Source organism: Misgurnus anguillicaudatus, chromosome 15 (genome assembly GCF_027580225.2).
Source record: "Misgurnus anguillicaudatus chromosome 15, ASM2758022v2, whole genome shotgun sequence".
In the NCBI taxonomy this organism is placed as follows: Eukaryota; Metazoa; Chordata; class Actinopteri; order Cypriniformes; family Cobitidae; genus Misgurnus; species Misgurnus anguillicaudatus.
Window position 1 is genome coordinate 36085291 of NC_073351.2, and position 254431 is coordinate 36339721.

Consider the following 254431-nt stretch of genomic DNA (forward strand, 5'->3'; position numbering starts at 1 on the left):
AGTTTATAAACGCAGCATCCTCCGCTCACGTGATCTCCTCGTGCTCCTGCACCGTGACGTTTCTCGCGCTCTGATTGGTCCTTCCCACTTCCCTTTTCTCGTGTTTCGTAATTTTCCATCAAGAAGCTTTAGCGTTGCTTTACAAAGACATGAACTTTATAGACTTGCCTATTAATTATAAATAACAATAATGTGTTATAAACGTTTTCTTCCAATAAGGTAAAATGTGGTAGCAAAAAACTTTTTATAGTGACATTTTTATAGTTTGACGTCATTAGTATCCCTCCGCGCACGCATGCTTGCGTGCTTTGGGCTAAAGTAGTTCCGGTTGATTCGGCGAATCACCTTGAGCTCGCGTTCCGGAGTGCATCATTCACGCCCGACCTTCGACAAGCGCAGGTGAGTGTCCTCACAGCAGTTTCCACAATTAACATCGTTATACTAATAGTATTCAGTCGCTGTGTACTGTTTTTCTAGAGTCAGATATTTTCAGTCAGTGATTAGTTACTCATTTTTTAACATCTCTTTTTACCCTGACGTATGTGACGGTTTCTCGCTTTAACCGTTATATTACGCATCATTCTCTGCTTTTACGATGCCTGTGATGTTGCGTGATGTGCGTCATTCCTTTATTTCGACAGTAAAATCATTATCAGTGCTGCATTTTGAATGTTTTTGACTGAGTTTTTTACCATGCGCAGTCCGGAAAACTGTGATGTGACGCAGAGGTGGGACGTGATCTGCTGCGCATCCGCCACATTCCCCTTCATCCACCGCATGACTGGACCGAACCCAGATCAGAATGAATGATACACGAGGTGTTTGATCTTTAGAGAGAGGCCCACGCGTGTGTTTGCAGTTTACGCAGATTTCCGTGATGGTTTCTCCATTATTAGTCATGATACCACGGGGTTTTTGAATGCTTTATTCTGATTGGTTGCGAACTGTTTCACGGTTTTGCATTATTTTTCTTAAAACGCACTACTGACCTGTCAAATGTCTTAAAATAAGCACCACAGCAATGTCTGTGGTATACGAGGAATAATTGACTCCGGTGCTTTTGAATTATTGGAAAATTATGCATTTGCATCTTTTGTGTGCATTTATTTTTGAAATAATTAAACGGGCCATCGTCAATTATTCCTCCTATTCTTAGCACTGAATCACTGACTGCACGCGCAATCTCTACTGATGTAGGCGCGTGGTTAGTTTGTAATTATGATTTTGTGAGGGAGGATTAGTGTTGTTTTCTATTTTTGTAGTGTAATCACTGCACTGTTAGATTTCTGCAGACTGGTGGTTTAGATAAATTAACTGACTAGTATTTGAAGTATGAGGCCTGTTGGCTTCTGTGTGCAATGTGAAGGCAAAAACAGAGAACACAGTTTAATATAAACACTCATTTACTTAATCAAACTGGCACATCATTTAAGGGAAGCTGTGAATGCCTGTTACTGCAATTTGGGAATTAATTCTGTAATGTCCTGTTTAGTTAAGCCAGAAGTAAAGTTAAGTAGTCTCTTTTTGCTGCAATAAATTACACCCATTGTTATCTATCTATCTATGCCAATAATCATCATCGATCAATGCATTTCCCCCACTATTGGGCATCCAAAAAACGCACCAAGGGTTGCCAAATTCCAGGAATTTTCAAGGCTGGAAACTTTCCATGGTAATTAACTGGAATATATGGGATTTATGGGAATTAATTAGAATAAACTGGGAATTTGGCCTATAACAGGAAACCTAATTGCACAAATGATTTCTTTAAAATAATTTTGATCAAATAAATCCAGGCTTGATGAGCTTAACTATCAGGATTCTACAAAATTTGTATGGCCTTGCATGCTTGTCTGTCTATGAACAAACAAATTGTTTATTTATGTTTGTACATGATATAGTTGATATAAATTACCAAATTATTCCCATTTAATTCCCAATAAATGTCTGTTAAGTTTCCAATTTGGAATGTCAAAATTCCCCTTTTCCCAGGGAAAGTTTACAGAAATTTACCAGAAACTTTCTGCCCCAATGACGACACAACTAGGATTTCATGACGTCATAATTTAAAAACATGGAGTAAAAACCAAACTATCAGTATCGGTGGATGTCATAGGCCAGGGATGGGCAACTTCGGTCCTGGTGGGCCGGTGTCCTGCAGAGTTTAGCTCCAACTGGCATCAGCACACCTGCCTAAAAGTTTCTAGTATGCAACACCTTAATAGGGTGCTTCAGGTGTGTTTAATTATGGTTGGAGCTAAACCCTCGGGACACCGGCCCTCCAGGACCGAAGTTACCCATCCCTGTTCTAGGGGATCAAATATCAGCACAGAAATTGTGTCAGTGCGTGCATCCCACCCTTGTGGCTTAATGCAGGTGTCAACTGCAGCAAAATGCAATGCAACTGATGCTGAGCTCAATGCTGCCGCCACCTGTTTGCATTTACGTTCCAATCCACATCTCTGGGAAAGCCGCCGCAGCACCTCCTGCTTGCAGTGTCACTGTCACGTGTGTCATATGCCCACTATAGTGCCACAGGGATCCTGTGTCTATTTTTGTAATGTAATGTGATCTAAAGTGAAGTGTGTGACAGCCTGTAGTGGTCAGTCCACAGATAAACCAGCATGTGTGTATTGACTCATGTGGGTCTGTAGATTTAGGACAGGTCTGCTCGTACAGGACAGAGCTTGCACGTATGGATTGGGTGTGTTATCCTCTCTTGAGAGAAGAGGATTTAAGGCTCAAACTTCTCAGCAGCACATTAAATGCTGCGTCATTTGGGCCAGCGTATATGTCTGCAGTGGTCGGGTTGGGGAGCGGCTGTCTGACACGCTAAAGTTCCCCTGCCGGGCTCTGGTAGGATCGCAGGACTTTTGTGTCTCTCTGAGGGCCTACAGGTGAGATCAGGTCTGCACTGTGTCTGATGATGTACCTATCAATAGTGTATACTTGGTTAGGCCCAGGAAAACTATGAGTTACTAGTGCAGTTTGTGGTGGTTATTTTGTGTCATGGGTCTACAGTCAGATGTAATGGCATTCATTCATTCATTCAGGTTCTAGCATGATTGGTTCTGCTTATTCAGAGTTATTAGTTTAAGGTAACATTTTTCCATTCCATTGGGCTCTTCAGTAGTCAGCAAACTCTTTATTACTGGGATTTTTGGGATGAGTTGGAGTATGGTTTAAAAAATGCTATGCAAACATGTGACATTCATTTCATTGACCATCTGTGCCCTGGTTAGCTGCAGATGCTAATGACCCTTTGATGAAGTATAAAATCAATCAGTGGCAACACAAGTATTTGCCATGCTCTGATGGAATGCATTTGTGTGTTTAACATCAATAAAAAATCTCTGGCAGTGTCATTGCACGTTTCATGAAGTTTTACACATTTACATCATTTCCTGTCGTATCAGGAAGTGCTTTGGGTGTCTCTGCCACACACCACGAGCGCATGGATTTTCAACTCTTACTCATCACATGACTATGTGTGGAAAAGCTTGTGTGGTTTTAACGTTGCTGTGAGTCCCCTCACGTACGACTGCTCACCAGACTGTAATGCTATGTGATCGCTGATGGTTACTGACCGTAGTGAAGTCCTCACAAACTCATCCCTGTGAAAACTCAACAATAGTCGGGATAAATCAAGTTGTTTTTATAGGTTTTATAGTAACATTGCTGCCACCTTGGAATTATGCAAACCCTAGATGTCATTTGAATATAGGTTATAATTCATATTATCATGCATGGCTTTATTGTATGTATGCCACTTTGAATAACAGTCTGGATGTCACGTGTGATGAGTGTGCAAAATGGATTATCTCTGTATTCGGTAACATCCACCTTACGATACAGAATCCAGGTGACCTCAAAGTCTGTATTTTGATTTGTGGATGGATTTATGATTTAATATCATTTTTAATATCAGACTTTTCCGCATGTGCTGAGTGATCATTAAATTTTACATCAACTGTGTCTTTGTTCAAACCCTTAGGGCCCTTTGAAAGCGGCAGTAAAAGTGATCAGATTACGATTAGTGGTCCACAATGCCCTGCTAATAAATTAAAAACTTGCCCCATCATGACTACATGCTGTCCTTCCTCTATTTTCCAAGTGTGCCTTGTTTTATTTACTGTTGGTTACTGGGTAACCAATACCACAGTCATTCACTTAAACCACTTGATGGAAACTCGCCTAATTCCTGCTTGTTTTTCTTCTTTTGCAAATTTTGAAAAGATTCCCTACAGGTCACTAATTTTTCTAACTTCACTCCTCCAAGTCTAATTGACATTGTGATTGTAAAGCAAGGCTGTGTGTGTCATTCGAAAGTGCAGTCTTCAAAATTTCTGCACAGCATTACACTTGCACGTAAACATTATCCATCACTTAGGGGCTGTCCACACGGAGACGAGTATCACTGTATACGTATAAATTTGTTATCGTTTTGGCGTTTCATCCACACGGATCCGGCGTTTTGGGAGACTAAATCCGCTAGTTTTTGAAAGCGGGTCCTAAAGTGGATCAATCTGAAACCGACACCCTTGTGGTTTCGTCTGTACAGCCAATCCGTATATTTTGTCAAGCGAAAACGTCATCACATCACGTGTCGGGAGCGTCACACGTAACAGCAACAACAATAACGGCGGACTACGTGATTGTGTTCGTGCTACAGAAGCTACTAAAGCCTACTAGCTTTATTACAGCAAAATCTATTGCTTCTATGCAATTGTGGTGACCAACAAGCGATACGTTGGTTATGCGCATGCTCAAAGTCTTCTTCTCCGTGTATAGTGTATATCTGTGGCAGAATTACAGCGCCCCATACTGGTCCGGCATATATACTACACCGCTTTCAGTCGGTTTCAGTGGTTTCGTGTTTACGGATAATTTTTTTAGAGCAAGGAAAAAAATGATTGGATTGGGAATGCACCGGCTTCGTGTGGACATAGCCTTATTGAGCTGTCGTCCTTGGTTTATCAGGAAAATCATATTGTGAAAATTATTGTTATGAAATTATCGCCCAGCATTAATTGCACCCAGTATTTATTAAACTGAAGGGGGTCGCACACTGTACAAGAAGTGCCACGTCACGCCATGAATTAACCGGCGTCGCTATAATATTTGTCCCAAATTGTTAGCGATTAACATTGGCTGCTAAGTTATACTTAGCATTTTGAAGTAGACACTATCTGACTGAGCTCACGCTATTTAATGTGCACTTCCGGTGTACGATACCTCCGAGTTGTCCTAGACATGATGTGGCGCTGCACTTCTCGTCCGGTGTGCGACCCCCTCCTTTACTGTTAAATGCTTAAATATTAGTACTTAGTATTATTTGCTAAACATTTGTACAAATAAAACTAAAGTTTTAGTTTCTTTTCATTCAGAACAGCTAATTTAAGGAACGGAAAGAGTGAAAAATATTTTCGTCCGGTGCAAATGCAATAATAAAAAAATTTAAATATTGGGTGATATGTCGTCCACTGCCATTTATTGGTTTATCACCAGTTATGAGGATCTTCATCACTGTCCTCTCTATGTGTCCATCACATTGATTTTACTAATGTTTTTGAAGACTGATGTCTGAGCTGTTCTGAATGATTCAAGAGAGAATGTGAAGGTCAGTTCTAGAATGTTCACTACTTGATCAGGAGACAGGAAATGGTTTATGCTTTAATATTTCTGTGGGATAGTTTGTTGCGTAACTTGAAAAGTAAACATTCCTTCTACCACACCTCTCTTCTTAACATGGAGAGAAACTGTATCAGAAGTGCCTTTAGCCAAGTTCCTGTGGGTTTACAGTACAAGGAATGTGTCTTTGTGTATTTTGGTGCTTAACAGTGACACTAAAATAAATAATTTAATAAGAATACAAACATGGTGAGATAAGATCACACCTTTTTTTAAGGATTAAGCAGGAACTGGAATTCTGTAACTTTATTTGTCTACGTTTTCAGCAAAAAATTTGACAGCTTTAGGATCTTGTCTGAACTTGCTGAGAAATCCTAACCCTGATTATGATAGTTGACTCAAGATTTAATTAAATGTTTAATATATATGTGTGTAGATGTCATCTCATCTCTCTCTTTCTCGCTTTCTCTTCAGGACAATACCCACCTTCTCCAGGATGCCCCAAACTAAAGCTCAGGATATGGGCTCAGCCTTTATCCAGACACAGCAGCTCAGTGCCGCGATGGCCGACACTTTCCTGGACCACTTGTGTCTGCTAGACATCGACTCTGAGCCCACCATCGCCCGTAACACTGGAATCATTTGCACTATCGGTCAGTAAATCAGATTCGAAATGCTTTGTGTTTTCTGGTCTGTCATTTCTTTGATTGGTGGGCTGTTATTGTTAAACCCCTTAAAACACTTACATATAGTTAATAATACATTACACACATACTATAATTGTGTATGCTTGTGTCATCGTCACTGAGAAACAGCTATAGGTTTTTTTAGTCAAGTACACAAATCTGCTCATTTATTGCAAACTGCATTGATATATTGCGCTGCATACATACTTAATGCAAAGCATTGTATTCCTCGCTAGGCTTGGGCGGTATCCAAATTTTGATACCATCAAACCGCCTCCCTATTTTACCCCGGTATACGGTATTACCGTGAATAATTATAAAATTATGACGTAAGGCTCAGACAGCGTCACCATAATGTTGGCTTGTGCCTAAACCCTTCAGAAACTGAATACCAAACACTAATACTGAAAAAAATAGCAAAATAACATGCACAACAATGTTAACAACTTTTATTAGCAACAACTAGCAGTTTATAAAAAGTTAAATACAAAGGTCAAACTGAATTAACCAGTTGCTGGTTAAAAAGTGATCTCTTAATTAGGCTATTATAGACAGTGGACTACACGCTAATACAGTTAGCCATCTCATTCCAATTTCCAGGATCTTTTTGTGTGAAGTGAACAAATCCCTCACACTCAATTTTTCCTAACTCGCCTGTTTGTACTTATAAACCAATAAAAATATTTGGCGCAAGGTCAGGGCATTTGGGTTCTGGCGCGAGGTCACGGCGTTTGGTTTTGTGCACTCACATTGCATCAAGCTAAAATGTTATCAAAGCAAGACTTGAAGAAAATTGCTCAACATTTAAACCTATTTGCTGCACATTCCACCATATTTTAATGAAATAAAGAAATTCATCCTTCTGTTAACTTATATTTCTGCATATTCCAGCATATAAAATAAAAATATTTTTTGTAAAATCCAGCAATAAAATAATTAAAACGAAAGTCTTTCCTGGTTGTATTCCAAATTATTAACATTTACGTCTTTTAACAGTAAAGTGCAGATTAAGTTTTGTTTTTGTAAATCATTAGACATTTTTTACCACTTAATTAGGTTTTGTTTTGTAGAAAGCCTTTCTTTAACCTCTTACACTCTGAGGCTATTTTGGGGATTTTCGCCTGGATTTGGCCTACCCAATTTCAAAAGCTTCTCATACCCACAAGCAGAGGTGCACATACAAAAGTTTGGTATCATTTTACAGGAAACCCTTTGAAATTACACAAAACACTGTTAAAAGTGCTCAACATGGTTGTATGTGATGTCAGTCCTCTAATAAACACAAAAATAAATAGGCGCTTTTTGGTGTTTTTTTTCTAAAGTCTGTATTTAAAAGTGTATAACTCTGGCCCTGAGTGGGAACGAAACCTGCAGACAGTTTTGTTTGATTCCAGAAATTGCCAGCTTACAGAGGAAAAAGGAATTTTCTCTCTATCATTATAAATGCAAAAGTTATTTTACTCCAACTGATGGGAGGAATAATACGCTTTTTGTATACTTTGTATATATATTTCTGCCTAAAAACATTTGAAGTGCTTCCATAACCACATACAGTGGAATAAATGCAATTGCTTTATATCATTTTAAAGAAAACACTTTGAAGTTACATAAAAAGCTGCTGTTTGTGACAAATAGTGTTATTTATGTTGTTTTTCATATGATAGAACACCAAATTTTATTTTTTTATGTTATAAATACTGTCTCTGATAGTGTATAACTCTGGTTGTGGGTGCTCTAGCAGACTGCAGACAGTTCTGGTTGTTACCAGCAGCAGACAGTAAACACCCAAAAAAAGAATGAACTCTTTAGCATGTTGCATTCAAAAGTTATTCTCATTTTACTGAAGTGTGCGAAAATACATTTTTCATATAAATATTAATTTTTTGTTTTGCACATATAATAAATAGCAACGGGTTATTCATGCACACAACCTAAGAAAATGCTGTGAATGGACTCATTTTTTAGAGTAGGACCTAAGAGAAAAGATGATGTATCATTTGTGGCTATATGTGCTATCTGAGGCAGTCCACACCCAAGTTTCCCATACAAAAGACGATTTTTTACCTCATTATTCATTCGACGATTGTAGGATATGTGATAATAATAGGACGAAAATAACACTGCAGTTTTATTCCTGAGAATGAGAGCTTTCATTTGATATAAGACTTACCCATGTTCGTCATATTTGAAAAATATGAAATATGTGAATATTAAATGATATTCAAAAATATGGGGGGGGTGATAGTGTAAATTAAGTGTAACTAACTTTCTTACAGTAAAACATATCTCAAAGTGATGCATATCTGCAGAAACTAGAGAGTCTAAGCTTTCAAACAGTATCTCATATGTGGTACTGGGTCCACAACAGACCATTAAAAATGAAAGGAATATTTTATATTAAGTCAAAATAAGATAATTCTGGACCCGGTACAGGGTCCACAGAGTCAAACAAGTTAAAGTGATTTTCGTTTTGTATAAATTGTGTCTTAATTTTAATAAATGTTTCATCAACCAATTGCATGTATTTAATAAATAAAAAGCAAATATAGTAGAGAATATAATAACCGTGACATGGAGGCGCCGGCACGGCATTGTTCGCTTGCATTGCATTGTTAACTAGAACGCACGGATCTCACCATAAATTAATGAAACTCATACATTAGCATTAAATATCTTTGCTGCATTCTTTCTAAAACAGACAAGGGCTTTCTCGCGGCTCGCATCAGCAGAGCATTGCATCGTCCATGTTTCACTTAACAGAAGTTGACACTTGTCTTTTTGAAAAATAAAAAAGTAATTATAATTATACAAAAGAGTTTGTATAGACGTTATTAGAAGGCACAGAGTGAGTTAGACCTGCCTAGTTGGCGGTGCGTCTTTTATGCATTCTGAAGGTGCCTGTTTTAGCCATCGTGTTGCAGAATAGGCAACATTCCGCATAAGATGGGCTTAGATTTGGAAATAGATCTACATTTCAGTGCTAACTGATAAGGTGATAATGATCATCATCTTTGTTTATTATTTTTAGCACTACCTCAAACTTAAGCGGCTTCTCTTCGGAGCTGTCATTTTCTTAAATAAGCCGCGGCAATGTTTCAAATGAGCTTCTAATGAGACAAACGCCTTTATTTTCCACGTGATCACCTTACTCAAACCATTTTGAAACTAAGGAGTCATTTGTCCTCCGATTGCATAAGCAGCATACAAGCTCCTCGGCGACGCGTTTGCGGGAATGATGTTTCGGATGAGCCGGAGGCAGAGCAGCAGAGAGATGCGACAGAGTTGCGAAATTGCAGGCGCGGCTTGAAATAGCTGTTACTTCAAACAGCGTAACATATTTTAAACTATTTGGTTAATGGCTCGATGGTAGGTAAAGAAAATTTTTAGATTTCGCCATCCCTAATTTAATATTTAATCCTTGTCTGCTATATAAGTTCATTGTTTTTTTTTAAATGCCGGTATGGCGGTATAGAAACTGATACCTTTGCTATTTTTAGATCCCGCGGTATACCATATTACCGTATTACCGCCCAAGCCTATTCCTCGCCCTATATTACTTGCGTGATTTAACATCATGTCGTGCAAAATTTTCGCTTGACTTTTCAACTTGCGCAAAGACTCATTTGAGGCAGTTAACGTGTTTTTGCAGCAATCGTGCCACCCAATTTGAGTCATTTGCATCGCCTTGCGCTTATTTACATCTTTGCATTGACTTTATGTAATCTACTCGCCAAATTGTTGAATTCGCATTTGGTGTGTATTCAAACTATACATTATGTATTAATTTTTGTGTTACCTGGGGATTGAACCCATCAGCTTTATGCTGCTTAAACAATGCTTTACCAGAAATATTATTGTCATTATAAAAGTGATTGTTTTGTTGTGATCACAGGACCAGCCTCTCGCTCTGTTGACATGCTGAAGGAGATGATCAAGTCCGGCATGAATGTCGCCCGTCTTAACTTCTCTCACGGCACACATGAGGTAGATGCTTCATGATTTACCTTCAGTCTGTGGTTAAACTTCTACTGTTTTTATAAATCCACCTCTGTTGGTATATAATTAGGTTATACTATCATATTAATCAGTTTACAGTAACGTTCACCTTTGTAGTCTTGAAGAAACATTTAATGTATTCAGTATGGGTTAAAGGTCACTGAGAGCAAGAAGTCTGTTACCAGATCTACCGTGACTGCTGCCATTATAAATAGTTGATGTGTTTGGCCCATTGGACCAAAGTGGTTTCATTAAAGAGCGCATATCGTTTAAAAATATTTCAAATGAAAACGGGCATGTAGACACTTATGTAAAATGAGGTAGTGAAAACAGAAGTTACCAACTCAAAAAAAAATTCACATAATTAACTAGGGCAGCAACTAACAATTATTTTAACAATCGATTAATCGGCGAGTATTTTTCCGATTAATTGACTAATCGACTCAAATATTTACCAAATTAGATTTTTCACTTATTAAAGCTAAAAAGGCACTTAATTTTGTGTATTCACATGTAGGTGTGTACTTTTTGAAAGTGCAAAAGCCACCTGCTACTACAGAGTTCTACTAATATATTCTCTTTGATTTTGGTATTTTAAGCCTTAAAAAAAAAAGTTTTGCCGATTTTAAATGGTAAAACATCTTTAAATGTCAAAATAATGATAAACAAAACAAATTCAACTTTAGACCTTGATGAGAATTAATATTATTATTATTTATTATTATTATTATTATTATTATATTAATTAATTATTATTATAGTATTAAGTAACGTTATAAAAGTGAATGCAGTTGATCGTTTCTCATTTCGGAAGATCTTGGCATCGAGTCTTCTGTCATATTTCCTCCTTTGTTTCATAAATGGATCAGTTTTCTGGGTCAGATGTCCCATTGTAACCTGACTCTGATGTGTCTCAGCTAACCTGCTATCTGAATGATTCGGGTTAAACAAACAAGCATTTCACACTCTTCATTAAACAGTGCTTGTGTGTAGACCAGTGATCTGTTGACATATTCGAGGTCAAACGCTCTGTGAACAGAAACTCCAACTCTAGAATTTAAACCCTGATGACATAAAATCATCATCGTCACAGATCAAAGGTACTTAATAAACCTGCTGTTTTAAATCAGATCTTTACAGCCTGGTCATTAAGTCATTCTCATGCACGCAAACACTAACCAATGGACTCATTATTTAGTCATCCATGAGTACATACAACTGTGTTAATCATTTGTTCGTGAATATACAGGATGATGTGTGTCAGATAGTAACCTAGTTTTACTTGTCTAGACGATAGCGTGTATATGTGATGTAACCTTTCAATGTCAGATTATATTCATGCTACTGTGTGACACATGTGAAAACCTCTAGATCTGTGTCATTTATCATTTAAACTCATGTGTTTGCATTGGTCCTAGATATTGTATGTGAAGTGTTTAATAATTTAACACCTTTTATAGTGAACTAACAGTTTCTCTCTCTCCCCATCTCAGTATCATGGAGACACAATTAAAAATGTACGTGAAGCCTGTGCCAGCTTCCAGCCTGGCAGCATTCAGTACAGGCCAGTGGGCATCGCTCTGGATACCAAGGGACCCGAGATCCGGACCGGTCTCATTAAAGGGGTACATTTATTTCATGCTAGTTCAGTGAATCTCAGCCTTTTCCTACGCATTGATCACAACAATATTTGATGAGTTTTGTTGCAAAACGAGCTAACCACCATTTTTTTAATTGTTCAGAAAACTTGTTTTTTGGTTGTGCATTCCAATTTCAATGCAACTGCAGTTGGTTTGTTTTGATTTAAACCTTCAAAACTTAAATACAGCTAAGTATAATAATAAACATGTTTTGACAAAAATGTTGAAAAATGGATTTATCTTGTTTTGCAACGAAACTCTTCATTTGAAGTCCCCTACTCACAATTTCTATTCTAGAAATTGGTGTCATTAGATATGTATTTATTATAAAACCAACTGCAAAGACATGTCTTGGGTTTTTAAGTTGTTTTTGCACATTATAATGCTGCTTTGGTTTTATTTATTTAGTCTAGGACTAGCCTTAAACCTTGTCTGTGAAATCGGGGAATAATTTTGTAACTTGTTTAATTGTGCTACATTAGTTCTTGACTCATGACCGGGTAAACTCGTTGTGATGTAAAGTTTTTGTAGATTAATGTCTTATCGTCCTGCAGAGCGGCACAGCAGAAGTTGAGCTGAAGAAGGGAAATCAAATCAAAGTGACCCTTGATGATTCTTTCATGGAGAAGTGTGATGAGAACAACCTCTGGCTGGACTACAAGAACATCACAAATGTGGTGGAAGTGGGCAGTAAGGTTTATATCGATGACGGTCTCATCTCCCTCCAGGTCCTGGAGATCGGTGAGTGATACATATTGGTGCGGTTTCCCGGACAGGGATTAGACTAGTCCTAGACTTAAACACTTTTAAGAGCTGTCCAAACTGAAAACAACTTTCACTTACATATCTTAAAATACATCAGTGCCCTTTGTTTTACCTCAAAATGCACACAGGTAATGTTTTTAGTAAGGCATGTTTGTTAAAACTAGTTATATTTCCTAATTAAACTAAGGCCTAGTCCTGGATTAAGCTAATCCTGGTCCGGGAAACCGCCCCATAATGTGTGTGAATAATGCTGGTTTTGTACTTTAAAGGCGGAGTCCACGATGTTTGAAAAACGCGTTGGAAAAGGAGACGGGCCGACTACCAAAACACACTTATAGTCAATCAAATCAAATCAAATGCCGGGTTGCGTATGTGTGGGGCGGGTCTATCAACAGAAGGTCCAGATTCTATTGGGGTAGGGGCGTGTTTGTTTAGGTGATTTCAAATATCAACACTGGCTTTCAAACATCGTGGACTCCGCCTTTAATGTTAGTCTCATAGCATATCCATCTAATGCATTATAGTGTGCACAAGAATTGGGAATGGGGATTATCAAACTAGGGTCAAGTTCTGTTTACAAATACCAGACTGTTAACTTGAGTGTTTCTGAAGATGAAATAGTTGAGGGAAAATGTGAAGTTTTCTACATGTAATCTTGAGTATAGACGTTTAATCCTATAATAAATGATGTATCTGTCTGTCTCAGGCTCTGATTATCTACAGTGTGAGATTGAGAACGGAGGAACCCTGGGCAGTAAGAAGGGTGTAAATCTGCCCGGCGCTGCGGTCGACCTGCCTGCCGTGTCTGAGAAAGACATCCAGGACCTGCAGTTCGGTGTGGAGATGGGAGTTGACATGGTCTTCGCCTCTTTCATCCGCAAAGCGGCCGATGTTCACGAGGTCCGTAAGGTGCTGGGAGAGAAGGGCAAGAACATCAAGATCATCAGCAAGCTGGAGAACCACGAGGGTGTGCGCAGGTGAGTTCCTTCAAATCTAGAACATACCATACCATACCTACAAGAGATTAATGTTTTTCTTAAAATCCAATATGATGTTTATTTTGTCTAATCTGACTGTCTATTTTTTTTACCAGGTTTGATGAGATCATGGAGGCCAGTGATGGCATCATGGTTGCCCGTGGTGACCTGGGTATCGAAATCCCCACCGAAAAAGTGTTCCTGGCCCAAAAGATGATGATTGGTCGCTGCAACAGAGCAGGAAAGCCAATCATCTGTGCCACACAGGTTAGTCATACTGAAATACACCTCTTACTCATGATCAGGGGTGTGATTCCTCCAGATAAATCCGGAATTCCGGCTTTTCCGACCTGAAAAGGAGGCTTTCGTGAATCATGCAAATCCAATTTTTTGTGGGTGGGGGGTTGCAAGGCACTGTTATAAATAACCGCATATCACTACGCATTAGTCTATTTATTTGTCACGATGGAACTTCATTCAAAGCAGAGCTCACCAAAGAGCTTGCAGTCAGATCTCCGGCGTGTGTTGTTGGCTGCGAATTTTAAAAAAAACACACGTTTGCCAACAAATAGTATGAGAGAAACACATCTTTCACTCTCAACCAAACTAAGAAACTAGCCAATCAGAAGTAGAATGGGGAGGGGTCTTTGAGGTGCGACTGAGGTCCAGCAGCTACAGATGCCGCGCGGCCGCGGTGAAGTCGTAACAAGTTACGTTGTCAGCAGGATGAAGAGTAAGTTTATGAAGCGTAGGTAAGACAACCTAATTGATAAAGGACTTAAATCAGTGGCGCTGGGCATGGATAGAAGTAATAGGCAGAGACAAACAGCATTTTAGTAGGAAGAAAATTAAGAGAACCCGCCAGGTGTTTGCTGCTTTGACAAAACTGTCCGTTTCAAATCAGGCTATGCCAGTAATGTAAATATCAGATTTCTCGTCGAGGTGAAATGCTGTCTCACAATATCAATATAAAGTTGCGTTTGTGTCAAAACGTTTGCTTGCATTATTATTCTGTAATCACTTACGTTAACGCACGCATATAAGTTACGCGAATCAGATCCAACGTCATCCTGACGAACACACGCATACGTTTGCTCCTCTTAATGGTTTGTGAATCTGGCAGTAATGCCTGTGATTACAGAATAATAATGACAAACACACACATTCATGGATCTGGTTTCCCTGTGTGTGTGTGTGTGTGTGTGTGTGTGTGCGTGAAACGCGTAGCTCGACTGTGCCAAAAGAACTATGTAAAAGACAAATGCACTTGACTGCCTTTCCAGAAAGTCACAACATTTGAATTAAGTAACAAATGTTGCAATCAATAATTAATCTGTATTAAATGCCCCCACTAATTATTCTATAAACATTAAACATGTTTTGACCAATAGCAAATCCCATTTATCTAATTGTGTATGTGGCTTGTGTGCCTTATTACCATATGCAACCAAAGATTTTACTAAAAGGGCATACATTTGTTTAGAAGAACATAAAAATCCTCATAGATGTAGTCACTTATTTTTACTCTCAAAATGCACCACATTGATGTATTTACTTTTAAATGCACAAAATGATTTTGTTCAGTCTGATGCAGTGGCAAGGCTACATAATGGTCAGGGTGGCACTTGCCCACGCATTGACGATTGGCCACTCGGATCGATCAACTTTGAGCCGAATTATATTTCAACTGTATTTCATTTTATATAAATGTGCGTGCGTGCGTGCGTGCGTGCATGTGTGCATATGTATGTCGCCACGTCATGGTAGGTGTGCCGTATATTTTCCTGCTTTTTTGTCCTTTGCCAATCACACCTATGATGATGGATATAAACGGGAAGTACTGTTTCAGTTCTAGAGAGAGATAATCATCATTATCCACCTCCTGAAGGATTTAATGATAACATGGCAATGATTTCTGTCCTGTGATTAATTGAAACTCTTTCTCTCTTTCTCTATGTGTGTGTAGATGTTGGAGAGTATGATTAAGAAGCCCCGCCCCACACGTGCAGAAGGCAGTGATGTGGCCAACGCTGTTTTGGATGGTGCTGACTGCATCATGCTGAGCGGAGAGACAGCAAAGGGAGATTATCCTCTGGAGGCTGTGCGCACCCAACACATGGTAAGCTTCCCCCATTATCAATATAATAAATACACCATTATGCCGCTTTTCCATTGGATAGTACATGGTTTGGTACCAGCTTTTTCCATTGGAGTTTAGTGCCGCTTGGGTGGGATTATAGACTTAAGGTACATTCACATTATAAGCGACTTTGTCGTTGTGTGTCGCTTGTCTCTTTCAAAAGAGGCGTTTCTAAATCTGATAAACAAATGAGTACCGTAACTGACGAGAGACGGATGACGTGAACATTGCTTCGTTCTTATTGGTAGTCGCTCATTATTTCAATAAAGTTAAACATTTCTCAATTTTGTCGTACGACCGGACATGCCTCATCCAGTCGCCAACGGTCGATGTTGCCGGAAGTCGCCAAGCTTTCTTTGAAATCAATGAGATCACGTCGCTCTGCTACTGCTAGTCTGAATGCAGCTTTACTGTTACAGTAGTGCCGCATCTACTACCGTGACATTATTGTAAAAACGCAATACTAACAAATGCTAACTTTTTCCAACGTTAAATAGGGCTGTGACGGTGGTGAAGTGCGACCCACGGTGGTGTGCATGTCACAAACTATGAAAATATAAAGTACAATCTTCAAGTTTGTGACGCAAATGCCCAGCAGACTCTGAGTTAGTGCGTTTTTGCAAGGGGATGCAATTGATAGCAGTGATTATGGCTGGCTTGGGGGCAGAACAATGAGATAAGATATTCTCTATTTGTTATCCAAGGATAAAGTTGTGGAAAATTATCAATCTGTGCTAGCAGTACAGTACACCATCAAAGCACGATTTCAGCACGACTGGAAACATTATAACCCCAAAAAGGTTCCTAACTTGAACCATGTTTTGTTTCACGGATGAAAGTGCTACAATAAACAAGCACATAGGCGCCGATCCCGTGGGTTCTCCGGGGCTTGACTCGTGCACCCACCAAAATGGCCAAGCACATATGCTTACTTGCTTCACATTTGCTTTGGTTTGGGAAATTGAACAACAAAACACAGATGATGACATCACTTGCTTTGCTTGACAGTAAGCTAATCTTGCACTTAGCAGTGATGCTGGTAGTCACAATTCTCTGACCAATCGGTAATCTGCAGTGTTAAATGTCACGTACTAGGTACACTGTACACAATGGAAAACCACCAAAACTGAGTACTAAGCCGTACTATCCAATAGAAAGCACCATTAGAGACACAACTTAACCCTTTGGTACCTTACTACCATAACCCTTTATCATTAATGCATAGCATACTAATTTTAGACATTCTTATTTGCACATTTGCATTTACGGCATGCTTCAGTCTCTTTATGCATGTATGTTTTTCTTTATTTGCTGGTTTTGTCTGTCTCAGTTTGTTGTGTCAGGGTCAGTCAAAGAAAACAGCCGTCTGCCAAAGCTCATAAGACGCATCAGTCACATCAGTGTCTGTTTTTCTGCAAAAAATGTTAATCATTTGTTTTTAATAAGCCAAAAAGATGTGCTTTTGGCTGACGGTTATCCAAACCTTCACAGATGTGGCCATTAACTCACCAGCCGTTTCTCAGTCTCTTCAGCATCCGTGTGCGCTACTGTGTGATATTTGACTTTTATCGTGTTGATACTCACAGTCACAGCAGCATGTTTAATATCCTCACTGTTTCCATCTTTTCTCCTTTCTCCTCCTGATTTCTCTTGAATGCACCTGATCATTGCATGATGCCAATATTTCCCGAATCATAAAGCCCATCTTTTACTCCCTGTTTGACTTTTACATTTATTATCATGATTTATGGTGATGGTCAGGATTTGTAATTGGTATTATTTTGCATCTAATAGTTTTACTGGATTGTGTTTTAACATTTATTTTGTTTTCTCCACAAATCTTTTCCTTAAATTAACTTCCATTTCTTTGTCTACACATTTCTCATTCCATGTTTTGCTCTCCTGAATTCAATTTCACATTGAATCTGTTCACATTCATCTCTCTTGACCTGTTTCTCCTCATTGATCTTTCACACATCTGTCTGTTTGTCTTGTCTCTCTGCTGTGTTCTGCTGGTATCGTGTACCGGCTACATCAGATTGCTCGTGAGGCAGAGGCGGCCATGTTCCACCGGCAGGTGTTTGAGGACCTGCGGCGCTGTTTGCCTCCTTCTACTGACCCCGCCGAGGCCATCGCCGTCGGCGCCGTGGAGGCCTCCTTTAAAATCCTGGCCTCTGCGTTTATAGTCCTCACTGGGTCCGGCAGGTAGGCAGGAGGAGTGAAGATGATGTGGAAAATACTTAATAGCAGGAAGCAGGGAGTTTAGGGAGAGAAGATGACTGGATGAGAGAGAGAGATGGGAGAGACGTGCTAATGTTTACCAGTGTTATCCTGAAAGACTGAATCTCATTATAACATCTCCATGTCACATTTTACTGAAGAGAAATTTAACTAAATTATTTAACTAATTTAGACGAGGTTAAAAGATTTCTTGAGATTGGTCTGAAGGACTGGTGTAAACATTGAGGCCCGTCTCTCTGTATTTCTCTCTCTCTCTGTCTGTCTGTCTGTATGGTTGATGGTATGATTGTGTATAACCCCTCCCTCCCTCCCTCCATTGGTTGGTGCTGTCAGATTGCCCGAGAGGCAGAGGCAGCCATGTTTCACCGACAGCTGTTTGAGGAGCTGCGACGCTCCACTCATCTGACCCTTGACCCATCAGATGCTGTAGCTGTGGGTGCCGTCGAGGCCTCCTTCAAATGCTGTGCCAGCGCTCTTATTGTGCTCACCAAATCCGGCAGGTAAGAGGGGACGGGCTTGAAGGGAATAGTTGAACTAGCGGTTACAGGTAAGATGGCTTTGGCCAGATAGCTACATATCAAGTTCACAGGTCAGAGTGCATTCACATTAAGCTGCCTTTATACATAATTATGAGATGATATAGTTAGTAAGAGACTTTAAGCATGTCCTGCAAATCACAAATGTGATTTCCTACCGTAAAAATATATTTATCATTACCATATTTTCCAGACTATAAGTCGCTCCGGAGTATAAGTCGCATCATTAAAAAATGCGTCATTAAGACGAAATAACATAAGTCGCAGTGGACTATACGTTGCATTTATTTCGAAAATTATTTCGCAAAATCCAAGCCGAAGAACAGACATTTAATCTGGAAAGGCAAGTTATTCAACTAAACAATAGCAGACAGAACAGCAGGCTGAATGTACGTTAAAGTAATATTATCAGTTATTTAAACGATAAACCATAACATACAGAACTTACCTGGAAGGTTGAATAGTCTAAATTAACCGAACAAGCCAACTAGCGTGAAGTTCGCATACTTGTCATTCCGCATCACTGAATCTATTGAATTACATAAATACAGAATCAGCATATGGCGGACTATCGCGGCTGTAGACTGGAATGATGTCTTTTGCATCATAAGTGTCAAAATTAATTCATACTGACTTACAAGGCGCACCTGACTATAAGACGCAGCACCAGCCAAGATGTGAAAAAAATGCGGCTTATAGACCGAAAAATATGGTAGTAATCAGTGTTGCTATGGACTTCATTTGGACAACTTTAAATGCGATTTTCTCAGTATTTAGATTTCTTGCACCCTCGATTGCAGATTTTTAAATAATTGTATATCAGCCAAATATTGTGCTATCCTAACAAACCATACTTTAATGGAAAGCTTATTTATTCTGCTTTAAGATGTATAAACCTCAATTTCAAAATATTGACCCTTGTGACTGGGTTTTGTGGTCCAGGGTCACAAATTATTCACACTGGTGTTTTATATGTAGGGTTGCAAAGGGGAACTTAATCTGGGGAATTGTGGAAATATCCCAAATTGGAAACTTAATGGGAATTATTTGGAAATTCTGGGAAATTTATCTTATATAAATGTAACTAATCACATACATACAAACATAAATATTTAGTTTAGTCATAAGGAGACATTCATGCAAGGTAATAAATATTTTGAAGAATCCTGATACTTGTGAAGGCTGGATTTATTTAATCAAAAATCATATTTGAATTATTTCTGAAGGATTTTGGATCAAATAAATGCAGGCTTAAGAGACTTCTCTCAAAAACATTTAAACGTATAATGCTAGCTTACATTTACATATCTGATTTTCTGGCTAGAAATTCAACTGAAATTGGATTAAAGGTGCAGTGTGTAATTTTTAGAAGGATCTCTTGACAGAAATGCAAAATAATATACAAAACTATATTATCAGGGGAGTATAAAGACCTTTCATAATGAACCGTTATGTGTTTATTACTTTAGAACGAGACCTTTTTATCTACATACACCGAGGATCCCCTTACATGGAAGTTGCCATTTTGTGCTTCCATTTTTCTACAGAAGCCCTTAACGGACATTTTTTTTACTAAGTTTTCTCCGATTTGTTTGTCCGATGGCGGCTACTGTAGCTTCTCTATGGGGAGGTTTCCCGGACAGGGATTAGCTTAAACCAGGACTAGGCCTTAGTTTAATTAGGAAATATAACTAGTTTTCACCACTAGATGTCGCTAAAATTTACACACTGCACCTTTAAATCTTGTTTAAATAAAATTATGCTGGAAGATTTTTTTACTACAGTTAGGTTCCCTGTTGTAGGCAACTGTGCAATTCCTGTAATTTTTCTCTATTTGTATGTGACCCAGTCTGTGAAAACCCAGACAGTCTTTTTTATTGTTTTCTACATAAAATCATCCAACATTCATTAACAATATAACCTTAATATTGACTAGGATTGTGTCAGTGTTTAAAATCAAACGTTCCTCATCACATCATTAGATTGAGACTTTAACCTGGATTTCACAGACAAAATCTTTTTTTTTTTTAAATCTTTGTTAAAGGCGGATCACAACACAAATTAAACAAATGTCACCACATTAGGTCTCTAACATAACCATCTACTACATGATATTACACTAATCTGATGGTAAAAGTTTGCATTTTAATAAAAGTCTCATAAAGCCTTCATAAACCAGAATAACACAAACAATGTCTGTTTACATTTTGAAATCTGTTTATCTTCTGTGCCCCTCTTCCCCTGAATGAATGTGTCGAGTGTGTTTGTGTGTAAAGAAAGCTTTAGTATAGACAGATGTGTAGACTAGTTAATGCATGGATTAGTCATATATACAGTGTGTTAGTAGGGTTGAGTTTGCATGTGATTTCTATTATCAGCTGTCCTTGACCATGTTGTCTTTTCAATGATAACAGAAATCACATCTTTCAGAATACACAGTGTTTCTTAGAAAACCTCTTTAGTCTTGTTTCCATGGCAACTATCATTCACACGTTTCTGTCTGATTTCTCAGGTCCGCTCATCTGATCTCACGTTACCGACCCCGTGCACCCATCATGGCCGTGACCCGTAGTGGGCAGACCGCCCGACAGGCTCACCTGTACCGCGGTATCTTCCCCATATTCTACAACCAACCCGCTCATGATGTTTGGGCTGAGGATGTGGACCAGAGGGTCAACTTCGCCATGGAAGTTGGTAAGCAGAGAAAGAGTGCACTTGAATCAAAGAATCAATATACACTAGTCAACATTTGAAGTGGATCAAAACCTTTAATAAAAGTTTACATAAAACCAATCCCTAATACCCATTCTTGTCTTGGGACAACTTTGATAAACCTTTTTGATCCACTTCAAATGTTGACTAGTATATTTAAGATTCAATGCTCATTGGTTTTTCATTTGTTATTTCTCAGGTAAGGTTCGTGGATTCTTCAAGCCCGGCGATGTGGTCATCGTCCTCACTGGCTGGCGCCCGGGTTCTGGTTACACCAACACCATGCGTGTTGTACCCGTGCAGTAAACGTCACACTCCTTCACAGCGCCTCATCACTTCATCCCTCTCGCCCTTCCTTTACTCCAGCAGGCCCGTCTCAGATCAGAGCAGAAGATCGGTCCATCATCAGTAGACACCTGCTCTTCTCACTTCATTTATTTGTGCTAGTCATATTTATCCACAGATGTGTTGCTAACATCCACTGAATGTCACATTAGGTTTGAGGCAGAGCTGCGTGTCTGATGTCAGTCATGAAACTCTCCTGCTCATTGGTTAATGTATCAGCAGTGGGTTTATAGAGGGGATCCTCGTGTGTAAATCTAGTTTATGAGCACTTACTGTGTTGTTTTGTTTTGCACTGTGTTCACACTCCCAACCGATGTTACAATCTGTGTTTTACTTTACTGTTAGTGACGTGTGGCAGACAGGCCAGTCAATGCACTTATTTATATAGATATGTTTGGCTTACCCCCAAAAGATGATGGGCGCACATGAGAACATTAAAGATCACTGTAAGTTTTTCCTCTGTGAGATAAAACAGCAATCGCCTCCATCAGCGTGGCTCCAGTATGCTTGTGTGTTGAGAGAGTTGTGTGTTGTATGTGTGCTTAGGTCTGCCTGCTTTGTGTTGCAAGGGATCAAAATATAACCATAAGTCTAAGAGTAACTATAGTATAATACTGAAGTGTTGTGTTGTATAAGACTGAATTAATAAAGACCACAAACTCCTGATCTTCGCCTCTAATATTTTCTGAATGTCAATGCTTTTGGGTGATTCTCACGAAATCCATGTCCAGCATCAGAATTAAAAAATATATATTTTTTACCCATATAAGATTAACTTACTATAACCAGTATTTTAGAGGATTTAAAAAATATTTCCTATAAAATTATTTTACTTTTTTTTTCATTATAAAAAATTATCATTAGCGCAACATGATATTAAATTAAATGTATGCATTTACAAAGTCATGTTTCGGTAATGAAACTTAAAAGTTGTCTAAGTACTATGACAAACAAAATTTCAACTAAAAAAAGAACTGCTTACCTGGTAGCCATCTTGAGTGTCACAGTCAATTATGTCCCTTCCAACAATTTTTTTTATTTTAAATGTTTGTTCATTGAGGGTTTAAACAATGGTTGAGAATTGTTGCGGAGGATGAGAAAGTTTGTCTTGGACACATTTATATTCCTTATTATTGTCTCTAAATTTACTAATGATCACCAAATACCACATGTTTCTTTACTGTAAATGTTTACAGTATAACATGCACAGAAGCTTTTTATTTTTTAATTATAAATATTTCCATGTCAAAAAAAACCAAATCCAGTCATGGACATGTTGCGGTAATGAAAATTTCCCCCTTAAATGTGGAAAAACAACAAAATTGGTTTGTATGATGTCATTTGAAATCATGTGCAAAATGTACGTGAAGAGATGTTTCTAACTGTATGCTTCTTACTTTGCATTTACTTTTTTTTTTAAACAAAATGTTTCATGACACCTCATAAATCTATTTGCGCAAGAATCACCCTTTTATGCTCTTATAATTCACACATGATTCAATTCACATTTGACAAATGTTCTCTAAATGATTATGTACCCCTTAAAGACATTTCACAAAACTTTTCACAAAACTCTTAAAGATGTAAAATATGTTGAGCTGTGAAGTTTCAGCTCAAAATACCATAAAGGTAATTTATTATAACATGTTAAAATTGGCACTTTGTAGGTGTGAGCAAAACTGTGCTGTTTTTGGATGTGTTCCTTAACATGCAAATGAGCTGATGAAATGCAAAGACTGATTGCCATAAATGGACTGCACTAAATGGCAGTGTCGTGGTTGGATAGTGTAGATAAAGGTGTGGTATTATTATAATAAGATCCCCTTCTGACATCACAAGGGGAGCCACATTTCAATGACCCATTTTTTCACATGCTTGCAGAGAATGGTTTACCAAAACTAAATTACTGGGTTGATCTTTATCACATTTTCTAGGTTGATCGAAGCACCAGGGACCCAATTATAGCACTTAAACATGAAAAAGGTCAGATTTTCATGATATGTCCCCTTCAAAACACAAAGTCAAGATGTCATCATGATTACATATTACAAAAGATGCTTGTGAGTTTGTTTAGCAAAGATCAGTGACTTTAAATCAAAGACTGAGAAGAGCAGATTTACTGCAATGTGATCAATTTATTTGCATAAAGTTAATAAGACACCATCACAATCCAGTTAAAGGCACAAGATGTTACTGTCACTCAATAATTCACATGACGGAGATCTTACAAGAGGTTTTCTGACGTTTTAAAGCGAGACGTCCAATGTCTATGTAAACCGTAGTTTGAAATGCTGCAGGAATGAAATCTCATTGGCTATCTTGACTGTAGACCACGCCCACTTGTCTTCTGGCCTCATCCATGATCTCAGCCAGCAAAGCAGAATCTGCGTGAGACATACGTGAACTCTCCTTCAGACCTGCAACACAATAAATACAGCCGGACTGAACTCAGACTAGAAGATCTTAATCCCAGCATGTGAGTGAATCTCATGACAACTGTATGGGCATTCATTCATTACAAAATCTAAAGAAAGAAGATATCAAATAGAAGTTATGTTTATTCTGATATTTTAAATGACAAATATAAGTCTGTTGTTATTAGAGGGAAAGAAACAAATAGATTATTTAAAATCTCGATGACATTTGTGTACATGCATCTAATAGATCACAGCAGTTTTCATACTATTACTGTTTTAAAGGAATTAAATTATTATTGGGAAAACATGTCATTTAAAAATACTGAAAGAGAGGCTTCATTTTATTCATATTTTTTTATCATTACTTTACAATGAAATTTGAGCATCTTTTTGTGAGATTCACGGTGTCATGTAATAAAGTTACATCAAAGTGCCATCTTGTGGTTGATACTACAGACTGCAGATGAGCTGTTATTATTATTATTAATATATATTTCATCACTGCTGTCTTTATCATATTTCTACTATTACAAAAGCTATAAGCCACTCAAAGCTGTTTTAATCACAGTAAATGAGTATTAAAACATTGCTTCACCTCATGTCTAACGTCAAATCTTTACCCTGGTAAAATGATGGTAATGTAGTCTTAGTGCAGGCTGTGATTTGTACCTTGGAGTAAACAGCGTCTGACCTCCTCTGCCTCGTACCGCATGCCTGTACTGTTCATAAAGTTCAGAGGCAGCTCAGGTTCAGGAACAGGATAATGACTCTCCACACCGTTTACAATCAAAGACGTCGGGCACCACATGTGTCTGGGAATCTTAATAAAAACAGCACATGCTTACAGTCATAAAATATACTATTACTGTAAACATCCAGAAATGTTTGGATGTTACTGAAAGGGTTTAGTCTGTGCTATACAGCAATCATTTAAACTTTGAACAGATATGAAATGCAATTACAGTAATATATTTTAAATATTTATATTACTTAAGTTTAGATTAACAGAGGAGATAGTTGGAATGGAAAGTATCTTATAACTCAAAGATTTAAGTTCATTCTTATTGGTCATTGGTAGGTTGTTAATTGAACGTTAAGCATAAACACAGACTACATTTGTCACTTTTGAACAAACCTTGACTGTGCCTTTGGTACCGACGATGAGAACATCATTTGGAAGCTCTGCGGCGATTGTACAGGTACACACGGCCATTCTGTGTCCAGAAAACTTCAGCGTGACAATCATTCCTTCATCCACACCTAAAATATTTCAGAATAACAAAAAAAAACTCCTGACATATAAAAAGTTTAGCTGTTTATATACATGATTCATGTTTATGATTTAAACAAGCTCTTACTGTAGCAGTCACATTATTGAAATCTAATGATTCCAAAATCTTGACCATTATATTTACATTTTCAGATCTGGATTACTGAATAAATCAGACGTTTCTATTATCATCATAAAGGCAAAAAACTAATGTGGGGTTAATCGTAACAAGGCTACTTTACATATTTATTATTTACAGGGTTTCCACACCTTGGCTAACTTCAAATTCAAGGACCTTTCCAGATCCAATACCCTCAAATTCAAGGACTAAATGTGGGGACAGATTTCAAGTGAGAGCAAGGTTACATTGTGTTACCTTTTAAGATACATTGTTACAGTTTCCTTTTGAGGGAACTCGCGCTGCGTCACTGCGGTGACACTTTGGGGACGCCTCCAGGAGTAAGTGCGTCTGAATGTGTATATCAAATTCAACCAATGGTGAGGCTTAACGATAAAGACAGGGTGACGCGGGAGCCAAGTAGTATATCGCTATCTGAAATATTGCCAAAGATGGCGTTACAGGGACGCAGGAAGTATGACAAGAGAGATGCAGCGTCTCGTTCCCTTCTCAGAGAACAACAGTTACATACGTAACCCGAGACGTTTTCATGTGTCAAACACAACTATGCAAAAAAGCATTTTGGTATGAATCAACATTCGCATACAGAAGATATAACATTTAAAGTGAACAGTTTAGCACGTGTGCTTAAAAAGTCTAGAAATTTTATGATATTATCCTACACTACACAGGGAATAATATGGATTTTTTTTTTCAGAAAACTAGCATAAAATAGATTTAAGCACTTTCAATGACCTGCATCTATGTATGAATATTTTCATAAACTTCTCAGGGCCTTGAATTTTTTCCCCTAGATTCACAAACTTTCAAAGTTTTTAAGGACCTGTGGGAACCCTGCTTAAATCTCCCGATGTTGGGTTCAGTACCTGTATCCAGACAAAACCCAGTTGCTTGGACAGACTCAGGTTTCTCTCCATTGTACACCATCAGTACAAACTGCAGGCAGTAGATGCCGATGTCGAGCAGAGCGCCTCCTCCCATCTCCTTCTGTACGGAGCGTGGAGTATTCATGAGATTCACACCGAAATCTGCACGCACCACCTTCACCTCCCCGATCTCATTCTGGGACAGCAGTCGACTGATCTCCATTGATGCCGGAAAGAATCTCGTCCAAACAGCCTGCAGAGGAACAACGCACTGTATTCAATCTCTTGAGCTATAACACGAATAACACGGTTACCTTTGGTCAATATTGGTTTGTGCTTATATTTAAAAAACAAATAGTATTTAACTTCTTCAAGTTACAAGTGTGTGGTTTGTTGAAAACAAGTGTGTAGTTTCTTTTCTCCTTGCAGACAATAAAATCCTGTCCTGAGGCACATCTATAGACAGTGACAATCTTATGATTTGGGCCAGCACTGCTGATTTAAATCAATATGTCAGCTCTGACCTCCATTAGGAAAACATCATTATGCTTCGCTGTGGCGATCAGCTCCTTAACTTCTCTCAGATTCATAGCCAGTGGTTTTTCACACAGTATGTTCTTCCCTGCGTTCATGAATAAAACACCCAGCGATAGATGATGAGGGTGGATGCTGCCAACATACACCACATCTGTAAAAGAGGACCAAATGAGTCAAAACACTTCCATTATAATCTTACTGAGTTTTACCACAGACCGGTTAGTTTTGTGCACCTGCAAATCTCTAGATTCAAGTGCAATAAAAGACTCATTTAAAAAACTGATACTTAAACTAAGAATAATATGACTGTTATGGTTTGCAGTATGATTAAAAAACTGCAGAATTATAAGCAGTGCGCTTTATTAATCTTACTTTATTCAACTGTACAGTACACACGTTTAATATAATTTCAAGTGTGATCACACACTGTTCCGGGATCAGTTCAGGTCTCACCGATCTCCTGATCTTTGGCCAGATCTTCATAGCTGCCGTAAGCCCGGGCGATTTTGTGCTTTTGCGCGAACTCCTGAGCGCGTTTTAGGTCACGCGCGGCCACAGCAACCACCTTGTAATGAAACATTTGATATTATGTATATATTTTTACATACATACATATACATATACATATACATATACATATATATATATAAAATAAAAGACATAATTTATTACATAAAATGTTTGTCCAGCTCACAGATCACGTGTGTTCGACTTTATGCAGCTCTGCAAGAACTTTATGCAGCGCTAAGGAACTGACAAGGCGGACGACGTCAAAGTTTCGCGAGAGCGATGCGAATTTAGACTTCCACGTTTGATTTCTCGATTCGCTCTCGCGGTACTCTGACGTCATCCACCTTGTCAGTTCTTTAGTGTTGCATGAGGTCGATCAAGTCTGCTGACTGTTGGCTTATCTTGAATCACGTGTGTCGATTTATTTACTTTTTCAGATTAAATCAGTACATGCACGTGTATGTTAAATTTATTAAATCCTTTCATATTTAAATTCCACGGAATGTCATTTGTTGGACAATGATTTGCATATCAGTTTTTAATCGACTAACGCGTTATAACAGTGCTAACAGACTGTGGTAAGTCATTTTCCTTCACTTTGATCGAAATGCAAGGGCGTAATGTTCATATATAAGATGTTTTATCTCAGCCCCTTTACTTATAAATTAGTTAAAATCTGATCTAAACATGAATCTGAACAGGAATGTCTTGCCTTGCTGAAGAACTTTAAAATCTGTCTGGGTTTTTCAGAGGAAGTCTGACATGTGATGTTTGTATGTTTATGAATGTTTACCTGGTGGTGTTCAGGTGAAAGAGTCTTCAGTGCCACTGTAAAGTCATGACTGATTTTTCCTGCGCTGCAGATTCCCCATCTAAGCACCATTATGGCTCGTGAAGGTGAAACTCCTGTGACAACCACGAGAGGGCGGTGGTGATAAACACTTCAACCAATAGGAAGCTGTATTGATGTCACATGACCGTGTACTGTGGATCACAGTCTATGGTCACATCCAAAGTTATGACATGATTTGGCGTACAAATATTGTCACAGAAATGCTTACATAACAGGTGTTATAAGGTGAATATACATGTATATGGTAGATAATAAAAAATCCATTTGAAAAGACAAAAGCTATACAAATATACAAGACATAAACACATACGTTTTCAATACATTTCTTTTTTATTATAGAATTTTATGAATACATATAAATTCAGGTAAAGAAAACATTGTTGAAGACAATTCTAATAACAACACAGAAAGAAAATATCAAAATCAGTTTGGGTTTGCATGTACTAAAATGTACAGTTATAAGTTTAATAAGTGAGTTAGAAAAGTGCATAATTTAAGATACATATTTAAATAAATCATTATACTATTTTAAAAATAGTGTTCATTTTTTTTTGTCTTAGAGATAAAACAATTAAATTTAATTTCAGCATGAAAAATCGGAAAATACAGAAGGGATTTAAGGCATTTTTGTTTGTGGATTAAGAATTTGGCATATAAAATAAAAACATTTGGGGATATTCCTAAATAACATCTTTGATAGTCAAGCTATAGGTCATATTTACAGAGCTGAAAAAATAAACACTTAAATTAACCAAGTTTTATTAATTTCTACAAAAATCAACGCACACCCCTACAGCGTCATCAGCGTCTCGTGAATACTTACCTCATGAATATTAATGACGCTGGACGCTCTAGGACCGTTATCATGCAGTCAGATGGAGAAACGTAAGCATATATTTCCATATTCATCAGCGTCATCGTGTGGCCCCGCCTACCAATACAGATCGGCGTGTTTCGCTGTTTTCGTTCAGCAGGTATATTTTCTCTTTTACAATGTCCACATTTGTAAAAGCTTATATCATATTATATGGAGACTATCATTCTTTGTTATTGTCGAATTTTCTTAAAACCTTTATCGTGTCTTTTGAAACAAGCTGCCATGTTGTTTGCAGAGCAATTCGATTGTTGCTTATTATGATTATTGCTGTATATTATTTAAATGTTCCATACTGACTATACATACACTTAGTATCTATATGTGCATGTTATTTGTGTGTTATGTTATTTCATGTCAAAAAGAAACGTGACAAACTGAGCTGCCGCGTGCTTCCGCATAGTAATGAATTCTCTATAATGTGTTGCTTGTGTAAAGAAGTGGCACAAGTAAAAAACTTACCACGGTAATAGTGTCTGCTATGGTAAAAGACATTGTTTTTAAATGATCCTATAATGTAAGAATCTATAAAGATCCCAGTGAATGTCTGTTTATGGTGAATAATACCAGATTACTACTATTTCATTGTTGCAACACAAACTTAAGCAACTATGGTATTTTGATGGAAACATTGGGTTCTTGTAGAGTTTATGTGTAATTGATTAAAATTTACAATGACATATTTAAGGTATGAGCAAATCAGAGAACTGAAAATCATTAAAGGTTTTCGTTTATGTTGTGCAGGGCTTCATGAGAAGTTTTATTTATTGTGGTCATCAGGGTGTGGCCCTTTTACAGACTGCTTTATTTTTGTCTTGAGTTGACATGCAAACTAAAGTTGAGTCTTGTCTTTAGTTACTTTTCTTCTCATTATTCAGAATCATAATATAAGTTTTGCTTTTAAATGTAAAATAAAATTTCTTCTGAATATTTGGGTATTCGATCCTTTAGTGAGATCGAGAAACAGTTTGTGATAGATCGTCTTGCAAAACATTTTTAAACAAACTGTAATGCAATACTGCTTCTTGAAGTTGCGCAAGAACAGGTTTTTTTCTTTCAGTAGGCTTACATGTAAATAAGGCAGAAAATCAGAAGAGGGTTCGAGTGTGAATAATCTGATCCACTAAAATAACCAAATATATCTAAATGCATAGGGTTTTTTTGTATGCATCTGTGAGCCAGTCTGCGAAAACCCAGCCAAAGTCATTTTTTTGTGATTTACTGTTTCCTACATAAAATCATCCAACAGAATTTTTTTGTGAAAATATAACCTTGATATCTTTAAAGGTGCCAAATAATGCATTGACACCATATGTTAAATTGTTCTCTGATATCTACATAGAAAGTTTATGGCTTTATTAAAGGGGCCATGGCACAAGACTTTTTTAAGATGTCAAATAAATCTTTGGTGTCCCTAGAGCACATATGTGAAGTTTTAGCCCAATATACCATATAGATAATTTATTATAGCATGTTAAAATTGCCACTTTGTAGGTGTGTGCAAAAATGTCCCGTTTTCGGTGTGTCCTTTAAAATGCAAATAAGCAATTGACGTGCAAACACTGATCACAATAATGGGGGTTTGTTTCAACTCAATTGTGCTGTCAATTATTTTCTCTCTCTCTCTCTCTCTCTCTCTCTTTATCTGCACTAAATGTCAGTGCTGTGGTTGGATAGTGCAGATTAAGGCGTGGTATTATTATAATAAGGACTCCTTATGACATCATAAAGAGAGCCAAATTTCAACACCCTTTTTTATGTGCTTGCAGAGAGTGGTTTACCAAGACTAAGTTCTAGGTTAATAGAAGCACTGGGGACCCAAACATAGCACTTAAACATGGAAAAAGTTAAATTTTCATGCCATGGCCCCTTTAAGGGCAACAATGATCCAGAGTCAGTTTTACATGTTCATTTGCAACTCTAGGATTTGCCTTTAGAATGAAATGGTCTATTATTATCTTATTTGAAAGAGTCATGAATAATAATGTCGAGCTCTGCTCTGATTGGCTGTTTCTCCTTCAGTAGCTTTGTGTGTGTGTGCGTGTAAACAGATCTTGTTTTTGAGTCTGTATCAGATGAAGATACAGATTTTGAGGAATAATCAATTGTTTGGAGATTGTTAATGGACGTTTCTGAGTGAAAAGTTTAAGGTTTTTTTTTCAGTATGGACCTGCAAAATGTAACTGTAACGCCAATAGTAGAACTTAAGCCTAAACGCTAGCATATAGCATTAACTAGCATATATCACTAACTTAGCAGTCACACCTTTTTTAGCATTGTAACATATTGTACTTCATTTATTGTTGGGGGCGTTCATCTGGAGTGTTGTAAGGTACCACCCACAAGCCCAACGACAGATACAAGTGGAGTGGGTGAAGGGGACTCGTGTTCGTTCCTTCCTCAGCGCTTCTAGAAGAATAATTCCATATCATGATTAAATTAATTTCTTTGATCTCTGTGTTTAAATTATAATCTGACTCCAATTTATAAAATATCAATATTATTCTGATGCTGATCATAATTTATATTTATCATTATTATGTTTTCATTCTCTTAATTATTTAAATATACATAGAGAATAAGTTATAATCCTGAAGGTGCTAAGGCAGTTCCATACAGCTGGGCGTAGAGGCATTCTCCTTCTTACTTAAATTAAAAGTAGAGGTTTCTCCAAAACACATTGAAAATAAGAGGATCCATCTATAGTTTAGGTTGAGGCATTTCTCCATCCAACCTATAAAGTGAGGCAATTATACACATCATATTTTCAATAGAGGCAATTTTCCTATTCTAGGCCCCCTTCGGTATCTTTCTCTTAAATACTTAGAATACAAGAAAAGACTTGACAAGTTTCAAACTGAGTAAAGATTAACAATTTATTTTGCCAGGCAGGTTACACTTAAATCAATAATTTGGTTATTCAAATCAATCAATTACAAATATATCAAAACATTCACTAAAAGATCAGCATAGAAAAATGAACGTTTCACAAAATTCAAATCATACCTGGCAATTAAAGACACACAAAGTGGTCTAGGAAGATTCTTGTTAAAGATGTCTTCCATAATGTTGAATACACACACCCAAAGTGTGGGGAAGTTTCTTGCTAAAGAATACTTCCCAGAGTCTCTTGCCAAGCCACCTTATATACACAGAATGAGACAAAGAATAATAAAATCTCAAAACAGGATTTGGTTGGTCGGTTCTCGTGACCTGAAGGAGCACCAAATTGGACTGTTAACCATCTGTAATCTAGATCTCCTCATGAGTTGACACCCATCACAGGAGTACAGATTATGTCTTAAGTTTTAAACTTTGATATACTTTCTCTTAGCATTATAGAAATTAGACCTTTTTAACCATCGCACCATGACCTTTAAAACAACACCAAACATGAAGATGAAACCTTTGTAGCATCACAACATATGATATACCCAATGTTACATGTGTTTAGTATATTTCCAGTAACCAAAACCTTAAAGGAGAAGAGAGAGGGGGTGAAATACAGATCAGTTCCTGGGTATCTGTGACCCCTGTGGAGAGAGACAACACGTCTCTCAAAAATAGACACAGAATGTGTTTTTTATTGTTTTATGGTCTAGCTCCAAAACCAAAACTTGTCCACCTGTCCTACAGTGTAATGCACAGTTGGTGTTATGTTGAGATTGGTCTGTTTTCTGGCAGTCTTTTGCATGCACAAGGTTTACAAGAAGGAGGAAACAATCGTGTTTGAGGTTATGTATGTCATTACCATGTACACAACTCTTATTACTCATCTGCATTTGTTTGAGAGAATGAATGAAATGTCATGTAGACACAGGGTGAATAATATTTATTTACACCCTTATTTTGTATTATCAAGACATTTGAGTGGTAAACAAGAATATACTAAAACTTGCAATCCGTCTTGCTTGTACTAGCGATGTTGTAAGATTACATAAAATAGTTTTTTCAGAATTTGTCTTAATTATGAATGACCTTAAAATGTCTGTTTGTATATTTGAAGAGTTTCGTTGCAAAACGAGATAACTAGTTTTTTTTATTTTTCAGAAATCTCGTTTTTTGGTTGTGCATTCCAATTAATATCAATTCAACTGCAGTTGGTTTGTTTTGATTTAAACCTTCATAACTTAAAAAATACAGCTAAGTAGCACCATAAAACAAAATAATAACATAATATTAAACATGTTTTGACAAAAATGTTAAAAACTGAGTTATCTTGTTTTGCAACGAAACTCTTCATTTATCAATACAATTACAGATCCTTTTGGTTTGTTTGTTTCTTTCAGATAAACATTTATATGCCTCACATAAGGATGGATTTTCTATTTGTTATCTTGTACATCATTCTAACAGTCACCCTCCCAGTGCATTGTGGGAAAATCCTGGTTTTTCCTCATGAAGGGAGTCACTGGATTAACCTGAATGTATTGATTCAGGAGCTTCATTCCAGGGGCCATCAGGTGACCGTGTTACGGGCACTGGACAGCTGGTACATCGCAGAGGATTCGCCCCATTACGTCTCCATAACAGTTCCTGTTTTCCTGGGAAGCGATGACAAATTCTACAGCAGTTTTGTGTTTAGACAACTTGAGATTAAAAGACAGGGACAATCTGCATGGACCAGATTCAAAATGGACATGTCTCTCAAAGAAAAGTTCTCTGAAGTGCACAAGAAGATCTGCGAAATGGTGATCCACATTATGGAGAAGGATCCCGTCCTGATAAAACAGCTGAAAGAAGCCAGTTTTGACTTGATGTTGACTGATCCGGCTAACGGAGGAGGCGTTGTACTCGCTCACTATCTTCATCTTCCTCTGGTGTTTAGCGTACGCTGGACGGTCCACGGAGAGGCGCATTTTGCAATAGCTCCATCCCCACTGTCTTACGTTCCCGTCCCTCTGTCTCTGTTGACGGATCGCATGACCTTTCTTCAGAGAACGTATAACATGCTGACGTACGGCATGAGGCTTTATCTGTACAGGAGCATCGTCGGCCCGCATTACAGTGCACTTTGTGCCCGGTATTTTGACCCCGGTTTGGATTATTTTGAGTTATTTCAAGCAGCCGATATTTGGCTGATGACGGTGGATTTTGTCTTCGAGTTTCCACGCCCGACCATGCCCAATGTCGTTTATATCGGCGGATTCCCTTGCAAGCCTGCGAAAGACCTTCCGAGAGATCTTGAGGATTTTATGCAAAGTTCTGGAGAAGATGGAGTCATCATTATGTCTTTAGGAACGCTGGTTGGACAGCTTCCACTTGACATAGCAGATGAAATGGCGGCTGGTTTTGCTGAACTTCCACAGAAAGTCATTATGAGATACACCGGAGAACGGCCATCTACTCTAGGCAACAACACTTTACTGGTTAACTGGTTACCGCAGAACGATCTCCTGGGACATCCTAAGACTAAAGTTTTTGTGTCCCACGGAGGAATTAATGGTATTTATGAAGCCATTTACCACGGTGTTCCCATCGTGGGGTTACCACTGGTGTTTGATCAAGATGATAACCTCTCAAAAATGAGATATAGAGGAGCAGCGAAGGTTTTGGACATAGCCACAATAAATAGACATATATTTAAAGAGGCTTTACTGGAAGTCATAAATGAACCGTCATACAGGACAAACATGCAAAAACTTTCTCGTCTCCATAGAGACACACCATTAAAACCGCTTGAGAGCGCCATCTTCTGGACCGAGTTTGTCATGAGACACAAAGGTGCCGGTCATTTGCGCGTCGAGGCCTATAAAATGCCCTGGTATTCATATTATAGTGTAGATGTTGTTGTGTTCTTACTGTGTGTCGTTTTATTGACAGTGTTTGTGATGTTTAATATCATCAGGTGTTTATGCTGCAGGTGTGGAAAGAGGAAAAGGAAACAGGATTGAGTGTGATCAGGAAAAAATCAGGAAATGTTTGGGTACATTTAGTGATATGGTACATTTCCTCGATATTCTGAATTGTAAAATGCTGTCAGATGTTTTTTTTTACTTTAATATGTTGTACTGAATGTAAGCTATAAATTGTAAAGATCATGGGTTCTAACCAAGGAAAAACACATACTGATAAAAAATCTATACTATGTCGCTTTGTAATAATTCGCTTTGGATAAAAGAGTCTGCCAACTGCATAAATGTAAATTGTTTCAATAATGTTTAACCTCTTTTTTTCCCTTTTTGAGTGTGGGTGTGAAAAGTGGATGTGCACCTTCAAATTTATTTAACACTGGCATTTTTTTGGTCTAGAAGCGTAATCTTGGCCTCATTTTAAAGAAGACAATTTAAGGATTTGTAGGTGAAAATATTAAACACAAATTTACATTTATTTTAATATATATGCAATAACATTCATTTGATAAATAAAATTATAAAAGCCATAAGTCTCAAGTAGTTGTGATCCAAATTATACAAACTAATAAATTACTAGGGCTGCACGATAAATCCCATGTGAAGTAGTAAATCACCATCACCTGCAACACAGAGCTGTAGTTTACTTACAAGCTGAGCCATATCGCATACATTATCACAGGTGATACATCCACGATTATGAATGCAAAATTGCCCCGATTATCAGTGAACTACGGCTCTGTGTAGTAAATGTCACTCATTTTGAAAGCAGCTGATGGAGATTTACTACAAATCAAGAAACCGGCTTTACTGACAAGATGCACATGACAATCACATGTGATTTATCGCGCAGCCCTAAAAATTACTGTCACTGCGTTATATGGTACAAATTCTCGTTTTCTCAATGAATGAATTTTGAATGAATTACGGTGAAATCCGGGCACATCCAAAAGCCAGAGGGCGCTCTCGTGCAAAAACTCAATTTGTGCCACAGAAGAAGTATCATTACAAAACGCTATTCCAGGAAATATCTTCAGGTTGTTTCAGGTATTTTCATGATAATAAAGAATATTTTGAATGATTGTGTTTGGCGAGTGTTGCTTTTTTAGATGCACGTTATAAACGAGTCAAACTCATTTTTAGATTTATAAGGACTTCCTACTGATCACAGAGCTGTAGTACACACACAAGCTGTGCATGGAACAAAGAATCGGAGTCTTGCAATTCAGAATTGATTTCAGACAGGTCTTTTTAATGGGAATCGCAATGCATCAATGCACATTATGTATATAATTATGCATTCCTTTGGGAGGCTGGGTCATTTAATAAAAACTGTCACTACATCATTTCTATCATAGATGACCTTGAAATATGAAAACTACATTCTTAGAGCTTTCTATATATTATTCTATATATTTATACATATTTTGTCAAGGTTTTTGGTTTATGAATAGGGTATTACTGCTATAAATATGTAATAACAAATTGGGCCCACTTGTGGGAAAATGACTCAGAGTATGTCAATCTTTTCCCAAAATAATGACACATGAAAACTAGATCTTTCCAAAGATATATAGTTTGTCATGATTAGATAATAATTCAGATGAAAAACACTGAAGTAGGCGTCCCGCTGGTGGGACAGTGACATTTAGCAGGATAATTAACGTTTTGAGGCACACTCAAAAAATCTGTGTACAAATAAATGTGCACATTACACAGGAGAAATTATTTGACTTTAGAAAAATTAAGTTGAAATGATTTTTTTTTTTACAGATTTCCCTTTCAGAAGTCATTATTAGATCAAATCAGCTGCTGTGCCCTGCCTGTGACAGCTGAAAGTTAACCTACAGCACTGTTAGTTTAATAAAGATGACACTATATGGGTCCATCGTAGGGCTGGGTATTGGCAAGGGCCTCACGATACAATACATATCACGATAGGCCTGATACAATGTATCGCGGTATGATACAATATGTTGCATGCTGCGATACACTGCAATACTTTTTCTTTTTTATTAACATGTAAAAAAATAGAGTTGAATTTAAAAAAAGAACCTTTTTTAAAGCCAAAGTGCTTCCACACATCAGCTTTGAAAGCTGCAGGTGTTTTTAAATTTTCTGCCATTTTCTCACTCCCGCTAACTTCTAAGACATTGGCTTAATGGCCGTATATGACAGACAACTGGACAGCGACAACCACAGTGGAGGAGGTCGTTTGACGCACACAGAGGGATTTTTTGTTTGTTTTTTAAAATATTGATACACTAAAATTATCACAATAGTTAAATGAATCAATATTTTTGCACAGGCCTAGTCTAGTCCATCACTAATGCTCTCAGTGAAATACAGAGGGACTTTAAAAAGAGAAATGTGAAGCTTGCATTTTTGGTAAAATGTTTATTGTTCTGTACAAAAAAAGGTATTTAAGCCTAAAGTGTCTTAAGGCATCAGTTTAAGTTAAGACTCATGTTATATATCATCATTATAATTAATTTTACTCTGTTACAGTCAATCTCTGCTTTTCTTCCACATATCGGCTGTTTCTAAATCCAAAGGTTGCAGCCGTCCAATTGAGAAACGGCCATCGTGTGAAACCAGCTGGCGTCACAGGCTTTGTGTGGCCGTTAGTGGTGTTGAACATTTGGATTCAGCTTTACATTGACGAGCTTGGCAATCAATACAGTATTGATCAGCTCTAGTTTCATGATAACATGATATTAGGTTTACATCAGTATGTATTTATAATGTCCTTAAACTTCTATTGTATGTGCATTTGTGTTTTAATGAGGGCCAGAACTGATATGTTGTTGTTGTATCTGACAGCAGATGTGATCAGTAGATGATGTTAGATGGTATCAGCTGGTGCTGTACAGACTCATCTCTGCCATATTGACATCTTGAGTTTCCAGCTCATGCTGACAGCTCTCTCGGATGACGTACACCACCAGTCCAAAACAGATGAAAATAAGAAGCACTATGCCAATCACCTGTTAACAAGAGTTATGATGTTATTATGTACGCACTAATAGACTAAAACCAATGAAAATATTCCTGAAATGTATTTATTTAGACCATGCTCACACTATCCAAACTGCACCCGGGTGCGTTTGACCCCCAAAACCTGGTTCGTTTGACTAGTGTGATCGCACTGTACCGTCCCCAGGTGCAGGTTGGTGCCTGAACGTTGTTTGGTTTGGATAGTGCGAGTGTGCCAGAGGTGGGCTCCAGCGCGGTTCACTTGGGCTCAGGCACAAAATGCACAATGATTAAAACTTAAGATGCGCACAGCAGGGTTATGTGAATGTTGCGCACCAAACGACTCAAAATAAAAAACACTAACATTATAATATGGCTCCAGTCTTAAGAGAGCGATTTACTACCTGTTTTCTTCAATACAATCGCATCCTGATGATAGGTTTGGATCACTCAAACAGTGTGAGTTGAGTGCTTCTGTGAGGGGGGACAATCGTGCTCTGGTACAGTTTGGTTGGGGCCCATATTAGGCCCATGGAGTGCGCCCCTTAATAGATTTTTCCATTACAAATGACAGAATCTTTGCACTTCTACACTCTAAAAACAAACGGTGCTATATAGCACCAAAAGTGGTTCTTTGCTCGTAATCATAGAAGAATCATACTTAAAATCCCAACACTTTAAATTTTTCCCAAAAAATTAAGATTTTACAGATTTTTTTATGTGGTCTCAGACTGCTACAAATGTATTGATGCCTGAATACTCCTACAAATATAGGCTACAATACAAGTGAAAAGTTTGGACATATCTTTTCAGTGTGTTTTTTAACAGTATTAAAGAGAACAACACGTGCTGATTTTCCCTTACTGAAAAAAAAACAGATTTTTCTTTTTTATTTGACTGGTTGCGCATGAATGCACTCCTGTCATCTCCAGAGTTAAGTGCGTAAAGGCGCATTAGCGCGCCCCTGATTTAACGCGCCCCAGTAATTTCTCACCTGAGACTCGACAAACAGCCGCTGTGAGCGCAGCATGAGTTCCTGAGGGGGCACGCGCTCCTCTTGCGTGGGTTCGCACCATTTCTGCGGAGCGGCTTTGTCCACGATCACGTACCTGCCGTGCCAGTCTGTCATGGCGCACGCAAAGTACTGACCGTCCAGAAAGAGCAAGATCAGCCAGACCACCGCGGGCACGAGACTGGACAGAGAAAGAAAGCTCGTGCACACGAACTCGCACCTGCAACCCTGGATGATGATCATGAGCGCGAGAGCCATGACCGCGGGAATGATGAAGAACGCGGAGGAGAAGAGTCCGTTCCACACCGGATTACACGGACACTCGAACTCCAGCTCCACTAACTTCTCCAGACCCATCAGGATGAAGCCGAAGGCCACGTTGGACACGAGTGGACTGTCGCTTAGTTCATCCTTCAGTCGCGCGAGCCACTGCTGTGGACTTCCCATAATACAACAGCAGAAAGTTAAAAATTTCCCGTCACAACATGTGCAGATGTGCAAGAATGCGGCTTTAATTCATCACCCGCCTCTCATCGCATTTACATTCACCTATTGGCTCTGAAGGAAGGTGGGTGTGTCGTCGGTGACCTCGCTCCTGCAGCTGATTGGCTCGCAACGGGATGCAGGTGTGGCTTTGATTGGGAAAATTGGAGGGAAAATCTGCTGCTGTTATGATTGCAGAACTCAGATGTAAGCATTATTCAGTCTCAAGTGCTTTATTTATACCACTTATAGTTACTGTGGACTCTTCTTTATAGAGTCTAAAACCAGAAAACAAAACTCTTCAGATTTAAATTGGATCATTTCACTTTTTTTCGACAGAAACAAAACCTGAAGCAGAGAGATATCACCTTATGTAGGCTAAGAGTTGCAGTAGATACCGCGCACCTGATTAGTGATTTAAAAAATACTGCATATATTGTTTTTTACATTATAAGTTATTCAAAATTATATACTGTCTGTTTAACATAAGGTAATCTCTGTACAATTTTTTGACGTACATTTAGAATACATTTTAGTATGAAAGTTTTTGTTGAATCATGATTTGTTCGTTTAAACGTCAGTACGCACATTGCACTCACAAATTCGTGCGTACGCATGCTTAGTGAATAAGACCCAATGCATAATATCGTCATATTTTGTTCGATAATCATCTATAGTGATCATCATAGAAATAGTTTTGGGAAAATTAATATAAAACTCGAACACACAGATTTATTTTGAGTCTGTGGTATTAGATGTTCTGTAATTCTCTGTTTGTCCAACAGATGGCGCTCTGTGAATTTCAGCCGGTGGGTGCAGAGATCATACTCATCTCATTTGATCTGTTTTCTCTTAATCCTCGATGTTGAGAATTAAAAGCACCATTTCGTCAGCACACCGACCCTATGTTTGTGTATTTTATTGGGGAAAACCTCTTAAATCGTATTGTCCTGGATAGGCATCCTACATTCAGTATCCTTATTACCATAGTTGTAGCCTATATCAGGCATCGTGTACTCTAGCTTACCAATATGAGATTCTTGAAGTAGTTTGGGGTATACCGTAAATACTGTAGTACAGGCATAAGTGATTATTTGACCTTTACATGTTTGACAGTTTTTGACTTCGTCCTGACAGTAGCATATTAATACACAATTATGCATTAAGATTCTGTAAAGATCTTCAGTTCTTAAATATTTTCTTTTGACAATAAAATAAAACATTATTTATGACGAGAAAAAATGCATTACCTCACAAAATGTTAAAACAGACGAATGAATTTTAACTTGAAGTCTATAACTTTAGGCTAATTATCATAGTCTCAACACAGCACGAGGGTTTAAGGATAAATGATCCTCTGAGTAAAAAAGCAAAAACATGTATCAGTTGTTATCAGTTTAATCTCTTCTGCGTTTTCTTTGCGCAGGACTGATGCACCCGAGACGGCAGCAGCGTGAGCGCGCACTGACAGCTGATGATGCACTTGAATTGAGCCGCTGCGGGGTGCGCGCACTGACAGCTGAAGGTTCACCGCGATGACGGACACTCCGATGGCCCAGCATCATCATCAGCAGCAGCATCCCTGAGCGCCCGGCCAGCATCAGCAGCATCCCTCATCCATCCCTCTATCCACCCATCCATCCATCCTCATGCGCCAGCAGCGCCGCGCAGCGCCTGTTCTCGCGTTCTCTCCGCTCTCCTCCGCCATCCTCTGCGGTTGACGCTGCTCTCTCTCCTCAGCGTCCGATCGCCGCGTTTCAGCCTCCAGGATGCTGTCCGTCACAGGGATTCTGGTGATCGTCATCCTCGGAAACGTAATGCTCCAATATGCATCATCTCAGAACGGTAAGGACCACGGCGCGGGATCTGTGTGTGTAATCTGCTTTAGGGACGCGCGGGTTAGAGGTCGATGCCATCTTTATTATTACACACGCGCTTGTGCGCGTTGAAATCGTATATTTATTTCAGTGGCACATCCGCGTAGATGGCATGCAATGAGCGTTTGCGCGGATACAGTCGACTTGCGAGGTGGGAATTAGTTTATTACATGTCAAATATTAACCTTCCATCTGCGTCTGTACGGATTATTCTGCTTTGACATTGTTTTAAGATGGGGCAAATTTAAATATTCCAGTGATTGGTAATGATTATAAGGTTGATTAAAAGAGTGCTGATATTCTCAAGAGTAAAATGTGTTTACCCTCATCTTGAGGTTTATACCCTTCAGACTGACATTCACTTCCAACCCTGAGCTGACACGACTCCTCTCACAAATAATAGAAAGGACACATCATGTAAAGTAGTGAAGTTATTCAAATACAGTGTATGCAGACTGATAATGGGATTATTTGATGCTTCTGTAAGATTTAGGTGACATCAAGGCTGTGCAATGAGATGTTGATGTGTAATTGCTTCTGAAGGAGTGAGGGCTGCTGCTGCTGAAACAAGAACAAATGGAAAGCAGTAAATAATGAGAGAGTGATTCCCACAGGCATGTGTGTGTGTGTGTGTGTGTCTCTGACTTTACATAGCCAAGAGTCACAGCTGTGAGCACGAGAGGGCAAAACAAAAACAGGAAAAAAACAGAAAACAACAGGGACATATCAGTTTGTTTTATGTATCAGTGTTTTGGTGCAACATTTGGCAGTAAGCACAAAATGTCATCGTATAATGTTTCAATTAAAATATACCCCGTGTGCATGCATCTAAATGGCTTTATTTAGTCCAAAACTTGTTTTAAATGTGATTCAGTCTAATTACACGGGATTAAGTGAAAGCTATTTGAAAAGAGTTAGTGTGTAATTTAATCATCACTAGAGTCAGCCAACAAAATGGTTTTTACACAGGTTTTCCTGAACAATCCTTACGTCTTTCATTGGAGGATAAGTAGAAAGTCCAACCCCCGATTACACCATTGGTTCAGATTATAGTGCTGTGTCAGACCAACCTGTTCTCATGATATGCGTATAAATAGCACGCACAAGTTGTGCATTAAAAACAGCAAATTCTAATTTTGCATGCATATGCACGAGTCCTTCCCGTTCATGTAACACGCTGCATCTTTTTATGTCGTTTTATGTATTGGTTTTACTTTTTTATGTTTTCTTAACCATTGTCGTTGGATTTAGGGTTAGATTTGGGATTTGCTTAGGATGTCATTTAATATATATGTTTCTCTACACTTTAAAAAGATTCCGTAGAAATTACAGTATTACTGGCAGCTGGTTGCCAGTAACTTACTGTAGATTTAAATTTATGTTAATTACCTGCAACAATTTGTTCAAAGTTAAATGAACATTAAAAATAAGCAAGTCTTTATCTTTACAGAATAAAACTAAAATCAACGCAACGCATTCTGGAAAACAAAATCTTAAGGAAAAAATCTGAAAAAGGTTGATGAGGATTTTTGGTTCCCAGAATGCTTTGCATGAGGCTGTTATTTTGTAGTTTTATTCTGTAACAACAAAGACTTGTTAGAGTTTAATGTTAATTTAACTTTGAACACACTGTTGCCAGTAAACAACATACATTTAAATTTACAGTAAGTTACTGGCAACCAGCTGCCAGTAATCCTGTAATTTCTACGGAATCTTTTTACAGTGTATGTTTTGTCGATTTTTAAACCATGGTCGCTTGGAGTTGGGGTAGAATTGGGGTTTAGATGTCATTTTATGTAATAAAAACTTTATCTAACCCCAAACCCATGCGACGAATGGTAAAAAAACTGGAAAAAAACAATACATAAAACGACACAAAAAGATGCATGCATCATATGCATGCAAAATTTGAATTTGGTGTATACATTGCACGCCTTTTCACACTGCGTTACACTTGATGAGAATGTGCTGGTCAGATTGACACAAAGTAAGATTTTGATAGCATCACAGACTGTATTTACACTATTCAGAAGATCAACATAGCATTGGGGTACTTCTAGGACCAAATAAACAGCATTATGTAATTTCTTTGCTGGTGTGCAGTATATGGTGTACGTGTGCGTGTGTGCACTTTGATCGTCCAGACATAAGGTCAGTGGCTCTTCTGGATAATCCAGCTATTGTTTGGTAAAGGCTGACTGTACAGATTCACTATAGAGCTGAAGTATCTGTCTGTCTGTCTGCGGTTCACTGAAGACTTTAAAGTCCTAACCTGCTGCTCTGCTCATAAGCTCTGTACTCTCTGGGTTATTTTCAACACAGCGTTGGGTCAAAAAGGGACGACCTCAGCCATAGGGTTAAATTAACTCGGAAGATGTCAATACTGTTTTTAACCAAACAGTCGGTTGAAACAACCCAGCATACTGTATGTTAAATTACAACCAAACGGCTGAGTGTGTCTCTTTTTGGCACAATGTTGGGTTAAAAATAAGCATTTTTTAGAGTTTATTATGATGATCATTTAATTATAAAAAGTGTTAGAATTAAGGATGCACCAATAGATTAGTCTTTAATGAAGGTGGTATTGATGATCTAGTAACCAACGGTGAGTGGAGCAGGGCACCCTTAGAGGGTGGAGACGGGACTGCATTTGGTCATGATGTGGTGGGTTGTCAGTGCAGCTTGTGTTTGCCGGGCTGAGTGTTGTGGGGAGAGGAAGGAATGCAGAGTTTTTGGTGCGGGCACTAACAGCAAGGGCATTGCACTGGCGTCGGGCCTCATGTGTGATGGAGACAGCATCGGCTGATACAGCTAGACCATCAGTCACATGGGTTTAATGTTCACCACGTCAAATATGTTTCCATCTCCCATTATTCAAATTTACTTTTTATTACAGGTCGGAAACTATCTCAAGCAAGCGTAAAAACTTTTTGGCAAATTAAGGGGGTCAAAGCTTTTGGGTCAAAAAGGGACGACCTCAGCCATTGGGTTAAATTAACCCGGAAAATGTTTATATGATATTTGACCAAACAGTGGATTGAAACATCCCAGCATAGGTTAAATTACAACCAAACAGCTGGGTGTGTCCCTTTATTGGCCCAATGCTGGGTTGAAAATAAGCATTTTTTTTTTTGAGTTTATTATGATGATTATTTAATTATTAAAAAGTGTTAGAATTAGGAATGCACCAATATATTAGTCTTTAAGCGGTATCGGCAGATAAAAGCATCAGATGATTGTTTAAAAGCAGCTGATTATCAGAGCAGATTATATCCTGGCAATTAAAATGCATCAAAACTCATACTGTGTAATTATTTTGAAATCACCCATGCAATTTTATGTGCATTTTAAAGTATCGCATAAGAAACAAGTGAGGAAAACGCCAAATTTGACATAAAAATCCCTTAATTTGCCAAAAAGTTTTTTACGCTCACTTGAGATGGTTTTTGCCTTATTTTGTTTACTGTTTGTTATTAGGTTATCAATACCACCGTTATTTGCTCGGAGCCTCGAACAACTTAATGGAAACGCGTCTAATTCACATTAGTTTGTATTTCTTTTTTTTTGAAAATTTTGATAAGATTCACTTCACATCTGGATGGAAACCCCACTACTGACAACACAATTGCAGGTTGTACACAGTTGATACAAGGAGCCAAAAGCAAATCTATTAGTATCTATCGGGGTGTCCATCACCATGATTATATGTGCATTTTGAAGTAATGCATAAGAAATGAGTGATGGAAACGCCAAATTTGGAATAATAATCCCTTAATTTGCCAAAAAAAAGTTTTATGCTTGCTTGCTTGCGATAAAGAGTAAATTCGAAAAACGGGAGATGGAAACATATTTGAAGTAGCGAACATTAAATCCACGTGACTGATCGTCTTTCTGTTTCTCGCTGATGTTGTCTTTATTATATATGGGTCTCGACGTCGTCTTAATGCCCTTGCTGTTAGTGCCTGCATCAAAAACTCTGCATTCCTTCTTCTCTCTACAACATTCAGTTTGGCAAATACAAGCTGCACTGCTAACTTAACCCATCATAACTAAATGTAGTCCTGTCTCCATTTTTTAAACGTGCCTTGTTTTATTTACAATTGTTTACTAGATTATCAATACCACCGTTATTCTCTTGAACAACTTGATGGAAACGCACCTAATTCACATCTGTTTGATTTTCTTATTTTGAAAAGATTCGCTTCACCTTTGGATGATAACTATCATTCGTAGTTAGGGGTGGGTAATCCTGGTCCTGGAGGGACACTGTTCCACTGTTTAGTTCCAACCTTAATTAAACACACCTGAAAAATCTCATCAAAGTCTTTAGGATTACTTGGAAATGAAATGCAGGTGTGTTTAATTAGGGTTGGAAAATCTTTAGCCTGGCAGGAGTTCATAATAGTGCGGTTTCAGTCACCTGATTACTTGTGGACAAACGGCCAAACCGCATAAAAAAAAGGTACGGTTGTGAAAATACCCATGCATGTGTGGACAGGACTTAAGATGAACATCTTTTGATGTACTCTTTCTTTTCTGTTGCCTAAAGAAGACTTTTTTCATGAAAATCTGTGTTTAAGTGCTATAATTGGGTCCCCAGTGCTTCTATCAACTTAGAAAATGTGAAAAAGATCAACTCAGTAACTTTTTTTTTTGTAAACCATTCTCTGTGAAATAATAGCTCATTGAAATTTGGCTCCCCGTGTGGTGTCGGGGGGGGATGTTGTTATAATAATACTGCCATTTAAGATCAGCTCATTTGCATTTAAAAGGACAAAGCCCAAAACAGCACATTTTTGCTCAAACCTACAAAATATATTATCTGTGGGCTATTTTGGGCTTCACATACATAGTCTGGGGACACCAGAGATTTATTTGACCCCTTTAAAAACTCTTGTGAAATGTCCTCTTTAAAGAAAAAATCGAAATCGGCAATGAAAAATCATGATCGGTGCATCACTAATTAAAGGTGCAGTGTGTAATTTTTAGAAGGATCTCTTGACAGAAATGCAAAATAATATACAAAACTAAATTATCAGGGGTGTATAAAGACCTTTTATAATGAACTGTTATGTGTTTATTACCTTAGAGCGAGACCTTTTTATCTACACCGAGGGTCCCCTTACATGGAAGTCGCCATTTTGTGCCGCCATGTTTCTACAGAAGCCCTTAACGGACAAACTTTTTTACTAAGTTGTCTCTGACGATGACATATTTGTCTGGTGGCGGCTAACATAGCTTCTCTATGTGTTTCAAATGCAAGAGGTGAGCAGTGGACTGAGCCGTTGGTTGCAATTCACAACCTCACCACTAGATGCCGCTAAAATTTACACACTGCACCTTTAAGAGGATAATTTTGATCTTTGTCCCAGAGTTTATATGGCAGCACTTAATTGACATTGAATTTGAGCTCTGTGCCATTGAGTTTATTGGCAATGGCAATTTTATTTATATAGCACTATTTAAACCAACACAAGTTCATTATATGAATGAATAACATTTAGAACATGTAATTTTCAGAATTTAGTTAATGCAAGTTAATATAACCACCAAATAATCGGTATCGGCAGATATCAGTCTGAATAATTGGCTATCTGTAAAAAAAAACTAATATGGGTGAAGGTTTAGTGTAGTGTACAGTGTGTGCATGCGTGCGTGTGTGTGTGTATCGTTGTGCAGTTTCTCATAAGAGCAGCAACAGATATCTGCAGGACTTTAGATGGCTGCTGCATGTTTCTATTATTAGAAGCGACACAAAGAGCACAGAACTGAAGGGAATCCATTAACCCTTAATGCATCGTCTTCATACGCTGGCTTGTGTTTGTTGTTTGTTCCTCTTATGTTGTAAAACTGACAATAATGTCACTGTGAATCAGATGAAAGGTTTGTTGTGAGTGTGTGTATGAAGCATGTCTGATCTGACCTTAAGTACAAAACTCAAGACAGAAATAACTCACTGGATCATTCTCTCTCTCTCTATATAAAGGATCAGTTCATCAGAAACAATCTGTCATCTGTAGAAAAGAGAAATGTTAAGAATGATAATAACAGTGATCCAGGAGGAGCACAGAAATATGATAAAAGCATTCCACACATCATATTATATTCCACCAATAGGCTTTATGTAAGGAAACGAGTGAAGTTTATGATCTTTTATTCCTCTTCTGCAGCCGTCTCAAACTGTGAATGTGATTTGTGAGAAGAAGATTTTTTTTTTTTTTTACATAAGATAATGTCACACATATACGCTGTATGTTTACATACACTAAACTGTTTGCTCTATAGTGTCACTGTATGGTTTTAAATAACATGAGGATAAGTAAATAATGGCAGAATTCTCATGGTCAGCTCATAATTACTTTAAGATAATTAGAAAAATATGCTGCTATCTTACACACGTACATACGTATATGTCCAATGACGTCCGTACAGCTGTGTTGTGTATGAAAACGGACATTTTTTTTGTTTTATGAAATCATGGCTCAGATGCTGAATGAGATTGATCAGGAATTCATCTAACACCTGCAGAAACTGTGAAGAGATTCAAAAGATTATGAAGAGAGAGAGAGATGGATGGACAGATGAATTGATTGGTAAATAGATGAACAGATTTATAAATAGATAGATGGACCAATGCATGGATGGATGGAATAAATAGGTGTATAGCTTTATAGATATATCAATAAATGAATAAATTGAATAAATAGATTTATGGGTGGATGGACAGAGAGATAGATAGATGGTTGTATGGACGGTAAATGGATAGATATATTTATAGATTTACAGATGGATGGATAGATGATTCGATTTACAGATGAACAGATAAATGGATGGATAGATGAATTAAATATTTATAGGTTTATAGATAGATGCATGGATAAATTGATTTATGGATGGACTGATGGATAGACAGATGAATGGATGGACGCACATATGGATTGATAGGTGGATTGATGGAATAAATAGATTGATAGCTTTATAGATGGATCAAAGAAAGGACAAAGGATGGATGGATGACAGATAGAGAGATTAATAGATAGATGAATGAATAGATTTATAGATGGATGGATGGATGGATGATATATTTGTTGCGTTATTGATAGATGCATGAATTAATTCGATTTATGGATGCAGGGATGGACAGACGAATGGATGGTTGTATGGATGGATGGATTGATAGATATATTGATAGATTTACAGATGAACAGATAAATGGATGGAAAGACAAATTAAATATTTATAGGTTTATAGATAGATGCATGGATAAATTGATTTATGGATGGAGGAATGGATGGACAGACAAATGGAAGGATGGATGGACTGATAGATATATTTATAGATTTACAGATGGATGGATAGATGATTCGATTTACAGAAGAACAGATAGATGGATGATATTGATAGATAGATGCATGGATGAATAGATTTATGGATGGACAGACGGACAGATGGGTGGACAGATGGAAGTGAGTGATGGACCTGCAGTCCTCATCAGAGGGTTTGGAGAAACTCGTGTGACTCCTCAGATATCACTGATGTGAATCCAGCGTCTGTATTATTGTTGTGTATTGATGTTTTGCATTGTTGTTGTGCATTATTTGTTGTGCATTATTTGTTGTGCATTGTTGTTGCGCATTATTGTTGTGCATTATTTGTTGTGCATTGTTGTTGTGAATTATTTGTTGTGCATTATTGTTATGCATTATTTGTTGTGCATTGTTGTTGCACATTATTTGTTGTGCTTTATTTGTGCATTATTTCTTGTGCATTATTATTGCGCATTATTGTTGTGTATTATTTGTGCATTATTTTTTGTGCATTGTTGTTGCGCATTATTTGTTGTGCATTATTTGTTGTGCATTATTTGTTGTGCATTATTGTTATGCATTATTTGTTGTGCATTGTTATTGTTGTTGCGCATTATTTGTTGTGCATTATTTGTGCATTATTTGTTGTGCATTATTATTGCGCATTATTGTTGTGTATAATTTGTGCATTATTTGTTGTGCATTGTTGTTGCGCATTATTTGTTGTGCATTATTTGTGCATTATTTGTTGTGCATTGTTGTTGTGCATTATTTGTTGTGCATTGTTGTTGCGCATTATTGTTGTGCATTATTTGTTGTGAATTATTTGTTGTACATTATTTGTTGTGCATTGTTGTTGTGCATTGGTATGGCGCATTGTTGTTTTGCATTATTTGTTGTGAATTATTAGTTGTAAATTATTTGTTGTGCATTATTTGTTGTGCATTATTTGTTGTACATTATTTGTTGTACATTATTTGTTGTACATTATTTGTTGTGCATTGTTGTTGCGCATTATTGTTGTGCATTATTTGTTGTGCATTATTTGTTGTGCATTGGTGTTGTGCATTGGTGTGGTGCATTGTTGTTTTGCATTATTTGTTGTGAATTATTTGTTGTAAATTATTTGTTGTGCATTATTTGTTGTGCATTGTTGTTTTGCATTATTTGTTGTGAATTATTTGTTGTAAATTATTTGTTGTGCATTATTTGTTGTGCATTGTTGTTGTGCATTATTGTTGTGTATTATTGTTGTGTTGTCTCAAACTGTTTAGTGTGAGTTGTCACGACTCACGAGCTGTTTTGTGTAAATGCATCTATAGCATCTGCTCACATGAGTCTTACAGCTTTGGATACGTTTGAATAAATCTGCTCAGCACAAGCACCCCAATGTTAGAAAGCATCAGCTGAAGTTTATTTTTAACAAGATATCTGATGGTTTTACTCGGATCTCAACACTTTCAGCCTGGATTGTTTGGTGATGCATTAATGCAGAGTTACAAACAGGCTTTTATTGAAGGATGCCGCTGTTAAATGGATATTTTCTGGATCAATGCTGAATGTGAAGAGGTTGTTTGTACAGACGACTTACAGGCAGAGCAGGAAAACAGACACGGTTTCAGGGACAAATAAAAACAAGTGACTAAAACAAAGAGAAATGTATGAGCACTTTAAAGGCTGATTAATTTGAAGTGTTGTGATATTGAGCTCTTTGACCACTAATAGTGCACAGGATTGAATTCTCTTTAAATATGATTGAATGATGTGAAGTCTCTCAGTGTTCTGCTACATGATTGTAGTATTAATATGTAACTTTCAAAAACACAAAACATACTTTTATGTATCATAGCATTACAGTTACAAAATGTAAAACATTTACAAATATTTCATACCATAAAGATTGCTGTATCATTTCCCTTTAACCATTTTATCGATAACATTACTACCCTATCCCAAACCTAAACTTTTATACCAAAATTTGTATATATAATAATATATATTATGCAACATAACAGACAGAAGTATGTAGGACTTTTTTTTAAATATGTTAAGCCGCTAATAAAGTCCTACCCAAATCATGTGCTGTTAGAAATAAAAAGAAATAAAAAGCATAAAAGACAGACAAGTGTTATCACAGTAATTTATTTATTGCAAATTTTTAAAAGCAGTACAAACGTAGTTAAAATGAGGATATGCTGCAGCCATGGTCCTCTCTGGAGTAAAGTTATATGAAGTACAGAGAAATATTAAAGTTATTCATTAATCCACCAGAACATTAATCCAGCTTCTCTCTGTCAAGGCGCGCATTTCAAATTTCAAAAGTACTGAAAGAAGACAATCAATGTTCCCAATCTGTGACGTAGCACACAAGAGCCAATGAGCGTTTGATATCACTGCCGTAAAGCAATGTGTCGTAAAGGTTCTTGAGACGCAATATTTGACGTTTACAGTCGCTGATGAGAACTGGGATGAAGATTGCTGGATAAAGGGCTGAATTTAGATCTGTTCCTCACAATAGTATACATTTTAAAGATGTGAATGAATACAATAAATTAGCATCTTTTGTGAATTTATGTTGTGTTTTGGTTTAATTATTGTTGCATAGAAAAAATGCAGCAGATGAGAAAATGCCTTTTGTGTGTCATGGCAAACTAAATATTACAAAATGGTTAAATAATTTCAGGAATGTTATTTGTTTAAGGTTTTAAAGTCTAGTCTTGTTTAATTGTGTAATTCTCTGAAAGTCATTAGATGAATGAGTAAACTGTCTTAAATAAGTTAAAAGAATAGGAATATATACAAATCTGTAGTTGTTAATACGTAAATAATTAACGTATTAGTTCTGTCAACACATCATTATTATTATTATAACAATAGTTTTTGTGTGTATGAAAACGTAAGTAAATGTACTTTTGGTACAACCTCACTTTTCTATGTAAAAACACAGACGTATTCACATGAGATGACGTTGGATGTACACATGAGGCAGATGTTTGGTTTCCTGCTGAGCCGTGTAGAGATTCTCACTCCAGTACAGAAGGTGTGAAGCTCAATCTGTTCACTGGTGTGGGTGAAAACTCCAGACACAGATGTCTTTATTCAGAGAGAATATAATTATACTTCACATGATCCAGCCTCAGGCAGGAAATTCAGCAAAGTGAAAATTGTTTCTTTTCATAGCTTTGTCACACACACACACACACACACACACACACACACACAGATTATTCAACTGAAACTACACGCGTGTGCTGGCATCACCTGTGAGGGAAGTTTTAAAGCTCACGTAACACACGCTGTTTCTGCAGAGTACCTATAGAGTAGTATTACATCCTTTATATCTCTGAAGAGTCTTTAGTTTAATCAGATTTATAAAAGAAAGATTAGCGTTACCGAATCTTTCCGATAACGTATGAAAAAATGAAGAAGGAGGAGTTATACCGCGGGAGGAGCGAGTACGAGTCATGCAACATTATACAACACTGTTTTAACTTATGATTCACTACATGTTTGTGTCATTTATATAATATACACGCGACTATTTCCAACATAAGACAGAAGTCTTACTTACCGCATGCAACTCATGACCCGGTTTGGACTTTTCAATTAATTCCAGCGCTGCTACCCCAGATAATAAACTATATCCATTGTTTCCATAAAGCTGACTTTCTTCTCCTTACATCCAAAAACACACTTTTTCTTATGCTATTGAGTCCGTTTACATGCACAGTCTTACGACGATTATGCTTAGTAAACTGATAACACGTGGGGTCATGTAAACGCTTAAAACGGTTTTCTTTAATCGGGGAAAGCCCATAAACGGCATAAACAAAAAACGATCGGCACAGGTAGTTTTTTTGCTCATTACCCAGAATCCGCGTGGCATGTAAACACCTTAACCGGCTTTCTCACGGTTTTGTCCATGTGCGCATGTCTCCGTGTGTGAAAGATAAACGTCAGACGCGGAGGTAAGCGCAAAGTAATAGCTCAACTAAAGCAGTTGGCAGAGAAACTGCGAAAATAAAAACTGATGTTATATTTACAGGTTCTGGAGACACGAAAGAGATAAAACAATATAGCTTAAGACAGATATGCTGTCGGCTTTTTGATCGACTATTATGTACTATACATGTAGGTGATGACGTCACTACCTGACAAATCTCCAAGTCCCATGTAAACGCAGTTGTCTGCATAGCCGGTTTATTGATTTTTAATAGTTATCTGCTTATTCTGTGCATGTAAACATACTCAGTGTTGAGTTTTGAAATTAAATAAAGCTGTTGTGTTATGTGATGTTTGCAAGCTCTAGTGTCTCTCACTGATTGACGGGTGGGCGGGGTTTTCCAGGGGAAGTGCCCATATAAAGAAGTGATACGTATAGAAACCCCTGAAACATCAGCTGGACCCATAATAAAAAAAAAACTTTCCGAAACTTGTACGAACCCTGGTGAAGTGCATTCGGCACAGAAATACTCTGTAACACGCCCAACTGCTTTTTTGACACTTTGCCTTCGTTTAGCATGAGGAAACAACTCTATAACTGTGTTAATAAGTCAGAATGCATGAAATACCATTAAACCCCCCCTTTAAAACACAGATATCTAAAGCATATCAGTATACTGTCTGTATAAGATGAGATGTGTTTGTATAGATCAATGATGAGTATTTGGATGCGAGCCTGACAACATTAACTGTATCATAAACTAAACCTAAAATTGTGTGGGTCAATGAGCATTGCATTACCTATGCAAAGGTCGTGGGTTTGATCCCAGAAAACACACATATAGATTAAATGCACTGTAAGTCGCTTTGGATAAACATGTCTGCCAAATGCATGAATATAAACATGAAATAGATGGAGTCAGATCAGAATCTGATTCTGTTTTTGGAGACAAAACGGCGTTCTGTTTAATTAAAGCGGACATGCTGCAAGACTTTTTTAAGGTGTAAAATAAATCACTCCCAGAGTGTGAAGTTTTAGCTCAAAATCCCCCACAGATCATTTATTATAACATGTTAAAATGTACACTTTGTAGGTGCGAGCAAAAATGTGTTCCCTTTTAAATGCAAATTAGCTGATAATGCAAACACTAATGGTGGTTTGTTGAAATTTAAATTCAATTGTGCTGTCGATATTATTCTCTCTCTCAGCACTAAATGGCAGTGCCGTGGTTGGATAGTGCAGATTAAGGGGCGAATTATTGTAATAGGGTCCCCTTATGACATCACAAGGAGAGACAAAGCTATTTTTTCACATGCTTGCAGAGAATGGTTTACAGGGGCAGAGTTGCTGGGTTGATCTTTGTCATATTTTTTGGGTTGATGGAATCACTGTGGACCCAGTTGTAGCACTTAAACATGAAAAAAGTTTTCATGATATGTCCCCTTTAAGATATTTTAATGTCATGTCCATATTTGACTCATTGTTTCTTTCTCACATATTTATAGGATAAATATTCAAGTCTAGTTAAATAAAAGATAACTGAGCTCTTAAGTCTCATGAGCTCTCAAAGATCTGAACTGTGAAATCTTCTTCATTTTCTGTTTAGTTTTTTTTAATGCATTCATTTGGTGTTTAATCTTTATTGTGAGCTCAGGATTTAAGCAGCATTCTGGAAGATTACAGAAAGAGCGCAGGGTGTAAAAATGTAATCGAATCTGAGATTTGAGGTTAGATGTTTGTGACTAACACCACCTGTGCATTAGTCACTTCTGACTGCTCGTGATACACGTGACAAACTCGCAGAGCTATGATAAACAGGAATGATGTTAAACCACGACACCAGAGTCGACAGTAATGAAGATCCGCTGTGTGACACGAGCATCTCTCTTTCTCTCTGTCTGTGACATTTATCATTGTTTGAATGGTTTCTGTGTTATATCTTACCATCATGAATCAATCCATCTACAGGCTCGGTAATCTCTTACAATAATAAAAACATGCTGAAGGGAGTCATCTCTTCATTTGGTGCCAGACTTCTCAAATGTTTGTCAGAATAAATACTGTACTGTAAATCTTCATTTTACTTAGAGAGATGCCAACATAAAGACAGTATATTATTCATTTCACCAATATTAATGTCTGGATTGTGCAACATTTTAGGCTGTCTGAATACAGATTGCCAGAACTTTAGAACGTTAAAAGTAAAGCATCGTTTTATTCTGCATAACAATTTACTCACTCTATATTTTACATTTATACATTTGGCAGATGCTTTTATCCAAAGCGACTTACAGTGCTTTACAAGATATACATCTTTTATCAGTACAGTATGTGTGTTCAGACCTTTTGTGCTCCTCGAACCAGTGCGGGCTCGTGACTTCTTTTCCAAGGAGGCACGAATGCGAAACTCATCAAAACATCGTCATGTGTGTGGATCGTCAGGTCAAAATATGTGATTGACGCGTCATGTGTGAATCATGTGCATCATGTGTCATGTCAAAATACGTCTCATGAGTGATCAGAGTTTAGTGTTAAGTAAGTGGCATGCAAGATGTGAGCGTCTCTTTTATTATAAACCTGTTCGATGCGTATGCAGCCGGCACGTATTTTGACATGACACGCGATCCTATAGGTTCACATGACGCACCAAACACATATTTTGTTTTTTGGAGGCACTGGCTACCACTGAGCTATATAAGAGGATAATTTCTACTAAAAATGTTGTGAAACTGAAGACGGGGATTAGGCTAATGGCTTTAGCATATTGATGTAAATTGTTGTGTTACTGTGCAGAATAATGCAACGCTACAAACACTTTTATATTTAATGTATTCTTTTATGTGTGCCGTTTATCATACAAAAGATATGCGATGGGAAATGAGCTGTGCTGAAATATTGTAAGATAAGAACCTGACATTATGGAAACATTCATGAGAATCTGTTTTAGAAATGGCTTTTGCAAAGAAGAAAGTCATTAATGAATTTCTGCACATTTTAAATGGGAGCTACTTACCTTAAAGTATTTGTATAATGCTTTTACACTAAATATTGTTACGATCCTTTACTATCTTAATCAGTGTCGGGGTTAATGCATTACAAGTAACGTGCATTACGTAATATTACTTTTCTGAAGTAACGAATAAAGTAACGCATTACTTTATAAATGTACACATTAATATTTGAGTTACTTTTTTAAAAATGCAATGCAAGTACCTTTTAATTTAATTAATTAGATTTTTAAAAAATTACTAAATTAAACTGAACGTGTTAACAGAGAATTACGTACTTTATGCGTGCGCGCCTGAGCGGGAACAGTTTATGTCAGAAATGTTGATGAGAGGCCAGAGCTTGACATTTTTGCGATGAAAATATGCAATTCTCAGTCATAAAAAACACCTGCAAGGCTTAAAAGAGATCAAGCATCAGCCAAGTAAGAAAAAGTAACGGAACTTAAAAGTAACATAAGTATTCCCTAATTTTTACGTATTGCGTAAGTAACGCAATTAGTTACTTTTTTGGGAAGTAACTTAATATTGTAATGTATTACTTTTAAAAGTAACTTTCCCCAACACTGATCTTAATACATGATTTCATCCATGACGAGTGGGAAACTTGCGGGAACAATTAAAGCTAGGGATGCACCGATATATTGGCCTATAATCGGTATTGGCTGATAAAAGCATTTTTTAAAAACATATTAAATCCTGGTGCTCAAAAGGGCGGTAAGCACATCAGAACTTTAACTTGTGTGATTATTTTGATTGTACGCTCTGCACTTCCAGGATTTCATAACAAAATAATTTGTAATAACACTGTAACAAAAATGTAGCGTGAAGTTAATACAACTTAGTTTTGCAAATCAATTCAACCTACTTTGTAAGTTTTGACTTGTGAATAGTTGGCATAATCAAGTTGAACTTATTGTTTTAAGTTAAAGTAACAAAATATATGTTGATTTGACAAAAATGCTATATATCTTTTACAGTAAAGGAGTATAAAGCTATATGTCATTCCATGTAATCGAATATCTGTATCGGCACAGAAATATCGGTGCATCTTCAGTTAAAACGATTTACAATAAAAATTCAGGCTTTTTTCAGTGATTCTCTTGTCTATATTTGACTAACTGTCTTTTCCACTCATTTATAATTTCTGGCTTGTTTCTTTTTTATTTGCATTTGACTTCTTTGTGTTCTCTGACTGATCCGCTTTGATTTACTGATTTGCTTTTCCATCTCCTCTTCCAAACTTTCTTCCCTCTTTTCCTCACATCACTTTAAACCCTTTTTCCTCTCCAGCTGGGTTTGTGAAGTCGCCAATGTCAGAGACTAAACTCACCGGAGACGCTTTTGAGCTGTACTGTGACGTGGTGGGAAATCCTGTGCCGGAGATCCAGTGGTGGTACGCCGATATAAACCGGGCGGACTCCTTCAAACAGCTGTGGGACGGCGCTCGTAAGCGGCGGGTGTCCATCAACACGGCCTCTGGCGCCAACGGCGTAAGCGTGCTGGCCGTTTCCCGCCTCACGTTGGAGGACGCCGGAGTCTACGAGTGCCGGGCCAGCAACGATCCGCGTCGCAACGACCTGCGCCAAAATCCGGCCATCACCTGGATTCGAACTCAAGCCACCATATCGGTGCTGCAGAGTGAGTGGGTCTATACTGTAGTAGTTAGATACTCGTACGGTCGTGTCTCATGCCACCCAAACGCAGAAATCAAACATCTGCTTGTCCTTCACTGTCAGCAGTAGAGGATCTCTCCTGCATGATCGTATCAATATTCAGAGGTGTTTGTATGTAAAGTGAACTTCAGTCACTTATTCATCATGTGTTTGCTTGGATGAACACTGAAAAGTATAATAGCAATGTTTCAACTGCATATCAAATCTAAACCCTTCCCAGCAAGTTATTTTGCAAAAATGACATTCAACTAAATTTAAGTTTGTTTTGTTTAAAGCGGGTTACTCATAACCAGACTATATCTGCTCTATAGTTATCCTAGATGCTGAAATGACAGCGTTTGTTTGCTGGGTTCAGTTCATGAACAATTTTTAGAGACATAATGAATGTCAATGCAATCTCATACAATTCATACGTATTTTACGAGGTGGCTAATTCTTATTAAAATCCAGATAATTTCATCACCCCCATCATGTCATCCAAGATGTTTATGTCTTTTTTTGTTCAGCCGAGAGGAAATTAAGTTTGTTTTTTTTAAAGAAAAAATCTCTACATTTTTGACTGAATTAAAGTGAATTAACGTTTCATAATAAATGCATTAATATTTTAATATATTTCAGTGTGCATTCAAATCTTTAAACACATATCTGTACAGCTACATATGAATCCCTCTGAATATAACTGTGATGTCAGCGTGTTTATTGGAAAACTGTTGTATTTGTTTCCCTTATGAATTTGTGTTATAGTTTTGATCTTTCTGGATGTCTCCCTTTAGCTGGACTTTGAGGATTCACTGATAGACACTTTTCTTTCCTAATGCTTCTATGAGATTGTTGTTGTGGAGCACAAACACAGATAAATGTCCTTTAGTCTCTGTCTCACCCCTCTCTGACCTCCATCACCTCCACATCCAGCCTGTTTCTGTATTACCTGTGTTGCTTCTTGTGTCCGCTTAACATTTTTATTTGAGTTGATTTCTTATTGCATACCTGTATGGATATTATTTACTCCAGATTGTTTGTCAGTTTTATTTACTTCAAAGCCTGGCGTTGTGCATAGCGTACAGCCTATCGGCGCTTTGAAGCCACGCTGTGTTTCTATCTGTGCATTTTGTCCTTGAAAAAGGGTGGATGGAAATTCAGAAGAAGACACAAGGAAGGGGTCGGGTTAAAGATACGGCCTTATCTCTGTACCTCATAGATTTTGATAAATGTAAGACATAATAAATCGGAGCCGTGTGCGGTCAGAGTTTGACCTTGTGCCTTCTTTGCGTTTGCTGTTTGTCTGTGATTCAGTAATGACATTATACTTCTCACTTCTCTGTAAATGTGAATCAGTCGAGTCTGATTAATTTGTGTGGCTCAGCAAACATCTGACTACCGATGCGATGAAGATCCAGGATTACTGTCCATCGAGACCAGCGTGTCTCTAAATTAAAATCAACTGCATGAGAGAAATTTCAGGATGAGACGGCGTCCTTGCTGAAGGTCCCGTGAGACGTTTCACCTTCTAAATAAATAGTCGTGTTGAACGTTCATTATATTCTGTCATTACTGAGCGTTGGTGTTTTCATTTTATATATATATATACATGTAATATGATACGATCACATGTATATAACAGGCTATACATGCTGATGGTTTGAAATAATAAATGTATAGTTTGTTGTTTACAGGACTGATGGCGGTCCTGTCTTTTAGTTTTGTAGCTGTTGTAGACTGTAGTGAACTAATTTTCTTTATTACCCAATGTGAATATTTTCATCCCCCACCAACAGCAGTCCTGTCTTTGGTGTTATTCACCCATGATTTTTTTGGTATGATTATCCGGCTGTGAGTCGTAGAGGAAACGACAGCGGGAAACCCAAGGATGAGATTCTGAGATTGACCGTTTCCTTCTGTCTCCTCAGCAGGTGTTCTTCAGATGACCTTCAGCAGTCTGGATCACTTCATCTCACAGCTCAATCCAGACTGATCTGACTGATTTATTTTGTTAGCGCGTGTATAAGTAGACCGACGTGAGAGTAGGCGTCCCGATGACGGGTGAGATAGAGAGAGCGAGTATTAACTGTAACACCCGCTCGGCTTATCCCGACTGCAGGGGAAGGTGTAAGGAATGCTAATTGGAGCTCGATGCTCCTCCCTCAGAGCGGGAATTATATCTGGAGCTTTACTGTACAAGCCAATCACAGGGTGACTCGAGTTTATCCATCTGGGTGCTGTGGTTGCTATGGTAGAGCCGCCCGGTAACACATTAGCTCATCTGAAGATCGGCTCGACTGAATGAACACCTGATTGTTCAGAAGTTAAAGCTGTTAAAATACACGAGTACAAGATTTGAGAAGCATTGTTATTATGAATATACTGTAATGAAACTCAATGAGATGTTGAGAAGATGAGATTAGAGGAAAACTGATGACTTTGGCTTTCTGATTATATTCAGTAGTTACAGTAATTCTGTGATCCTGATTGATTTAAAGATGAAATTCATCAACCTCTTACACAACAGATTCACATGTATTTCAATTATTCATACATGCATAACATTCACAATCTTGTTTTGTGTGTGCGTAGATTTAATATTTATTTTGGAAATGTCAGTAGCAATACTTGATATTTTTGATATCAGAATAGTTTAATTATTATTATTCCTTGTGTTATCAATATTACGCAATAGTAATTATTTTCCATTAAAGGTGCCATAGAATATAAAACTGTATTAATGTAGGCATAGATGAATAATAAGAGTTGTGTATGTGGTAATGACATATCATAATCCTCAAACACGATTGTTTTCTCCTTCTTATGTAAACCTCATGCATGCAAAAGAGAGCTGGAAAACAGACCAATCTCAACATAACACCAACTGTGATGTTACAGTCCAGATATACACCGCAGGGTTTCCCGCAGAAAATTTGTTAGCTAAAGGCGGAGTCCATGATGTTTGAAAGCCAATGTTGATATTTGAAATCACCTAAACAAACACGCCCCTACCCCAATAGAATCTGGACCTTCTGTTGATAGACCCGCCCCACACATACGCAAACCGGCATTTGATTTGATTTGATTGGCTATAAGTGTGTTTTGGTAGTCGGCCCGTCTCCTTTTCCAAAGCGTTTTTCAAACATCGTGGACTCCGCCTTTAAGGTGGTAGGGTTGGGTGAGTGGGTGGGGCAGAGGGCGTGGCAATAAAAGGTGCGGGGCCTTTGCGTCATGATGAAAATTAAAATATTTTTATTTAAAACACTCAAATAAAACTTAATTTTGAAGAAACTATGACAGAAAATGAACACATACTAGACTATTAATGAATTAAATGTTTTTACCTCTAACGAATAGCTGTGTGATGAAGTGAAACTAAAGGGTTAATAAACACAAACTAAAGCGGATGTTGAAGAACGTCAGGCGAACGATGATAGATGGCGCTAAAATGGTAAAAACTGATTATTTCCCACTATTAATGACATTATTTTAAAGGAGTGTAACTACTGTAGCATGTAAATAATGCACATAAAGTGAGCAAGCGCGCTCAACAATTATATCTAATCAACAGGCCCGTGCAACCAAGCTAGCAGGTTACTCAAACAAAATCACCAGCTAACTTACTTTCAATTGACAAGAACTATAGATGAAATACAATAACAGGCTTAAATAAACCCAAAAAGTCCACTTACAGTTCTCACGGACCTGCGTTTTATCAACTGGCTATCCTCCAGACATGACGGAGCACGTCTTATCTCATTTTGGTCGTGTGGCACACGGCCCCGCTCGTGGTGTAAAGCGCGTCTGCACTATTGTCCGAGACGCACCTGATGGCCTTTTGTGCAGCAAATTATTACATTTTTTTTTGGATGACCTAGTTAAGGCAGTAGGGTTTCCAAGATTAGGTGGGCCGCCTGAACTGAAATGTGCTGTGGGAAACCCTGCACCCAACATTAAATTACACATTGAATTAAAACAATGTTGTGACTGTTGAGTTAGCACGATATGCTAGTTAATGCTATATGCTAGTTAATGCTATATGCTAGCAGTTTTACTATTGACGTTCAGTTAAGTTTTGCAGGTCCATATTGAAAAAAACACAAACGTATCACTCAGAAACGTCCATTAACAATCTACAAACAATTGATTATTCCTCAAAATCTGATACAGACTCAAACATAAGATCTGTTTACACACACACACAGAGCTACTGAAGGAGAAACAGCCAATCAGAGCAGAGCTCAACATTATTATTCATGACCCTTTCAAATATGACTCTGGGTCATTTTTATACTTAATAAAGCCACAAACCTTCTGTGTAGATATCAGAGAACAATTTAACAGATTATTACAATGCATTCTTTGGCACCTTTAAAGAGATAATGTAAGTATAACAAGAATATAACAAGTAATCAAGACTAAATGTATGTAAAAAGCTGAGATGCAAAACCCTCCAAGCGCTTTTAAACCCCATATTTTCTTGTTAATGAGCATTTTTATCAGACTCTTAATGGATTCTGCCAACAAACGTGTATTTGTCAATGGCCTGAGGTCAGGATTAAGCAGATTTGAAAGTAAGCTATTGGATGAACGTGTAATACGTGCCAAGAGCTTTCGGTTAATATCATCTCATTTTTGAGGGAGGTGACATTTAGTGGTTTTTGCATCTCTGATCTCCTCATATTCTCTTCTGTCCATACACAGGTAAACATCAGGAAACTATCAAAGCAACAGTGTTTGTCCACTAAACTCTCTTAACCGTCCAGGATTTTGTCTTGATTTCAGAGCCGAGAATCAACGCTTCTGATCAGGAGATTTTACAACCTAAAGCTCCACAGCAGACGTCCATCATCTTACAATGTAACCTCACAAACTCACACAGCACCCATCAGGACACTTTCTGGATGAAGAACGGTCAGGAGATTCTTAACACAAGAACCGAGCACAAAAACACAGAATTCAAGTGAGATTTACATTTACATTGTGTAAGGGTACTGCTTTCCAAATCTGTTCATTTATATTCCAGAGCTTTGATCATGTTTGACTGACAGATTATCAGGAAAAATGTCTGCATTACATTAAGGGATGCCTTGATAGAAAATGTCTGTGCTGATACCGATATTCAATTACTTTGAATGACATCTGCGCTGTAATAAAAATAGCTGTAGATATGCAGCTGTTTGCCGGTAACTTACTATAGATTTCAATTTGTTACAGAACACTTTGTTCAAATCAACATTAACTTCATTAAGTCTTTTCAGAATTAAACTTAATAAAAATAACAGCATCATGCAAAGCATTCTGGGAACCCCAAATCCTCATCAAACTTTTTCTGTTTGTTCCTTCAGATTTTGGTTCCCAGAATGCTTTGCATGAGGCTGTTATTTAAGTTTTATTTTGTAAAGTTAAAGATTTGTTAATGTTTCATTTTCATTTAACTTTGAACAAACTTAAATCTACAGTAAGTTACTGGCAAACAGCTGACAGTAATCAACAGTGTACTTGTTTTTACTTCTTATCTCAAATTATTATGTCATTAAACATTAGAAGAGCAGAGCGTAATTCTGTGTCATTGTGACCCAATAAAAAATGCAGTACACAGTTAACAATCAGCCGATATATCGGTGCATCCCTACTTATATTTCACACAAACAAAACCCTAAAGAAGTACTTTTTTGTATAAGGAATATACTACTTCCTTTTCTTTCTTTAAACAAAATATATGTATTTTTACCGGATAGGATATTTTCCAGGTTAAAGCTTCAAACTAAACTTGAGTCAGGTCTGAAATCAGTGTTTCTCTGTAACCTTCGTGAGACACTTTGAGTACAATCAGAAAATCCAAGCAGTAAATCTCTTCAGTAACTCATTTCATCATCTAAAGTCTTTCAGAAAGTCTCTTCAGCGATGTGTCGAGAGGCGATCTTCTGTCAGACTGCATGTCACAGACCTGTAGAGATGCTTTCATCTAGAAGAGACAGAAATGAGCCTGCAGCTCCAATGAACTTTACAATACAATCTTAAAATGTTTCCTTAATAGCATTCTACATGTCGGATTATTTAAATGTTTTATATAGTTAGTAATAGCTCATCTAAATAGCTTGAAAGAAAGCCAAAATAAAATGATTTTTTTTATGCATTAAAGTTTAAAATAACATATTAATATAGTGCATGGTAGTTTATTTAAATTGCATGTGAGTTTGCACTAAAGATTTCTGTCTCTTTGTTGTGTAGGTTAAGTAAACCGCGGGCAGAAGATTCTGGTGAATACATGTGTGTTTACACTTTTAAATCGGCTCCTAATGCCAACGCTTCCATTGAGGTGAAAGGTAAGAAATCCTTTAACAAGACAACACCTGATGCTATTATTAGCCTTACTTCTCAAAATAAACTCACATGAGAGAAGCAGTTCCTGCCAAAGTACTTTACTATAGTAAATGCAGACAGTGCTGTACAGAAGTGTCACTGTAAGAGCAGACACAGATTCTCTCATTAGAGTCGAGTCCAGACGCTGTCGTGACATCCGAGTGTCGCTGTCATTTATAATCAAGAGAGACGTCACATCGAACCTTCAGTCCAAACGTGCTGCCAATGAAAATATAAAGAACTAAAAATATCACTCAAGGCACTGCCAAAGATTTTCTGCATTGATAAATAAGCACATATTCACCTGAACGTAATGTGTTTTATTCTTAGTGGTAATTGTAAATGCTACTATATAGCCTATTAAAGGGGTCATATTATGAGATTTTTTTTAAGATGTCAAATAAATCTTTTGTGTCCCCAGAGTCCATATATGAAGTTTTAGCTCAAAACACCATATAGATATTTTATTATAACATGTTAAAATTGCCACACTGTAAGCCCGAATAAGTTGAGTTTATTTAAAAGAAAATGAAGCAAACTTGTTGCCCAAAAAAATTAAGAAATAGTTATCTAACAATTTTAAGTTGAATAGACTTAATGTTTTAATTTCTTCTAATATTCCTGCACTGTTAACCCGGATTAGTTGACCTTATTAGAAATTTGCGAGGAAACCCGTTGCATATAACTTTAGTTTTTATCACTTTATATTACTTTTGAAGTTATAAATGGTATTATAACACAAAATTAATGACTGACTTCATTGTATTCATTGAATAAATGTTACAATACAAATACAATATAATGTTCTGAACAGGGTTCATGTACGGAAACACTGATCACCTGAACGGTGACTTTACCAAAATTATCATCAATAATATAAGAGCTTGAACCTATATGACGTTTTATTAACAAACATTTAAGTAGTAAAAGTTCTTATCAGTTTTTATTCTGTGAAAAAGCAGAAAATAATCAAAATATTCAGGTGCAATGGATTATGGGTATTCCTCACAACATGAACTAATAATTTTAAGTTCATTTTACTTGAATGTTTTAGTTTAATGGATTTTGTAAGCTTAAAAGTTAAATCAACTAAACTTTTTTAAGCTTTGGCTTCAAAACACAAAATATTAAGTGATGTTTACTTAATTGTTTAAGTAAAGACAATATTTGGGTTAACAGTGCATTTTGTAGGTCAGTTTTTGGGTGTGTCCTTTATTATGCAAATAAGCTGATAAAATACAAACACTGATCACCATAATGCTGGTTTGTTAAAAATTGAAACTTAATTGTGCTGTCAATTATTTTTTTTTTCTCTCTCTCTCTCTCTGCACTAAATGGCAGTGCTGTGGTTGGATAGTGCAAATTATGGGGCGGTATTATTATAATTAGACTCGCTACCTACTTCACAAAACAGGCGAAATCTGAACAACCTATTTTTTCACATGCTTGCAGAGAATGGTTTATTAAAACTAAGTTACTGGGTTGATCTTTTTCACTTTTTCTAGGTTGATAGAAGCACGGGGAACCCAATTATAGCACTTAAAGGGATAGTTCGGACAAAAATGATATTAAACCAATGATTCCCTCACCCCCAAGCCGTTTGAGATGCATATGTCCATCATTTTTCAGACGAACACACTTTCAGTTATTTTAGAAAATGTCTTAGATGTTTCAGTTAATCAAATGTGAAGTTATGGGGTCCACGTCCTTTAAGTGTCTGAAAATCGTACAGCTTGTGAGTAAGTAAATCATGGGTTTAATATTCTTTTTGACCAAACTATCCCTTTAAACATGGACAAAAGTCATGCTATAACCCCTTTAAATAAATATAATGTTGCACACATTTAATTTCCTGTATTTGAAGTGATTTCTGATCTTCAGTATATTAGCAGAGGAGTCCCTGGAACCCTCCAGACTCTGATCTTGCCATGCATGTTCCTCACAGTAAAGCCAATTTGTTTTGTCACCGCGTCAGATGCACTGAGCATGCTCAGACCGTTATGTCAAGGCTGTATTAAAGTGTGGGTTGGTTATGTAACGTGTGGATGTGGCTGTCCGCTTTGGCCAAGCATTTCTGCCCGCAGCCTGTGAGATGACAGCACGTAGTTCCCGTGTCCCATCATCTCTCATTCAATCAAAAACACACGACAGAGGACCAAAACTATCCCCACCATCAGTGCACTGTGGATCTCTTTATAATCATACATACATCATCAGATTTGCTGTTTGTGTCTCAATAATATAGTCACACTTTATGATATATAAATCATAAAGTTTTCATCTTTCTGACACATTACCGATTAAAGCAAAATAGATTTTGTTGCTATTTTTATTTATTTTGGACATGTACGTGACCGTCTGTATAAGGTCTCCTGTGAGATTTAGCTTCATGACATTAAACAAATATCAGATAAATATGAAGTCTTGTTATCCTGAATCCAGGTTAAAGTGTCCGATTCTGCAATCTGTTCACCTCCTAACTGCTTGTGTCTTTGGCACCTCTCTCTCTCTCTCTTTATTCTCTCTCTCTCCCTTTATTCTCTCTCTCTCTTTCTCTCTCTCTGAGGTAACAGATGGAGGCTTGTGCGATGGGTTGTGTTGGGATTAAGTCTCTGGATTCTCTCCCAGCGTTTCTAACGGCAGGACTTTACTGTCCACTATCATAATCTGCCTCGAGCGTACAAGCTTTATACTCACTGTTTCAAGTCTTTAACTGGTTTCTGAGTATAATTTGATGTATGTGCTGAGAGGCGCGTTGGCGTAATGGCATTAATTCACCTCCTTTAATTCATGTCAGGTGATATAATAACCGTGCACCTTCACGTGTGTTAATATTTCGAGAGAGATTATTAAGGAAGGAAGGTTGTTAGTGTGCCATCTGTTGTGTAAGACATTTTTACCGCATTTATTTCACTGTGTCGCTGTGACTCTGCGTGATTTCCTGTCACATCTGCTACTGATTTCTTTGGGTTTGGGTTACACAAGCTCTTTTCTTTCAGGGCAAATGAGATGCCCTACAAATAGCCACGTAAAACGGCTCACTGTTACTGATCTCTGTTCAGCATTGATCACACACTTCCGATGGCTATCAGTATTTGAAATACAGTGACGTTTGGAGGATCGTCTCAGAGGCGGACTGTGGGATAGGACTGAGGATAGGACTGAGATAAGCTTGGATGTAACACACACACACACACACACACACACACACACACACACACACACACACACACACACACACACACACACACACACACACACACACACACACACACACACACACACACACACACACACACACACACACACACACACACAGACGTGATGCTCAGGAGTTATGTGTACATCCTCATTAAAGCTCCAATCTACACCCTCACAATCCATCACATCTACAGTCTCTCACATCACCCAGCTTCATTTCATCCTACATTAATTGCACGGATTGAATTATTGCAGTTTTAAATATTAGTAACGGACTACAGAAGGTGTCATGTGTGTTAAAGTGAATAAATCTCTTTATTTAGGGGTAACTTGGCTCATCTGGCAGGAGAAACCTCTGTTGAGTTTAATAAAGTCTCTCCATCTCATTTCTGCTGTCATACACACTACAGGTCATGTTGTGTTAATGTAATCGGTGATCATTTTTCTCTGGAACACGAGGTGAAAAGTCATTTGTGCCTGAATTGTTTTTTTTTTATTTAGACCAGACAATAGCTGGGTTTCCCTCACACTGATTTTATTTTGAAGTATTGCATAAGAAACAAGTGATGGAAATGCCAAAATTCAAATAAAAATCCTTTAATTCACAAAAGTTTTAATGCTCGCTTGAGGTGGTTTTTGACTTATGTGATGAGTAAATGCGAATAATAGGAGATGGAAACGCATTTGCTAAAAACATTCTGATGTAGCAAACATTAAATCCATGTGACTGATCGTCTAGCTGTTGTTGTCTTTATCATATATGAGGCTCGACGTAGTATTAATGCCCTTGCTGTTAGTGCCTGCATCATAAACTCTGCATTCTTTCTTCTGTGCACAGCATTCAGTTTGACAATTACAAGCTGCACTACTAGTTAATTTATAACTTGCCCCATCGTAACTAAATGCAGTCCTGTCTCCAATTTTTAAGCATGCCTTGTTTTATTTACTGTTATCAATACCACCATCATTTGCTTCAACAACTTGATGGGAATGCACCTTATTAGCATTTGTTTGTTTTTCTTTTTTTTGCGAATTTTGAAAAGATTTGCTTTACGTTTGGATGGAAACCCAACTAGTCCGATACTAACCATACACAGAACCATACATCATGACCGTCTGAGTATAACAGACGGTCAAAAACCAGAAGTGGGCAGATCAAGTGGTCTTTTGAACTATTTCAAAGTTTAAAATCATGTAACTATTAAGAAATTTATGAAAAAGATTTTATTATAATATATATACACTCTTAGAACGGATGTATTAAAAATCACACAATCACTTTCCCAGAATGCACACATCTATGTAAGTCCCTTGGTGTCAATCTTACCCCCAAGCCACTTTTCTTTTAAAAACATGGTTCTCTTCATCTCAGTGGAATAAGATTTTGTGACTTTTCCAGACTAACTGTCAAGATTCATATAAAAACTGGGCTTGATTCGGTCGTTTTAACAGGTGTAATTTTTTTACTTAAATAGACCATTGGGGTAAAAATGACCCCATTTGAAAATGAATCGGAGATGCAAAAAAATATTTTTTTTTTCTTTTTAAATGCATTCAGTTGCAATGAAAATTTCAACACAGAAAAGTAGGCCTGGTACTAGAGCACAAATGCAACGTAGAAAAGACATGCTCAATCACACACAAACACACAAAGGTGTGACTACCACAGAGAGCATTTTTATAGAATTTGGCAAAAAAAAACAGCCACAAATGCAGAACAAAGATGTAAAGTTGTGGGCTCTAATGCTCACACAGGTGCGTGCACACACACCCCACACACACACACAAACTCACAAAGATAGAGTAACACATACACACACATAAAGACACAGACACGCAGAAAGACAAAGATACACACACACACACACACGCACGCACGTGCGCACGCACACACACACACACACACACATTCTGGTTTCCATGTTTTGTGGGGACATTCCATAGACGTAATGCATTTTATTCTGTACAAACTGTATATTCTATTCCCCTTACCTACCCCATTCCCTAACCCCAACCATCACAGAAACCCTTCTACTACTTCACATTTTCAAGAAACATCATTTTGTTTGATTTATAAACTTGTTTCCTCATGGGGACCTCAAAATGTCCCCACAAGGTCACAAAAACACTGGTATTCATATCTTTGTGGGGACAATTGGTCCCCACAACGTGATAATTACCAGGTACACACACACACACACACACACACACACACACACACACACTTACATTTAGTCAAATTTCTGTGGCATTTTGTAAAAACAAACATTTCAAAATGCATCAAAAACTACAAAAAAAGTCTACTATTTGAAATAATATTTATTTTTAATGTCCTTTCTAATGTTTATATAAACATAAATTCACAAAATGTATCACTAAAGTAGTGATGTGAGCAGTTGTCCACATCCAGTGAAATGAATGGGTCTCTGGGCCTCTGCTGGTTGAAAAGATTTATTTCCTAAACTGTAATTCTTTTATGTTTATACCTTCTCTAAACACCTGATGGCTGAATTCAACACATAACATCTAGATCAATATCTAAAAACAATTTAAATCAAATTTAGATCATAATTTATGTGAAATTTTCATAAAAATTTAATATTTTACAGGCAAGCTAATGGTATGGTTGAGGAATTTAGTGTTAAACAGGTACAAAAGTACTTCATATCTCCCAAAACACAGCAGTAATGTATAGATGGAGTAAACAAAAAAATGGTATCATTAAAAATTTATATATTTTCACTCTTTTAATTTCTGGGCTCATTTATACCCCCCACAGAACTATAACCAATACAGGAAAATCTGGGTTTATGAGGGTTGACACAAAATCAACACAAAATTACAGACAATTACACACAACTCAAATGTGTAAAAAATGAACACATACTTTCTTAGGTTGTACATATCTTAAATCTTAAAATAAAATAGAAACAAAGCTTGAGCATTTGATTTGATTAAAAAAGCATTTTACTCCAAAAACTACATCGCCCACTTCCGGCCTGAGGCTGGCGCAGTTATCATGGGCTCAGACTGTCATGACGTATGGTCTGGGCTTCAGCAGTTACTTTTATCTCAACTAGTCAGACCATAAAACCAATATATACAGTATATATATAATATATAAAACCTGCATTACATGACCCAAAGTATAAACCAAATGTCAGAGTTTTGAAGGAGTGAAAATAACTAGATATGCTAACCAAACATTGTTTTGTCTTTCTGTTCAGCTTCTCCTGAAATCACCTCTCATAAACGCAGTGAGAACAGAAAAGAAGGAGAGAGTGCGATGATGTACTGTAAATCTGTCGGGTATCCACATCCTGTGTGGACGTGGCGCAAAAAAGTGGGCAGAATGTCTTACATTGTAAGTAAAACAAAGTAAACATTATGTCATTATTATTCAAGTTTTGAAAAATGGCATTTGTCACCCTGGACCACAATTTTTTGCAAATTGAGATTTATATCTAAAATTTGGATACACATCGGCTCTCCATTGATGTATGGTTTGTTAGGATAGGACAACATTTGAAAATGTAGAATCTGAGGGTGCAAAAAAATCTAAATATTGACCTTTAAAGTTGTCCAAGTAAAGTTCTTGGGAACTGCATCCCCTCACAAATATAAAGTTTTAGTGCTGCACAAAGATTAATCGCATACAAAATAAAAGTGTATTTTTGCAAAATATATATGTGTGTGTGTACTGTGTGTAATTATTATGTATATTTAAACACACACACACACATACATATATACATTTCAGAACATTTTTATTTATATATCCATTTTTATTGTTAATATATAATATATAATATATAAAAATATAAATAAATATATATACACATGTAAATGTTTCTTAAATACATACATGAATGTGTGTGTGTGTGTGTGTGTGTATTTATATATACATAATAATTACACACAGCACACACTCATATATTATGCAAAAAAATCACTTTTATTTTGTATGCGATTAATCTTTGCCCAGCACTAATTTTAATATATTAATGGTAGGAAATTTACAAAATATCTTCATGGAGTATGATCTTTACTTAATATCATAATGATTTTCGGCATAAAAGACCCATGCAATGTATTTTTGACTATTGCTACAAATATAGCTGTGCGGTCACATTTTATACACTGTAAAAAATACTTTGCTGCCTTAAATTTTTTTGTTGAATTAACTCAGATTTAAAAGTCATTTCAACTTACTATTATTTATCTTGACTAGAGATGAGTTGTTATACCTATAGGTGAGTTGTTATAACCTATAAAATTAAGTTGACTTTACTCAACTATACTCTATAAGTTGTGACAACTCACATCTGTTGACATGACTTGCAAATCCGAGCTGATTCAACAAACAACCCCAAGGCAGCAAAGTATTTTTTACACTGTAATGTTAAAATATTTGTATACCTGTTTATTATTCAGAGAAGTGCACAAAATCATGTGTCATATATAATCATAATTTATCTTAACTGAACTGAATAAAGAAATTAAGTTTTGACTTGTAAAACTAAAAGATTATGTGGCTTTAAGATTAACATACTATATGTTTAGATATTTTACAGGATGAATAAAGAAAGATACTGAATTTGTGATGCTTTTAAATCTTTTGTTTGCATATCTCATGCATTCTGATAAAACATAAGATAAGTTTGTTTGTCCGAGCAATGGGAAATGTGAAAAATGTTCAGAAAACCTTTATTCTGAACATTGTTTTTACTGATGGTACTATTTAAAAAAAAAACTTCAACATCCAAAAACCTTCCTGTTTCACAAAAGGTTGTTTGAGGTAAAAGCGATCTTCAAACTACAAAAGGTTTAGAGAGAAATGCTTCTGCTAAGCACCTTTGTGTGGTTCTTTAAGGAACCAAAAATGGTTCTTCAATGGCACTGTGAAGCACCTTTATTTTTAGGAGTGCAGTGGTGCAGAAACGATATATGAATATATTCATGTTTTTCCAACATTGCTTAGGATATAGACAACAGTACTGGCCGATTCTTCATCACGAATAAAGAGAATTATACAGAACTGAACATCAGCAGTCTGGACATCAGCACAGATCCGGGCGAGTACGTCTGCAACGCCTCTAACATCATCGGATCAAAGGAGTCCATCACTATTCTGCGTGTACGGAGTCATCTCGCCCCGCTCTGGCCTTTCCTGGGCGTCCTGGCTGAAATTATCATTCTGGTGGTCATCATTGTTGTTTATGAGAAGCGCAAGAGGCCGGATGAGATTACTGACGGTAAGTGTGATGATGCTCTTCGTTATGTATTCCTCTACCTCTATACAGGCTAATCGGCATAATAAAACTATTGAAACATCCATAAAATTACATTGACTTTAATAGCAAAACTGTATAAGGTGATGCCTTACAAAGAGTACAGCTTGAATGAAGTTTATTTTTCTTCTTATGAGACTTGTTGGGCTGAAACGTTTTAATGCATTGAAGCTGTTGTCCATCAATAATATATTCAGGAGCTTGTGTTAGTGGGGATTTTACAGATTGAGCTCTTAGCATCAGCACGAGTGAATATTCATGAGTGTTGAGTCAGAGGAGACCCGATGGGAAATATTGACCTCTATGCTTGACCACGTTCAGATTTACAGCACCGCTGCCATACATCTGTAAGCTCTTAAACTTTATGAATTATTGATTCGGTCATCATCTGCACTCTTGTGTCAAGAAGAGAAGATAATACATGTTTATGTTGTCCACTGAAGAAAATATTTAGTAGCCCAACATCTCATCCTTACTTTGCTTCAAACCTATATGACCAGCGATTTAAAGAATATATCTGCATCATATGCCGTTATTTTGCTTGTGTTATATCACATATTATATGACAAAACATGCTTCAGATGTGTATCCTATATATCACATGAGGATAAATAATGCCAGGATATCTGGATGTGTCTGTCTCTTTAAGAGCTCTGCTTCCTTCTTTCACACATTGACTGTAATGGTAAAAAGTGTGTAGTCAGTAGATTTAAACCTGCTGGTATCTGGGAAGAGATAATGTGAGGAGAGTCAGTCATGCATACAGGAGTCTCATGCTAATTTGACCTTTGCTGAACCACAGAAGGGTTTCTCAGAGCTGAGGGGGTTCAGTATTTACCCTTTAAAATACTACTGACTGACACAGCTATCAATAAAGCATTTCTGTTCAAATTCTCTCAAAAATAAAACCAGCCTAAGCTGATGATCTCCCAACCTGCTTTTAGCTAGTTTAGCAGGCTGGTTTTAGAGGGGATTTGGACACTTTTTTACCTGGTCAAAAACAGATAGACCAGGCTGGAAGCTTGGACAGCTACTGGTTGGCTGTTCAAAAAGGATTACTCCACTTTCATAGAATCCAGATATTTCCTCACCCCCATGTCATCCAAGATGTTTAGTCAAGAAGAAATGTAATTTTTTGAGGAAAACATTTCAGGATTTTTCTCTATGTAGTGGACTTTAGTGGACCTCAACAGTTTGCAGTTTCAGTGCACCTTCAGGGACGATCCCAACCGAGGCATGGGAGTCTTATCTAGTGAAACCAAGCATGCCGCACAAGCCATGAAAAGTGAAGCTAAAATGTCTCGATCGCCCCCAGTGACTGGTCCCAGTATAGGTCATAAACCCCGCCTCCCCCATGTTATTTAATGGGACTTGAGACCAACTAAACAAATTAATTACACTTTAACTATCTTTTTTCCGAAGCTGGTTTCTGTCATTTACTGTAGTTTTTCTCAGGCTGATGTTTATTCAATTGTTTGTTTTTAAAATAACTTTGTTTTTAGTTAGTTATTTAATACTATAAAAACGGTGATGTGACGTCATTGACAGCTCTGAGTCTACTGCGCAGACTCAAGACCCAAGATGTCAGCACCATATCATGACACCGGCGGCTTCACTTTTCACCAATGGTAGAGAGCGACTGCGTCGTCCATCTTTTTTACAGTCTATGAGTGAAACCATCCTTTTTACAAATTTTACAAAAAAAAAAAAAACTTCTCGTCTTGCACTAGCTGTGGAATGCACCATTACGACCTTACATATTACGTAATCACGTCGAAAGGTCACGCATGGTGTATGTGAAACTACCGCTCCAGTGTTTACAACAGGGTTCCCACGGGTCCTTGAAAGTTTGTGAATCTGGGGGAAAAAATTCAAGGCCCTGGTAAGTTTTTGAAAAAATACATACATAGATACAGGTTTTGGAAAAAAATCCATATTATTCCCTGTGTAGTGTAGGATGATATCATAAAAATTCTAGACTTTAATCACACGTGCTAAACTGTTCACTTTAAATGTTTATATCTTCTGTATGTGAATGTTGATTCATACCAAAATGCTTTTTTGCATAGTTGTGTTTGACACATGAAAACGTCTCGGGGTTACGTATGAAACCTGTGTTTAGGGCTGCACGATAAATCGCATGTGTTTGTCACGCGCATCTCGTCAGTAATGCCGGTTCCTTGATTAGTATTAAATCGCCATCAGCTGTTTTCAGATGGAGCAGCTTTAACTGCACAGAGCCGTGGTTCCCTGACAGTCGGGGCAATTTCGCATTAATTATCGCGGACGTATCGCCTGCGATGTGTGTGCGGTATGGCCCAGATTGTCGGGGAGCTGCGGCTCTGTGCAGTTGGTGTCGCGCCATCTGAGAACAGCTGATGGCGATTTAATACTAATCAAGGAACCGGCATTACTGACGTGATGCGCGTGGTATCGCATGCGATTTATCGTGCAGCCCTACTGTTGTTCCCTGAGAAGGGAACGAAACGCTGCGTCTCTCTTGTCATACTTCCTGCGTCCCTGTAACGCCGTCTTTGGCAATATTTCAGATAGCGATATACTTCCTGACTCCCACATCACCTGTTTTTGTCGTTAAGCCTCACCATTGGTTGAATTTGATATACACATTCAGATGCACTTACCATGTGTAATGATATTAATTAATGTCAGTTTATTGTTTAAAATGGTCCACAAGTGTGCGTTTCACATATGTAACGCGTGACCTTTCGATGTGATTACGTAATACGTAAGGTCGCGCTAGTGCATCACACGGCTAATGCAAGACGAGAAGTTGTGGTTTAAAAGTAATTTTTTTCTTTTTTTGGCAAAAATTAAAATTTTGCTAGATTAGACTCTTATGTCTCAGTTGGGATTGTTTAGAATCCTTTGGGGCTGCATTGAGGCTGTGGACTGTTGAGGTCCACTAAAGTCCACTATATGGAGGAAAATCCTGGAATGTTTTTTTGATTGAACAAAGAAAGACAGAAATCTTGGATGACATGGGGGTGAGGAAATTATCGAGAAACTTTTATGAAAGTGTAATAACATTTTAAGGGGCTGTGACACTACACTTTTCGTTTCATTGACTTCTAATCACACCCGTGTGAATGTGTCAGATTGGAAACGCAAGCTCGTGCTGACCTTCTCGTGTCTCCATGTCTCCAGTGTAAACTTTCATCAGAAGTAGTGTGTGAATATTTTGTTTAACAGTTAAGTGAAATGATGTTGGTTGCTGGTTGGCTAATAATAATGTCATCTGTTACAGTTACTTGTAGCTTTGTGTTGATAAATACAATGTTTGTCAGATATGGAGGTTACAGTGAGATTATATAAACCAACTGAATTCTGCTGGTGCTTGTCAGGATGAGTTAGAATGAAAATAAAGATTTTTCTTCTTTATAAAGCAAGGGCTGTAATTCAATAACCCTCATGCTTTAGTGAATCAACTACAGCTAGCAGTATGACTTACCTAACCCTAACCTTATTTCAAGTTTTAATCGATTTTAAAATGATTGTGAGGCTCTGATGTAACAGAATAATTTTTAATGAAGTGAGTTTAATTAAATAACGGGTTCAACTTTGTTTTCTTCCTCTCCATGTGCCATCATTTACTTTGTTGTTGGTAAGTTTCAGATCTTGCATGTCTTCAGAAATTTCAGCTTTCAGTTGTTTTCTGTTTATTCGGGCTGTGGCGTCGACATGCGCTTTCCTAATGATCTGAGGAGAAATGTTTGGATGCTTGCTTCTGTTTGCAGTCATTATTGTCATGCATTATGAACAATTAAAAAAAGTGTGTTTGTGGGGGTGAGATGTAGAAAATAATCTGACAGGACAACATTTGTTGTAGTTTGCACCAGAGCCCTTTAGGAAGAGAGTTGCGTCAACTCCATTTACTACAATGTAAAGACTTCCTGAAAGTTACTGTCAGCTCCATAGAAAGACTGAATGTGATGAACTTGATGAAAGTTTTAAGACTTCAGGCGTTTAAAAATAAGATTTGTATATTAGCAATCAAATAATTCTGTGCATCAATGTGTTTTTGGTGGATTATTTTTCATTAAATGAGTACATTTAGGGGATGCTAGTAGAAAACAGGTCAGGTTAGGACAGGCTTAGTATAACATTAGCAATACATGACAAACCACAAACAGCTTTTAAATGGTACATTTTGTTTTCTTAATGCAGATTCATCCATTATTGTGTAATTAGAGATACAGGCTATTAAACGTGATGAAGGTACATAGAGTGTAGGGTTGGTGTGAGGAATAGCGGACGAATGAACCCAATAGCAGACGATGTCGGGGAAAACAGAAAACACTTTTATTTTTTCAAAAACAAAAACCCACGAGGGGGTACACAACATGAAGACATGAAACACTAGACAGATAACTCTACAACTTGACTGGGTAACTAGACTCTGAAAAACGTGGAAAACGAGAACACGACACAACACAATGAACCTGCACAGAACAAAAGAAACACTGACATTAAATAGAGAAAACCAAACAAGATAACGAGCGGGAACAGGTGATGGGAATAAGTAATAATTAACAATAAGCAGGAGAACGAGGGGGCGGGGACAAGAGACAAGACACTGGAGGCACATGCCAAACACAAAAACAAGGCATGAACCTCCACACAAGGCCAGGGACTGCCAGAACTCTGCCACCATGACAAAAATACAAATATAACAAGTCTTCAAGGCAGAGTCCTGACAGTTGGGGCTAAAAATGCAGATACATACTAATAATAATAATAATACTAATAATAACATTAGCTTTCATGTACTATGGTTTTTGATCAGTAGGACGTTTGAGTCGTTTATAACAAAGCAACACTTGACAAACATAATAATTATACATATTCTTTATTATCATGAAAATATTTGAAAAGGTTTAAAGAACTGCTTAAGCCATTTCCTGGAGCTGGTTCTTCTTCTGCGGCGCATATTGAGTTTCTGCACGAGAGCGTCATCTGGCTTTTGGATGTAGCAAAGCAAGCATCATCGGCCGATTATTGGCCAATCCCTAGTGGAGTGTTTTTGGCACTGTGGTTCTGCTTGTTAATTAAATTGAATGCAACAATTTATTAATAAAATGCATATATTCATACGTTCAGGGATTAATAATAATTGATAGTGATCAAGACGGTATCTACCATCATAAATTTTGTGTTATAGTACCATTTATAACATCAAGGGGTGGTTTCCCAGACAGAGATTAGCTTAAGCCAGGACTTGGCCTAGGTTTAATTATGGAAATATAACTAGTAAACATGCCATACTAAAAACATTACTTGTGTGCATTTTGAGGCAAAACAAAGGGAACTGATGTATTTTAAGATATGTCAGTGTAAGATGTTATCAGTTTGGACAGCTCTTAACTTTTATTTTAGTCTAGGACTAGTCTAATCCCTTTCCGGGAAACCGCCCCCAAAAGTAATAAACAAATAAAAAATAGAAAATCTTTAAACTCAATTAACTAATTGGAGATGTTGGACAGAGCAATTAATATTACAAATGAAATCAACTTAAAATGAAGTTTACTGAACTAGAAAATTAAAGTTAAATGTTCTATTTTCAACTTATAGTTATTTTATAAAACATATATACACAATATAATGCTTTTTAGTAAAGACTACTAATGCCAAATTGATTTGTCTGCTACACCCACTGAAACTAAAGGTTTTATGTTAATACAACTTCACCTGTTTAGTTTCACCCTGTGTAAAAACTCAATGATTTAGTGCAACGGGTTTCCACGCAATTTTCTAATGAAGTCAACTAATTTGGGTTAAAAATATACACATATTGGTGTGATATGTAAATATTGTAAATCAATGCATTTCTTGACTAGTTTTATTTAAGAAAAATGTTACTCTAACTCAATGTATTTCAATGGCTCACTATGAGCTTCCTAACATCTTCATGAATCACGTGACGGCCGAGCTTTTTAGACTTCCGTTGTCAGAACTCTCTTTCTAATGGCTCTGGTTTGCATTTGTCTTCTGTACTAGGTCAGCAGCAGTCTCATGAAAACATGACTAGGTCATATTTCAAACAAGAAACAATCATAATCATGTCTTATACATTATATCTATATCTTGCAGAAGGAAACTTCAGCTTTTGTTTATTTAGAATGTTTGCATTAGGGATGCTCCGATCGGAATTTTTGCAGCCGACACAAGTAGAGATTTCTTGTCGTTATGATCGGCCGATACCAATGCCCGATATTGATTGATTGATTCTTCAAGCTAATGTGTGCGCTCTTAGATGACTGTAACTGTTAACTCTTTTTCTAGATAAAGTTATAGCACAGATTTAGCCTTTATTATTTAATCAGATATATTATTGTTTAAATAGAGAATCAAGTACAACAAATATTCATTGTTTAAAGAGCATTTTAAGGTGCTTTTAAAAAGGCTTTAAAGTACTGAAAAAAAACACAGCAGTGTATGAATTAAATATAGACCTTTTCAGCAGTAACAACATACACAAGCGGCTGTCGCGGTCCGCACGTAACTTCCGGTAAACTCCACTAAGAATAAATAACAACAAAGTTCTTTAAACAACACATAGATAACATAGGAAACCAAAACATTTGTTATTTTCGACGAGGCATTTTTTCAAGAGATCAGTTTAGCAACTAGTCAGACCATTAAAAAAACGAAACCGGAAGTAAGGTTCGGATCCAGACGTGTATCACGTGCGTCCGATGAAACCGTCTATAGATGCATTTTAATGCTACGTATACACACCAAACGCATGGGCATCACGTTACTCGCTCTAGATTACACTGGGATTTAACTTCGTGTCATGCAAATTTTTCGCTCAAGTTGAATAATTTCAACTTGGGCGAAGACGCGTTTAAGGGCAATAGCTCGTGTTATCACGGCAAACGCGCTGCCAATATCACGTCATTCGCATCGCCCCATGCGAGGACGCGTCTGATCGCGTCTTTACATTGACTTTCTATGTAATCTACTCGCGCAAATTGTTGAACTCGCTTCTAGTGTGAACCCACAGTTACACTTCTCCAGTCATGAGCAGAGAGTATTTTTCTCTTTAATATTATTGACACATACATTTGATTACTGTAGCTTGTAGACAAGAACAGCTGCAAGAAAAATGAAAGTTTACTCTCAAAAACACATGCAAATAACAAATGTTCGGTGTAAGATATATAAGTTGCATGCACTGTTTGATGGGAATGTAAAGACATGTCGTGCTGTATGTTAGGACTGGAGCGCGCCCTCATAGAAAAACTTCTTTGTAAAAGCAAGGAAAAAATCCAAATTTCCAGGTCACACATGGGTTGTAAAAATGGTTGCACTGCGTAAAAATTGTCTGAAATTGCACCCGCATCCAGGAACCCTTTGATGACAAAAGATTGGTTTGATATGGCTGATCGATCTGAGCATCCCTAGTTTGCGTTGTGCTTATTTAATATCAATAACAATGAAAATAGTTTAATGTAATGCTACAGAACACAGCCATCTATTTTCTTCTTACTATATGTTTCGGAGTATGTTTTTGAAGTGAAATATGACCCAGGTGTGCTTTAATGCATAGATTTATTATGAGTGATCTCATCTGGTCTTGCCTGTTACTGAAATTAAAACAACTTTCCCCTTTTGACACATAATAAATGAAGTACAAACACTATACAGAGAGTTTCACAGAATCACATCCAGCATTTCAACCACATTAACCATAAAATCTCAGATGCATTTGACTGTTTGAATATCTCACAAACACACATAATGCAAAACAAAGCAGCGAGCTAAAGATCCATATACAGTACAGCAGGCTGTGTGTGCGTGATGGTTCACCGTGTCCTCTTCTGTGGTTTGGGGAGGATTTTACCCCATGAGAGAGGGGCTGATGGAGAGGGTGGGGTAGATTAAGGTAGATTATATCTGACTACAGTCTTATCAACAAAATCAGATATGAGGACGTAATGCCATGACGCATAATACAGCTCAAATCCTCGTGTTAGGATCTCAGATTGTCTTTGCTGGTTTGAAATCGGCAGATTTTAGTGCACAAAAATAAAGATTTTGTTTTGCAGGTACGGTTGGGTCGGCGGTTCATGTTTGTATTTGCTCTGCCAATATTTTCAATGACCCCACTATACAAATATGTGACAGACTGTTATAAAGTAACATCTTTATACACACAAAGAGAGAAAAGTTTCAATATATTTCTGTTTATAATTTGCAGTAAACACAAAATGTCAATAATCTCATCTGGAGCTCATCGTTGTAAGGTGTATAACTTATTATTGTGCAGAATGATGTTCGATACATCACAGAAACCCAAATGTTTAAGTCTGTAAGGCATAAAAGAGGAATGTATGTAGCAGTGATTCAGTTTTGCATGTTGGTTTGGATTTGTCCTGCTGTTATTGCACTGATGTTAATTTAATTCATTATAATGGCTGCACATTTCTTTGCTCTGTTGTAAAGTAGGGGTGAGCGGGCACAAACTAACGCGGGGTTAATTATAACACAGCTACTTTACATATTTCTACACGGCCGAGCAATCTGTGCTTTTGGTCTTTTTCTCTTACTGTCAGAAGATCTCCTGTGAATTAGTGAAAAATTTTGATTAAGATATTGAGTGTGCATTTCTTTATCTTAGTTTTGTTTTCAATTTCTGAGTTGGGTGTGCAAATCCAACCTTATATTATTTTAATCACTGTCTTGTTACCTAAAACATAACATCATTTTGAAACATGTCATCAACTCTTAGTAACTGATAGCTGGGATTGAAACAATTTTTACGCAGCGGGGTTAGTTGTCACACAGTGTTACAATGAAGCATCAGGTATACAATGATAATGAAATGAAAACAATATAAATACTATTCATCAAAATGATAACTGTTAATACAATATCAGGGGAAATAACTCACTATTAGGATTTTTTGCCCTTTCTAAAAATCTATTTATATGCATTGATGCTTAATTTAAGGACGTTTAGATGAAGAATGTTGAATGAATGTGTGGATATCTATCTATTATAGGCAGTTATAGAAACAATATCCACCTTTAGTATATAGAGAATTTGATTGAATTATCTGCGTTTAAACTAAATTTTCTACCAAACCCATTTGTTACAATGAACTCCACCTATGGGGTAACGTTTGCACTCGTGTCACTTTTGGTGTAATTGTATGATAACGGCAGACCCCAAAAACAAACTTTAAGTGTTCATTTGTAGCAGATATGTGTAAAAAAAATGATTGTTCTAACTTAAATATTTTTGAATGATAGAGCAACAGCCAAAAAGCGTTACGTTGTGCCTCGCTCTCGCCTAAGTGTAAACTCAAAGATTGTAAACAGATTGCTGAGCTTTAAAGAAAGAATAAAAGTCAAATGATCTGGATGACGTTGCATGCTCTGAAACACACATAAATGAACTAAAACACTTCATCTGTCTGATCATCATCATGAACCTGAGTTGCTTTTTACGAAAACTCACTTTCTTGCTAAACTAACGGATCTCAGATGGACACACATGTCTGTTTCAAATGTATTTTTAAAGCTATAACACCACACAAACGATCCAGTGAAACAGTAAAATAATGTGATCAGGAATAATGTTTCAATATTGTGTTTTTTTGCATGTTCTGCTGTGTGATGAAGACGATGAACCAGTCGCACCAATGTAAGACTCACAATTTTCACTCAACACCAAAAGTTTGAGTTTATTCAGACATATCTGATGCTTGAAATGATTCATTGTAATTTTGTTAATGTCCATCTTCCAGCAAAACGAACTCTACGAACAACCACAAGGACAAAACCGTGCGACAACGAAACGCAAACTGAGCATACAGACCAACACAGAAGAACGCTGAAGGTTTAGAAATTAAACTGCTTTACATTTTAACAATGTTTTCTTAAAAAAAAACAAGTTCATGGAGTTATTCCCATTTGCTGTTTCCAGATGACCAACTGCATATCCCGACCATACAGACGTATTCGAGGAGAGGAGTCGCTCCTGGCCATTTTCAGCGACACATATCCCGCTTCATCTAGTGAGGAAAATAAGAACAAACAACGGCAGCATTACACCGGGAGAAATGAACAATACCGAGCGTTTTAAGTCAGACTAATGATCTGTGCGAATGTGCGGACGCTGACTGAATAAATTCCGAAGGTAACGACCATTTATTCCACGAGCTGTTACCGTTGCATTCCCTTCTTTTCTCATGCCCTCCTGCTGCACTACTTCCTTTTCATATCTACATGTCGTCTCGAATGCATGCAATAACATAATCGAATAAGATTCAAATATTGTTTTTCTGTTGTTACTTATTACTTTGTGGCGTTGCATCCAAAATAACCAGTGTGTGCGAGCGTGTTTGAGGAGCGTGTGCGTGCGTGCGTGCGTTTTTAAAGAATTTAAATGGATAAATATATTACGAGTCATTGAGATCTTTGTACAGTTTATCATCCAATAAAACAATACGTAAAGGAGATGTTTTGTCTTAAACTAGAATGCGAGAACTTTGTCGTGAGTGGCAGAACAGTATTTAATCAAATGAGCTGATATTGTATTAACGGAAAATGAATACATGTATACATTTATTTTCTATTGGAGTTATTTAGACGTCTTGTACATGTGGTGCTGTAAGTGTTCCTATATTATGATAGCATCTGTAAAAAGGAAAAGATTATATCTTTTTTTTTAAAACTTCAATGTCATGTTTCTTTTTAGAGAAGACGATTCTTGTACAGCATGGCTATAATCCTATGCAATATGTATTCATATAGAGAATTGTAAGGTCGGGTGGGTTTGATTTCAGATTTAAAAGCTTTAAAGGGACAGGACAATAAGGGTGCTTCGCATTTACAATGCACTGCTGTAGTTGCATGACAACTTCTGAGTAATAAAGTGTGTCAGTGTGTGTCATCACGACCAATGGACCAACATAACGGAGGAAGTGGGTGGAGCTAAAGCCATTACAAAATGATGTTTCCTTTTACAAAATAAAAATCCTAAAATATAACCATGTGTTATGTGTTACTCTGTCTTAAAGAGATGTGTTTTACACAATATTAAATTGATGCTTGGATACGCCCAGCGTTCACCATCAGACAACATTTAGTATGTGTACTGTGCACACAGAAATACCAGGTGACCTACATTTACTCAAATTAACTGCAGGCAACATAGCACACTACATATGCTGCATGCATGCGGCATACTGTATCCCATGATGCAATGCACCTTGACCTTCCATTCCTAAGTGACAGAGGACCCAGAAGTAATGTAAGCTGCTATTTTCAGCATATAGTGAAGGATAGTGAACTTCAGTATTATTTCATTCTTATTTTTTTAAAGTTTTGTGTTTGGTCAAATTTTTCCTTTTAGATAGACAGTGTGACAGGAAAGTACAGGGTAGAGAGAGGGGTACGGCATCGGCAAAAGGCCTCAAGCCGGGATTTGAACTCTGGTCGCCGAAAGTGCGTCTGTAGGGCTGTCAAAAGATAAAAACTTTATACAAACTTTTTACAAAATAAAAGTTTGTGTTTGCATAATATATTTGTGTGTAATTATTCTTTAATAAAAATTCACACATACATAAATTTAAGAGAAAAAAATTTGTGTGTATATTTATATTTATTAAGAAAATAAAATATTAGGGCGGTCAAAAGATTAATCACGATTAATTGCATACAAAATAAAAGTTTGTGTTGGCGTTATATATTTGTGTGTTCATTGTGTATAATTATTTTGTATAATTATGTAAATACACACATACAAGTATGAATGTAAGATGTAATTTGTTCGAATTATATATTTTTTTATTTATATATAATATAAAATATATCAAAATATATATAAATATAAATGTTTCTTAAGTATATACATGCATGTTTGTGTATTTTATATACAAGATAATTACATACAGTGCACACACATATATATTATGCAAAAACAAACTTTTATTTTGTATGTGATTAATCACGATTCATCTTTTGACAGCCCTATAAAATATATCAAAATCTAAATATATATATAAAGCCAATAGTTGGCGGAGCCTGCCGTCACCATCTTAGCATCGTGTCACCACGCATCACTTACAGATAACCAAAAATAGGTAAAGAGGCGGATGTGGGTGAAGCTGAGGTGGCTCGGTGCTAAAACCACGTCTGCCTAGCTTGACGGCATCAGTGGCAGTTCACCTGTCACTCAAGTGGCCACACCCTTAATTATGCAAAACTTTAAGGCTTAATATAATTTAAACGGAGGAGTTACAAAAAAACCCCAAAACATAGTGGTCATAAAGGGATGGACATGGTCAGAAACAATGCTCAGGTAGGCCGTGGCATTTAAACGTTGCCCAATTGGCACTAAGGAGTCTAAAGTGTGCAAAGAAAACATCCCCTGCACCATTACACCATTGCATTAATGAGAAAGTGAACAGGTGTTCCTAATAATGCTTTAGGTGAGTGTATATTATGCAAAAACTTGTATTTTGTATGCGATTAATTGCGATACCATATGTCGGAGCACTGCCTACTACACTATCAGCTCTGAACAGTATCATTTCATTTTTAATACCTCTTGTCTAACATTATTACTGTTATTAATGACACACTAAACGTTAATAATGGTTTTTACTCTTCTAAAGTAAAATACTGTGTTGTGTATTCAAAGTGTCTTAGATCATTTACACAAATTAATGGTGGATTAAAACGTCCTTGTTCTACCTCATTCTTTAATTTCCTTGATCTTTTTCTCCACTTCCTCAACAAAAGCTGGAAAGTCGGAGTCTAGCAGACACAAACGCAGTAACGCCTCCAGGTCCTTAGGAGGCAGTGTGGATTGATGATAGGCCATCGGCAGAGAGAGCTCACGTTCGCCCAGGAAGTACTGAGGAGAATATAATGTGCATGGGAAAGGTCATATTAAAATGCCACTGCTTGTAGCATCTAACAAATCAGATTGTAACTTTCTTGTCATTGTGCAGAGTACAAGGCCAATGAAATGCAATATTATTTTATTGGCTTTTAATACGATTCAAATGCAGTCATACCTGAGCAAGTTGTTTGATTGACAGTGCTTCAATAGGAAGAGTCGGGGCCGCCCGTGGTTCATCTTCAGGGGCCTAAAACAGAAATAGATTCATTCATTATAATGTCAGGAGACTCCGAGGGCTCCACCAGTCGATCAATACTCTCATTAATAATTAAACGTCCTCATCTCCTGCCATCTTTCAGTCCTGATGCAGGTGCTGCTGTTACCAATCATATTTTACAAACACTTTTCTCTGTGCTTGTGTGTTCACTATATTTAGATTTTGTGTATTTAGATGTTAAACTGGGAAATGGTAACAGGGTGAGGGAGGATGAGATTACTTCATCCTCTGTTTAATATCATTATGTGACAACAATACCACCTAGTGGACAAAACATCTGAATGATAAAAGCTATAATTGCACTAACATATAACATTCTCTCTATTCACTTTCTTATGAAATCTGTCTGACTTTATTCTGCACGAGTTTTCAGTTCATGCTACTTGAAAGAAAATTCAGTTTGTGTATAAGTAAGCTATGATTTAATCATTACATCAGCAGAACCTTTTTACATTTCATGAAGATTATGAAAAATCCCGTCTGTCTGTCACTCTCTCCATCCATTCATCTATCTATTTGTCTGTCAATCTCTCTATCGATCAATCCGTCCATCGGTCTGTCTGTCAATCAATCAATCCATCCGTCATCAGTCAGTCAATCTCTTCATCCATCCGTCTATCAATCTCTCAGTCAGTCTCTCCATCCATCTGTCTGTGTGTCAATCTCTTCATCCATCCATCCATTCATCAATCTTTCTGTCAGTCTCTCCATTCATTCATCCACTCATCCGTCTATCTGTCTGTCAGTGAGTCAATCCATCCATCCGTCCATCAATCTGTCTGTCAGTCAATCCATTCATTTATCCATCTATCTGACTGTCAGTCAATCCATCCATCCGTCTGTCTGTCTGTCAGTCTTTCTATCCATCCATCCGTTTGTCTGTCAGTCAGTCGATCTCTTCATTCATCTATCCGTCTGTCAGTCAGTCAACCTCTTCGTCCATCCATCCATCCATCCATCCATCCGTCAGTCAGTCAGTCAATCCATCCATTCGTCTATCTATCAGACAGTCAGTCCATCCGTCTATATGTCTGTCTCTCCATTCATTCATCATCAGTCAATCTCTTTATCCATCCATCCTTCTGTCAGTCAGTCTCTTCATTATCTGTGTCAGTCAGCCAATCTCTCCATCCATCTATCTGACTGTCAGTCAGTCTTTCCATCATCTGTTGTCAGTCAATCCATCCATCCGTCTGTCTGTCTGTCTTTCCATCCATCCATTCGTCTGTCAGTCAGTCTCTCAATCTCTTGATCCATTCAGCCATCCGTCTGTCTGTCAGTCTTTCCATCCATCTGTCAGTCAGTCAGTCACTCAGTCAATCACTTCATCCATCTATCCATCCATCCGTCTGTCAGTCAGTCAATCTCTTCATCCATCCATCCGTCTGTCTGTCATTCTTTCCATCCTTCCGTCTGTCAGTCAATCACTTTATCCATCCATCCATCTGTCTGTCAGTCAGTCAGTCAGTCAATCTCTTCATCCATCCATCCATCCATCCATCCGTCTGTCAGTCAATCACTTTATCCATCCATCCATCTGTCAGTCAGTCAGTCAGTCAGCAGTCAGTCAGTCAGTCAGTCAGTCAGTCAGTCAGTCAATCTCTTCATCCATCCATCCATTCATCCATCCATCCATCCATCCATCCATCCATCCATCCATCCGTCTGTCTGTCTGTCTGTCTGTCAGCCTTCCATCCATCCTTCTGTCAGTCAATCACTTCATCCATCCATTCATCCACCCATCTGTCAGTCAGTCAGTCAATCACTTCATCCATCCATCCATCCATCCGTCTGTTAGCCAGTCAATCTCTTCATCCATTCCTCTATCAATCTGTCTGTCAGTCAGTCAATCTCTTCATCCATCCATCCGTCCATCCATCCGTCCTTCTGTCTGTCTGTCTGTCAGCCTTCCATCCATCCTTCTGTCAGTCAATCACTTCATCAATCCATCCACCCATCTGTCTGTCAGTCAGTCAGTCAATCACTTCATCCGTCCGTCCGTCCATCCGTCCGTCCGTCCGTCAGTCAGTCAGTCAGTCAGTCAGTCAGTCAGTCAGTCTTCATCCATCCATCCATCCATCCGTTCGTCTGTTAGCCAGTCAATCTCTTCATCCATTCCTCTATCAATCTGTCTGTCAGTCTCTCCTCTGTCTGTCAGTCAGTCTCTTCATCCATCCATCCATCTGTCTGTCAGTCAGTTAGTCAATCCCTCCATCTATCAATCTATCTGTCAGTCTCTCCTGCCTGTCTGTCAGTCTCATTACTAAATTTTCTGTTCCACCTTTCTATCACATCACAGAAGTAAATGCATTGTGAAAGCTGTTTCAGCTGCTTATACGATGATATAGAACATGATGTATTCATGTCCGGTATGACTACAGGTGTGTAGAAAGACATTCAAGAGGTGCGCTATAACTATTGCTTTATCTTACACTGTGCCCAGTTCTATAAACAAAACATAATATTGACTAACTTACAGTTTTAGTTAGTTTGTATATTTCAAACTCTTTCACACTGGTAAGAAAGACTCACTTCAAATGTTTCAAGACAGGTGAATGTAGGTAGAAAAATTACATGTTTCTATATGTATGCAGTATATACCCACCTGTGTCTCTTGTGTAGATGCTCCAGGTTCTGTAGGTGTGGATTCAGCAGCAGATCGTGTGGTCATGTGCTCTTCAACAGGTACATAATCCTGCAGCCTCTCAACTGCTTCCTTACAAAAACATGCAGCTACTGCACGAGTCCGCCCATCGAACTGAAGTCTGATCAGACGGATTTCTCCCTTATACACAAACACATCTCTGTGATCTCAAGTACTCACTGACACTGAGCACTATAACACACTGACCAGACATGAATGTGAACACAGAATCAACCTCTAAAACCTTTACATGCGTATACATGCATAAAATTGTGTCGATTCGACTGAATGTAATCTGATTGCAGGTTACGACAGTACCGTTTACATGTACCCTAAACAGTGCAATCTGATATTTAAAATATAAAATACTTGTTACATGTACATTCTATATAATCCGAACCAAACGTCTGTGCAAGTGCACAGCCAGGGTTGCCAGATTTGCGTGTCAAAAGCATCCTAATGACTATTCACAGCCCAAATAACAGTAACATCTTTAACCCGGAGAAAAAAATCTACCCACAGAAACAGTTTAAAAGTAGCTCAAATCTGAACTTAGCCAAAAAGCAGAGGACTTGGCAACGTCACGCTGTGCACAGCATCTCTTGTCGAGTTCACACTTTATCTCTGGATAAATGTACAGTAGAAAGTCAAAGATGAGTTGAAAAACCTTGTTCTTAAGACGTTTTATGAAAACACAAATTATATTATTGCTTTGTAACGTTATTTAAGACATGAACACTGCAGAATGTACAGCACATGGCTCCATTACCTTAATAATGTGTGTTGCCACTGCCTTCTATTGCATGTTTTTGTGATGAGAATCATGTGATACGTAAATAAGAGGTAAATATAAGATGTGAACTTTAATCTGTATTTCTGCATCCAATTAAGAAAACGATTCACACATTCACATGCATACTTTAGATTATTTGGTTACATCTAAACATAGCTAACTGTTAAGGGCTACATTACAACTTTATCAGAAATTATTATTATTTTGAGAAATTCATTAGTATTCCTAACGTAATAAAGTGATGGAGATGAAATAATTAGCAAGCTGCAGAGTTGAGCTGTAATTTGAAGGTCATTCATAAGCTATGTTGTTTTTAATTTGCATAATTAAACTGTTTATTATGTTCAAGGACGAGAAGGCGGAGTCTGCCTTCAGGAAAAACACACATTCTGTTGAGTTTCTCTCATGATAGTTGTTGCAGAAACAATGTTTTATTCATCCAGATAAAATACAAACCAGAGTTTCATACCTTTACTGTAATGCTGAAGAGCAGACTGTCTGATTTATGCTGGACCTTCAGAAAACTCTGTGCATCCAACAGAGAAAATCCTTCCTGCAAATCCAACAACAGCACATTATCATCATCTGTCAGAGACTCATTTAATATGATCACATCAGGAGATATGTTAGTTTACAAACTGGGGGCACGAGAGGGTGCCATGGGGCCCCAGTTTTATGACATTTTATAAAATTCTCATAAATCCATAATCATAAATTCTGTCTAATCAAACCTCAGAAAAATATAGCTACCAACCAAGTCTTCTCTGGGGGGCACGAAGGGATGCAGGGGGGCAAGTTTGAGAACCACTGCTTAAACTATTAAACCTAGGACCTTGTTTTATTTCTGACTGTTATTACAGAACCATGTCTAAAGGAGGTGCTAACACAACATAACACAATACAACCTCAGTGTTAACAATATTAACAAATTGAACAGCTTGAGTAGTTTTACAAGTAAGTCCACAAATGGTCATCATTAATCTCTGTTTATAAGATAGTTTTTTCTTTAATTGATGATAAATCTTACATTGACTTTTATTACAAATGACCCAAAGTAGAGTCATGATAAGAGTTCATCCTCTCATTGGATCTGTTACATAAACATTTGAGTTTATCTCTTAACCTAAAAAACTAAAACCTTTCAAACATTTAAGAGATTTTTCTCTCTGCAAAATTGCTGAAAGAGGATGAGATTAAAATGATTATCTTAGCATGTACAGTAAGATATCATATTAGCATTGGATTCTGTTTTTCTTTGCACATCTTGAGAAATATCTGATGAACATTTGAAAATCATGAAAGGACTGAACAGATTATAAACATGTATCATCATGACTGAATGATGAATAAAAACAAAAAAATGTGTCTCATTCTTTAAAATGAACTCTTGCACCATGAAGAGCCAGTAACTTCTTTCTATTATGAGCCCAGGGTTTACTGTCAGGAGATATCAGAGGCACACAGCCTGGTAATACTCTTGTTTTGGGAATCCCTGAGGAACAGTGGCAGACCCTGCAGGAGATCAAGAGGATTACGCTGTTCTTTCTGACAGAGAAATACGGTCAAGCTCTTATGTGTTCAGTGCGGCCCGCAGTATTCTGACCCTGTACTTACAGCCTGATGGGTAAATGTTGAGCTTCATATCAGACAACAACTTATGGGTTATCAAACATGGTTTGTATGTTTTATATAATCTCACCAAGAGCTCCTGACCCTGAGATATCAGCAGATGAGCAGAGGCCAAAATACTGAAGTCCAACTGACCAGAGCTTTCACTGGAGTTAAAAATCTGCAAAAGAAAGAGAGAATAATTGACAGCACGATCGAGTTTAAATTTCAACAAACCACCATCATTGCGATTGTGTTTGCATTTCATCAGCTCATTTGCATATTAAAGGACACACCCAAAATGGCACATTTTTGCTCTGACCTACAAAGTGGCGATTTAAACAAGGTATAATAAATTATCTGGGGTTATTTTGAGCTAAAACTTCACATATGTACTCTGGGCACACCAAAGATTTATTTACGTCTTTAAAAAAATCTCATATATGACATCTTTAATGTTTTTTTCATTGTTACTTTTCCAACAAATTATTAAATAAAATAGAAAGGGTGACATTTTATGTTGTTTTTAATATTATGTTTACATCTTAATATTGTTTGTGACACGGTTGAAGTAACTAGTCAGTCAGTTTACTCCAAGCGCGGAGTTCCCGCCCTCTCACCTTCCACGCGCAGCCGGTGCCTTTCCATGACGGTTTAGCTTTACCATTGGGAAGAAAGCGACCGTACCGTTTTAACTTCCAGACACGCGTTGTGGGTTCCTTGTGTTTTACCGGTTCCTTGTCTGAAGCTTCGCATTCCATGTTTTAATGATTTCTTCGTCAATACAGGAAGCCAAACACAGCGTGACTGAGAGAGTAGTGATTTGTAATCGCCCACACCCTGACTGCGCATGCGCCATACGTCGTACTGTATTTTTTACGTCCACTTTTTAAATTAATATAACCACTAAAACAATATTCCATCAGTATTTTTAAAAGTAATAACATATTTTGTGTCCAAAAGTTTTAAACTGTACCAAAGTCACGTGACAAAACGGCAGGTGACGATGGCGTTTATTGGAAAATCCTCCAAGTAGGCCTACTCATGCAAGGTTTGTATTTATGAGCTTGGTAATCGTTAAAGTTACTCTGACTGGAAATAATGACGCATTAAGCAATTTCATATGTTTATTTAATTATTGATATACTACAGTTAAATGATTGAGCATTGGTTAATGGGCGTCGGAGGCGAAAAGACAAGTGGGTGGGTCCAAAACATTTACTGGACTAGATGCCATTTTCATGTATTCTGGTGCGTTTAAACAGTTGGTTTTATAACTTAGCCTAAACTCTTTATTTACAGTGTTGTGTTGTGGTCGTGCACCTGGCGAAAGTAGTAAAAACACGAAATAGAGTTTAAATTATATGAACTCTAAATGAGACAAGTGGAATGGATTTAAGGAAGCGGGAGCGTGGAACTCAAGGCTGCAGCTAAAACGCGGAATGGAGTTTAATTTATTAAGACATTCCTCAAGTGGAATGCATTTGACTGACGGCGACAAATGCGCTAAATTAGAGAAAAGGTGAGTGGGTTCAACATCATTTGTCTTAAAAAGTGAGTGGGTCTTGTCCCACCCACATCTGGATCAGACGCCCATGCATTGTTATTTGTGTATTTACAGAGAATGATTTGTTGCTCAAAATGTGGCATCTAACACGTTAACTGATACACTACATGAATTATTAAAAAAAATTTGTGCCTACACTATGCATATGGCAAAAAAAATATGTTCAAATGTCATTTTAAATATACTTTAAAACATACAAAAAATGGCCAAAAAATACATGTAGGCTACGTTACTAAAATATTTTTTATATTGTGTATTATACACATGCTAAACATAACAGGTTTGAAAATATAACAATTTATAGTAATATAGTTATAGCCTAGTTATATTTTATACATACTTATACATTTTATAATTATACTTTATTCATTTTTTACAAACTTTTTTTATTTTGGCCAATAAAATATATTTTCTGCGGTATGGGTTGTAAAATTAGAAATGTATTTTGCATTTTGGCTATGTTAATATATGAAGGTTAAAACTAAATGTAGTATTACATTCAAAAATATATTTAATTAAGCTTTACTTTAGACCAAATTTATTTAGCATATATTTAAAAATATTTTTTGGCCAAAAATATTAGGCTACGTTCCTGTTACGTTCATCTCATAATCATTCCGACACTAATAACTAGTTTCCGTTTGCAAGTTTTTGGTCTTTCAATATAGATGCAATAGTTTCACGAGGATTGGCATAATTCAGTCTTTGTACTACAAAGCTGCTGAACAATGTGATATTGATCAACTCAGGCGTCGTGCGTAAATCAGGGCTACAGAGTGACAAGTAATCACCCTGGACACCTCGATGAAAATCGCGTGAAGGGTTATGTGCTGTGGACCTGATTGGGTGGGCTTGGCTTCCTATCCCGCTTCTATGGCAACCCGATAGATCAGCTGTACCATGAATATTCACGGGGTCAGATAGGCTTGGGATGTGAATCATGTCAGCGGTGCCCGGCGGCTGCTGATGCTGTTATTTCCTCATGATTGACAGCCGGCAGGGATCGCCAGGTTCCGTGACCTCCGCGCCTCTCCGTTCGTCCCCACCTCCCCGCGCGCGTGATGCGCAGGAGCCTCCAGTCTGCGTTTCCATTTGACTTTCGTCCACAGGATCCTTGGAAGTGGAGTAATATGGTGAGACTGGAGCCACTGGATCCCCGCGAGAAGGCAAATTTGGGCAGCCAGGTCGCCTGATGATCGAAGTCATGTTTGTGCGTGCCGTGGCACAAAACACATGTGGATTTTGATATCACCTCGCATCCAGACACGGATACAGAGGGACCACACAGTAACATCACCAAACTGGATTCACGTGTCATTGAATTGATTCAATGTCATAATGGACAGGTTGCATTCATCCATGCGTAAAAGGCTCTACAGTTTGCCACAGCACGAACGGAAAGCTTCGATCATGGGTGATGCAGAAGACACGGACAAGGACACCCGGAGGAAGAGTATCCGGATGAAACCCCTGCCGTCGCCAACCTCGACAGGCATCGCGGAGACCAAGAGCGGAGAGTCCGTGGATATGGAGACGGACATCGGGAGAGCCGTGAAAACCAGCTCCAACGGGGATTGCCGGAGGTTCCGAGGCAGCCTTTCATCGATCACCAGTCGGCACGTCCATGACTCGGATGCAGCGGAGGAGAAACGTCTGATTACGGAGGGAGAAGTGATTTCGAGCGAGGAGAGCCCAACTGGAGCCGCGGGTGGCGGCGCGGAGCCGGGGGAGCAAGGCGGCGCAGGTGATGATGCCCGCGTCCCCCCGATTCCTGATCATCAAGCGGACTTTATAAAGGTGGAGGGTATCGAACAGATTTTACCGGACGATGAGAGATATTATCAAGCTGGCTTCATGCAGAGGCAGTTAAGCGCGATGCTTCAGCCCGGGGTCAACAAGTTTTCCCTGCGGATGTTCGGGAGCGAGAAGGCGGTGGAACGGGAACAGGAGCGCGTCAAATCCGCCGGTTTCTGGATTATTCACCCCTACAGTGATTTCAGGTAATTCACCATCTGTGTCCCTAAAATATGCTGCGCATAGAACTAAAATATATGGCACACTGATGAGGGAAGTTATTTATGACTGACACCCACCTCCAAAACGTGTTTTCATGATCATGCTTGGTTAAATGTAAGTTGTTTCAACTGTCCTCAATGAAGTCAATTAAGCAGTAAAGTGAGAACTGAGGTAAGATTCTTGGTTACACTTAAGTTCAAAGTTCAAAATTTGGCAAGATTAATGTCTTACTCTTGATTTATTTATTTTATTTCATTTATTTTGATTTTCAAGATCATGTATTATTCATTTTTTTTGTCAACCCAGCACCCCTAAATCAGTTGGCACTTAAAGTTTTGAGGCAAGTTAGTTTAAAAGTGATTTATTTTTCTGTGGCAAATGCGTGTTTACAGCCATTTTACAGTGAAACAGGCCGAGCTCACGCAGGCGCAGCTGCAGTGAAAGTGCATTATCTGCATGAATCTCTCTTTATTAATTAACATCTGTCCTTGGGGATGACATTGATAGATTTCATACACTTGCCCTGTAAATACACATTTGGCTTGTTTTGTTGTGAAGCTTTATAATAGATTGATGTTGCAGACGTCACGCCAACCATAGAAAGAAATATAAAGATTTTGTATAGATTCAAAGATAATCATTGAAGTTGTCTTGTTTGCTCATTTGATTTAGGCTGAATGTATCTTCAGTAGAGTTGCCATGTGATTGGGTTTTTCTTACACACTGATTTCATTCATGAATCTGCTGCATGCATGCAGGTTAACAGCTAACCCCCAGCCCCTCAGGAGACATGGATCCTGTTTGCCTTCTTTACCTATTGATCTTGTGGTGATGCTTTCATTCTTCTGGATATTATAAAATTGTGGCATGCTGTGAAACATTTTGAAGAATCTTTACTTGGCTGTTTTCCACAATAGTGACTGAAGAGGCGATAAACTTTAGGAAAAAACATCACACTGTATGGTTAGAAATGACATATGGGTGTGAATCATAATGGCAGAATTTTCTGCATCTTAAGCCTGTTGTATCACAGATCTCATCTCAGCGTGCGGATGTGCTTGTAAGGCCGCGCACATTGTTACACTGGCTCAGATAATAATATCTGCTCTGAACACAATAGAGTGATTTTCCAGCACTAATCTTCTACCTCCGTAATTACCAGCACAAGGTCACACGCCACAGCATCATTACAGAAGATAAAGGACAGCAGTGCATGCTTTAGATGGAGACCTTAGTGACCCCGGTGCACTCTCTCGCCTGTTCCTAAACTGAGTCTGTTGCCCTGCTGTCTGATAGCTAGTTTTTAATGGAGCATTGTCTACCTTCTGTTTTAGGCAGCCTTGTGTTGAACAAAAAAGACTTTGTTGCATTTGTTGTCCTGTGTATTATGGTAGGGTCTAAATATCAATATTGTCTTCATAGTTTGGTCAGTTAGAGTTCCTCAGTAGTGGACTTACACATTAGCTATACAGGTCTGTGTCCATGTGAGTGTATGTTTTTATATTCACTATCATATCATATTATTATATATTTACACTCATCTTCTTCAGCTTCCTGTCCCACATTTGCCCTGTAGTACTTTGGCAACCGTACGCAGCTCATATGAAACTTTTCAATGACGAGTTTAATGTTAGTGTGTTGCTAAGTTAACAATGCAGTACTAATAAGATGAAATGATGCATACATAAACATAACAACTAATGGCAACTAGTTGGACCTTCATGTCAAGAGCATTGTTTTGGAAACAGAGATAATTTGGTTCTTCTTTTAGTGACATCCCTGTATTCCTTAAAAAAAACGACTACCAGTACTCCTCTCTTCCCGAACGCTCTTCTGTGCAGTGTGTCATCTACTGTATATTTATCTTGTCATGCTTTTAAAGTACTTTAGTGCATTGTAGTATCTGTACTTGAGATGTTGAGGAGAGACAGATGTGTCCCTGACCTCCTCTCAACATAGGTCTCTGGTGACTTTGATTATGTTTGCTGTTGTGTATAATGAACCACATGCATTAAAATGAGCCCCGGTTTAAACTGCACTGGAACCTGCAATTAAAATCTTTTATATCTTCATTGATTCGCATGCACAAATTTACTGCAGCACTTTAGCCATTGGACAAGACAGATTACATGCAGCAGGTTTGGTGATGGGCAGAGATCAGATAGGCTTTAATAAAGAAATATTCAATCTGTGCAAACCTCTCATCTTTGGCCTTCATAAAAGACAGCAAACACAGTAATTGATATGTTAAGGATTGGTGAATGTAAGTCATCTTTTTTAATTGACCTACAGTATAGGAAGTGTAACTATTTTCATTTTAGTATATATATATTAGGCTTAAGGATATATATAAACTGTTGTGGTCCAATACGACCAATCAAATTCTCTCTAGATGCTAAAGCGCCCCGCCTCCTATGTTGTGCGTAACCTCTTCCTGAAATCTCATGCGCCTTAGATGAGACACTTGTTATAGTGATACTCCAGCCAAATTTCAAAATTACCCCATGATTTCCTCACCCTCAAGAAATCCAAGATGCACATGTTCATCATCTTTCAGACGAGCACATTTTGAGTTATTATAGTAAATGTCCTTGCTCTCCCAAGCTTATAATGGTAGAAAACAGGGATCAGGGAACAACTTGGACTCATGCAATTCACAAGAAAGATTTAGTCTAGTTAGTGTTGGTTGGCATGGGTACATTGTGCAGTGACTCATGAATGGCTTTGTGAATCACGTGAGTCCAAGATGGCGTCGTTACCGGAAGCTTGTTGTTATAGTTTATTGGGGTGGTTTCACGGACAGGGTTTAGATTAATCCAGGACTAGGCCTTAGTTATATTAGGACATTTAAGTAGTTTTTACAAACGTATATTACAAAAAAACATACTGGTGTGCATCTTGCGACAAAACAATATATATTAAGATGTCAGCTCAAACATTCATTTTAGTTTGGGACTAGGATAAGCCCTGTCCTACCGGGCCCCAAGGTGACATTGGAGTAAAAAAAATCTAAAGTTTAGTTTCATGTGCTCATGCAAACCTTCATGTGCATATTTTTTTTAGATTCACATGCACACGCGATAGATTCACGTGCGCATGCGAAACGAAACTTTATTTAATTTTTGCTCAATGTCCCCTTAAGAGGGTCGCACACACCGAATGCGCAGCTCAGCGCCGCAACGATCCGCGTCTAGGAAAACTCTAGACGGTATCGTAAACCGGAAGTGCACATTAAATAGCGCAAGCTTCGTCAGATAGCGTCTACTTCAAAAGCAAAATATACGTTAGCAGGCCAATGTTAATCGTTATTGAATATGATGTTATTTTATGTTAAACTATGTGAGTGGCACTTTGTGGCGCGACAGGGATTTGAGCAACTTCCTGAAGGGGGTCGCACCTGTCGGCGCTGGTGTGTGTATACTCATAGAGAGCAATGTGTGTTTTTTTAGAACGCCACGGCGCTGTGCGTCCGGTGTGCTCCGTTTAAGGGCTCCGTACTGTCCGGGAAACCGCCGCATAAAGTTTAAAATGTGTATATTTTTCTCACAAAATTGCATGGATTACCTGCAGAAGACCTTTATTAACCCCTTGAAGCCATGTGGATTAATTCTGTAAAGGATGAATGCACGGTTTTGGGCTTTAAAGTCAGGTATTGTTCCTTGATCCCTATTTTCTACCATTATAAGCTTGGAAGTGCAGGACATTTACTAAAATAACTCCAAATGTGCTCATCTAAAAGTGAATGAACATGTGAGTAAATAATGGGGTAATTTTGGTATTTGGCTGGGGTATCATTTTAATACATATATTAGCTCTTATGTCGGGGAAGGGGTGGTCGGTTATTGGCTAAATCAATCACGATTATTTTGGTTTTTAACAAAATTAATCACGGTTATTTATATTTATATTAACAATAATTGTTTTACCTCAATTATCTTGTTTTTTGTAGTTGTTTGAATCATAAATTGAAATTCAAAAACGATTAATTGCACAGCCCTAAGTGCACTACATAGGGGATAAGAAATGATTCGGATTGTACAAAAATGTTTTCTATTGGGTAGAATGAAGTCTGATACCCATTTCATCAAGTCGTCAAATGCTGCTTTGCTAAACTGTACCATAAACAAAACGCTATTGGTTATTTTAAAAAAGTGTGAGGGTCTTCTTAATAGTCCGTACTGACTTCCTGTTTAAGTTAAAAAGACGTCACAACATCAAATTATGCTGCGTTTTCAAAGGCACTTGAGTGAACCTTTAACAACTTGATGACTGTTTGGAGACGAGCAATACAAGGTTATAAGAACGCTTACTAGCTCTTAACTTTAATCTTTTTTTACACGCATCACACTATAATATAATTATCACTAGCAAGGAAATCGAATGTTGTGCAATTATCCGCAAAATAAATATTGATGAAGTTGATGTTGTCGATCATGGCATGACAGTATTCACTAATCTAATTTCTCTGTAATGGACACCAGCATGCATGACTGCTTGTATCTTAAGAACCTCCTCTTTAAAACCTGTTATTTACTGTTAGTCAATAATGAAATTAAGTCATGACAGATCAGACAAAGCCCAGATGTTATAGGCTGTGATTTAAAGTACAGGTCCTCTTTAATGGATGATGAGCAACGGCACATGGCTTATGTTATTTTAAAGATGTAGGTCAGGACTGCTCACCATCTTTAGCCAATATTTCTCATGTCAGATATTGTATAACACGAGCTGTGTGGATGAACGGGAAGTTTTCTGAAAGCAAAGGATTAAAACATGGCATTATAATCCAGTCTGTAGTTTCATTTCCTGCTGTTCTTTTAGGGATGGGCAATATAAACGATATGCAATATAAACGATAGAAAATTGGCATACGATAGAGATTTAAAATCTATTGCACTATCGCGATAATGCGTGTTGATGACACAATCTACCCACGAACTTAAGAGCCACGAGCTGCAGCCGAATAAACATGGATGAAAGCGTCTGTGAAACAGAGGAACTCGTGAAAAAGACCGATGCAACATCTATTTTTTGGATTTAAGCCATAAGTTACATAAGTTAACTGCTGCTCCACACGCAAAATTGGCATTATGGTAATATACAATAATATATATGCTGTAGAGTGTGTCAGGCAAAAGTTCCAGCTAAGAGAGGTAACAAGACTAATCTGGCCATAACAGTTTACTTTTACTTACTTTTTAGCAGTTTGGCTTTTGTAAGGGTCTATATAACCTGTTCTGAAACGAGTCTATTGAAAATATTATAACGCAATACATATCGCTATCGCAAGAGGCTGCAATGTATAACGCAATATGGATTTTAGGCCATATCGCCCATCCCTATGTTCTTCTCTTGTATTTATTTTAACCAATCTTACAGTAATTAAGCCTTTTATTCAGCCGAGGAACTGTTTCCCGAGCACCCTGTGCTTACAAAGGACAAAGAAATTACAGTGAAAGACGTTCCTCAGAGTACAGCTTAAAAATGTGTAATTTTCTTCAACATTGTTGTGTTCTGCAGTCACAAGCCTGGTTTCCATTACAGATTTTTTCATCTTTATGTTGATGATGCTTTTTATTAACCGATGTTATGCGACTAAAACATTTTTCCACTCGAGATAAGTTCTTACAAAAGTCATGGGGACGGATGTTGGTAGGTTTACTTTTTTTAAAGCCACTGCCCTAGTGATTAGATGTGTTTGACTTGATGCTGCGCCACTCAGACTGAAAGACTAGATGTGTGACTGTTGGGATTTTTTGTATTTAATTTGTACAGTAATGTAATTACATGATTAAAGATGTAGTAACTAGCAATTAATTACTTTTTTAAGTAACCTACCCAACACAGATTATAGACTCAATATAGTCCAGCTATGAGCAACCCAATCCTACCCTAAATAAATAACCTTAAATTTGGTTACATGCCGGTTTTCCTAAATAAGTTGGCGATGTATTATATTCCATCATGTAGGCAAAGTCAACGGTGATTAAGGTGTTTGCTTTCATTTCTTTTACATCTTCTAAATGTATAGACCCCTTAATCGCCATAAGGAAGAACTCATAGCAGGCTAGCTAAAAGTTTGAGGTTTTGACTTTAAAATGTCGTCTTGTTTTATTTTTGGCTGCCAGAATAGAAGAAACAGCACTTTTGGTTCAAAACTAAAGTTTGCTTACAGAATGGATGGAGATGATCATAAATAATTATTGTGTTTCCAGTGCACAAGTAAAATAATCTATGTACTGGTGTGTTGGTTTTATCTAGTACAAATCAGCAAGTTTTTGTTTTATATGTGAAAAGTCACCAACCTTCAGTGCACTAGTTAGCTTAGTTAAACAAACATACAGCAGTAGATGTGTGTGCCATTCTTTGGATGGTCTCTTAAAATAATACATTGCTAATCATAGTATAGGTTACATTAAACAATAAGCCTTGACAAAATTCCCCAAACCACCCGAAAGTAATTCATATGTTGTCAAGGAAATATCCAAAACCTGGTTAAAATGTGTCCAATGAGAACAAGATACAAGAACTACACCAGGCTTAGCTAAAAAAAAAGTAAGCTTCTGTAATGTTATCCACTCGTCATTATATAATAAATCCCTCATAAAGCATGCCAGATTACGCTTGTCAACATTGCAGCCTCTTTTTGCCTCCAGCTAAGCCCCACCCACCCAGAGATGTTGCAATGTTTACAAACTTTTAAGGGGTCTATACGCATCATCTATTCTTGGGCTTGGGTTAGATGTAGGGCTGCAGCTATCGATTCTTTTTGTAATCGATTAATCTAGCAATTAATCGATCGATTAATCGGATAAAAATGTTGAGTGTGTTTTTAAACAACCAAAACAAATAATGCATAACAAAAAAGGATGTGGCTGTAAAATGATCAAGCATTTGGCTTTTATTTCTAAACAAAACAGAGGTATTGACATTTGGCTCCAAAAACTAAGCCTATTTATTGGTATTTTTACCCATTTAGTGTTTATAAGTGGCAGTGCCAACAATTAAGCAATTTAATTTATTAATATGGTATATAACAGGTTTCATGCTGTACTCTAGCCCTGACATCAAAGTAAATATCTGATTTGTGTACATTTCTACACCTGCAGCATTTACCATTAGGCTACTAACAAATAATATATAATTTCTGGGGTGAGCCTATTTACTATGGGAACAGCCTGTGTGTGTGCCCGCACGTGCACGTGTGTGTGCACGCGTGCTGTGCGTGAGGAAGAGTGACACCCCAGTCAGACGTTGCTTCATTGCAGTTTGGTACGACAGAAATACATACATTCATTTTCAATAGAACACTGCATTTGGTTTGCATCTCTTGCATTGTGGTGCATTTTAGGTGAAGCATCCGTTCGAAAAAAACGCGTCAAGGGGTTCTATTTTTATTTTTTTATTTTTAGGATATACTCTCTTGCAAATGAAAGTAAATTACGTTTACTACTAAAAAACATCAAAGCTAAACATCATACCTAGTCAAACTGCATAACGACATCGCTACAAATACAGTATTATGGGATTAAAATCAACAAACATCAATAGGCCACGTTACCTTGTTTCAGCGACACTTGGTGAAACAGCAGTGAATGTTTTCGGTTCAGATGCTGAATGTAATGTAATGATAATGATCCCAAACTTTAGACATTCTCCGCCGTTTATAGACATCTGCGCCATCGCGCCAACTAAATTCAAAATGTATCATGTGCTTCCTGAACAATGAACAACGGTCCGTGTGAATCAGATCTCTGCGTGTGTAGTGCACGTCATAGGAATTTAACAAGGCTTCGAGGCATAATTTTTGCCTCGAGGAATTTTTTGAATCGAGTTAATCAAGTAACTCGATGAATCGTTTCAGCCCTAGTTAGATGATGTCTATTAGACTTCCACTGACAGCCCAAATGTTGCCTTGTTTTAGCCAAAATTGCTTGCTGGATTTTATCTTAAAATGTGTTCTTAAGACCATCAAAGGACTTGGTGGTTTAGAACGACAATTTGTGATCAAATTGTAATTTTGGGGTGAACTAACAAGTATAAGTGTGAGTGCAGACCAGCAGGGGAGTGGGGGGACAATGCACTCGGGTACGGTTCGGTACAGTTAAGTATAATGTGAGTGCACCCATGTAACGTGTTGGGCCATGCGGGTTTAAAGACTTTTTCTAATGTCCAAGCTGAGAGGGTAAGTGAGCGAGCGATCCTTAGAGGTTTGATGTTTCTGTTAATTATTTGCCTGTATCTCTCTTTCTCTCGCTCTCTCTCTCTCATCTCATTGTCTTTCCTTTATTCTTCTTGCATAACCAGCCGCACGTCTCCCAAAAGGGACTTACCTCCACGCAGAGTCATCCGTCTACTTATTTTCTCTTTTCACTTTAGATCTGTCTGAATTAATTCAAGTAAAGTGGAGCAGGTTGAGAATACTGAACACACATTAGAGTTTGATGTATTCTACAGATAGCGACAGACAAAGCTTCTTGGTTTGATTCCAGCAGAAATGTTTTTGATGTTTCAGAGTCTGTTGATGTACAGTATGTTTATACAAGATAACTGTATGTGGCCTAAACTTTATGAATCCTTGAATCAGTTTGCAGTGATCTCTGATGTGCAGTGTGGTTTCCCATCTGTGCCATGTCATTGATAAGCTCTTACTTTGTGTCAGTATGAATCACAGGCAGGAAATGAATAGCACTCGGTGGTCCTGCCTCAGGCTTTTAACTAGAGAACTCTATTAGCTGGATAAACCTGGAAAATGCAGTTTGTATAAAGGTACAAAATTGTAATGCTTTTGTTGTCAGATTTTTTTGCTGCTTAAAATGCTTTTTAATTTTGATTTTAGTTGATGGAGCAGTTCTGCATGTCTCTTGCCTACATACTGCTTGAGGGTTTTACCAAAATAGATGTTAATGTAAGTCCATACATTCATACAAAATTTTTGCACTTGCAGTTGTGTTAATGTTAAGTAAGGCAGTTGTATATCTGTGAAGGAAGAACAGATGCGGTCGTGGCAAAGCATCTTCATAACAAAAACTCAGAAGCAAAGGTGCCCAACAAAAATAGCTTTATTTGCTTGAACCAACAAAGTGAGACAATCATAAAACCTCTCCAAGAGGCTCTTAAAGATCATTTGCCCTCCCAACATCTGACCCAACTTTCTTTATACACTTGACTTCAAAAGTACTCTTATCTGAGATGACAACAATACTCTGCTTATTGGTTGTCTTGGTCTTGGCCTGCCACAATTAACTTATTGTTTGATGCAGCAAAACATAGCAGGACTCTTTAAAACCTAACCAAGAAACTAAACTTTCAGTGCTTCTTAGTGCTTTGTGAGAGAGAGTAATTTGTGGAAACAATAAATCAACAATAAAACCAATGAAACCCACCAAATAAAAACTACCATAATGCTAGTTTTGTTATTATTTTTAGGACATCTCAGAGTTGTTGAACTAATTCAGACATCTTCAGTGATCACATGTGACTCGTGCTAATTTTCTAAAATTAGTTATTATATTTTTAAATTCGCTATAAAAAAGACTTCAAAATTATGTCTGATTTGTTCAAATCTGACAAAAAATGACAGAGCTACATGTTTGAAGAGTCAGCAAAGTCAATTTAAAAAATATTCCAGTTAAATATTATTGAAGGTTCAAAAACAAAATCACAGCATCCATACCTTAAAATCACTGTAAAACTAATAGATTTAGCACACAAAGTCAAAAACAATGTCTATAGGAAAATATATGTTTAAATTTTTCTTTCTTTTATTGTTTGATTGACGTTGAAACAGATAGCTTTAAGATCTACTGCAATGTAAGGATCTACCATCTAATCTAATCTTACACATCAGATATATTTCCCAACAGTTAACCAAACATTCACTTAAAGGGGTGGTTGAATGGTATTTCAAGCATTCTGACTTATTAACACAGTTATAGAGTTGTTTCCTCATGCTAAACGTAGGCAAAGTGTCAAAAAAGCAGTTGGGTGTGTTACAGAGTATTTCTGTGCCGAATGCACAAGTTTCGGAAAGTTTTTTTGGATCACGGGTCCAGCTAACGTTTCAGGGGTTTCTATACGTATCACTTCTTTATATGGGCACTTCCCCCAGAAAACCCCGCCCACCCATCAATCAGTGGGAGACGCTTAAACTTGCAAACATCATATCACGCGACAGCTTTGTTTAATTGCAATACTTAACAATGGCATGAAAGATGAAGTTTGTTTTTGGATGTAAGGAGAAGAAAGTCAGCCTTATGGAAACAATGGATATAGTTTATTATCCGGGGTGGCAGCGGAGTTTTGCATGTGTGTTTGATGCGCTGGATTTTCCCAACCGGGTCATGAGTTGCATGCGGTAAGACAGACTTCTGTGTTATGTTGGAAATAGGCACGTGCATATTATATAAAGACACAAACATGTAGTGAATCATAAGTTAAACAGTGTTGTATAGTGTTGCATGACTCGTACTCGCTCCACCCGCGGTAGTAACTCCTCCTTCTTCATTTTTTCGTACATTATTGGAAAGATTCGGTAAATCTTTCTTTTATAAATCTGATTAAAGTAAAGACTCTTTGGAGATATAAAGGATGTAATACTACTCTATAGGTACTCCAGATTAACATCAGAAATGCAAAAACAGCATGTGTTATGTGAGCTTTAAGACATAACAGATTATATCTGCATGAATTCCTCTCAAAGCAGATATTTTTAAAACTGTAATTCTGTGTATATGTGTATACTTTATATTGGGGTCTGTGTGCATGTTTCCGATCTGTCAGTCAGCGTGAGGAAGATCATTTTTGAGGCTTGTCGCTCTTAATAACTCTTTAAACATTGAGCAAGTCCTGCACTGTTTTTCTAATTCCTGCATGTTTTAAAACCCAAACCAAAATGTCAGATGAGCATGTGGATGGACGCATCTTTGTATTACATTAAGCATTTAGGGCGGTTTACCTCTCAGAAAACATACAAATAAAGATCATTTTAGATGTTTAATGACTAAAGCATTGGGTTTGCTAGATGAGGGCTTAATTAACTTATTTTTATGGAAACCTCAATTTAAACCAAAATCAACAATTATACTTTCTTTTGCTTCTAGCACAAAATTAGACGGTGCGCATTTCGATTCATTTTGCCAGCATGAGTCACATATAGTACACATACATCAAAATGAGTCTGTCTCCGCATCTCTTCTCCGCAGGTTTTGATTGCACTTGATTACTGGGTGGGTTTCTTTATTGATTTGTTTGGGTCTTTATGATCATGTCCCACACCTGACACAAGACAGACCTGCTCACCTGCGCACATCACAGTTTAATATACTCAAATACAGGAGCTGTCATACAGTTTATTATGTTGCTACACGGCACAGTTGCTTTCTAGTAATGTTTCTATTTACTCTACATATTAACATCAATACATTATTTATCAGTTTGACATGTCCTGCTTTTGCTAATGTGAAGATAAAAGTGATGCTTTGCTTTGGCATCTCCGAGTCCAACAAGCAAATCTGATAAAAGAGCCGTACAGTACGAGGTAATGATGGGACTAAAAGAGTCACCACCTGCTGTAATTTAGTGAAGGTAAAGTAGGAATTATTGAGTGCTCTGGATGCACTGAAAGTGGGGTAATCAAAAAGGCCAGCAGTATGAGGAGCACACAGCGGAGGGGATTATTACAGCACAATTTATTTAATTTAATGGAGTGATGTAGCAGTCATGTGGGAGGAGAGAGATGGAGGGATTGAAATAATGCCGGCACGGTGACCCTGGCTCACTTACAGAGAGGTTACCAAACAGGATACTCAACAACACCGCCTGCCTAGAAATAACCATCATAGTCCCTTATAGTCTGATTTTATTTCACAAGAACTTATCCTGGTTATAATTACGGATGGGTATCATTAAAAGTTTAATGGTTATTGATACTGCTTACCGATCTGGTAATTTAACACTGTTCATATCAATACTTTTTTGTATTTTTATGAAAAATTAACAAAATCAGGAATGAACATAGCTTAATTTGAATTAACATTGCTTAACTTAAAATAAACACAATAAACAATTTACAACAGAAGAAACATTTAAAAATGGTAAAGTAACGTAATGTTTTTTTTTTGTGTGTGTGTGTGCAGACAACAGAACCAATAAAGGCGGAGCTTATCAATATGCTGGTCTTTCATACTGTAGTTCATATTTTAAAATAGACATTGTTTAAAATAATTCTTTGCATTGTAACATTATTTTAATGACATATAAACACATCTTTTCATATCTCATTCTTGTGAACAAATGATATAATGTAACTGTACTGTACTGTACTGTGCTATGTGTACTGTGGTGCATACTGTAAAAAATTTTGCTGTAGTTATGCAATTGTTTGCCAGTAACTTACTGTAGATTTACATTTATGTTATTTACTGGCATCAGTTTGTTCAAAGTTAAATGAACATTAAACATTAACAAGTCTTTATCTTTACAGAATAAAAATATAAAATAACAGCCTCATGCAAAGCATTCTGGGAATCAGAAATCCTCATCAACCTTTTTTCAGATTTTGAATGCTTTGCATGAGGCTCTTATTTATAGTTTTATTCTGTAAAGACAAAGACTTGTTAATGTTTAATAGTCATTTAAAGTAGCAGTCCACTATTTTGGCTCATTTACCATTTTGGAATCCATTCAGCTGATCTCCGGGTCTGGCGGTACCACTTGTAGCATAGCTTAGCACAGTGGTTCCCAAACTTTTTCAGCGTGCGGCCCCCCTTGTGTACGGTGCATTCCTTTGCGGCCCTCCAAAGAAAATTTGAAGTTTTATTTTAATAAAAAAACATTAAATTATACAAAGAAGTAGTGCTTTTGGTTAGTAGCCTTATTTCTTTTTTTAGGTTTAATTACACAGAATACATGATAAATTTATGTATTTCATAAAATGTCATAAAACTGGGGCCCCCCTGGCACCATCTCGCGGCCCCCTGGGGGCCCCAGCCCCCAGTTTGAAAACCACTGGCTTAGCACAATCCATTGAATCTGATTAGACTATTAGCATCACGCTAAAAATATATATCAATATTTTTCCTATTTAAAACTTTCTCATGGCATTCATATCACAAGTATTGTTCTTTTATGTGTCATAATGTGTCCATTGCGATAGTTTGAGAGACGGTGAGCTCAGAGGCTCAACAGAAAGATGATTGACAGCTGCTCTCAAAGTTCAGACAGGAGATGATACAAAGGAAAACTGGCGCCTGACTCGCTTACCCGCTGTACTTATAGATATCTGCTCTTCACTGACTCCTGTCACCAAACAAATACAAGCAAACATCAGTTTTAGATCACTCCAAATGACTGATTCTGTCCTAATGCTTTATCATACACACAGTCACATGCAACAATAGTTCAATAATCTATGAAAATATGATGTAATGTTTCAAAGATCTTCAAAGTTTCTTTTTTTCTCCCTTTATATTTGTTTGGATTTTAGAAGAGGAAGTGAAATAATGCCAAATGCTGAGGCATCGTTGGGTGGCAGGCCTTTATAAGAAGAAATATAAGGATTTTATCTATGAGCAGTTTGGGGTGATTTTTTTACTTGTTTTGCTCTGTCTGGGATGAAGGATCTTTCATTTAGTTTAGTTAATTTTGTTGATGACATCATCACCTGCTGCTGTGGGATGAGAGTCGGTGGTCGATCAGCAGATGTCTGTGTTTTTGTAATGTGGTTTACGAGGATACACAAAAGTGTATGTGTATTGTAAACCAAATGGCTTAAAAAACATACTAAATGATGATTAGGTAGGTACAGAGATAAACTTTTTAAGATACAGAGAGAGAGACTTGATTCTGTCTGTCACACTCAGTTGTTGTTATCTGTAATGGGAACCTCTGTTAGTAACATACACACACTCAAGCACAGATAATGAGAGATACTGAGAGAGAGAGAGAGATTACATGAGTTCTGTATTTCTCTTAGGGGAAATCAGATTTAGTCCTTATTTATATATAGTTTCAAAGTAATGATTCACCAATAAATGAAACCTCTGTCTTTATTTACTTTCCTTCATTTCTTAAAAAAAAAGTTAAATAGTTAAATTTCCTTACTATGTTCCTCTGTTCCTCTACTGTTCCTCTGAAGTTTCTCTATTGTTTCTCTATGGTGCCTCTGGTGTTCCTCTGGTGTTCCTCTACTGTTCCACTATGGTTCCTCTGGTGTTCCACTAATCTTCCTCTGGTGTTCTTCTACTGTTTCTCTGGTGTTCCACTAATCTTTCTCTGATGTTTCTTTACTGTTCCTCTACTGTTCCACTATGGGTCCTCTGGTGTTCCACTAATCTTTCTCTGGTGTTCTTCTACTGTTCCTCTGGTGTTCCACTAATCTTTCTCTGATGTTTCTTTACTGTTCCTCTACTGTTCCACTATGGGTCCTCTGGTGTTCCACTAATCTTTCTCTGGTGTTCTTCTACTGTTCCTCTGGTGTTCCACTAATCTTCCTCTGATGTTTCTTTACTGTTCCTCTACTGTTCCACTATGGGTCCTCTGGTGTTCCACTAATCTTTCTCTGGTGTTCTTCTACTGTTCCTCTGGTGTTCCACTAATCTTTCTCTGGTGTTCTTCTACTGTTCCTCTGGTGTTCCACTAATCTTCCTCTGGTGTTCCCCTACTGTTACTCTACTGTTCCACTATGGTTCCTCTGGTGTACCACTAATCTTCCTCTGGTGTTCCCCTACTGTTCCTCTACTGTTCCGCTATGGTTCCTCTGGTGTTCCACTAATCTTCCTCTGGTGTTCCCCTACTGTTCCTCTACTGTTCCGCTATGGGTCCTCTGGTGTTCCACTAATCTTCCTCTGGTGTTCCACTAATCTTCCTCTGGTGTTCCCCTACTGTTCCTCTACTGTTCCGCTATGGTTCCTCTGGTGTTCCACTAATCTTTCTCTGGTGTTCTCCTACTGTTCCTCTACTGTTCCGCTATGGTTCCTCTGGTGTTCCACTAATCTTCCTCTAGTGTTCTCCTACTGTTCCTCTACTGTTCCGCTATGGTTCCTCTGGTGTTCCACTAATCTTCCTCTGGTGTTCTCCTACTGTTCCACTACTGTTCCGCTATGGTTCCTCTGGTGTTCCACTAATCTTCCTCTGGTGTTCCCCTACTGTTCCTCTACTGTTCCACTATGGGTCCTCTGGTGTTCCACTAATCTTCCTCTGGTGTTCCACTAATCTTCCTCTGGTGTTCCCCTACTGTTCCTCTACTGTTCCGCTATGGTTCCTCTATGGTTCCTCTGGTGTTCCACTAATCTTCCTCTGGTGTTCTCCTACTGTTCCTCTACTGTTCCGCTATGGTTCCTCTGGTGTTCCACTAATCTTCCTCTGGTGTTCCCCTACTGTTCCTCTACTGTTCCACTATGGGTCCTCTGGTGTTCCACTAATCTTCCTCTGGTGTTCCCCTACTGTTCCTCTACTGTTCCGCTATGGTTCCTCTGGTGTTCCACTAATCTTCCTCTGGTGTTCCCCTACTGTTCCTCTACTGTTCCACTATGGGTCCTCTGGTGTTCCACTAATCTTCCTCTGGTGTTCCACTAATCTTCCTCTGGTGTTCTCCTACTGTTCCTCTACTGTTCCGCTATGGTTCCTCTGGTGTTCCACTAATCTTCCTCTGGTGTTCCCCTACTGTTCCTCTACTGTTCCACTATGGGTCCTCTGGTGTTCCACTAATCTTCCTCTGGTGTTCCACTAATCTTCCTCTGGTGTTCCCCTACTGTTCCTTTACTGTTCCGTTATGGTTCCTCTGGTGTTCCACTAATCTTCCTCTGGTGTTCCCCTACTGTCCCTCTACTGTTCCGCTATGGGTCCTCTGGTGTTCCACTAATCTTCCTCTGGTGTTCCCCTACTGTTCCTCTACTGTTCCGCTATGGTTCCTCTATGGTTCCTCTGGTGTTCCACTAATCTTCCTCTGGTGTTCTCCTACTGTTCCTCTACTGTTCCGCTATGGTTCCTCTGGTGTTCCACTAATCTTCCTCTGGTGTTCCCCTACTGTTCCTCTACTGTTCCACTATGGGTCCTCTGGTGTTCCACTAATCTTCCTCTGGTGTTCCACTAATCTTCCTCTGGTGTTCCCCTACTGTTCCTCTACTGTTCCGCTATGGTTCCTCTGGTGTTCCACTAATCTTCCTCTGGTGTTCCCCTACTGTTCCTCTACTGTTCCACTATGGGTCCTCTGGTGTTCCACTAATCTTCCTCTGGTGTTCCACTAATCTTCCTCTGGTGTTCTCCTACTGTTCCTCTACTGTTCCGCTATGGTTCCTCTGGTGTTCCACTAATCTTCCTCTGGTGTTCCCCTACTGTTCCTCTACTGTTCCACTATGGGTCCTCTGGTGTTCCACTAATCTTCCTCTGGTGTTCCACTAATCTTCCTCTGGTGTTCCCCTACTGTTCCTTTACTGTTCCGTTATGGTTCCTCTGGTGTTCCACTAATCTTCCTCTGGTGTTCCCCTACTGTCCCTCTACTGTTCCGCTATGGGTCCTCTGGTGTTCCACTAATCTTCCTCTGGTGTTCTTCTACTGTTCCTCTGGTGTTCCACTAATCTTCCTCTGATGTTTCTTTACTGTTTCTCTGTTGTTCCTCTGGTGTTTCTCTATGGTTCATCTGGCGTTCCTCTCCTGTTCCTCTGATGTTTTCCTGGTGTTCTTCTATGGTTCCTCTGGTATTCCACTAATCTTCCTCTGATATTTCTATACTGTTCCTCTGGTGTTCCTCTACTGTTACTTTGGTGTTCCACTAATCTTCCTCTGGTTTTCCTCTCTTGTTCTCTGGTGTTTTCCTGGTGTTCTTCTATGGTTCCTCTGGTGTTCCTATAGTCTTCCTCTACTCTTCCTACTGTACTTAATTGGTGTTCTTCTGGTCTTCTTTATTTTTTTGGTGTTCTTCTGGTATTTTTCTGGCGTTTCTCTGCTGTTACTCTGGCATTCAACTAACCTTCCTCTGGTTTTCCTCTCCTGTTCCTCTGGTATTTTCTGGTGTTTCTCTATGGTTCCTCTGGTATTCGACTAACCTTCCTCTGGTCTTCCTCCTCTCTTCCTCCAGTATTTTTCTGGTGTTCTTCTGGTGTTCCAGTATTATCCCTCTGGTTTTCCTCCACTGTACCTCTGGTGTTCCTCTACTGTTCTGCTGGTATTTTTCTGGTGTTACTTTACAGTTCCGCTGGTATTTTTCTGGTGTTCCTCTATACTTCCTCCGGTATTCCACTAATCTTAATTTGATCTTTATCTACTGTTCCTCTGGTATTTTTTGATGTTCCACTAATCTTCCTCTGGTGTTCCTCTACTGTTCCTTTGTTATTTTTACTGGTGTTCTTTTGGTATTTGTCTGGTGCTCCTCCTATGTTCCTCTGGTGTTTCACTAATCTTTCTCTGGTGTTCCTCTACTGTTCCTCAGGTATTTTTCTAGTGTTCTTCTGGTATTTGTCTGGCGTTCCTCTTATGTTTCTCTGGTGTTCCTCTAATGTTCCTCTGATGTTTTTCTAATGTTCCTTTGGTGTTTCTATACTCTCTCTCTGCTGTTTCTTTAATGCTCCTCTTGTGTTCTTTTATGGTTCCTTTGTTGTTTCTCTGGTATTCTTCTGTTTGTGTTCTTTTATTGCTCCACTGGTGTTCCTCTGGCATGTCTCTAGCAGGTTCCTGTGGTTTGGTTGTTGTAATAGAGCAATATGTACACAGGCAGATAAACTGGCAGGTAGAAGCTCTTAGATGCATGTGAAATGTTTATGAGTCGCTAAACTATGCTATGACCAAGCACACTTAAAGTGTGTAGAAAGACATTCAAGTTCTGCACATATCTGGATTTCTGTAGGTGGATACACACTCGCACACAGATATGGCCAAACTGTTGAGGATCTCCTGCAAAAGTTGAACCTCACTGAGTTGGACAAGGTGCAAAAAACACGAGTAATTCATACCGGCACATTATACTGCAGCTGTCTGATATAACACAATCTAACATCCACCCTGTCTCTCTTTCTCTCTCTCTTTAATGTGTCATGAGTGTGTTGCCAGATGGTGCATCCACTTCTGATTCTTTGAGCAAACAAACTTGTAAGCAAACAACCTCCCCAAACCACAAACAACCGCCTCATGAACAAGTGCACAACAAAAGCAAGAAAATGCATTATTCATACTTTTTATTATAATAATTTATGCTCATAAATGAGTTGCTTGAGTCATAGCAGCAGCAACAAACAGTCACAGTAAGAGAGATCACACTTGTTTTTCTTCTTTGGTGAGCATGAGAGGATTCAAAAGAGATCTGATTGGATAACCATCATTCAAAGACATTATATTTGTGGCTGGTTAAATAAGCTGCTTAAACTTTATTTATTTAATTTTTTGCGCTTTTTTGGTTAATAGCCCAGCAGATATTACCACTCCCATCTTTTCTGGAAGTGCGCTGTCACAGAATGGTACATATGGTTATTGTGTAGCTTGAGGCACTCAGGAGGTGAAAACATGTAATGGACGTTCCCTTAGGAAAACCTATTTTTTCTCTTCTTCTCTGTAGATGTGAGATGAATTGTAAATACTGGATGGACTCACAATATCACACGCACACTGTATTTATAGAAGGATGTTTCTCTATATTGGGATTGTCATCCATAATGAAACGGGTTCGATTTCTTCATGCTTGGATTGAAACATCTCCCAAGAGCGGCAAATTTCCAAAGTTCTGTCCTCTAATAGTAGAACGCTTCTGTAGATAACTTAACTTAGTAGTGCTCATGTATAGCACAGTAGAGCATTGTGTTGGCAGCACAAAGGTTCATGGGTTTAAACCACGTTAATAAATATGTATACCTTGCAATGCACTATAAGTCACTTTGTATAAAAGCGTCTGCCAAATGCATAAATATAATATAGCTCCCAGCTTTAACAGCCTGACTTTCTAACCTTTACAACCAGAACCTTATCTGGTTCAGATAACCCAGTTACATCAAAACCATTTCTGTGTCTGATGAAGCAGACGTACAAATGACAACACTGCAAAGTATTTAGTATTTTTGTCTTGTCTTGTTTTCTGTACTGATATCTAAAATTTTAAAATCAAGATGCATTTTCTTGATGAGCAAAAGGACCTAAGAGAATAAGTCTAGTTTTTAGACAAAAAATATAAAATTTAAGTGAATTTGTGCTTAAAACAAGCAACAACAAAAAAAAATCTGTCAATGGGGTAAGAAAAAAAAATCTTGAACTTTTTCTTAATTCATTCCCCCACAGCCTTTTTTTTAAGTTGCATGGCAGCATTATTTGTGATTTGTTTCACAAAATGCCTTCCAGGAAAATTTTCTTCTACAAATATATAAACATACAATATATCAAATGAAAGAACAAACCCTCTGCTTTCAATCAAAGAAAAAAACAAAAGGGAAACATTTTAATCCTATCTTCATTTGTTCTCTTTTTATAACCTCTTAAATATGGGCAGGTTTCTTCAAAAATACGAAATTTTGAGCAAAAAACTGAAATAATTGCATTTCTGTAAAATAATTTTGTTAGAGATCAGATTCAGAAAGATGATCAAAACCTAGTTTAAAATTAATTAAATTAGTTGTTGTGTCAATTTACCATAAAAACTTGTTTTCTCTTAATTGACGAGATAACTCCAAACACTTAATTCCAGAAAAAATGTCTTACCCTATTGGCAGATTGTTTTGCTTGTTTTAAGCACAAATTCACTTAAATTGTATATTTTTGTCTAAAAACTAGATTTAATTTCTTAGATCATTTTGCTCAACAAGAAAATACATCTTGATTTAAGAATTTTTTTAAATATTTGTACTGAAAACAAGACAAAAATACTAAGAAAGAAAGACATGTTTTATTTTTATTTGTTGCAGTGAAATCTACAGAGATGGGTTAAAAGGTTTTGATAGTTCAGCCAAAAATGATTATAAAACTTATGATTTTTGTCACCCTCAAGCCATCGGAGAGGCATATGTCCATCATTTTTTAGAAGATCACAGCGTTGCTGGCAAAAAACTTTGCCTTTAAATGGGTTAAAATGTCTGTACTGATGTGTGTGTGTTGGGGAATACTGAGGCTGAACAACTAATCACAGTAGTGTTTATGTGATGTGTGTGATGTTCTGAAGAGAACAATGTCAGAAACATCTTGCTAAATATAACCCACAGCATGACAGCGATCCGAACCGCCGGATTCCCTCGATACTTTGAAGAATTCCAATTACTGTCAGTGTTTTCTGTGTGTGTGTGTTTGTGTGTACATAATCCGTATCCCAGCTCATCCATCACTGACAGTTGTGTAAGTGTGTGTAATTTCTCCTATAATTAGTTCCTCCTAAATAGCTGAATGTTTATACTAAAAGAAAACATATGAGACGTGCATGGAAAAAAACCCTGCTTTCGTTTGCTTTGTCTGGCCTGCTATAAATTGTCTTTTACATCCACTATGGATTTTTATGGTCTGCCTAAACTCAGGAGGGTAAATCAAGCAGAACCAAACGACCTGATCACAACACTGACCTTCTCTCCGTGTGCTCTATAGTGAGGATATATCACCAATCTCGATTCAATTACCGACCGGGCCAAGGGGGCAATCTATAAGTAAACACAGACGGGAAGACGCGTACACAAACGTGTGGATGCTCCTGAGGATGGGAGAGGTCAGGCTGAATGCATTAAACTCCAGTGTTTACCGCGGTGAACGCTGCAGGATTCAGACACATGGATTCATGATTGTAATTCATCTCTGGAGTGTGCCCTACTTACCATTCAATAGTCCTTAAACAAATCGCCAGATTAAATGTCCTGTCAGAACGATGTGTCATTGCATTTATATTCTGGGTAATTATAAATATACTATTCTCTGTGCTAATCTATAAGTGTCATGTGTGCTGGTTCAGATGATGTAAGCTCATGAAAAACTCTAATTGAAGTCTTACAAATTCTTTGGGTCTTGGTTCTTTGGTTGTTTTGAGTTCAGTTGAAAAGATGTTTCCGATGGTCTCTCATATACGTTTAAAGAAATAGTCTGGTTTTACCAGATCAGTAAGCACCATTCAGACCACTTTAAAGGATTACTCAACTTTAATAACAAAAATCCTGATATTTACTCACCCACATGTCATCCAAGATGTTTATGTCTTTGTTCAGTCAAGAAGAAATTACATTTTTGAGGAAAACATTCCAGGATTTTTCTCCATATAGTGGATTTTAGTGGACCTCAACAGTTTACAGTTTCAATACAACTTCAAACGGCTATAAACCCTCTCAACCGAGACAAAGGGGCCTAATCTAGCAAAACCATCCTAATTTTCACCAAAAAAGTACTTTTAAACCACAACTTCACATCTTGCACTAGCCGTGTGACTGGGCTGTCACAACGATTAAATAATCGTCACCCCAATGATTGCACATCTCTTTAAAAAACACAAGGGGGAGCTGCAGCTCCTGTATAAATGAGACCATATCAGATGGCGCTCCTTAACTGACAGTGTAACGCGAAAGCTAGCCATTCAATACAGTGGAAAAACACCATTTAAAGAAATGCTGCAAAACTTTGATAAGCAGTTTGTAAAGCCAGGTAAAACATACATTTCCAGAACAGTAATTCCAAATTTAGGTAAGCCACTACATACATTTGGTCCAGTACTAATATGACCTCAGTAGAATTGGCCTCTATTTAAGGCCTATTTTGATTGCATTTTTATTTCCAGTAAATTTTTCAGACACTTTATTTTGTTTATTTCTTATGAAGAATTTTCAGTTTTTGAAAGATATATTCATTAAATAAGTACTTTTTTAAATGTGTGTTTATGTGTATTAATATTTACTGCCAGGTAAGCAAAAGATTTAATTTCAATAATCACAACAATGTGTAAAAATTATTTAATGAACAAACAAAAACATTTATAAGAATTAAATGTCAAAGCTATAAAACAGACAATTAATCATCAAAATTTGTTAGACAATTAACTGTCAGCCAAATTTCATAATCGTGACAGCCCTACGTGTGACACACACTTGTGGACCATTTTAAACATTAAACTGACACAAAGAAATTAATAAGTATCATTCCTCATACAACAACAACAACGTCTCAACGCTCCTCTTTTTCGATGTTTGTAAGTAATGGAGCGGTAGTTTTGCATACGTCATGCATGACCGGTCAACGTGATTACGTAATATGTAAGATCACGCTGGCGCATCACGCAGTTAGTGCAAGACGAGAAGTTGTGTTTAAAAAATCCTTTCTTGTTGACGGAACAAAGTAAGACATAAACATCTTTGATGAGATAAGGGTGAGTAAATTATAAGAATTTTATAAGTGGAATATCCCTTTAACGTTCAGATCAGAAACTGATCCCTCTGTGTTTCTCCTGCAGGTTTTACTGGGATCTGACCATGCTGCTGCTGATGGTGGGAAATCTGATCATCATTCCTGTGGGCATCACCTTCTTCAAAGACGAGCACACGCCTCCTTGGATCGTGTTTAACGTGGTCTCCGACACCTTCTTCCTCCTGGACCTGGTGCTGAACTTCCGTACCGGGATCGTGAAGGAGGATAATGCCGAGATCATTTTGGACCCTCAGCAAATTAAGATCAAATATCTGCGCTCGTGGTTTGTGGTGGACTTTATCTCCTCCATCCCCGTGGACTACATCTTTCTCATCGTGGAGACACGGATCGATTCGGATTTCTACAAGACGGCACGGGCCCTGCGGATCGTGCGCTTCACGAAGATCCTCAGCTTGCTTAGACTTCTGCGGCTCTCGCGCTTGATACGCTACATACATCAGTGGGAGGAGGTGAGGAGGAAGTCTTTACGAAGGAGGTCAATGCTGATAGCTAGAGATGCACCGATTGCTATTTTCTTGGCCGGTTACGATTTCACTGTAGGCATGACCTGACGAAAACGTTTTTTGCAGATTCCGATTTTCTTTGTACTACAATTGACAACGTACAAACAAAAATCCACTTTTCTTTAATAAAAAGCATCATCATAAAGAAATTATTAAACATTGCACTTTCACCCAAACTGCATTAAGTGCATGATCTATGAAAGGCAATGTTGACATGTGAAGTTACCTAAACAAAACGCGGAATCTGAATTTTGAGAGACGGACCGGCTGGTTACCGGTACGGCCAATCATTCATAAAATCGTCCAATTCCGGTCTCTGGCCCGTCGATCGGTGCATCTCTACTGATAACCCATAAGGTTACGCTGTCTAGGAAAAGCAGTTGAGATATTAAAGAGATCTGATTTAGTATCTGTGGGTGTCTACACTGAATCTGTTTGGTAGAAAGCAGCATATGTTTTACGAGTCGTCTGGGAGGTTTGGCAGAAATCTGAGCATGTTGAGTGTTACACATGTCAATTAATGAATAAGCGAATGAATATTCCTGAGTGGAGTGCTAACATTAGGCTGTCATTTTCTCTCGTCCTCTTGGGAACTGGATGGTTCCTGATTAAAGCTAGATTAGAAATGTGTTTCTCCATCAGTAGGTGAACAGACTGAGAGTCTCAGAGGTGCACGGTGAGAAGTGAATCCACTGAACGCAGCTGCTGTCACACCACAGATTTTCCATAACATCACACCACGGATTGAGCCGCACCATTAAAGGAATAGTTCACTGAATGATAGGGGTGTAAGAAAATATCAGCAATACTGTATTGATTCTTGAAAAAAATGCAATATAGATATATAGAAAAAAAAAAAAAAAAAATATATATATATATATATATATATATATATATACAAGATTCATGGCAGTTGTTTCGTTTAGAGTTTACATCCCGATAGCATTCTTCATATCTCTAAACTTAAACAGTGACGGAAATACAAGCATAGGAGCGTGCCAAGATTTGCATATACTGTATGCCTTATTCAATTCATCTCCATGTTGATTTCAAAATGAGGCTTTGTGGGATGGATTTCTAGCGTTCACTTTACACCTATTGTTTTGTTTCAGGATGCTGCTCATTCAGTCAACAAAACACAAAAAAACATCATTTTACAAATTTGCACAGAATAAAGAGCCTCAGAAATTAAGGATTGTTTCAATAAGAAGGGACGTATGAGCAAATTTTGAGATAAGAGCAGTGCAAAGTGTACATAATAGTTTTGGTGTTAGTCTGTTGGCTGATCACTCATTTCTTATGTTGTAAATTAGGGTGCCGATTAATCGTGCAAATGCGCGTTTTCTCAATAAATGAATTTGAAAAAATGATGGTGAAATGCAGCCACATCCAAAAGCCAGAGGGCGCTCTCGTGTAGAAACGCCATTTGTGCCACAGAAGAAGTAGCATTACAAAAGCTGTTCCATGATATGTCTAAAGCGATATTTATACGCGATACTTTCTTTGAAACACAACTTTGGGGGTTCATTTGGGGTTTTATATCTAACAATACCTGCACAATGAACTATTACGTAAATAGCTTGTTATCAAGTCAGTCACACTTTATTAAGTCAATGCTCATGTCTTAAAAAAACATAACGGAGAAAATACATGAGACAAACAGGAGATGTATACTTAGTTCTTGTCATAAAATATTGGTGTTTTAAAGAAAAGTAAACATGCTTACAACATGAGAAGTTAGTGATTTTTTCCCTCCAACTGATGAACAATGAACCAATGACTGCCAATCAAATCTACCTATCAAAAGTTTTTATTAAAGGCAATATGCAATATTTGTCAATGCCATTGAAATGATTTGCGTGAGTACTGCACCTTACCTATCGTTATCGTCTGGGGGTGTGAACACTAATATAGTTATCATTACAATGTGAACGGCCCTTTAGTCGTAATATGCATTGTGATTATTCAAGCAGATGCGTTTACATTCAAAAGTGAAAAATCGATCAGTAAATACATAAAAAATACAAAATGTTTTCTCTCACAAATGTATTGTTTCATTTTGAAGACATACATTAACTCACGGAAGGTATGGATTACTTGATCGGATGATGGAAGGGCTAAAACTATTCAATGCCATACCAATAAGTCTGGATATTATTTAATGTAACTCTAATGTGTTCAGTTGAATAAACAAAGACATAAACATCTTGGATGGCATTAAAGTGAATAAAATATCAGAACCTTTTCATTTTTGGTGAACTATTCCTTCAAAAGTGTGCAAAACAAAACTTGATACACACAGTTTCAAGTGGTAAAAGAAGTATCAGCTGTGATTGACAGGCAGGAGTTATTCATGTGTATGAAGGTACATGAACGGATGAGATCACTATAAAGCGTGACAGAACCTCAATGGGTGTGGAAATGAAAGGCCATTGTGCTAAAATGTGATCTGTCAATTTACAGCACCTGTGATTACATAAGTTCAGTCACGTCAAAATGTCAAGAAAAGTGACTGTGGATTGATTCAGAAATATTTTTGCCACTAAATATTAAGAAAACATTTACTGTCAACTGCTTGACCGACAACCCATGAGTCAAATCTAGTGATCGATATATCTTTTTTTTACTTTAGTGGCATTATCTGATAACCGTGTAAACTTGGCTAAAACACAGCTCATGCATTTCAGTAATGTTTTGTACATCTTGTTTGCCGTATTAATAGTTGATCATCTCAAACACGGTGTTCTTGTGTGCTGTTAGACAAACATCTTTCTCTACAGGAATAGATGAGAAATGTTCCTTCATGGCCGTCGCTCTCCTGTGAGTGAATCCAGTTAGTCAGCGTGTTATTAAATTAAAGTTAAATGAAGGCTTTAATGAGTTGCTCCTGAGATCAGTACATGGTCTGGGTGAGACGGCAATCAAAACAAACTTCACTTTCAGCATCCGCAGGGTATTTTGAGTCATTAATGAAGTGGATGTTTTTAAGAGCTGATCTTGCCCTGCGTTACAGTGATATGGTTTATGTGATGCAGCGAGTATAAGATTAGCATGAAGGATGAATCTGAAGGCACGTGTGGAGTTTTGCTAGCTGGACCATCTGTGTTTGTTTATTGAATGGAGTCCGTCCGTCTCTGTTAATATCGACATCTGGGATTGTTTTGATTTATGGCTTATGCTTGTGGATGGAAATGAAAGATCAATGATGGCCCTGTGGTGATTTACTGATAAACACTCAAGACTGGATGTGCACACTAAATCACACTAGTTGTCTGAATTACTAATCAGTTAGTCAATATTTATCTATCTGTTTAGGATCATCTCCTCTGGGCAAATCAGGTATGTTGCTAAAGGTAAACAGTGTGGTTAAATTAACAGGATTATTACTTTTACTTCTGAAACATTCAACCAAGATTGAATGTGCTGAAACAAGCAGGTTTAAACTAGGACAAGACTAACGTGACATCTGTTAGATTTGATCTAAAGTTCATGTTTTCTCTCTCTCTATCAGTTTTAATTTTCAATTTTAATTACCTTGGACAGGATTAGTTTTACAGGGGGACCTCTGAGGAAACCGTGCTTCGGCCATGTCTGTGTTTTTCTCTCACAACCTCCGTAAAAATTCCAGAGCAATTTACCTGTTTTCCTCCAAACTCAGAGGTCCTCTGAGAAATATAATTTCGTCCAAATGTGATATCTGTGTTTGCCAGCTATATCTTTTGAAAATGCGGTTCTTTTCAGGTTTTGGTCAACGTGATCTGGCGTGCGGTCTTACTAACAATTAAAAAAATGAAATCAAGATGAGCCAAATGTCGTAAACTGTTAAGACTGGCCACTGTAATATCAGTATTAGGTAAGAAAGTCAACCTTATTTTTATCCACTATGTAATGGTAAAGTAATTAATTAAGATTTAATCAATTGTTATTAATCATGATTTCTTCATTTCTATAGTCAGCCAGTTATATAAAACACATAGGCTACTTTAGAAGCAGTGTTTTAATTGGTGATAAAGTATGGATACATAATCACTGCAATCTCAAAAAGGTTTTTATAAGAATAATTTACAAATATGCAAAAAAAAAGGGTTTGCATAAGTAAAAATACTTTATTTGTTGTAACAAACAGGAGATAAAGAATTTACAAACGTGTGAAGAGGCATTTCAGCACTGGGACAGCGCCATGAGTGTTTTGAAAAATATTACTTAAAAATGTTTCCCATCTCACCATATCCACAGCTACAAAATCATCATATACAATAAATTCATGGGGTAGCATTTAAAAAAATTAAATTAATGCAATATTAGCACTTTTTAACTCATTCCCTGCCAGCATTTTTTTGTGATTTTCATAAAAGTTTCACTAAATATATTTCAGGAAAATGTTCTTCTATAAATATATACATATACAAATATATCAAAATTAAGAACAGACCCTCTGCTTTCAAATCGACAAACAAACAAAACGGGGGGAAAAAAAACATTTCATCCTATCTTAATTTGTCCTATCTTATCTTTTTATAACCTCTTAAATATGGGTAGGTTTCTTTAACAATACACAATTTTGAGCAAAAAAATGAAATAATTGAATTTTTGTAATGGAATTTTATTAGAGATCAGATTCAGAACGATGTTCAAAACATACACGGAGTTTAAAATGTTGATAAATTAGTTTTTGCTTCAGTTTTTTATAAATTGGGTAAGAGTGCCATCTAGTGAATAAAATTACAGAATAACAGATTACCGTAAAAACTTGTCAGTAAAGTGTCATTGGCAGGGAAATGTTTTCTCTTAATTGACGAGATCAATTGTAATTTTCGGGGAAAGAGTTAAAGGTGCCCTTCCTCTGTCGTTTTTATTGTTTTATACTGTTTTCTGAGGTCTACTCATGACGTTCGCATGGTTTTTACATCCAAAAACATCAAAAGCAATAAGTAATAGGCCATTTTGTACCCTGATTTTGAGGCTAGTTAGAGAAATGATCCATTTTAATGGGCAGGCCGCATTGACGACTTGAAAGTAAACGCCCACTGCTATGATTGGATAACAGTTTTTTGTTCAAACTAACTTTCAATTTAATCTCATGTGTAATCAGTTTAATGTTAAGTGAGTGTCTTAAGCCACAGTGTCTTTCTTACACACGCATATTTTATCATAAACCCTTTTGACACACACACACACACACACACACACATGTGTCTTTTATCGTAAACCCAAGCACAAACACACACACACACACACACACACACACAAATGTCTTTTACATAAACCCTTCGACGCGCGTGTAACGAACGCACAAACACACACATGTGTCTTTTATCACATTCGATGCGTGTTCATCATGAATTCCCGTGAATCGCGTCCCTCTGAAGAGAAGTCCCGGCCGCAACTGATATTGACACATAGTACTGAAGTGTTTTACTCACACAAACACGCGTGTCTTTTATCATAAACCCTTTCAAAGCGTGTGCAGCATGAATTCGCGTCCCTCGGAATAGAAAACACCGGCCACCACAGTGACACATATAGTACTAAAGTGTTTTACTCACATGCGCCATTCTGTCCGAATCCAATATTGATAGAGGAGCATTGCTTTTTAATCGCAGTCTCTCTTCAAATCCAGCGTTCTTCTGAACATCCAAACATGTAGCAACTGTTATGATTCCCTCGTTTAATAGGAATGATGTCTCTTGACAAAAAACAATGGCCCGAATACGGTACGGTTGACGTTTAGCCATCCTTGCTGTAATTTGTTATGAAAACTAACTTAACTACACGTAATATGTGGGCGTGGTCTCAAGTGGAAGAGCTCATGAATAGTAATGAGTTCCACGTCACACTGATAAGCTTTTCAAACTGACCTGATTTCTCCGCTTATTTCTTTTTAGTGGCTAGAGCTGACAGAGGAGGTGGAAGTTAATTTTCACATTCATGACGCAACACAAACACATATGGACCTAACACATATCAAAAAATACAAGTAAAAACGGTTTTACGTGGAAGGGCCTCTTTAAAAGCAAAAAATTCTGCTTACTTACCAGCTACAGATGAAGCATCTCTACTGCCAGTTGATCTCAGCTTCACACCTTCTAAAGTCCTGTAATCTGTTCTCATTTATGTCCAAGAGACTCAATAATAATCTTTTACATTTAAATCCTTAAATGCACCTGCTATTTAAACAACGTGACACTGGACGTGAAAATGATAACTGTGCCAGGCTGAAACTAGTAAAAAAAAACACTTAAAAACACTTTGGTATTGCTCTGCATTCGGTTAATATCTCATTTTTTGCGGCTTTTGCATGAGCTTCTCATTTCTTAATCTTAGTAATTGTAAGTATTCATGTGTATGTGAATAGATTTTTTTGCTCTCTGTTTCTGTGATGAGATTCTGCAGTAATGAGTTGTGACTCCATCAATAATTCACATCCTTTAACATCTAGTTAATGCTACAGAGAACCAATAAGGGTTCATCTGATCTCATGCTGTTTCTGAAGATCAGTCTGATGTTCTGTTTATCATTACTCTGTCCTGCCAGAGGAAAATGTTATTAAAGAAAAGCATACAAACATTAATAATAACAGTGCCAGCAGGAAAGGAGAACAGAAAGAAAGAGATTATTAATAAAAACATTCAGGACAGACTGACTCTAAGATCTGAGCCTCTTTAATGTTACAGGTTTTTGTCTTAATCATGTTTGTGTAAATCTTAGTAAATCTCTGCTTTCTCAGTAATGGCTAAAAATAGGACTACAAATAGTATTTATCTTGTTAGCATCAGCATTATATAAATAATTCAGATCCAGTCATGATAAATCAATAGTTTACTTACTTTAATTTGTTTATAATTGATGTTTTTAAATACGTGTTCTTGCTTGAAATCAAAGTGTACAATATTAGTTTTGTGGCTCAAAAATCTTTAGTGATGTTTGTTTGTGATTGTTATGAAGAAAATACTGAGGAAAATGAAAAAAAGAGAAAAGTAGCTGAAACCCCAGCTGCAGAGGAAACCGGAGGTCATTTTTATGCCCACTTGTTAAGTCTGATGTCACTACCAGATCCAACAGGGAAATAACAAAAATCACGTTAATATACACTCGTATCACAATGCAAAACTAATTTTTATCTCCATGAAAATTCTGAGATGAGCAGACATGAATTTATGGACTTGGATTTTTTACGAATTATTCATATATTGCTGTTTGTGATTCTGTGAGTCTGGAGAACGCTGTGTACTGTTTATACAATTTTCACTTAAATGTGTAATATGAAAAACATCTGTTTAAATAATATCCTTTACTAAAATGAGTGAATATTTTGAGACAGAAACAGTATTACGTCATGACTTAACAAGCGGATTGACAGGCACCTATGGACGAGAGAGATCTAAACAAACAAAGAGAGAGAGAGAGAGAGATTTTGATTTCCAGGGCTTTATTTGTTTGACTAATAGCAGCGGCAGATGAGCGTGTCTCTTCACATAAGCTTTTAAAAGCTGTATGTTAAAGTGACTCGAGTGGTTTTTAATAGGCACAGGTGCGTACCATGACATCATACAGATTAAGGAGCTTTAAATTGTGGTGGCCATTAACACCCAACTGACCGTATGGGCGACTGGGCTTCCCAAGAGGACACTTGACTTCAGGATTAACTAATCACACACTCAATTTTTTTTTAAATTAAAAGGAACTTTATTGGCATGATTGTGTCACACTCACTAGTTGCGTTTCCATTACCCTTCAAATTGCCCAAATTGAAGTAGCGAATTGAAAATGTGCCCAATTTTGCATAAACTTCCATATACACACACACACTGCACACAATAGACTTTTCTCTCTGTCATTTTTCCAGATTTATTCATGTAAATGTATTGTAAACTGATTAAATTAAAATTCAGGAATGTACAATGTTGACTTTTAGTTGCATCTGAAAAGATAAAGGTTTGTAAGAGTCCCTCTCATCTTATTTTGTGTCTTACAGATCTTTCACATGACCTATGACCTGGCCAGTGCAATGGTGCGAATTGTCAACCTGATAGGAATGATGCTGTTGTTGTGTCACTGGGATGGATGTCTGCAGTTTCTGGTGCCCATGTTGCAAGACTTTCCTGCCGACTGCTGGGTCTCCAAGAACAAGATGGTGGTCAGTGTTCAAGCTATTAAATTATCATACCATGATATCAGATTCCAGTCTTACCTCTAAGGTATAAAGTTTATAGTTAGTATCTCAGATTGTGTTTTCTACAGATTTAATTCAGTATTACTCTAGATTTATTAGTTTTAGTGAGATCTAGTCTTTTAATATGCAACAAGAAAATCCCCAGTGTCGGGAAAGAAGAATTACTTGCTTCAGGTAAATACCAGAGACCTGAACTATGACCTTACATCAACCTCACGAGAGGGGGAAGGCAAAATGGCCACTGTATGTCAGCCAAAAAGTCCTCTGAGCGTCTGTGATTTATCACCAGGGTTTATTCAATCTATGGTTGAACGGAGATGGCGCCAGCAGTGTGCACGGCGCAGCGTCTCTCTGTTCTGCTTGGTTTATTGCTTGTTTTTATTAGCCTAAGTTACCAGAATGTCTCCGCTCTGTTTGTGTATGATCGCCAAACACTTTTTGCCATCCGCGATCAATATGATGTTTGTATAAAGAGTGTTAAGTATGGAAATCAGTCTTCGGAAGCACCCCCTCCTACACTTTCAGCTCTGCCGACTTATCTACAACTTTCATCCAGTGTCGCTTCGCGGAGAAAACGACTCAGAAGACGGAGGAAGCGAGGTGGTGTGGTTGTAAAAATGAGAGCATATCGGCGGTCTATGTGGAGAAATGGACTGGGATATCAATACGACTGTTTACCCTCCAGGAGGAGGTGGCTTCTCCCGATACAACTTGGTGCTTTTACCGCCGTGGATCAGCTGCGTGTACTGGCGGAAGATTTTGTTCCCCGGCGTTCTAAAGTGGTCAAGCGCGGGGTAGATCTTATGAATCTCCGATCTCTGTCTCGAGCCAAATCACCGCATATACAGGATACTGTTCTTCAGTTGGCACTGATTAATGTTAGATCATTGTCTAACAAAACTTTTATGTTAAATAACTTCTTTTTATCCCGGGAGCTTGACTGCATGCTGCTCTCGGAGACGTGGGTTCAACCCGGTGAGTTCTTCCCATTTTCAGAACTTGTTCCTCCGGAATGTTCTTTTTTTAGCTCGCCTAGAACCACGGGAAAAGGTGGAGGCCTAGCAACAATTTTTAAAACTAAGCTGAACTGTAAAAAGATCCCATGTGAACAATATAAAAGCTTTGAGCTGCAACTTTTCGAACTTAAATTAAACGTATCAGTGGCATGTGCACTTATCTACCGCCCTCCTAAATTCAACAAGGACTTTATTAATGACTTTTCAGCGTTTGTGTCGGGCATTGCACTAAAATTTAATCATTTTTTAATGGTTGGTGATTTTAATATTCATGTTTGTTGTGTTTCTAAGCCTCTGGTCAAGGATTTTTTAAACATTGTGGACTCTTTTAACCTTACTCAGTTTGTGACCAGCCCGACTCATAATAAGGGACATATTTTGGATCTGGTTTTGTCATATGGTCTAAATTTGTCCATAAAGGAAATTTCCGACGCAGGTATTTCTGACCATATGCCAGTTCTGTTTACTGTTGCTCTGCCGTGCGCTCAAAATAAGACGGGCTTTCCCATGCGTCAGCAGCGCTCAATTAATCCCTCCACGGCCTCACTATTTGTTGCGGCGTTTGATACGTCTCCAGTAATGTCCCTAGACACTTTTTCTTTTAAGGACATTGAGGAGATGGTTATTTTATTTGATTCCACGTGTACGGATATCCTTGACGAAACAGCACCATTAAAGCACAGGAGTGCGATCTCAAACAGGGAGCCATGGCTCAATGACACTACTCGTGCTCTCAGAAGGGAATGTAGACGTGCTGAGAGGAAATGGAGGAAAGACAACCTTCATGTTTCTCTGGGGATTCTAAGAGACTGTCTGGCTAACTACCAGGTCGCTGCTAAAGCGGCAAAGACTCAGTATATGTCAAATCTCGTGCAAAATAACCATCATAAACCTCAAGTCCTTTTTAATGTATTAAATAGGATAATAAATCCTCCTGAACATACGGGCATTATTCCTAGTGCTAATTTATGTGACAGATTTTGTAATTTTTTTTTAATGATAAGGTGTCAAATATTCGTGCATTAACATGTTGCACTGCACCAGATCCCAGCATTATACCGGTATGTTCAGTCATCTTTGAAAATTTTATGCCTATATGCTTTTCTGAGTTGTTAAAGACAGTCCAATGTTTAAGACCTTCCGTCTGCTCATTGGACAGCCTTCCTGCTAAGCTTTTTAAAGATGTTTTTTACACTGTTGGGCCTTATATCCTAAAGATTATAAATATGTCTCTATCAACTGGATCTGTACCTTCAGCTTTGAAAAAAGCCATTGTACAACCTCTCTTAAAAAAACACAATTTGGATTCTTCTGTTTTATCAAATTACAGGCCTGTTTCTAAGCTGCCTTTTTTATCTAAAATTCTAGAAAAAGTGGCTTATACGCAACTTTTATTCCACCTCAAATCAAACAATATTTTTGAAAAATTTCAGTCTGGGTTTAAATCTTGCCACAGTACAGAAACAGCTCTTTTAAAAGTGTTTAATGATCTCCTTTTAATCTCTGATAACGATAGCTCTGCCGTGTTAGTGCTTTTAGATCTGACTGCTGCGTTTGATACGGTGGACCATAAGATCTTGCTGTCAAGACTCGAGTGCTGTGCCGGAATTAAAGGCTCAGCTCTGGAGTGGTTTCGCTCATACCTGACAGATAGATCCTGCTCTGTAAATATTGGGCCTTTTCACTCTCGCAAAGCACCGATTAACAGCGGGGTGCCCCAAGGCTCAATTCTAGGCCCAGTCTTGTTTTCACTTTATATGTTACCCTTGGGATCGATTTTCAAAAAATATAATATTTCATTTCATTGTTTTGCGGATGACGTCCAGATCTATTTACCTTTTAATACCAAAATTAATTCTAGTGAAGTACTAAGTAAATGTCTACGTGAGGTAAAAGATTGGATGTCATTAAATTTCCTACACTTAAATGATAAAAAAACTGAAATTATAACTTTTGGAGACCCTGACATCTCAGATTTAAATAGTGCGCTTGGCCCATTATTCAACAACCATAGCTCGTATGTAAAAAGTCTTGGAGTTATTATTGATAGTTCATTTAAACTGGACAAACAAATTAGCTCAGTAGTAAAAACAAGCTTCTTTCAGCTTAGACTTCTTGGGAAAGTGAAATTATACCTACCCCAAGGTCAACTGGAAAAAGTTATACATGCCCTGATCACCAATCGCCTGGACTACTGCAATTCGTTATACTATGGCCTCGACCAGTCTTCTATTCGCCGATTGCAATTAGTTCAAAATGCGGCTGCACGTCTGTTGAAAGGAAAAAAGCGCTTTGACCACATCACCCCAGTACTGTCATCCCTCCACTGGTTACCTGTTGCTTTCAGAATCCATTTTAAGATTTTATTAGTTGTTTTTAAATCTTTAAATGGACTGGCACCTTCTTATTTATCTGATATGTTGATTTTACATACCCCAGTCAGAGCACTTAGGTCAACTGATCAGCTTCTTTTGAAATGTCCTAGATGCAGACTGAAAACCAGAGGGGACAGAGCTTTCTCAGTTGCAGGTCCTAAGCTCTGGAATTCTCTTCCCCTAAATATTAAGGCAGCCAGTTCTATTGAGTCTTTTAAATCACTTTTAAAAACTCATCTTTTTGAAATGGCTTTTAACACGAGCTGAGCAGTGACATTGTTGTAATCAGGTTTTATATTTGTTTTATTTTTATCTTGTTTTTGGGATACTATGTTTTATTGGATTGTACAATTTCTTGTGGCTAATTATTTTTGTTTTTAAGTGTTTACAAGTATTTAATGTCTGTACAGCACTTTGGGGCAGTATAGTGACTGCTTGTAAATGTGCTCTATAAATAAACTTGACCTTGACCTTGACCTTATTGATAGTCCCTGCGGCGGCTCACTGATTCCCTGAGGGATAATTGATGGTGTGTTATTGCTCCAGTGTTACAGTATAGAGCTGGGCAAAAAATTGCCTGAGATTTTCATGCGTGTCTCATCAGTAAAGCCGGTTCGGTGATTAGTAGAAAATCGCCATCACCTGCTTTCAGATGGAGCGGCATTTACTACACAGAGACGTATTTCTCAGAGAAGCTAGACAAAATCGCATAAACTATCGAAGGGGATTTTCCACGATCATGAACACGATTTTGTCTAGCTTCTCTGTGAAATACAGCTGTGTGTAGTAAATGACGCTGTCAAACATTATGTCTCTGTCACACACACAATTGAGCCCCTGCAGAAATCAGTTGAATGCAATCTGGATGTCAATATTGATTCCTCACAGACTTTCACACACATCTACAGGACAAGGACAATTTAGTTACTATTTTAGAGACAGAGAAATTTCACATCTTTCTAAATAGCTGACCCACTTTTCACCGCTCAGATTTCTCTTTCATTTCCGGCTTCATTCATTTCGTGTGACTGTTTCTGAGTCGATCGAGATTAATATTCATGAGCTTTTTGCATGTGTTTGAACTTTGTTTTATATACACACACATGTCTGAAAGAATTCAATCTTGATTATTTTGTCTGATGATATTCTGCAGCACATTACGGTACATAGTAAAGCTATTGTTTTATCTGTATCTGCCTTATTTTATTGCTAGCAAAATCATTATAAATGCATTATGAATATTCCTTATGTATCACATGTCTACAATAAATGACTTTCTTACTTAGTATTTTTGTCTTGTTTTAAGTACAAATATCTAAAAATTCTTAAATCAAGATGCAGTTTCTTGCTGGGTAAACAAATCTGCCAATGGGGTAAGAAAATAAAACTTTTTTCTACAACAATTCAAGAAAAATGTTCTTATCCCATGGGCAGATTTTCAAGTTTTATGCACTTAAATTGTATATTTTTTGTTTAAAAACTAGACTTATTTTCTTAGGTCATTTTGCTCATCAAGAAAATACATCTTGATTTAAAGGTAGGGTAACACATTTTGAAAAATGCTAACGGTAGCCACCTAGCAATGAAATCACGATCCCACCCTCAAGTCAAATCGCCATCCAAAGTCACGCCTCTTTCAAAACCCATGAACACGCATAGATTAGACGGTCACATCTCATGTCTCATTCAGCAGTGAGAAAACTTTGAAGTACAAAGTGAATAACATTACCAAAATAACCAACATAAACAACTGGTTTACATCAGAATTAGTTTAAGCACACGTTTGGTTGTGTAGACGTAGTAACTATATCGTTACGCTAATCCGTAAACAAACACAAATTTCATAAGCAACACAATGTTTCATCAAAGTAGAATATCTGAATCCATCTCAATACAATCATATTGTGTACCTACCTCACCAAAATAAACAGTTCAACGACTCTTTCAGACCCTTTGCGTCCTGCAGCTGTTTGCATCTCGTGGTAAAGCAGTAAAGTTAGCGATGTTCATTTGGGTTTTTGCTCTTTGCTGATCCAGGCAGTTTTTGCTGTTGTTGTTATAAAAGATGCCTTTAGTTTTGTGACTCCGGTACAGGTTGTCAATTCAGCAGAAAAGTTAGCCATTCTCGCTGTTTACAGACAAGAGGTGAGCGCACGTGAACGCACCGATGACGTATGGGGTCTGCGTGGACTCGCTGCGCGGTGGGCATTCAAATTATGCTTACGTATGAGGGACACAAAAGGAAACATCTGTTCGGACCGAAATCTATGATTAGTTAGTTCACAGATGACATAAATTTCTACAAATACATTTAAACAACTTAACACAGTGATTGCTATCAGGATGTCAGGAGACTTTTAATCAGCATAACTAAAAATGTTTCAGGATCAAATCTGTTACCCTACCTTTAAAAATTGTTAGATTTTTTTACTGAAAACAAGACAAAAATGCTAAGTAAGAAAGTCATTTTTTGAAGTCTAGTCTTGAGGTTTGTAAGCTGTCTATCATGTACCCGTCTCTCTCTCTCTTTCAGAACGACACGTGGGGTCATCAGTACTCGTATGCCCTCTTCAAGGCCATGAGTCACATGCTGTGTATTGGTTATGGCATGTATCCTCCCGTCGGCATGACAGACGTGTGGCTCACCATCCTCAGTATGATAGTGGGTGCGACGTGCTACGCCATGTTTGTTGGTCACGCCACGGCGCTGATCCAGTCTCTGGACTCCTCACGCAGACAATACCAAGAGAAGGTGAGTGACAGATGAGAAAATAATTATAATGACACAGGGTGCACTTCACAGGTGCATTATGGGATGATTATGTATGACACTAAATATCATTTCCCTCACACTTTTTAGTCCTGTTTTCCAGTACAGACATAAAAGATATAAATGAAGCAAAAGTGTTTTGAAAGTGTTAATTTTTTAAAGTTTTAGTGTTGTAGTCTTTTTTTTTTTTTGATGGTCTTGATCTTGTCTCAGTCTGGACTATCTTTGGTTTTGGTCTTGTCTTGGTCTCAGACTCAGTGGTCTCATGATTTTATTTTAAGTCTGGTCAAAACCATAACTGTGGGAATTACATGAAACAGCTGGTGCATTGTCTGGTTTATATATTAACTTATACAACAGTTCTTTCTGGTTCTCGAATCTGATTGGCTAAGAGCCATACGATATTGTGCTGATAACAGCACTGTAGCCGCTTCACCTTTAGTATTATTCCGCCACCTAGTGAATGGAGGTCCTAAGCAGGCTCATCTCTGAATGGAAAAACACAGACGCGCTGTTTGAATCACTCTCCGTGTATCTCATTAGTTTACTAGCTCATAAATCAGTCTGAATCCCCAATCTGAAGTTATTAGTCAAAGATCAGCGCTCTTGGATGTTACGTTAAAGTTAATGGGAGAAATGTCTTGTCACATCGTGTGGATTATTAACACTTGGAAAGAGGAATATAAACACTCGTTTTTTTTTTGGAGATATATTTCTTATCAGAACGCGAAAACACCGTGGAACTGCAGGTAAGCACCGCAGCTTTTAAATGTGGACATTGATCATTTACTTTATCGTGACGTGACTATTAAAACATGTTATGATATATCGCCACTGCTATATTTATAAGCAGCATGCAAAAACATATCTCTGACACTTATAAAAAACAGTTTTATATAGTACTGACAAGAACAAAGTTTAATAATAATAATCGAGTGCTCGTATCACGTTAAGAATAAATGAGAAAGCAATAGTAACGTTATACAAATAGTTTTATTAACTTTTACCTCGCGCCAAAACAATAACAACACAAAAGACACTAAATATGAATTAAAAAACAAGTAATAGTTTGATCATGACACCAAATACTGCTGATTTGATCTCATTTTGACGATCATAAACAAACAAGGCCAACATGAGAGCCGGGGTATCTCTGTCAGAAATGTAGCCCAGAGAGGGCGGTGGTCAGCGGGGCGAGTGAACACTGATGTCCGCTCATGCTTTGGTTCTCATTTGTACCGAATCTCACTAAGCAAACGTTCAAACAGGCGCTATCTTTACTAATCGACTGCAGATTTAAATATAATACATATACATTCTCGACTGAACTAATCTTAAAACTACACTTTGTGACCAAGAAACGGTAATATAAAGTAACGGCTTTTCCGTCCATTGAGTTGTTATGAGCTTCAAAGCAGCCGAAAGTTTTACCTGTCATTCTGGCCGCCCTCAAATCCGTGACGGAAGAAGTAGTTCTCAAACAAAGAGGCTTTTAAAATAACTCCGTTGTTGTTTTCTAGTTTTCGTTTTTCAAACGTGTGCCGTCGAACTGTTGTATAAAAGCAATATCGCTCTCGGAGTCCTGTGATATAGCTCTATATCATCACGGCTGTGATTGCCTCCGGCACGAGGCCCTCTGGCCTAATCACAGCCGTGATGATATAGAGCTATATCGCACTCCTACTCGAGCGATATTGCTTAAATAATTAATAGGATTGGATGTAAAACTTCTGGCTTTAAAAACAATTATTGATTTATTTTAGTGTTACTGTTGTGGCGGTAGGAGATGATTGGGGGATTGTTGAAAAATAATCATAATAAATACTATTTTTTGACAGTCTTGGGCTTGTAGTTAGATACATGTTTTGCTTATTATATACAGTTAAAATATTTAACTTTGTTTCTCAAATAAATGTGTCTTGGGTAAAGATTAGTGTAGAAATGTTTACTTGTAAGTAAATGTTTTGCTTCGATGGAAAATTTATTTTGTAGAAGACGTCAGAGTTTGACTGAATCTCATCTTTGCATACTAATGCGATTATCACAGTTTAATTTAAAATAATGCACTTATAACAGCTGATAAATAACAAGACAACAATCTCAAGAGCGTTCATTTAATATCCACACTCATATGAAAAGTTTGCTGCGTTTCTTATTATCACTGCTGTTTGCTTAGACAAATTATTTTACTGCTCATGCTAAGTATTAAACTGTGTAACTCATCCTGCATTCAGTTATACCTCAGATCATGGGTTATGGGGTTGTATCTGGAAGTACACTTAGCTATCAGACTTATTAATTTATCAGATTTTTATTTTTACTTAGTAACTTTAATGCAATGCGCTGTGTCTTCCGTTGTGGTCAGCTGGCAGCAAACCTCAGGTTTGCTCCTAAATGCCATCATACCACACAACACATCATCTGTTCAGAGACAAAGTGATAAGAAAATAAAAGCCTTATAGAGATAGAGATAGAGAAGATGAGGAGGGATGGAGATGAGCCTTTTGGTCCACAGAGTTCACACTTATTGAATAGTAGATGATAGATGTGTATGATAGACAATAGTTGTGTTTGCCGTAACCGCAATCCTGTATTACTGTGCTACAAATAACCCAATCTGCAGATCAATGCGCTGTTCAAAGTTAAAGGGGTGTTTCAATTATATTTCATGCATTCTGACTTATTAACACAGTTATAGAGTTGTTTCCTCATGCTAAACGTAGGCAAAGTGTCAAAAAAGCAGTTGGGCGTGTTACAGAGTATTTCTGTGCCGAACGCCAGGGTTCGTACAAGTTTCAGAAATTTTTTTTGATTACAGGTCCAGCTGACATTTCAGGGTTTTCTCTACGTATCACTTCTTTATATGGGCACTTCCCCCGGAAAACCCCGCCCACCCGTCAATCAGCGGGAGACGCTAGAACTTACAAACATCTTATCACGCGACACAACTTTGTATAATTACAAAACTCAACAATGGCACGAATGAAGAAGTGTGTTTTTGGATGTAATGAGAAGAAAGTCAGCCTTTTGGAAACAATGGATATAGTTTATTATCCGGGGTAGCAGCAGAGTTTTGCGTGTGTGTTTGATGCGCTGGATTTTCCCAACCGGGTCATGAGTTGCATGCGGTAAGTAAGACTTCTGTCTTATGTTGGAAATAGTCGCGTGCATATTATATAAATGACACGAACATGTAGTGAATCATAAGTTAAAACAGTGTTGTATAGAGTTGCATGACTCGTACTTGCTCCTCCTGCGAAAGTAACTCCACCTTCTTCATTTTTTCATACATTATCGGAAAGACTCGGTAAAGCTAATCTTTCTTTTATAAATCTGATTAAACTAAAGACTCTTGGGAGATATAAATGATGTAAACTACTCTATAGGTACTCCAGATTAACATCCGAAACAGTGTGTGTTACGTGAGCTTTATTTCATTAAGCTGCATGTGCCCTTCTTCCTTTAAACTTCATACATGTATAATAAAGGGGAAATAAATTGTCAATGACAACAACAGTTGAGAGAGAATCTTGTTATTCATAAATTATTCAAAATGTTAAAAACCAGGCTATTTATATTTTGTTAAATCATGCAGTGTGTAAAAGTCCTGAGCACGCAAAGTAAATCTGATGACAGAATTAGCGTCGCATTACTCTAAGTTCAGTTTTGAAGTTTACAATTTCTTTAATCAAATTGATCAACACAAATACAAAGCGCCCTAATACAATTGATTGCTTGGCAAACATTTAAACCACTATAATAGCAACCTTTGAAGGTTTTATCTTTGTATCTGCAGCATTTGCACCATAGATAAGTGAGTTGCAGTCAATGTAATGCTAGTGGATTTATTGTGAACAGACTGAACACTTGACTTTAAATTGGACATTTAGATATGCTATTTCTAAACAAAATATGTGTCAAACATTAAAAAAAGGACAATCATGTCTGACTTTTTCAGTACGTCTGTGTGATTACAGACAGTCCTTATAAACAGGCTTTTCATTCAGGTAAAACCGTATACCACGCTATTGAGAGACGCAAAATCAAGGGGAAATTCCTTCACAGCGACTTCTATAGCTGCAGTAAATTTCTCAAATGATTTATTTAATTGTGTGCTAAAATAACACATAACTTGATCAGAAAAGCAGATTTATTAAATCCACCCTTAAGGAGTTTATACTGTAGGAGGCATTCAGTATCAACAAGAGCATCACAGATGTCTCAGAAAACTGAGAATTACTGCAACCTATCTGACTTTACAAGAAATCGTTTTTGTGTCATAAGGATGAAGATTGGAAACACTGAGTGAAAGAGTGAAAGAGATGCAGAAAGAGAGAAAATAAGAGAAAGAGATGATGTGAATGTGAATAAAACACTAAAAATCTTTGAAGAGAAGTCCTGTCAGGTTTATAAAGCAACACAATAATTTACAATGAGCTTGCAGCTTTAGTTTCAGTGTTTTACTGTCATAGCATCACAGTCTGTGAGGTTTTCTGATTCAGTAAGCATGTGTGGCATGAAACACTCTTCAGAAATGAACAAGATGTAAGAAAATCTCTGTGATATTTCTGTGTTTGAAAGCTTCTGTAGGGTAACACACATCCAGAGAGGTCAAAACACATCAAAATCAGACAAAACGCCTCAGTGGAGCTCTGTAATCTCGCTCAAGGGTTTCTTGGCTCATGAAACAGACAGATTCGGGTGTTTGACATCGTCACTTTTAGATAACAGTATAGTGTTTGTTCAGACATTTAAATTCATTCAAGTATTTTATGAAGAGTACTGTGTTTGGTTATGCTCATCCCTTACACTGGCCTGGATACAGGACTGCCAAGTGGGTTAAAGAGACATTTGGTGTCCCGGTGGACGTGGCCTCTTAGCTCCAGGTCAAATGGACATCCATTAATACAACACCCACCTGCTGCCAAGGTAACGGACCTCACAATCCGCTGCATGCCAGCCTCCGCGAGCCAGGCGTCCTGTAGAGATGTTAACACAGTAAACACAGATTAATAAAGAGGAGAGAAGCTGGATGTGTGTTGGGCTTCCAGCGTTTTACTGTCAGAGAAGAAAGACTTATAGAGGGGTTTGTGTGTATTTAATAGACGGAGACAGAACGAGTCAAACACAACACACATACACACCTGGCTGTATAGTTATTCTTTCAGACAGTAGCCTGTGGCTTTCTCCTCATCTTAACCTGATAGAAACATCAAAGACTACCCGGTTCTTTGGAGGTTTGTGATTGATGCATGTGACATAAAACTAGGCTTGCAACATTTTGAGAATTTTCAAGCCTGGAAACTTTCCATGGGAATTAATGGGAATAAACTTGGAATTTGAAAAAAATTAAGCATCATTTTGTTTTTAAGCATTATTTGTTTATTTTTTCTAGTTTAATGCAATTTCAGTTGAATGTCTACCCTGCACATTTTTAGTCACATGCAAAAGCACACTGCTTACTGAGACCCCCCCCCCAATATACTTACATTCTTCCATAACATGCACAGATCATTTCTTCAATCCTGCACACATAATAATGTCAAAATGTCCATCTTTGCATGTATTTATGTAAATGTATATACATTTGTTTAAAACGTTCTTGTGCTGTGTGTAAGCTAGTGTACAACAACATTATACCATTGTAAAGACAAATACACTGACTGAGAAAACATTTAGGTGAGATCATTAATAAAAGTACCGAAAAACTACCCAAAAGTTTGGACACATTACTATTTCTAAAAGAAATCTCTTATACTGCATTTATCTAATTAAAAATCCTTCAGAATCCATTTATATTTGAATAATTTCTAAAGGATGTTTGATCTAATGAATCTGCGACGTTATGAGTGTAAGTATCAGGATTCTTTCAAATTTTTATCACCTTGCATGCATGTCTGCTTATGACCAAAAAAATGTTTATTTATGTTTGTATATGATATAGTTTATTTACATTTTCCTACATTTCCAAATAATTCCTATAAATTCCTGTTAAGTTTGCAATTTGGAACATTTCAAAAATTCCCCAGATTAAGTTCCAATGGAAAGTTTCCCCAAAACTTACCTCCCCTTTGCAACCCTATTATAAAACACACACACACACACACACACACACACACACACACACACACACACACACACACACACACACACACACACACACACACACACACACACACACACACACACAGGTATAAAATAACAGTAACTCTGTGATAGTGAAGATAAATTTGTTCATGTTTATCTGTGATTTAGGATTAGTAACTACCAGTGGAAATCCTGGTTTACATTATATTAAACATCAAATATTTTTAGATTGGCTCAGATTGTGTCACTTTAAACAACAGTTTTCATCAGACACGGACACTAAAGTATTTTTACTTTCTACATAAAAGTACATTTTTAAGTACTTGTATTTTATTAGTGTTTTTCTTTTGAAAACATACATTTCAAAGCATATTATCATAATTTTTACTCCACTACATTTCATAATTTCAAGTTTTTGGTTTATATTTAATATTTAAGTACATTAAACATCTAGTTTTTTTTTACTTATACTTAAGTAAAAAGTACTTATGTAGTTTTACTCAAGAAAAGTAAAAGTACACAAATTTTATTGTATTAGGTATTAAATCAATTTTAATATGCAATATAAAAGGAATTCACAGTATGATTCTATCCTTTGAATGTAGTGAACATTTTTTTTGTAAAGTAATTTTTTTCCCAAGACAAATACTCTGATAAAGCACAGATGCTTGGAAAATGTACTTAAAATACTCAAGTAGTGTCCGCCTCTGGTTTTCATTCAATTATTTATAAGTCGTACATAGTGTATATTGTTTTACTGTCATTGCCACAACATGTTTAATGCAAATAAGACAATTATTATTATTTGCTTATAACACCGGTTCATCATTACTAGAAGTCAACTGAATAGATTTGGCAAAAGTCATGTCAGAAGAGTAAATCACACACAGATTCATTATACAGTACAGAATGTTCATGATCATCCACAGCTGCATTTAGAGGAAAAGAAGGAAAAGCTGAAAAGACGCTGGATGAAATTATCATAAGAATGAACGGCTATAATCTTCCCTGAATAGAGCTTCTATTGTACTGAACCTGTGTCTGTCATCAGCGGCTAATATTAACTTCATAAAGAGAGAAAGAGAGACTGGGAATAAAGGGAGACACGTCAGAAATAGATACTGTGGGATTGGGATTATGAGCTGATGAGATATACTTCAGATGAATGAAAGCAACATTAAAGTTCACATTGTTTCTGCTCATCTCAGTATTAAATCCTTCATATCTCTGAAGAGTCTTTAGTTTTATCAGATTCATAAAAGATAGCGATTGATTACGGAAAAGCAGGAAATCCCAGAGGCATCCAGCGGGAGGAGCGAGTCATGAGCAAGCAACACAAAAAACATTATCCCACTATCTCTGGATAACTTATGATTCACTACATGTTTGTGTCGTTAACATGATATGCACTTACATGCTGATTGCTAACAAAACACAGACATTTGATTTAGGTTTAGTCGCCTGCGACTCATGACCCGGTTGGGACCGCCCCATTTCAATGAAATCCAGTGTTAAACACACCTCAAAACTCCATTGCTACCCCGGATAAACAAAATATAAACAAAAAAACACACTTTTGTGCCATTGTTAAGTCTTGATATAAATCAAAGCTGTCGTGTGCAGTGATATCTGTGACTTCTACTCAAAGGAACATTGTTCATGAGCGTCCTTGTTCATGTGGGCGTGCTTTTCCGGGGAAGTGCCCATAAAAGGAATATTAAACTTTTTGAAGCTTGTAGGAAAGAGGATGCGTGAGATTGACTCAGAAATAATCTGTCACAAACACAACTGGAAACTTTTAGGACACTTTGCATTTGTTTAGCATGAGGATTACAAATATGTTAATAAATCAGTATGCGTGAAATGGGTGTTAAACCCCGCATTTAATGTTGTAAAATTAAAGCTCATGTAATAATTTCACACACACACATCTCTCATAACTCTTTGACTTGTGTTGACAGTCTCTGCAGAGGATTATGGGATATCTTGCTCTTGTGTAGTTAATACATGTGTAGTGTCTCACTGTCACACCTCTCTTGTGTTTATATTCAGATGTGAACACAGCCCAGCGGGCTCCATCAGATTTACTCGCTACTTCTCTTTCTCTGTAACGTGTCTGCTGTCTTGCAATATAAATGTGAGAATAAGGCAGGATGGTTATTTTCTCTCTGTCTGGATCTCTGTAACTAGATCTTAAATAGGAGATTGTTTTGGTACTTCAGTAACGTTCCATATGAGGAATTGTTTGGGTGTAATTCTGTGTCAGGAGGCGGCTGTAAGAGCATTACAGACAGTCATGACAGGTTTTATAATTGCTAAAGTTAATGAGAATGAACTCTATCCCATCTAATCTAGTGAGACTCAAACATGCTCTTTAATTTCAAGTCTTGAAGCATCACACATTATCAACGCAAATCAACAAACTTATCACCTTGAAATAGAGTAAGAAACTGTGTGACACAAAACAAAGTTCAAAGAAACTTATTTTGAAATTAATAATACATTTGCATTTATGGCTGTATTAAGGTGTGATGATATTTTATCAGATTATATTACACAGCGCTCTAAAATGCTTGATTGTGATTGGCCAGTCGCAACATTCAAAGGTTCGTTCTATTTAGATATCTACCGCTCAAATTTAATAACACACGGTAACCCAGATGGTGCAAATCATTTTGACAGGTACAGTTTAATATTACACAAAATTAAGCATAAATATGTCTTTTAATAACATATATAACATTATAAAACGGCTCGTTCTGGTTCTTCATTCTGATTGGTTGAAACGCGTTCTAAGCCGTGATAAAATACCTCGGTAAACCCACGGTTCAGACCGCATCACAAGTATCACTGCGCCACTGTTGCTGCGTACTGATTTATGAAAATAAACACCACAGTCATTAATCGTTTTTTTATTTTTCTACCTTTGCACAATTATGGCGATATCCAGATAAATGTCAATAAATAAAACATTTCGTCAATTAAGAGAAAACGTTCTCTGAAGTTTTTTTTGTCTTATTGATATTTCCGCTATTATCCACAAGATGGCAATCTTACCCAACTTAAACACTGAGGCATTCACTCGACACAACAGCGTTGTGGTGGATTTAGCGTGACGTGTGTTTTGATCAGGCTCTGAATCTGATCTCTTACAAAGTTCTTCACAAAAATGGAATTATCTCCGCATTTAGCTGAAAATTTGAGAGGTGATAACTGATAAGACAACAAATGAAGGTAGGATGAAACGTTTTTTGATGTTGTTGGAAAGCGGATGGACTGATCCTTCATTTGATATTTTATGTTTATTTAAAGAAGATAATTTTTCTGTAAGGCATTAAACTAAAACTGGGTGGCAACTTAAAAAAAAAACGCTGACGGGGAAATAGTTAAGCATGCGTCCAAGCATATTTGATCATCACTTCAACAGTTGCACGAAATAAATGTTAATGTATAAATTAGATGAATGTTGATTTATAAAATAAACACAACAGTCTTTAATAATATTTTCATTGTGCCTTTGCTGCGTCTGTGTTGTTTGTGAACTGTGTTCTGTTGCAGCCACACTTGATTCTGAGGAACTACTTTGTTTGGCGGAAGAGTAATATTTGTACTAATATAATTACAACTCATTTGTGTTTTATTTGATAAAATCCCGCTAACGTTATGCATATGAAGTAACCGTTTTATAAACGCAATAAACCCCTCGAAGCGTTGGGTTACCAGTGCATTTTATAACAGCTAAGGGGTCCGCTTCGCGTCGTGCCTAACAACGCCCCTTAGCTGTTATAAAATGCACTGGTAACCCACTGCTTCTTGGGGTTTATTGCTTTATTATATTTACAAAAAAATGATTAAACCAAATAGTGTGTTTATAACATAATATATAATTTGAATTTCTTGTTTTACCTTAAAACCAAAAGTAAACTAGTTTTCCTTACAGAAGGACTGCATTTGTTAAAAATGAGAAAATCAAATATTTCAAATCAACACTGCGAAAGATGATTTTCAAGAAAAAAATTCTTAGTATTTTTGTCTTGTTTTCAGTAAAAATATTAAAATTCTTAAATTAAGATGCCTTTTCTTGTTGAGCAAAACGACACAAGAAAATAAGTCTAGTTTTTAGACCAAACATGTTAAATTTAAGTGATTTTGTGCATAAACAAGCACACAAAAAAATCTGCTAATGGGGTAACACATTTTTCTTGAATTTTTCTTGAATTTAGTGTTTAAGAAAAAATTTTAAGATTTTTTTGCTTACCCCATTGGCAGATTTGTTTGCTTGTTTTATGCACAAAATCACTTCAATTTAATATTTTTGTTCTAAAAATTAGACTTATTTTCTTGGGTCGTTTAAGAAAAAGCATCTTTATTGAAGAATTTTTAGATATTTTTGCTGAAAACAAGACAGAAATACTAAGAATTTTTTTGTTGAAAATAATTTTTTGCAGTGAATATTTAAAGTTCCTTAGTCTACTTATGAGGTTAATAGCTTTGTATGTAAGGAATAATTGACGACAGGCTATTGAATTATAAGAAAATAATGCACACCCAAGGTGCAATGCAGCACGACGCAAAGGATTATTTTCAAATAATTCAATGGCCTGTCGTCAATTATTCCTCTTATACCACGGTTACCACAAACATTGCTATGGTGCCGATTTTTAAGACATTTGACAAGTTAGGTGTGTGGTTATCATTAATGCATACCCACGGAACATTTCTCAGCCAATCAGAATACAGCATTCAACAGACCCATGGTATAATAAGTGATATAATGCACAGTCAGCGGGTTGTTATTGCCAAATAACCCCATTCAGTGTGATTTCTGTGATAACAACCTGCTGCCTGTACATTATCCCTTACATATTTTGTTTAGATAGACTTTGTCACGTTTTGTCACAAAATGTTACCTGTTATGTTTTGTCAGCATCGTGGTTCAAAAGAATGATTACACATTAATGCTAAATATATTTTGAAATGATAACTGATGCAGGTGGTTTCCAGACTAGAGGATAAACATCCTGAGGTTTGGATGAGAGGAGATTTGTACACTTCTGTTGATCAATGTAACTCTGCATGTGTGTGCGTGTTCGCGCTTGTGTGTGTGTCTGTGTGTGTGTGTGTGTGTGTGTGTGTGCGCGCGCGTGTTTTGACATTCAGCCTCAAATGTGCTAACAAGAAATTCCTGCCTGTCCTTTCACTCCACATCTTTAATTAACACTTGACAATTAAATGCATCTCCTCTGATAAATGAAACTTAATTATATTCCACAGAGCAGATGATGTCCATTGAGACACTGCTCCATCATACCACACTGCAAAAAATGGCTTTCTTACTTAGTATTTTTGTCTTTTTTCAGTACAAATATCTAAAAAAAAATTGATAACAAGATGTATTTTCTTGATGACCAAAAATAAGTCTAGTTTTTAGACAAAAATAAGTTAATTTGTGCTTAAAACAAATGTGTGCAAATGGCGTAAGAACATAACCAAAGAGTTTGGATATTTTTCCTATTTAAAACTTGATTCTTTTGTAGTTACATCGTGTACTAAGACAGACAGAAAATTAAACGTTGCAGGGTTCCCACGGGTTGTTCCCTGAGAAGGAAACAAGACGCTGCGTCTCCCTTGCCATACTTCCAACGGCATCTTTGGCACTATTTCAGATAGCGATATACTTCCTAGCTCCCGCATCAACTTGTCTTTGTCATTAAGCTTTACCATTGGTTGAATTTGATATACACATTCAGACACACTTACCCCTGAAAGCGTCCCCAAAGTGTCACCGCAGTGACGCAGCGCGAGTTCCCTCGAAAGGGACAATGTATCTTAAAAGGTAACATGATGTAACTTTGCTCTCACTTGAAATGTGTCCCCACATTTAGTCCTTGAATTTGAGGGTATTGCACCTGGAAAGTCATTAAAAAGTCCTTGACTAAGTTAACTAAGTTGTGGGAACCCTGAAGTTGCTGGCGTAATAATCAAGGACTTTGCTATCTTAACATGGATGCAGAAGGCGCAATGATATTACGCACTGCCCGAAAATAGTCCCCTTGGTATCTTTCAATAGCTGGGGAATATTTTCGGGCACTGCATAATATCATAGGATATGTAGGAGCGAGGAGACGAGGAAGCATATTGAGAAGCACTCCTTGTGTTGTTGAGGTGCAACCAACTTAACTCCATGATGTGTTTTCTGACCATAACATCAAGCCGTTTTGGTCTAATTTACTTTTTTTGTTTTTACTAAATTATGATATAAATAAATATTATGAGTGGCAAGAAGAAAATGCTACAGAGAGGAATCTGTAACTTTATATCCACACAACAGACAAATGACATTGACCTTAACCAGATGAATCTCATGAAGACAGAAACATCTGGCTGTTGTGCTGTGCTTTCATGCGCGGTGGACTCTATAGAGCGCAGTCACAGCCTGTCATGCAAATTCATCAATTCCCCTTGATCCCGTTCACGCGGTAACCTACTGTAGCCATGGATACCGCTGGAGGATGCTGGCTTATGATGCTCGGCCTCTTTATCAAGAAAAGAATCAAACAGGATCAAAAGAAAACAATCATTTTTCATTCATATCAGTGGCATGATTTTGTAACCTAAAGCCAAAGGAAAATATAAGTTTCACATAATACACACACACACACGCACACATGCACACACGCACACGCACACACACACACACACACACACACACACACACATACACACACACACACATTTTTTAGTTATTTATTATATATATATATATATATATATATATATATATATATATATATATATATATATATATATATATATATATATATATATATATATATATATATATATATATATATATATATACAGTATTGTTCAAAATAATAGCAGTACAATGTGACTAACCAGAATAATCAAGGTTTTTAGTATATTTTTTATTGCTACGTGGCAAACAAGTTACCAGTAGGTTCAGTAGATTCTCAGAAAACAAACAAGACCCAGCATTCATGATATGCACGCTCTTAAGGCTGTGCAATTGGGCAAGTAGTTGAAAGGGGTGTGTTCAAAAAAATAGCAGTGTCTACCTTTGACTGTACAAACTCAAAACTATTTTGTACAAACATTTTTTTTTCTGGGATTTAGCAATCCTGTGAATCACTAAACTAATATTTAGTTGTATGACCACAGTTTTTTAAAACTGCTTGACATCTGTGTGGCATGGAGTCAACCAACTTGTGGCACCTCTCAGCTGTTATTCCACTCCATGATTCTTTAACAACATTCCACAATTCATTCACATTTCTTGGTTTTACAGTATTTTTGATATCACCCCACAAGTTCTCAATTGGATTAAGGTCTGAAGATTGGGCTGGCCACTCCATAACATTAATTTTGTTGGTTTGGAACCAAGACTTTGCCCGTTTACTAGTGTGTTTTGGGTCATTGTCTTGTTGAAACAACCATTTCAAGGGCATGTCCTCTTCAGCATAGGGCAACATGACCTCTTCAAGTATTTTAACATATGCAAACTGATCCATGATCCCTGGTATGCGATAAATAGGCCCAACACCATAGTAGGAGAAACATGCCCATATCATGATGCTTGCACCTCCATGCTTCACTGTCTTCACTGTGTACTGTGGCATGATTTCAGAGTTTGGGGGTCGTCTCACAAACTGCCTGTGGCCCTTGGACCCAAAAAGAACAATTTTACTCTCATCAGTTCACAAAATGTTCCTCTTTAGGCCAGTTGATGTGTTCTTTGGCAAATTGTAACCTCTTCTGCACATGCCTTTTTTTAACAGAGGGACTTTGCGGGGGATTCTTGAAAATAGATTAGCTTCACACAGACGTCTTCTAACTGTCACAGTACTTACAGGTAACTTCAGACTGTCTTTGATCATCCTGGAGGTGATCATTGGCTGAGGGTTTGCCATTCTGGTTATTCTTCTATCCATTTTGATGGTTGTCTTCCGTTTTCTTCCACGTCTCTCTGGTTTTGCTCTTCATTTTAAGGCATTGGAGATCATTTTAGCTGAACAGCCTATCATTTTTTGCACCTCTTTATAGGTTTTCCCCTCTCCAATCAACTTTTTAATCAAAGTACGCTGTTCTTCTGAACAATGTCTTGAACGACCCATTTTCTCAGCTTTCAAATGCATGTTCAACAAGTGTTGGCTTCATCCTTAAATAGGGGCCACCTGATTCACACCTGTTTCTTCACAAAATTGATGACCTCAGTGATTGAATGCCACACTGCTATTTTTTTGAACACACCCCCTTCAACCAATTGCCCAACTGCACAGCCCCAAGAGCGTGCACATCATGAATGCTGGGTCCTGTCCGTTCTCCGAGAATCCACTGAACCCACTGCCAACCTGTTTGCCACGTAGCAACAAAAAATACACTAAAAACCTTGATTATTCTGGTTAGTCACATTGTACTGCTATTATTTTGAACAAGACTGTATATATATGAAACCTTTAAACAAATGTTACCTCACTATTTTAAAGAGGAATATATTGACTTATTTTAGACAAAAACTGTATAAACTTCAGATGAAGAACTCAGATCAGAAAGCGCCAAATTATTGAACAAATGATCAGATTGGTGTGAAAGTTGTTTCCTGGTGACTTACTAAAGATGAATGTTTATGTGATCACTAAATATCCTCAGATTATCTCTGAGCTTCATAAATAGTTTGCATTCATAAATAGAAGCATTTAGTGATAAGGAGTGGTCGGTGTGTATGTTTGTGTGTTTTGGTTTGTGTGTGTGTGTGTGTTTGTTTTTGGTCACTCATAGGAAAATTCTGCAGTATTTTTGCTGTTGAATGAGAGTGTTAATGTCATCGGTCTTGATTAACCCAGAATTTGGCTGAAAGGCCGTTGTGTGGAGAGAGAGAAGAGAGAGAAGCAGAAGGCAAAATAAACGTTTAGAAATGATAATTAAGTGGTTGACATCTCTTTTGGGATATAAATTATTCATTTTTATTTAGTGAGAAAATTTGCATGTAGCGTGAGAGAGAGAAAGAGAGAAAGAGAGAGAGAGAGAGAGAGAGAGGCATTGGTCACCGGAAGAGGAGAACAAAGGGTGTGTGTGTGTGTGTGTGTGTGTGTGCCTGTGTGCATTTGTGGGTCTGTGTGTGAACTCGTGTGTGTTTGTGCACGTGTGTCTTTGTGCGTGTGTGCCTCTGTGTGTATTTTCTTGTGTGTGTCTCGCTGTGGGTGCATGTGTGTGCGTGCATGTGTGTACATCTGTTTGTGTGTCTGTGCATGTGTGTGTATGTCTGTGTGTGTTTGCGTGGTCATGTCTGTGTGTGCGCATGTATGTGTGTTCCTCTGTGTGTGTGCATGTGTGTCTGCCTATGTGCGGGTGTTTGCATGGTGGGTGCATGTATGTGCCTGTCTGTGTGTGTGTGTGTGTGTGTGTGTGTGTGTGTGTGTGTGTGTGTGTGCGTGCGTGCGTGCGTGCGTGCGTGAGTGCGTGCGTGCGTGTGCGTGCGTGTGTGTGTGTGCATGTGTGTGATCTTGGCCCTGTTTCTCTGGATTTCACAAACCTTTGATCTTCTGCACTGTCCTGTCACACACACACACACACACACACACACACACACACACAGACACAGTGGATGATGTATGATTGTAATCTATATGCAGGTGATCATATTAGAAATTTAAATGATATCTTTGCATTTTATTTCAAATGTGGGAGATTCTTCTTACCGCAGTCACGTTTGGATTGATCACTTAATATAGGTGTGACACATCTTGTGTAAATCACTGTATAACTAAATGAAAGTGAATTGTTTTCTGTGTGCAGTATAAACAGGTGGAGCAGTACATGTCCTTCCATAAGCTTCCTGCTGACATGAGACAGAGGATTCATGATTATTATGAGCACAGATATCAGGGCAAGATGTTTGATGAGGAGAGCATTCTGGGAGAACTCAATGAACCCTTGAGACAGGTAAAGATACACACACACACACACACACACACACACAGCTGTCAAACTAAAAAACAACCACAAGTCTCTGTAAAATAATAAATATAATATCATGTGTCATTTACATCTATTGGAGTTGTGTTGAGTGCTCTACTCTGATTGGTCAGCACCGGTGATGTCATGTTTGCTTGATTTCCTCTATGTCTGATGTTTGTATTTCACAGGAGATAGTCAACTTTAACTGCAGGAAGTTGGTGGCGTCCATGCCGCTGTTCGCCAATGCCGATCCTAATTTTGTGACGTCGATGCTTACCAAACTTCGCTTCGAGGTCTTCCAGCCTGGAGATTACATCATCCGAGAGGGAACCATCGGGAAGAAGATGTACTTCATTCAGCACGGTGTGGTCAGCGTTCTCACCAAAGGAAACAATGAGACCAAACTGTCTGATGGATCGTACTTTGGAGGTATGAAAAACAAAATGCACGCATAAGAAGATAATTTCTCTACTAACACACACACACAAAAGACACACAGAGATTAGGTGATTTCAACAAAACACACACACAGCTGAAGCATTTCTCCAGCTTTAATATTCATAATGATGGATTAGCCAGAACAAAAGCTTTTTGTTCATTTCTGTCTAATCTTTTAGGACAGTCACAGATTCATGATAAGTGCCTGTTTCTGGGGCAATAATGCAGGGTCGATTTATTTCTGACGTGAGGTTACCGAGGTTTTGTTTGTAGTTTTCAGTCTTTCTCTTATCTGAGTTTCTGCTCTTATTTTATTCACAGTCACTGTTTTCTATTAAACTATATTAGACAACAGTGTTTCTTTCCCCTAGCTAAGACTCCCCCCTCAATTCATAACTTGTAAAGCGCTTTGGATGGCCATGGGTCTGTTGAAAGCGCTATATAAATGCAGTCCATTTACCATTTTAATATAGATGGAAATTTACATTTATTTTGAGGTATTATTGGCAGCTTTTTCTTTTGTATTCTAAATGCCCGATTTACTTAACATGGCAAATTAGTGCAATTCCAAAGAAGCGCCGATGGGAGTGATAATATCTGTTATTTACTAGGCGGCAATGGCTCAGTGGTTCATGTAGGTTGTCTACAAATCGAAAGGTTGGTGGTTCAATCCCCGGCTCCACCGGACCAAGTGTCGAGGTGTCCTTGAGCAAGACACCTAACCCCAGCTGCTCCCGACGAGCTGCCTTGCATGCCTGACACCGCCGTCGGTGTATGAATGTGGTAGTGAATGTGAGGCAAATTGTAAAGCACTTTGGATGGCCATAGGTCTGTTAAAAAGCGCTATATAAATGCAGTCCATTTACTAAAAAAGCGCAAATTAAATAACACAGACCCAACAACTAATTTCCATAATGACCAACAATCTACTAAGAGCTGCGCAAAATATTTCAGGGTCACAAATAATCAGAGCTGATGAGGTGCGAGTGATCTACTAACACCTGATGAGCTTGAGTTCAGCACCACAGACATCGCAGTGGAAAATTTGGGGTGTGAAATCCCACCTATAGAAGCCATAATACACCGAAAACAACAAAATGGTTTATAAGAAGTTTTGACACTTCTGGTATTTTGTGACTTTTCCTTGTGACTCTTATTTTCTCCAGCAAATAAAAAATAACATGGCTTGGCAAAACTTTTCAGATCATTAATAAACTGCCTTATACCACGCGCTCTCTAATGGCTCTGCTATCAGCAACAATTGCAGTCATTTCAATCACAAAATGCTTTAAAGACATGCTTTTTTCAGTGTTAAATATGGCACAAATCCCAGTAATATCACATGTGCAAACATTGTTAAATAGCGTTGCGTTAATCATTTAAATAATCTTCTTCCATAAATTTTATGTCTGAAAGGGAAACTCCTAGAAATGCATAAGCAATAAATTCAGTGACAAAAATAACTAAACCACACCTTTTCAGTGCTAATTATCACTGCGCATCTTTAGTAAGTCCTGACAGTTGTTATTTAATGACAAAATGATGGTTGCACTGGCGCAAGATGTTAGTAAATCTGGACCTAAACATTTATTTAATCTTTTAAAAAATTTAGTTTTCTAATTAACAAAATATATTTGTATTATATATTTATATAACATTTTTGTCTACAAAAGTAATTTCAAACATTTAAACACACACCTTTAGATTAAAAGGTTTTTCAGTCAAGTGTTTCACAACTTTTGATGACCAAAACTAAGTTAATAGGGTGTTTTTTACATTTATGCATTTTGCAAATGATTTGAAGAAACTGACTTTATAAAAAAATTACATTTACATTTAGGCATGTAGCAGACACTTTTATCCAAAGCAATTTACAAAGATTAGGAAACTCTTAAGTGATTTGTCATAAGGTGGCAATAATACAAGAAGTACCAAGTTCTCCTCGTTCTAAAACAATACCTGTTGAGAGAAAGAGAAAGTTTGTTTTTTAAAGAAGAGCAATCAACATTTACTTGGCAAGTATCCTTTGAAAAGATGAGTTTTAAAATGTTTTATTCTATTTCTGGAAGCACACATAATGATTTATTGGTAGATTTTGCATTTATGCATTTGGCAAACGCGACTTACTTAAGCAATACCGCTCGAGTAGGAGTGTGATATAGCTCTATATCATCACGGCTGTGATTAGGCCAGAGGCACGAGGCCGGAGGCAATCACAGCCGTGATGATATAGAGCTATATCACACGACTCCGAGAGCAATATTGCTTTTATACAACAGTTCGACGGCACACATTTGAAAAACGAAAACTAGAAAACAACAACGGAGTTATTTTAAAAGCCTCTTTGTTTGAGAACTACTTCTTCCGCCACGGATTTGAGGGCGGCCAGAATGACAGGTAAAACTTTCGGCTGCTTTTGAAGCTCACAACAACCCAATGGACGGAAAAGCCGTTTCTTTATATTACCGTTTCTTGGTCACAAAGTGTAGTTTTAAGATTAGTTCAGTCGAGAATGTATATGTATTATATTTAAATCTGCAGTCTATTAGTAAAGATAGCGCCTGTTTGAACGTTTGCTTAGTGAGATTCGGTACGTATGAGAACCAAAGCATGAGCGGACACCAGTGCCCACTCGCCCCGCCGACCACCGCCCTCTCTGGGCTACATTTCTGACAGGGATTCCCTGGCTCTCATGTTGGCCTTGTTTGTTTATGATCGTCAAAATGAGATCAAATCAGCAGTATTTGGTGTCATGATCAAACTAGTACTTGTTTTTTTATTCATATTTAGTGTCTTTTGTGTTGTTATTGTTTTGGCGCGAGTTAAAAGTTAATAAAACTATACTTGTATAACGTTACTATTGCTTTCTCATTTATTCTTAACGTGATACGAGCACTCGATTATTATTATTAAACTTTGTTTTTGTCAGTACTATATAAAACTGTTTTTTATAAGTGTCAGAGAGATGTTTTTGCATGCTGCTTATAAATATACCAGTGGCGATATCTCATAACATGTTTTAATAGTCACGTCACGATAAAGTAAATGATCAACGTCCACATTTAAAAGCTGCGGTGCTTACCTGCTGTTCCACGGTGTTTTCGCGTTCTGATAAGAAATATAGCTCCAGAAAAAAACGAGTGTCTGTATTCCTCTTTCCAAGTGTTAATCGTCCACGCGATGTGACAAGACATTTCTCCCATTGACTGTAACGTGGCATCCAGGAGCGCTGATCTTTGGCGGAATGGTACTTCTGATTGGGGATTCACAGACTGATTTATGAGCTAGTAAACTAATGAGACACACGGAGAGTGATTCAAACAGCGCGTCTGTGTTTTTCCATTCAGAGATGAGCCTGTTTAAGACCTCCATTCACTAGGTGGCGGAATAATACGAAAGGTGAAGCGGTTACTGTGCCGTTATCAGCACAATATCGCATAGCTCTTAGCCAATCAGATTCGAGAACCAGAAAGAACTGTTGTATAAAGTGCATTATAAGGTTTCTATGATATTCTGTCATTTGCATTGAACCCTTTAAGTTATAAGAAGGTTTTAAACATACTGCAATGCATCTAGATACGGTATGCATTCAATCTGTGGGGTTTTAAAGCAGTGAGTTTCAGTCATGACTCAAACACAAAGAGTTTGAAGTTTATTTGCTTGTCTTACTAAACAGATTGTCACTCTCATGTACTTTTGCTAGCTGCTTTTATTCTGCATTTTCACAGAAGTGTCAGGTGGATTATTATTACTGTGTAAATGTGTTATAAAGCACACATCTGTGGTCTGATGGTATATTAGCAGAAGAGAAGATGAGATCTGACAAAGCACAGGTGAGATGGACAAACACAGAGACCTACAAACTAATAAACAACACTGTGATGATATCACACAACAAGATATTCACATGAAAGAAAATAAACCCTAAAAACTGTCCAATAATATAGCAGAAGTGCATTTCATACAAATCTAACATAAGCTCAGTTCATCTGCACTGGAGAAACAACATCATCTTAAATCCTCACAGCTCATAAGTGTAGTGATAAGTGTTTGCTTTAATATTGTGTTGTTGTTGTTAGTTTTATGTTTGTGTGTTTAAGACCAGATCCAGTCTGTAACGCACACAGATCATATAATCACCATCATGGAAAATAAATCCACTATTCTATCGGATTATTTCTTCATCTGATGAGTCAGAGCAGAGCACGAATTACTGTGACATCACACAAACATCCTGAAACTGATCTGGTGTCAGTGCCTCACATTTCAATGTTTTAAACTGGGTCAAGTAAATGCTGACAGATGTTCCTAGATGGCTGTGATGTTTGGCAATATTTGTTGTTTATGAAAGCGCAGTCAGATTGGTCTGGTTGCCAGATCTCCACAGCTCTGTGTCCTCTTTAATAATCATGAGGATCTCTGGACATCTACACATTTAGATTCACATCATCAGAGGATATAAAACACTTGTCTGGTGTGTCGTTCAGGATTTATTCACAAACTATCTCTGTGTCTACAGGAACAATGCGAGATGAGCGGAGAGTCTTATTTATGTTGATTGATGATATTATTACTGTCTGACTCGGTTTTAAAACCATGAATCCAAGAATGTTAGCAAATTGAAGTGCTCAAAAATATTTGCTTGCTCAATTCGTTTGAATGAAAGGAAAACAAAAGATATTTTCATGTTGAACACATTTTTTAAAGGTCCCAAAGAATGCATTGTAATAATCTGTTAAATTATTCACTGATATCTACATACAAGGTTTGTGACTTTATTAAGTGCAAAAATGATCCAGAGTCAGTTTTTCATGTCCATTTACAACCCTAAGATTTGTCTTTATAATGAAATGGTCTTCTATTACCTTATTTGAAAGGGTCATGAATAATAATGTTGAGCTCTGCTCTGATTGGCTGTTTCTCCTTCAGTAGCTCTGTGTGTGTGTGTAAACAGATCTTATGTTTGAGTCTGTATCAGATTTTGAGGAATAATCAATTGTTTGGAGATTGTTAATGGACGTTTCTGAGTGGTAAGTTTGTGTGTTTTTCAGTATGGACCTGCAAAAATAACTGTAACGTCAATAGTAGAACTTCAGCCTAAATGCTAGCATATAGCATTAACTAGCATACATAGATATATACACTAGATGTCACCTTGGGGTTCTAAGCATGCGTCAAAACTGCTGCCATCTTGGAACAGGGGTCTTGTCATAGAAAGTATCTAGGTAATGCTGCTATCTCCGCCTGTACTTCGAATTCATGGACAATGCCGGACTTTTGTGCTGCGTATAGATGTTAAACCTACTAGCACTATGCATTGTAGTTAGTTTTTTTCTGGACTCAATGCTTAAATACATGTCTGACTGTTGAAACGAACAAAAAACCCTAGATAAATCGCATTCATGACAATTTGTGGTGATTTTTTTCCGTTACACCATTGCCTACAATGACGCTGATGCAAGGCTCCCCTGTTTCAAGATGGCGGCTCTATTTGATGCATTCGTTCCAATGAACTGCCCTAGCCAAGGCGACATCTAGTGTACATATATGAACTAGCATATAGCATTAACTAGCATATAACACTAACTGGCATAGCGCTAATACAGCAGTCACAACTTTGTTATTAGCATTGTACCAACATTGTACTTAATTTATTGTGTAATTTAATGTTATGGGCGACTGTTCGACTGTGACGTAACAGTTGGTGTTATGTTGAGATTGGTCTGTTTTCCAGCGGTCTTTTGCATGCACAATTTACATAAGAAGGAGGAAACAATCGTGTTTGAGACTCACGATTACCATGTACCATGTTTTTACCACAATAAAATGTGTTATTAACCACCCAGCCAAATTTGAATGATTAGAAAAACACCAAATAAATAAAATAAGTGATCAAAATCTTGTAAAAACAGCAGGGTTTTCTGCACTCAAACACTGGGGGCGTGTCCACTGATGGTGCTGAAACCACACCCACTTGTGGGAAAGCTGCCAACTCTTTTAACTTTCAAATACCACTATGACCTGAATAGATGCTCATGATTGTGTTAGGGGCTCCAGTGCGACATGAAGTACCGCCCAAATAATCCTGAAAAAAGAAATGTGGAAAAAAAATTAACGGTGTAACTTCACAATTCTTTGTAACGTATATGTGTTTAGAAAAAATTGTGTGAAATGACTTTACATGGACTTAATAATAAAAAAGTGAGTTTATATCTGCATTAACAGTCTGATCTTAATATACAGAAGTGATTATTCTTGTGTGTTTTCTTATTTTTCAGAGATCTGTCTTTTAACACGAGGCAGACGCACAGCTAGCGTTCGGGCAGACACATACTGTCGTCTGTATTCTCTATCTGTGGATAACTTCAATGAAGTCTTGGAGGAATATCCAATGATGAGAAGAGCGTTTGAAACCGTCGCTGTTGATCGATTAGATCGTATTGGTAAGTTATCGTCTTAAACGTTCTCTTTATGTGTACACATTCCCCTTCATATTAATTCATTGAAATTGTTCATGTTAATCAGTTTTACACAAACGCTTTGCTCCAGTTTAATGTGTAACTAAAACCACAGGCTAAACTCTCAGACTGTAATTTCTCTGTCGATCTCTGGGGTTTTCTCCACTCTTGAGGTCATGTGGTGTGTATTTTTCTCAGCGGGCGTCTCATCCATCACTTACTGCGTTAATAACAACTAACTGAGCATCAGACACAGTGTGCCACTGAGAGCTTATAAACCTGAATACACTTTAGTTTTGTTATATGAAGGTCACATTAAAACTTCTTTTCGTGTTATACTTGCCAATTTAGAGTCTCTTTGAAGTCTCATCTAGGTGTCTGCAGTAATTTTGGGTTGGTATGGATCTGTTTGAATCATTTATTAGATTCTCATTAACATGCCATGTACACGTACAGGTCATATTTCAACCTAAAACCTAAAGTAAATCCAATTTATGAATAAAAACTGTCTGTTGACATACGTATTTTGCAGGAATCATTGGTCCTGAATTATCATTAATATCCGTCTGTCTGCCTGTCTGTCTGTCTGTCTGTCTGTCAGTTTAGAGAGATGTGAACCTGAATAAGAATGTTATTGGTTTTGTTCTGCTCATGTGTCCTGTACGTATTTTATCTGAAACCATATTTTTATCTAGTTGTTTTGTTATCAACAAAGTAGGGCTGCAACAAGTAATCAATAAAATTGATCATAATTGAATATTAAAATTGGTTGTCAAGGATGAGTTGGTCTGTGACATCACATGCTCCTGCTAGTGATGCAGTCAATGTATAAATAACCCGCACCCGACCGACGTTTTCAACTATCCCGCCCGCAAATCGGACGGCAAAAAAAAAATATTGTACCTGACCCGAATTAGTAATTGTTTTAAATATTTAATTGGCATCTTTATTTCAAACGACCAGGCCGACCGTGACCCGAATATCATTAAAAATATTTTTGCATGGCCGCGGGGGAACGCAGGCACCCGCTCATTTCGGATCAACCCGCGCATCACTGGCTCCTGCACTACCATCGGACAGCTCGGACACGCATCTGCCTCATACAGCACGAACTGCATTTATAATTAAAGTCAGGCACGTTTTCTTCTTACAGCATGAGCTGCATGTTTATCAGGCGCTTCTTCTGACGGCAGCGTTGCCAGGTCCTCTGCCTTTCAGTGTAGTTGTAAATTGGGCTTCTTTTCTGGTTAGAGATTGAAGGATTGGGTTAATTATTTGTTGGTATTTGGGCTGCGCATAATCACTGGGATGCTTTTGGACTCATTTTAAATGTCCATTAGGCTGGTTTTGTTACGCGGATCTGGCAACCCTGACAGGACAAAGACTGAAGCAAAAGCGCAAACGAATGCTGGTTAATAAAGGTTTAACTTCATCATTTAATATAAGAGAATTTGTATTTGTTTCATTGTTGTTGGGTTTCCATAAAAATAGTATTGTATAACCACAAACTAAGCATCTGTTTTAAAGTAAGGGGGAAATCCAGGTTTTTATTACTGTAACAACGCATGCATATCACTTTGATACATATGGCTTATTTATTTTGTTAATAACAAATAATGTTAATACTCATCGTGACGGTTTCCCTGACAGGGCTTATCCCGGACTAAAATTCATGTTTATTTTAAAACATCTTGCACTGACATCTTAACATATATCAGTGCCTTTGTTTTGTCTCAAAATGCTGATCAGTAATGTTTTGTATGTTTGTAAAAACTTAAACATCCTAAAATAACTAAGGCCCAGTCCTGGTTTAATCTAGACCCTGTTTATGAAATTGCCCCATCAAGGTCTAAAGTTTAAGTTTTATGTTAAGTTTTAAGTTTAAAATGAATTTATTAATCTGTGGCGAAATTTCTTTACCAGCACATTCCCGAAGACTCGATACAGTTTTGTTTATTCATATTTAACATTTAAAGATGTTTTACTATTTAAAAGCTGCACAAACCTTTATATTTAAGGTGATAAAATACCCTAATTTGATTACCCCAATTTAGTGCCTTATTTAGCTATAATAAGTGAACATTTAGTAAATATTTATTTATATTTTTATCCGACTAGTCGATTAATCGGAAAAATAATCGCTTAATAATCGATTATAAAATATTTGTTAGTTACAACCCTACAGCAAATTGAATATGGGTAAAAAAAATTCAAAATTTTCATGCTCCGGTCTGTTTTCATTTAATTGGTCATTTATTGATAAAACTGTGTTCGTGATGTCAAATAAGGTTTGGTGTATCACAAAACAAATCTGACCTTGAGCCGTTACCATACATATTTTTGTGTATATCAAAAAATTATCTAACTTTTTTGTTCCAAATAAAAAAATTGTATTAAGACTCCAGCTGTCAATTAAATTCTAAAAAAAAATCAAAATGTACAAAATATCCAAAGACAACATCAAAAAGCTGTAAAGTCCCTTAAGAAAAAGGTCTTTATGGGTCCACTTGGATCTGAAAACCTGATGTGGTTCAGGTCTAAGCTTTTACCACTAAAGCTCAGCTGGGACCAGTTCGGTCTGATATTTGTGGCCTCGGGTCTCTGGTCATTTAAAATAAATGTGCTTTTACCGAATGGACCCAATTATGAAGAGAATACCATTGAATATTAAAGAAAATAAACCTTAATGATTTTATGTAAAAGTGATTGACATTTCAGCACTTCAGGAAGAGACGAGCCGTTCAGCCCATACATGACCACACATTTATGTAAAGTGCATTTTTGGAAAACGCAAATAGAAAAGGAACAAACTTTATCATAAAATATCAGGTAATGCTTCTTGTTGTATTAAAATGCATCTTCATGACACATTTTTTATTGTTGTTTTTAAGCTTTATTGATGTTTTATTAAGTTATGTTGTCAATTAAGAGAAAACACTTCCCTGCCAATGATGAGTTTTTACGGCAATCCATATTTCTGCTATTATTGACTATGTGGCGCTCTTACACAACTTATAAAACATTGAAACTAAAACAGTAAAAACTCTGTGTATGTTTTTATCAACATTCTGAATCTGATCTCTGAGAAAAATCCTTTACATAAATGAAATTATCTCAGCTTTTTGCTCAAAATTTGGGAAAATTTTTATCATTTGAGAGATGATAAAAGAATACAAATGAAGTTAGGATGAAAGCAGAGGGTCTATTTTTTCATTTGATATATTTAAAGAAGAACATTTTTTGGAAGGCATTAGACTATTGTGAGCTGACTGGCAACTTTTTTCCCAAAAATTTCCTTGTTTCACAGTATGACTTTCTTTCATCAGGTAAGAAGAACTCTATACTTCAGCACAAGGTCCAGCACGACTTGAGTTCAGGACTTCTGAACTATCAGGAGAGTGAAATCATTCAGCAGATCGTACAGCATGATCGACACATGGCACACAGCAGTGATCTGCTGCAGAACTCCTCTCCACCTGCTCCTTCATCACCAACCCCGGTCATCTGGGCTCCTCTGATCCAAGCACCTTTACAGGCGGCCGCCGCCACCACGTCTGTCGCTCTCGCCCTTACCCACCACCCTCATCTGCCTTCTGCACTCTTCCGGCCAACCATTTCTGTCCTGGGGTCGAGGGAAGAGCCGACCGGACGGTCAAATAGGTTTCGGTCATCCATACCGAGGCCGGAAGACCCCGGAGACTCTCCGTTTGGATCTCCTTCCAAGCCCCGGACCGAGGCCGATAGCCCTCTTCTCCCCACCCTCCGGACGCGTCATCTATCAGGTGCCACTTCATTGAACAATAACAGCCAGCAGGTTTGTGGTAGCAGCACTCAGTCTGGGCACAATGGGGCATCTTTATTTCCTTTTGGGAGTTTCTCATCGTCCTCCACATCCAGCACAGCACAGCTTCATTCACAGCCCAGACCGAAGCAGTCCGTTCTTCCCAGCACCCCTCCGCCATCAGGACACCTCCAGAAAGAGTCGACTCCAGGAGGAAACACTGGGACAGGGTCGAGTGGAGCTCTTGGGGACTCTTCCTGCGGGCTCGCTCTCACGACCACTACATCACCAAATAACAGCCTTCTTTCCACAGACTTATTTAGTCACGGACTATTACACGGACAATCGCCGACAAAATCCATTCACATGCAGCATTTCACTGGCGGAGGGGTAAAGACCAAAACAACTGGATCCCCTTCTTCTAGTCGAGCCCAGGTTCATGATAGTTCTCAGACTTTGCAATCCAGAAATGTAGAAAAGTCAGCATTAGCCTCGCTGGCTCAATACGGCTCAGCTAACGTCTCACCTTGTTATACCCCAGTAGTCCCCAGTCCAACCATACAGAGTCCTGTAACGGGGAGGACTTTCCACTACAATGACCCGTCCAGTACTGACGGATCTCACACTTCTCTTCTGTTACCTCAGTCCTCGTGTCCCGGTCAGCTCCCGGGTCATCACGCCACAGGGACGGACTCTCCATTGAGACGCTTTTATGAAGATTTAAATATACTGTCCAGTTCTCATCCGTCTTTAGCTATAGCGACGGGTCCGTCTTCTCCTCGCTCCATCGTGGAGTCCGGTTACTGCCTTTCCCCGTATTCATCGCCCACGCTAACGGCCAAGCCCTGTAGCTCGGTGTCAGGTCACATGACTCCACCCGGTTCACGAGCTCAGGTTCCTTCTGTAGGGACTTCACCTGCACTTTCTCTCCCGTCTGAACTCGAACCGTCTCGCTCGAAACTTCCATCGAATTTGTGAGGTCGAATCGCACCCTCCTGTGCCTCTTTACGTCCTGATTCGCTAATGGCAATCTGATCCTGTGTGACGTTTTAACTTCGGTTTCCTTATCTCTGTACACTGTGTTTAAATCATTTTACATCTCTAAATATTGCTGTGATTTCAAAAAGATTTGTAAGGTGACTTAGCTTTAGATTTTTCCTTGGTTTGTTTTTCATGGTTATATTATATACTGTATATGGTATTATAAATTTAAAGATATGTTAATCAACCTATAGGAGGGTGTGAAAAGTCTACATATATTTAAAACATACGTTTGTTTATTTTATAGCAATGCCAAATTCATCTCCAGTGGATTTGGTTATGATAATTGTAATGAATACAAAGACCTATGCACATTGACACCTGCATGTACAAACCGCTAAACTTTTTAGCCACAAAGACTCTGTGGTGAGGATCACATATTGATGATCTGTACTATGAGGGTTTGTATGTAAAGGATTTGAATCATTGTCCAAACCTTTCAAGGTGGAGAAGAGAAGATAGGAAAACCAAAAAGATTAAAGTCTGTGTTTAGTTTTTTTAGTTTATTGTTCTGTGGGCATTGAGTGACATCAGGGTAAGAGATTTGAGTGACAACAGAAACCAAACTCAATCACAATCTTGTCTGTGTTAAAATTACACAACTTTGAGTGTGTGTACGGGTGTTTGTGTACAGGTGTTTGTGTGCGTGTGTACAGGTGTACAGGTGTTTGTTTGTGGGTGTTTGTGAGTGTGTGTGCGGGTGTTTGTGCGCGCATCCAGGTGTTTCTGGGTGTGGGTGTTTGTGTCCGTTTATACAGGTGTTTGTGTGCATGTGTGTGTGCGAGTATTTGTGTGTATGTGTTTGTGTGTGGGTGTTTGTGTGCATTTGTACGGTTGCATGGGTGTTTGTGTCCATGTGTTTGTGTGTATGTGTGTTTGTGAGTGTGCATGTGTTTCTGTGTGTGTATTTGTGCGGGTGTTTGGGTGCATGTGTACAGGTGTTTCTGTGTGTGTGGGTGTTTGTGTGCGTGTGTCAAATGTGGGTGTTTGTGAGTATGTTTCTGTGCATGTGTGAGAGTGTTTCTGTGTGTTTGTGCGAGTGTGTGGGTGTTTCTGTGTGGGTGTTTCTGTATGGGTTTTGTGTGTGCGGGTGTTTCTGTGCTTGTGTGCGGGTGTTTGTGTGTGTGGGGGTGTTTGTGCAGGTGTTTTGTCCGGGTGTTTGTGTGTGTGTGTGGGGGGGGGGTTTGCGTGTGTGCAGGTGTTTGTGTGTGGGGGTGTTTCTGTGGGTGTTTCTGTGCTTGTGTGCGGGTGTTTGTGTGTGTGGGGGTGTTTGTGCAGGTGTTTTGTCCGGGTGTTTGTGTGTGTGTGGGGGGGGGGGTTGTGCGTGTGTGCAGGTGTTTGTGTGTGTTCGGGTGTTTGTGCAGGTGGTCTGTGCGTTTGTGTAGGTGTTTGTGCGAGTGTTTTTGTGCAGGTGTGCGGGTGTTTGTGTTTGTGCGGGTGTTTGTGCAGGTGGTCTGTGCGTTTGTGTAGGTGTTTGTGCGAGTGTTTTTGTGCGGGTGTGCGGGTGTTTGTGTGTGTTCGGGTGTTTGTGCGGGTGGTCTGTGCATTTGTGTGGGTGTTTGTGCAGGTGTTTTTGTGCATGCGTGTGGGTGTTTGTGTGTGCGCAGGTGTTTCTGTGTGTGGGGGGTGTTTGTGCGGGTGTTTTTGTGTTCGGGTGTTTGTGCGGGTGGTCTGTGCGTTTGTGCAGGTGTTTCTGTGCATGTGTGTGGGTGTTTCTGTGTGTGGGGGTGTTTGTGTGTGGGTGTTTTTGTGCGTGTGTGCTGGTGTTTGTGTGCGGGTGTTTGTGCGAGTGTGTGGGTGTTTTGCATGTGTGTAGGTGTTTCTGTGCAGGTGTGTGGGTGTTTGTGTGTGGGTGTGTGTTTTGTGTGTATGCGTGGGTGTTTGTGTGTGTGCGGGTGTTTGTGCGGGTGGTCTGTGCGTTTGTGCAGGTGTTTCTGTGCATGTATGTGGGTGTTTCTGTGTGTGGGGGTGTTTGTGTGTGGGTGTTTTTGTGCGTGTGTGCTGGTGTTTGTGTGCAGGTGTTTGTGCGAGTGTGTGGGTGTTTTGCATGTGTGTAGGTGTTTCTGTGCAGGTGTGTGGGTGTTTGTGTGTGGGTGTGTGTTTTGTGTGTATGCGTGGGTGTTTGTGTGTGTGCGGGTGTTTGTGTGTGTGTGCGCGCACTGGTTTTTGTGTGTTTTTTAAGTAAGACAGTTTCAAGTCAACAGTTTAGTTAATAATAGTCAAAGAGAAAAATGTGTTTTCTGGTGTGTTCTGTATATTTAACTGCTAAACCATAAACAGAAGAGAGATTTGAGTGATTGTGCTTTGTACGTTAATAGAGTAATGATGACACAAAACTATGAAGTTGATCTGTCATTTATGGACAGAAGATATAGTACAAGATACAGATCTCATCAGTCTCACACTGACACAGTTCTCAAACCGATTGTTTTTATAAGTCTGATCTATAAATGAAGAGAAAACCATGACCTTCAAGATTTTAAGTTAATAAAAATAACCAAGCATTATATAACCTAAAAGAGTGATAGATGTGAGTGAGATCTGCCTGTTTTGAAATCTGACTCTTCCATCCTAACATCTTTTAGTTGGTTGCTAAGGTGTTGCTATGCAGTTGATATGGTCTTCTGTTTAGTTGCAAGGTGGTTCCTTATAGCCTGAAATCAAATGAGTTTCATCCTTCAGTCTGCGCTGTTTCAATGTGACTCAAGCCTCCTTCAGCGTAAATCTATAAGATATATTTAGTCGGCTTTATCCTGCAGCAGGTGAAAATCAAAAGTCTGACAGCTTAGACAAGTGATATCACACCTCACATCATCTGAAGATCAGCAGCACAAATGATGGCTGAAATATTACAGCTGGAGCAAAGAAGCTCCTGTTAGCAATAATAATAATAGTTGCCTGAGCAAACACCATTCATGATTATATAAGATGTCACAGATGTTGTTTCTTCCTGAAGGAGGATGTTTGTTCTCTTCTCTCCTGTGAGATGAATTTTAACCCCTCGTGTCTCTGGAGTAGAATGGAGGACAGCAGTCACACACGCGCACACCTGAGAGCGTCTGACCTGAGGAGAGTTCAGAAGTTCTACAACTTTTAAGGTGCGAGTGAGACAGGAAGTGAAAAGTAAGACAGAAAGCACAAATGCATTCAGACAGTGATGTATTGAGGAGGTGATGTGTGTTGACTGGCAGCAGGGATTCCGGCAGGTAGACAGAGACCCAGCGGGTCGCTCGACGTGATGATGAGAGGTTTGTTGTGGGGAGTCTTCAGAGACAGCGTGTGTTATGATTGTTTCTCTGGAAGATTCTCGAGGGGGTGAAGTATTGATTTTGGAGTATTTGAGGGGTTTTCTGTGACCGTAAAAAAACACCAAGAACAAGCAGAGAGAGCTGCGGTGAACTAAAGGTGAAACCAAAGTGAATAGAGAGCGTGAGCAGAGATACTGTCTGATACAGTGGACTCCAATATGATGCCCGCGGGCACCAGGTTCCCCACATGGAGTCTGTAAGGTGCCCGCTAAAGACCATTCTATTAATAACCTCAATTTTCATATTTATTTATTACATATTTTTATATTAGCTTGTCTTCTTTTATGTATGTTAACATTTTAAACAATGATGAAACATATTAACTAGCAAAATAAAATCAACAAGTGAAAGTCAAAAAGTAGCCCTCCAGATTGTTTTATCCATCGTGGTAGCCCTTGCCCACAAAAAAGTTGGAGACTTCAGATCTTTTTTACCTAAACTCTCATGACAAAGGCCACACATAAATCTTTATTTTGGTTTCGGTGGTGTGGTTCAGAGATGCCCATAATTCATCTGGCGTCATGTAACACTTTTTGGCAGATTTTCTCTTTGTGTCGTGTTTACAGTCGTCGTGTGCAGAAGGTAATGATACAGTATAAATTCAGTCAGTGTTTGTTTGAACCTGACAGGCTCACCAACATCACAATTCAAAGTGAAAATTAAATTAGACTTTATTGTGAAAATGTTTCATTTCTGTGTGTTTGATAGTGTTGTTTGGAGTAATATGGTATGAATGTTCTTCATGTTGAAACCAGACATGATGTTCAGATCTTTACTGGATCATATAAAGCTGCTAGAATCATGAATCAGGTTTGGATCTGCTTCAGTTATTGGTTTAAGTCGCTGTACTGTTGATCGATTGTTGTTTACAGCTGCATGATTTGTGCCATCTGAATATTCATTGGTGGTTGTTGCACATTTGCAAAATACTATTATGTATGATAATCTGTGTCACCTCAAATCAGCATCTCTACCTGTCACTTTAAACTAGGGATGCGCTGATATTCGATTACTTATGATAACATCTGCCGACATACCGATAGTTTTGCTTTTTTCAAATTACTATGTCATTAAATCCTAGAGGTGCAGAGCATACAAAACTGTGACCCAATTTAAAAGAATCACATTCTGATGTGTTTTCGGTCCTGTTTTTAAACAATCATACCATATCTGAGAGTAGCTGCGTTTCCATTGCAGATTTGCGCAAAACTTTAGCATCATTTTCTAAATGTCGACTATTGTGAAATGACGGTGTTTCCATTAACCAATTATATGCGACTAAAATGTAGTTTTTCCTCTTGTGATAAGTCATTCCAAACTTCACGTCGACTGATGTTGGTAGGTTTACATATTATCACATTTACTGCACTAGGCATTATTTTTAACCGAAATAGACATAAGAGTATCACTATCATCCAAACATTAATACCAAGGAAATTAATACTTATACTTAGGAGCGGCAGCATATGAGGTGTTTCTTTGAGGTTTTAGTTCATACTGTGTCATCTTCAAATAATAATTATGTGACTGACTTACACGCTGCAAAAAATGATTTTCAAGAAAAAATATTCTTAGTATTTTTGTCTGGTTTTCAGTAAAAATATCTAAAAATTCTTAAATTAAGATGCTTTTTCTTGATAAGCAAAACGACCCAAGAAAATAATCTGCCAATGGGGTAAGAAAAAAAATGTTGAAAATTTTTCTTAAACACTAAATTCAAGAAAAATTAGCTTACCCCCATTGGCAGATTTTTTTTATTTTTTATTTTTTTGCTTGTTTTATGCACAAAATCACCTAAATTTGATATTTTTGATCTTAATTTAAGAAAATTCCATTGCTGTTTTGCGAAAAACATTTGTTTCGAATTGCCTGAAAAACCACCTCATGCGAGCATAAAAACATTTTGTGATATATGTGAGTTTTTACCAAATTGACATGTTGCCATTGGCCATATTTTTCAATTCACAATGTAAATTTGCGTAATTTAAAGGGTAATGGAAACAGTGGGGGAAAATGTCTGATATATCGGTGCATCCCTACTTTAAATCACTGCCCATGAGAACAAATACTTTAAACATGTAGCGAATTTTACAGGGTTATAAACTCTCTCAGTGCCTCCCATGAAACACTGTAGCAGTTCAGGTAGATGTTAGATTTATTAATGATAAATGATGGATGTTCAACAGATGTTTTCAGTTGAATATCTCTGAATGAGAGGAAGATGATGATGATGATGATGATGTGTTCAGTGAAAGTCTCTGGAGTTGATTTTGTGTTTGTTTGTAATGAGGGCTCAGATGATGTTATTAACCCACATCACAGTGTGTTTTTAATATTTATATCAAGTATAATATTACTTCTCTGCATTTATTTTGGTGTTTCTATGTGATATTCACAATATGCTCAGTATCTCTGGTTATTACTTTAGAAATACAAGGGATTTTACTGAGATAGTGAAATAGTTTAGTGCTTTGTTCAGGACATTAATGAACACAATGTTCTAGATACAGGAGAGACGGTATTTAAAATATCAATCAGAAATAGTTTTACTTATGAAATCTATAAACTATGGAGCAATAAGTGTGATGTAACGTCAGATATTTTGGAGACAGCAGTAGATTTGCTCTCTGTCTTTGTTTGGTTCAGGACATCAGAGTCGTCTATACGGCATCAATCAAAAACCTGATGATGATAAGCACACAAACTGGATATTATAATAAAATAAAAAATATTAAGAATAATACTGCATTTGTGTTCTGTTCTTCTTCAGAGGTTTATGAGACGAATATGTCACCATAAATATAATGTGATGTAAATGTAAAAGTCTACTTATAATTGTATAATCTATAATTGATAAGTGTGTAAGATGGTTGTGTATGAAGTGTGTCTCCTGAAATTGATTTCTTATTTCAACATTTTCTAAGCACTAAGTTTAGTGGCCAAATTTCATGTTTGGATGAGACAGAAGTAGAGTAAAATTATAAAAAATAATTTTGATAATATTGCTAATCTGACATTTGTTGCATTTCTTCCACTTATTAAAGGTGCTGTAAAATGTAAAAAAAAAAAGAGTTCAGTTCATGGTAATGAGATATCATGAGTCTCAAACACAATTGTTTTCTCCTTCTTATGTAAACCTCGTGCATGCAAAAGAATGCTGGAAAACACCAACTGTGATGTTACAGTCCAGATGTACACCCCAACATTAAATTACACATTCAATTAATTATAAAGTTGTTAAAATATTAAGTTGTGACTGCTGAGTTAGCGCTATATGCTATTTAATGTTATATGCTAGTTAATGCTATATGCTAGTTAATGTTATATGCTAGTTAATGCTATATGTTAGTGTTTAGGCTGAAGTTCTACTATTGGTGTTACAGTTACGTTCTGCAGGTCCATACTGAACAAACTTACCGCTCAGAAACGTCCATTAACAATCTCCAAACAATTGATTATTCCTCAAAATCTGTATCTTTATCTGATACAGACTCAAACATAAAATCTGTTTAAACACACACACAGAGCTACTGAAGGAGAAACAGCCAATTAGAGCAGAGCTCAACATTATTATTCATGACCCTTTTAAATAAGAAACCTAAAACAGTCAGATGTCTAAAACTAGCCTCTTAATATCTGTGTGCTTTTGGACTGACGGATGGTTTGGTTGTTGTCATTTTCTCTGGAAGCTCTGGGATAATCCGCTCCGGGTCGCTCCGGGTCAAACACTAAAGTAATTAATCCCTATTCCTCAGTCTGGGAGCCGGACCGTCGCTCCTCTGCACTTTTATATTCACGATTCTCATTTTTTTATTTCTGCATTTGAACAGTAGAGAGATTCTGGTGTGTGCAGAATAACAGTGCCACATTTTCATAAATTAACATATTATTAAAAGTAACATTTCAACACTTATCCAAGGGGAAGAAAGAGAAATATGACAGATATAACATAATAGCAAACCGATATATTCAAGAAGAAATGCCTTGTTAAAGAAAACAATATTGTATATTTGTAGACTAATATTAGTCAGACTCAGATTTTATTATTTTTAAATTATTTTTCTTTGGTCAAATGTCAATTCTACTGTACTGAATAGTAAGTGTTTACATTTTGTGTGTTGTTCAGCAAAAGTGTTTTTCAGCAAAAAAGTGTTGAATTTTGCTACTATTCATTTATTATCCATGTGTTCTTCAAAGTTAAATGATATATGAACTGTTTTTGTTTAATCGTATAAAATATTGTAAGACTATTTTAAGCATTTATGGACCTGATACAAAACCTGAATACCTGATCACACATGACTTTTTTACTTAATTTTTTTTCTTGTTTAGATTTTTGTACTGAAAAAAGACAAAAATACTAAGTAAGAAAGTAATTTTTTGCAGTGCAATGACATGTTAAATATTTCTTTATATTTCAGTAAGACTGTAGTACTTTAATCACCATTTGATCATGTTTAAATCCAATGCATGACAACAGGACAGCAGGAAAACTTTCCCTAAAATATGTCATTATTCATTTATGGCAGAAACATAAGTAGAGGAAAATGTTATTTTTTTACATGTTGTTTTCATATTAATTCATTTTATTTCATTATTTTGTATTATTATTTTAATAGTTGTGTCTGTGTTAATGTCTGCTAGTGAATCTGCTTTAGATATTTGTTATCATATTGAAAAACACTACAACCTGTCGATCTCTTGAACTGAAGACAGGTAAAGCACATTTATTCTCCTGAATATTTTGTGTTAAAAATGCATTTTGACATCTGATAACCTCTGTATACTCTTCTGTTATAACATTTTTTTTCAGCATGAAATTCAGATTTGAGAAATCTGTCTGCCTGCCAAACAGAGGAAAATCTCCAGCTTTCTCTTAATGTGTGACTGCCATCAGCGTTATGACTGTCTGTGGGTCACCGACATCAGTTAAAAGCAGGTTAACCCAGATCTCTGGATTATACAGCGACAGCAGTGAAAGCTGTGGGGCAGCGGTTGGGTGAAAGGTTCAAGTCCAGACTGCGACATTTTCAAATCCTCTCCTTCTCTCTGTCGGTTTCTTTCTCTTTACCTTTCTCACAGTGAACTTTAAATGTGTTGTAAGTCTCATCTGTCATGTGGAAGGATCTGTATGTACTTTCAGTAACCTTTAAAAGAATCAGGAGAGAGAGAGAAAGCAGCTCAATGTCTTGTAAGTACAGAGACACAAAGGACAAAATGGTTTTGTTGATGTATCTCTTTGAAACACACACGCACACCATCAGGACCTGGAGTTCATCTGAGAAAGAGAGACAGATGCACATGCAGGGTGAGACAGCTGAAGATCTGGTGTGGTGATGGTGGGTAATGTAATTGATTATATTGACCAATCAGCATCCAGGAACAGAACAACCTGTTTCATAATAGAATAGATGCTGTTATATTGACCAATAATAGAGACGTCATCACATCTGATGTTGTACACTTCTGGTCAAAAGATTTTCTTACCTTACTCACAGTCTGTGTTTTTACATTTTATAATAATATTTTTAAGTCATCAAACCTGCGAAACTTTGGGAATTGTGTGGCTAAAGAAATTTAAAAACAAGTAATATTTTAGCACCTTTGGTATTGTAACCCTTTGACTACAATTAGCAGAAATGATCATTTTATCTCACAGCTTCTTGAGGTCTCAACCTGAGATGATTTTTAAATGATTTTCAAGAGAAAAATCTTAATATTTTTGTCTTGTTTCCAGTACAAATATCTAAAAATTCTTAAGATGCTTTTTCTAGATGACCAAAGTGTCCCAAGAAAATAAGTGTAGTTTTTAGACCAAAAATATCAAATTTACGTGATTTTGTGCATAAAACAAGCAAGAAAATCTGCCAATGGGAAGTAAAAAAATCTTGAACACTAAATTCAAGAAAAATTTGCTTACCCAATTGGCAGATTGCACAAAATCACTTAAATTTTTGTCTAAAAACTAGACTTATTTTCTTGGGTCGTTTTGCTCATCAAGAAAAAGCATCTTAATAAAAAAAATGTATATATATTTTTACTTAAAACAAGACAAAAATACTAAGAATTTTTTTTTTGAAAATCTTTTTTTTTGCAGTGCATTGGCAGATTTTTTTGCCTGTATTATGCACAAAATCAATTAAATATGATTTTTTTTGTCTAAAAACTAGACTTATTTTCTTGGGTCATTTTGCTCATCAAGAAAAAGCATCTTCGTTTGAGAATTTTTAGATATTTTTACTGAAAACAAGACAAAAATACTAAGGCATTTTTTTTTTGAAAATCATTTTTTGCAGTGCATCTATTCTGTGCTCTTATTCACTACAAAACATGACTTTCTTAGTATATTTGTCTTGTTTTCACTACAAGTATCTTGATGAGCAAAATGACCTAAGAAAATTAGTCTAGTTTATAGACAAAAAATATCAAATTTAAGTGAATTTGTGCTTAAAACAAGCAATACAAAAATCTGCCAATGGGGTAAGGAATTTTTTTTTCTTGTTTTAAGCACAAACACTTAAATATTATGTTGGGTGTGTTTCTTTTTCTCTGTTTAGGTTCATGATGTCTAACATCTCTTCAACTCTTCATCAGCATTGCATAGCAACACCCTGATAACCTCTCACATCCCGACTGTGAGTTTCTTACTCATATTTTCTTCAGAAATGCAAGAATGTTGTTTGTGATGTGACAGAAATCCCAGATTAGTTTAGAAAATCCAATCAGTTGAGTTTGATTTGTTGTTTGAGTCACAGTTGGACGTTTAAAGCTGTAGAGAGTTTCTCTTGTGTTTGTGATGTGAAGGCTTCAGTTTCACGCTGACTTCTGGAGCCGTCTGGAGTCTGGATGTGTGTTTGTTAAGTGTTATCAGAGAGATATCCTCCATCTCTTTCCAGTTTCTCTCACTTTCTCTTTGTTGACATCGTGTTATCAAACCGAAAGAGCGCTTTATCGGTTCTCAAAGACCACAGGAGACACAGCGTCTCTGCTCAACACAACATTAGTCTGTGAAGGCTTTTCATTATTATTCATTTTTATTGGGTTTGATTATATTTCATCACAATAAACACACAGTGATCAGGTCTTAAATCATAAACATTTTGCATAAAACTGATACTGCATGAACCCCTTAAAGTTCCAATGTACCGCAGGAGAAACACTGCATTATTTGACAGAAAACTTCATGACATACAAGTCAAAAACAAAAAGCTAAACATGTCACATATCTTTATGTGAAAAGCTGAGATTCTTGTGATTTGAAAGATGTAAACCCTTTCAAGATATACACAGCAGGTACAGTTAATGTCTTTGATGTGTTTTTGTTTTTTTAGCTTAGAAATGTAAGTGGACTTTTTTATTTTTATAGAATAATAACTTATTTTACACTACGTGGTTTTTTTACATACTGAAGAGTCATAATTATTGATGTTCTTAAAGATATAACTAATACACCAGAACATCCAGTTAAAGTCATTGTTGATTTCTAACAGACTTCTGGTGTTGAAATCTATAAGGCTTAAACTAAAAACATTTTATTTGTTGAAATGAATCAGATTTTATTTTGGGTGTGGATGGTCATTTGGTTTATTCTGTACCTGTTGTATGTCCTGTAACACACACACACACACACACACACACACACACACACACACATTGGTGACAGCGCAGCTGCTTCGCTGTCAAACTCATCGTCCGTGTGACCTTGAGTCTCTGCTGAAGGTGTCAGATGAAATTCAGCATCACTGCATAAATATTACATCATCTCCTTAATAACCACAAACACATACACACACAGACATAATTACAGACATCATGACTATCACATCTTCTGTGTGTCATTACTGTGCATTTAATTAAAAATCATGCAGAGGTTGGACAAAATAATAAGACAGCAGTGAATTAGCTGATATCACTTTAGTTAATAAGATGTTGTTCCTGATGATGAGGATGATATCAATGACAGAGGAAGTCAAAAAAACATCACGGTCACACTACAGGGGAATTTTATTAGACTCAGTTTTGCAACAAAACAAATGATTGAATATTGTGTTATACAAATGATGCCCAATTTCCCGACAGAAAGAAAACAAGTTCAATACTGTCTAAACATTTAACATACAGAAAAATGTCCACTATATTTCTTTACAAAAACAAACATTCATTCTTTAATTTATTATTTTCAGGTATAGAAATTTAAGGAGCAGTTTTCAGTGCACACTGTAAAAAAGTGCAGCATTGCAAGCCAATTCAACCTACTATTTTAAGTTTTGGTTTGTTAAAAGTTGAAATCATAGTTATAAAATCAAGTTGAAATTGTTTACCTTAATTTTTTAAAGTTAAAGTAGCATAAAAATATATGTTGATTTGACAAAAAAAATGCTGCATATTTTTAACATTGCAGGGTTTATATGAATTTAGGAGTAGGCCTTATTTATATTAGGACATTTAAGTAGTTTTTACAAACAAATCTTACTAAAAACAAAACAGTTTCAGCAATTTATGTTAGGAAATGTCAGTGCAAGATCTTTTAACATCAAGGCAGCTCAAACATGCATTTTAGTCTGGGACTGAGATAAGCCCTGTCTTGGAAACCACCCCTAAAAGTCTTTTCTTTAAAAGTTCGAACAGAAAGCTGCTCAGTCCTGATGTCAACAGATGTGTTATATTTACTGAATGTTAGTTTAATTGAAATAAAAGTGCACTGTAAACCAGCATGTGGACTGATGAATGCAGTATATTAATACATTTATTTGACTGATGAATGCAATATTTCAAAAACACATGAACTCACTTATAAGTACTCTTTGTTTCAGACCATCTTCTTTAAACTTTCAAGAATAAAGTTATATGTAAATATATATCATAATATGATCATTCACTATGACATATATGAGTACTATAGTATTACTATATGAAAGCATGGTATTTGTCAGTGTCATGATAACCCTGAATCTCTCCTGTCAGGAGAACACTGGAAAAAAGTACATTTGGGGTGAAAAAAACAACACACAGGTTGTGTTGTCATGGTGACCAGGTCCTGCCTTACAGCCAGATTAGACCGCACACCTCCATTTGCATACAGATTGCCCAGCTGGTACCTTGTCGTCATGACAACCGCACACAGCATCCCTCGCACACACCTCACAGTGTTACACAATTAATATAGACTAAAGCAAACAAAATATTATTTTCAATAAAAACTTCCTTGAATATTAAATATCCCCAAAGATTATGTTGCATCAGTCCACATAGTATAGTTAAATAAATGCACAAACACACACACACACATTGTTCACAATAACAATATTCGTTACTCATACTTTTAACATTTAATTAGTTATTAAATATTTATAGGTAATATTAAAGCTTTTGAAAACCAACAAAATACACATGTACATCACAAACAGTACATGATCATTGTTGGTCACTTTTAATTATTTTTAATAAAATGATTTAATCAATATTAATATTAATAATGTTTAATATAAATGAAAACATAAAATAAAACAATGATTATTTAAACTTAAAAATATAAATATGTTTCTTGTCTGTAAATTATTTGACGGTGTTGTTTAATGGATGATTTTACCCTGAAGTCACAGCGCCATCTACTGACTACAAACACACACTGACAGTTTATAAACACACTGATGACCGTCTTTTCATATTGATTTTTTTTTACTTAAGAATTATTGAATGATAAATTGATTTATAATGAATTAATGTCATTATAAAAACGAATTATTAAAATACTTGTTTGTGTAAAATCCTCATTGGCGGACACGTCCGACGACGTCACGGTGATGTCATCATACACCTGAGCGTAGTGAAGTGCAAATCAACGTCCATGTAAACTCTACTACGACCCATCACAAATACTTAAGACACAGAGCGAAAATTTTGTTTTATGTTTTATGATAGAAGTGTTGTTGGTGATTTGCTCTTACAGTGAAACAGAGCTCGTGACCTCGAGCTTATCTGACCCCTGAGCCGTACTGTAGATGAGATTCTTCATCCGTGATGATGACGACCCGCTGGGGAATCTGAGGCACTGGAAACATCAGTCATGATTTCTGTGTGCCTTTAAAACACTCGCTGATGAACACCATCAGTGATGGGGATGGGAGTTTTTTAAGCACTGCTTCATGAAGCCTCGAAACCGTTTCGAAAATCCTATGGTTCACCACTAGGGGGAGTTGATCAGAAATGACCAAGTATGGTTAGGTGAACTCATGTCAGTTTTATTATGCAAGTTCATAAAACATTCATCCTTCTGACTAATATAACACTATTGTTTTGCCTACTTTGTGTTTATAGACAGATATAATGACAATCATGGCATAATTTGCTGTAAAATAAAACTAAAAACACAGAATACACTTTTAAATATGGTTAATTACGTTAAATCATTTATTTGAAATATATTTAAAAAATAAATATATTTTAAAGCATTTATATTCATGTTGCATTGAAGAAAGACTTTGTAAACGAGTCCTTCGAGGCTGCATTGAAACTGTAAACTGTTTAGGTCCACTAAAGTCCAATAGACCTTTTACGTTTTTTTTGTGGGCGGAGCCTAACTGGTGTCAGAAAGTGACAGCTCTGCAGTAGTGTAGCGATGTGAAGTGTTTTAGTTTTAAACTGTGATTTTTATGGGTCCGGTGTTCTGTCGAAGTCTATTCCCCTATGTTTCTCTTTAGTGTAATGTTTCTTATAGTGTTTTCATTACGTTACATTTATTTTTTAGATAAATTGAAAGTTTAAATGGCTTGGCTACTGATATATGTGCATGTATGTAATGTAAACGTATTCTTCTTTATTTGTAAATCAATTATTTTTACAGTATGAATTGCTAAAGTAGGCTACATATAAAAACTAAGCAATACTATAATGTATTCTATATAATACCATTTATTATTTCATCATTTTCCTGTTTTCTATTATTTCTTCCTTATATTAATAAACACATCAGGGATCAGACTTCGACAGAACACCGGACATCATCTCTACTTAAAGGGACACCATGAAACTTTTGGCCACTAGGGGGTGCTAGACACGTATTTTTCACTTCTAGCGCCCCTAGAGCCCACAAGCGCCGCAGCACTGTCGCAAAGGAAAGGAACTGGCCAACCTTAAAACTAAACTAAAAACTAAACATTTAAAATGCTAAACGATCAACATTTTGAGACAACAGTGAGAAACGCAGTCATGTTACAACTTTCTGATGAGGAACTCGTCGTGGCAGAAGCCATTTCTCAATCTGAAGGTTGCAGCCTCCGGATGTCGTATTTCTAATACGTCATCAAGACTGTCTTATTTCACAATATTAACAATTACAAAGTTGACTATTATACTTAGTTAATCGTAAATTGTTGCAGTATGCTTATGACTTGCGAATGTATTGCTCAGTTTACCTTAATAAACCAGGCTTGATGACGTATGCAGCCTGCATATTTGACCTCCGGAGGCTGCAGCCTTCCAATTCAGAAACGACCAGACGTATTTCCTTGCCTTTTTCCAAACAAATATTGTTGCATCCTCTCTCTCTCTCTCCCTCGCCACCAGGATTTTCCGCAATGGCGCTCGTTATTCCTCTTTTTTGTGTGAAAATCGCTCCAAATCCAAGTAAACCGATGCGTTTAGGTCTGCCGCTTTGTAATACGTCACGCGAGTGACAGCGGAACGCAGCAAATGAGGAAGAGAGAAGAGAGAAACGCTCGGATCTGATTGGTGAATGAATAGGGTTTGGTTTTACACTGTGAGCAAGTTTGAGTGCTATAGCATCCTGGATTGTAATGTAAATATCATAGACACAGTAAAAAGAAAGGTAAATACGTGAACACAGCATCTGAATACAGGGAACTATATGCAATATAATCGCCGTAATTTATAAAGAACATCGCATTTATGTATGAATCAACAGTTTATATAAAAAATTGCCTTAAAGGGGAATCGAACCCGGGTCGCCCGTGTCATAGGTCCGTGACACTAAAGACTGTCCCACAGAGTCACATAATAGAAACTGCTCTCTACACTCCTTAAGTAGCCTCCAGCAAAATTCACGTTAAAAACAAATTGTGTGGAGGAAGTGACGTATGCCGTAAAGCAGTCGAATTTTGTAGTTTTTTTTGTGCTCTGGTTACTACCACAAACCCTAAGTTTTAAAATACGAGTAAAAGTGATACAGACCCCGTCAGGCTATGGTAGACATGTCATTCAACCTATTTAAAGTCGATGTACTATCACAATGGTCTTGAAAATGTATTATGAAGGTTGAAAAATTACATGGTGTCACTTTAAAGGGGCAATAAGTAGGATTTACCCCCATCTAGTGGTGAAATTGTATTTTGCATTCAAACGAACAGTGCTCTCTAGCTCCTCCCCTTTTCAAATGCGTGTTGCAACCACTGATCTATATAAATGACTGGATTGCGCATAGAACGCTTAACGTAACAGCGTGAGGTGTAGCCAGCGCAGAGTTCGAGCCGCCATCTTGGTATACCCAACCGGCAGACGGCGTCATTGACTTCCATTCAAAATCATGTTTTAAATTCACCCGCTTTACAGCGTATCAGTCACGCAAGATTATTTTTAGGATATGTGTACGTAAATTAACTGTTAATTCTGCTGTTATTTTCAATGTTTATGTTTTAATCGGGCAGGAAAATGGATTTATAAAAAACGGTTAAGGTGAGTGTGTCTGCTGCGTTCTGTTAATGACACGGGTATAAATAAAGTTTTTTTTTGAAATTCAGCTACACGGTCAGCGTTATTTCTAAATAAGTTTAGGTAACTTGTAAGTTTAGATAACATAAAACCAGCAAATTATTGCATGAAAATACGGTACAAAGTATGATTATTTATTTAGATTTCAGAATGAGCACGTTTGTCATTAATACTAAATATGTTGCGGTCTGTCTGCTGATCTGATACTGTAATAAAGATGAATGTATAATAACTGATTAAAAACTAAAATGTACAACTTTCAGTAAATAATTATGTACATGCTTAGGACGTTTGTGTTGTAATAATGTACAGGGTAACTTCAGATATAAAAACGAAGACTTGTAAAGTGATGTTTTATCATTAAAATCTGATCGCGTCCATTGATTTTATGGAATGTTTGGGTATACCAACATGGCGGCGCGGTGGCTTCACAGTTGTGACGTCATGCGCAATCCAGTCATTTATATAGATCAGTGGTTGTAACTACAGTAGCCGTTATGTAATCACTGATCTTCTTATCCGTTTCAGCTGGTTCACGTGTTCTGAATGAAAACGCTTTGTGGAAGCTTGTTGGTAGGCTAGTGCTTTTTATCCATCTCTGCTATTATAGTTTATCAATACGGCAGAACGATATGGAAGCCTCTGTGGACTTAACCGTTCAATGTAAGTAAAGAGAAGAAATTCTAAGCTTACAAAGAACAGTCAGATCACTGCCAGAGGTCATTTGACACCAACGACGACATATTTATGAATAAAGACATTGATTTTGATTAATAAAACACTTAAAATCCTACTTACGGTCCCTTTAATTTCTATTCTAATTACTAATAGATTTCCAGATAATTTTATCACCCCAGTCTGCCCATTTGAGGGCTTATTGAAATCATAAACACCTACGTTTATCTTCAAATGGTGTCTTCGACGATAGTATTCTATAAAAATTAAGGTCATCTTTTTTGGCGTTCCTATTCTAACACTCAACATCACAAGAAGACATTTTCCAGTGAGTTATCTTGCTCGTTTCACTTGTGTTTAATGCATTTTCATTGTTTTTCTGCCACCACATTGCGCATGCAGCCTGCTGTGTTGTAACTGTGACGTCTAATTAACATCTTGGATGAAATGGAGGTGATGAACTTATCAAAACATTTTTCTGAAAGTGTAGTAATCCTTTAAACATGATCGTTAATCTGTATGTGTTTATCTGACAGGAGTTGATGAGTCAATGGTTGTAGTTCTGAAGTTCTCAGGGAACCGGATGGCTGTGTGTGTGTTTCTGTATCATCGCTTGTGTTCTCCCCAATGATGCCACCATCTGTGGGTCTGTGAGCTAACATCACTACAGTACATTGATTATTAATCATTCATTTACTGTTTTTAATTATTTTGTCTTCATTCATTAAAGATGTTTTTTTCTCAAACCCTTCATACTTATGCAGCAGATGTTTACCTTGTTTTAGTTCTGATTCACTGAAATGATCCAAACCCGCACAACGCTTTCTTCTCTGGGTCACAGAAGTCTACTGCTGTATTGTTGATCTGTGTTCATGTTTTTTTGTTTTATAAGTGAAAGCGATGTTCTCTGTAGGTGTCTCAGCCCATGTACTGCCCGACTCATCTGGAGGAGAATGGGCGGAGCTGTTTTCCTCTTCCTAAGCCCCGCCTCCCTTTGAACTTTATGAACAGCACTGGGCTGAGGTACGAGGCACAGGAAGTGTTTTTTGAAATTTCAGAATAGAAATCATATGACAGCACCATTTATGTGTAATGCTACACTAACTTTAGCATGAAACTCATGACATAATAAGTTGGGTTAAATCGTACTGTGTTATTTAGAGGTGATCCGGCAATTTTAGCATTATTTATTTACATTTTCCATCTATGTCAGAGACAACTACATCATGCAAAACAGATCTTCATTTTATTTATACATTAATTATGAACACAGCAATCAAACAGATTAATGTTAATGCAATAATCTTCATCTTGTGCTCCATCAGAGAGTCTAATATCATCTCCTCATGTGTGTGTACAGGACTGAAAGAGAGCAGTAAAATGTCATCATGGATGAAGCCTGAAGACAGGTGGGTGTGGTTAATAATCAGGACAACCAATAATCCCCCACCATTCTTCAGCCTTGACTTCTGATTGGATGAAGACAGTCAGGAAGATGCTGGACCTTATATGATCTTAAGCTTACAGAGCAGAACTCATTTGTTTATCTACATCACATTTGATTCATGTTTGAGCAAACAGGTAAACCACACTGACAGGTCAAACAATGAGATTGAAAAATGACAAGCATGAGTTTTATTACTGAGACATAAAAGATTTCTGGAGGCTAAAGGCTGCAAATGTGAAATCCTGGTGTCAAATAAAACCTACAATATATGTGTATATTATTAGTCTATTAGACATGATAACCACTTAAATTAGATCATCACAAAATGTCTAAGCTTGACCTGTGTGGATTTTGAAATTTCTTTCTTTCTTTATTTTTATTTCGAACAACAAAAAAATATATATAAAATAAAAATAACAAAAATGAAATAAAATAAAATAAAGTATGAAAATACAATAATTGAACATACAGTAATTGCATTACCACATAAAAAAACCAAAATATTCTTTTACTTTCATGTGTTCGAAAAGGAGCGGGATGAAGCAAAAGCTTATTTTTTTCCCACCCCTTAAAGAGCCATTCAAAAATCTAATATATTTCAAATATTTTCTATATTATATATCTTTCTATTACAATTACAACCAATTCCCCCTATTTTTAAAGTATGAACCTAATTTACCTTTTATTCCAAACAACCCATCACACTTTAAACTTAATAACCAATCTTTTGACCCGCCCTCACAATCATTACTGTTCATCCTCATAACCTTCTAGTAGCTTATTTTTATACATCTTTTTAAACTGTTTAAAGTTTCTACAATATTTAAACCCCTGCTCCAAATTATTCCACAACCTTACCCCACATATAGTCATGCACATACTTTTTAGAGTAGTTCTTATTCTGATCTTTTCAAAGTTTAATTCATCTCTCAAATTATACGCACCCTGCCTCTCCATAAACATGTACTGTAAATTTTCTGGAAGTAAATTATTTCTTGCTTTAAACATAAATTGTATCGTCTTAAATTTAACCAGATCAATAAATTTTAGTATTTTTGATTTCGAGAATAGTGAGTTTGTATGTTCAAGATATCCTACCTTACTTATGATTCTGATTGCTCTCTTTTGTAATGTGCATAACGATTGTAGGTTGGTTTTGTAGGTATTTCCCCAGATTTCCACACAATAACTTAAATATGGTACAATGAGTGTATTATATAGAATATGCAATGATTTTTTATCCAGAATATGTCTTGCTTTATTTAATATTGCTATAGTCTTTACCAATTTTGATTTGATGTGTTTTATATGTGGTTTCCAGCTAATTTTGTGGTCTAAAATGACACCTAGAAATTTAATTTCATATACTCGTTCTATATTAATATTATCAAATCTCTCACAAAAGAGTTATATTTACAGAAGTACAGACGTTACTGAACTGTAGTATTGAAGTAAATGAGCATATCTAAAGCAACTTACAAAACTCAAAAGGGCTTTATAGAATACACCATGTTACAATGTTAAGACATCTTATGATACATGGTTGGTATTCATGGATATTTTTAGTGTGGGTGCCATTTGTAAGTGGATTTATCATTTTTTTCAGGTGCACTTGGTGTCGCGTGTCAGGCTCTTTGTGGAGTTTACACCTTGGTAATTAAGGTAAATATTTGTCTTGTATTCTGTAATACATAACTTCCAGTAAACTTCACAAAGAATGAATAACAACAGAGATGCATGGGGGTCTATATATTACTTTGAAATACAAGCTTCAACGAGAGAGATTAGTCCCATCTAGTTCATTTAAAAATCTAGTTAATGTTGAATTACACGCAGAGTTGTTACAACTGTATCCTTATTGTACCAAAATTATTAAAGTATAAAGTTTGCTCATAATAGGAGTAATTTCTAGTACTGTACGACTGTCAAGACAATTTAATATTGTCTCTATATTTAGCTGAATATTGAATATCAGAACACAGCTGTGAGATGCTAAGAAAATCAGATGTTTATTGAAAAAATAAATTGTATATTTTTTTCTCACACATTGCTGAAAATACTGTGAACAAAGTTATAAACTGTTATTAAGTGTTCAGAGTAAATCACATGGAGTAATCTAAACGTTCAAGAATAAATGTTAAAATAATTGCTACATTAATGCATAAATGATTGTAATCATACTTGTGATATTTAAATACTGTCTCATGCAGAGTATACGGATTTATATAATGAATTTCACTGTCAGCAAAGCATCAGCTGTTATATATTAACTACATGTATGATTGATTTCCCTTTATTGACTGAAATATAAAAGATATTCATTAACTGTGAGATGAAGAGTAAAGACAGACATGTTATAGAAATGGAGTGTCGTCATCATCATCGTGTTTTCTTTTTCTCACAATTTCTCACTGCCGATTGGACTGAAGGGTTTGGACGTCCCCTCTGCCATAAAGGCCTCGATTTCCTCCACGGTTCGAGGAACACAGGTGAGAAGCTCCACACCATCAGCGGTCACAGCGATGTCATCCTCAATACGCACCTGCACACAAACACGACCAAAACAATTCAAACAAAAAGCTTTACTGTTTGTGCACATGCAACATAAGAAAAACAAATACATGAATAAATAAACAAATTGCAAATATAAATTAATAAATGATTGATAAATTATCAACGAATGGAATTGCATTTGCTGTTAATGAAATAAGTTTTAACTAGTTATGTAATGGTTAATATAAATAATATTAATTTAATGGTATTGCATAATGTTTGTAATATTTAGATATTATTTGTAATTTATTACATGGCTCTCTGGAATGCTTGATTCTGATTGGTCAGTTGAGACATTTGCAGGTTCGTTCTTTTCAAATAATAACCGCTCCAAAGTAATACCGCATAGCCGGTACTACTTGCACGAGTGAAATCGCTCCGCGCCAATAAAGATCAATAAAGATTACTGTCTGTATGGCGCCATCTTGTGACAAACACTCGACAACCACGACAAGACACAGAGAGCTTACTGAGACTGAACTTGACAAAATAGAGCATGACAGCTACGAAGCCATCACACAAAAAATACAGAATGGGCATTCAAACTTCTCAAAGACTGGCTAATGCCGAGTTCAGACTGCACGATTTTAGCGCTGATTTTGACTCGGCGACAGGTTTTGAGATATCGCCGACAAATGCCCGAAATCACAGGCAAATCGATGCTCGTGCACGCGAGTGACAATCACACAGTGTGAATTATAAAAGACGCGTTCGGAGAGGATCGCCGACGAGTCGCCGACACCCGTGAGATATTTGGCATGCTAAATATCTGGACCGGTCGTCGATTCAAATCATGCTGTGTGAAATGTGTTTTGACTGCAATAATATCAGCGATGACCTACAGCCAATGAGAGAGCAACATACAGGACAGCTGGAAGTTCGGGGAGGAGTCTCTCAAAACATTTCCTCCTTTATAATTTTTATTTCTTCTTCTTTCTGCTGCAAATGAGCGCACATGCAATTTGTATGTTAAACTTCTTGCGGGTGACCATTTTTAATAATAATCCCAGTCTCACGTGAGAACTCCGGTCTTGCACGCGTGACCTCGCGTTGTTTCCTTCGCGTCACTTCTCGCGTGCGTTTGGTTGTGAGACGTATTTGCGGACCGGGAAAAAGTTATCGGCGATTCTTCTTACGGTAAAGTCATGCAGTATGAAAACCCTTGTCGCCAATCCATCATGCAGTCTGAAACAGCAGCGACTGAACCCTTCCCCAGATAATCACGCAGTGTGAATCCACGGGTGACCCGACTAGTTTGAAAATCATACAGTCTGAACTCGGCATAAAAGAGAAAAAATGGAGACAGACAAGTATGAAGCAGAGGATCTTAATAAGGTATTACGATCATTTTATGCATCTGTGCAAAGTTTCGCGGAAGGATAAAAATGTTAATTTAAAACAAATATGCCAATAAAATGTTTCAAATTCATATTCATGTCCAGTTTTTTTTCTTATGTGGCAAGTAGCCGTGTAATAAGTGGGATAATGTAGAGGCAGCCGGTAGTTATTGGGAAATAAGCCCCTTCAGTGTGATACAAGATACCTGATCACACTGTCGGGGCTTATTTCCCAATAACTACCGGCTGCCTCTACATTATCCCTTACATATAAAATAGTTGAACCCTAACAATTAAAGTTCAAGTACTTCGTTTTTTAAGTTTACTAAAGTTTAATATTTACTGCAACAATTCTCTTTATTCCTGATTGAATATTCTGTTTAACTTAGACATGTAAATGTGGTTTCATGTTGTCTAAGCCAGTCTGGAATTAATTTCCTATTAAAACTAAGACACTGGATTAAGAGTAGATCTGGTTAGTTTGTAATAAAACAAAAGTCTTCTGACCCCTCCAAAGCCGCGGAATCGAGCCAGGACGTCGTTGTTGATGAATTTACATTGATCAGGTGAATTCAGAGCTTTGTCCAGGAGATGATTGATGAAATAAATTCCAGGCTCCACCGTGAGGACCATCCGCTCCTCCACCACACGACCCATACGAAGACTCTTTAGACCCGGCTCATCGACGCGTTCGGTGCCCTGTTGAACACAAATACTGTACAATGACTATCATAGACTCATTTAATGGACAAATTACTCTTTGTAAGACCATTTGCGAGTTCATTAAATTATGAGAACAAATCTCAAAATGTCCTCCATGCAAAAAAGCTTTTAGTAAAACTTAAGTATAAATTCATGCTCATGGATGTATCATTCACATTAGAGATCTTAAAGGCACAGCATCAAATATTGTTCTGTCAAAATCATAACTTAATTGACATAATTGAAAATAGTATGATCTAAACTTTTTAATAAAAGAAACCTTTAAAGTGCCTAAAGACTTTATTCAGTCTTGATGAATGTGTTGTTTCAGTAGTTAAGATCAGGGGTTCTCAAACTTGGGTCTGGGGCCCCCAGGGGGGCCGCGAGATGGTGCCAGGGGGGCCCCAGTTTTATGACATTTTATAAAATACATTAATTTATCATGAATTCTGTGAAATTAAACCTAAAAAAATAAGGCAGCACTACTTTGTATAATTTAATGTTTTGTTTAATTAAAATGTAAAGTTTTAGAACTGTTTTTTGTCATAAATTTTCTTGGGGGGCCGCGAAGGAATGCACCGTACACAAAGGGGGCCGCACGCTGAAAAAGTTTGAGAACCACTGGTTAAGATGAACCTATCAGTAGTACTGCCCTCTGGGTATCCTCCAACATCATGGACATCAATGCCCAGCAGGTGACCCAGACCATGAGGCATAAACACAGCACCCATATGAACCTTCAGCATCTCATCTACATCACCACGCACAATACCGATCTTAACCAGTTCCTCCAGATGAACCCGGTCAGCCAGACGATGCATCTCTGTCCATTTTACACCTGAGCGATAAAGATCAATGTAACTACTGCATGCCACAGATTTATTTATTTAATTAATACTAATTCTTATATACAGTAATACATGAAGCAAAAAATCTTTGAGAGGGCGTGTGTGCATTATGGTGATTTTTTGCCACTGTTAACTCTTTCCCCGCCAGTGTTTTTTTTTTTTTTTAAAGTTGCCAGCCAGCGCCAGCATTTTTTACGATTTTCACAAAAGTTTAATGTCTTCCAGAAAATGTTCTTCTTTAAATATATAAACAAACAATTTATCAGACCCTCTGCTTTCAAACAAAAAACGTTTCATCCTACCTTCATTATTTCTCTTTTTATCACCTCTCAAATATGGGTAGGTTTCATCAGAAACACCCAATTTTGAGCAAAAAGCTGAGATATTTCCATTTTTGTAAAGGACTTTTGATAGAGATCAGATGCAGAGCGTTTTTTAAAACATACACAGAGTTTTTTCACTTTCACACGAGGCGCTACTTCCGGGTTGTATGTTGCGGAAGTGTGCACGATTTAACCCAAATTGATGAGTTATCCCGTCAATGGCGGCGAAAGAGTTAAGGAGTTTAAGTCGCAATATTTTACATGCAGTAAATAATGCACAGCTTCGCATGACTAATATTCTTCTATAAAATGATCAAAACGGCAATATAATTAAAGCTAAATGTTCAGTATGTAGTTACTTTTATTAGTTATGGTAATATTAAACCACTTTTCCAACAATAAATTAGACTGTGGACATACAGTAAAGACTCATATGAGTGACTCAACTAATCAGAAGCAGCTATTTTATAAACGCAATTATAAGACAACAACATTGTCAGGTTTTATCTTTTAAAGGTAAGGTTGATATTGAATCCAATTTTTACATTTTAGTTAGTGTGTAACGTTGATGTTTGTGCATAAACAACATCTCCAAAGTTAAAACGCTCAAAGTTCAATGCAACGGGAGATATTTGCATTAACAGAAATCACTTCTTAAAAAACAAAAGTGAACTTTTGGATTGCCTACAACTGAGCCTCTTCCTGGGTTAGTGACATCACAAACCCTAAATTTTACATAAACCCTGCCCCCGGGCAAATGCAGCAAAGGGGGCTTTTCAAATCAGCCAATCACAACTCACTGGGACAACTAACCAATCTGAGTATTTGTGACGGAGGGGCTTCATAGACCTAAACAGCGGTGCAGAGCTTAGGTAAAATATACGAAAAATAAAGCTTTGATTTTAAACAATGTTACAGTTTTTTTACAAACGCTAGGACACATTTCTCAATACTTGGGTCACTTTTGCAAAACTCTTCACACAGTGAGCACAACAGAAGTCTATGTGGGATGAACTAAGGGTAGCTGAAACTGAATGAAGACAGCAATTTCCTCCATTTCTACAGTAATATTTTAATGAAATATATTTTAAATCTTAAAATTAAATGCTATAAAAACAATTGGCCAAATGTAAAAGACCGAGTGGATTAGCATTACTATTGTGTCTGTATCAGTGGATGGTGTGTATACAAAAAAATAAAAAAAAGAATCAACATAAAATATTGAGGAATTCTGCATCATGTCTGATTCATTCCAGTAACATATATTGCAGTGAATTATAAACAGAGAAACATTGTATAATGCTACATGTTGTTAGTGTTTTTTAGGTCATTGTTTTGTGGGTGACAAATTGTGTTTGTTGGCTGTCAATCTTTGCTAGTACTCTGAAAGAATGAGTTGATTTGAGACCTAAATAAAGTGTTTTGGTAGTTGTAGTGCATTTTGAATGTGAAATGAACTGCTTTGACAAGCTGAAAGTTTGTTAGGAGAACTGTGTGAAGAGTTTTGCAAAATGACCTTTGTATTGAGAAATGTGTCTGTAAATAAACACATGTTAAAATGTACCCCATAAACACAATCAAAACTCAAATAACTCCCGATTTAAAAAATAACCCTTAAAAACCTGGTTTCATGGCAGCCATGACGGTTCTGGAAGATTTCAGCACAGCTTCATAAATGGCTTTCTGGTCAGGTGTAAACTTTCCATTGGCTGGGAATGAGCAGGTGATATCAGATGAATAGCAGTAATATTCTCCCCCCATATCAAAGAGACTGACAGGAATAAAACACACAAAATCAGTTTAAATAACTAAACTTTTGTGTTAAAAACAGCCAGCAGGGGTCAGTGTGTCACTGCTGATAACGCTGGAGTTTACTGTGAATGTGCACACGTATGTAAAGTGACAGTAAAGACATGCACTGTGTGTAAATGTTAAGATTAATATTGATGTTATTTAAGAGGACATGTGTGTCATTACAGTATATATATGACATTAAAAACATGAATAATGAAGAAACAAGACAATATGCAGTACATACATGTCTACTGAAATGCAGAATAACATGATGATATAACAACTATTATTATTATATATCTCACTCACCACATGTCTCCATCCTGAATGGTTTTATCATTGGGAGCACCAGCGTGTCCATAGTGCAGAACTGAAGAGTTATTCCCACTGTAGAGATTCAACATATTAACTGTGTGTGTGTGCACAGAATGACACAAAATATCAGACTTATCTTATTTCATTTGCATATTATGCTAATTATCGTTTGAACTATTGCTTACCGAGTACATCTACCCGTCTAAATGTTTTCTATCTACACAGTTTCTCAGCAGAAGAAACTAAAGCTGAAGAGTCTCTGAAGTGTACAGTAGCGTTGTTGTAATGATTTTCTCTCTCTATATTATTGCAGTGTAAGACTCTTGTGTTGTGTTTGTGTGAACATCAGTAATTAAACACTGATTCTGCACTTTTCTATAGACGGATCATTAGTGAGTGTAGAGAGTTTTTCTTTACCTTCCACAGATGCAGGTGTATGAAGTGTGACGCATCCCACCCCGAGAGTAACAATAATGCTGGAACAGACTGAAACACAAACACACCATACTGTATAAGATGTACAGGTCATATCAAACCCATAACAACATATTTCATATTTGAAATCATAAATCAAAAACAATTGTATAGTAATGATGCTTCGTTAGCTGCTTCAGACTTTAACTACCTGTGAAACACAAGTGAAATCCAGGGAGCAGAATAAAATCAAGTTAAAGTTCAGCTCACTTGATTTGGGCTGGTAACTGAACATTCGGAATACCCTAGCAATACATAATGACCACTCTGAATACCTTAGTAACTGCATAACAACCACTCAAAATACCCTAGCAACTGCATAATGAACACTTGTTATACCTTAGCAACTGCATAATGACCACTTAGAAAACCCCTTAGAATACCCTAGCAACTCTATAAAGACCACTTGGAATACCCTACAACTGCATACCAACCACTAGGAATACCTTAGCAACTGCATAAAGACCCCTCAGAATACCCTAGCATCTGCATAACAACCACTCTGAATACCTTAGCAACTGCATAAAGACCCATCAGAATACCCTAGCAACTGTATAACGACCACTCTGAATACCTTAGCAACTGCATAAAGACCCCGAATACCCTAGCAACTGCATAAAGACCCCTCAGAATACCCTAGCAACTGTATAACGACCACTCTGAATACCTTAGCAACTGCATAAAGACCCCGAATACCCTAGCAACTGCATAAAGACCCCTCAGAATACCCTAGCAACTGCATAACGACCACTCTGAATACCTTAGCAACTGCATAAAGACCCCGAATACCTTAGCAACTGCATAAAGACCCCGAATACCCTAGCAACTGCATAACGACCACTCTGAATACCTTAGCAACTGCATAAAGACCCCGAATACCTTAGCAACTGCATAAAGACCCCGAATACCCTAGCAACTGCATAAAGACCCATCAGAATACCCTAGCAACTGCATAACGACCACTCTGAATACCTTAGCAACTGAATAAAGACCCCGAATACCCTAGCAACTGCATAAAGACCCATCAGAATACCCTAGCAACTGTATAACGACCACTCTGAATACCTTAGCAACTGCATAAAGACCCCGAATACCCTAGCAACTGCATAAAGACCCCTCAGAATACCATAGCAACTGTATAACGACCACTCTGAATACCTTAGCACCTGCATAATGACCACTGAGAAAACACAGTAGAATACCCTAGCAACTGTATAAAGACCACTTGTAATACCCTACAACTGCATACCAACCGCTAGTAATACCTTATCAACTGCATACTAACACTCCAAATACCCTAGTAACTATATAACTACCACTTGGAATACCCTAGCAACTGCATAACGACCCCTCAGAATACTTTAGCAACTGCATAAAGACCCCTCAGAATACCCTAGCAACTTTACGACGACCACTCTGAGTACTTAAGCAACTGCATAACGAGCACTCAAAAAACACTTAATTCAACAAAAATATTTCTTACACCATTGGCAGATTTTGCTTGTTTTAAGTACAAATTCACTTAAATTGTATATTTTTTGTCTAAAAACTAGACTTACTTTCATGGTTACTTAATTTCAGGTTATTTTGCTCATTAAGAAAATGCATTTTGATTTAAGAATTTTTGTATATTTGTACTGCAAATAAGACACAAATACTAACAAAGAAAGTCATTTTTTTGCCGTGTTGGATGTTATAGTTGATTTTTTTTAAATCAGAAGAGATAAAGGGGTGTTATCCAAACATTATTGGCAAGGAAAGTCCACTCTACAATGAAAATAATCTATTCACCCCTTCTTCTTTTTTAATCAACATTAAACCAAAGCATTGTCATTAGACATGCTGTTTTGATTCTCTTGTTAATGTGATGTCACACTGCTAAAGCCCTGCCCACAGGCACTGACTGACAGTCTTGTTTTACCATAGTTTCTGCCTTTAGTGAGTTGAATGTTGTCTGCTTTTTTTTCTGTGCTTTTTTGCATCGTCAAATCTATTTTAACCAAAGCATCTCTTTTGGTAAAGGTAGAGAAGAGAAAATATCTTATTTGCATTTATTTCACGGCTCTCTGGAATGCTTGATTCTGATTGGTCAGTTGAGACATTTGCAGGTTCGTTCTTTTCAAATAATAACCGCTCCAAAGTAATACCGCATAGCCGGTACTACTTGTACGAGTAAAATCGCTCCGCGCCAATAAAGATCAATAAAGATTACTGTCTGTTGGGCGCCATCTTGTGACAAACACGACAAGACACAGACAGCTTACTGAGACTGAACATGACAAAATAGAGCATGACAGCTACGAAGCCAACACACAAAAAAAATACAGAATGGGCATTAAAACTTCTCAAAGACTGGCTAAAATAGAAAAAAATGGAGACAGACAAGTATGAAGCAGAGGATCTTAATAAGGTATTACGATCATTTTATGCATCTGTGCAAAGTTTCGCGGAAGGACAAAAATGTTAATTTAAAACAAATATGCCAATAAAATGTTTCAAATTCATATTCATGTCCAGTTTTTTTTCTTATGTGGCAAGTAGCCGTGTAATAAGCGGGATAATGTAGAGGCAGCCGGTAGTTATTGGGAAATAAGCCCCTTCAGTGTGATACAAGATACCTGATCACACTGTCGGGGCTTATTTCCCAATAACTACCTGCTGCCTCTACATTATCCCTTACTTAAAGATACAAACACAATACAGTGTGTTTTTTCTCCTACCCCAATAAGGGTAATTTTGGACATGTTTTAGTAAATGATCTGTGAGCTGAAACTTCACAGACACATTCTAGACGCGCCTGAGACTTATATTTCATTTTGTAAAAATGGGCATAATAGGTGCCCTTTAAAGGGTAATTGAAACACAGCTAATCAGGTTGTTTAGTGACCTCTAGTGGTGATAATATTATTTTGTGCTTTTAAGTTCTCATTTGTTAAGCATTACTAATAGAAGAAAGCATTAAACTCAGTGTCTGAATGTCCGTCATCCTGTGATAAATGATAACTATAAAGAAGCCGCTCAAAATATAAAGAGTTGTCATACAGCTACACTTCATGTAAAATATGAGCACAAACACACCCAGAGGACACACATAGTCAAGTATTGAAATGAGAAGAGAGATGGTTTGGTCTTTAAAACTCATCCACTGCTCCTCTGTACAGAGATCTCCCTCAACACGGCTATCATGTGCGCATCAACACAACACGCCAAACTCTGAACTGATCTCAGTCCAGCGTGCCAACATACCGCAGGGCTCAGGGACACTTCAGGCTTTTACAATAAAAACGTTATGAAAGATGTGACACAGTATGATGGAAGAAGAGAAATAACTTCAGCACTTTATGAGATTAAATCACACAGCACTGCTCACGTGAAAACATGCGTAAGCACAGTAAACTCCCTATTCATCTAAATAAAGATGAACCTCATAATAGACTCAAATATTGTATTTAAAGTCTGTAAGATCAGAATTATTAATGTCATAAAACAGACATTTATAATCGACATTTCTATAAACATATCTGCAATCTCAATTTTGTTCCACTGTTCTCATCCCAATGCATTCTGGGAATGAAATGAATTGTCTGCCAAGAATAAATGCAATACTGCTATCTGAGATATGCCATGATGACTAAATCATCAGAGGATCAGATGAAAACCTTCAATAAACAACGCTGTCATTTCTAGTGGGATGAAAATCATGAAGCTGACAAGTTCCTTATATTGATCAATGTTCACTGTATAATTTCATGGATATGTATGCATTTATACATTTGATGCATTTTGTGTGCCGTTTAATAAAGTAAATGATCTGATAGACTCTCATAAGAAGCACAATGCTAAAATATGAAACACATGGATTACACAGCAGACACAACATAACCTGCTTCTCATTTTTGTACCTCAGATAAGAATCTGTATCTCAATGTTATCTAAATGAGCAATGATACGGTAGTGTAACACCTTTAACACAGCACCATTTTACAACCCACAGTGTGAACTCAAAGCCCTCACGTCTGTGAATCTACAACATTTATTGTGCCTGGCTTGCTGAAGCGTTTGTTCAGACCAAAACTTTATATCTACTAACTTTATATCATCATGTCACTCCAAACCAAATACTGCAGTGCACAATTTTTAAAGTTGCCAAAGAATGCATTATAATAATCTGTTCAATTGTTCTCTGATATCTACATATAAGTGCAAAAATGATCCAGAGTCAGTTTTACATGTCCATTTACAACCCAAAGATGTGTCCTTCAGAATGAAATGGTCTATTATAATCTTATTTGAAAAGGCCATGAATAATAATGTTGAGCTCTGCTCTGATTGGCTGCTTCTCCTTCAGTAGCTCTGTGTGTGTGATTGTTAATGGACGTTTCTGAGTGCTAAGTTTGTTTTTTTTCAGTATGGACCTGCAAAACGTAACTGTAACGTCAATAGTAGAACTTTAGCCTAAACGCTAGCATATAGCGTTAACTAGCATATAGCATTAACTAGCATATAGCATTAACTAGCATATAGCGCCAACTCAGAAGTCACAACTGTGTTTTTAGCATTGTAATTAATTTAATGTGTAATTTAATGTTGGGGTGTACATCTGGACTGTAACGTCACAGTTGGTGTTATGTTGAGATTGGTCTGTTTTCCAACGATCTTTTGCAAGCACAAGGTTTACATTAGGTTCTTAGGGTATGTTCTAAAGTGGTTCTCCTCTTATTTGAGTGATAGATCCTTTTGTATGTTTTTAAACAATATTCTGTCTGAGATGACCCTGTTGTCATGCTTTATGTTTCTAAATGAAACTTGGTTAGATGACAGCTGCAGTGCTACAGTCCTCAATGAATCAGCCCCACCCAACTTTACCTTTATAAATGTCTGTAGAGCTCTTAGAAGGGGCGGAGGAATAGCTGCTTTATTCAAAGATGCCTTTCAATGCAAGCAAGTGTTACATGGTGATTACCAGTCTTTTGAATATTTGTGTATTGCTTTAAAAGGTACACCACGCATTCTGTTTACAATTATTTATAGACCTCCCAAATACACCTCAGCATTTGTTGATGAATTCACAGAACTTTTATCAACAATTTCCTCTGAATTTGATTATTTTGTTATTGCTGGAGATTTTAATATTCATATAGACAATGCAGAAAACAATGCTGCAATTGAACTGTTAAATGTTTTAAACACCTTTGATCTGACCCAGCACGTGCAAGGTCCTACACACAATCGGGGACACACTCTTGATCTGCTCATTAGCAAGGGTCTAAACATTTCATCCACTGTAATCAAGGATGAAGCACTATCTGACCATTTCTGTGTTTACTTTGATTTATTGATCTGTCCTGCCACTGATGCTAGATCTGTCTATGTTAAAAAAAGGTTCATAAATGAGAACACCAGTGAGGTATTTATGAATGCTATATCAATGTTGCCAAACATATCGGCAGACTCTGTTGATGTTCTCCTTGAAAACTTTAACATAAAAGTTAAAGATGCTATTGATGGTATAGCTCCAGTAAAGGTCAAGGTGATCACTGGCAGACGTAAAGCACCCTGGAGAAACACAACAGCAGTACAGCACATGAAAAGAACATGCAGAAAAGCTGAACGTATGTGGCGGAAAACAAAACTTGAAGTACATTATAGCATCTATAAAGACAGTCTTCGTGCTTTCAATGTAGAACTAGGCACAGCTAGTAGGGCTGTCACTTTTCGTTCGAAAATCGATTGCACAATCGATCGGACCAACCAAAAAACGTTTCGAAAACGAAAATAGGCAATCGATTTTAACCAAATATGTACACTATTAATTTGAAAAGAATTAAACAGTTAAAAAATATAGAGTAACAAAACTCACAAACAAGCAGAAAAAGAAAATAAAGAATTCCGAAAGTGCAGTAGGTGTGCGAAAGCTAGACAGAAAATACCCAGCACTTTTACGCACCTATAGTTTCACGCTTTCAATCGCTGCATCTAGTGTTTTGCAAAGAAAATGGAGGACAACGTCAATAAACCTGTGCAACATGAGACAGCGTCGAAATTGTGACCTTACAGGAGATGATGAGTTATGACAAGGAGCCACCCTTGCGAGCTGACAGCGACCCGCTTTTGAGATGGAAGATTGGCATTACGAAATACGCAGCTGGCAACGAAGTACCCGAGTTTCCCTGGGACATCAGTGCGGTCGGAGTGCGTCTTCTGAACAGATGGACATATAGTGAATGAAAAGCGCTCTGCTCTTGACCCCTAAAATGTTGATCGACTTGTTTTCCAGACCAATAATTTGTAATGGCCCTAGTCTTTTTGCGCATTTCATTATGCCTGCCTAGTGCCGCCTAAGTGTCGGTTACGTTTAATAAAATACACAGCATGTTCTCAACTTCAAGTAAGTCTATTTAAAGTTTCATTTTTGAACAGTTGTTTGAAATGGATCGAATCATTATTTAAAATAAATTTTGAATTGCCTAAATCATAAAAGCAGCCGGTTGAACATGCAGTAATGTTTTTCATTTATGGCAGCAGTCCACTCTTTTAGAGAATGTTGCACTACTGTTGCTGTTTTTTATTCTGCACGAAACTTAATGACAATGAATAAGAAATATTGCTGACTTGTGCGTTTCAGGCGGCCTCTTTACATTTGTCTGTTATTTGGCGTTAAATGGAAACGTCTTTTTTAGACATGGAAAATCGATTTTACAATCGATTTAATGAACACTTATATATTAAAAATCAAAAATGATTTTTTCACAAAAGTGACAGCCCTAACAGCTAGACAGACCTTCTTTTCAAACATTATAAACAAAAACATAAACAACACTCGCACTCTTTTTGCTACTGTAGAGAGACTAACAAACCCCCCAAATCAAGTTCCTAGTGAAATGCTCTCTGACAACAAATGCAATGAGTTTGCAACCTTTTTCTCTGAGAAGATCAGTAATATCAGAATGGCGATCAATACGGCCTCATATTGTACTGTGATCAGTCAGATATCATTGCAACAACCTCAGAAATTAGTAATTCTCTCAGAATTTGACATAATTGATATAAAAACCTTGGAAGAAACTGTACAACATCTTAAAACATCAACTTGCAGCCTTGACACACTCCCCACATCTTTTCTCAAAAAGGTACTTAACTGCTTAGAAACTGACCTCTTAAAAATAGTAAATACCTCTCTGATCACAGGCACCTTTCCAGAGTCATTAAAAACAGCAGTTGTTAAGCCTCTCCTAAAAAAGAGTAACCTAGACAAAACCATACTTAGCAACTACAGACCAATCTCAAATCTTCCGTTTATAGGCAAGATCATTGAAAAGGTGGTTTTTAATCAGCTGAACAAATTCTTAAACTCAAATGGCTATCTGGACAATTTTCAATCTGGTTTCCGTCAGCATCACAGCACAGAGACAGTGCTCATAAAGATAATAAATGATATTCGCTTAAACTCTGATTCAGGTAAAATATCAGTGCTGGTGCTACTAGATCTTAGTGCTGCCTTTGACACAGTAGATCACACCATACTCTTACATAGACTGGAAAACTGGGTAGGGCTCTCTGGGATGGTCCTCAAATGGTTTAAATCATACCTACAAGGAAGAGGTTACTATGTGAACATAGGTAACCATAAATCTGAGTGGACATCCATGACATGTGGAGTCCCACAGGGTTCAATTCTTGCACCGCTTCTGTTTAATTTGTATATGCTCCCACTTGGTCAAATAATGAAAAATAACCAAATTGCTTACCACAGCTATGCAGATGACACCCAGATATACTTAGCCCTGTCACCTAATGACTACAGCCCCATTGACTCTCTATGTAAATGCATTGATGAAATTAACTGTTGGATGCGTCAAAACTTCCTCCAGTTAAACAAAGACAAAACTGAAGTCATTGTATTTGGAAATAAAGATGAAACTCTCAAAGTTAACACATACCTTGACTCTAGGGGTCTAAAGACACAAAATAAAGTCAGAAATCTTGGTGTAATTTTAGAGTCTGACCTTAATTTCAGTAGTCACGTGAAAGCGATAAGCAAATCAGCTTACTACCATCTCAGAAATATTGCCAGAATTAGCTGTTTTGTATCAAGACAGGACTTAGAGAAACTTGTTCATGCTTTCATCACCAGCAGGGTGGATTACTGCAATGGACTTCTTACTGGGATCCCCAAAAAGACCATTAGACAGCTGCAGCTCATACAAAACACTGCTGCCAGAATTCTGACCAGAACCAAAAAATCTGAGCACATTACTCCAATCCTCAGGTCCTTACACTGACTTCATGTTACATTTAGAATAGATTTTAGAGTATTGTTACTCGTTTATAAATCACTTCATGGCTTAGGACCCAAATACATTACAGATAAGCTAACTGTATATAAACCTAAAAGATTACTCAGAACCTTATAATTTAACCAAGATTTAATCCAAGATGGCTGCTGTCGTGCTTTTCTGAGCTGTGCAAGGTTTTCAATCGAACAATAATCCGAAGAATCCTGTCCAAAACGACATTCTTTTTTTAAAGAGAGTGTTAAGAGGAGATAAATCAAGTTTAAATTACTAAATTGTGGACTTTAATCATCTTTTGTGGAAGATTTTTGGCTGTAGGTGAGCTTTGGGCCTAACAGGCCTTGAAGACCAAGCCATGCCACCTAAAGCAACAAACAACAATACTGAGGATTATGTTACCATGACCCAAGTACGTGAATTGTTGGAACAGCAAAAAGATTTCTACAGAACCTTGCTTGATCAACAAGAAAAAAGCTTCAAAACCTGTGTACAAATCATAGTTGATTCTTCAAACAGGAGAATTGATGACCTGTCAAAGCAGGTTTATGATTTTAAGGTGAGTCTAGAAATGACTCAAAAAGAACTTGATGATCTTAAAAGCAACTGTAAAACTTGGTCTACAAATTGTAAGGAAACCAGGAAGGATCTGGATACAATTGGTAAAAGTTTGATCACAACTTCAGACAAGACAGAACATCTGGAGGGTCAGTCAAGACGCCATAATATTGTTGTGGATGGCTTGAAAGAATCTACAAGAGAAAATGTGTCTGAATCTGAAGAAAAAGTGAGAAAACTTTTTAGTGAAAATCTACAGTTGGATCAGCGGAAAATAGAGCTGGAATGAGCTCATAGAGTTGGGAATCAAAGGGCATTGTTAGAGAAACCCCGACCCATTGTTGTTAGATTCTTGCGGCTGAAGGATAAACTTGCAGTTTTGGATAAAGCTAAGAACTTAAAGGGCACAGGCATCTTCATAAATGAAGACTTTCCTGAAACCATTCGACAAAGAAGGAGAGAACTACTTCCAGCAATGAAGGCAGCCCGTGAGAGAGGTGATATTGCATATCTGAGATATGACAAACTTATTGTTCATCCACCTTTCCAAAATCAACTAACACAAAGAAAGCCAAATGCTTAGAGTTTGGTTCATTAAATTTGATAACATAACCACTTATAGTATTCTTTTATTAGTAATTACATATCTGTTTATTCTTTAAATACACTATTGATTCTAACAAACTTGATTTTGAAGCTGAGACCTTTAAACCTTTTGATTTTTCTACATCTGATCCTTATAATGTTTTTGTTGACCCAGACTCAAATTTTTGTACTTTTTATACCGAAACGAAGTTTAATGAATTATGTAGATCTTTGCCTGCTAATATTTTTTCTACTTTTCATTTAAATATAAGAAGTCTTTCTAGGAATTATGACAATTTCATTCACTATTTATTTTTATTAAAACTTAAGTTTTCTGTTATTGCTTTATCTGAAACATGGCTTACTATGAATTCTAAAGAAATTTTTAATTTGTCTAATTATAATTCTGTTCATTATGTTAGAGAAAATAGATCGGGAGGTGGTGTTTCTTTGTTTATTTATGAAGAGTATGAATTTAAAATTAGGGATGATCTCACTTTAAAATCAGATAGAAATGAAGTGGAATCTTTATTTGTCGAGCTTTTTACTGGTTCTGGAGAAAAGAACATCATTGTTGGGGTTATTTACCGACCACCTGATTCTAGTATACAAGATTTTAATGAAAGTTTGGCCAATTCACTTGATTTGATAAATAATGAGCAAAAATACTGTTATATTTTAGGAGATTTTAACATAAATCTCTTAAATAAATCTGATACCCCTACTGCAGATTTTCTTAATATTCTTTATTCTAGTTATCATTTTCCTCTAATTCATAAACCTACAAGAGTTACAGAAAAATCAGTAACATTGATTGATAATATCTTAACTAATTCTATAAGTGAAGGAATTAAATCTGGTGTTTTATATTCAGACTTATCCGATCATTTTCCCATATTTCATTATTCTGAAATTAGGATTAACAGAGTTAAACTTTCAAAAGATATACAGCAAAAGAGAATCATGAATAATGTAAATATTTCTAAATTTAAAGATTTGATTGCTAGTACTTCCTGGGACAATCTGTATGAAGAACATCATGCTGAAAGAGCATATCAACAATTTATGACTATTATTAGCTCTAGTTTTAATAAATGCTTTCCAGTTAGTAGCTCTGTAAAGAAAACCAATCATTTTAATAAACCTTGGTATACAGTTAGTTTACAAAAGATGTTGAGGACTAAGAACAAACTCTATAAAAAATATGTTTTAAATCCTACACCTCTCACTTTAGGGGTTTATAAATCTTATAGGAATAAATATAATCAGTCTATTAGATGTGCAAAAAAGCAATATTTTAGTGAAAAATTTAAGAGGTGTTCAAATGATATTAAAACAACATGGAAAGTTATAAATCAGGTGCTGCAAAAAGAGAAGATTACTTCAAAGCTACCTTCAGATTTTGTGGATGGTGACAGGTCCTATAATAATCCATATGATATAGCGCAAAAATTTAATGATTTTTTTGTTAACATTGGTCAAACATTGGCTAATAATATTCCTGTTGGTAGTGGCAAACCTTTGGATTATTTATCAGGAAATTTTCCTGTTATCTCGATCTTTAAATCACCTGAGATTGATGAAATAAGTGAAATAATTGATGATTTAAAGTTATCTTCAGCTGGATATGACAATATTTCTGTTTTTCTTGTCAAACAGGTGAAAGGCTTAATATTACATCCGCTTGCTCATATCTTTTCTCTTTCTTTAAAAACAGGCATAGTACCAGAAGATTTAAAATTAGCCAAAATTATTCCTCTGTTTAAAGCAGATGATCCTCAATGTTTTAACAACTATAGACCTATATCTATTTTACCATGTTTTTCAAAAATCTTAGAAAAAATTGTATATAAAAGGATTTTATGTCACTTAAATTCTAATTCTATTCTTTATAAACATCAGTATGGATTCCGAAAAAACATTCTACTTATATGGCTCTGCTTCACCTGATTGACAATGTTACTCTTGCACTTGAAAATCATGAATTCACTTGTAGTATTTTTATTGACTTGTCAAAAGCGTTTGACACAGTTAATCATTATATTTTATTGGAAAAGTTGTACAAATATGGCTTTCATGATTTTTCATATAAGTGGTTAAAGATTACATCTCTAATAGAAGACAGTTTGTTTGTGTTAATGGTTGCTATTCTAATACAGCAAGATTACTTTGTGGGGTTCCTCAGGGGTCCATTCTTGGACCCTTACTATTTCTTATATATATAAATGATCTATCGAATGTTTCAAATATTCTTACCCCAATAATGTTTGCAGATGATACCACCTTAATTTTTTCTCATTCAAATTTTAATTTATTGATTAAGAGTGTAAATGATGGCCTAACTGCTTATGCTAATTGGTTTAATTTAAATAAATTATCTCTAAACTTAAAAAAATCTAATTTTATTATTTTTAGTGGAAAAAAATTATACCCTAAGGACTTAGCAAAAATCACAGTTGAATCTATTGAGTTGCCCCAAGTGTCAACTGTAAAGTTTTTAGGAGTTTTTGTTGACGAGAGTTTGAGTTGGAGGGAACAAGTTGATTATGTAAGTAGGAAAGTGCATAAATCTACTGGAATAATAAGGAGGGTTAGGCATCTTATTACGACAGAGTGTCTTCTTACTCTTTATTATAGTTTAATTTATCCGTATCTCTCATATTGTAATATAGTTTGGGCGAGCACTTTTCCTACCACTCTTCATAACATTTTTTCCCTTCAGAAACGTTTTGTTAGGATTGCAACCCGATCCAATTCATATACCTCATCGGCTCCTCTATTTCAAAAACTTCAAGTTCTTACTGTTTATGATATCAACATTTCTCAAATTTGTGTCTTTATTTATAAAATATATTCAGGTGAAGGTAACATTCCAGAGCAATTTACAGGGTATTTTAAAGTTAATTCACAGGTTCACAGTTACTTAACTCGTCAATGTGCAGATTTTCATTTCCCTAAAATTCTTACTTGTAGAGGTCAATATTCTATACGATTTAGGGGTATTAAATTGTGGAATAATTTATTTCATTTAGCAGAAAAATGTTCTTCTTTAAAAAGTTATAAAAGATGTATAAAGAATAATTTTATTGCTGATTTGTAATTGTGTTTTTGTTTATTGAGGTTTTATGTATTTTATCTACTCTATATAGTTTTGATGTTTATTATTATTATTCTTTTTTTAATTTTATATTTTGTTTAGTTTTGTTGTTGTTTTGTTTAGGTGGAGGCTTTAAATAAGCCCCTCGGGTTTTTTGCCTCTCCCTGCACAATATATGGATTGTATTTTGTTTTTATTGTATATATTTTTGTATCTGTGCAAATAAACCAAAAAAAAAAAAAAAAAAAAAAAATAAAAAAAATCATTAGGATCAGGTCAGTTAGAAATCCCAAGGGTTCACTCAAAACAAGGTGCGTCAGCATTTAGTTATTATGCCACCTCTAGCTGGAATCAGCTTCCAGAAGAGATCAGATGTGCTTCAACAGTAAACACTTTTAAATCTAGATTAAAAACATATGTGTTTAACTTTGCATTTACTGAATGAGCACTGTGCTGCTTCACACTGACTGCACTTTTAACTCAAGTCACTTTTACTACTGTTTTATTCTTTTTAACATTTTAAAGTGTTTTTATTAAAATCACATTTATTTTCTTTCTAAATTATCATGTATCTTTGTTTTTATTGTGATTTTATTGTGTATCTATTATTTTTACATTTTCTTTTTTCTCTTTTATATATTGTTTTCTCATTTCTATGTAAAGCACTTTGAATGACCTCTATGTATGAAATGTGCTATACAAATAAACTTGCCTTGCCTTGCCTTGGTGTCCCTCAAGGCTCAGTTTTAGGTCCTATTCTGTTTCTATTGTATATTACTCCTCTTGGTGAAATAAAAATCATTTAAATCAACAAATTAACTGATCTATTGGAATGCCTATCATCTATTAAGATCAGGTTAAACAAAAATTGTCTACAGCTAAATACAAAAAAGACTCATTGCTCCAGACCAAAAAAATTAAACAACACGTCTGCTCTCTAAAAAAGCGAGTCTGAGGAACCTTGGTGTATAGTTTAACCAATCAATGTCGTTGATGGTCATTCTAGACTGATGGTCAGAAATGTTTTTTATCATCTGAGAAATATCTCTAAATTGAGAACATTGCTGCCTAAAGCTTTTATGAAGCAGATTATTTATGCTTTTATTTCTTCTTGTCTTGATTACTGTAATTCTATTTTCATCTGTTTTAACAAATCTTCAACTGGTGCAAAATGCTGCCGCTAGGCTTTTGACAAGAACAAACAGAAGGACACGTATCAAACTGATTCTATACACACTCCATTGGCTTCCAGTCAAATTCAGAACTGATATTAAAAGTTTAGTTTTTGTTTTTAGAGCACTAAATGAACAGATCCCTCAATATATTACACACTTTTTGACCCCTCATACTCTTCGTTCCTCGAATCAAAACCTTCTTAGAGTCCACAATACACGTCTTAAAACCTGTGGAGACCTGACTTTAAAGATGGTTGCCCCTAAGCTTTGGAATGCTCTGCCCTTATCACTAGTCTATTTCCATTTAGACAAGCTTTTAGTTGATCAGGCAATTATGTTTATTTTAAATTTCTGTTTTAATCGTGTATTGTTTTTTCCACTTTGTAAGCACCTTGTGATTTTGTCTCTGTGATAAATAAAGCTTACTTACATAAGAAGGAGAAAACATTGGTTTTTGAGGCTCACAATGTGTCATAGAGCTCGTATTATTCATCTATGCCTACATAAATACAGTTTTACATTCTACAGCACCTTTAGACATCTGTTATTGTTTTAGTCTATAGAAACAATCACTGTGAACATTCTGCTAAACTTCATCCACAGAGGACAAAAAGAAATGTGATAATAATGATTTAATCTGTGAATCTATTTAAGTGACCATAACCTCAGCATCTCATTAAACTTGAAAATTCCAAAGAAGCACTGATCTTCATCGTATTCTTCATCGTGAAAAGACAGAATGTGTAATGCTTTAACATCAACTATAAAACAGATCAGTGACCTCACGTCTGTCTTCATACTAACAACATACTGCCGAGATTTATGCTTCAGATTTATGTGGAAAAAAACACAACAGCTGGTGGATGCGGATCAGGCTGGATAATCTAATCTGAGTAAAGTAAATCCTAATCAAATATCATGTTTGTGGCCAGTTAGAGCTGGATTTCCCATCAGTAACCCGGGACAGCTGTTTGTTATCATGTGGATTTGCATTTTTAGGACGCACTATGCCGTCCTTCACTCAAATTTCATCTGGATTAATCCATGGTCAGTCTTATTTTTATCCAAACCTTTAATCTGTATAAAATCATCTCACACATATTATTCAAACTAAATCTCTGTGAGATCATTATAATTTCAATGTCACACACGCATCTCTACATCAGGACTGAGGATCAAAAATGCTAACATAAAACCACAGATTAATAAACACTGAATTTAATTTGTTTAACACGGTGAATTCTTCAACACAATTATTCAGACTGCCACTATTTCTTATATTTTATTATGTTGTGATTTCTAAAAATCACTTGCAAAAACAAAAATTATTATTAACATCAACAGGTTTGAAATACCAAAATCCTGCAGATTGGCACATTGGGTTTTGAGTGTAGGTTATTAAGCATTATATCAATTAGTTCCAGGTCTTGATTGGTCAATATCTGTGGTTTATTTACAGTAAAACACATCTATGATGGCTGTACTCAATGATTGTGTATATCACTGCACAGCACCTTTAGCAATGTAAACATATGTGAAACATTCAAGTCTGTCATATAGCTGTCCATCAATCTAAACAATGTGCAAAGTAGTTGAACCAAAAAGTGCACGATTTATAAAGTTATTGGCTTCTAAAGTAGGGAGTCGACTCTGAATCGCTGAAAAGAGTCGTCATATGGATTGAATCTCATGCCTGACTTTATCCACGTAATACCAACACTTTGCATAATAATCTCCGCCTACAGCCTTGCCCGCGGGAGAAACGAAAACTATGACCTACCCACAGCTAGTTAGTGTGTAAACATCATATCACGCTGTGGTTTCAGTTCGTGTTGTTTTCACTACCAAAGGATGAAGATATATGAAGAATCAGTGGTTAAAATTATTTTTTCAAGAAAGGATATACTAAACGTTTGGCTGTGAAGAATTAGAGGTTAAAATTACTTTTTCAAGGAGGGATTTACTAGACATTTGGCAATAAAAGATGGTTCAGTACCCACTGATTATAGCTACATACTTAAATGAGTGTAAAAATGTTAATGTCTGTCATCGTTTTTATAACCTGGACTAATGATGAATGATGTGTATTGATGTTGCTGTTTAAACTCTTAATATACTGTCAGAGAGTCACGTTAGCAAGTGGCTAGCGCATGCTCACTTACGGTTTTGCCAGATCAGAGTAGGCTACTGAAAGGTGGGGTTTAGGGAGACTGAGTCGTTGAACGGCTTCACACGAATCGTTTGGGAATCTCTGAGAAATGGGGTAATTTTAAATTTATATTTTGAGAAAATTACAGCGTTTTCTGACCATGCATGCATTTAAACCTGTTGTATGGGACTTATAAACAGTGATAGGACGTTTAAAATTGGCATCTTACTGGCTCTTTAAATAATTCAATCACCCATAGTCAATTATCCAGCTTATACCACAGTTACCACAGACATTGGTATGGTGGTTACTTTAAGGCATTTGACAGAGGTCAGATGTGCGTTTATAGAAAAATAATGCATACCAGGGAACATTTCTCAACCAATCAGAATAAAGCATTCAACAGCCTTGTGGTATAATATATTATAATATACTGTATAACATTGTTTTGAAACCTGACAATCAGATTGAAATAGCATATTTTCTCATCATGTATCCCAGAGCCCCTCATGTCTGTTTTTGTTAACCTGTGATTGGATTACAGCTGAGACAGATGTTAATAGCAGTGTTTTCATACACTATATCTCCTGTGAGTATGGCTTTAGCAAATACAGTCAGATTTTTCTGCAAGTCCCTTCAGGAAATCTGCATTTCACAGCAATTAAATCAGACTTAAATCACCCTTAACTGCATGCTTTAAAATGTACTTCAATGACACATTTAAGACAAACTGTGATTAAAGTCAATGTGAAGCAGAGTTTTAACAAGAGCTTACTGATAGTGAGAAGAGACAGCAGAGACACAAGACGACACCGAGCGCAATGGAGGAATAAATTACAATAATGACTGAAACTGAATCCCGAGTGTTTGGGTCCAAGAATAACATCATGATATACAGAGCGCTCATATACGGGATTCTCCCCTAAAAATGGAAACATTCCGACATTAAAGAACCATTTGAGGTAAAGAGACTGGAAATCATTTCAGAGTGAAACCAAATATTCAACAAGAAAAAGCTAAATGTATTCTCTCTCTCTCTCTCATAAATCATAGGCTGTGTTTATATCCTGAAAGTGTTCATCAGTGGTCTCTTCACAGCTGTGCTTGAGGATTTAACAAGACTAAAAATCAAGTGAATCTTTGCTTTTCTCTCCCCTGTTGGGTCCCACAGAGCTTCAGAAGACCATAGCATCACCTGCAGGGATCATTATGATGTCTGGTACCCTGATCAATGTTCTCTCTCTCTCTCTGTCTCAAACACACAAACATGCACGCAATCAAAGAAGCTGCGTTTGCCTGCAGCCACAGTAAATATGATCACATGAAGCAGGTCATCTTTTAATATAGAGATCATCAGTGCAGAACCTTTGAAGATTATACACACACACACGCACACACATTGAGACACATGCAAGCGCGCACACATGCATGCATGCACACACAGAGACACATGCATGCACAGATTGCACACGCACGCACACGTGATTTTAGCAAATTGAGAAGTAAATTAAAAAGTGTTTCATAAAAAAAGTGTTTGGTTTTTTCAGGGTAAATCTTGACTCAGACTTCTGCAAAACGCTGTATGTCTTACTGCATTGTTTTATCATTAGGGCTGGATATGATATGGCCAAAATTACCAATAAACGTTTACATTTCGGTTAATATGGTATAAATCTGATAACGGTAATGTTAAAAAAGCCTAGAGATAAACTGCAAAGAATGTCCACAACGAATGTCTCTACCTATGAACTTCTGAGCAAATTAATTTGCCAAGTCTATGAAACCTCCACATAAAACTACTGTATATAATATAAAAAATAGTATAAAGAAATATATGTTCATCTTTTATCTGTATTTAGCCTTCATACAAAATGAAAAGACTTTAAGTCTCACCTTTAACGGTGCATTCACGCGGGGCGTAATCGTTAACGCTTTCCATTCACTTTTAATAAGTGACGTCATGCGTTGCCGAACTGAATTGTGGATCCGTCTGCACCGCATCAGTGCTGTTGTTCGTGGCAGAAGTTGAACATTTCTCAACTTTTCAAGCGGCAACGCATGCGTCACCCAATCAGATTGCCTTATGCAAATAACCATAGGCAGAGCTAGCCAATTAAGTTTATGGAAGACCGGAGCATGTGCTGCGGCCACTATGATTGGCTGTTGGCCACGCTTCAGACAAGCCTTCTGTCAAGCGTTAACGCTGACGCCCGGAATGAATATTACTGTAATATTAATAAGGTTCACCTGAACATCAGTCAGTGATAAATGTTGTAATGCAGGGCTCTCAAACTAATGCATTTCATCACTCACAGTATTGACTTTTATAGTTTTGATCAATTTGTTATTAAAGTAATATGTGGAAAAATATTAAAGTGAAAGTGACCCTATAACTATTTAAAGTTGCATAAGATAGTTGGACAGAAAAATGTATATTAAAGCTCAATTTGTAATTGCATAACAAGTTACATGATGATATATTAGATACTAGCATACAACTGTACATATTATACTCATAATGAGACGAGTGTCATAGCTTCATGCACACTTTTATGTTTTGCACATTTCTCATCTTTCCATTTTCTAACCTGGGCACCTGATGGCCTGAGCCTATTTTTCTCATCCATAATTCAGTTTGTGTTGCATTACATCTCCTGTTATCCCTCCCTATATGGTGTCACAGGCGTGACGTGGACGGACATGGGACGCTGTATGTGTATCAAAATATCGGAATGTGTTTAGAAACCACATGACAGTTACTGAAGAAAATACCACAAATATATTGATATTGAATTATTCCCCAGCCCTATTGTATCTCTTTTCACTTATGTGTTTAAAAGGAAGAAAATCTGTTTCTGAAAATGAACACATTCTCTCATATAAGCGTTTAGGAGACGTCGCTTCTGAAAAACTTCTGACAGCTGAAAAGGCTTTTTATTTAGTTACATAAAAGTGATACTCAGGCATAAGTAATCTTCTTATAAAACTTATATAATCAATCTCATTATAACATTTGTGTAAATACATTTGGAGGGATGTGGCAGTGGAGGCACAGAAATGAAAAGTGTTGAGAGAGGACGATCTCTCGCTGTCTTGTTCATACTCCCTGAGAGACACTTTCACCAGAATAAAAACTGTTGCAAATGAATTCAGCAAGAAGAGATGCAAACGTTCACAGAGAGATTTAAGACTGGGAGATCTCATAAGAGAGAGAGAAAGACAGCCTGTGAATAAATTTAAATGATTCTGAAACTATTCAGTAAAGTACTGGAGTACTTTCGTGAAATAAAAACACATTTATTTTCTCAAATACACTTTTCATCAATATTTTAAAGACACTGAATAAATGACTGACTTTAGAACAATTTGCTCATCCTTTCTGCTGATGACTTGGTGGGCTAGTTAATGTTAACCAATACTCAGTTAGATAAACATGCATTGTTTTAAACTACAGTAATAGGTTCAGTAATGCAGCCAGATTTAACTTCTCTCTTTAGTTTCCTTTAATCAATTTCTGATGAATAAAATTCTGTGCTATGTTTTTCTTCCTTAATATCCGGTTTCATTTAAAAACATCACATACTGTAATAGCTTGCTGCCAGTGTGACATGTTGACTGAAAAATGAATGATTAAAGATTTTATATATTTGGCAAGAATAAATCATATTATAAATGCAGAAAGCGTGCAGTAAAATCCTAAACAAAGGTGCTTTAAAGGGAAATTTCACCCAAAAATTTAAATTCTGCCCTCACTTTCTCATCCCCACGCCGCTCTAAACCTGCATGAGTTCTTTACACTTTGAAGCACTATGGATGTGCATTTCCATAACTGAGTCTGATACGCATCTTCATGCATAGCCTACGATACAATACATTAAAAATAAATAAGAAGCAGTTACCAATGCGATACGATGCAATTCACCCCATTACGATGCAGTGCCATCCAATTTCGAATCGGTTCAACACGATGTCATTCAATGCAGAATGATGCAATGAAAAAATATGATGCAATACAATTTAATATGGTACAGATTGGTTTTCTATATGGGCGTCATAACTATTATAAGGGGTTGATCACACAGAACTCGTTTATGGCAGTGGTACTAGTAGTACTATATATTATATACAAATGGAAGTAGGCGGTTTCGGGCATTCATCTGTTCACTTGTCATCAGTCAAATCGATTCCACAACAGGAAAGCTCTAATAATTAAACTCCGTTCCACTTTTTAGCTACAGCCTTGACTTTCCCGCTTCCTCAAATCCATTCCACTTGACTCATTTGAAGTCCATATAATTTAAACTGCATTTCGTGTTCCGCTACACAACAAGGTAAGCAAAGATTTTAGGCTATAAAATCAATCGTTTAATTTAAAAGCACCAGAATACATGAAAAAGGCATCTACTTCAGTAAATGTTTTGGACCCACCCACATTTTTTTGCTTCCGACGCCCATGGATTTGTAAATACTTTGTTGAGGATAGCTCCATGTTATGCTCTATGTAACTTTCATGACACACATGCCTCGGTTTCCTTAGTGTTATGATACACCAGCAGGTGACAAGTCAGCAGACGTAGCATTCTAAATGATAAAAGTTTAGTGCATTTACCAATAATTATACAAAAATAAATGTTTTTTACTGACACAAAATATGTTAAAAACAATGCATCATGATGCAAATGCTAGTTTATATCCGTGGCAGTTTCAAACCATTGCATTGCATCGTTAACTTTTTATGCCGATGCACAGAGCGACTCAGAGCTGATTGAAACCATTGACTTCCATAGTAGGAAAAACAAATATTATGTAAGTATTGTGATAAATGATGAAGAAGATATTTTGATAGATGATGGTAAGCAACACCGTTGACGGTACTCATTCAATTGACGCAATGGCTAAGCCACGCCCCCAAATGCGATGAGCCAGTCACAGTGCGCATAGCAACCCAATACACTCGGACATTTTTTCCCACCACATCTATTGAAATGCATTGCAGTTAGTCAGTTTAATTAGTTTTTATATGTTTTTTCTTGTCATTTTAAGTTTAAAATGGTCAAACAGTGTGCATGGGGTACATGCAACTCCGACACTAGGTATCCCGAAAGGCTGGGCGACGGTATGTATTTTTAACCCTTTACCAAGCCACATCTCAACCGAGATAAGTGTCTGCTTAATCCAGATTAAGTTATGCGGTAGACCACAACACCAAACTGTAGCACCAAACTAACGGAGAGGTAACTTACTCTTGGCAAAGATGGTAAAAATGCTTGTCCTGGAAACAATTGCTGAAGCTTTTCATTGAACTTCTCAACAATAAAATTATTAATATAACCCTCCAGTGCATAGTTAAGGCCCTTTGGGTAACTTCGAAATGATATATAGTCTTACTGTCTCCAAAAATCATCAATTGCCTCCTGTCTCCTATTCTGACAGCTGCCATAGCGCCTATCACCAAATGTTGATTGTTTGTCCGAGTAAGTGGAGGGGGCGTGGCTTAGTCATAGGTCAATCCCGTCATATTTTGTATTCCTACTTTGAAAGTCAGCTGTGTGCGCTTACCATCATTTATCAAAATATTTTCTTTTGTGTTAATCAGAAAAAAAAACTCATACAGGTTATAAACAATATGAGGATGAAAAAATGATGACAGAAGTTTCATTTTTGGATGAACTATCCCTTTAAAATACCATAGAGTAACCATTTTTGGCTGAATGGTTTCATAAAGAAACTTTGACATCTGCATGAATCTTTCTGTTTTAAAATTGGTTATTTGTAGTGAAATAAAAATGTTTTGGGATTATAAAAATGTATGAAAAACATGAATCTTTAGCACCTATATAATAAAGACTGTAATGTTGTTTGTTATCACACACGGTTTCACATAATCAAGAAAGTGTAATAATATCACACAATTAAAGTTGTGCCCAAAACTTTATAACCTTCTGTCACAGATTTCTGAAAGAGAAGTTTAAAATAACTTATGTTCATTACACAAATACTACAATCTTCAGGAATAAACTAAAGCTTCGTTCCATCGAAAGTGCCCTGCTGTCTACATGCAAACTGATATTGAACCTCACATGATTGATATGAAACTATTCACAAATGCAAAGAACATGTGACAGAAATTATGAGATGTCCATAGACTGTAAAAAAAAGATGGACGAAGCAACGTCGCCTCCCACCATTTTAATGAATTAAAGCCAAAAAATGTCAGACCACGGTCGCCGCCATGTTACGGAAAAAACGCAGTTTGGAGCCAAGGCATGCGCAGAAGGAATCGTCCGTAGAGCCAGAGGCGGAGCCGCGGTATCAATTGTCCACCCAAACGCTCGCGCGACCAATTCACCCACGCCAATCATAACGACACACCCCGTTTCTATAGCATCAAATTACAAGCTAAAATGAAACTTACCACAATAATGAACACTTGAACATAAATCAGCGTGATAACAACTACTTGAAAGGACCAAAACCATCTTTCTGAAACTTTTATTGGAAGTGTAAATAATCTTTTTATTTAGAGCAGAGTCCCATTTGTTTAAATGGAGAGGGCGGGGTTTATAACTTGTACTGCAGCCAGCCACCAGGGGGCGATCAAAGAGCCAGCGGCTTCACTTTTTGAGGCTTATGAGGCACACTCGGAGATGTCACAGAGGTTTGATATCAACAGTGAGAGGAGTATAATGTTATCTCCTCTGCTCAGCGACACATCACATATAAAACACTTTGAAGTCACAGCCGGTGGCCAATCACACGACTCGTTCAATCTTCAGGCTGTGTCTAATTACAGTTATATATGAATGTGATGTGAGGACGAGGTTAAAATAAAGGTTAGTGAGCGAGAGACAGAACGACACACAGATGGTCACATAACAACGTGCACGACATAAATGTCAAAAACAAGACTTCATTCTCCAACACAGAAAACACATCCGTGTGCGATTGTTCTTTAGCTAAATTAAATCACATCAATTACAAGTTATAGTTATAAAGATTCACGAGTGAGAACTGGTGTTGACTAATTTATCTAGACAATAAGATTTTGCCCTGGCATTTAACAACAGCACCTGATGAGAGACACAGTGGAGCAGGGAATTGTGGGATAGATTTCAGTGGCGTCTTTCATCCTGCATGTTTAGTTCCCCTGTCACCTGCACTGCCTATTTATAACCTGTAACCATAACAACAGCTGTATTTCTTTATAAATATAAGAGAATCTCTGACAAAGACTTCACCTCTTCACAGCATCTTTATCTGAATCTTCAAGACCGCCAACATCAGAATAAAGGAAGAGAAACCAAAGGACTCAGGATCTCATGCAACATTTGACTTTGTTTGAGAAGCTACGTGCGAAACGACAGGACAGTGAAACCTTAAAGAGATGACAAAATAGAGAAGAACAACCAGTGCTTCTGTTTCCCATCCAAACCTTTCAAGAAAAAACACAAGCTGACAGATGAATAGCTGACAACATCTAAAAAGCCGTAGAACTGAATCAAACCACAAACGCTGAAATATGATTAAGACGAAGAAGGATTTGAGACAAATGGTGAAATAAAAGAAAGATCAATATTATTGGCGTGGTGTTTTTGTGAAGGAGACCAACTAGGACTCGACAGAGACTTCACTCTCGAATGGTGAAAACAACAAACAACATCTCATATTGTTTCACTCTCCTTTATAGCATCATCAAGCTTCATCTTCATTATTGTTTGAAAAATGCGACTTCTGGTGGCAAAAACGTACATATTGTGCTTTAAAATATTTTAAATGTATTAAATGGTAATGAGATATCATGAGCGTCAAACACGATTGTTTCCTCCTTCTTATGTAAACCTTGTGCATGCAAAAGACCGCTGAAAACAGACCAATCTCAACATAACACCAACTGTGACATCACAGTCGAGATGTACACCACAACATTAAATTAATTACAATGTTGTTACAATGATAAAGACAAAGTTGTGACTGCCGAGTTAGCACTATATGCTAGTTTTTGCAATAGAGGGTATGCACATGACATCACCGTCGGCAAGAGGGACCGCGGTTACACCCACTGAGTGGCAAAAGACAGAGCGGCAGCATTTGAGTACAGTGTGAAATCAGCGAAAGCACAGTGAAAACGCGTCGAAATGAGAAAAAGCTGCTGTGCGATAGACTCTACTAACAGATTAACAAGAATTCGGAGCTAGCGTTTTACAGACTGACAAAAAACACGGAAAAACACAGATCACAGGTGGGTTGACAAGTTGCTAGGTCACTATCAAGCAGAGGTTTTAATTGCTACTTAAAGGTTTTTTCAAGTATTTATATTTTATCCGTATTTTTCTTTGGAAAACATACATTCCAAAGCATATTATCATAATTTTTATTTATAAAAATAAATACACGTGTTTGTCTTACATTTAATATTTAAGTACATTAACATACTTTTACTCAAGTAAAAGTACACAATTTTAATGTAATTAGGTATTAAATAAATTTTAATATGCAATATTAAAGAATACACAGTATGATTCTATGCTTTAGAGTGTAGTGAAGTAAAATTTTCTCCAATACAAACATCCTAATAAAGCACAGATGCTTGGAAAATGTAACTAATGTAACTAAGTATTGTCCACCTCTGCTATCAAGTCCAACTAAATTTAATTTAAGCTGATAATAGTCAGTTTTAATGCCATTTCCGCAGCAGCCCCTATAAAAACCAGCCATTTTGTTGAATGTTTTGCCACTCAACCGGGCGAGCTCTCATGGAAAAGTGACGTCAATGCATACCCTCCATATGCTAGTTAATGCTATATGCTATGCTAGTTAATGATATATGCTAGTTAAGGTTATATGCTAGTTAATGCTATATGCTAGTTAATGCTATATGCTAGTTAATTCTATATGCCAGCGTTTAGTCTTAAATACTACTTTTGACGTTACGTTTTGCAGGTCCATACTGAAAAAAACACAAACTTACAACTCAGAAACGTCCATTAACAATCTCCAAACAATTAATTATTCCTCAAAATCTGATCCAGACTCAAACATAAGATCTGTTTACACACACACAGAGCTACTGAAGGAGAACAGCCAATCAGAGCAGAGCTCAACATTATTATTCATGACCCTTTTAAATAAGGTAATAATAGACCATTTCATTATAAAGGGTTGTAAATGGACATGAAAAACTGTTTCTGGATCATTTTTGCTCTTAATAAAGCCACAAACCTTCTATGTAGATATCAGAGACAATTGAACATATGGTATCAATGCATTCTTTGGCACTTTTAACAGTTGTTAGTTTGTTTTGCGCATGCAGTGTCAGATGTAACCTGTAACAAACATCACTTTGACCCACTGGAGATAACAAGCGTTTAGCTGACAATGAGTTAAAGCCAAAGATTTGATGTCTCTAAACTTTCTGGCATCACGGTTACTTTAGTTGGACTTAATTGCTCCCTGAGAGACCAATCGTGTGGTCAAATCATCCTGACCATGGCCCAGTGCATTCTGGGTATCCTTCACCTTTAAAAACCTTGATCCATACAACCAATATTCAATGTTTCTAAATAAATAACACCATGACAGCTGTTATCTCAAATGCCACGAGACAAATTCAAGCTCTTTCCATGTGAACTGCTGAGATTTTTTGGCAGGTGAACTTCTTGAAGTACGACGCTTTAGTAAACTCGGATGATCTGAAGAAACCTTGAGAATTAAACTCGTCTGAGAAAACTATTTGTCATGCAAACATCTGTATCGCCGCAGACCATAAACTTTGAGTGAACTTTAGAGGAAAACAACTTTTCTAACCCGCCGTCACCACGTACAATTGTTCTGCCAGCTTTCACTTCTTTATATTTGCTTCACGCTTTCAAACCACACTGAGAACCGTATGACACAGAAAAATGCATCGATCTCACAGCGTGCAGACAGATGCTTCAGAAAACCTTTACTTTATATCCTTCACCTTTGAATATCTTCATCATGTGTTGCCTGCAGACAACGCCAAACTTTATTCTTACCATGTTCATTATTTGCTCTTAAAAATGTCTGCGGGACAAAGAAAAAAAAGTGTAGTCCTGGAGGAACAAAAGCAAACTTTAAAACACCACAGGAGGAGTTCATAGAGAGAGAGAGAGAGATCCGTCAGCCTGCGGCTATGAGGAGAAACAGCCGGCATTAATCTAAGAAAACAACTGTTTCTGAAGCCTCGTATCAACACGTTTGTCCTAGTTTAGCGCCGCATGAACAAATAAAAACGTATTTCTGTAGCAACTCCAAAAATGAAAATTCTGTCATCATTCAGTCACTTTTATGTGGTTACAAACTCGTATGAATCTCTTTATTTTACACAACACATAACATACAGACAGGGCTAGCAACATTTCAAAATCCCTGGCAGGTACTCTTCGATTTTTGGTAGCCTGAAATTAATATAAGTAGCCCGAATAAAAATGTAGAATATGAATAAATCCTGGATTTCTGTCCCTGCCCATCTCCACACTGGATCTCATCACCATTTAATAGTAATTCAATGACTCACAGTTTGGATCATATTATGTTTTTCCAGTGACAGATAATTTTTCCGATCAAAATAACAGGGGCTATTGTCGCTTTAAAAGCGAGTTCTGCACAGAGCAACATAGGGCCTAATGTCACAAATTTCTTTCTTAACTGAATATTTTCATTTTAAGACACTCATAATTGTTTTAACAAGAATGACGAGATTGCTTTGTGTGTATTTGTCCGGTTAAAACATGAGAAAGAACTGAATTTTGTGTGGGCGCGTTGGAAATGTTACTGTGTTCGAGTACAGAAATACTCAATCCATACCTTTAATGTTGGGGTTATATTTTCTCATAGCAATCCTTGCCACTAATATTTGATTTACCCTGAACTACAGCAAATTTCACTTCTCTGCTTTTTGTTCTGGTCGGGATTTTTGACATAACTGTCAGCAATTTCCCCTTAATGGGCATGCAATCTAAATCACGTTTAAGCTCGCTGTGGGACATTTCACTTGTTACGTGAGGATAGTAATGACCGATGTGGGGGTAATTATGTGCATCAATGACAAATCAGTACTGTCGCTCCTTGTACAGTTTGAGCGATCGCGAAAAGTGTTTTAACTCATGGCATCACCCCATTAAGGCCATAGTCCGTTGTTTTACATGTACGTAAGGGTCCACGTACAGTGTGCATAGCACAATTTCCTTCAACAAAACCAATTTAAAGGACTCTTTTTTTTAAAATTTGATTTATGAAAATAAGATTTTTGAAACCCTACATATAATAGGTCGCGCATTTGTAAGTAGCCTAGGAAATGCATTACATTTTATCGCAATGTGCATGCGTAAAAACATAAACAACAGACTATAACTGCTCCTTACAAACCCCTGTAGGCCAGGAGAGGTATTGCATGCGTCCAACGCCTACAGTACAGTATGTATGCATTAGTGTCATATCAAGTATGCGTTGCAAGGCGGTGCATTCAACTGTGCGTAAATAAAAAAAATGAATTATACTCCAAACTTTAAAGGAACAGTATGTAGGATTGTGGCCAAAACTGGTATTGGAATCACAAAACTGGTGGCCAATAGACAAAAACAACATAAACATCAGTTGAGGGCTGCAACTCCACTTTTTAAATGACAATATCTTGGCCAGACCACCGTTGTGAGTGGTATAAGTATTTGAAATGAAAATCATTTCTTAATATCTAGTGACATATCGGGGCCATTTTATGATTCATTGATATAAATTTCTTACATACTATTTCTTTAATGTTGATGTTTGACACGGCACATTAAAAAACGCTGTATTTAAATTAAGTAAAAGCACAAATGAGATTTGAAAAGTACAGCAGATTTTCAGATAATGAATATATTATAAGAAATAAAACATCAATTCTAATAGAAAGTCACACGGGTTTGGAACAATGTTGTGGTGGTCAAATGTTCCTCTTTTGGTGAACTATTTCTAAAAGAGAAAACATAATCAGATTCAAGGTCCTTCCACATGAAGTTACTGTATTTCTGACCGTTCTCACAAAAACAACAGCATCAATCCAACATGAATCGCCTCTGCTTTTCTCATCGCATACCAAACTCAATTGAAATTGATTCTGTGTGTCAAATTCCAGACTGTAGAAAGCATCAGCACGTCTGTGGTCATTAATGTTCATTCAGACTGAAGACAGAACTGTAAGATATCTCAGTAAGGTTGAGCCGTAACCAAACAAACAGAAACCACTGAAGGACTGGAATCGTTTCATTTCAGCTATAATTGAGCTTTAGACCGGCAGTGATTCACATTATTAACACTGAAGGGTCTCACCTGCTTCACTTAACAAGCAATTACAAATCCAATTCAGTAAAAATGTCTTACAAATGAAAGTTACAAAGCTTGTATGAAAACTACAATCACACACACAGATAAAGAAGTCGAAGGAGACAGTGATAATTATTCATTATTGTTTTGATCTAATAATCATACATTTTGTATGAAATCATATGAATTAGCCAACTCATAAAATCCTTAAAAATTTCCATGCGATCAGTCCGCATGCGACCAATGCTAAAGCCCGATTTATAGTCATGCGTAAGATCTATGCCGTAGGATATCCGTAGCCTGTGGATAGCTCCACATAGCCTGATGTGCACCTCGCAAAATTTTTAACAGCGCGTCAGTTCTACGCGGGCCGCAAGCGCTGTGATTGGTCCACCAGAACCCCTCCCGTCAGGTAAAAAAAACTGTGTCATAGGCATTTCTGTTTGCGATGGTGAAAACAAAGATGATCCAAGTTGAGGAGTGATACTGCAACAAAAGTCACTGTTCATTTACTTCCATCATTGCTGGTCTACTCAAATCACACACAACAAGTTGCTGTTTCTTCTTCATTTGTGGGTTATCTTGCCAAGCTGCTTCTTCATTGATGGTCGCGCTGCTACTGTGGTCACACGCATAGATACTGCCTATCAGCGGTCTACGCTTGTGTTTGCACTTCAACGCGGATTGCGATGCAATAGTATAAATGAAAACCGACGCGGAACCTCCGTAGGACCTACGCACAACTATAATGAGCCCTTAAGGGATATATTTTCTTTAACAGAATTCACTTTTCAAGGACTACAGAGATTTTAAATAAGCTCCGCCCACAGGAACCTTTCTGGACAATGTGTGCTAAGCTGGTCACGTCAAATCACAACACACTGCTACACAATCAGAACTAGTTACGTATTTCTGAAGGATGGACAAGGAAGACATCAGCCCATTTTTAGGACAGTGAAAACTAAATTGTGTGAAAAATACTGCAGTAGGGCTGGTTGATATTAAGCTAAATTTACATCTTGGTAATTTTGGAATAATATAATTTACCAAGTACTTTATTATTTTATTTGATTCAAGTGCTATAAATGTTTACATGCAAGTCAAAGTTTCATGTGAGATGAAAATAAAATTCAAAGACAGGGTTTCCTGGAAATAAACAGTCCCACAACATTAACTCGATGGAAAGCTTACGTCTGACCCCAGTGTAGATATCTGACAGAGCTTCTGTTTCAAAGAAGGGTCATATCAGACCATACCAACATAGACAATATTGTCTCATCCAGTATCCCACTGGGAAAAAATACAGATATTACAAAAACTCAATACATACCCCAGCCCTATATGGTTGCACATCGATAATGTTAACTCTTATTGGTTCTTGCATGGCTCATGAAGAAACACGAATATGACAACTAGTCACAAGGTATTAAAAATGAAAATGATGAGAATTTTCAAATTTGGGTGAACTACTTGAGTATTGACAGTCTGACTGTCGTTGCTATTTGTCCTGTTTGTCCAGTGAGCCTGACGTCACTTTGTCTGCAAGTCGATTCCCCCCCTCCCCCCCCCCCGTCTCATTACATCCAGTCACCAGTAAGTCACCAGATGGCTTAATGCCACTTCATGAAACCACAGGACATCAAACAGAGCTGAAAATATTCTAACACATTAAAAACCTCAACAATCCCTGCAGGCAGCTGAAAATGACAAAGTTAAGACACTGGACAGGAATGAGATTCTCACGACACCTCAGACCGAGCAAATGAAGAAAGCAGAGGCGTGATGTCGCCAGAAAGGTCACATCCCAGCATGCAATGGGGCGGTCAGTGACAGGAGCAGAGAAGAGAGAGATGATATTATTAGAGGATGTAGATTAAAATGCCACCTATAAAACATAAGCAGTCAGTTAGACTGATCTCTCTGATGCGGTTTAGTCAGCATGAAACTTCGACCACCACAGTACAGAAGAGTTCTTTACAAGACAAAACAAGAGCGTCTTATCTTAAAGGAAGAGTCCACTTTCATAACAAAAATTCTGATAATTTATCAATGTCATCCAAGATGTTTTTGTCTTTCTTTGTTCAGCCGAGAAGAAATTAAGTTTTTTGAAGATTTTTCTCCATATAGTGGACTTTAGTTGATCTCAAAAGTTTGTACTTTCAATGCAACTTCAAAGGGCTCTAAACAATCCCAACCGATGGCATAAGAGTCTTATCTAGCCAAAAAAAAAAGTATTTTTTTACCCACAACTTCTCGTCTTGCACTAACCTTGTAATGCGCCAGCGTGACCTTATGTAGTCACGTGGAAAGGCCATGCATGACGTATGTGAAACTACCGCTCCAGTGTTTACAAGTGTGGAGAAAGAGGAGCATTCAGACATTACATTAAACTGTTGGCTTTGACATTGGTAGTCATGAGGCCATTATAATTGTGTCATGAATATTTTTCTAACCACTTTTACCAGTGATACAAATTAAATGTGTCATTAAAATTTCATTAAGTGTTAATACTCTGTCAAATACACTCACCTAAAGGATTATTAGGAACACCATACAAATACTGTGTTTGACCCCCATTTGCCTTCAGAACTGCCTTAATTCTACTTGGCATTGATTCAACAAGGTGCTGAAAGCATTCTTTAGAAATGTTGGCCCATATTGATAGGATAGCATCTTGCAGTTGATGGAGATTTGTGAGATGCACATCCAGGACACGAAGGGTTCCACCACATCCCAAAGATGCTCTATTGGGTTGAGATCTGGTGACTGTGGGGGCCATTTTAGTACAGTGAACTCATTGTCATGTTCAAGAAACCAATTTGAAATGATTTGTTCTTTGTGACATGGTGCATTATCCTGCTGAAAGTAGCCATCAGAAGATGGGTAAATGGTGGTCATAAAGGGATGGACATGCTCATAAACAATGCTCAGGTAGGCCGTGGCATTTAAACGATGCCCAATTGGCACTAAGGGGCCTAAAGTGTGCCAAGAAAACATCCCACACCATTACACCACCACCATCAGCCTGCACAGTGGTAACAAGGCATGATGGATCCATGTTCTCATTCTGTTTACGCCAAATTCTGACTCTACCATCTGAATGTCTCAACAGAAATCAGACCAGGCAACATTTTTCCATTTTCCTTCAACTGTGTAATTTTGGTGAGCTTGTGCAAATTGTAGCCTCTTTTTTCTATTTGTAGAGGAGATGAGTGGTACCCGGTGGGGTCTTCTGCTGTTTTAGCCCATCCGCCTCAAGGTTGTGCGTGTTGTTGCTTCACAAATGCTTTGCTGCATACCTTGGTTGTAACGAGTGATTATTTTAGTCAAAGTTGACCTCTAGCATCAACAAGGACTGCCGCATACTGGATGATTTTCCCTTTTCACACCATTCTTTGTAAACCCTAGAAATGGTTGTGCGTGAAAATCCCAGTAACTGAGCAGATGGCACCAACAATCATGCCATGCTCTAAATTGATTAAATCAACTTTGAAGCTCTGGAGATTATCTTGACCAGGACCACACCCCTAAATGCATTGAAGCAACTGCCATGTGATTGGTTGATTAGATAATTGCATTAATGAGAAATTGAACAGGTGTTCCTTATAATCCTTTAGGTGAGTGTAGTTTCATAACAGCGTGATAAATATGAAGAGTTTGGTTCCAAAACGCAATAAATCCATTTTGACAAATTTTGGTAAAAACGTGTTTTCTATACCAAGAAAGTGACAAGATGAAAACAACTATTTTCTGTTACAAACTTTCACACAGCATCTTTAGGTTATAAAAACATAAAAAATTCAAATCCATAAGTTGATTTTCAAAGATTTATTATAAAAACGGATTATTTTTTCCACAAAATGCAATAAATCCATGACAAGTTTTTATTCAAAATGCTATAAATCTATTGAATCAATAGCCTATATAAATGTGCATTCATCTTTGCCATGTTATATTCATTTAGTTGACTAGTTGTACACACTAATTAAAAATATAAACATTAATGTTATTAATCAAAACACTTACTTGTCATATTAAGATCACTGTCATTGCGGTTACTTGACGTCTTCGCTTAACGTCTTTCACAGCGATCGACTGTAAAATGTTTTTGGTCCTGCTCGATTTTCGTTGACTTTGAGTAAAATTATGTAAAGTTTTTCATAAGATCCTCTGGGGTCAATGTGTTAGCATGAGAAGCTTGATGCTGTCGGGAGAACAAGCACCCGTCTCCCGAGTGCCTCTCAGGGAAAATATTAGATGCTGATGGCTTACGTTTCTTTCCCATCACAGAAAACCATCACAGGTTTATCAATGCAATTAAAGTATTATTTTGTTTTGTTTGTTGATCACGTAGTACAAAGTAGATGAGGAAAACCAGGACTCCGTGGACTCAGCGCGTCCGCCATTGTTTGTTTACATTGCGTGAACGGTGGGCTGTAATATCAGAAATGGAGTTATTGCGTTCTGTAAAAAAGTGGGAGTGGCGTTTGTCCCATTTTGGGAAAAAAGGGAGAAAAGATGACAGAATAACACGGCGGATATTGGATTTTGCGTAAAATTAAGAATTTACTTTTAACTACTGACCTGATATAATACTGATTTTGGCAGTAACTCATTTTTTTCAAAAATGGCGTTTATTGCGTTTTGGAACCAAACTCTTCATATTTTCCTTGACCTCAACTACAGTGGTACAAATTTAACTTGTCATTAAATTACATTAAATACTCTGTCAAGTAGTTTGTTAAGTTGTCATGACAAGTTATTATTGGTTTATGTTAAGTTCTCATAACAAAGACAGACATCTCAAACAATGTCGTCATTGCATTAAAAATGAGCGAATGACACATGATGACAGTTGTCATAAACGTGCATAAAATATAAGTCTTATGCCCACCCCTTCAAGTATAGTGTTACCGTACTTTTTTTTTCATTTTTAAAGTCCACTATATGGAGAAAAAAACGTAATTTCTTCTCGACTGAACAAAGAAAGACACGAACATCTTAAAATATCTAAAAAAGCTAGAGTTTAAGGAGCTGTGTGCAATATATGTCTATAAATATCATGCATCATAAATACATAAAACGCTGTGACATTAGACAAGAAAGTCAAGGTACCGGATAGATTTTTATATCTCAGAAAGTTCATTCTTGTGTGGCTACATCAAACCTGAGGATAGGAGATGATATCATCATCACATTAGTTTCTCAAAAACAACATCTCATCTCTTTAGACTGATGAAAAACAAAACTAGATCACTCAGAAATAGACGAGTGCCGTTAATGAAGCCGTCTACACCGAAAGCGTCCTATTGTGACGCACATTCACCGTCTATTTTTACCCAGTCTGCACAGTTACTCCACTTTATTTTCTCCATCTCTCTAAAACTAAATCCTACATGCAAACTATGCTGCTACGAATATTAGTTGGCATATATTTAAATAACTTTGGGCATTCATTTAAATTCACTAAGAGAAAAACCTGTAAATCCAGAGCTAAACTTACTGTGTTTCCACATAATCTGCCTGCAAACCTACAACAAAATGGCCTAAGAGTCTGTTCACAATAGTATTTCAATCAAAAGGACACATTTTATTTCTGGATCACTTAAGTGTTGACATTTTTAACACCAAGCCTAAAGATGCTCAACCTAAAGGCATAAGGATAACAACCTCATTAGTTAAAGGTGACATAGAATGGTTGAACGGAGTATTTATCCTTGTTCTGTGATGTGACATGTAGACAAAAAAAAATGTTGTTTGGGTCTGTAATGCCTTAGAAGCTTCCTAAAAACCTCTCTCAGATAGCTCTATTAGGGTGGGGGATTTTAAATAAGTGGTTTTGCACCTATTTGGCTTCCCCTACTGGCTTAACTTGCAATCACATTACTGATTGGCTGACTTTGCTGCCACTCAAAAAATGTAGCCAATTATTTTAAAGTGGAGGGGCAGTTAGATGCCTGTGATGTCATAAGCATCAGTTTTTCAGATTGGGCTGTTTTCTGGCTGACATTTCTAAAAGAGGAATTTCTATGAGACTGAGATGTTTAGCATGTTTAGCACTTTTTGTATGTTTGTGAATGTGGGTTGACTACCATTATTCAACAAAGACAAGGTAAAAATGCTTTTTCATTCTCTGTCCCCTTTAACTATAGGATGGATATTTGTGTATTAAGACTAAACACACTCATTGTATATCTGTACATACTGTATGGTTTTATTTGTATCAGGTAAGAATTCACAAAAAGCTCATGAAATATTTTAAGTTAAGAATTTCTACACAAAAACAGATAGCAGATAGACTGTGGTCTCGACACTTTTAATGACTATAATAATATAGTTCATATGAAACCCAGAGTAATGTAATTATGAGATATTGAGCACCAAATTAGTTATTCCAATAAAAATTACAAAATATGTCATCTGTGATTGTTGCAGCAAATGACAGATTAAAAAGCAGGTGCGCTCTTTCTATGTTGTCAAATCATGTAATTTCTGTGGTCACATCTTGTGACATCATATCCTGTTTTTGGTTTATTTAAATGTTTTGGTCCAGTTTGAGTTCATATTTGGTCAAACAGCACAAAAGATCATTTTGTATGCACCAAGGTTGGAATGGCAGCGTTAACACTAACAGAGAAATCACACCAAAGTTGGTTTTAATCCAAATCAAACCTGCCAAGTGTCAGTGGAAATATTGGTGGATCTCCAGAGATCACCTGCAGAAAACTGTGTGAAACCATCCATCCATCAATGCTCACCTCTCCATCTCATACTCCTTCATTCCAGGCTTCACTCGTCTCATTATCTATAACACAGAAACACACACACACACACACATCAGATGAGAGCTTTTAACCAAATATTCAATTAGTCAAAATTATTCATTCATTCTAGTGCTACAGGATTTCCCCTTTCTCTCTCCAGATATGTAATGATCCAAATGAAGTCTGGCTGGCAGACAGTGGCTTTCAGAGGCAGTCAGAGCTGGAGAGAGAGAGCAAGAGAGAGAGAGAGAGAGAGAGAGAGAGAGAGAGAGAGAGAGAGAGAGAGAGAGAGAGAGAGAGAGAGAGAGAGAGAGAGAGAGGCAGAACTGCACTGAAAATGACCCGCAATTGCCTTTAAATTACAGCCTGTTTCATCCATTTGATGGGATAAGAGTCATTTTGTGTGCGGTGAAGAGAAATGACGGTGAGTGTGTCAAGGGCAGATTAAAGGGGCTGTCTGATGATTGTTGTCTGGAAAGCTTTTATTTTAATCGAGAGTAAGTATCACTGTAGGATCATTGAGAGATTGTGGAGATCAGGTTGTATCGTGTAATGTTGGTATTAAAGGTGAATGGAAAAAGTACCGGTCAGCATAAATCAAAGTCAATTATGTAGTTTCTGGGATTTAATCTTCGGTTTGTGTTTAAGAACCATGCTGGCTCAAAACATGAACATTATCTACTAGGGCTGGGCGATATGGGGGGAAAATACCACGTGTTTTTTCCCTGCAACAGTCGATATCTATAATTGTCGCGACACATGACCAGTCTTTATTTAAAGGCATGTTTTTGCTTCTGAATGAAAATTGTAAAAAACAGTTAATGATGGTTTAAACTACTTTTTATTCAAAACATGACAAATACTTTCCAAATAAGTGATCATTTGAGGTAGAATAAAGTTTAGAATATAACTATTAAAATCATTATCACGACATCGTCTTAATGCCCTTGCTGCTAGTGCCTGCATCAAAAATGCTGCATTCCTTCTTCTGTGCACAGCATTTAGTTTGGCAATTACAAACTGCCCTGCTAATAAATTATAACTTGCCCAATCGTGACTACATGCAGTCATGTCTCCATTTTTCAAGCGTGCCTTGTTTTTGTGTTGGTTTCTGGGTAACCAATACCGGTCATTCACTTAAACCACTTGATGGAAACGCATCTAATTCGCATTTGTTTGTTTCTCTTTTTTTGCAAATTTTGAAAAGATTCGCTTCACGTTTGGATGGAAACACAGCTACTGTCGCAAATTTTTCTTACTCCACTCCTCCAAGTCTAACTGAGTGAGTGACATTGTGATTGTAAACCGAGACCACGTGCGGCATCCAGAAGTGCAATCTATTCAAAATGCCTGCGCAGCATTACGCAAACATTATCGATCACTCATCAAATTTATTGTTATCAAATTATCACCAAGCACTATTATCTACCGAATTGCATTAACTACCAAAGAAGTAACTAAAATCCCAGTTACATTAGTGCACTAAAAATAAAAGTCTATGGGGAAGACATTGTTGAAGATTTTAAAGCACAATGAGTCTTATTCACTAATAATTACTTTTTTCGTATGTATACACATACGTGAACTTCTCACAAAAACATTCCACGTAATTCACAACATGTGCGCACGCACGTGAATTTGTTTTTAAAATTTTTCTTATGTTAGTGAATTTAGAGCAACCACATGCACAAGGTTGGCGATTTGCATAAAACACACCCAATCTAGCTCCATATAAGGGCTTTCCGCAATGCAGCGCTGGCCCACAGAAAATTTTAGAGCAGTTTTGTCACCGAATCAAAAGTGTTAGAAAAGAAATTCATGATCATATTTATTACCGGTTATATTCTGTTTTATAGTCTGTTTTGTGTCCACTGTAGTAACATTAAAGTATTGGATGCGATAACAAAGACATATATTAATATTACAATTAATTAATATGAAAGTCTGTATCTAAAATAAAACTGACAGGAGATCTTACTACATTTACATAAACGTTTACAAATGGCTCTTTCATGATGTCAAGATTTATGATTATGCGCATCTTCTTTATATGTGCTGAAAAAAGCAGCAGGATATAATAATGTATAATATAATGTATATAATAATTGTAAATTTTTTTATACATTTAGAAGAAATTTTAATACGAAAGTTTTTGTTGAATCATGATTTCATCGTGAGTGAGAACCAATTTCTGACTATATTGAAGGTTTAGTTTGATGAAGATCTCATGTGATGAACAGTGGATCTAAATGAAGACCCGTGATACACTTACAGTATACCTCTTATCTGTCTTTCTAACTCTGTTACTCTTGTTGTTTTCTGCATATCATTTTACAGATTTACTTTTTTAAATAAGTCCATTGTGCTGTAAGCCGGACAAAAAAATGGATTGTTTAAAGAAAAGAAATAAATAAAGTGGGTCATTGTTTTTGGGGACTGAAGCTCTATGAAACCCAGCGGGACAGCTGCAAGTGAAAGAAAGAAATGAATTGTTTTGGGATAGACAAATCTCACAGCAACCGACTCTTAAAGAAGAGAAAAAAAATTATTGTTTTTTTCACCATATCAATCTAAACCAATGTGCTTTTCTTTCTTCAGTGAAACAAAGAAGGGACGATTATGAAGTATATGTAAGCTTCTGTTTTCTACAATGATCAGCTCTAGAAAGATGATTTCTGCTGAATATCTGCTGAAATGGGCCGTTGTGGATTACGGGCTAGAGAGTCGGGCATGTAACCCATAGGTCACTGGTTTGATTCTGATGACCAGCAGGTTGTGACTGAGGTGCCCTTCGAGCAAGGCTTTTCTCCAGTTGGTCCCTGGGTGCTGCAGTCATATCTGCCCACTGCTCTGTGTTCACTGCTCACTGAAGACCTCAACAGTTTACAGTTTCAGTGCAGCTTCAAAGGGTCTTATCTAGTGAAACAATCATCAATTTTGCAAAAAAATAAGTACTTTTAAACCACAACTTCTTGTCTTTAACTAGCCGTGTGATGCGCTAGCGTGACCTTACATATAACGTAATCACATTAATAGGTCATGCATGACGTATGCGAAACTGCAGCTCCAGTGTTTACAAGTGTGAAGAAAGAGGAGTGTTCAGATGTTGTTGTTTGTGAATTGATACTACTTCATGTCTTTGTGTCAGTTTATTGTTTAAAATGGTCCACAAGTGTGAGTTTCACAGATGTAACGCGTAACCTTTCCACTTGATTACGGAATACGTGAGGTCGCATTGGCGCATCACACGGCTAGTGCAAGACGAGAAGTTGTGGTTAAAAAGTCCTTTTTTCATTTTTTGATGACAGTTTCACTAGATAAGACTCTTATGTCTCGGTTGGGATCATTTAGAGTCCTTTGTAGCTGCATTGAAACTGTAAACTTTTGAGCTCCACTAAAGTTCACTATATGGAGAAAAATCCTGGAATATTTCCCTCAAAAAACTTCTAAAGACTTAACATCTTGGATGATATGGGGGTGAGAAAATTATCTGGATTTTTTTATAAAAGTGGAGTAATTCTTTAAGTTAGACAAAAAAATTCATTGTTTAGACAACCTTTGAAATCTAATTAACAAAAACACAACTGAATTTGTATGGCACTTTGACTAAGAGCATGATAGTGGGAAAATAGCTATAAGTTTATGTGCTGATACCGATTACAGGCCGATATATCGATGCATCCCTACAATTCACATTTATGCATGAAACAGATGCTTTTATTCAAAGCGACTAAGTGCATTCAAGAAATATATTTTGTGTAATAATCTTGACCTTAGTGTTTTTGTCATCAGTTGATTTATTACACAATTTACAAACGTTTGATTCTGATTCCACTAAACAATCACTGTATGTTAAATGTGATGTGCGTCACCACTACTTTCACCAAAGACAACTACATAAATAAGCCAACCCTAGCCTGAACCGCCTGCGTTACCGTGGCCCTACGGTGAACTCTTTAAGAATCGGGTATCTTCTCTTGCCCAGTCTCTCATTTCCCCATTTAGATGCCAATTCATTTCCATTATGGCCGTGAATTGTGTCCCTCTTAAACTGAATGTCTAGTAATAACGAAAGGCGAGGACCTACAGGCGTGAGAAGCTTTTCTTCATGAGCTCTAGATAAGACTGGCACATATGAAGACCTATGTCAGCTCATATGTGTCATTTATTGCTGGAAATATAAGGGAACTCAAAATGAGACAAAGCCTGAAAATGTGGGCAGACCTTCAAGTGCAGATCGACCCGGCATGCTGTGGTCATTTCTCTGTGTTATGAGGTTATTTTCTTCTGATAACATTAGGGGCGACCATTTCACTGCAATTTTACCATCACGCTGGGATCCTAACCAAAGCACAATGAAATAAATCTACAGTACATGTCAGTCTCTACAGTTTTAAAGGAAACTTTAACTCTTTCCATGCTCTTTTCCAAGAGAAAACACTTCCCTGCCAATGACAAGTTTTTCTGGCAATCCATATTTCCGTTATCCACCAGTTGGCGCTCTTACCCAATTTATAAAACCTGGAAGCATCTCCTTAGGCCAAACAGTTCAAACTCTGTGTATGTTTCAATCATCGCTCTGAATCTGATCTCTTTTAAAAGTCCTTTACAAAAATGCAATTATCTCAGCTTTTTGCTCAAAATGTTGTATTTTTTAAAGAAACCTACCCGTGATAAAAACACATGAAGGTAGGATAAAAAAAGTTTTTTTCTGTTTGAAAGCAGATGATTTGTTCTTTTATTTAATATATTGTATGTTTATATATTTAAAGAAGAAAACTTTCTGAAGGGTATTCAACTTTGTGAAAATCATTAAAAAAATGCTGGTGGCAACTTTTTTAGAAACACTGGCAGGGAAAAAGTTAACATATTTTCACACTTTTTTATACACTACCAGCTTATAATGAGCACATATGTGAGGTGAAAATTACCAAAATAATACAAAGTTTAAGAGTTGTGCTTTAAATACAGTGTTCATAAGATACTCAAGATTTTCAGGAAATAATAAGATTAAGAGCCAGATTTACTAACAACTTGCGCCAGCACAAACCATAATTTTTACGTTAAATAATGTCATGATTAACTAAAGACATGCAGTGGATAATTAGAACTGAAAAGGTTATTTTTGCATCTGACCTTATTGCATATGCATTTCTAGGAGTTTCCTTTCAGACGCAAATTTTATGGGAGGAGATTATTTAAATTATGCACGCAATGCGATTTACTAATGTTTGCGCGTGTGATAAAACTGGTATGTGCGCCACTATTCAACGCCAAAAAAAAAAAAACATGTCTTAAACAACTTTGTGCTGAAATGGCTGCAATTGTTGCTTATAGGAGGCGGCATCGCAGAGATCAGAGAGCGTATGGTAGAAGTGAGAGGATTTTTTTAATTTCAATTTATTCGGAATGTCAGATATACATATTTTTAAAAAATATTGTTTGCCAAGCCATTTTATACTTAATTTGCTGAAGCAAATAAAAGAGGAGTCATTAGAAGTCATCACACAACACCAAGCGTTTCAAAACTTCTGGTAAACCTTAATTTTTTTTCCTCCAGTTTTTTTCAGTGTATCATAGCTTGCCTTGCTGGGATTTCACACCCAGAATTTTCAGCTGTGATGTCCGTGGTGCTGAACTCAAGCTCATCGGGTGTAAGTCGATCACCTGCACCTCATCAGCTCTGCTTATTTGCGACCCTGAACTAATTTGTGCTGCTTTTAGTAGATTGCGTTGGTCTTTATGGAAATCACCTGTTGCGTCTGTGTTATTAAATTTGTGACTTTTTAGTAAATTACCCGCAGATATACCATTCCCATCACACTTTTTTGGAATTTTGCTCCTGCGCTTATTTGCACTGTTTAGTAAAAGAGCAAACAAGGTTTTTTATAGGAGTAAGGCTGATGGGAAACCTGTCAAACATTGTGATAGGAATACAACAAGCCTTCTATAGTCATTTTTAATTGTAACATTATGATAAATACATAACATAGTAATTTACAAAGAACAGGCTGAGCAATTAATAAAGTCTTTTCATTTAAAATCTGTTATACTACAGAAAGTATAAGCATCAGTCTGGATTATTCACTTATTCTGAGACTCCACGTTTTCTGCATGACTGCTTCACTTGTTAAACATTTCATTTCCTTAATATATGCTGCTTAATAAGTGCATATTTCACAAGTCTGCTTTCATCCTTCAGTGAAGCTGATAAAACTTGACATTAGAGGAGCTTTGTGTTGTGAGAGAGCCTTAAATCTTTCTTTTATACCAAACCCTCGTCAGGTATGAAACTTTATACAAAATGTTTTTCTCAAGTAATATTTGCATTAAAAGCTTATATTTAAGACTACTTGAATTATTAGAATAGTCTTTCACCAAGTACATGCAATGCATTCTGGGATGGACTTGAATATGACAAATATAGGTAATGCTGTATTCAATGTTTCACCTCTTTATGGGCCTCACTGGAAATCCGATTGGTGTAGCGCAAAACCTCCAGCTCCATGTCAGTCTTCAGCAAACGACTACAGAGAGACAGAAAGAAAGAAAGAAAGAGAGAGAGAGAGACAGGTTAAATAAAAATGTGCAAAAATCACATGTGAGTGTGAACCCACTTAGGTAATACAAGAACTATTTTAAACCAATCATGTTTTGGTATAGCTCAGGTAAAACTTTTTGTGAGGCATAAAAGCCAAACTTCATAGTCTAAAGGTAATAAAGAGTTCTGGAGAGAACATCTCCTGATCCTAAACTTAGCCCAAATCCAGCAGCACTGACGTCAGTAGCATTCAACACCTCGACTCTCATTAGTAAGTTTTTTCTTCACCTTCACTGTCTATTCGTGGTTTGTCTTACTGCTGCTGTGTTTATTACAAAATCATTCACATCATCTCCTCTGACTCAGTGTGAATGTGTAGCTAATAACACATCTAAATATATCACCGAACACACACACAGCCGTAACCAATGGTTACGAGCATCCATGTGACTCTCATCAGCACCTTCATTTCACAGTATTGAATTTTAAACTCACAAAGTGAAGATGAACCGCCAGCATCAGGGAATATGTGCTTTCTTTAGGAGCATAAGGAAAACATTTCTCGAAACAGATTTAAGAGTCAAAGTTTGCATTTAAACCTTTGATGAAATCTGACTGCGTTCATTTGTATTGTTTATTTATCATAGAAGAATGCTTGTTCTTAATAAAATCATTTGCTCCACCTAAACAACATTTCACTTCCAGCTGACATCACAGCAATTTTTTTTTTATAAATGACATTTTCTTCCGTTTCAAATAAATCTTGACCTACAAAATCATTCAAACCTAGTGGCGGCCGGTGACTTCTCTTCTGAAGGGGCGCAAATTCAAAATGCGTGTTTGTTGCATCATGTGAACCATGTGCATCATGCGTCATGTCAAAATACATGCCTGCTGGAGACGCATCCAAAGGGTTTATGATAAAGAGACGCACACGTTCTCTCAAAACACTAAGTTGGAAGCGGAATTGTCCATTACCACTGTCATATATAATTTATCCTACTGCAGCAAAGCTGGCTCTGATTAGATTGTAGGTCTGCCATAAAGCATGTTTTTGTAGTTTTCACTCGAACTACAGGACCGCGACCCGACGGTTGGAAACTTCTTTAGTGCGGTTTTGGCCGATAGAGGGCTGTAAAGCGAATGTTCACCCTGTTTCGAATGGATGAACGACTGAAACTTTTTTGGAAACGTTATTTTAAGGTAAAAAAACTCTTAAGTGTTGCTTTAATTTACCAAAAAAAATCAGACACAGTTGATAACTTTACGTCTACACTAAAAATAATTATCTTTAACAAAGCATTCACATAATTTGTCTAGTAAATATACCTATCCTGCAATATTTAGCTTGTCCGGAACAAAGCATTCACATAACTCGTCTGGGTAATATACTTATGCCGCAATAATTAGCCTGTCTGGAACCGAGCAGATATTAAACCACAATACTGTATGACACTTTACATTACTAATAAGATTTTGTTTCTCTCTCCCTGTCTCGTCCTTGAATAAAATTGTATAATTTACCTATTATATAAATAATATATCCTCTATAGAATCAGCTATGTCCGGCTCTCTCTCAATGGCTTTTTCTCCTAGGGAGTCAGCTGACATTGGCTTAACTTAGCACCCTCTTCTATACGTTACATTATTACTACGCAAGCTAGTACGGTTTAATCTTAATCGCTTTACTCTGCTTCTTATGTTGTCCACCAATTTTTCTCTGTTTTCTCCTGCTTTTATTATTGTAAAGCTGCTTTGAAACAATTAAACAATTGTGAAATCCGCTATATAAATCAAATTTAATTGAATTTATTAACTTCAAACAGGTGTTGCTCTGTCATTTTTTTGTCAGATTTCAACAAATCATGCTTCAATTTGAATTTTTTTTTAAAGGGGTCATATCATAAAAATTTGCTTTTTCTATGATTAAATGCTATAATTGGGTCCCCAGTGCTTCTATCAACCCAGTAACTTTGTTTTGGTAAACCATACTCTGTAAGCATGTGCACGGCACTTCCATTTAATACAGAGACAAAGAGAGAGAAAGAGAGAGAAATAAATAGAAAAAGAGAGAGAAAGAGAAAATAAATGACAGCATAATTGAGTTTCAGTTTCATCAAACCACCATTATGGCATTCAGTGTTTGCATTTAATCAGCTCATTTGCATTTTAAAGGACACACCCAAAATGACACATTTTTTCACACACCTACAAATTGGCAATTTTAACATCTTATAATAAATTATCTATATGGTATTTTGAGCTAAAACTTTACATTTGTACTCTGGGGACACCAAATATTTATTGTACTTTTTTTTAAATCTCATAATATGACCCCTTTAAGAGAATGTCAAAATAGAAATAATATTTTTTTTAAATTTGCTCATTCCGACTCAATTTGCCAGAATGAGTCACAAATGTTGTATATAATGAAAATATATAAAGAAACTGTATTTATTTGTCCAAGTTGTTTGCCAAATGCATCTGTATCTGCGTGTAGGTCTTTAATATTTGTGAAACGTAACATCATGTTGGAGCAATTTACAATTCTCTCTGGAAATCTTGAGGTAATGAATGAAAGTGAGGAAGAGAAGGAAAAGCTCAGAGTTGGTAAGTGAACAGAAGAGAAAGTGTAATGAAGGCAGTAACAGAGGAGAAGACCTAATGCACACAAGAGTGAAAGAGTCACGCAGACCATTACGGACGAGCGCTTGTCTTTATAGAGCTGATCAGGCCGACACAGAGATGTGGGTTTGTTTGTCAAGCTGTCCTCATGAAAGAAAAGAGCTCTCGACCATGACCGCTGTGATACCACTGAAATGAACTGAAGTGCCTCATATCTTCTCCAAAAACCACTCTCGCATTTTAATAATGTTCCTGACCGATTCATCCTCCATCTCCTCTCCCAATAATCCACATTATATGAAGAATACAATCAAACTAATTCTGTATTTGAATGTTTAATGATAAACCTCAAAGGTTTAGTAAACACAGACATCACCAAAGACTGAAAGACTTTGGTGATAAAAGAAAATCTTCAAAACTAGTAAATAAATCCTGATGAAAATATCATTAAAAGATGAAATGAATCAAACTTCTGAAATCTTTAATAAACCGCAGTGATTGAGGTCTCTTTCAACAAACATTTGATAATTTAAATAACAAAAAAAACTTGTTTTGATCATGTAAATGGACACCAAGGACAAGACAACTCGCTAGAAATTTACTGTGGTTCAAGACTAACATGATGTAAAAGTTAAAATAAACTCACCACTCCACAATAACAAGGTGTAGCAGAGAGTTATTCACCTCAAACCTGATAAACACATAAAATATCTCTGAATAAACAATAAACAAACATTTATTTACATTTATTGAAGAAAATCTGAATGGAAACATGAATGTTTGTCTTAACACAATAATACAGTATTGAAGATTTAAAGTTGGAGTAAATTCAAAATTAAAACCGTGTTCTCGGTTTGTCACACCACAGAAAAATGTGTCATTGACCACCCTGCCAAATTGAAATGATTAAAAATAGCAAGTAAATAAAATAACTTGGAAAAACAGGCAGGATTCTCTGCTCTCAAATGCTGGGGGCGTGTCCGCACTGAAACCACGCCCACTCACTCAAACCATCCCGCATCTCTTAACTTTCAAATACAGCTAGCACCTGATTAAATGCTCGTGATTGATTTAGGGGCAGGGCCATGCTCGGTAGCTCCAGTGCATCATCGAGCCACTGGTTTAGCCCCACCCACATAATCTTGAGTAAAGAAATGTGGAAAAACGGTGTAACTGCACAATTCATTACTACACAGTCTCACAGTAATGTGTTTCAGCAATTCATTTATAATGTGCTTAGAAACTATTTAACACAGACTAACTTTGCATAGCAAGAATTAAAAAAGATTTAAAGTCTGTGTAGTTGCCTTTACTATGTGCGGTTTAGTGTAGATCGAATGGATGCTGTGAAAAGTGTGTAATCTCTCAAAAATCTAAATCCAGATTTACTAACAGCTTCAAGCAGTGAAGGTGTGAACCTTATTGTGTATGCATTTGTAGGGGTTTCACTTTCAGATGCAAAATTTATGGAAGGAGAATATTTAGTTACTTTGGCCCCAAATCTACTTGCTTTTATAATTTGTTATGCAATGACATCTCATTAAAGGACACATATGATGCCATTTTTACAAGATGTAATATAAGTCTCAGGAGTGTCCAGAGTTTCAGCTCAAAATATCCCACAAATGATTTATTATGTCATGTCCAAAATGGCTCTATTTGGTTGGGAGTAAAAACAAGCAGTTTTCATGTCTGTACCTTTAAATGCAAATGAGCTACAGCTCCTCACTTCCTTACAAACAGACAGCGCTTTTAGTAAAAAATAAATCTGATTCATGTGACTTCAGTCTGACACAATAATATATTTAGCCGCATTAGCGTTACAGCGTGCTAACAAACACATTTAGAAATGCTTTTGGCTAAAATAAGTCAGTCCGTGGGCGGGACTTTGTTTATGTGACGTCACAAACTTTGGTTTAATGGGAATTTAAAAAAGGATGAGAGGGTGGATTTTTTTCAGTGGCAATCTGAATGAATTTAATCTGATTGTATTTTACAACAATACCGTTTACATGCATTATAAACATTGCAATCTGATTAAATGTTTGTTTACATGTCCATTCAATATAATCTGAAACAAGTGCAAGAGCACAGGCAGGGTTGCCAGATTCGCATATCAAAATCAGCCCAATGGACATTCAAAACTAACCCAAAAGCATCCCAATGACTATTCACAGCCCAAATACCAATAACTAATCAACGAAATCCTTTCATCTTTTACATGCAGGAACAAATCTACTTGTGGAAATGGTTTAAATAGTGGCCCAAATCTAAACTCGAAAAAAGCAGAGGACTTGGCAACGCAGCCCACAGAAAGTCTTGTCAATTTCACACTTTATCTCTGAATAAATGTACAAAGACAAAGTTGAGTTGGAGAAAGTTGTTCTTAAGAAGTTTTCAGATATTGGTCATAAAAAACTTTTTTTTTTTTTTAAAGCACAACACTATTTTAATGCTTTATGTAATGTTAAAGGAAAAGTCTACTCATTTTCAATATTAAAATATGTTATTACCTTAACTAAGAATTGTTGATACATCCCTCTATCATCTGTGTGCGTGCACGTAAGAGCTGGAGCGCGCTGCGACGCTTCGATAGCATTTAGCTTAGCCCCATTCATTCAATGGTACCATTTAGAGATAAAGTTAGAAGTGACCAAACACATCAACGTTTTTCCTATTTAAGACGAATAGTTATACGAGCAAGTTTGGTGGTACAAAATAAAACATAGCGCTTTTCTAAGCGGATTTAAAAGAGGAACTACACCTTATGGCGCAATAGCACCTTTGTGAGCACTTGGACTCGGCACAGTAACACCCTCCCTCTCCCATTATGAGAGTGAGAAGGGGAGCGGACTTTTCAGGCGAGTCGAAGTACTCCCAAAAGTGCTATTACGCCATAGGGTGTAGTTGCTCTTTTAAGGCCGCTTGGAAAAGCGCTATGTGTTGTTTTGTACCACCAAACTTGCTCGCACAACCACCCGTCCCAAACAGGAAAAACGTTGATGTGCCCGGTCACCTCCAACCCCACCTCCAAATGGCACCACCGAATGAATGGGGCCAAGCCAAACGCCACCGAAGCGTCGCAGCGCGCTCCAGCGCCCACGTGCACGCACACAGATGATAGAGGGATCTATCAACAATTCTTAATTAAGCTAATAACATATTTTAATATTGAAAGTGAGTAGACTATTCCTTTAATGTTATGAAAGACATGAACGCTGCAGAATAAACAGCACGTGACCTCATTACCTCAATAATGTTGGTGCCATTGCCTTACTTTTACATGTTTCTGTGACAGGAATCACGTGATATAAGAGGTAAATATAAGACGTGAATTTAAGCACAATTTTCTGCACATGTGCACAAGATATTTTTGCATCTGAATGAGAAAATACTACGATTCACACGTTTACGTGCATACTTTTCTCCTGATAATCAGTTCAAAGATCAGCCTACACCACCCCCTTCAATACGATCGAAATTTGCATCGACCTCAATCGTATTGATTAAGGTGTTTACATGAAGGCTTTTTAATCTGATTGAGCCATCAATACGATTACAAACGATTATTTAGTTGCATGTAAATGTAGCTAGTGTAGGGTGGTTGTGATCACACACTGCCAACACACATTTATGTCCAAACACCTTGTCAAAGTGGATTTTGCATAATATGGGCCCTTTAGGATGTGTTACATTGTGACTGAAGTCCAGATTATTTCTGCGATCAGTGTAGTAAAAGTGTATTTCACATTAATATGTAATGCTGAATGTCTAATGATTCATTCCTGTGGAATCATCAGTAAATAAGAGCCGAATTCACAGAGCTCCCCGTCTCATCCAGTGACTGTCAATGAAATGAGTTTCACCAGAAAAACTCTGAATAATGAATGAGACTCACTGACTGATGCCTTCAAACGACGCCTCACGACAGGTGCTGCCACTGTCTGTGTTCACTCCTCGCTACAGAGAAAGAGAGAAAGAAAGAGAGAGAGAGAGAGAGAGAGAGAGAGAGAGAGAGAGAGAGAGAGAGAGGAGAGAGAGAGAGAGAGAGAGAGAGAGAGAGAGAGAGAGAGAAAGACACTTTACACTGTCCCATTGTCTAAATATATATTTATAATTCTTACCCTAAAGTATCTGCTAAATAAAGTGTTTTAATTTTATAGTCACAGGACAAAAACTTACTGACAAAGAAGTGATTATAAAAAGAGCTTGATGGTTTCTCATCAGATTAAAACTGTATTCATGAAAGAGTTTACATCAAATAAAGGAGAATAAATGTACCAGTGTGAGGAGGACACTTGGCTTCATTTTGGCCAGGACATCAGCGATCTGTGAAGAAAAGCAGAATATCCATGAAAATCCCCGGAGGCTGCTGGCATTCACTAATGAATACAAGTCAGGTGAGATTTCCTTATGAAGAGAAAATCCAGAGCTGAAGGGAAGACATCTGACAGACACCTTAAATGTCAGCCAATGAGAGGATGAATCATCAATAATCCTCAGACTGAACATAATGAGCAAAGGATTGTGGGAAAGATCACCTGAACGGTCTTATGTGCTCGTAGAAATGAATTTTAAAGCAGCATTTTAAAACCAAACAGAGACTAGATTACACCTGGACAAATGTCTCAGTGAATCTATATTTATGTCTGAGTCTCAGCAGAAATCCAAACAGTAAAGTTGACATTAAAGGAACAGTTCACACACAAATGAAAAAGTCTTCACATTGACCCTCATGTTTCTGGTTCATAGTAAAACACTGATCTCTGCTAAAGACCTGAAAGTGAAAAACTGCTGACTCGAGCAGAATCGCTCACTGTGTCCTGATACAATGATCGTGAAGACAGATTGACCCGTGATAATCGTCCAGCATCTCTCCTCATCCTGAATGAACAAAACCTCAGATTAAAGTCACATGTCTAATGTTCCTCATCGGACAAATTACAAACCTGCCGGGAGACATACAGCTCTGACCGAGCTTGGAGAACAAAATCAACAGATAGTAACTCAATTAAATAATCATTCAATACACTTAATAATATAAATAAAGAATGAGTCCTTGTGAGAGATACTTCTAAATCAAACAAATACCGCTAATGCACTAAATCAAACATTCAATCAAATATGTTTGATTTAGTGTATTAGTTGTATACAGCTAACGTACAAAAGCACACTACCTTACAAATGCACACTACCTTTATAAGTGCACACTAACCTTACAAGTGCCACACTAACTTTACACATGCACACTAAAAAGTGCATACCAATGCCTAATAATTTACAAGTAAATACTACCCTTACAAGTGCACACTACTTTTAGTGCATACACGTTTAACACTAGAGACATCAGCAATTGTGTGAACAATAGAAATTACGAATGCCTTAGTAAACACTTGCCTGGTTAATACTTAACTCTTTCCCCGCCATTAAAGAGTTAACTCGTCAATTAAGAGAAAACACTCCCTGCCAATGCAAGTTTTTACGGCAATCTATATTTCCGCTATTATCCACTAGATGGCGCTCATTTATAAAACACTGACGCATCCACTGATCCAAAAACAGTATAAAACTTGGTGTATGTTTTGATCATCGCTCTGAATCTGATCTCTAATAGATGTCCTTTACAAAAATGCAATAATCTCAACTTTTTACTCAAAACTTTGATATTTTTTAAGAAACCTACACATATTTGAGAGGTGACAAAAAGAGAACAAATGAAGTTTGGTTCCAAAACTAGATAACTATTTTTTTAAATTTTTGTCAAAACATGTTTATTATTATGTTATCATGTTATTATTGTTTTATTGTGTTACTTAGATGTATTTTTTAGTTATGAAGGCTTAAATCAAAACAAACAAACTGCAATTTGATTTATATGCACAAAATACAAGATTTTTGAAAATTTATGTCGTTTTGGAACCAAACTTTAAGTGAAGATAGGATAAAACAATTTTTTGTTTTGTTTTTTTTTTTAAGCAGGGGTCTGCTCATTCATTTAATATATATTATATGTTTATATATTTATAGAAGAAAACATTCTAGAAGCATTAAACATTTGTGAAAATCATAAAAAAATACTTTATGTGTTTAACAACTGCTTGTTTCAATGAGCTGAAACGTGAATTATTCCTTTTGCACCTAAAGACTATTTTTCTGAGATGAGATTATACGTTTTGGTTCTGAGAAATAACAAACTCATTCTGCAGGGATTCATCTATCATCAAACACACAGAAATCATAAGATGTGTTGACCTGATCTCTGGAGTGGATCCTACAATCACGTCTGTTTGACTCCCTCATAATATTTAATCAGGCGCGTAGCTTTAATGACAGTCATTTTCCACTTACACTATAATGTGTTGCTGTGCTGCACATAGCCGAGAATGTGAAATGAAGCCTTATTGATTCACATTTAATAAATCTCATCTAGTCTGAGTGTTTTGATTGATTTTTTTCCTCATTGGACATTTTGTGCCCATTAATCTTGATAACCAATTTCTGAGCTCTTAAAATCTGAATAATTAAGGATGTATAACACGGCTGCTAGACGCAATTCACTTTGGATTTTTGTTAAAACTTTTCTTTCCAAGCTGTCTGGCGCACTACAAAATAGTCCAGCGTAAACACTTTTCTGAGTTTTAATTTATTTTTCAGAACTCTGATCAATGTAATATTTCAAAGGGTTGCCACCTGTTCAATATCCTTTGGTTAAAAAAGCCTGAACATAATCGAAACAACGCTTTATGAGAGTCTCATAGTAATATTAATTCATGTGTACAGCAGGGGACTTTAACTACTCTTCTTCGAGGGACAGATTATAAAAATGGAAATATGACGCGGGCCAAACTTTCACATAATTTTACCTTTTATACTTTTACCTATTATGTATATTGTAATACGAAATGTTATAACTTATGTTGTTTTTAGTACTTTTTGTTATAGTTTATATATTAAAAACAAGAATTTTCAAAAATTATGCACACATCTTGTATCCAGTATTTGCCTTTTAATTATTGAAAAGTCGTATTTTTTTTTTTAAACAATTGCAGTTTAACATTGTAAAAGACAAAACAGCTCAACTATGAACATTGCACAATAATCAAACTGTTAATTAACTTTCATCAATTGTTAAATTTCAGGTATTCACAACATGTAGCCAGTCTTCTACTAATGATTAAAATTGCACTTTATGTTTTCTTTTTTATATTTTAAAGATATACAGGCTAAACCGCCTTTTCAGTGTACACTACATCCTGACATGACTGTCAGAATTCGCCCCCTAGTGGCAGTTGGGACAAAACATGGGACAGAAGCTCACTCGAGCACAAGAGCCTTTAATCTATGAATATATTTATAGTTAATCATTTACTTATCATTAATCAATCATTTTAAAGGATTCAAGTGTTACTGATAAAGTTAAACAAAAAAGGATGAATCATTTTCACCTTGCACACAGTGTTTTGATTGAAACACACTGAAACATATTACATCCTGTCGGCGTGTCACATGCGGTGCTAGTTTCAATGCATGCATCCAAAGCTTAAATTTGATCCCAAAATTACACACCCGCAGATGGTCGGCACCCCACACACCTCCTTCCTGTTTTTCCTGTTAAATCTACATAAGATTGCTGAACAGGCTATTTCAATTCTTTGTTCACTGAATGTAAAATGTCTCATTCCAGCAATATATTCTTCTGAGATTAACTAAACATTTCCTGTTCTACAAATAGTCAGTTAACAATATGAGAAACTTTATTTCACACATCTTATTTTAAGAGTTTTATAAATTTGTAACGTTAAGAGAACTTACCTCTTAAAAAGAGCACACCTTGCAAAGCAAACATCAAATAAAGCAAAGTTTTCAACTTCACATAGACCTCAACACTCAACACACGAGTCTCAATAATGGTGACAGAAATCAAATCTCATGATGAGCTCTTAACTTCATCACAAAAATAATAAACAATAATGATAACAAAAACAACAGCAGTAGAAATAAAGACAACAAACAGCAAAACAACACATACAACAGCAGCAGTTCATTTATGCATGCTGCAATGCATAATGGGTAAAACTTTCAAATCCAGAGACTTAAATAAGCTAAAATAAATTAAACTCTAAATTTCCTGTTGAATGAGAGAAATCATCATATGTTGTGCATTAAACTAAAACACTCGAGCAATTGAATATTTTTTCAGGGTTTAGGTTAAAGGGGGACAGTAAAATAAATATTTGATGTCCCCAGAGTGCGTATGTGAAGTTTTAGCTCAAAATATCATATAGAAAATGTATTATAATAATATGTACAAATTGTCATTTTGTACACTCTAAGAAAGGATGTGTTAATTTTAACACATTGTTTTGTGTTAAATTATTTAACACATTATGTGTTATTTTAACACATTGTGTGTCATTTCGTGTAGAATGTGAGCTTAAATAAATGAAATGGACAACACAAGATGTGTTAAAACAACACAAAGTGTGTTATTCCAAAAATAACACAGAGACGTGTTAAGTTAAGGACAACACACTAGATGTGTTGTCCTTTACTAGACACAAGATGTGTTATTTTGGCACATTCGTTTTAAGAGTGTAGGTGCGAGCATAAATGTGCAGTTTGTGGGTGTGTCCTTTAAACAGCAAATGAGCTGATGAAATGCAAACACTGATCACCACAATGGTGGTTTGTTGAAATTGAAACTCAATTGTGCTGTCAATTATTTTCTCAGTCTGTGCACTAAATGACAGTGCCGTGGTTGGATAGTGCAGATTAAGGGGCGGTATTATTATAATTAGATCCCCTTCTGACATCACAAAGGGAGCCAAATTTCAATTACCTATTTTTTCATGCTGTGCTTGCAGAGAATGGTTTACAAAAACTAAGTTTTTTTTCTTCACATTTTCTAGATTGATAGAAACACTGGGGACCCAATTATAGCACTTAAACATGGAAAAAGTCAGATTTTCCACTTTAAGTGTACTTATTTATTTGGCTTAAAACAAAATGAGGGTCAACAGTGTTGTATTGGTCTTATGTGCATGGATGATCGAAATGTCTCTATCTGCACAACAAATTTACCTGCAGGTATGAACAAAAGATACCTACCCACCTACCTAATCATAACTCAAGATTTAAATCAAAGTCCTCCAGCGTGACGTCTATTCTGACAGAGACCCTATAGGGTCTGTTAGTGATGTGTGCGTGCGTGTGCGTGTGTGTATATGTGTCTGTTTGCCTTAGAGATTTCATTTGTTTTGCAGGATAACAGATATGGCCTTCTGTTTTAGGCTCACAGCAGAAGTGTTTGTCTTCTCCAATGATCTGTTTAAGCACTGAGAGAAACCTCAGGAGAAGGTCATTAACAAACAAAGACAAAAGAAAAACACAAGAGTCGAGGAGAAACTGTGATGAGTTTGTACATGAATATCAAAGAGGAAGCACAGACGACATGAAACAACATAAAAATACATCAATGAAATTCTTCTGAAATGAGTTTTTCTGCTGAATATAAAATCATGTTGTATTTGATGTTTTCTGGCTTAAAGGCAATATAGATGAATTTAGCTCAGACTCCGCTAAAACATCTACTGCAATGTAATGAAATATTTGTGCTTGAAAAAAAACATTTTCTTACAATACAGAGTCACTTTTGAATTGTTGTCAGTGGAGGTTTAATGTTACGCTGTTATACTGTAACATTATATCAGTTATGTCAGCACAATAATACTTAAAGTTGAAGTAAAAACTGTATTTATTTGGGAATATTGAGGTATTTTTTACAAATGATTTATCTGTGAGCTTCATTATTTTTTATTCATAATCTTTAATCAACACAAATCTCCCCTCCTCCTCGAAATGATCTCTCTTTACTTATGGTCATATACGGACAACCGGCACATCCGGGAACTTGACTGTAAATTTCGTCACCGCCCCTTTTCGGGGGATAAAAAAGCAGCGCTCCCATTGGATTCCATTCAAAATAGCTGAACAAAGCAACGTTTTTACACAGCCGGCAGGCGTAAATGACTTGTAAAATCGCTCGGATTAAGCATGTGGAGTGTTTGTCTGTCCATCCTGCCTGCCATAGAGCGCGGGGGATGCATTAACGCATTTAGTTTGTTCAATGTAGAAGCATGTCCCTTTCATTCTCACAGCGTCAAATTTGTGTAACAACGCCATCCAGTGATTGCTGGAAATATCGCTAAGCCAGTTAGTTGTATGGCTGGACGGAAAAGTGCACTCATTACTCTAAATATAAAGACATAATAAATAAATACGAAGTAACTTTCAAATACGAAGTAAAATCATTCACTTGCTTCCCTGTTGACTCGATGAGGTACGAGTAAATGTCCGGGTAAGACACCTCTGGCCAATAGGGAGCGTTGTTACACAAATTTGATGCTGGGAGAATGAGGGGGACATGTTTTTGTGTTGACCAAGTTAAATGTGTTGGTTTATCTTTCGCGCTCTGTGGCCGGCAGGGTGGACAGATAATTGCTCGGCATGTTTGATCTGAGTGATTTCATGGGTTGTTTACGCCTGCCGGCTGTGTACGAAGGTTGCTTTGTTCCGCTATTTTGAATGGAAGCCAATGGAACGTCTAGTGCGATTTCCCCCAAAAGTGGGCGTGAACATGTTCAGAGACATTCTATGACGTTGTGCCGGTTGTGCGTATGGTATGGCAGGTGGGCGGGGTCCAGGAAAAGTGATGCAATATTTACAGATACTTCAAATGCTTCTTTGATGCAATTACGATTCGATTACTTTATCTAATATTTTTATATTATGCGCCTAGTTAAGCAATTACATTTTTAATATCTTACAAATGATGAAGAAGAGATCCTTCTTAAAGTTACACACTGCACCTTTAAATAAAGAAAAATTAATGATGAGGGGAAAATGTCACATAAAAATCAAGCTTATGATGGCAACAGTCAAAGTCTTTCAGTATTTTGTGAATCACAGAGGTAGTTGTAGAAAAATAAATAACATTGAAAAATACATTTAAAAAAATCAAGCTGTTAAACTGTTATTTTTACACATCTAGCAAATAGAAACATGACCCAACTTCAAACAATCCAATCAGTTCTCAATGGACAAATTCAAGTTCAGCCCTACACTTTTTAATTTCAGAAGCTGTTTCACTCGTATATACGTCACCACGGGGAAAATAAGACAATCGCTACTTCCAAATTATGGCAACTTTAAATAGTTCAGAGTCAAAACTGCAAGTTAAAAATGAGACACATTGGTTCTTACAGTGAGACTAGATCAGTCTATTAAAATGTTATTTGAACATTGGCTCATTTACAGCTAAAACTAAGAAGATAATAGCATCCCCTTTAAAACCCAAAGACTGAATGATCCTGCCCTGTTCTGTGCTTCATTATTCAAAGTTCATGCTGGTGACCTTTACTTTAAGTACATGTCATTAAACCTGATCCTCAGACAGGCCGGCATCACCAGACCAGCATGCATCTGGACCTTTTTAACTTTGAACAGAACTGTTTGAACAAAGATAAATCACTCCAGAAGATAAGGGGATGTCTAAACTTGCCTATTATTGGTCTGAAATTATCAAACAAGTCATTAAAATAAAACGTGTAATGTTCACATTTCAGACAGACAGCAAGACAATCAGGAGTTGGTTTGATTTCATTCATGAGTTTAAATAGATGTGAACAGATCAACAGAAATGAGAGTTGTAAATGATTATTATGATCTTTCTCTTTTAAAAACTGACCCATGACTAAAGGCGCTGACATCCCAGCTAACATTTCCAATTACTTTTAAACTCCTGCATTTTAACATGCTGTCTATCAGAGAAATGCTGTGAGAGAAAAGTCATCATCTACATCTGCAGGGATCTGAATTGCGCCGCGTGCTCTTATTGAATTTATTCTGATGATGCTCTTAGCCTTTAAGACTAAAAAAGAGTGAATTTATCACACGAGTCTTCATTTAAATAAACCACACCAGATTCTGCTTTCTCAAACCTTAACAAGAGTAAGAGACCAATTCATAAGCCAGACAATTTATCAGTGTTTACTGCCAGAGATGAAACGGTAAGAACTAGAGCTGTAATCAGGCCTTAAAAGTTAGGCCCGAAATGTCCGGAGCCCGACAGAATGCAGCCCGAACGTACATTTAGATTGACAGCTTTTTAAAAGCCCGAACCCGTTTACAGCCCGACATTATTTAAATGTGCGCACATACACAGCTTTTGTCAAGAATGATACATTTACACAGGTTTTAACATTATTTGAAGAGTTTCGTAGCAAAACGAGATAAATCCATTTTTTTTTTACATTTTTGTCAAAACATGTTTATTATTATGTAATCATGTTATTATTTGGTTTTATGGTGCTACTTAGCTGTATTTTTAAGTTATAAAGGTTTAAATCAAAACAAACCAACTGCAGTTGAACTGAAATTAATTGGAATGCACAACCAAAAAACGAGATTTCTGAACAATTAAAAAAATGGTGGTTATCTCGTTTTGCAACGAAACTCTTCATTTATTCATGACTAATAATCTACACGCCACTTGGAAGTTGAAACAAAGAAATAAAATAAGTCATCTGTAACATTGTAACATCTCATTCTAAATAGGCTTATGCAATACACTATAAATATGCCAATAAAATTATTATTTCTTAACGAATTAAATTAAGATAATACATTCTGAATTAAGATGGGTATTTGGCAATAACGAAATTAAGAGAAAGGCTCTGCGGAATTTGCGTCGGGACTTCTCTCCATTACTGCCAACATTAGTCTATATCCTCTGTCTAAATTACGTATTTAAGACTCGATTCATATTTTGTTATACATTGAAAAACCTACTCACCAAGATTAGGCTACATGTTTTTGATGAGGAAAATCATTAAATTCACTGTAAATGAATTCAGTGCGGTCCTGCACTACTGATAGTGCATCCAGCAGCATTGAACTTGACCGCTCATTTACCTCACAAAGCCGGAGCGCAAGCCCGAGCCCGTGTAAAATGTTAGAAATAAAGCCCGAGCCGGGTCCCGTCGGGTTCGGGCAAAGATCTTCAGCTCTAGTAAGAACATTTTTGTGAGCAAAATCACCACGATTATCAAAATCATCATGGTTTTGTGAACAATTTCTAGAAATGTAAAAAAAGTACTGATGCAAACCATATTTAACTCTTTCGCCACCAGCATTTTTCATGATTTTCACAAAAGTTTAATTCCTTCCAGAAAATGCTCCTTTTTAAATATATAAACATACAATATATGAATTAAAAGAACAGACCCTCTGCTTTCAAACAAAAAAATCTGTTTCATCCTACCTTCATGTGTTCTGTTTTTATCACCCCTCAAATTATGTGTAGGTTTCATCAAAAACACCAAATTTTGAGCAAAAAACTGAGATAATTCCATTTTTGTAGAGCAATCTTTAAAGAGCCATTAAAATTTTAAGCATCCTATCACTGTTTATAAGTCCCGGACAACAGGTTTAAATGCATGCAAGGACAAAAAACACTGTAATTTTCTCAAAATATACATTTAAAATTGCCCCATTTCTCAGAGATCCCCAAACGATTCATGTGAAGCCGTTCAAGGACTCAGTCTGCCTAAACCCCACCTTTCAGTAGCCTACTCTGCTCTGATTGGTCAACTGACACAGTTTCTGCACAGACCACAGATCAGTCGCACAGACCAACAATAGTGCAACATGTATTGACCTAGTGCAAACATGATTTACTGAGAAGACATTATCAACATCAATACACATCATTCATCATTAATCCAAGCAATAACAACGACGATAAAAACTAATAATTTTACACTCATTTAAGCATTTATGTAAACTAACCAGGTCATAGCAAAACCGTAAGTGAGCATGCGCTAGCAGTTTGCTAACGTGACTCTCTGACAGTAAATTAAGAGTTTAAACAACAACATCATTCATAAAAATCCGAACAATAACAACGACCATAAAAACTATCAATTTTACACTCATTTAAGCATTTATGTAAACTAACCGGGTCATAGCAAACCTGTAAGTGCAGCATAAGCCGCTTGCTATCGTGACTCTGACAGTATATTAAGAGTTTAAACAACGAGATCATTCATTATTAATCCAGGCAGTATAAATGACGATAGCCATTTAACACTCATTAAAGCAAGTATGTAGCTACAATCATACTTACAGGTTGTGGTTAGGAGACGCATGTTGTTCCAAATTAAGTGGGTACTGAACCATCTTTCATTGCCAAACGTCTAAATCCATCCGTTAAAAATTAATTTTAAGCAATGATTCTTCACAGCCAGACACGTTTAGAATATCCCTCCTTGAAAAAGTCTCCTTTGGTAGTGAAAACAACACAAACTGAAAACACAGCGTGAGCTGATGTTTACACACACTAACTAGCTGTGGGCGGGTCATAGTTTTCGTTTCTCCCGCGGGCAAGGCTGTAGGCGGAGATTAGTATCTCGTGTGACGTGGATAAAGACAGGCAGGAGATTCAATCCATATAACGACTCGTTTCAGCGATTCAGAGTCGACTCCCTGCTTTAGAAGCCAATAACTTTATTAATCGTGCACTTTTTGGTTCAACTACTTTGAACATTGTTTACATTGATGGACAGCTACATGACACACTGCAATACAGGTCAGTTTCGATTTTGGATCTGTGTGGCTTTTTAAAACATACACGGACATACAGCTGTTTGCCCTAGGGCAATACTTCTGGGTTTTATAAGTTGGTGGATAATAGCGGTATTGCAGATTGACAAGATAACTCGTCAATGGCGGGAAAAGAGTTCAATTTGATTTTACATGTAAGTGCACATTTGGGGTCATGAGAGAAATGTTAATGTTGTCTTGTTTTCTAGCAAATACACAAAATAAAGTTGTTTATTAGCAATGAAATAGATGCTCTTTAAAGATTTCAAGGTCATATTTTGACACAATGTTAACTATAATTCACAAAGAAGGACTTAAGCTGGATTTTTACAGACTGGATCACAATTTGGCTATTAATTTTGTGCAACCAACGTCATGAGTTCACACCAGTAATATAATGAGCACAGTGTATGTACAAATAAGGTTTGTATAAATAAACACACAGACACTGCTTTATATACATTATTACGGTATCTTTAAGACTATTGCATACAACAAAATGACCGACACTGATCTGAACCATCTCTATTTTAACTAGATCAAACACTGGTAATTGAGGAGAAAGATTAAAAGAAAAGAATCACAAGAAGAAAAAGCAAAAACTCAAGCGGCTCAGTTTAAATAAGCTCAAGGCCTCTGAAGAATCACTCATTATACAGATGTAAACATTCATCTTCATTATACAAGACAAAACTAATGAGAAGAAACTAACAGGCACAGGACTTATTTAGCTCTTCTAATAGATTTAAGAAGAGAAAAAACTCACATCAGAGGTGTAATGAACTTCGTCCACTGCGTATTTCTCCTTGAAATGTTCACGTGGAAAGATCCTGGTAAGACACAGAGAGATTTCATGAGAAATCCCCATTTATATTTGATTCACATGTTGGGTTTTATGTTTTATAATGACAGATGTTTGGTATGTCAGAATGATTTTAGTCATGATATTTTGATAATTGGTCTGACAATCAACTAAAGAGACTCTTGACCTGAAGTTTCTTTGATTCTTGGAATCTAAGTGAAGTATTTTCTAGTAAACAGACTAAAGCATAAACTCATTTTCTAAATGCACATCAATCATTTTGAGAGCTTTGCTAATATAGAAATACAGCCTTAAGTTTGGCCTTTATGATATTTATGTACAGAACATACAGACATTTTTTTAACACTTAAAGTCCCCTTGAACAGGAAGTCACAATTCATTTACTTTCTTGTTGTGAAGTACTTCCGATTGAAACGGAATATCACATGAGGAAAATAATGGGTGTGGCTTATGTTTCCAACTGCGAATTGAATGGATATAGAAAAATGGCCGTTTCATACAGAAATGGAACTCGCAGCAGACTGATAGTTGGAGGGGCGGAGTTAACAGATGCTCCGCCCAAGTTATCTAGCTGACGTCATTAGAGAAGGATCGTCACGAGAGAACGGAAGTACATTTATGAGGGCACATGAATAAAAAAAATACTCACTAAATAATGTTTTTTTTCAAAAATTTAAATAGTTTTGATTTCATGGGGACATATCACAAAAATCTGACTTCATATTTAAGTGCTATAATTGGGTCCCCAGTCCTTCTATCAACGTAGAAGATGTGAAAAAGATCAACCCAGTAACTTAGTTTTGGTAAATCATTCTCTGCAAGCATGTGGAAAAAATAGGTAATTGGAATTTTGCTCCCATTGTGATGTCAGAAGGGGATCTTATTATAATAATATGGCCCCTTAATCTGCACGATCCAACCACGGCACTACCATTTAGTGCAGAGATCAGCTCATTTGCTATTAAAGGACGGACCCAAACATGGCAAATTCTTGCTCAAACTCTACAAAGTGTCAATTTTAACATCTTATAAAAATTATCTATATGATATTTTGAGTTGAAACTTCACATATGTACTCTGGGGACACTAAATATTTATTTGACATCTTAAGTCTTGTGAAATGTCCCCTTTAAACACATAAAATAAAATGAATAAATCCCTGATCATCTCTAAAATAAAGGCAGTTACCCTAAAAATGTGAATGTGCTATTAAATATGTAGCTCATCCAGTAAGAAAATACCTTCTTTTAAATGTAGCACAAACTAAAAACTAAAACCATTTTCTTTTCTCTGTAGTTTCTGAAATGTACTTATTTAGAAAAAATTCTGAGAAAGTAGTGTTTTTTTCCTGGCAGCTGTATGAATAATGCACATCACGATGACATTCAGGACGAGTCTGATGTAATGAAAACACTGAACACAGAATACTGGGTCACAGCTCAACATTTCTACTGATCCGAGACGACCCCACAAACCTGTGAGATGCACAGCTACAGAAGCACAGCTGTATGTAAAGATTAGTGAATCTCATTCAACACCACAGTCGCATTTACTGGGCTATCTTTCAAAGCGGATCACCACACATTTCCAAAAGCTTCAATAGCATCTCACCAGCAAGGCTTTTAGGTCCAAATCTTTAGCAGTTTAATTTCATGCCCACCTGTTCAGAATTATAAAGGAACGTTTATGCTAATATTACAATGCATTGAACAGCAGAAATGAAACACAGTTAGGGAGCATGCACACAAAGGCATTTACGCCGTTGACCGGCGTGTGTTTCAATGGAAGTGCCGCGCTTTTTAAAAACGCCAGCAGCTGGCCGGTTTTGTCCGCACTGAGCACCAAGAGATAAAAAATGTTCAATCATAGTGGAGTAGGGCGAGATAAATATCACAACAACCAACCCGGCGCATCATTTAACAACTTATAAACAAAGCAGAAATATCATCAATAAGAAGCAAACTTCCGGCTGGCGTAAGTATTTATGCATGTTTTCTATGAGTACAGAAAACCAAAAAAACATTGGGTCACTCCTTAACTAAATAAAAATTAAATTTATAAGTAAAATGAATATCCCTGTGTTTAACAAAAGCACAATTATAATTAAAGGAGTGGTAAATCAAACAATCAATTTTAACTTGATAATTTGTTATATAAGAGCTCATCATACTTAAATGAACATCCTGCAAGTTTCAAAACTGAAAACGTCCGTGCTACTGAAATATATCAGGAATGTGCAGAAATATGTCGTCAGAGTAGAACTGAAACACCTCCCCAAACCCAAATACAACTACCACTTTTGTATGTTACAAAATAGCCTATTACTTATTGATTTTGATGTTGTTTAATGTAAAAGCCACACAAACATCATAAGTAGACCTCAGACAACAGTATAAAACAATAGAATCGACAAATTTACTGCCCCTTTAATAAAGATAAAGTACCAGTATATTCCTAAATATCCTAAATCTGAAGTAGAAATGTTTCACAAGCATATTTCTAAATGTGAGTTCAAAAGATTATGCAAATCAATGACCATCATCAGAGATTCTGTCAATTCTGAAGCAAAAATCTTCCTTCAATTAACACCGAAACTCATTTAAAGATCCCACAAAAACAAACAGTAGCATATATTAAACAGAAGGAACAGACATGTATTTCAGTCAAACACTAAAGTGAAGTCCATGAAAAAGCATCACTTACTCTCCCATCCATGTGGCGTAGCTCTCCGGCAGTTTGGGAACAAACAGGATGGATTTCTTGGAGTTTACGTCGATGGCACCGTAGCAGTCGGCCTCCGTCACACCAAAAGCCCAGTGGAAGAACGACTCCTGCAAAACAACAGATTCAGATTAAACTCCTGTCAAATATCTTTAGTATAATCTAACACGTTTCTCTCTGGCGAGAGGTTCAACAGCCTCTTCAGATCTTCAAACTCTCACCTAAACCTTCACAGCATTAAATCAGGACCACACAAAACTCCCAAAAACCTCAGGAGATGTCAGCTCAGCTGTCATTCACAATACTGTTCACAACCCAGCACTGTGCATATATTTATTCAAATGTATTTAATACACTCATTTGCATTTAGGTTGTCAATATAGACTAGTACTCTTAGAGGCATTTAACCCATTTTAAGTTTGAAATATATATATTTTTAAGATTTTCACAAAAACAGAGCAGAGAATTGATAAAGTCTGCAAATGAGTATTATCGTACATTACCAGTTTTATAGTCGATTAATGATCAATAACACTAGAACAGAGGTTCTTCTCACACATAGTGAAAATAAGACATGATGTTTTAAGGGAATTTAATGTCTATTTGTGTCATTATCCTTGATATCTAAACAGCAATACGAGTTTTTGAGTAATGAAGTTTAGGGGATAGGGGCACACCAAACTGATGCCAAGGAAGAAATGCAAACTATGAGGTTGGTCCTTTTTACTATATTTCTTTTACATTATTATTTTCATAACATTCCAGCAGTCATTATAGGACCTTTTACACCGGTTCACTTCTCTGATCAGGTAGAAATCTGACTTGATAATTTACATTCGATCACATAAATGAGTCCTGGCTAAACGAATATGAATCCGATCTTCTATTCACACACAAAATGCAAATAACCTATTCATTATTCTGCTTTAAGAAACTTGCAATGATGCTTATATAAAACTGTATGATGAGGAGCGGACGGGCATCTCCATGCACGGTCAAGGAAGATCAAAGCGAGAGAGACAGTGGAAGATTGACAGGAGATGACAGAGAAAAAAGCGCTCAACAAAGCGGTCTAACAAAAAACTTGATAGTATAAACATTTAATTTCTGGTTTAATATGAGCGTGTTTGTCATTGTAGGACTTTACTGGTTCTAGGAAGTTTTTATTACATACTGCTGACGCTCTTCGTTGTTTATTTTTATATCTATAACATGTGCTGTATGTTTTTGCGTCTGTATGTTTTTGCATCTTTCTCTGACACTTTAAAATCCTTTACCAACATGTTTGCTGCAATTGCACGTCTCTCACTCTCTGCTGGTTATTATACGATCACGTCAAAATCAAAGACCTCATTTTTGGAAAAATGTATTTGGCCTTTTCATTTGTTGAACCAAAGATGAATTTTTTTTGCTGTTTTCGGACGAATAACTTAGATTGCCGAACAATCTGTGCATCCCTAATACAAACAGGTTACATTAGTTAATATCATTATTCAAAACGGGAAACCAGAAAAGCTTGTTGTGACCAAAAATTGAAATCATAAAACAGCGCTTGCTTACCAGTTTCACTCACACTGCAGATTGATTTGTGATATATCTGTAATATCACATGAGACATATCTTTATAAAACATTCAAGTTTTAGAATGAGAGATGCAAAAAAAATGAGCGTACTGTGTGTTCCATCTTGACTTCGTCGTTTGCTTGCTTCATTATAACGTCTGTTTTTTTATTGTGCACTTGTCTTGGATTTGCTGAACAGCCAATCAGAACAAACATACTCCTACGAGCACCGCCGCCAGTTCAACACGGTGAATCGGACAAAATAAAAAGGCGAATGTGACTGACTTTATTGGATGGTGCGAAACATACTAAAAAACTAAGCCTGACGAAACTCAAAACCGCTGACCGGTTTGTACTTAGCTTTACAAAAGCATGAGTTACATCACTTTACCTCCAATTAATTTGTAGTTTTTACAGTAATCACAGTTTAAAAAGCAAATGCCACATCAAAAATACTCAATACAAAACTCTTCAGCCCTAACATTAATGCATAAATATACATTTTAGTTAACAACAAAACTTTTAAGGTAGGCTACATAAAGAAGAACTGAATAACTGATGAGTTGCTGTTCAGAATTATAAATGATAAGAAAAGTCTATTGAGAACACAGATTATAAATATAAACTTGCACAGTCAAACTTCAAGATCAGATAACTACAGTATCTAATCCACAGAGGACGATTGTTTTTTTCCTCAGATGATTTAATTGGCATGAGTGCATTGCATTAATCAGATTCTCGCTGTACACGTGCAGTGCATACGTGACCTTACATGCTCTCTATATGAATGACCAGAAATCATCAACAACTAGAAATGTGTAACGAAATGAATTTACATTTGAAATACACCTGCCAATACTTCAATACAATCAAGTGAATGTTAGTAAATAAATGATGATGAAAGCAAGAAGCCCTTAAATAGTAAACATGACATAATCATAATCCATGCGTGTTGCCCGTCCTGTCAAAGCCTTTAACAAGACTCACTTCATTCACACTGAAGACATCAGCATGCAGTCTATGCCAAACAGTGCACGATATGCATGCTTCTGTAGTTAATGAATAAAAAACACGCAGCTCATTATGTTCAATCAACGCATGTAAATCCTCCACACTAAACTGCAGGGCTCTGTTAGACAGGCAACAGGCCAACTCAAACCAAAAGGTCTCCTGTTAACACAAATTACCATTTAACATAGCATAACACAAGGCCTGAAAACTGCTGAACTCAACACAAATGAACCATTTAATCTTACAGCTAAACAACGATCAGCACGACTGGCACTAACTGCAGAAACAACCTTTGAACCTTAAACTTCCTTAATAACACAACCAGAACAAACCTTCACATCCAAACAAACTTTAAAGGGATAGTTCATCTAAACAATGAAAATACTGTCATCATTTTCTCATTCTTAAACCTGTATGAATTAATTTTTTCTAATAAACACAAAAGAAGATATTTTGATGCATGATGGTAATCACACAGCTGACTGTAAACATTGACTTTTAAAGTAGGAAAAACAAATATGATGGAAGTCAATGGGTACCGTCAGCTGTGTGCTTACAATCATTTATCAAAATATCTTCTACCTATCACATTATGAAGGTCAAATGGGTTTGTGAATGCTCTTCTACATTGATTTTAGCTCTCTACACCTGTGGTACCTGACACAGGTGTATGTTTGTTTGTTTGTTTGTTTGTATGTATGTGTGTGTGTTACCTGTCTGAAGATCATATCGGTGTCTGTGCAGTATCTCTGCATCTGTTCTCCTCCCTGAAGCAGAACCACAGATCCATTCTTCAGGTTCTTCTCTTTCTTCAGGGCATGACACAAACGTTTCCGGTTTTCAGCAAACAGAGCTGCTGATACACTCAGGGTGTCCTTTCCCAGCCAATACACTGCCTTCTGCTGTGACACAACAATAAAACACCGTCGTCAGGAATAAAAACTACAGAATAACATTTGGCACGCTTCATGCAAATCACACAAGCTGTGCCAACTATGACACTGGGGCAGTCTTTACATTTCCATTAAACTCCGGAAACTTTACATTGGAACTTATCTTGGGAATTGTGAAAATATTCCAAATTGAAAACTTAACAGGAATTTATGGGAATTTACAGGAATTTATGGGAATTATTTGGAAATTTTGGGAAATTTTTATAAACTATATTATATACAAACATAAACATTTTGTTTGGTCATAAGCAAACATGCATGCAAGGTAATACACATTTTGAAGAATCCTGATACTTACACTCATCAAGCCTGGATTTATTTAATGAGCTAAGAGACTTCTTTCAAAAACATTAAAAATAGCAATGTGTCCAAACGTTTGGGTGGTACAGTGATTCTGTATGATAACAGAAAACTGGCTAGCAGAATGAAGAAGAAAGAGCATTACAGCTTTAACTAGCTAAATGATAGCTAGCCTTATAAATGTTCAATAAAATAGTGCTAGATTACTTTTAGATATCTGATTTACGAGCTTCAAGAAATGATCTGTGCTGGAAGAATGCAAGTACATGCAGTGGGTGTGGCTCTAATGTCTCTTTAGTTAGCAGTGTGCTGTATGTGCATGTGAATGAAGAATGTCCAGGAGAGAAATTCAACTAACATTGCATTAAATCTTGTTGTGTTAAACAAATTATGCGACAAGATGTTTTTTTTTAACTATATTTAGTTCCGTGTTATATGCAACTCTGCAAGTCCCAGTTTATTCCCATTACTTCCCATATATTCCTGTTAATTCACATATATTCCCGTTAATTCACATATATTCCCGTTAATTCACATATATTCCCGTTAATTCACATATATTCCCGTTAATTCACATATATTCCCGTTAATTCACATACATTCCTGTTAATTCACATACATTCCTGTTAATTCACATATATTCCCGTTAATTACCTATATATTGGCATTAATTCCCATGGAAAGTATTCAGCATCGAAAATTCCCAGAATTTTGCAACCCTACTTCCAACTTGGTTCGTTTTTGGTTTGGCCAAGTGCATCAAGAATTTTCAGTTTCATTTTCGGCCCAGAATTTTTATTTAGGTTTATCACTAATCCTAACATTACAAAAAACTATCACTTCAACTCAGAAGACACTTAATAACTGTATGGATTAGTTTTTGATGGACATGGATGCACTTCTAAGAGCTTTAAAAATGGGGCACTATCCAATGCCATTATGAAGCTAAAAAAAGAGTCAGGATATTATTTAATATTCCTCTGAAACAAGAAAGTCATATTTACACCTAAGATGGCTTAAGGGTGAGCTTGCTGCTAGCTGTCAATCAATCCTTCTCGCATATGGCCCCTCTAAACAAAAAGTCTTAAAATTTCTAAATCAATATATTGTTTTAAGTGAATAAGTAGGCAGGATGATTTTCACATCATTTTAAAGAAAAAACTCTAGACTACTAGATTCTGTTTAGAAAAGTCTTGTTAAAACATGTTTAGTATGGGTTTTGTGGACTTATATCAGTGACTTATATCAGTTGCTTTTTTAAAAAATTATTCCATTAAGTATGGAAGTGCACACATGTAGCAGCAGCATTTTACTGTGTTGCAAAACAGCTTGTAAGAATAAACACAGCTTTGTGACAGTGATAGAGGTGTTATGTAAGAGACTGGATTCAATCACATGATGATTTTACTGCTGAATGTATTTTTGACCACAGTCAAACATTGAGGAAGCTCAAATAAACAAAGAGATTCTGATTATTAGAAAATAACACCCCAATCGAGTAGATTTTAGTTATTTAGTTATTAAAAACAAGTAATGATCAAATCAAAATAAAGTTATATTTAAAATATATCCGACCACATTTGAAATATTTCCCTTCCAATTATAATAATCATTATTCAAAACTTTAAAATTATATGAATATGTACTTTTAAAAATATATATAGTGTTACAATTTTAAAATGAAAGTGACCTCATTGGAGTATTAAGACAATGAGATTTTTTTTTTAATTTCTTAAAATAATAATATTTCTTATCTAACCCCAAGAGAAATATTGTGGTTATGTTTTAATGTGATTTTACACAGACTGATTAAAATCCTGCTGACATCAGACTAAATGCATAGAAGAGAGATGTTTATTAGGGCTGATATAAAGATGAACTGTGATCAGTGACTGTATGAGCTCAAAGATCACAGCTCACACTACCTTTAACCAACACATTAAACCAATAAACAGATTAACATACAACACTGAATTACTGTAACATTCATCAATCATAGATATACATTAGACACCATACCAAGTTCAATATGTGTGATGTTATGTTAACATCATGGTGTTCTCTCAAGTTTCCTGCAGTACACAGCATAGTAAATGAATATGGTAATCAAACACCATGTTATTTAATACAAATATATGCATTACTGTTGACATCAAATGCCAAGCTGTAGAAAAGTAATGCAAACTTGCAACAGAAAGTTTGATGTTGGTGGAAAAACATAAACCTGGTCATGGATCAACAACTTTGTGATATACCACTACAGTGTTTTCTGTTAACAACTTGCTAAACAGTAACAAGTAAAAAGAGCGTTTCCTCTCAAAACAAACAAAAACACAAATAAATCAAGACAGACATCTGTCAAACATACTGACAGCGCTTGAAACAAGAAACTTCACATACGCGCATGCGTGGCGCTACAAGACAACATGAAACCATTCACGTGTCGTTTCAGCGCGAGACATTACAAGTTTTTGAAGAAAATAAGGATTTTAGAATAAAAATGAAGTTAAACTTACTGCTGTGACACTGCCATGCTGGTGCTGCTGCTGTGCTGAGCAGAGAGATCCAAAGTCATGTGACACCCTCGTCAGCTGATCTCTGCGCGTTCACGTTAGATGATGCGGCTCCGCAAGAACTGACAGGCGGATGACGTCAAAGTACCGCGAGACCGATTCAAGGTTTCTTTCAAATACTTTCTTTGATTTAATATTTTTGTACATATGACTGTACTGTACTATATTTTTATTATACAGGTCATCTGTATCGGTTTTAAGGAACTTCACAAAAAACAATGTTTTAATGTTTTTTAAGAATAATATTAAACCAAGAGTGTTTAAACCAGAGGTTCTCACCCTTTGTCACTTCAAATCGCCTCAACTGCCCCCCCCCCCATTTACAATTTGAAGCAAATTAAATATAGACC

At 36.9% G+C, this 254431-nt stretch overlaps 9 protein-coding genes across 14 annotated transcripts; 5 read left to right on the top strand and 4 right to left on the bottom strand.

Moving 5' to 3' along the window:
* Positions 1-245: 245 nt before the first annotated feature.
* Positions 246-22335, top strand: pkma (pyruvate kinase M1/2a). 3 transcript variants are annotated; one of them, XM_055174050.2, is made up of 11 exons: positions 246-399; positions 6106-6284; positions 10210-10301; positions 11807-11938; positions 12508-12694; positions 13425-13695; positions 13812-13962; positions 15662-15814; positions 17874-18040; positions 21125-21306; positions 21524-22335. In XM_055174050.2, the coding sequence occupies exons 2-11, from the start codon at positions 6128-6130 to the stop codon at positions 21628-21630; spliced, it is 1599 nt and encodes a 532-aa protein (XP_055030025.1). In that variant the 5' UTR covers positions 246-399; positions 6106-6127; the 3' UTR covers positions 21631-22335. The 3 variants fall into 3 exon arrangements, with proteins under 3 accessions (XP_055030025.1, XP_055030023.2, XP_055030024.2); XM_055174048.2 differs by lacking the exon at positions 246-399 and adding an exon at positions 2626-2897; XM_055174049.2 differs by lacking the exons at positions 246-399; positions 17874-18040 and adding exons at positions 2626-2897; positions 18410-18576.
* A 1449-nt stretch (positions 22336-23784) lies between these two features.
* On the bottom strand, positions 23785-28347 carry dhdh.2 (dihydrodiol dehydrogenase, tandem duplicate 2). The gene is made up of 7 exons (XM_055174056.2): positions 28202-28347; positions 27352-27463; positions 26886-27049; positions 26362-26614; positions 25222-25346; positions 24756-24906; positions 23785-24086 (listed from the first exon to the last, which is right to left on the bottom strand). Exons 1-7 carry the CDS (start codon positions 28289-28291, stop codon positions 23977-23979), a joined length of 1005 nt encoding a protein of 334 aa, XP_055030031.1. The 5' UTR covers positions 28292-28347; the 3' UTR covers positions 23785-23976.
* Positions 28348-29082: 735 nt separating this feature from the next.
* On the top strand, positions 29083-35275 carry ugt5f1 (UDP glucuronosyltransferase 5 family, polypeptide F1). The gene is made up of 2 exons (XM_055174051.2): positions 29083-29235; positions 33425-35275. Exons 1-2 carry the CDS (start codon positions 29098-29100, stop codon positions 35027-35029), a joined length of 1743 nt encoding a protein of 580 aa, XP_055030026.2. The 5' UTR covers positions 29083-29097; the 3' UTR covers positions 35030-35275.
* Positions 35276-37369: 2094 nt separating this feature from the next.
* Positions 37370-39513, bottom strand: LOC129419068 (uncharacterized). The gene is made up of 2 exons (XM_055174058.2): positions 38958-39513; positions 37370-37974 (listed from the first exon to the last, which is right to left on the bottom strand). Exons 1-2 carry the CDS (start codon positions 39420-39422, stop codon positions 37843-37845), a joined length of 597 nt encoding a protein of 198 aa, XP_055030033.2. The 5' UTR covers positions 39423-39513; the 3' UTR covers positions 37370-37842.
* Positions 39514-40879: 1366 nt separating this feature from the next.
* nptnb (neuroplastin b) lies at positions 40880-83120 on the top strand. 3 transcript variants are annotated; one of them, XM_055174053.2, is made up of 9 exons: positions 40884-41303; positions 56884-57231; positions 62031-62208; positions 63480-63574; positions 70040-70176; positions 71794-72067; positions 81751-81772; positions 81876-81967; positions 82055-83120. In XM_055174053.2, the coding sequence occupies exons 1-8, from the start codon at positions 41228-41230 to the stop codon at positions 81934-81936; spliced, it is 1191 nt and encodes a 396-aa protein (XP_055030028.1). In that variant the 5' UTR covers positions 40884-41227; the 3' UTR covers positions 81937-81967; positions 82055-83120. The 3 variants fall into 3 exon arrangements, with proteins under 3 accessions (XP_055030030.1, XP_055030029.2, XP_055030028.1); XM_055174055.2 differs by lacking the exon at positions 56884-57231 and having other exon boundaries at positions 40880-41303; XM_055174054.2 differs by lacking the exons at positions 81751-81772; positions 81876-81967; positions 82055-83120 and adding an exon at positions 75737-75857 and having other exon boundaries at positions 40882-41303.
* Positions 81786-91162, bottom strand: rec114 (REC114 meiotic recombination protein). The gene is made up of 7 exons (XM_055174057.2): positions 90922-91162; positions 90393-90482; positions 89163-89246; positions 87862-88041; positions 85155-85226; positions 84829-84991; positions 81786-82142 (listed from the first exon to the last, which is right to left on the bottom strand). Exons 1-6 carry the CDS (start codon positions 91060-91062, stop codon positions 84830-84832), a joined length of 729 nt encoding a protein of 242 aa, XP_055030032.2. The 5' UTR covers positions 91063-91162; the 3' UTR covers positions 81786-82142; position 84829.
* A 183-nt stretch (positions 91163-91345) lies between these two features.
* On the top strand, positions 91346-159987 carry hcn4 (hyperpolarization activated cyclic nucleotide-gated potassium channel 4). Of its 2 annotated transcripts, none has more exons than XM_073853898.1 (8): positions 91346-91823; positions 116272-116695; positions 124725-124886; positions 130847-131065; positions 146987-147133; positions 147337-147577; positions 153865-154029; positions 157371-159987. In XM_073853898.1, exons 1-8 carry the CDS (start codon positions 91744-91746, stop codon positions 158801-158803), a joined length of 2871 nt encoding a protein of 956 aa, XP_073709999.1. In that variant the 5' UTR covers positions 91346-91743; the 3' UTR covers positions 158804-159987. The 2 variants fall into 2 exon arrangements, with proteins under 2 accessions (XP_073709999.1, XP_055030014.2); XM_055174039.2 differs by lacking the exon at positions 91346-91823 and adding an exon at positions 92400-93868.
* Positions 159988-175453: 15466 nt separating this feature from the next.
* Positions 175454-178683, top strand: LOC129419795 (trans-1,2-dihydrobenzene-1,2-diol dehydrogenase). The gene is made up of 5 exons (XM_073853945.1): positions 175454-176028; positions 176112-176217; positions 176489-176598; positions 176901-176984; positions 178629-178683. Exons 2-5 carry the CDS (start codon positions 176203-176205, stop codon positions 178681-178683), a joined length of 264 nt encoding a protein of 87 aa, XP_073710046.1. The 5' UTR covers positions 175454-176028; positions 176112-176202.
* Positions 178684-179007: 324 nt separating this feature from the next.
* Positions 179008-254139, bottom strand: pepd (peptidase D). Its single transcript, XM_073853900.1, has 15 exons — positions 254024-254139; positions 250969-251154; positions 247665-247792; positions 244905-244968; positions 233759-233806; positions 233376-233437; positions 230124-230168; positions 226763-226838; positions 220306-220352; positions 185312-185380; positions 184889-184966; positions 184408-184556; positions 182264-182452; positions 181420-181607; positions 179008-179564 (listed from the first exon to the last, which is right to left on the bottom strand). The coding sequence occupies exons 1-15, from the start codon at positions 254081-254083 to the stop codon at positions 179421-179423; spliced, it is 1533 nt and encodes a 510-aa protein (XP_073710001.1). The 5' UTR covers positions 254084-254139; the 3' UTR covers positions 179008-179420.
* Positions 254140-254431: the final 292 nt, after the last annotated feature.

Excerpts from the sequence above, each read along its gene's own strand:
- pkma (XM_055174048.2), top strand. The coding sequence starts at position 2,641 with ATGTGGGTCTGTAGATTTAGGACAGGTCTGCTCGTACAGGACAGAGCT. Across the intron at positions 12,695-13,424 it reads CCTCCAGGTCCTGGAGATCG|GCTCTGATTATCTACAGTGT; the intron begins GTGAGTGATACA and ends TGTCTGTCTCAG. Across the intron at positions 13,696-13,811 it reads AACCACGAGGGTGTGCGCAG|GTTTGATGAGATCATGGAGG; the intron begins GTGAGTTCCTTC and ends TTTTTTTACCAG.
- dhdh.2 (XM_055174056.2), bottom strand. The coding sequence starts at position 28,291 with ATGGTGCTTAGATGGGGAATCTGCAGCGCAGGAAAAATCAGTCATGAC. Across the intron at positions 27,464-28,201 it reads TTTCACCTGAACACCACCAG|GTGGTTGCTGTGGCCGCGCG; the intron begins GTAAACATTCAT and ends TTTCATTACAAG. Across the intron at positions 24,907-25,221 it reads GTACCAAAGGCACAGTCAAG|ATTCCCAGACACATGTGGTG; the intron begins GTTTGTTCAAAA and ends GTTTTTATTAAG.
- ugt5f1 (XM_055174051.2), top strand. The coding sequence starts at position 29,098 with ATGACGCTGGACGCTCTAGGACCGTTATCATGCAGTCAGATGGAGAAA. Across the intron at positions 29,236-33,424 it reads TCGCTGTTTTCGTTCAGCAG|ATAAACATTTATATGCCTCA; the intron begins GTATATTTTCTC and ends TGTTTCTTTCAG.
- LOC129419068 (XM_055174058.2), bottom strand. The coding sequence starts at position 39,422 with ATGGGAAGTCCACAGCAGTGGCTCGCGCGACTGAAGGATGAACTAAGC. Across the intron at positions 37,975-38,957 it reads GGCTGTTTGTCGAGTCTCAG|GTGATTGGCATAGTGCTTCT; the intron begins GTGAGAAATTAC and ends TCTTGTTAACAG.
- nptnb (XM_055174053.2), top strand. The coding sequence starts at position 41,228 with ATGCTGTCCGTCACAGGGATTCTGGTGATCGTCATCCTCGGAAACGTA. Across the intron at positions 41,304-56,883 it reads ATATGCATCATCTCAGAACG|CTGGGTTTGTGAAGTCGCCA; the intron begins GTAAGGACCACG and ends TTTCCTCTCCAG. Across the intron at positions 63,575-70,039 it reads CGCTTCCATTGAGGTGAAAG|CTTCTCCTGAAATCACCTCT; the intron begins GTAAGAAATCCT and ends CTTTCTGTTCAG.
- rec114 (XM_055174057.2), bottom strand. The coding sequence starts at position 91,062 with ATGGAATGCGAAGCTTCAGACAAGGAACCGGTAAAACACAAGGAACCC. Across the intron at positions 88,042-89,162 it reads TCTTCAGCATTACAGTAAAG|GGAGAAATCCGTCTGATCAG; the intron begins GTATGAAACTCT and ends TTTGTGTATAAG. Across the intron at positions 85,227-87,861 it reads CATCTACACAAGAGACACAG|GCCCCTGAAGATGAACCACG; the intron begins GTGGGTATATAC and ends TTTCTGTTTTAG.
- hcn4 (XM_055174039.2), top strand. The coding sequence starts at position 93,207 with ATGGACAGGTTGCATTCATCCATGCGTAAAAGGCTCTACAGTTTGCCA. Across the intron at positions 116,696-124,724 it reads ACATACATCAGTGGGAGGAG|ATCTTTCACATGACCTATGA; the intron begins GTGAGGAGGAAG and ends TGTGTCTTACAG. Across the intron at positions 124,887-130,846 it reads TCTCCAAGAACAAGATGGTG|AACGACACGTGGGGTCATCA; the intron begins GTCAGTGTTCAA and ends TCTCTCTTTCAG.
- LOC129419795 (XM_073853945.1), top strand. Across the intron at positions 176,599-176,900 it reads ATGAACAGCACTGGGCTGAG|AGAGTCTAATATCATCTCCT; the intron begins GTACGAGGCACA and ends GTGCTCCATCAG. Across the intron at positions 176,985-178,628 it reads TGGATGAAGCCTGAAGACAG|GTGCACTTGGTGTCGCGTGT; the intron begins GTGGGTGTGGTT and ends CATTTTTTTCAG.
- pepd (XM_073853900.1), bottom strand. The coding sequence starts at position 254,083 with ATGACTTTGGATCTCTCTGCTCAGCACAGCAGCAGCACCAGCATGGCA. Across the intron at positions 230,169-233,375 it reads TCGTTTGAAGGCATCAGTCA|GTTTGAGGTGAATAACTCTC; the intron begins GTGAGTCTCATT and ends TGTGTTTATCAG. Across the intron at positions 184,967-185,311 it reads TACACCTGCATCTGTGGAAG|TGGGAATAACTCTTCAGTTC; the intron begins GTAAAGAAAAAC and ends GAATCTCTACAG.